This window comes from Epinephelus fuscoguttatus, linkage group LG3 (assembly GCF_011397635.1).
Source record: "Epinephelus fuscoguttatus linkage group LG3, E.fuscoguttatus.final_Chr_v1".
NCBI classification, from domain to species: Eukaryota; Metazoa; Chordata; class Actinopteri; order Perciformes; family Serranidae; genus Epinephelus; species Epinephelus fuscoguttatus.
This window is the reverse complement of record NC_064754.1, coordinates 24,240,547-24,508,000: the sequence shown is the minus strand read 5'-3', so window position 1 is coordinate 24,508,000 and position 267,454 is coordinate 24,240,547. Positions and strand designations below refer to the sequence as shown.

The window sequence follows — 267,454 nt, the reverse complement described above, 5'->3', positions numbered from 1 at the left end:
GTTGAGGTCAGCCATTAGGTTCCACTCCGCTCCAGGAGTCATGAGGGACCAAGCCCTAGCGGTGTTGGACAGGCCCTGGTCTCCCCGTCTAACAAAATGGATGCGTCTCTGTGAAGGTACTGTGCTGTCCTTATTCACCTCAAGCCTGTGTGCTTCCAGGATCTCAGCGATCTTTTGCTGAATATATTTTGATTAAAATCTAACTAAAGGATGTTCCATTTATAGGTACAAAAAAATGTTTAGCCACACTCACAAATAACCCAATAATACTGAACACATTTGCTGCCTGGCAAGAATCTCACTTACTTCTGGATACAAATATTTCTTTTCTTAGAAGGACACCTTTGTGGGGTAATCCCAATCTCTCACACCACATCTCTGACTCTGTGTTACGGGGGTGGAGGGATAGAAAAATCCAAACAGTTGCTGATCTATACATTAATGACACATTTGCTAACTTTCAGCAACTAAACGAAAAATTCAATCTTCCTAAATATAGTTTTTTCAAATTCCTACAAATAAGAGACTGGGTTAAGGAGAAATCCAAGGAAACATTCCCAGATATACCAAAAGAAACTCCTCTCGAAACCCATTTATGTAATAAACTAGGCGGGTCAACAAAAGGAATAATATCTTCTATATATGGTATCATTAATGGAAAGTTACCTGTTTATGATAAAACATCTACAAAAGGAAAATGGGAAACAGACCTGGGCTGTGTTTATGAGGAGGTGGATTGGCATTACCTATTGGAACAGGCACAGACTGTGTTAATCTCCACAAAACATAGGCAAATTCAATTTAATATATTTCATAGGACATACTACACCCTTACAGGTTACACAAAATTGACAGCAATATTTCCTCCAGATGTCAGAGATGTAAAGTGACCGATGGTGATCTTCTACACATGCTATGGAGTTGCCCAATGATAGAAGACTTTTGGAAACGTGCCATTGAACTAACCTCAAGGACAACAGGAATTCAAATTGAACAGGACCCAAAACTATGGATTCTGGGGGACACAACCTCTGTTAATGTGAACTACTATAAGAAATATTTTATTTTACTTGCAAGCACTGCAGTGAAAAAATGTATTCTGATTAACTGGAAATCTGAAAATTCACCAACAGTGAGACACTGGATTAATGAGCTCGTGTCTTACTGCACACCTGAAAAGATATTATATAATGTGAGAGGGAAGCATGCAGCCTTTGGAAAATCTGGGCCCCCTTCATAGACATTCTGCCTTCTCTGGACTTGGTTGACCATGGTGGTGTGAGCCTTCCTGGACCGGCTTCAAATTAGCCCTCTGTAGATTCTTCTTGTATAACTTCCTTACTGATGTATTTGTTGCAAGTAGTATGTTGATTCATATACATATGAAGATGTACAGATGTGTGGATGTATAAACTGTGTAGGTATACTATAAATGAAAGGAAATCGAGAGCCATACAAGGGAGGAGGGTGGGGGGTGGGAGGGGAAAAGTTCCTTTTTTTTTCTCTCTCTCTTTCTTTCACCTTCTTTTTTGTTTCTCATTTTCTCTTCTGATGCTCAAAAATTATCCTTGTATGGTGTGTCTGTAAGGTTATGCATTTATGTATGTTTCCTCTGTAAATGCGGCTTAACCTATGGTAACAAACTGTACTGTGCACCATGAATATCCTATAAGAGCATCTGTTAATAACAACAAATCTTTAAAAAAAAAAATCTAACTAAAATATTATTTTAGGAATAATAATATATTTTGTGTATTACTGTAGCCTAAAGAGCATTTCATGATATAATTCTAGATTTCTATGCAAGTCTAAGAGTGCCTAGACCTAGACCTAGACCATTTCATCTAATTTTTGACATTTACAAAGCTCTCCAAATGCCTTTTGACATAGCTGTGGAAATTAATCGCAAAGTCACTTTTTTGCTATAGGTATTTTTTCTCAGCCAGTTATATTCTCTTCTCACCTGTGAAGACCCTGCATGATCATCCTTGCTGGTCTCTGGTCCACTGTCTCCTCCCTGACCCTGCTCTTTCAGTCAAGCGTCTCTCAGTTCACTTGAAAAGTCACGTCCTCCCCCAGCGCGTGAAATAGCCCGTAATCGGCTGACTGTGAGACTAGAGCTGCTGATGCAAATGTTAGTTTTGTCGTAGTGTAGTGCTACATGCTGCTTTCTGCCAATCGGTCTAAGACTAGGATGCAACCAGTTCATGTTTTTAAGGGTGATGTTGACATTTCTGATCATTTGTATGGAAGTCCAGGGCTGCAAATATAAAGATGAACAGTTAGACATTTTGGGATATTGTCTGCTTTCTTTCTGTCAGTCAGCTGGGAATATTAATACCACTATCATATGTGCACATTAAACAAACTCACAGTTAGCAGCCGAATAGCTTAGCTTGGCTTAGCTTAGCTTAGCTTAGAAAAAGGACTTAAAACAGAGGGAAACGGCTCTGACAGATTTTTCAAAAGCGGAAAAATGAAAATGAAAAAGGCACTTTTTATTTCATTTTTATCTGAAATGAGCTTCATATCACATTAAATGGTTGATTTACACATTTACATTTTTTTGTACTTTCATTTGGTAATTATATGCATTATCAAACCTGAAAATAAAAATTGAGCTGTTAACACATTTTTTGACATACATCATGTGCTCACAGACAGCAAATGAAATCTTAATTTAAGTAAATGATTTTATCTTAATAGTGGCAGCCCTGGATTTCCATATTTTGTGTTAATTCTTGAGGCATCAGTATCTGGTTTGTTTCAGGGTGGAAACAGGATTTCAAAAACCCAAATGAAACGATCAGAAAAGCCAATAACAGCCCAATGAAACTGGTCAGATCCCAGTACAGACCTGGTTGACCATTATGGATCCAAACTATCGTCTTGGTATTTTTGCACTTCAAAGGGTGTTGGAAGACTGGAATGATGCCTCCTAAATCTGTGGAGCATCTTCTTATAAAATCACATGTACTAGTGCAGTGCCCATAGTAAGCATATATTTTGGTAAGGAGGCGTCAGTTGAAAGATGATAGGCTGCACGTGTCTGTGATTGATATGGATACAGATTGAGGTGTATATGTTTAATCAGTTGTTGCTTATGAAGTTGTTGTAATGTCTTTTGTTTGGCTTTTAGCAATGACACTGTAGGGAGTTGAACCCCATTTTACTAATGTGAAAGTACCACTACCAGTATCTTTTTTGATTTGTCATTGGGAAAAGTGTAAACACAAATGGAACATCAGTCAACTGAGTGAACAGATATTGTGTGGAAATGTATGGGAAGGTATTTCCAAAGATGAAATTAATTAAAGTAAAAAGTGAAAAGGTGAAATTTAGAGTTTATTTTATACAACATATAAATTATGCACACTATGTAATTATTACAGCGCTTCAGGTGTTTTTTAGCTGAATCAAACGGCATGGAGAGACAGTGAACCTGTACTATATTGTGGCTTCTTCACTGACGCGTTAGCTGTATGTAAACATCACAGCTGTCAGATTGGTTTAAAGAAACAACAGCTATGATGAATCGCTGCCAACATCTTCAGAGCTCCTCCATGGAAATGATACTGTTCAAGTGTGCACAGATGTCTAAACTTGCCCACTGATAAGAATTTACTGTTTGTCTGAAAAGAGGCTCACAGTCAGAGAGTCCTGTGTCCGATCTGATATCTGTGTCAGCCATTGTGGGCCAGTCCAGCCGCAAACTCAACCAGCGTACGTGTTGGTCTTCCCGACATGCCTTTTCTCAGGTAGGGAATTTCATCTTTGTTACTCATCACACCTGCGATGTCCAGATGGGCCCAATGAGGAGCTGTGACAAACTCTCTTAGGAATGCAGCTGCTGTGCAAGCACCGCCAGAACTAGAAAGATAATCAACAGACAGAGCAGTGAGACTCAAGGAAATGAAGCCATGAGTATGCTCCTGGCTTTACTAACTCAGACGAACATGCTGTTATCAAAATGTCCCTGTTTATTCTCATCCAGCTAATTTGGTTCTTGATTTGTTAAATTTGGAGGAAGTTATCTTAAGTAACTCTGTGCTCTTATTTTGAAATAAAGGCAAAATGAGTAGAGAGTTGAAACACTGATCAGCATTCATTTCGTTTGCTAAATGCTAATCGTGTGATTCCAGATAGGAATAAATCTCATTTTATGTTTGTTCCTGTGTTGTTACAGGTGTCATAGAGTGCTGCAGAGATGAACCCTAAAACCCAGAAGTGAGTTAGCATTTTAGCACCCCTGGCTCTCTCGTCTCAGAATCAATGGGTTTCTTGGTTAGATGCCTGGAATAGGGTCTGTGGTTAACACAAGCATTAGAGACTTTCACGTTTTGTTCTACCACATAAAAAACATCAGTAAATACTCCACTCGTGAATTTCAAAGCTTTTATGTGTCTTAAAAAAGGTGGTTGCTAATAACTGGGTAAATGAGACTACAGGGTGTTCTCACGTCGAACACGGCTTTACAGAATCGTTTTGGTGGTGACGTCATGTGACCAGGGTGTAGTTCATTTATAGCCTAATTTTATCTTTTTGCTTCTGAATACTGCACTTACACTTCAAAAATGATATAAGTGGTGGTAATTTGTAAAGATTATCCCGCTGAACAAATCGTGTAACTATCATAAACTTTTCAGAAACTGTCCTACTCTCTTTCCCTAAAATGATTTTTGCTGACTACCATCTGCCTGATTTCATGTGAGTGCTGCCTAAGTAACTCTTCATTGTAAAAATATTACTGTCAGTATTACACCAACAGTTTGTAGTGATTTTAAAATAACCTGCATGTTCTTATCTAAAATTATAATTATATCAATACTCCTTTATTGTAAATCAAAGAAAACAAGCACTTCATACCTGAAAATTAGTTCAGGAGTTCACCTTGAAACGTCCTGATCACGATCCAGCTAACTGTCAATAAGCTGCATTTCTACAGCTTTAAGGCTTAAAGACGTGTTTCTTTGACAACAGCTCCAGAGGAGTTTTAAACAAAGAAATCCCAACTAATAACACTCAAACTGATCTGGATGCCTCAGTTATCTACATACTAAAAAGTGGGCTCTGTACTCCCCTGATGTCTGGAGCAGGAGCTGCAGGCGCTCACTGGCTGTAGTGAGATACGTACCGGCTGTACTTCCCGATGTTGTTGAGGTCAGCCAGCTGGCTGTCAGTCACTTGTCTGGTGTAATGCTGGAACAGAGGCATCCGCCACACTCTGTCACCTGTCACAACACTAGCCTACACACACACACACACACACACACACACACACACACACACACACACACACATCATTAGTCAACACAGGAGCTGATGGACTGAGGCACTGTGAGTGTGTTCACTGTGCACACACAGTACCTTGTGCAGCTGCTCCCAGAGCCAGTCAGAGTTTGTAAACACTCCAGTTGCTGCTGAGCCAAGAGCTACATCCATGGCACCTTGGAGACAGAAGGAGACAAGTTTTCATTTTTTCTATTTATATCGTTCATTTCATCATGCAACATTATAAGCCCTGGGTGCTTTCACACCTGCAGTCACACTACGTTCTAACCAGTAAACCAACCTGCAAACATGAACTCATATGGAGAGGCAAGTTTTGGTTTTGGTGACTGTCATTTTGCTGCACGTCATACGGAAAACATGTGATTAGCGATATGACTGTTGTTACTTGCGATAAGTAAACAGTTATTAAAATGTACTCAGTTTTGCCTCTCTGTTTTCAATGTATTTCTAAAATACAACAAATTGTTTGTTGAATTAAACAAATGACAGGAAATTATTTCCCCCATTCTTTTACTGAACAAATTGAACATTGAACTGAACACAAAAGGCAAATAAATAATAAAAACAGTTACATTTTCATAGAAGTTTTCTACTGATACTCTACTTAAACTAACTCAGAAAAGCCCTGAGTGGAATATTGCAGCCTTTTGCAATGTGTTTATCGCACAAGTTGACACTGCGATGATAAATTAAAAAAAGAAAGGAAAAAAAAAAAAGACACATTGTTCAGCCCTAATGTGGACCCACATGGGGAAATCAAATTCCAGTGAGATACAGCAAGTCATGCTGCAAAAAGAAGAGTATGACCATAGACTGTACTACTACTGTCACTATTGTGACATAACACATTTGATTGTGGACTCCCATTTTGAAGCCTTGAGTTTGGTATTTTGGCCGTCGCCATCTTGGATGTTTGGAGCCACAAGTGACACAATTTGGGTGAGAGGGTGGAGATAACCCTAACATTAGCTGCTAGCTTGTTTAGCGCTGTGCATTTACAGCTATGGTTAACTGTGATTAATGCTAATGCTAATGCTAGTTTTCACTGTCTACAAACAGGCTTAAATTGTAGTTGTACTTACTGGAAAAACTGAACATCTGACTCCTTAGAGGGTCTTTTAGTACAACCAAACACTACAAAAGACTTTTTTTTTTGGCGACTCAAATGTTACAATTAACTTTCTTGAATTAAAAAAAAAAAAACACTGAAATATCGACAAATGCGGCTGCGCCTTTGTGAATCTGGGGTTGTTTACGTTACTAACAAATGTTGTCTCTGTGGTAGCAACTTGTCAACAGATGGCAGCCACCTGTCACTCAAAGCAGCCACACCCTTAATTATATGTCAGTTTAAGCCTCAATAAAATTTAAATACGTGCGTTTTATAAAAACTCACCCCCTGTTCAGTTGTCTAGAGGGGGGAAATTAACTATAGAGACCAAAACTGTTCTGTTTATTTATGCTGTAAAGTTGGTCATTTTAACATGGGGGTCTATGGGGATTGACTTGCTTCTAGAGCCAGCCTCAAGTGGCCATTCAAGGAACTCCAGTTTTTGGCACCGCATTAGCATCACTTTACAGTCCTGGAGGCTGCCGCTTTGAAATGACATGCATCAAACGTGCCCAGCAGGTTTTGAACTGGGGATGTCACAGTTATACTACATAACATATTAACCACTAGACCAGTGGATCTTTCACAGCAAATATTTTGACTTGTCATAGTAGGAGAAGCACAGGTGAAACTGATAGCATTAAAGATAACTTAGTTCCATTGGGTGTCACAGTAAGCTGTCACAGTGAGCCAGCATGTACAACACCAGGCTCTTTTCTAAATGGAATGCAGCTGTCGTTAATGTTGTTAAATACTCCCACTATGACATGGCAAAATGTCTGCCATGAAAAAGGTTTTTTGAACGCCCAAGACACCTCTGTTTTAACTCCTTTTTGCTTTCTAACGCATCGGGGAATTCCCACACTCAGTTCCTCATGATTCTGCATAATAACATACACTGTGTGTACAGATCATTTCCTTGATTCCTCGTTTCTTCCTCGTAAACCAGTTTTTAACACGGTCTCAGTCTGATTTTGTGGTCAGCAACAAAAGCTCAAATTACAGAAAACAGAGTTCGCTCTAATCGTGCCAAACAAAAATCGAAGTCAAAGCCATACTCACGACATACAGTGATGGAAAAAAGTTTTCGGACACCCTTAAAATTTTACACAATCTCAAATATTATCATGAAATATTTGTGGAAAAATCTTTTTTGTGTTTCAAAAGGTGTGGCTGCATTAGACAGATACAAACAAATACAAATTATATTTTTTTTGTTTATTGTTTACAAGAAAAACTAACAAAACTAAATTCTTGACAGTTTCAATATGTCAGTTCTCAACATTGTCGGTATCAAAGTCAACAAATAACAGAGAATGTGTTCAAAACTGAACAAAAAATAAATAAACCATCACATCATCAAATTAATATTTAGTAGTCCTGCCATTGGCATGTAGTAGAGCTCTAATCCTGGCTGGCATGTTCCCCACGAGCCTTTCACACTGTTGAGGGGTAATCTTGTCCCATTCTTCTTGAATTACTGCTTTTCATTCTTCTAAATTCTTTGGTTTATGCTTTGAAACAGACCTTTTGATAATCCACCACAGATTTTCAATGGGGCTCATGTGTGTGCTCATGGATTGAGCTGGCCACTCTAAGACCTGGATACTGTGCTCCTGCAGCCAAGTTCTACTGGCCTTGCATGTGTGGCAAGGGGCATTATCTTGTTGAAACATCCAGTTTTTACCTCGACGAAACAGTGCACGCGCAGAAGGGAGCATGTGGGTTTCGAGAATGGTACAATACTTGGTAGAGTTCAATGTGCCATCACAGACAGTGAGATGACCAACACCAGCAGCACTCATGCATCCCCAAACCATGATACTGCCTCCACCATGCTTGACAGTAGGTACTGTACATGCTGGAGATAATGCTTCAGCATGTACAGTACATGCTGGACATGCTGGAGATAATGCTTCGCCTGGCCTTCTGTGTACCCTCACATTAGTAGGAGGAAGATAAAGCTGAAAACTGGACTCATCTGACCACAAAATCTTCTTCCAGTTCCTGGCTGTCCAGTTCTTGTGTGCCTGGGCCGAGCGACGCCGGGCTAACCTCTGTCTCTCATTAATCAGGGGCTTCTTGATAGCCTTGTAGGACCTTAAGCCATGATCTAAAAGTCGGCCACGTACAGTGCGGGTGGAACACTGGACACCAGTTTGGTTTGACCACTGCTGCTGAAGCTCCTGTGATGTCATTCGGCGGTTTTGTCTGCACATGCGGATCAGGATGCGGTCATTTCTTGCTAAAGAAACCCTTGGACGCCCAGATCTTGGTTTGTCTTCCAAGCTGTTGGTTCGTCTGTATTTCTGCAGAGTGTATCCAACTGCTGAAGGACTGCATCTGCACTTCCTGGCTATCTGGCGGCAGCTGTACCCTTCCTGGCTGAGAATCTTTATCTTCAGGTGTGTTTCCTGCGTTAGGTTCCTTGTTTTAGCCATTTTTGTGTCTGAAGAACTTTCAAATGTGCTGGCTTTATGTAGACACGAAGCTTGGCAACAAAAATTGTGTCTTTTAATAAAAAGAACGACCTTCATCACTGGTACCAAAATGACACAATACTCAAAATTTCTTACGTATTTTTATGGAACCAATCAATTTTAAGTTTTTAATGGCTTTTTTTAGGATTATTTAGTATTTTGGCTGTGACTGTACTAAAAGAACTTGCACTTCAAGACCTAAGAGTGATTCTTAATGCAATAATTCACAAATGCATGGGGTGTCCGAAAACTTTTTTCCACCACTGCATGTATGACATAAAGATAAAAACATCAGTTGTTTTTCATCACCAATGTCATTGTTTAAATAAATTAAGTGAAAAATCCCACCTGTTAGCGTAGCAACGTTGACAATGGCTCTGGGGTTGAATGTGTGTCCGTAACATAGTGCATCAGCAAGAATCAGTCGGCCCTCTGCATCTGTATTATCAACCTGCACAGAACAACAATGACACTTGTTCATCTGTATACATATATACACACACACACACACACACACACACACACACACATAAGCGTACAAACACACCACACTCAGGTAACTGTTTGAAACTTTCAGGTGCCATCATGGCTGCACCCACCTGGATTGTTTTTCCATTTTTGGCTGTGACAACATCACCTGGTTTGGTAGCTTTTCCACTGGGCATGTTCTCACACAGCGGAGCTAGACCTGATTTATTGTAAGTGGAAACAGGCAGGTGAAAGAGATTTGTCTTCACTTAAACATTACAATAAGTTTGTATATACATATATATATATATATATATATATATATATATATATAAATTTGATTTGGTGAATTTTGATTTGATTGGTGATTTAAAGTTATAAAAGCACTTTCAAAAAAATTATGTTGGAGGATCCATATTATCAAAAAGCTCACCAATAATGTTAACCGGCAGTTTCAGAGCTGCTGCTGTGACGATAGACGCACACACAGTGGCAGCTCCTCCCATATCAGCTCTCATTGCATCCATAGAGGGAGACGGCTTCAGAGAAATACCACCACTACCGACAAACAGATGAGGGGGACACAAAACAACTTTAATGTGAGCATTGTGATGTTTTTTTAAGATGAAGTAATGAGCTTGAGTGTGTATTATTATGGTGTACCTGTCAAAAGTGATGCCCTTGCCCACTAAGAGCAGCGGGGCCTGCTTACTGTCAGGAGAACCGTTGTAATGTAGCTCCAGGAAGACAGGGGGCTCCTCTGAGCCTTTAGACACACTGAGGAACGCTCCCATCTGTTGCTCCTCTATCCAAGCCTGGGATCTATAGGAGCACATGTGTAATTAGACAAGTACACTGATTTCCTTCACCTGCTCTCCAGGGTACAAAAGACAATCAATAATCAGACCTTATCTTAATAATGACAGAATATTTTGATTTAGCTGTTAACGGGAGATGTTCATATTTATTATTACCTCTGCCAGGGAGGTTTTGTTTTTGGTTTGGTTTGTTTGGTTCCTTGGACCAAAGAAGAACCCATTAAATTGTGGAGTGGATCCGAATCACGATTTGATACACTAAATATTTTCCCATTCATTAAATGTCTAGTGTGTAGGAGTTAGTGGTATCTAGTGGTGAGGTTGCAGACTGCAACCGACTGAAACCAAGCAAAGGAGAAATACATGGCCAATGCAAAAACATAAATGGCCCTATCTGGAGCCAGCATTTGGTTTTGGGCTACTGTAGAATAGCATGAGGACTCTGGAAGAGGACCCCCTTCATATGTTGATATAAATGACTCATTGTAAGGTCAAACAAACACAAATATTCTTATTTTCAGGTGATTATAAACTAATGAAAAACATAGTTATGAATATCACATTCCATTTCTGCCAATGTATTAGAGCTTAGATTCTCTGCCGGAGCCCAAACCCGAACCGGACCCAACCCGGCCGTAATTTCCTGCCACTATCCTCGGGCTTGGACAGGTCAGGCTCCTCATAATAGACCTAGGCTGTGGAACCAACTACTTATCACACCTGGGGGATGGGGCCGAGTGTACCAAGTGCAGCACGATGCTGGTATATGACAGCAAGAAGACGGGGACCTCGACACTTAAGAGGCACATGACGAAGGCTTGCCATGGAAAGAAAGACAAGAGTCGCCTTCAATGTCCACGTTCGTATCCTTAAAAAAATGTCGGGTTTAAACCGGGCTAGGGCCTGATCTACACACACTGGATTCACATATCAAAGAATACCTGACTATTGCCCTTGGCGGAGGTCTGCGCTCTTTGAGTGCCTTTCTAGTTCCATTTGTTTTTTAGTTTACAACTTTTTGGTCTATACAATCTAAGGAAATTATTCTAAAATACTTATAAATCCCAAGGTAACATCTTAAAATTGCTTGTTTTATCCAACCAAACATCCACAACCACAAAGACATTCAAATTATTGTTACACAAGGCAGAGAGAGCAGCTAATCCTCACAACTGAGAAGCTGGAACTAGGGGATATTTGCTACTGTAGCTTAAAAAAAAAATCACTTAAATGAAAAAAATCAATGAAAAAAATTTTAAATAAATATAAATTAATAATATGAATTTCCGTCCTTTGAGTAATCAATCAATCTGCTAGTTGTTTCACGTCTAGATTGACAGTTTCCAGCCCAGTAAATGCTCAAAGCTCTCAGAATACTATAAAGTAGATGCCAAAATATTTCATGATTATATCACAGGATATATATTCAAACCACAATTTAATCATTTGCCAAAAAAGTTTTCCCACAACATATAGACAAATGTAGTTTAACATCTGGTGACACGATAAGAAGCAGTTGGATTATTCTATGTCCCATAATGCCTTGAAAACTTCTTGATTATACAGTACACACGTCTAAAACGTCCTTTAATAGTGCTACAAATTAAACTACTGTATTTCACGTCTTTGTTGTCGTTGTTTTTATTTCTGAGTACTGTCACACTGGGGACACTAAAGCAACAATGAATGATGCACAAACCTCTTGGTGATTGTTACGTGTTCGCCATGTAGCACTAATTTCTCTTCAATGGTGTTGGCGAAAGCAGTAGGAGTGATGTGATTGGCTGGAGCCTCCATGAGCAGCCGTGCCAGGTTTTGACCTTCTGCGTACGTGACTCCTTTCTGCCAACCGGCCAAGTCACCACTGAGAATACATACACATACAGACATATACACATACATTAGCATGATGAATCAGATGCCCAGGTGTTGTGCTACAGCCCATTCGTCAGTCTACCTTCCATGAAGCTGTGTGGATACTTTGGTCTTCTTCTTTGATTTGAGCTGGTCATATTGAAACAAACCCAGAGCGGCGCCTTCTGCTGCTGACTGGGCATCACCGCAGCCGTCCACCTCCACATGCTTCACCTCCAGGTCCTGAAGTAACCGACATCCAGCTGAGCACACACAGACACACGCAGATATCAGTCAGGTGCGTAGCCAGTGTGTAGCCAGCACTGAGACGAGCAGAGTCTCGTGTCTCACCTGACACTGCCGCTCTGATGTTCTCCTTGCTGGTGTCCCAGTTCTCTGACCCACACACAGCTGCACTGGTCTTACCCAGCCCGACCACTGCCACACACGGGAAGTCCTGAAGAAGACACAGGAAACATTTGATTACTCTGATGTTATCATGAGACCAAACTACCAAACTATCATGTCAAACTTTGTTACCTTGTGGATTCCATAAAATATTCTGCTTTTGCCTTTCTTGAGAGTCGGTCCAGAGCTGGAGAGAACAAAACAAAACAAACAAGTTAGTCAGACACACAGAGCTGGTGTGAGATCCATTAGGAATGCCACTGTACTGTGAAGTTTTTTTCACAGCTGAATATTAAGGATGCTCCAATCACATTTTTTCTTTCCTGAGACAAATCAAAATACCAAGTACAGATCTGCTACCACTGTTCTTTTTATTTCTTTGTCAATTTATCAGTGAGGTTTAATCTGAAAAATAGTGATTCTTTGTAAATCTGTAAAGTTTTAATCATATTTTGCCCTGGACGGTTTGTAAAAGTGTGTTATTGCAATTTTATAATACCAGTTAATAACAGTGTCTTAGAAACATCAATAAATGTACATCTCCACACCGTCTAATACCCAATCAGTTTAATTAGAGCAGTATCAGTAAATGAATACCCAACATATTGCTGATAAATACTTTTTTTGAAGCAGAATCTTTTACAAATGCAGGTGCAATTATGTTCTCTTGAGTAATTTACTTTTATGTTCCTTCTCTCCCTCTTGCTTTTCTTTTTGCCCTCCTTTTCTCCTTCTTTATTTTTAATTCATGTACTTTTTTTTTTCCAAATGTAGCTTTCCCCAGTTACTTATGTTTGTCCTTTTATGTTTAGTAAATCAATAACATCTATTGTAACGTTTTTATGAGTTAGTATGGTCATATTATCTGCATTTGTATGCACTAATTAGTGAATAGAGGTAAAAAGAAAATAAAATAAACAGCCATATTGATTTTTTTCTGTTAATTTGACTTTTGTATAAAGTAAGAAAGAGAGGGAAAACTCCACAAACATTCCACAAAAAGCCATACACACTTGGGTAATGTGGTATAACAATATATACAGTGATGACAGAGATTTAATTACTGGTATAACAGATTGTGTATATAGTCATCTATGACTGGAATAGATTTTGCTATACAATTTCTGGATACTGTTATCAGTGAGCAGGACTGGCTCACAGCAATTAGCTGATAACTCACCAAAACTAACACATTCTAATAAAACAACAATCACACCTTCATGAAGGTTACAAAGTTCAGTTTTTATTTTCAAAAGGAAGTTTGAAAACATCTACAGCTTAATGAAAACTGAACAAATTTAGTCTACTCAAAAAAAAAAGAAAAGAAGAAAGCAACTGAACCTTGAGAGGAGCTGATTTTGTCAAAACAATCTCCTTAAATGAACTCTCAAACACCATGTTTCAGAGAGGCAGTGGTTCAAATGCTGGAGGTTGTCGTTAGTGGTGCTTTTTAATTGTGCTGTGTTATATCCATCTTCCCAATATCTTGTATTTTACAAAGCCTCCACAATGATCATAACGCTGAATCAACAGCTCTCTGCAACAGCTTACACAAAATCTTAACTTTCTATCATTCGTGAAGGGAGGCGTTATGCAAGACTGTTGTATTAGACTACATTACTTTTTGCTAGGAGTACCTAATAAACTGATTGTATATTATTATCATCACCCAAAAAGACATATTCTGACAGCTCACAAATATCACAGACTCACATTTTCAGCAGTTCAGAGAGTTTCCCAGACAGAGTTTGGTCAAAAGACGCAGCTGCATCTGTCAGATGAATGCCTCCCTCCTCTCCCTCCTTCTCAAACACGCCCAGCACCAGACCCTGCAGACACACAAACACAGTAAGGACACCAGTTCCACATCGTCCAGTCTTTCTCGCTGTCAATCAACGTATCAGGAGCTCTGCCCCTCCTGTCTTGTGTGTTATTATGGCCACCTAATTGGCCATCAGCATTAAAGTTTATGTGTGTCCCACTTTACTTTATGGTGAAATAGTTGTCTGTGTTATTTATTGATTACAATGCTTTAGTGAACTTTTTTGAGCGTTGACCCTTGACCCCTATGAAGTCATCAAGGTGAGTGTCATGGTTTGATTTAACTAAAGCCAAGTAAAAGTTATTTTAAGTAGACACTTGCTGTTTTTCACCTAGTTTATTTATTAGTATTGAGTTTGTTGTAAGGTTATAGTTAAAAAATAATAACAATAAATTAAAAATGGCTCATGTCAGTTTCACTAAAAATCTCGAAGATAGCACTGAATAATTGTGTTACTTTTCTGTAGTGAGTTATCACATCTGACAACTTCACAACTCTGATAAAATTATGTGTTGCATTTGCAATTAAAAACCACTGGTATACAATGTTTAGTGTGTATAAGTCCTGTGTGAGTTACTGATGTAACTGTATGACAGCTGTGACAGGCTAACGGCTAACGGCTAACGGCCACTTACTTTTCTGTCGTTCAGGAGAGTCTGTGACGCAGAAAATGACCTGCAGTGTTTTGTCCGCACCGCCGTCTGCGCAGCTCTCCTCAGAAGAAGCATTGTCATCTGTTGTGCATATATAAATCCCAATGCAAACTATAAACTCAGAGATTTAGAGGTCGCATACATGTGGAAAAGCTAGCAGCTCGACTTGACAGCGTCGCGTTTGTAATACGTCACCAACAAGCGACAGAGACGGATATTTGTCGCCATCTGGCGGCAGCAGCGGGCAGCTGCAGGAGGAGCGACAGGTAAAACTATTGTGACAAAACAGTGACGTGAAGAGAAGTGAATATAGTACTATACTAAAGTAGAGTTTGAGGTACTCATACTTTACTTGAGTATTCCTATTTTCTGCTACTTTATACTCTACATCTCAGAGGGTAATATTGGAAGATAATAATAATTAAAAAACATACACACACGCAAAAAAGAAGCACGTACTCCAAGTAATTGTTTAATTGATGTTTTCTGTAAATGTTCGTCACAAGTTTATTAATATCCAGGAGATTACAACCGATCTAACACATGTAATAAATGCAAAATGGCTTTTCCCAACCGTTCTCATTCACCCCAATAACAGCCAAATTTCTCAGATGTGAGGACTTTTTTATGATCAAGATAAAGTAAATAAAAATGAAGGCATTACAGCAAGTATTTTTGTTTATGGAGGATCATATACTTTACATTTAGCACACAAGCCCACAGCTCTCTGTGAAATAAATCATTATTCATGCACAGTAGTACACTTTCAATCAGGGATTAAGAATAAATACTGTACAAAACTTCCGTCCTTCATGAAGGGGCTTAAAGTGACTGAAACACAGATCAGTTAATGACATTCTCTACATATAATTTAAAAAAAAAGATGTATTTACATTTTACAGATTTAAACAGAATATATGCAGCACAGGATGTCCAGAATGCAAAGGGCAAGTTTGTGATGCAGCACTCTTTGCACTCATACACAGTGTCAAGACTGAGGGGCACTGGCACAGTGTTGGTTTCACTCTGCTGTCAGTCATTGTGGCTCCCTCCAGTCAGCCATCAGTGATGTAAATCCTCCTCGTGTTGTCCTTCAGTAGAGCAGGTCCAGAGCAGAGATGGTGGGTTCTTCGGGTTTCTTGATCTCCGGTTTGGGCAATTTGATCCGGCTCATGGCAACCACTCCACAGACGGCAAAGTGAGTCGCAATGCTGCCCACACCAAGCCAGAAAGACCAGTCCAGACTGTTGTCCAGAACAACCAGTACAAAGAGGTTCTCCCGATGATTGGCAATCAGCTCGGTCAGACTGTGGTGCCTCATGGCTGCCAGGAAACACAGCACGCCCAGGGCTCCGAAGAGAGCTGGAGGAATAGTCAGGGAAGGAGAATCAGCAGCATGACAAAGGGAAATTAAAGACAAAAGACACTGAAGTACAAAAAAGAATCACTGGGCATCGGAGTTAGAATAAAAAGAGACAGAAAGAGGTGTTTAATGGATGAGTTACAAAGTGGACAGAAGCACAAGCGGAAGAAATGAGGGTGGCAATATGAAGCAAGGCAGACAAAGAAAATTATTTGAGGGAGATTTTGAGTGAAGACAAAGTTGCCTCACATACCAGCTATGAAGTTCCACAGGTAGAGTCCTTTGTGCCCTTTAATGCTCTGGTAGGGAACCTTGCGTGCGTTGTAAATGCAGAAAGACAGACTGACCAACGCAAAGCCCACAGCCACCAGCAGGAAGAGGATAACCATCATGTGGAGGCCGCCATTTAGCTTCCGCACAAGCTTTGGGAAAACTGGGCAGAAACACAGATCAGCACTGACAGACATGATGCAAAACATGAACCATAATGTCCTCAGACTCATAAGGCCCGTGTAGAATTTGAACATAAAGGACAAGTGATGTTGCGTACTTGCCCATTGGCAAAGGCTATTGTTTGGAGCTAATGTTTTAATGTGAAGATGTTACTTCTGCTCAGTGATAGTTGGGTAGAAAGAAAATAGTTCCAACATGAAACTGCTCACAACAAGGTCTGTGGATTATCTTGAGTAACCAGGTCATGATTTCTGTGAAGAGGCATTGCTGTTGAGTTTTTCAAACTTATTTTTTGATGCTTTAAGCACCACAAGCTGAGTGCCATCTAGTTCCATTATACTGGAGAGAAGGCAGAGATCTCTACGCTGATATCTCCAACGCTCAGCAACTCACATCAAAACAATCTAGACTGATAAATAGCACAACAGATAAGAGGAAAAATATGTATTTTTGACTATGGGGTGAACTGTCCCTTTAAGTTAAATCATTCTACAAGCAGAAACCAAGGATTACCAGAGCCATGTGGTAACATGGACCATTATAAAACAGCAGCCGTCAATGTAAGACAGCAAAAAGGGACAACATACAATGCACAGGTTGAAGGAGCTAATGGCATCATTTCACTGGAACTGAGATTGCCTGACTGATATTTGTATTGTATTTAAATCAGTGATCTAACAACAGTAAGTATGTCTCCATGTTTACAGTGTGGTGACAGTAGAAAAGTGTCTTGTCATGTTTGTTTCTTATTCTTTGAGTATTAAAAAGAGGCAATCCTCACACCCCAGATTAAGCTAAGCGTTTTAGTTTTTAAATGGAGTTTATATCAAGCAAAAAAAAAAAGCACCAAAAACATTATAACTCAGGCTACAGAAAATATATAATAATTATTATAAATTGAAAAGATCCTACTCATGACAACAGATTTCTACTAGGTGCAACAGGTGTGTATTTGTGCTTGATATCCCCTAAACATACAGCTTTCCAAAGTAGCTGCAAGGTTGGGAAAAAATCGTTTTATTCCACTGTCTGACAGGATCATGTATAGTCTATGAGCTGTATGTTTATATATAATTACATACCCAACCAAAGACGTTTAATTGCTGCTCTAGTGGACATCTTCTACTAGGGCTGGGTGATACGTCCTGAAAATTATATAATGATATTTTTGGCTATATCTCGATATACAATATATATCTCGATATTTTTAAATCTCCTCAAAAATGCTAGGACACCCTCTCTGATGCAAAAGAGTTCTAGGGATGACTTGTTTTTTGTTTGTTTGTCTGTTTTTTTCCAGAGAAATATTAACATAATGAGATTTTTTTTTAATTACTAATCATCAATAATGTGGATATAATGACTAAGTGGGTTAAGGCAAGCGTTAAAACAAAACAAAAAGTCTGGTAACTTTGTAGTGCAAATCACCATCTATGTCATATCACAATATCCAAAACTGAAGACGATATATAGTCTTTTATCTCGATAATGATGTGCTGTCTTTATATTGTATTGTATTGCCTTATATTCTACATGTCTTGTGCATCATTTTGTTTCCCCCACATTTAGCCTGATATATTTGGTATTTTTGGAAGTTTTGTGATCTCCTTTGCTCTTAAAAGATGTAATATTGAATGTTTGAGTTATTGATTAGGGGGTGTAAGTTTACTTTATTGATTAGACCTTCTAGAGGTGATAGTCCTGTGTTGAGCTATCTGATATAGATATTAGATAATATGGCTTATGTGTCATTTTCTCTGATAAAAAGTCTACATTCACGTAGACCACAGGAAGAGGTGTTGCTAATGATGCAGCAGGTAATATGGATCTAAATAAACAATACACTAAATAATAAATAGACATTTTGCTGTATTATTATTATTACTACTATATTTTGCAAGACATGATTATGTTTATTTGATCATGTCTTCCTTCTTTATTTAATATTAAACATTTTGCTGTATCATAAAGACAATTAAAAGAAAGTGTGTATTTGATCTTACTGTATATTTTGGAGCGCCTGTTGCCCAGTCCGCACTTCTTGGTCTTCCCTCCCCGGAACAAGCCGTAGTAAATGTCCCCGATGAACTGCTCCAGCTCCGGGTGGGACGCGTTCACTATCTCTGCCCCGGTTTTGCACAGGATCCGTCCGGTGACCCACCGCTCCGTGGACAGGGCCACGACCAAGAGCACCACCGAGCCGACACAGAGCACCGAGGCCACCGAGAACGTTATCCGTTTCCACAGCGAAGGCATCTTACGAGCCCATGGTGCCCCGAGGAAGGTAACACGACGCCGGGCAGCGACCCCCAGGCGCACTCGGCGATCACCATGAGTTTAATCTAAAGTCTGAGAAAGAAAAAAATGAATCATGCCCGGGTAAATTGTTGTTTCTCTCGGTGAAGTGTTGCAGGTAGTATTGATGTGTGAGGGACAGAGGAGGAGAAACCGAATCTATGGCGGTCAAAGAGATCCGTTACCGGGAGAAACTCTATCCCTGCCCAGTGCGCCTGGATCCTGCTCCTGTCTCTAACACACACTCTGCTCTTTATTCAGGGGATGAATTAACCTTTGCAGCTTGGCCTTTGGAGATGGAAATGTATCACAGCTGGTGACCATAAAATCATGTAAGCAGAGTTAATGGAGTCACAGTGACAGATATGACCCACTGTAACACAGAGCTTAAAGGTCAGGTCAGAGAGGGACCAATGAATTTAGACTGTGTAGAGTTATAATCCTACATCTCTCATTTTGTTTCTTGCTCCACTCATCTGCAAATGCATAGTAGTGGTTTGGAGTAATTAGGTTCATTTACCCTAGCAATAGCCTACTTAAAGGGACACTTCACCACAAAATAAAAACCTGTAGTGTTATTTACCAATAAAGATTGTTTTGTTGTCAGTTGATGAGTGTTAGGGAAATCTGCTGTAGAAATGGCTTTTGTTTGGCTCGCATTTTTAATTTCTCCTAGGTATTTGGGATCAGTAGGACCCACACTGTCAATGATAATTAAGACTCAGTGTCTTCAAACAAGACGATAGTAAAGTCCCGATGTCTTCAAACAAGTAGCCTACTTCCTGATTTTCAGTGTCTTAGCTTCTTACTCTTGCTAAAATTGGTCAAATTTGTTGTCATATCAAACTACAAACATTATTAATCATAAATAAACAAGTTTGAACCATAAAATGTGGTCAGGTTTTGGACCTTTTCCATTTTTGTGTCGGGATCGGCTGCAGACTAACTTGGCAGAGATGGCTGCCATCTTCTCTTTACATGGATTGGTGTATTGTGGTCATACTACCACTAGATGGCACAAACAAGTGTCCACGGACAAGGACAACAGGTCTAAGTTAAGTAGAATGAAGTATAAGGTCAAGTAAACCCAAAATATACTGTATAATGGGACCTGACCTGACTTATAATGGGATGTAATAGGACTAGATGGCACTCGCTAGTGGTACTCAAAGCGCCAAAAAAATACATTTGAAAAACTCAAAAGCAATGACTTTTTCTAGAAATCATGATGTGTCCACAGATGTTGTTGTGAGCAGTTTCATGTAGGAACTATTTTCTTTCCAAACTACACCTGCCAACCGTTTTGCCACGCAGAAGGAAGCATGCATCTACTGCTGGCTCACCTAGCAGTACTGAGCTAGTGTAAGATGAGATTTTTTTGTGAGGACGTATCCAATAGATTGTCATGACTTTCTCTATTCATTACTTTGCATCTTCATAATTTTATTTTATCTACTTACTTATTTTTTAATATCTTTGAATGACCTGATTGGAGATGCAACTGAAATGTCATCACTGAAGACAATAATAATAAAGCAATCTTGATATTTGAATCCTGATTCCTATGAAAACTTGTCTCATCTCCACCAGCTACCAAGGAAGGATCACGAAAAGCCCCAAATGGTTCACTGTGTGACAGCTGATTCGCTGCAATTTCACCACCAAGGAAAATGCCCACTGACATGATGACCCTAAACTTGCTTGCCTTCAGCTCACACTGTACGCCTACTTGTATATAATAATTTGTATTCAATTCAGTTACTTTTGAAATTATTAATAGAGGAAGTACACAGTGCCCAGAGCAGGCAACCAAGTGGTTAAAAGGGGCTCACACCTCCTGTTTGCCCCAGGTTCTCCGGGCAGGTTAGTCCAGCTGTGTACTGGGGGCCCTTATCGAGCGCTGTTCCCTCCAACCACTGCACACTGTGTACAGTGTGTACCCTGGCACATACACAGTGTCATCAGGTTCAGTGTGCATGAAGACTACATGACACTTTTAATATATGATCATTTAAGGCTATTAGTATTTGTCTACTGTATCACTGTTGCATTTTGTTATTTTTAATTATTATTATTTTCTTTGTCATTTTATGTGTTTTGGTTGAGTAAGTATTACATTCATTTTAAATCTTATTCTGATATGTAATTCCTCTACCTTTTATTCCAGATGTGATGTCAGAATGTTGCTGTCAACAAATTTGTTTTTAGGGGAGAAAAAAAAACAATCAGTCAACTATCAATAATTCAATCAATCAATTAAAACAGTGTGAAATGTGCTCACGTGGCTGCGGGCGACACCTGCCGGTGATTCCTCGGAACGGCAGTGCGTGATGACGTCAGAGGGTGTGACGCAGATGTCAGTCTCCCAGGCAGCAGATGAGACCGTTTGGTGAAGATGGCGGACTCGCTGTCGTCAGGTCTGGGAGAGGAGCAGGAGAAGGAGAAAAAGGACAGGGAGCGGGATAGGAAGGCTGCCAAAACAGAGGCGAGCAAGGAGAAGGACGGAGTGACGGAGACGTTGGGGTTTAACGATAAAAACGGCGGCAGTAAGGCTAAGAAACGCAACCTGTCAGGTGAGAGCTAGCTTTGGCATTACAGCCCACAGTTTGACAGCGCTAGCTAGCTGCTGAAGTGATTGTTTTTTTATGTACTAGCACACCTGTGTTGGGTTTAAAAGCATCACTACACTGTATGTTATGTGGGGTTATCTGTGCTGCTTGAGCACACAGTTACTAAGTCAGTGCTGCTTTGGGCGCTGCTCCGAGTTTGCACTTGATCTCAGGATGTGGCTAACTATATCCCCACAGCTGCTGCTTCTTAAACACTGAGCTGAATGTAAGTGACGTTAGGTGGATAATTTATGTGATGTGCATCCAAATCAAAACCCGACTGTCAAGACATGGCAGCCCCGCAGCATGTAATCATGCAGGAGTCTAAATAGGCCAGTTTTCCTCTCTGTCAAAGTGATGTTTCTTTGCACAGGCGCATTCAGAGGTACTGCTGTGTGGGTACATACTGTATTCGTCCAGAAGTATGTGGACACACATGTGCACATACTTTCCTGCACTTTAGCTCTGGGGCTGTTTTTGCATGGTTTTATCCGAGGTTGCAACTAAAGCACTCCAAAAGTTTAGTGTTGCACTTCCATAAAGTTGGAGGACTAATTAAAAGACTAGTCAAAAATGCATTTTTCGCAGTAAACATTTTAACTCCTCATAGTAGGTAAACCACAGATCTTTCTAATAACATTAACCATCATATATACTTGTTAACGTTACTAATAAACTTCCGGAAAGTGTTGCATTTCTGCACCCTCAGTAGTGCAACTTGATAGAGACTATCATTAGACTCGGCTTGCCTGGTGAACGCCCCCATCTTTAATCTCGGCCTCTCCATTTTATAATGCATGCATAAATATATAGAATTCAAGGGATGAAAGATCCTCCAGAGCCACAAAAACATTTGCCACAGGCCATGATCATGGTAGATAAAATCTGTGCACTGCCCCTCTTATCATGGGAAGTCTTAATGCTGCAGGACATAATATGTTTAAATAATAGTGTGCTTCCAATTTTGTGGCAAGTTTGAGGAAGGCCCTTTGCAATGTTTGCTTTCTGCACATTTGGCCGTAAAGGTATTTCTTATCTTAATGCAGTTTTTTATTACTTTATTATTAGCTAAGTGCTGTTTGCAGTGCGAATGAAAACTGTTAACCTGTGAATAAAGTCATAAAAGCTTTCTAAGGTTATGATTATTTTTATTGCTAAGGTGTGAGACATCATTGGCAGGTGGATTTCCCTATGAGGGCTATACGTGTCTCTGTATATATGCTCAGTGTTTTGTCTTATGTTCATTTCTGGCTGCAGATCTGTCTCTGGTCAGATTTATAACAACTGAGCTCACCAGAGGCTACTTCCTAGAACACAATGAGGCTAAATACACAGAGCGCAGAGAGAGGGTCTACACCTGCCTCCGCATCCCCAAGGAGCTCGAGAAGGTAAGCACACAAACAATTCACTGTGGGCTTTTTATTTTTTGGGTGAAAGCCACAGATTAATAAACATATTCTCCCTCTCTGTATCTCTTCAGTTGATGACATTCGGCTTCTTCCTCTGTCTGGATGCCTTTCTCTATGTGTTCACCCTGCTGCCCCTCAGGGTGATTCTGGCCCTTTTACGACTCATCACGTTGCCTTGCTGTGGTCTCAGGTAAAGTATAAGCTTAGGTATTAGGGATGCAATTGGAAAGACATTTCTTAATTGATAGTTGGCCACATTAATATTTGACTAATGATCAAAGTCTTTTCCTCAATACACATTTTAAATAAGCTTAAAACTACCACTGTAAAGTATAACTGATAAAGAGAGACTAGGGCTGCAACTAACAATTATTTTATTATTAGTTATACTTCCTAATGTTTTTGGAATTGTTTGGTCTATGAAATATGAGGATGTGGAGGATTTGCTTATTTGCTCTGTTTGGATAAGACTCTAAATTGAATTTCTTTGGGGTTGAACCATTCTTCTTCTTCTTCTTCTTCTTATTATTATTATTAGTAGTAGTAGTAGTAGTAGTATTTACTCAAGATTAATCAGTCAATTGAAATAATTAAAATAAAAACAAATAAGAAACTAACTTATATGAGGATATAAGCATTAGTTGCAGCCTGGGCACACAAACTGACTAAAACATACAGATTCAGTAAAAACCTTCTAATGTCCCTATTTATAAACAGAAGCGATTATTGCAACATTGCTGTTAACCTCTAGAGAGCAGTAGAGCACCGTCTGACTTTGCTCAGGCAGATGATAACCTGCTCTGATCTGCTTTAGCTTGTAGTGACTGATGTGAACATTTCTTTTGTGTGTGTGTTTTGGTTGTAGTGGCTCCCGCCTGCTCCAGCCAGCCCAGGTGTGTGACGTGCTGAAAGGCTTCATTATGGTGCTGTGCTACTCTATGATGAGCTACGTGGATTACTCCATGATGTACCACCTTATCAGGGGACAGTCTGTAATCAAACTGTACATCATATACAACATGTTGGAGGTACACACAGATAATACTGCAATAATAATATCTGTAACTCTGATTGTACAGACAGGGAGCCACTAACTTATTGGCTCTCTCGTCTATTGACATACTTCTGTTGTTGTGTTGTCAGGTGGCGGACCGCCTGTTCTCATCATTTGGCCAGGACATCCTGGACGCTCTGTACTGGACAGCCACAGAACCCAAGGAGAAGAAGAGAGCGCACATAGGCGTGATTCCTCACTTCCTCATGGCTGTGCTCTACGTCTGTATCCTCACCTGTGATTATTGTTGCCTGTTCTTGTATCTTATTGCTTCTGTGCTCCTTCTGTAAAAAGTCAATTGGCAGGAAATCAGTTTTGATAATTATTAACTGTAAAGTAATCACAAAGTTCGTTTTCCTCTGAACTCTATGACATGTGGCATGTTTAGCTTCTGTTTAAGTTTTAAATGGATGTAAAACAGCTAATTAAAGAAAAAAGGAAAGGGAATAGCAGAAAGAAACGAGATACCTAAGTCATAGATATCGAGCATATATGAAAAATTATATCTATATGTGTATTTCCCAACAAGCTTACATATATATATAATAGTTTACACAATGAAAAATGGCTAACAAATAATTGAAATTTGTTAGCCAAAAATTCGATCTAGGATGAAAGGAAATGCTTACCCTGGTCCACACCTATGAATCTGCGCACTCCACTGAGATCAAGTTGACTGTGTGTAACGAAGTGACAATTCTGTCTGATACTAGGCAAAGGAAATGTGTTTCTTAAAACTGGCAGATGATCTTGTTAGGGAAGATGAGAAAGTAGAAAATGTCTTTAATATATGAACGATGGCTTTATGTTTGAGTAATTTATTCAAACAAGCAATAATGCCAGAAATTCCACCTCTTCAAATGTGTTGTACTAGGTTTCTTCTCTTCAGTGGTAGTAAACTAAATATCTTTTTATTTTGGACTGTTGGTTGGACAAAAGAAGCAATTTGCAGATATCAGCTTAGGCAACAATCAGTCAGTTAATTGATAATATTCTGCAGATTAATTAAAAATGAAATAATCATTAGTTGCTTGCTCAGCTTCCCCTCAGACTAGTAGAATGTGCATATCAGTGGGCGCACATCAGGATTTGCACACAGCATCATATTCTTCTCTGTCGTCCTTTAGTGTATTTTTTTCCTTAGCATGTTTGTGTCCAGTTCTCCACGCCATCCTCATCATGGTTCAGGCCACCACCCTCAATGTAGCCTTCAACTCCCATAACAAGTCCCTGCTCACCATCATGATGTCAAACAACGTAAGTATAACACATATTTTAACTCATTTCAAAGTGCATGCAGCATGAATTCAGCCGATATCTATATATATTTGTGTATTTTTTGCAGTTTGTGGAGATCAAAGGAAGTGTGTTCAAGAAGTTTGAAAAGAACAACCTTTTCCAGATGTCTAACAGCGGTAAGTGTTCAGTGATACCTAAAACAGCCCAATATTTGCAGCAAAGTCAGCGGTCTGTGGATATTTTGTAACTCGGCTTTTGATCTTGGTGATTTAGTGCAAGGTAAATTTATGGAATCGAGCTCGGCCGCAGTGAGTGGCAAAGTAGGTTAATCCAGGATTGATTTGTTTGTTTCCCACAGACATAAAAGAGAGGTTCACCAACTACATCCTCCTGCTCATCGTCTGTCTGAGAAACATGGAGCAGTTCTCATGGAACCCTGGTAACGAACACAGTGCTGCACAGAGAATATAACATTACTGACGTCTACACAGCTGATTCATCTGTATATGACAGTTAGAAGTTACATCACACTGCTCCTCATAGGTGCATCCTCGGGCCATCTTACTGTGGCTCGGCATTGACTCTCACTGGCTTCTATAATGAATATTGTCCTGGTTATGCACACTCATCAGTTTTTGATGTGTTGGTTTTTAGACCACTTGTGGGTGCTGTTTCCTGACGTAGTCATGGTGATTGCCTCAGAGGTTGCCGTGGATGTTGTGAAGCACGCCTTCATCACCAAATTCAATGATATCAGCGCTGATGTGAGTCCCTTTTTGCACTCAGTACTTTCACAGTTTATCCATAAATTTATGGTTATGTGTGAGATGATCCACCACAAAGAGTACATTCAAATTTCAAAAAATCTAATTCCAGGTTCGTTAAATAGTTTTTTTTTTCTGCTGCTTTTAATTGACTCTTACAGTTCTCATCGTTGTTGGTTATTGGCTTTTTGCCCCTTTCCTTTCTTTTTAATTTATGGACTTTTAGCAGAGTCACTACATGTATTATTAGCCACATATTGTTAATTTCAGTATAAGTTTAGATATTCAGAAATGCCATCAGTTTGCATGAAGTTGTACAATACATGTTTTTATGGGGAAAAAAGTTAATGAAGTTGTATTGTTGTATAGGAATACATAGAGGAGAATACCATTACCATGTTGCCGGCACATTCTAATTGTTCCTTCAACAATTATATCGACAGTGCAACACCAGAAGGTTAATATTTATGGATTTGACACTCCTACTTCTGTTTAAGGGACTACAGTTCCCGTAATACTGGGGGCTGTAAACAGGAAGTACCAGGAAGTTGCTATGGATTCATGGTTCGTTAACTGTGGGCTGCAGCGTTTGCAAATTGGCACCTTTTAAAGAATACTAGAATTAGCTTTTAGCTGTTTCTCTTTACAGTGTACTCACTGAGATACAGAACTATCACTGCATTACTTTGACACTGAAAACAGTTTTAATTAGCATCTTATTTTCTTTTGCTTTCATTTGCAACACCAGAGATAATTATTTTCCTGGAAAGTAGATGTCACGCAAGATTTCTGTGTGACTGAAAAAGTGTGATTTTTGACATAAACTGCAGCAATTGGTGGCAGGGGTTTAATAGCTAGAAGTGATACCTGATAATGCACTGACCAAGTCAGTAAGATACAGTCGGGTTCTCAGCTCAGGAAAAAAGCTATCTACTTTTTCAAAGGTAAGTGGATCTTTAAAGCCAACAGACTTCATTCTGTTTTACTTTTCTGACTGGTGGTTCTTTCTCTTGTTCACCCTCTTCCTCACTTTCGCACCCACACCACATACACTAGTATCAGAGGTTAACTATCAGTCGGCTGAGCCATTTTGTCCTGTTTCAACATAACTTTCTTCCCACCTCCTTCCCTCCTCTTATCTCCCCCTCTTTGATTTCCTTTAAGAAGTTGTAACTTTGGTTACGTAACGGAAACCAACTCCACAGGAAGGGATTAACCCCTTTATCTCCACAGTGTCAAACCTAATCACACAAACCTCACTGACACGCAATTAGCACTTGTGTATCCATGGTCGTCCACATTTAATCACCGTGTGCACTTTATCGCTTTTGTCTTTTTACACCGGCTTTTCAAAATTCAATTTGGCTCATCTCCTGCCACTACCCATGCTGCACCTTCACTTAACATGATCACACAACAGCAAATTACACAGGTCAACTAATTCTGAGGCAGCAATGGGCAGCTTTAGTTTTACTTTGACTAATGTTGTGTTGCTCTGTGTCGTTTTCCAGGTATATGGGGAATACAGAGCCAGCCTTGCCTTTGACCTCGTCAGCAGTCGACAGAAAAATGTGAGTGAAATGAGTTCAAATATCAGCTGTGTCTTCACACAACTCGCTGGCAAATTCTAAGCAAGCCCTAAAAGTACCAAAATGTTCACATCATTATAATCATTGCTCTTGGTGTGGATGGCCCTTAATGCATTGGTTGGGTAAGAAGAAAAATGCTGATTCTTGTTGATGCATTGTGATAAAGTGTCTTAAATGTGTCTCCAGGCTTACACAGACTACAGTGACTCAGTATCCAGGAGAATGGGCTTCATCCCTCTTCCTCTAGCTCTGCTGGTCAGTCACTTTTTATACCAAATATCCATTGCTATTGGTATTGTATATGTTAAGTGTATACACACTTTACGTCTGATGATTTCTTTTTTCAGTTGATCAGAGTGGTGACCAGCTCAGTGAAGATCCAGGGTTCGCTCTCCTTTATGTGTGTGCTGCTGTTTTACCTGGGGTAAACATCCAGTTATCTTTCTCAGTTTTGAACACACATTTCCATCGTGTGTATGTAGTTTTTAATGTTTGCTCATTTTAACATATCCTCATGTTGTGTGTGTTTGTGAGCAGGATGATCACACTGAAGGTGCTCAACAGCATCGTTCTGCTGGGGACGTCTTGTGTGTTTGTCAAAGAGGCCAACATGGAAGAAAAGCTCTCCGACCCTCCACCGTCTGTCGTCTCCAGCCGTGCAAACTCCAGAGCTCACCGTGTCAAACATGTTCACATTTCACCGCAGCAAGGTAGAAATCCAAACTGTTTTAATGTCATCAATTACACCTGTGCTTTTGCTACTGTAACAAGCCGAAATATCTGCTGTGAAAATGGATTATTGCTAAATACAGCATTCGATAAGCCACGCCATTCTTAGTTACTGTTGCTATACCCGTCAAACTATCTGTTCTCACTTGCTACACATGCATTTAACAATGATAACAGTGACTGATTAACTGCTCAAAAATCTTCGTAAATTTCAAGACACTGTATCCTTTATTTCAGACAAAAGCAGGCTTTTCATTTCTTGCTGACAACCATTAATTTGGTTAAAATGTAAAATTCTAATTTGCAGATTCTGTCAGCTATGGCAGGCTAGCTGGTTAAGCTAACTTTAGCTCCATTGAAAACACTGTCTTAATATTTCCAAGTGACTAATTTTGAAACGAGAGACCGGTAAAGGTGGTCTTACACATACACTTGAGAACTGTATACATGATATTAAGCAGGATTTTTTAAATGCAGTATGAAAATAGGCAATAGACTGCGTCCGATTGCTAGTAGACCAGAGCTGTGTAAACGGCTCTGCAGCAGACGATTATGCCTTTCTGTTTTCTGAGGGTTCGGAAAACAGGTTTGTAGGCTGAACAGCTGAGAGCTGCATGGAGATCAGTGAATATTTTACAGTGGTTGCTTCTTTTTTATATCTCTAACTTAAAAAAGTCTCTCTGAAACTCTGTGTCAACTAATTTGAAACAATAATGGAGCAAAGCTTCAACAGAGATGGACAATAATGTGTGGCGGCCCGTCATTGCATCCTTTGGCAAAGGGGATAAAATTGGTATGTCTGCCTGAGTCTTGTATTTCCATCATTGCGAATCAGCCGGAGCTGAAGCAGATAAATATCTGTAACTCCTGTAGAGTATTTGTCTGGGGAGTGAGTGCTGATTGTAACCATTACTATTAGATACAAAAGCCAGATGTTAGCACGTGTTAGTGTGGTATTTTGTCCAGTTTGAAAGAGGCTACACTTACATTTCAGTGTTTATGTTGCAAGAAAAAGGCTTTTACGTTGAGAACAAACTGATACATTTGGCAAACATAACTATATCTCATGTAATGTTGGTTGGTGTTGCTCGAGTGTAAACATCCCCAAATGTAACAGGACAGAGCTGCTAACATTACTCTACTCTGATCCAGGACTTTCATACAGAAATACTGTTCACAGAAGAAGTGCTAATCATAAATGTTTTGGTTTTTATATACATATATATATATATATATATATATGTAACCCTAGTAAGTACATAATGTGCCCCTTGACCTTAGAAGTAATGCTCACCTACCTCCCTCCAAACTATTTAAAGTCTGAGTATCACTGTTACTACAGCCACATGCACACCGCTACAGCATGCAGAGAAATTCAAAGCTTATCAGACCTGCTGTGCCTAGTAACAGTTGCTAAGCAATGATTGTACAATTGCAGTTTGGTGGAGGAGTTTAGAGAACTGTCAGCTGCACTGTATAAGTGTGTCCTTTGCTGTTTGTAATAAACTCTACCTCTCTTCCTCTTATAGAACCCACAACTGACAAAGGAGGCATATCACAGGCAGCAGACAATTGTCCGCCCACCACCGCGGCAGAGACTTCCGCCCCAACACTCCCCAAGAGCGACTCGGACATATTCCTTACCACGCCAGATGAGGAGGACGAGGACAAAATCATCAACGCCAACACGGGACTGGAAGGGGACAGACTTGAACACAGAACGCCCAAGAAAGATTTACTGGAAATAGACCGCTTCACCATCTGTGGCAACCGAATAGACTGAAGCCAAAGAACCAACCAGTCAGTGTGTCCTGGTGAAACAGCGAGGTTCAGGGATCAGACACGGGTCACGGAGCATGCTCAGACCAGACATATTTTTGTGCACCTGACCCCCTGGAGTATTTATTTATTTATTACTGACAAAACCAGCCAAGGCATAAAGCTGTTACAACAAGCATCAGAAGCCGCTTCAGATGTTTCCATCTGGTCCAGTCGGTGCCTCTTGAACCAGGTAGACTCTGAGCACGGGTCTTGGCTGTCATGGCAACCCGTAGACATGCTTGCTGATGACGACGAGGGGGTGGGGGGCAGATCTGGCATGCACAGCTGGAGCAGAGCACGAAGAGAGCAACAAAATCTGTGTATGTGAATAAGTACAACGTGGGTGGCTGTGTGATTGTAGGAACATGACAGCTGGACTGTGCGAGTACGTGTTCAGAAGCACAATCATATGTACAGCGCAGAGTTGTTTTTAGAAAGAACAAAACTTGTCAGTTTTTTAACTTTTTTTTTTTATTATTGTAAAAGCCTAAAAAAATTTCAAATATTTGAAATGAAGTTTTTACGAAGAAATCTCAGATCTTTTTCTAAAATCGACCTGCAGGACTAAGACTCACAATCTCATTACTGCATTATTGAAATCTCAAATTTGCTCAGCAGACACACACAGACAAACCAACATACATTTGTAGGGATCTTGTTTAAAGTGGGTTACTCTAATGGGGACCCCAGATGTCTACAGCTGTCAGACATGGCAGTAGTGACACTACGTACAGTCTTGCAACGGCTTTATCTTTACATAACTGTATAGACACAGAACAAAGTTTGGAGGTTTTAGTATTACGCAGTTTGTGTTGATGTTGTTACTTTGAAGCACTGAGATAAGATGCTGCCTGTTTGTAAGACACAAGTATTTATTTTGGCTTGGACTCCAAGACAGACAAGTTTGGAAGATATTTTAGGTGATTTTTTTTTTTTTAAAGTTTTTTTTTTTTCCTCCCCCAATATGCTTCATGTGTACATAAAGCATGTAGCCCACAGATAATCACGTCTTGTTGTAACACCACTGTGTTCTTGGTCTCATTTTAAAATTATGGTGTGTGACTCTGGCATACCAGCATCAATTCATCTCGACAGGTATGAAGCATAATTCACATTACATGTATGCAGGTAAAATGTTAAGGCTGAGACACAGAAACAAGATGGAGGATCATCTCAGCACTGTGTGAGCCCAGAAATTTTAATTTGCCAGAGAGCTGTACAATGGGCACAGTCAGGTTTGAACCCTACAGGTTGCTGGCGTTGTTTGGTGTGGTTGGCGCTCTTTCCAAATGCTCCTGTACCCAACAGTCTTTAGATGCTGTGAACGCTGGAAGCACTGTTTGAGAAATTAAGTGGATCATGTAACGCAGGGTCCAATGTGCCAGAAGTTGCATGTCCTGGGCAAAAGCTAAGTCCAAACTTGCCCCAAGTTTTGCCTCTCATGCCAGTACCCCAATTTTGTCAGATATAAGCCACAGCGCTCACAGAAAAGTTTGTTTTTCCAGAAAAGAAATACCTAATGACCTTTGAAAGAGGGTCTTTTAAACAATACCCTCCGCTGTTTTGAAGATATTCTCAGAATCATTACAGACTCCTCTAAATCTAAATGAAAAATATTTATTTGCCACAGAATAATTAAGATTTTAACTGGTTTCCCAAGTTGGAACTTCGTTTTCTTAACTCAAACAAAGTTGCTGGCCAAAAGTAACATATCTCCTCACTCAATTTGTACTTAATTAACCACAATTTGTTTTTTGATACACAGTATTAAAATGGAAAACAGACTAAATAGGTGTTGCAAAACATAAATTGTAAATGACAGGTGTGGAGGATGAAGAACTCTAGACTGGGAATGAAACAAAGAAATCCCACACACTGTCTATCACTTGCATAAACGACCCTTCGATCCTCATGTTTTAGTCAAAGGACCATCTGGGTTTTTCCAAAGATTGGAAGGTATTTATTGTTCAGAAAAAAAAGATTAAATTTTATATTGATTAAATGTATACATGAGAGGCAAAAACACAGGTTAAGTCCAACCTTACTATAGGAAGACAGTCAATACAGTGAAATAAGTAACTGCAGTCCTGTGGACAAAGAATTGAGAGTGTGGTTGCATCATGACAGAGCCATGTATGTATGTGTGAGAGAGATCATTTGCAGTGCATGGATGGACCTCACAACCTAAAGACATACTATATGTATGAATCAGATATTTCATTGTTTTTTGTTTTTTTTCATGTACAACTCATCTGTGTAACGCAGCTCCTACATGGTAGAAGGAGAATAAAACAAGATTTTGTTTTGTAACCCTTTCTGGTGTGATGTGACGGTCTAACACAGCCTGTCTATGAATATGTGTGTGTGTGTGTGTGTGTGTGTGTTTGTGTGTGTAAGCAGGCACAGGAACAGTGGCGGGTGTTTTACTGAAAAGAGTCACTGCAGGCTCTGTTCGCAGGGCAAACACTGCGGTCCACTGTTCCCCCTGAATGGGCATTTGGAGGGGGTGTCTGTCATCACAGTCATTCATACACACAGGGGGAGTTTTTTCAGGGTCCAGGGTTCAGGGTAAATAATCTGCTGCTGGATTACATGACTTGATTACATACTTCACATTTATGTTTAAGTAGTATAGCGTCATGTGTTGTGGAAAGTGGCTGTGAAGAGGTGGCTGAGGATGAAAGAGAGCACTGATATATCCAAAACTTCAAAGTTTTAACCAGGCTATAATGTTACTTTTTAACTCCTTTCTTTGAACTCAAATCTTGTGTGTTTGCCAAAATTTCACCGGTCTTGACCATCTGTTTGATGAATGACAGAGCTGAAGGTCAGCTGCTCAGTGACCACAGGATAGAGTCAATGACCTGCCTCACATTCATACATACATGCAGAGGCCCACTAAGATTATGTAATTTGATTTTCTTAAAGGCCACCACATAATGCCATCTGACCTCTACTGCTCAGGTAGAAAGCTGTAAACATTACAGACACACTGCAACTCTTGTCTCAACATTCCTGACAGTGACAGTATAAATGAAAAAGTATGCAATTGACAATACTGTGTTGAAATAATATATTTAAATGAAATGGATTATTGAGAGCAGGTGTATTTTGACGTTCAGTGAGTTAATCTGATGACCTATATTGACTGTTTATAACCTTTACACTCGTGAAAATACTGTGACAAGTAAAAGTCATGCATTTAAATTTTCCTTACATTAACAGACAAACATGAGCAACAAACTGTCCCAAAAGTAAAAGTACTCAGTTTATTTCATCACAGAATAATGTATGTCATTGGATTATGAGTATTAATACACCCAATCTCTCTTTATATAAACCAGGTAATTTTGGAAATATGGTAAAATCCGACAATTAAGGTCTTCCGTGGGCTCTGTAAATATTAGCAGCCAGTCACCGAACATGTTATTGAATTGTTACTACAAATGCCCTATATATGAAACTTAAATCATTATGGGTCTGAGATAACTAGGGTGTACAGATTCAAAAATTAGGCTGCTGGTCTTAGGACCTGTAAGGTCAACCAAGTGGCATGTTGATTTTCTCTTTTTGGTAATGAGCACTGGAGCTAAAACAATAAGGATATAACAACAACAGAAATGGTTGTAGGATGTTGCATTATATTAAATGTTTGACTTAAAATCAAAATATTGTCATAATACACTTTACTTTTTATAGGAGAGGATTTTGAGTGAGCAGATTTTTTTATTCTACCAGGTGCCATAAAAGTCACGAGTTATGCTATTTTTTTTTTTTTAGCATTTTTGTCACTTAGAAAATGTTAAAGATGATGTAGTGAGTCCATGTTAGCAACAATAGTCTAAAATTAGCCGTCATTATTATATGCACGCACAAATATGTTTGACCATATGGCACCAAAAGAACAAGGAAAGCATGGCAGAAAAGATGGATGACCTTTTTTAATGAATAGCCATAGGTTACATTAATAATTTCATGAATTAATGATAAACTAATAAATTAATAAATAGATTTAGCCATTTAAAAACAAACGTGAATGTCCCATTTTACCTGAACATGTCATTGGAGTGAGGTAGGGGTTCTTGGTATGTTTCAAGGCCCAAATAATCAAAATTATTTTACTTGGCAACATATTTTCTTCATAGAAATATAGCAGAGAACCATAACAAGTTATGAAAAAAACTTAAAGAAGCCTTAAGAGTTTTCTTGGTAATTTACCAAGAAGTGTCCCACATTACCTGACTTCACCCTACTCATGGGTAGCCAGTGAATAAAGTCTTATCGATTTATTAATATCACAATTTACTTGTTGATTATATTATAATCACACTAATTATAATTATAATGAGTATTAATCAATTTATATTATATAAAGTTATAATTATTTTTCTCTAACATGTAGTGGAGTAGAAACATCAAGTAGGAGCAGAGAATGCCACCGAAAACATGTAAATAAATAAATAAAACTACAGTATTTAAGTAAATGTACTTCCTTAATTTGCTCCACTGTTTGTGAAGATGACAGGTGATTGGACCCCGCGGTGTCGCGCGCCACGAGCTTTCAGCGAGCACGAGCGTTCTTGGGTTTTACGTGCACGCGGGATTAGGCTACTCGCAGCCGGCCGGTGAGAGTGAGGACACCGAGATAACGAGCACATCCTCGGCCGTTGCTCCTGTTGAGTCGTCGGAGTTTGTCCGGGAGAATGAGTCCGTACCGAGAAACCAGGAGCTAACGGCTGGAGCTAACGGCTGCCTGAACCTCGACCGTTGGATGTTAAGTTTAAAAGTTTCCCTCCGGACGGTTGTTTGTGCGGCTGCTGCGGGGATAAACCGCTGAGAGGGACAGGTGTCCTCTCACGTCACCAGCTCGGCTCCCCTCTCCATCCCCCGCTGGACTGTAGCACCGTACACCGGCGCTGGGAGTTTTAACTTTTCTTCTTGGGACAAAGCTGGACTTTTCTGAGCCATGTTGTGGGCAAGGTGGCTCGCCCTGCTGCTCTGCTGGGGGGCCACAAGCGGCGAGCAGCAGGCGGACGAGAGGGACGGGACCCCGCTAGAGGCCCGGACGGACTCCCGCAGACAACGGTCCCCTCCACCGGTGGAGCCGTTGGACTTTGGGTTTGTACCGGCGGCGGTTTATGATACTCACGCTTACTACGAGCCAGGGGCCATAGGGATCCTCTTCCACATGGTCCACGCTTTTCTCTACGTTGTTCAACCTCACACCTTCCCCAAAGGTGAGATTATCCCTCACCCCCTCCTCCTCATCCGTGCCCTTCTCTCTCCATCTTCTCTCTGCTTCTTACGGGAGGGCAACTGGCATGGCTTTAATTACTTCTTCTTCTCAGTACAAATCATTATGGACAAACACATAGTTCATATTTCGGTTTAATAACCGCTAGGCTAACGTGAGTTGTGTGCGTGTGGCTGTAACAGGTGTTACACTAAATTCTGTGACCCATCAGATTTAGCGACCTGATTAGGCGTTTTAGCTTCACTGATACTGCAAATGTTTTTCTAATGGCCATATACTGTTTGTGGATGGCTGCTAATCAAACTTTGTGACCCCAGTAGGATCAGAATTAAGATAGAATAGAGAGATTAGAGAATTTTTTTCACCCTTAACACAATTATTGTGCCACAGATGGTCATGCAAAAAACAACATATACATAGTATACAGTAAATAGTACATAGTAAGATACATGTGTACACAGTAAATTTAAAAAAAAAATAGAGAAAATAAATATACATGTAGTAAAAGTGACAAAAAGTGCAAATAATGGTGCAGTGCCTGAAGAAAAATAATTACACACACCGGCAAAACATCCTGACAGGTGCATCTATGTTATAATAGGACTATGTGACTATACAGAAATGTACAGAAACTGTACCAATGTTACTGTTTCACAAAAGTTACAGATTAAGCACAAATATGAATGGACACAAAAAGTATGATCTGTATTTAGGGGTCCATCACGCTGCAAGTAGGGGACACGGTGAAAAAAAAGTAGGGATAAGAGTTAACAACAGCTGATTCATTTGAGGTACATGATAATAGTGCATGAATATAATCTTCATCCAGTGCCAATGTCATCATGAGTTTTGGATAATAGCTGTAATAGAAACAGTGGCCAGTAGTGTGTAAGTCTATCTGTAAACCACTAACACCTCACCTGTCAAGGGGTCCCACGATAAAACTGAAATCCTTCAAATGAAACAATATGTGAAGGAAATAAACATAAACTGTTTACATGTCCATACTGAGGCCATAACCTGTGCTGAGGAGTCACATGTACATAGGCTCTGCTTTGTTTTTGGAAATCACTGGCCTAGCTGTTTCCCTAGCATCAAAGACCGTGACTGACATGTTTTACGTCATAAATAAACACCAAAGTCCAAAAAACATTGGAAACCTCAAAGAGGCCACTGTTGCAGGAATCATCTGACACTGCCGCTATATCTGTATTCTCTCACTGAGTGTAAATCTGTGCTGTATCATGGCTGACTCAACGCATGACTTCCAAAAAACCCTCTTAACTAAAATGCTACAGGGTCAAAAGAGCACGTGCATGGAGGGACTGTATGCATCAAAGGTGTGTGCTTGTTGAGCTCATAAACCAGTGTTATGAGCAGATTAATGGGATCAATAGCTGTCATAGCTCGTAAGTGATCCCCATGCTTTAACATTATTGAGGTGATTAAGGGGTGATCAGGTCTTTCAATTAATCAATGCATACATAGTGAATGTTTCCCTCTTTGCTGCCTGGTGTTGTACAGTCCAGTGACGGATATATAGAGCTACAACCCATTTAAAGCGGTTTGTTTGTGCACTGTATATACAACTATGAGTGGTCACGTTGGAGGATGACACTGTTCAATAGGATTGAAGGTTTTAAGTTGCTGCCATTTTGGTGTCCAGGGTTAGTGCCGCTGGCTGGGTAATCAATTAGCAGATCAGCGATTAGAGGAGGCTTTCTCAGTCACCTGCATCACTGCGTAATACCTTAATCCACTGGACCATATGCTGCTACTGCCAGGGACTTTCCAGTATGAATTACTGTCATACACACGCACAGGTAGAGACCACCTGGATGTCATGTCACATAACACACACAAATCAGATATCATATACCTATATGGAAAAACCATACATTTTACTCACACACATCGATCACACACACATATCTTGAGGTTAGTTAGCACACTGTTTACAATTGCATCACTCACGCATGAGTCAAACTAACTTAATTAACTAAATTACCTCAGCAGCAACAGAGTGAAGCAGCACTATCAGTTACAAAATGGCTGGATTAATAAACTCTGAATAAAGTATTTGGTTAAGTTTTACCTCTTAATTTAACATTTATTATTATGCATATTGTAATTAGCTTTGGGCAACTAATTTTTTAATATCCCAAGGTCACATTTTGTTTTCTTTCTCTCCACTTTATATTGAAGATGCACGTTTATGACTATTAGTAGATGAATATTTTACTCTCTTTTTCGGCTTCATGAGGTAACACAAACTGTTTACTCAGGCATGTTCTTACTTACACAAGGTTGCCAGGACTGGTTATAATAGTTAACTCACTGGTATGACCTGGTGTAGTAGTGTGGTGTATATTCAGCCTTTGTGCTGGTCTTATAAGGATCTGCTAACAGTTTCCATGTAATATACTGTCTGCATATGAGTTATGGAAAATATACATTTCTTGGGTTTGGTCCACATAGTTTTACTCTCTGTAAAGGTTAGGTTGAAAACACCAAAGTCCTTTACCATGAGAAAAACAGCACAAAGAAATAGTATAGTATTAAACTCCATGGGACACAGGTCGCAGTCATATTGTAGGTAATAAGTAAAAGTAATGAAATACACTGCTACAACTGTCCTAAAACAATTGTTGTGTCTAATATAAAGAGGTTGTTACTCCTAGAGACACCATGACCATATGACCACAACTACACACAAGCCACATGGGTTTTTCCCTGAGATAAATCTCGATTAATTTTCCAGGTTAGCATCTGTACATTAAACTGTACAAAAAGGCTACTGAACAAGCAAGTTAGAACATTGCAGGGACGCAATTTGCTGAGTTGTTTTTCCGCATATTTTTTTCGCTGAAACTCTAAATAGATCTGGAAGACTGTTGGTGAACAGAGGCTTATGTGTTATATGTCTCATTTCAGTATATTTTTGAAAATGCGGTCTTGGTGGAACAGTACAGTGTTATATTGATACCAGTCTTCCACTGAATTCTGTCACCCCATCATGTTTCCAGTAGTGCTGCTGTCCAGGGTTGAGGTAAGGGCTTGAGTAAGGTTATAATTAGCTGGTGCAGAGGTGACTGGTTGATGTCAGGGCTGAGGTTGACTTGAGGTTAAGATGGAGAAATGCAAATCAATGGGAGGTAAACTGAGGATGAGGGTATGTAGCTAACTGATTGGTCTTGTCAGATCAATTGGATTGAAGTTTGAACAATCTCACAGCAAGTCTGAGACAAAATCTCCACAAATCCCTGTCATATTAATAATGTAATTACTGTTTCAGGTTTCCAGTCGAGCTGATTTTATCTGAGTATGAATTACTGTGAAAGGGGCTGTCTTTGGTTCTTCAACTTTTCTGGCTTTTCCCTCTCTTGACTTGCTCATCCCTTTTAGCAAATCTGTGGGACAGTTGTTTTTATGATGAAGAAACATTTTGGACTCTCTCTATGTGAGGAGGCCGTGTCTTATCCCTCCGATACACACAGGGTAGATTAGAGGATTAGCATCCACAGGGCTAATGCTAACACTGCACAGCTACCACTGCTACAGATGGCACTGTGTCACACACACACACACACACACACACACACACACAAATGTGCAAGCACGTACGGGCATGCACACATACACATGTCCTGAAAGTGGGTCATAGTCCTGGTATTTGTCTGTTTGCCTTAATTACTGTGATTGGTTGAAAACGGGTTGTTTATCAGGACGCAAATGTCTTAAATGAGATTCCACTCAAGAGGAACTCAAATTAGTTGTCTGGCAGGGATATTTAAGACAAGGGAGGAAGGACTCCCTCCAAAAACTGCACTGTGTTATATATTGATGCTTTAGATCTGCCCAAACAAATAGAGATTGCAGCTACTGTTCATCTTTTATGCACTTTATAAAACTATTTTCAAGCACAGAGCTTTGAACATGTGTCTTTTTATGGTAGACTGGACGGTGTGAACTTAGCGTGTCTCTTGTAGAACTGAAATAAGAGACACATCAATTAATTGATAAGTCTTTGACGGAAAATCAATGGATGACAATTTTAGGGTAGTTAATTAGTGTGATTAACAGGGGCCATACACATCACAGCTGTTGAAGTAGAGATACCTATACAGCTAATTTGCATCTGCAGTCCCTGGCAAATAGATTAATTAATTGTTTAAGTAATAAAATGATTCCAGCCTCTCAAATATTTTCTGATATTCTTAGAGTTGTGATAGTAGATATTTTGGCGTTTTCTACTATTTACTGATATTTTATAGACAGGCAATCAATCTATTATTCAGTGAAATGATAGGCAGATTAATCAATAATGAAAATAACTGTTACAGTCTGTTATCTCTCTTTATCTAAACTTGAAATCTGATTTCTTGTGGGAAGCGTCTAATTAAGTGTCTGATGCAAACAGGGGGAAAAGACCACACAATCCTCTTAGTTGTTTTGCTCCAGCTTACAGTGGGCTGTGTAACTTTCTTTAGCTCCTGGTGCCATGAAAATACATACTGTACTTACAGCCTTGTGTAATGCTGAGTAAAACATACTGTACAGTGAGGAGTATTTAAAGTCAAATACAGTAAGTGCTACGTAACATCGTAACACCTTTTAAACTGCAGCTTGCGTCATCACTTACTTTTAACGTTGTGTCTTATAATACATTTTTATTCTAATGGAGTGACCCTGGCTCTTTTAAATCTCACTTTGTCATCCCAATGTTAAACTTTTTTCAAAATTGGAGGTTCCTGACCTGGGGGACCAGGACCCCTTACGAGAGGTCACAGGGTAAATCTGAGGTTAGCTGCATAGGAAAGAAAAGGCTTTTCTCTGATGTTTGCCCTTTTCTTGTCACATAATGGATAGTTCTACCTTTTTGGGTCTCAAAAAATTCTCAAATAAAACTCTAGAAGCATTGTATGATTTGCAGCAGGTGTTTGTATTTCATTTTTAGAATCTATCTCAGATGTGAATCACTATTGGATTAAACTGCTCACAGCTCATAAACATGTGCTACTTGTTATGAGTAGATATTGCTTAATTTTAAGGAGTGATAATGTCTTTTTCCAGCACTCTTACCTACCATGGACTCCACTAGTGCTGGCTAATAAATTGATATTAGCTATATCCATATCTTGATATGAGACGAGATATTGTCCTAGACTTTGGATATCATAATGTCATAAGTGTTGTCTTTTCCTGGTTTTAAAAGCTGTATTACAGTAAATTGATGTAATTTTCTGACCTTACCAGACTGTTCTCGCTGTTCTATTATTTGCCTTTACCTGCTTAGTCATTAAATCCACATTACTGATGATGATTTAGCAAAAATTGGATAGCGTAAATGTTCTCCAGTAGGGTAGTTAAAGTGTTAAGGTCAGCTCCACTGTCCAGGAAACAGAGACAGACCAACCCTCATCATCACTTCCACTAAAAAGCTTGCTTTCTCTTAAAAGCATAAAAGCTTGAATAATTTCAGGGGCAACATTGTGACTATATATTTCCAAAAAATCCATTTTATCAAAAGTAAGCATTATGAAACTCAGCTTCAAGTTACAACTTCAAGTTTTTCTGTATTGCCTCAAATAAGCAAACAAGTTGGCAAATACATATCCAAAATACATGATTAACAGTCATACAAATGTTTGCTCCAGCCTTCTTTGTTTTGTGTATGTGGAACGGAGAGTGTTTTTTCTTTACTTTAAATGAGTCCTATATTGTGAAAAGTAGATGTGATTGTCAGGTTGCATAAGGCTCTGTCCACACCTTCCAATAATCTCTCAGAGCGGTTCAGTGTAGCGGATTGTGCGGGCCTATATTTACACGTTGCAGTAAGAGGGTTGTTGTTTCTGACTGACTTACATATCACAACAGCTAATTAGCAGCACTGTTTGGTGGTTTGCTGTTGACATTTTCAGCCTTATGGTGGCCTCTATGAACCCGTGTGTGATTGTCATGATGTTGATACAGTGTTTGCTCCATCTTGCTTCACTGAAGTGAAAACACTAATAGATCCAACTAGAGTTTCTTTAAAGGCCTTTTATTATGAAAAAAAAAGTCAAGACACATACATTCCATTTTTATCAACGACAGTGATACTAAAAATGTGATTTGTCAAATCAGAAACTAAAACAAAAACAAAACATGAAATGTCACATAATATATGCACGTGTTGGTACGAAATCAGTTCATCATCCTGACTTTTGCAACAGCCACGTTAGTTCAAGTTGGGCAGTGGTCTGCTCATCCTTTCAGGTCTTGCTCTGATGGTCGTTTATCCCCCCTCCCTTCCTTTCATTTGCAGTAGCTGCCTCTCCTAGTGGGTCACTGAATTAAGCTGTCTAAGCTTAACTGTCCTCGGTGGCTAATGCTAACTAAGTACCTGAGCAACAACAGGTGGCATCGGTGTGACTCAGATGTGCTCGCATGCTGCATCTGCAGAGTTAAAAGAGGTAGAGGTCCTCACCCTACATGACGGTGTGAGGTCTCCTCCAGGTGAAGCAGTTTTATTTCTGAGAAAAGTAAGGCAGTCACCTCCCAGCAGGACAGGAGGATGGCATTGAGAGGATTATCCATATGGTCACAAAAGATATCCAAAATCTCAGCTCCTTTTACTCACCAGAAAGGCTTAGTCTGAGGCATTTTTACTTTTAAAGTGCAGACTGAAAACCTCACATGATCTGGAGGCAGCCAATCATTCAACAAAGGAAAAACCAAAAATCTCATTAAACCCTCCGTAGACACTGTTTAGTATACTAGACAAAATGTTAAAGTATTCTTGTGGCCATCAGGATTTGTTTCAAATGCTGAATCTTCTCACATCATAAAGTGAATCCCCAAGGAATGTCAAGAAACTGGACTCTAAGAAATCATATTGGGGATTTTTCAATATTTTGTGACATTTTATTGAGAAAAAGATAACTTTATAAATCAGAAAAACAATTGGCAGAATAATCATTAACAGAAATAATCATTAGTTGCAGACCTATGTAAAATGTGGAGAGACAGAGCATGACACAAGAAATAGGATAAACACAACAGCATATTATAGGAAGTAACTTATTTACTGGAACATTTTAAACGTAAGAGGGCTACAAACAAATCTAATCACACTACACTTTAGTTGCATGTGCTTTCTCACCTCACCTAAGAGTCAGCAGGTGTGCCAACAGAAGGCAAAAGAGACACACAGTGTTTCAGTGTGTGTGTGTTGTGTGTTTGTATGACAGCTGTGTCAGCATTTACATGCTAAACTGGCCTCCATCTGCTTGCTGTTTGCAGTGGCATCTACTGCACCAACCTGAGAGGACTAGCCATACTGATTATAAACACTGGAAAATATTGCCTTGACTATCTACATGGCTTCAAATAAGTAGTGCTCAATTTTTATATACTGTAGGTAAGTGTATGTCCAAATAAATATGGTGAAAGCATATATCATATATGATAATGGACGTAGCTACCTTGACATCACCCACTGGGTTGCGGACTGCCATTATGAAGCCTCAAATTCAGCATTTTGGCCATCGCCATCTTGGTTTTAGGAGCCAGAAGTGACCATATTGGCATAAGAGGGTGGAGCTGTGGAGGAGCAAGGGGATCTGACTCCTAGACTTTAGCAACACCTCACACACACACACCTCACACACACACACACTTCACATTGTGTGTAACATTAAGCCACAATAAAATGTAAATGGCTGAGTTATATAAAACTTACAGTTGGAGTTGTGCTGACTGTTAAAATTAGCTATAGAGACCAGAACTGTTTTTGTATCAGGCTGTAAACATGTTCACTTCTGCTGTACAGCTGGGTACCTACAGGGATTTACTGGCCTTCGGAGCCAGCCTCAAGGGCCATTCAACGAACTACATTTGTCGGCCCTTTGGCATTGTCTTTATTTTTCAGCCCTGAGGTTGTCGCTCGGATGGAAGTCGTATTCAGGTCTTTTACTTAACAACTTCAACTACTGAAAATTTTTACAGAAGTAGTCTCAAAATATATTGACAGTACCAAAAGTAAGATATTTGTCCATTTCAAAATTATAGATATGTGTGTAGATATTGGATTCTAATTGTTGGCACACACGAATGTTGTATCTGATAAAGTCGAACCTAATTTTAAGTACTTTATATACTGGCTGGTAGCTTAATCTATAATAATAAAGTATTAATCAGAATTTGCTGAAATAATTGTGGTAGAGTTAAAAAATGCATTGTTTCCCTTTAAAATAAGCCGAGTAGAAGTATTAAAAAAAAGAAGCATAAAATGAAAAGTATAAGTACCTCAAAACTCTTCAGTACTTGAGTAAATTCCATCGCTGTTTTTTGTGCATGCATTCGCTTCTGTGAGCTGTAGATTTAAATATATCAGCTTATACATAATTTGTTTTATCTTTCTACTGTACATGTTGTCAAGTGCACAGACTGTCTACGAAGCATGTTTGTGTTGTTTGTGCGCATGCATACAGGTGTTCTTGTTAGTGTGTGAAGGCATCGGTGTTTACCTGCTGAGTAACAGTCGGGGTGAGTCACCAACCAGGTAGGCTTAGTGTTGGCTGACCTATATAAACACAGACAGCTGGACTGAACTGTAGTCCTCATGGCAAGCTACACAGTTCAAACAGCCTCCATGGCAACACACAGCTGTTAGATATATGAGGAAATAGATCCACAATACTGTCCTCGGAAATTAAAATATGAATCCCCATAATCTGTGTTGTCTGCGCGTGAACAGATGAATGGATTTTGACGGCAGCGTAGCTTCTGAAATGTTAAACAGGAAGTGTGTTTGATTGTCTGTGAAACTGGCGTGGGAGTCACCTACAAGCAGCATACTGCATGTGAAACACTGTCGGACAAGTGATTATTAATACGTGTATGTGGGTTGAAAGACCTGTTACTTAAGTGGTCACCTATCTGTTCTTTTTTTTTTTTCAGATTTGATTGTTCAAGTCATTCAGCAAAACATGGGGGGAATCAAAATCGAAGAATGGAGAAAGGTACATTTAATTTAAGAGATGATTGAGATTAACTTTTGTTTTGATATTGCAGTGTTGCACTGATAAATGTATTCCTTGATTTATGTTCTTGCAACTTACGTTAAAATAACGTTTTATGGCCTTACGGTGTGTGTCATTCGAAAAAACTTGTGTGTTATATAAAGAAATACTTTGAACATAACAGTAAAAATCAAAGTTAGATTATATCACGGCCTAATAACTGTGATGTTAGCTAGACATCTGGGAGTCCCCTGATTTGGTTTGAGCTTGTTTGAAATAATTTTTCTCTTGTTTCATCTTTCCTCTACCTTGAATCTTGATGTTGCCTTCACATCCCTTTTTAAAAACTGTAATTCTTCTTCCTCCTAATCTCCTGGCTGTCACACTGACCTTGTTCTGTCTCTCTTTGTGTCCCTTTGGCTTTGTGTGTGTGTTCACGTGCACGTGCTTTTCTGCATGTATCGGTGTGCACGTGCTATGGGGTTGCAGCCAGAAAATGTGGTCCTGTTACTACAGGTAAACTCATACCACTGTGTTCTCATAATACACTCTGCAATATCTCAGAAATGACTGTGTGATGGGGAATGATGATTGTACGAACCCTCTCCCTCCTGCAGTGGATTTACTACGAGGCCGGATTCCTCATATGTGCGGCCCTCGGTATCTTCTTCGTGGTCCTCACCCCGATTATAGGCATGTGCTTCTGTGTGTGCCGATGCTGTGAGAACTGCGGAGGGGAGATGCACCAGAGACAGAGAAAGAACGTCGACTGTCAGAGAGGTTTCTACACCGCCTCACTCATCGCCACCTCCATCTTCATCATGTGAGTTGTCGTTATTTTCAGTTCAGTCTTTATCATCATTATCATCTTGTTAATCATCACTGTGAGCATTATTTTTTATTTCCATCAGATAAACCTACATATTATTAGTGGTACTCTGTTCTTATTGTGTGCATCCTGGATCACTGGATTCTGATGGGTTGTTGGAGGGTGTTTTTTGGATACACTGTACTGTGCTGGATACTGGAAAAAGTATTTAATTATATACGTTAAAATGTATATATCAACAGAAAGGGAAGTATGTCTTGTTAAACTTTAAGTTGTAGATCCCAAAGCAACCAGCGCACAAATGTTTTCTAAATTTAAATTCACCCTAATGTGCTAAAATTGACTATTAGTAGGCTTAGAGATGAATATGACTATGAAACTAGGGATGCACCAATATGGATTTTTTTCAACCGATACCTATAACCAATAATTATCTGCTTATTATGGCCGATAACCAATAATTTCACATTTTTGTATTTTGAAAAGAAGTGTATAACCTGTAGTTTATGTACACCTGAGCATAAGAAAGGCTAATATGTAGTGAGAAAATATGGCTGATTTAATATTCCATAGCCCTGACCTAACCAAATCAAACCCAACATCACTATTGTTAACACTGAAAAAGAGGGAGATTTTCTGGGGTATTGTCATATGGCCTACCCTCAATCCTGTTGTCTTCCTCTGGAACTGTGAAAGACATCCACGCTGCAACATGTTTTACCCTCTAGACAGCGTGCTGCAGTTGTTGTTGTTCTTCTTGTCTGTGTTTATTTGCGGCCTGCAAACCAAGTTTGAAGTTACATGTACCGCCACACACTTTGAGGGTGGGTAGATGCTGCCCTTGATAAGTCAGTGAAAACAGTCTGACTTCATATTATCAGTGCTATTTATCGGTTATAATTTTAGTTATTGGAATAATGCATAATAATTTAAATGTCCCATTATGGGCCAGTAATTTATCAGCTCGATATATATTGGCATCCCTCTATTAGACACAACACCCAGTTCGAGTCTGGCCCAGGGGCATGTGTTGCATCTGTCTCTCCCCCTTACTTCCTGCAATCTTTGCACTGTCTGTATTAAAGGCAAGTAACACTAAAACATCACTGCAAAGAGCTTAATGAAAATTAACTTAATGATCCCAGATCAGAAGTAAGCATAATTTCACTGTAAAATTATTTTATAGTGCAACAAATTATGCAAAACTCAAGGTATGTACAAACCTTTTGTTGCACTGTTTTTGCATGTTCTTTGCATCTTCATATGTTGGTTCTTAAAAGTGTGCTCTGCTAACTTAGCATTGAACTCCTGTAACATTATCAGTCTCATGATAGACATTTTAAAATATCAAAATTGATGCAGTTGAACTAGAAATGTAGTCTTTTTTATGCCACATATTTTTTTTCCTAGTCAAATCCTGGTGCCTTGGTTACCCAGCTGATAGTTTAGTCAGAGATTCAGTTTGTTATGCTTTTAGCTAATAATGTAGCCTCGAGCCCCATGAAGAGATGAGGAATTGGCCTCAGAGGTCTGATGACCGCACCTCTTTTTGACTCCACATTTTCATTTCATTTGAAACTTCCACCGACCTCAAGTGACATCACTCAAGGCAGTTTATCCCATTTTTACAGTTCCCTCTGAGCCACAAAAGGCTTTACATAATAGCAGTGTCCCGTAGTGCTCCACAAGATCTGTAAACAAATTTTGAGGTGTAAAATCAGTGGCGTTTCCCTTTAACAACATCTGCTCCCCCACAGTCTGGAAGCTGTCTGCAGTTTACCTGCTGTGTATAAGGAGCAGGTGCACGGTCAGAGAAACACGATCCAAACTGTGCAGGACAGTTAGGTGTTACTGATATCACTTGGCTGACTGTCAGAGGCCGCTCTGTCTGAATGAATGCTTTCACATCACAAACATGCATGCTCGCGCACACAAAAACACACATGCACATATGGGTACATGAAGCACTTTGTAGCCATTTCGAGATGTGCAGACATTATCTGATCAGGGTTTGTTAATATGATTCTTTCATAATCTCTCACACAGAAGATTCTTTGTTTGTTTATAGACATTCAGTCAAATCTTTACTTTTGGTTCAGCAGACTAAAAGAGATCAGTTATCTGGATGATGAATTAAATACCTTTAAAAAGTAATAAATACGTTCAGGAAGAACACACAGCCGTAACATTACTGCAGTAATTAACAAAAACTCTAAAAGCTGAAGGTTTGCACATCATCAGCTCAGCACCCTGCCAGACTTCCAGTGAATTGTCACAGCATTGTCCATCCTGCATCCTCCATCCTGGACAAACTTGAGATAAAACTGGGGCGTTGTCCATTATCCTCATTAAATCCTTACCAGTCATAATTGGGTTGGATCGTAGAGAAAAAAGGTAGATGCATTGCAAAATAATTTACAGCTTGCAGGGGAGTGTGTACATTTACTGACTGTACATCATGTAGATCTTTCCAAAACAGTTAAACAACAATTGTGACAAAGTTCTTGTACATGAAAAGTTTAATTGACACAAAAACTCTTACTCTAACCACAAGTACACTAAAACTAGTTGTGGCAAAAACAACAACATTTTAGTCATGCAAGAAACTAGACATTAAAAGAAAATGAAAATTAACTAATATGATATTGTGTACTTGCACAATGAGCTAAAATTAAATAAAAATAAACAGATAATGACTTTAGTTTTAGTCCTTATCAATTTGGTCAAATTTGTCAACACAACAAGCACGAGGAGGGATGGGTGGAAATGTTTATTGATGTTTACTTGACCTTGAGTCAACTGCCTTTCACGGAGTGTTGTGCTTTTATTCTAATACCCCTGAACTACTTAAATCTTGCCCCTGACAAATACTGTACCCCTCAAATTACAAAAAAGTAATACTGAAACCAATTAAAAATGTAACTAAAACTAAACACTTTCGAACAATGAAAATCAATCGGAAAAGAGGAAACCCACTCTGGCAACTAACTGAAATTAACTGAATTGAAAACATAAATTACTGCTGTGCAGTAACTAAAGAGTTATAAACATAAAGAGACATGTTCAGCAGAGAAATGTGACTTTGCAGGCTGATCTCATGTGTCAGTGACTTTTGAAGCCCATGCAGCAGAAATACATTTAAATGTAGCCACATGCTGCCCTCTGCTGGTAAATACTGCACACTGTTTTTCTTTACTGATCCCGTACGTGTGTGTGTGTTTCAGTCTGGGAGTACTCATTGCCTATGCAGCGAACCACAATGTCAGCGCCCAGATTAAAAGCACTCGGCGGTTCATCAACACCAATATGAGAGACCTGAAGACATTTGCCAACAACACACCTGCGGTATGCCCCTACACACACACACACACACACACACACACACACACACACACAGATGCATTCCCATGTATAACACACACATACACCAGAGGTCATGTTTGAATGTATAATGTGTGTTTTCTGTTGCAGCAAATCGAATACCTGACAGCCCAGTACACCACAGCAAAGAACAAAGTCCTGTCAGACCTCGACAGTGAGTTGAACTCAGACTGTTTACACACACTGTTTGTCTCATGTCTCTCACGTTGTTTGCCTCCGACTGCCTGTGTTTACCTACAGCAGTAATATATAACTGTAGTGTTGTCATAAAACTGTCTGATCTGTCTGTGTTTCCTGACAGACATTGGACCGTTGCTGGGTGGGAGGATCCACAGTCAGCTGGAGAAAGAGGTGGTTCCTTCGCTGGACACTGCGCTGCGTATGGCAGGAGGTAACACACACACTCAGCTTTTAAAACCACCTTCTCTTTATCTCAAACAGTCAACATGTAGTGTCAATGCAGTGCCAATGCCGCTGAGCTGAAACATCATCTCCTTTGTCTGTCATGTCATCTGATCAGTGGTATTTATTTTGAAATTCAAGGATAGACCTCTTTGGCCATGAACTATTTTTGTCACAATATAAATTCAGTTGTTATGAGCTGTTATAGTGTTTTGTGTTATCTGTTGTTTACCTGTCTAATGGGTTTTTAAAATTGGCATTTGTTTGTGCTGCATTGGCTGTGCTTGACCCATCAACATACACCTACATTGGGACCAATCGACATACATCAATGTCAGTCATGGTCCCTTTTGTGCATGGAACGTACCTACTCCAGAATAAGAGCTACAAAAAAGTCCCCCAAAACGCCATTTTAAAAACTAGGGTCGTTCCTCGTTCGCATGGTGCAGATGCAACAAAAAGGAGGTTTCTTAGAACAATAAAAAACTTCCTCTGGTCTTGTTCCATATTTTTAAGAGTCCTTTCGTGGTTTTGTCACTGCAGAGTCCTGGTGTGTATTTTAAGGGCATAACCTCACCCTATTTTAACTTTTCCTTTTTCCTCTTTGATTTCCTCACATTTCTTTTTATCTAAAGCAAAAGTTGAGAGTGCCATCAAAGGTAATCAGAGCTGTTCTGCTGATCTGCCCCTCTGTTGTGTCCTTTGAGATGTCTTCTGTTGTGGTTTCCGGTTGTGGGTTGTTGGTCTGTGGTCAGTGTTATTGTTGGGTAGTTCTGTGGTGGTTGCATGAATTGTCAAATCCTTTGAGGCTCAACCAGTTTGACAATACAGAACCATACTCTGTTGTGGATTATTTTAGTACAAGTGTAGGTTTTGTCAAAAAATGTTAATTTTTGATTCAATGTCATCCTTCCTCTTTCTCTTGCAGCTATGCGGGAGACCAAAGAGGCCCTAGAGAACGTCAGCTCCTCCTTGGAGGTTCTTCAGGAAGGGACAGGAAAACTTCAGGCCAGTCTATCAGGGGAGCGCGCCTCTCTGTCTAACACCTTGTCAGACCCTGCCTGCACTAATGGAGCTGTGTCTCCCACCTGTAATGCCATCCGCTCCACGCTGTCCCAGCTGGGAATCAACGCTGACTTCTCCAGGGTACCAAGGAGCTAAAGATTGTCTGAAACATGAGATGCAAATCAAAATCTGACAATAAATGGAAACTATGGAGATATATTTGTCTCAATATTACTTTTGAGGAGATAGAGAATCCATTTGTAAATGTGTAATCTGTAAAGATCAAACAACCTCCACAAATACAAATACAAAATATTTTATAAAAGATGTTTTTTTTAATTTTTGGAATTTATTTGCGTTTTTGCATAATGGTTTTGTGGGTTTGCAAATCTTTTTTGTATTTTTGGAGGTGGTTTTATGTTTACAGACTACACATTAACAGACAAATTGTCTATCTGTTCACACAAATAATATTGAGACAGAACTATCTCCATAGAAACAAGCATTTTAGTTGCCATATTTACTCTTCTTTTTTCTCTGTCTGTCAGCTCCCAGATGTCAATCATGCCTTGGCCAATGTCAATACTGTTCTGAGAACAGACCTCAGCAACATTGTACAAAAGGTTTGTCTCTGTCTCAGTTGTCACCTTGTCACAACTGTTCATGTTGTCACTCTCTGTTTCACCCATCATATTCCTGCAACACACCCTAGTTAAAACAGATATATATTTTTAATCATCTTTTCTCTCTTACTTTCCACCTGCAGGGTTACTCATCCTTTAATGATACACCAAAACTGGTTAAAGAACAAACTAAAAATGTTGTCTCAGGTACACGAGTGTGTGTGTGTGTGTGTGTGTGTGTGTGTGTGTGTGTGTGTGTGTGTGTGTGTATGCTGTTTGTATATAGCTGTATAAATGGAGCTGTTTTCCATCCTAGTTAGAAATGACATCAAATCTGACTGTACTCTTTCACCTTTCTATTTTTTCTTTTCCCGCCTTCACCTGCACACTTGTGAATGATGAAACCACAGCTCTACCTCGTAAGTCCTTCTTTGTCTCTTTACACTTTGTTTTACATTTTACATTTCTCATTGTTAGCACCTCTGATTTTACAGGCTTTCTAGTTGATATAGAAAAATGCACTTCTTCATGCTGCTTTCTGATTTTTCTTTTGCCTTTTTGTTTGTGTGCAGGAGTAAAAGGCATGCTGGATAAGATTGGCACAGAGATCAACAGCTTCTCCAAAATGTTTCCAGTGGAAGCTTCTCTGGCCAATTTCACCATTTTCCTCAACGACGGACAGAAAAAGATCGAGGCCTACTACCCACAAATTGACCAAATGGATTTTTACAGGTTTGTGCATATGTGTTTTTATGTATATATTTATTAATCAGGTCTTGGGGACATAAATCACTGACATTATGGGGACAAAAATCCAGTCTTGGTTGCAAGACTTTGGCCTCCACAAAGTTAAGTATTTCCTTTAAGGTTAATACTTGGTTTAAGGCTTAGGGCCATGATACACCAAACCAATGGTCAGCTGTTGGTCAGTATCAGGCCGTCAGTGAGCGTCTGTCACCCTTGTTTTGGCGGTATGTCCCGCACAGTTGGCACTAGTCAGCCCTTGTTGACGTTTAGGACAATTCAACATGTTGAGCCAGCGCTGGAGACAGCGGAGCCTGTTGGTGAATGAAATCACTCTGATTGGCTGTTCAGCTTGGTGCAGGGAAGGAAAACAGAAGTGAGGAAAGCAAACAAACAGCTCAAGTCAAGAGGGCATGAGATCAAAACAAACTTGTTGAATTAGTTAAGATCATGTTTTTAGCCATTTAGCTCTTTAGCATTTTGTGTTATTTGCTAGCACACAGTAAATACTTTTTGCTCTTTCAACATCAGGTTGAGTTGTTAATGTTAATGTGTTGTTAAACTGGCTAACTATCGACTTGTACCTGCCCTGTTGATCTTCCAGTTTCCCTTTTTGAATGACAAATATAAACTATTACTGTCTGTTGCTATCGAGTTGTCGCACAGGTGCAGAACATACTTGCTACTTGACCATTGGCTGTAGTCTTTGCACTGCGTTCAAATGCAACTTTTTGCTCCCCTCAGCTTTACAAAGCTTTATATCAAGTTTCAGATCATTTTTTAGCTGTCAGGCCTGCATCTTTATTGTTTTGGTTCACTCCAGGGTTCCTACGCAAGTATGGAAAGTATGGAAAAGTATGGAAATAAATTTGATCAATTTCCAGGTATTAAAAAGTATGGAAAATGAAAAACAAAGTATGGAAAAATATTTATGTTTCCAGACTATTTACAACTGTTCTAAAATACTGTTTTCTAAAATAGAAAATTAGGTATTTCCAAAAATAATTTAATCAATCCAGATCGTGTTTTATGCCGGGCCAAGCACAGTTTGTGTGAGAGCAAACGTCTCAGAAAACATACCGCCCCTTTTACCTGATTAACAAGTGGTATGTCCAGTCCGCTGCCCCATGACCCTCCTCCAGCCCCCCAGGTGTCAAGTTTTATTCATTCCAACACTGCACCTTCGACAAGAAGACGAGTTTCATGTGGTTCACAATGGGTAGATGCAAGTTTTTGGATGGATGGCTTGACAATACCATATATAAATACTGGTTGGCCAAGGATTCCCCATTCACACACAGAGGTAGATGCAAGCTTTGTGTGAAATTGTTTGACATTGCCAACATGGGGGAGAAGGCGATTCTGAGCCACATGAAAGGAAAAAACACAGACGTCTCGTTACTGCATCGCTTGCACCCAGAGTACCAACCTTTTTGCCTCAGCCCAGACATTGAACTTACCTGGGTTTTGAAATTCCAAATGTATAGGAACCCTGTCACTCTCACTATTCTCATAGCGTAGCTTTCAGCGGCAGCAGGCAGCTGTTTTAGGCAAAACACCTCTAAAAACCCACTGTACACTACCTGCTCAGCATCAATCAGCAGACAGACACAGTTAGAGACTAGAGCATTTAACAGCTAAAGAGCCAGATATTAGCGGAGATCAATAACAGAGCTAAATAAAAGAGAATGTGAATATTGGATTTACATTGCCAGGTGGCCAGAAATACAACTCCAATGAATGATAATGTTGCTCTGCGTGTGTTACAATCAACTCCTCCTTATCATCTTAAAAGGTGATGATGATATCAGTGTCATGTAAACATTTTGTTTCTGCTGCCCCCAAGTGACCAAAAAATCTGTTAATATGTTTGTTATTATGGTCAGCACTGTGTCCCCACAAATGACAGCCCTGTGTGTGTCTGTGCTGCAGGTGGATCGGCTGTGTGGCGGTGCTCTGTATGGTCGTCCTCGTCTTAGCCTTCAACATCCTCGGACTGCTGTGTGGCACCTGCGGCTATGACAAGCAAGCTACGCCAACAACCCGAGGCTGCCTGTCAAACACCGGTGGCAACCTGCTAATGGCGTATGTTACCAAGACAACAACCAACACTCAAACTGAAGGGAGAGTAGAGCAGTGATGGACATCAATTCCTCATTTACTCATTCATTACTCCCTATTTGATAGCCACTAAACAGTTACACCAAAATAGCAGACAGTTAATATAGTACACAATATAGTAAATGAGTGATTTCAGAAACAGCCTCAGCCTTTGTCACAGCAGACATTTTGACTCGTGATGCAGGTATAACTTATAACGATGATGTTAGCTGCAAACCATTTAAATGTGTCAGTTCCGCAGTCCTGCTATTGTGCATGCTTGTCTCACTGCTACTTCTTTCTGGTACAACTCAGTGAAACTCAGCCACAATCAATGGTATTAGATACGCCTGTGCTTTTCCTACTCTGACAAGTCAAACATGTCTGCTGTGTGAAAGGTTTATAACTGTAGCGGATATACATAAAGACAGATTATGGGGGAAATATAACAGTTTGAGAGGGAGTTTGTCAAATGTAGAAAGTAACACAAACTAAAAAATGGCCTGATAACCTACTCAGGCAGTAACATTTGAAGCTTTTGATAAAACTGAACTGAACTGTTTGGAGTTAACGCTCAGATAATTTTAAATGACAAAAAGCAGATGTCTGTTGTGTTGAACAGTTATCTATAGATTTTATTTCATATATTAATGAATATCAGTTGATATGAGGTTTGAGGTTCAGTTTCATACACCCTTAGGTCCCATAATTTACAATTTTTGCAGCTTTGTCCCTGCTTAACATTGTGTTTCAACAGTAACAAGTTATTCTTAGCAGGTGGTTTTTTAGCTCACCAGTTACTAAAAAAAAAAAAAAAAAAAGCCAACAAGTTAAAACTGGAACCTGAATGTTGGTTAATCAGGGCAGCACAGTGGTGCAGTGGTTGTCAGTGTTGCCTCACAGCGAGAGTTTTTCTTTGGGTTCTCTAGCTTCCTCCCACAGTCCACAGACATGCAGTTGTGGTTAATTCTTGACTCTAAATTGCCTGAAGGTGTGAATCCCTATGTGTCAGCCCTGAGATAGTTTAGCAACCTGTCCAGGAGGGTGCTCGCACACTGTCAGCTGGGATCCTGTCAAGGATCAGTGGTTATAGATAATGGATGGATAGATGTCGGTTAATTAGTCTGAAGGAAAAACTTAGCTTATGTTTTTGAGTGATTATGTTTCCCACACTCTGTCTCTTGCTCTTTCAGTGGGGTGGGCTTCTCTTTTATCTTCGCCTGGGTGCTGATGGCCATCGTGACCACCTTGTTTGTTGTTGGTGGCAACATGGAGAAGATGGTGTGTGAGCCGCTCGCTAACCGACAGCTATTCAAGGTGCAGAAAACAAACTCTTCCTTTCTGAATCATCTTATTTTCACACTCCTCTCTGCCTCTCTCTGTGTTTATCTTGGAGAGAGTTTTACGAAGTGAGATCGTGTTACATAATGGACAACACTGTGGCTCTGTGCTGATGAATATGCGTGTGTGTGTGTGTGTGTGTGTGTGTGTGTGTGTGTGTGTGTGTGTGTGTGTGTGTGTGTGTGTAGATCATAGACACACCATACCTGGTTCATCCTGCCAAGAAGAACTTCCTTCCTGGGATGCTGTTTCAGAACCCAAACATTGACCTGACTTTGGGAAGCATGTACAGGTAACGTGCCAACAGCTAGTGCTGGACATACTGTACATAAAGCTCATTGTTTACTGAATGTTACCGTGTGTTTAGTGACAGAAAGTTCCGTTTTTTAAAACCCAGCTTAAACCCTGATTTTATGAAGAATCACTCTTTTAATGTTCAAAATAAACTCCAATGAACTTACACAATAATAAGCTGTATAATGCACATTTACACTGGAGGGGTGTCAGTTTGTGACCATACTGTGTCTGTCTCATAGGGACTGCTATGAGAACAACGGCCTGTATCATTCTCTGCAGCTGGAGACAATGTTCAACATCAACTCCTTCCTCAACAGAACTGTGGTATGTGTCAGTTTACTGTGTAGAATATTCTGATGAAAATCTGTGTTACTGATGCATTGGCAGAGCAAGCTGAGAGGTAACTTATCAATTTATGTTTGTGTTTCACAACAGTACAACAAGGATCTGGCAAAAGTGTTTGAGAGTGTGCAGGTCAACCTGCAGGACATCACGCTGCTGGAGCAGGCCGGCAGAGACAACCTCATCAACTTCGCCAACTCTGGAGTTGGACAGGTCGACTATGACGCCTACCTGGCTGAGGTGATCTTTGTGTGTGGGTGTGTGGGTGTGTGTGCGCAGTACCTTTCCTCCTGTATGGGGAAAATGCAGGTCCCCACATCGTAAAAGATTTATTTATAGGTAAATACTTATACTTTTCAGTTTAAGACACACTATGCAGGATTTTCCTAAAAAACAATATATAGACTTATACAGAAGTAATCCTTCTTAGTCATCACTTATGACCCACTAGAAGTGTGTAGTGTTGTATTTTTCGACAGAGACTCTGCCCTCTGCCTGTATTTTCTTCTTATTTTTCGTGTTTGGGACATTTATGGGTGTGTACCCCCACAGCGCTCAAGTGAGGTTGGGGCTTTATGTAAAGGTAACGTCCAGGTGCCAGACTGTAAGCCGCAGGTGAAGTGAATCTGGGCCTGGCTTTTACTTTCAGTTTTGCTGGCGAGCGTGTTTACAAACAATAAATGGCAATCCTGCATAGTATAATTTTAAGGTTCAACTAAGTCTCTAGGAATTAATCTAAATCACACCAGTGACAGACACGCAATGTTGTTCTTTTTGTATGTGAATGCAACTCATTTGTGTCATGGTTATTATAATAAACTAAACATAAGTATAACTATTATAATATGTAATAAAATTTGAAGTAATATTTCAAAAAAAAAAAAAAAAGCAAAAGTTTCTCTCTGTTCATAAAGTAATCTTATTCCCTTGTAAAAAGGATACAAATGCAAACATAAAATGTTGTTAGCTCATATTTTTGTTAATATGCATGATAAAGAGAATCTTTGGAAAATTCAACTTGGACTTTGCATCGAAAACATAAACAACATCAAATCCAAACTTAATCCAAAACAAGGCTTAGCAGAAATTAAATTGAAAAACAAAAGTTGAGCAAATTGATGGAATCTAAAACTGTATTATACCTGCTTTATGAATGAATGTCTCGGTTGTGTTGTTCAAGGTAAATAAGGGAGTCACTCTCGTGGATCTCTTGACCTTCTCTACTGACCTGGAAGCTCAGGCCGACCAACTGGTGAGTCTCATTATTATCGTACCAACAGATTACAACAACATGATGCAAATGCCAAAATCATGAAGAAGTATGAAAACAGTGACATGTATGTGAAATACAGATATTTGAATTACTGTAATTAGGGGTTTCAAGGATACACATATAGTACCACTATGAAAGAAAACTAACAGAATAGAGTAATTTGACTCTGATGAGGTATGATGAGTTTGATGAGATGCAGGGATCTGTCACATTTAGTTGCTGCTCAAGTGCAGCTAATGGCTAAACAACTGTAGTGTTCATCACAGACCTAAACTGAATCACCTGCACCAGTGATACTTCAGGCTGTGGGCCAAATCTGGCCCGTGACAGGGTGCCGGGGGGCCTGCTGACTATTCTCTAATTCACAGTGAAAATAAACTGATTCACACTGGGATTTCTTTTGCACTTTGAATGTAAATAAGGTGTCAGAGTGCATAAAAAGCATCAAAATATAGCCTGTTTATTTTTTTATTTTTTTTTTAAAAAAAAGGGAGAATCCACCGCAACTCTGTACACCCCTGCGTACACCTAACCCTTGGGGGTGCTGCACAGAAATTGCTATGTTTATCTGATAAATATTATTGTTTGTTTATTAACGGGCCCCTGACCTCCTGTCATTTTGCAAAAGTGGCCCCCAGGCAAAGTAAGTTGAGTGTCTGTCGCTTTACATTCTTGGCTGGGCATAAAATACCTTGAACCCAGGGGGATGACTTCAGAGATTTTTGTGTTTTCTACACGTCTAATTAGTTTGTTCATTTAATTAATATTGACATGTTGTAGACGGGAGTAATGCGACAGAAAACATAAAATATTCTTAAACCAACAAGACTAAATTTACAGTTGGAAAGCCCCTCTGGAAAATGATTCCTCTTCATGCTCAGTGATCGGGCTTTTTAGTGTGAACAAGCCGCCCATTCACCCTAAAGACACACACACACACACACACACACACACACACACATTCATTTTTGCACATACAGCGCATAGTACAGGAGCTGTGCCATTTAAAGACACGTAGGACATGCCACAGAAGGATTAGTGTGTGCATGTATTCCTAAGGAAGGAAGGAAGGAAGGAATAATAAATCACTAAGTAAATATTCATCACCTAATTATCGCAAAGATTTATCTTCAACAAACTACTGCACCCTCTGCTCTTTGTGTGTTTGTGTTAATCTGTGTGTGTGTGTGTGTTTTGCAGCCACGTGGTGCTCTGGAGAACGCACTGAAAGGACACGCCAGCAGTATCAGACAAATTCACAGAGAACAGGTGGTTCCCCTGGAGCAAGCAATGGTAATCATCTCGCAAATTAAACACAAGACACCTTCACTTCATATTTATGCACAAATACACACAGATCTTCCCCTACGTCCAAAAAACACCTTTCTTCTACCAACAGAGTAATAATAGAACGAATAATAGAAGGAACAAAATGTGCAGCATCTTGAAGCATTTTGCACATATGATTTCCTCAGGTTCATTTTGAGTCTTATTAACAGCTGATATAAATATTTGCACAAAATATGCAACAAAACCAATGTACATTATTTCTTATTTTGTCAAATATCTAAGTGTATATTGTAAAACTCAACTCCTCAACTTTCCTTGTTTTCTTTCTTCTTCCTTTTCGTCTATTAAATGGTGACAGAAATATGTCAGAGCGCGGGTAAGCTGCTGTTCATACATGGATAACAGCGGTCTTTGTGCGTGTTTTTGTGGTAGCAGTGTTGTTAATGTTGTGACAGCTGTGGCGTGAAGTGATGTGATAGGTTTTTGTTAATGAGTAGTTTAGATGTGTGTAGTTTAGTTGTGCTATATTTGGTCACAGTTTGTGTTTCTTTCCTCACATACAGAGTACACTTAGCCAGAGTATCAAGCAGCTGCAGAGGATGTCCAATGACCTGCCGGTGAGGAAACAGAATAATGTACTGTATTACTGTCATGTATTATCACACAGAGAATAAGTCAACAAAGTCTTCTGATCAAACTATGCAGAAAACTTCCTATTAACGTCTGTACTGTTAACTGAACATAAACAATAAACACAACTACGTGTTAGATTGTCTCCTAAGTACAATTTAATTTCTCTCTCCTTTAGGTCAAGGTCACAAATATCCTGAGTGCCATCGATGCAGCAGAGTACCTCATCACTCATAACGCCTCCCATGTGATCAAACAGGTATAAAAAACATTACAATGATAAGTATTATATAAGTACTATATAAGTGATATATATAAGTGACACATTTTTATCCATTCCTCAGCTCAGTCTGGGCCCCATCTTCTCTGATTTAAACCAGATATTTTAAATAACCGCAATAAACAACAACTGCTTGTATTACGATCCAAGCTTGACTATCCTGAGCAGAAACAGCATGGCAATATCAAGTTTAAGATGCTCTTGCTGGACAGTATGAAATTATTAAATATTTTATCCTAAACACTAATTACCACACTAATAAACCACACTAATCCACAGCAGACTGCAGTCACACATTTTCTTGACACATTTGACATGTTTTATTCTCTGTTGTTGTCTAGGAAACACGCGCTTACACACAGAGTTTGGTGGGATACTTCAAACAATACACAGATTGGGTTAAAAACTCGGTGAGTATATGACCAGTTTTTGATGTCTCCTTTTATAGCTTATGGGTTAATGATTTATAGTAGGAAGCATTTCAATCCACCTGTCTTAATGCACATTTTTAATTGCACATAAAATAAACTTGAGTGAAAACTCAACAAAAATTCAGAAAAAAACTACCAAAAATATTGCAAAAACCTTTATATCTTTGGTTGTGGTGGGAACGTGGGCGTATCGATAAAAGCAAAATGCAAGAAAGTGCAGTGTAAAAATACTTGGGGAATAATTCATGAATCATGTGACTTAAACATCCACTGAGATGAAAAATGGCAGTAGACAGACACATCAGATCTGTGTGGAGCGATGAGGAGACTGTAACCTTTCTCAGTACATGAAATAAACTTCAATGCCATATTTACATCATGTTTTCTACATTTATTACACCATTTGGTGCAACAGTATAATAGGCTCGTTTAAGATTGACTGTGCCTCACCTCGGTTTTAGCAGCAGGGGGCAGAGAAAAAAGCTGTTAGATCTGTAGGTTACCTGTAGTTAACAGACCACATTATAAACTTTATTATTACATACAAGATGTGTTTGTTAACAGAACAAACTGCCATTGCATTAAATGAGACTAACAGCCTACAATCTAACACTAAATATTACAATTATACAGCAAGTTTGGATTTTTTGCTTGTGGTTGAAACTAAGAGCCTATAAGCTCTTTGAGCAGGCGACAACCAGGCGTTACCCATCATGCTCTGGGTCTTGCAGTTGATGGAGAACAACTACAGTGCCTGGCTCTAAAAACTGAGGCTGCCTCGATCTCGTGAGGTTATCATTGCCTGCATCAGAGCAAGTTGGCATCAAGTCGAACATAGATCTAACTAGCATGCATTGTGTGGCACTTGCTGATAAATGATTCTGCGCAGGCCTGGCTGAAACAACTCCTAAAATTAGCATAACATTAGTGAATGGAAACACACCAAAACTTAGCTGATTTTCTGAAACTTTGTTTTAATGTTACTGTAGTGTTGGGTTTAGACTTGATGATAGTAAATGAACAGTAAAACTCAGGCTGCACTCTTTAGAGTGAACACGATGTTCAGGTTTCAGTAAATTTAGGAAGTTTTTAAAAGGTCTCTGATTGTAACCACAAGATTTTAACAGTCCCAGGAGCCACTTTGATTTAAAGTTGAAGTCTGTAATAACAACGTTTAGGAGAGATCATCTTTCCACTTCTGCACCATGCTCATGAAGTTATGGTTTTATGTTTGATGTCATTTATACACACACTGTAATCTATACTTTGGGTTTCTGGTGTATTTTTCTCCCACAGTTGACTGTAGAGGTGGCCCAGTGTAAACCCATCAGTAACATGGTGGACAGCATGGAGATAGTAGCCTGCAGCTTCATACTCGATTCAGTGGTAAGACACCCGAACACTGTGGTTATCTGTGTGTGTGTGTGTGTGTGTGTGTGTGTGTGTGTGTGTGTGGCAGGCTGCTAAGGTGCTCTGATTCATTTCACAGCTGTATGTACAGTACATGTTCCCCCACATGAGTAGAAACTAGAAACATAAACGGCTCTTTGATGGAGCCCTGGGTTTTTCGGAGCGACAAAGTCTGTGCAGTCATTCGGCCACACATTCGGGAACAGTATGTTCTCAAGTCTCCAACACACTCACTCACACACACTGAGATGAGATAGGGTCTGCTTTTAAGGCAGGACGGGGAGTTACATACACATACTGTAGATTCTTCACTGTTTTCACTCCGGCCCTGAGGAGTTGTAAAATTTTATATTTACATATCAGTCATATATCGTGTGTGAGTTTGTGAGAGTTTAATGAGAGCTCAAACAAGCCACAGACTGTGGTCAATATAAACAGAGATTTTTTATGTGTCAGCGCTCCAGCACTGCCTGCAGCTACTGTGCTGTATGTGCTCAACGTGTGTATGCGCACACGTGTTTGTATTTACACGTTCTGTCCTATTTGTGCCTCAGAATGTGTGCATCTCTTGTGCATCCATGTGTACGTGACTTTATGTGAATAGTAGCAGGATTTTCATTATCAACTAATCTGTCTGTTATTTTGTGACTCTTTGAGAATGTGAATGTGAAACAGCAACAGACATAGTCAAACATCTTAAATCTTTGCATTGCACAATTACCATTTTGTACAATATCATACTTACACTAATTTCCAAGGCAATTATTTAACTTTCTGCAAAACTGACAACTGTAGTTATTAGAGTGCTTTCACACCTAAACTGTTTGGTTCAATTAAAACAAATTCAGGTCTGTTTGCCCGGTAAGTAATGTTCATTCAGCCGGTGTGAGAGTTGTCAGTAGTACCCTGGTGCAGATCAAACAAACGAACCGAGACCACCTGAAAATTTGGGTCTCCATTTGCAAGCAGACTCTGGTGCTGTTCGTGGGTAGAAACAACAGAACGAACCAACAGGATTTAATGATAGCAGACATGATTTTAACATGATTTGTAAAGTTAAACTACTAATAAATCCATCAGCTGATCATAAAATCTGTTCAGGAAGCATTCTTACAGTATAACTGATCCGTATAAAAACAAGTTGTATAACCTGTTAATGCAAATCATTCAGATTAACACAAGTATTTTCCCTGATTTATAGGTCAAAAACTGTTAAAACTGCTGTGCTTGTATCAAACTTTAAGTACTCTGTTAGTTCATTAAATCCATTAAAAATGAGTGACAGTGATCCCAAAGTAATAAGCCCCAAATCATTACTGTACATAACACCTCCTTTTCGTCCTGTCTGTACCTGTTAGTCATTAATCATCATAACGAGCACACAGAAGAATTAAAGTGCTGCATAAACTACCGTTAATTTTTTCACGTGTGTCCTTATTGCGGCTTCCAGATAGCCACCCACAGACACCATAACAAGAGATGTGATGAACTCACTGTCTTTGGTTTAGTTTTACTCACTGTTTGATGATCCAGGTGCTTTGGTTGGTTTAAGACTTGATTGATTTGCAGGATGTATGGAGAGTTGCAAGGTGATGCTATGAACTGATTGTCTTGACTGTTGTGTTTGAAAAAATGAAAACAAATCCCCAAATAAACAGGCCTTTACAAAAACAAAGTTTAAATCAATGGGGTATGAAACAACTTCGTCAAACAATAAAAACTAATAGCTTATCATTTTCCCCCTCAGTCCGGACCAAATGAACTACAGGTGTAAAAGCACGTCAAACTGCTCAAATATAAACTATAAACCTCATCTAGCACCATCTACATTAGCATCTACATTAAAATGCACCAATACTAATAACCAAAAAATGTAATGTTTTTGAATATAATACTTTAGAAGCATCAGTTCTGCTGCCTGAATACTTTTACTATTGATACTTAAAATACATCACACTGTGTTATTACTGCTTTTCACTTACTACTTGATCTGAAAACGTACTCTACCAGTGTGTATTTGTATTTGAGAAGGTGAGGACAGCATTTTTAAATTGACTTCAACAGTTAACTTACAGTTCATTGGTTAATCATCACATTATTTTTGCACTTAAAATTCAATTTCAGTGAGATGAGAATTTCATTGAATGTTAACTGGAGACAAAATTGTGAACATGTTTTTCAGAACACATTCTGGTTTGGTCTGGGAGGCTGCTGCATCCTTCTGATCCCCAGTATCATCTTCTCCACCAAACTGGCCAAGTATTACAGAAGGATGGACACAGAGGACGTCTTTGAAGAGTGAGTCCAAACCCACACACACTTTGTTCAAATGTAGCCACAGACAGAAGTTTTGTTAGTTTTACTGGTAGATTTTCTGAATCTTTTCTGTAGATCAGAACAAAATTAATTAATCCTTTTCTTTCCCTTTCTCTGTCATTTTCATGGCCTTTGATTCTCTTCATATTTTCTCCTCATGTTATTTCCACTCTCTGTAGCTCTTACCCATGGCTTGTTGCACTTTGACGTTTGTCTGCTATTCATGAATCCTTTCGTCCTACTCCACGTGCCCTCTCCCTGTTTGGTATGGGATACTTTGACTTTGGATCTCTCCACATCTTTCATACTTCTTTTGCTCATCAGAAATCATGAGCATGGTCTTCCTCTCTTTGCATGGATCTTCATTTCATCATCTCCTGCAGCTCTCTCCTCTCTTTCGACTTTATTTCTAAGGAAAACTCCATCCTTGTTGCTTTCAGTGGAGTCTTCCCGTTCTCTTTCTCACTTGTCCGCCCTCGCTCTTGTGTTGCAGTATGGGTAATACAGGTAATCGTGGTGAACAAGTGTGCAATATCTACGGAGACATCGCTGTGGTCAGGTACGAGCAGTGTCTCTGCTTGCTTGCATGCCGAGGTGTTAATTGGTGGAGGGATAATTTTGACAGTCTGCAGACAGTTAGGGACATTTCTCCACAGATGTTAAGTTTATATGTATATGCGTATGTGTGTGTGTGTGTGTGTGTGTGTGTGTGTACATGTAGCTCTCCCTATTCCGACACCCTGACCCGGTTCCCTCGAGCCTCTGCTCCCCCTAGCTACCATGACTCATGACCCAAAGGAACTCGTCAATGAGGTACTGACTGTCTGTATTAACTTTCCACTAACCCTCATCTAACAACCAGAACCATCTGAGAACCACCAACCATTCAATCATCTTCCGTCTGACTTCACACAGGAGATTTTCCTCCTCTTTCTATTATTTCTTGCCATCCTACTATCTTCATTGTTGTCTCTTTTAACCGACAATGTCCTTTCAAACACTGAGACACAAAAAAAAGGAGTGAATCATGATGGAGTTGGTTTAGGCGAAGACCTCTGATACACCTGACACTGCTGTGTTCTGATATGACTTCATTTTATTTATCCTTTATTTAGCCAGGAAGGTCCCATTGAGACGCAAGATCTTTTCTTCAAGACAGCGGCACAGTCACTTACAGCAGTAAAAAAAAAAAATGTCACATATGAAAACACATACAATACATTAAGGGAACACACAAGGGAAAACTAGGAAGAGAAAAAGGCCTAGGTCGAGGACTATGTAAAGCACCAACGTGTTTCCTTCAAGGCAGACCTTTAAAATGTTCAAGGGAGGGAGTGCTTCTAAAGTAACAGCATTTTGGAGCTCATTCCATACACAGGGTGTATAAGAAGAGAAAGCAATTTTACCAAGCTCTGTGCACACCCTGGGGACATTTAAAAGAATACGATATGAAGAATGAGCACAATAGCTGCTAGTGTGAAAGGAAAGAAGGCTGGAGATATAAGTAGGCAATCTACCTAATAATGCCTTGGCAGTAAATAGCAACTTGTGCATTTTTCTCCTCTAATAGAGAGGGGATCATCCCAAAGATTCATACAAAATGCAGTGGTGAGTGCGTGAGCCTGTATTTAGCCAGTTTTAAAGCAAGGATAAGGCTGCATGCATGTAAATCACATCACAGTAGTCTAATACAGACAGAAATGAACACAATTCTCTTTCTGTCCTCTGACTGAAAACTTTTTTTAAAAACAAAAATGAAAGCCCAGTTATGGCCTAAGTTTTTCCCTGAATATTTGTAGAAAGTGACTCTTTCAATACAAGTACCATGTAGTGTCACAATAGTGGGATCAGCAGGGTTTTTGTGAGCGAAAGTCATATATTTGGTCTTTTTTTAAATTAGGACCAGTTTTAGTTTTAATAATGAAAGCTGCAGAGATTGAAAGGCATCCTGTAAGAGCTCTATGCCTTGATTTAAAGAGGGTACCCCTGTATAGATGACTGTGTCATCTGCGTACATATGAAGCTTGGCTGGGTTAATTCCATGACCTAAGTCATTTATAAAGATAGACAATAAGATGGGGACTAAAGTGGATCCCTGTGGGACACCTTTGTTTACCATAACTGAAGCTGAGGTATAGTCTTCAACTGAGACACACTGAACTAAACTAGCAATTAGCTAATCATTCAGTGAATTTTTCCTGTTATTTGAGGACCTACACATACACTGGGAGGCCAGAAGAGAGAGGAGAAGAAAAAGAGGAAGCTTAAAACCCAAATAATAATCTAATGGCCTTAGTGAACTCTTTTCAGTCAGCTCAGAAAGCTGCTCCCAGCCAGGCTAAAAGACGATCAATAGCCAGAAGGCCAACGTTATTGCTTATATTATTAGCCAAGAGGTGCACCACCACCTCTGAGGAAGAGAATGATAGTGCCTAGCAGCCACTTTTCATGTATGCCTTGATATGAGCAAAGCAAATTGGGGAGAGCATATTCACTGGATCTTTTCAAAGGCCCTGTCATCTCTGTGGGCAGACCTGGTTTTGAATGGTATAGGTTGTAGGGATATGACATGGGTTATTATTGCACTATATGGTGTTTTATTTTGTAGCAAAAAATACATTATCCACATTGCCAATAAACAACAGAAATGGTACATGTTTATTTACATCCAAAATTTGTGTTTGTTTACTCGATCCATCTACAATTTTATTTGGACTCAAACTAACACTGGTGGCTTTCCTGAAACTAAGCACGACTGTAGCTCTCGAGCATGGGCAAAAGTAAAGTAGCTGATTTTCTTTTCTCTTTTTCCACAGCGGACAAGAGAGCTGGAACTGATATTTCCCACGTGGTAAGTGCTCATCTGTCTACTCCTCTCTTAAGGGATAATAAAAAAAGAAAAAACACATTCTGTAACAACTTATTTCTGACATGGCCTGTCTATGTTCTAGGATCACTGGACTTTTCAGCTCTTCCCATTCAGATCTTGTAACACTTCCAAGGACCAAAGGGAAGAACAACAACAATCAGGAACTGTGTGGTGAGGGCGACCCACCCCCCAGTAACCCTTGAAGCCATTTGAGAACGACCTCAGATGCCAGCCAACTGTACTTTATCATGTGTTCTCTCACACACATCAGTACCAGCCACAGCAGTACCAGCGCAGTCCTTCTAGTAGGTCATACTGTACATCATCAACTATCAGAGCAATGTTCCCGCATAGCTAGGTTTACCTGTAGACAATACATTTGTTTGTACTTACGTTATCAGTTTTAACACGGTGACACAAGTGTACATTTTTTACGCTTTCAAAGCTTTTGAAAGTTTTATATATTTTTGTTAATGTTTGTTTTATAACATGTAAGTAGGTTTTGTAGAAGTAGCTCTTTTCTTTCTTTTCTTTGACAATATTTGTAGCTCGCATCATTTTGGCTCCACAAGTTCCATCGAACAGAAAAGTAGGGAATTGTTAAGCATTTTGGGAAATCCACTTTTTTTCTTTCTCGCAAAGAGATAGATGAGGAGATACCACTTTCATGTCTTTTTATTAAATACCAACCTGTTAGCTTAGTTTGGCATCAAGACATAAACAGTGTGTCTACAGCCGTGCTAGCAGTTGTGCTTTGAGCTTAATGCTAACATCAGCGTGATAAAGAGCTCACAGTGACAATGCTAACATGCTAATGTTTAGCAGGTATAATGTTTCCCATGTTCACCACCTTAGTTTAGCATGTTAGCATGCTAACATTTGCTAATTGGCATGTCATAGCAAGTTAAAATTAAAAGTTTGAACTGATGATGTCACTTGATGAAAAGTCTGGTGATTACAAAAGTTATAACAATTCATCCTCTGTACACTGTAAATATCTGTAGTCAGTGTCATAGCAATCCATCCAACACTTCTCTTTTAGCCAAAAATGCAAAAGGAAAAGTGAGGTGATCACCAAAGTTATTACATTTCATCTTCTGGACACTGTAATTATCTGTAGCCAGTAGCCCTTTTACACAGAGGTCCTACTATAGGGCCGCTACAAAGTCCCTTCTTTATGCTGCCTTTGCATTTTTACACAGAATCAAACAACAGTGACATCATGACGCTCCAGTGCACTTAATAAACAAGAACAATGACATCAACGTAGCAATAACAATCATTTACAGTCTCTGTTATATGGCAGCTGATTTTGTCCTCTGCTCAGAGGGTAAGGAACTCCTGGACCTCACTGTTTTCCCAAGTTGCGTACATTTTTAGCCGCTAACTGCTATCAGCTTCATTTTAAATCTTGGGATTAGGTCACACACATAACACATCAAAATGTCACACCTGTCTCATTTTGGCAGGCAGTGTAAAAGTGGCTAACATCATGACGATCTATCAGTCGTTTTTAGGACATTTCACTTAAAGAAAAAAATGCCAAAGCAAAAGTCAGGGAATTACCAAAGTCTGTAAGATACATCCTCTAGCATGGCTAGCATGCTGAAGGTAATTAACAGGGGGTTATGCACTGGACTATTTCTCGGCGTTTTCACGCTTTGAACATATTAATTTTTGAGCTTCAGATGTGCTGGTGTGTTGATTTTGTTCCCTTTGGTCACAGCCAGGCTCTTTTCCCATTTCCAGTCTTTGTGCTCAGCTAAGCTAACCATCTCTATGCTTTAGCTTTACAGTTAGCATAGTTACATGAGAGTGCTTTTTATCTTCTCAGCTAACCTTCAGCAAGAAAGTGAAAAAGGGGTATTTCCAAAAATGCCATACTATTCCTTTAAACACTGAAGGATGAAAGTGACAGTTCTGTTTGACTCTAAATTATTAAAATCTTTGAGACGTGAGGTCAGTCCAAAGTTTACCCAAAGCTACCGCAACAGGCAAAGTGTAACTACCTTTTCAACACACACACACAGGCTACATACACTTCGTTAGCAAGGTTTTAAGAAAGCTACAAACAAAATACTGTGTCTTAGGCATTTCTCGCCAGACCATTAGTGACCACTAGTTGCTTGTGTTGTCAGAGAGTTTTTTTTTCCTTCATCATCCTGTGGTTTGAGAAATAAATCTACCAAAAACCTGTGTGGTGTCAGAGGTCAGGTTGAAGAACACACACACACACAAACAATTCTAATACAAAACTGCAAAACTGTGAATAAAAACTTCAGTCTCATAAGTGTCTGATAGTATTTTTGTTCTTTTGAAGGTCATAAATCACCCAAAAATGATCTTTTCAGTGCGCTTTTATACTGTACATAAACCCTGACCTGCACCAAGGAATGAAAAAGAATACTTGATATAGGTAAAGCAAATGTACAGATGGGTTCGACATCCACGCCCCTAAAGACCAACTCCTGTCTGCCAAAGCACACAGAGCACCGGGGAGTGTAGAGAATATTCATATAACATATGCAGCGTTGAATACATGCACACACAGCAGCTGAGAAGGTTCAGGTCTGTTTCGGCGGGGGGGCTTGGCAGTGGCTGAGGTGGCGTGACGCTGTTGCATCCTATCAGAAGAGGACTACACTAATTTAATTTAGGGAAACATCTGGTTCAGACAACACACACATACTTCACGTGTTTACTTTGCATTCCCGGTGTCTCTTACAGGGGAACTTTTTCTTTTCCTTGCCAGATTGATGGCTATAAAAACAAAACTTCCTGAATGTACTGAGGGCATGTGTGCATTTGTACACACGTGTGTGACTCTGTACCCAGCAGCAGGCTATACATACACTTCTCGTCTTCCGCTCTGTGTCCAAGCCAGCAGGGACATATGGTATATGTCGCCTCAAAGGCAGCGTCTGTTCTTCTGTTTAGTTTCATAAGTTAAAACTCAATGTAGAGTGCAGTCAGGCCTCTTCTTGAACTCAAGACCAGCTTAGCCAATGGGGTGATACTGGTGCTCTGTGACTGTACACTATTTATTCTGTATTAAGAGTCATGGGAGTTTCTTAAGCTCAGATGCAGCGTATAATTTTGGCATTTTCATTGTATTTTGTTTCTTACCTCAGACTTGAGCATCCTCATTTCCCTTTGTCTTGTCATTTTCGTGACAGCCAGTAATTTATCTTAGCATAAACACTTGAGTGAGGAGCTGTTGCATGTCGTGTGCACACCATGCTTGGATGACCTGGTCTCCATGGTGTAATTGTCCACACATGAGCAGATAATTGAGGTTTCACACTGAGCAACTTAATTGGGATGGAGCAGCTGTGTTTTACTGATGAATCCAAATTTGAGTCTTAGTTGAGGATTTTGTTTGAAGTATATCCTATCGTCCACCAGTATGACAAAGCTGAATCCAGCTTTGGCAGTGGAGCCATAGAAAGAGAAAAGGCCAGACATGGGAGAGGGGTCTTCTCTTGGAACATGGAGGCAAATCACAGAAAATTGTAAGACAGAGGTGGAGGAGAGCATTTTGGCAACTTTACCAAGCTTACTTCCCCCGTGACCTGAACTGAACAGAGGAGAAAAATCTGTTAATTGATGTGCAAAGTGATTTTTTTATTTATGGCTCGTTGGTCTAGGGGTATGATTCTCACTTTGGGTGCAAGAGGTTCTGGGTTCAAATCCCAGACGAGCCCTCAGCACTTGGCAGTGGCTCTTTGGTTTGACTGAAGAGATATATATATATATGTGTGTGTGCATAAGAACTGACAAATACCTGAAATGCTGTAATGTTAGACTAAAAGACATAAATCTCTTTTTACCAGTTGATTCCCATTCTAACCATCGGCCTTGGCCAAAGCTTCAGATTTTGTTTGCCTTTAGGTACAATTGAGCAGCTCAGATTTTCCAAAGAGAAAGTGAGAGAAGAACTGTGGTGCCTCTATGTCAAAAGTACCACTTGAGACGTTTGGGAGATATTCAGGGCACATCATCTTGGGAAGAGATCTCAGTGCACACACCCAGAAAATAGGAAGGACTACATGTCCAGTCTGGCCTGGGAATGCTTCTGTATCCCTTAAGAAGACCTGAAAGACACAGAGGTGGAGGAGAGCATCTGGGCAACTTTACCAAACCTAGTTCCACTAGTTCAAAATAAGTAAATGGACAGAAATATTGCACTTTTCATGGCTCGTTGGTCTAGGGGTATGATTCTCACTTTGGGTGTGAGAGGTCCCGGGTTCAAATCCCGGACGAGCCCACAGCACTTCACAGTGGTTCTTTAGTTTCACTGATTAGGTATGTATAAGGTGTTATGCAAAAGAGCTATGCTGACCCAAAATGCTGTAATGTCAAAACAGTGCTTTTGTCCTAAAGGTGACAGGACTTCATGAAATCAGTTTCCTAATATGTAGGTTTACACACTAAGAAAAGTCATTAGAGTGGAGCAATCATCTTTTACTGACTCTACTGATGAATCCAAGTTAGAGTCTCGGTGGAACCCTTTGTGTGAAATATGTCCTATCATCCAATAGTATCACTAAGCTCAAGTCTCGGTGGAACCAACTGAGAACTTTTGGTTCATGCAAAACGTAGATGTATGGTTCGTATGCAGTAAAGCCATTGAACATCTCTGATTTGATCAGAAGCCAAAAGATTTGTGTTCAGACTGTCAGGCATGGCCAAAGACTCAGGTACTGACCATAAGAATGAGATTGTGGATATACGTAAGCCTTCGAACTGGTTTCCTTACACAGGATGTCCCAGCTCACCTTAAGGGACAGTTAAGCAGCTCAGATTTTCCAAAGAGAAAGTGAGAAAAGAACTGCGGCACCTCCATATAAAAAGTACCACTTGAGTCATTTGGGAGATATTCAGGGCACGTCCTCTTAGGGAGAGACCTCAGTGCAGATCCAGAAAATACTGGAAGGATTACATGTCCAGTCTGGCCTGGGAATGCTTCTGTATCCCTTAAGAAAACCTAAAAGATGCAGAGGTGGAGGAGAGCATCTGGGCGATTTTGCCAAGCCCAGCTCCATTGCAACCTGACCTGGACAGAGGAGGAAAATAAGTAAATGGACAGACATATTATCCTTTTCATGGCTCGTTGGTCTAGGGGTATGATTCTCGCTTTGGGTGCGAGAGGTCCCGGGTTCAAATCCCGGACGAGCCCACAACTCTTGAAAGTAGCTACTTAATTTGACTAAAAAGATGTATGTATAAGGTGTGATGCAAAAGAGTTATCTGAAATGCTGTAATGTCTTTGGAAAAACAGCGTCTTTGTCCTGAAGTTGACGCATCTTCACAAAATCACTTTCCTAATATGTAGTTTTACGCACTGAGAAACTTCATTAGAATGGAGCCACTGTCCTTACTGATGAATCTAAGTTCAAGTTTTGTTGGAACCTGTTGTGTGAAATGTGTTCTATCGTCCAATAGTATCACTATGCTCAAGTCTCAGTGCACGCTGAGAAAAAAGGACTACATATCCAATCTGGCCCAAGAATGCCTACTGGATCCTCTAAGAAGTCTTGGAGAATGCAGAAGTGGAGGAGAGCACCTGGGCAACTTTGTCAAGGCTGCTTTCATTGCGACCTGACCCAGGGGAGGAAAACAGGTGAATGGATGGAGAAAGAATGTATTTTATGGCTCATTGGTCTATGAGTATGCGTCTTGCTTTGAATGCAAGAGGTTCTGGGTTCAAGTCCTGGATGATCCCACAGCACTTGAAAGTGTTGACCAGTGTTGATCCCTTAAGAAGACCTGAAAGATGCGGAGGTGGAGGAGAGCATCTGGGTGACTTTGCCAAGCCCAACTCCATTGCAACCTGACCTGGACAGAGTAAGAAAATAAGTAAATGGACAGAGAAATTGTTCTTTTCATGGCTCGTTGGTCTAGGGGTATGATTCTCGCTTCGGGTGCGAGAGGTCCTGGGTTCAAATCCCAGACGAGCCCACAGCATATCACAGTGGCTCTTTAGGTTCACTGAATAGGTATGTATAAGTTGTTATGCAAAAGAGCTATGCTGACCCAAAATGCTGTAATGTCAAAACAGCACTTTTGTCCTAAAGGTGACAGGACAGTTTCTTAATATGTACAGTACAGGCCAAAAGTTTGGACACACCTTCTCATTCAATGCGTTTTCTTTATTCTCATGACTATTTACATTGTAGATTCTCACTGAAGGCATCAAAACTATGAATGAACACATGTGGAGTTATGTACTTAACAAAAAAGGTGAAATAACTGAAAACATGTTTTATATTCTAGTTTCTTCAAAATAGCCACCCTTTGCTCTGATTACTGCTTTGCACACTCTTGGCATTCTCTCCATGAGCTTCAAGAGGTAGTCACCTGAAATGGTTTTCCAACAGTCTTGAAGGAGTTCCCAGAGGTGTTTAGCACTTGTTGGCCCCTTTGCCTTCACTGTGCAGTCCAGCTCACCCCAGACCATCTCGACTGGGTTCAGGTCCGGTGACTGTGGAGGCCAGGTCATCTGCCGCAGCACTCCATCACTCTCCTTCTTGGTCAAATAGCCCTTACACAGCCTGGAGGTGTGTTTGGGGTCATTGTCCTGTTGAAAAATAAATGATCGTCCAACTAAACGCAAACCGGATGGGATGGCATGTCGCTGCAGGATGCTGTGGTAGCCATGCTGGTTCAGTGTGCCTTCAATTTTCAATAAATCCCCAACAGTGTCACCAGCAAAACACCCCCACACCATCACACCTCCTCCTCCATGCTTCACAGTGGGAACCAGGCATGTGGAATCCATCCGTTCACCTTTTCTGCGTCTCACAAAGACACGGCGGTTGGAACCAAAGATCTCAAATTTGGACTCATCAGACCAAAGCACAGATTTCCACTGGTCTAATGTCCATTCCTTGTGTTTCTTGGCCCAAACAAATCTCTTCTGCTTGTTGCCTCTCCTTAGCAGTGGTTTCCTAGCAGCTATTTGACCATGAAGGCCTGATTCGCGCAGTCTCCTCTTAACAGTTGTTCTAGAGATGGGTCTGCTGCTAGAACTCTGTGTGGCATTCATCTGCTCTCTGATCTGAGCTGCTGTTAACTTGCCATTTCTGAGGCTGGTGACTCGGATGAACTTATCCTCAGAAGCAGAGGTGACTCTTGGTCTTCCTTTCCTGGGTCAGTCCTCATGTGTGCCAGTTTCGTTGTAGCGCTTGATGGTTTTTGCGACTCCACTTGGGGACACATTTAAAGTTTTTGCAATTTTCCGGACTGACTGACCTTCATTTCTTAAAGTAATGATGGCCACTCGTTTTTCTTTAGTTAGCTGATTGGTTCTTGCCATAATATGAATTTTAACAGTTGTCAAATAGGGCTGTCGGCTGTGTATTAACCTGACTTCTGCACAACACAACTGATGGTCCCAACCCCATTGATAAAGCAAGAAATTCCACTAATTAACCCTGATAAGGCACACCTGTGAAGTGGAAACCATTTCAGGTGACTACCTCTTGAAGCTCATGGAGAGAATGCCAAGAGTGTGCAAAGCAGTAATCAGAGCAAAGGGTGGCTATTTTGAAGAAACTAGAATATAAAACATGTTTTCAGTTATTTCACCTTTTTTGTTAAGTACATAACTCCACATGTGTTCATTCATAGTTTTGATGTCTTCAGTGAGAATCTACAATGTAAATAGTCATGAAAATAAAGAAAACGCATTGAATGAGAAGGTGTGTCCAAACTTTTGGCCTGTACTGTAGGTTTAGCTTATGCAAAAGAGCTATGCTGACGAAACACCTGCCTGGTGTCATGGGTGTAACACCATTGGAAAACTGGTAGTTTTGACCTAAAGGTGATGTGACTTGATGAAATCAAAGTCACATAATTCAGGTTTACACACTAGGCAACTTCATTAGGTCATATTTTACTGATTTAACTGACAAATCAGAGTCTTGGTGGAACCTTTTGCATGAAATGTGTCCTACTGTCTGACAGACTGGATCTTTATTGGCTTCATGGAAAATTGAAAAGATACTTATTTATATTGACTTGTCGGTCTAAGTGTATGATTCTCGCTTATGGTAAACGAGGTCAAGAGCTCAAGTCTTAGATGACATCCCTTTATAGTAGCTGCATAGTTTGGTTAAGCAAGTGTGATGCAAAAGAGCTATGCTCCAATACTTCTTTGGTGTCATAGGTATAACATTGTTGGAAAACTAGTTTTGACTTAAAATCTGAAGTCATCAGGTTAACACCCAATCCTTAATTTAATATCCACTAAAAACTTCACCCAAATGGAGAAATTACTCTTTTTATTGACTTCAGTACAATAAGTTGTACGCAGTTAGGGTGCAAGTAGTCAGGGGTTGAAATCCTTGATGAGAACACATCACTTTAAAGTGGCAGTTTAGTTTGATTAATGAGGTATATTCACATTATGATCCAAGTTCAGGTTATGGTGGAACCGACTAAGAAATTTTGTGTTCATGCAGAGAGTAGAAGTATGGTAAGAGACTGCTAAGCCATACACTTCTTAGATTTTATCAGACAACCAAATATTTGCGTTCCAACCATTAGGCATGGCCAAAGCTTCAAATAAGAATGACATATAACTGCAGACTGGGATTAGTCTAGTCTTGTATGTAATGCGGTCAGTCACCGTGCAGTTCTTCATCATGTTGGCGTGTTGATGTCATGATGAAAACTTAACCTGCTGCCTTCTGATCAGTTCTCTGCGCCCCTACTAACGGTATCGGACATGATCGTAGCAAAAACAGGACAGAAGTTGACTTTGAGAATCTACCTGTGCGTATACGTCTGTTTATAGTGCAACAACAAAGTCTCCACAAAAAGTGCATCTTAAGATGAACACGATGAGGTTTTTATTATTACAGGGTTCACAGATCAACTTTAAACCCTCAGCAAATAACTTGGGGCTGCAATCTGGCTGCAGACCCCCAGCCCTCTCCTCCCTCTTCCCCCCTCATCAATGGTCAAAGAACCTCTTATGTGAGATTATATAATGTCTCGCAACTCTTTTTCACAACATTTGGCTTCATGTGTGTACCGTCCTTCTCTCCTTTCCCCCCTCAGCTCCCACAGACCGGGTGACCTCTTCCCCTCACCCCTCTTCCTCCTCCCTGAGTTTATACTCCCCCCCTCCCTCCATCCAACTCATCCATCACTTTTTTAGTTCTGAACATACCACACGGGCCTTATGTGGTCGCTCTGTGTGTGTGTGTGTGTGTGTCTGTGTGTGTGTGGTGCGAGGAGGGGGGTCAGTGCTTGAGGAGGAGTTTGACTCCTTCAGCTCACCTGAATAATACCTTCTTTGTGAGCTTCAGCCTTATAAGATCTCACTCAGAGTCTTCCTACCCTTGCACACCTCAACCCTCTGTGCGGATATATACATACGCATCATCCCATACCTTCATCCATCCATCCATCACTAACACGTCAAACGCCGCCATGGGAGCCAGGATGAGAGTGGCGCTGCTGTTTCTGGCAGTGACTGTTTGTGTGTCAAATGCTCAGACCAACAACAGTCAGCAACAACAGCAGCAACAACAGCAGCAGCAGCAGCAGCAGCAGCAACGCAGCGTCTGGGATGAGCCCATCAGGTTCAGCACCAAGACCAAAGACACCTGTACCATGGTGGTGTCCGGAGCAGGGGACTATACTCGCCTGCGTGTCTCCTGCAAAGGTCCAAGTCAGGGTCAGAATGCAGGACGCTCCTACTACTGCGACTTCCAGGGCAAACCCAACCTGTGCCGTGCTTACAACCTCAACCCTCGCCACTACTTCACCCAGATGATGTGGGACATGAGGAAGCTCAGCCAGGCCTGCCAGGGACCCAAAATCTACCGCCAAGCCATGTGCAAGAAATACCCCGACGAGGCCCAGATGACCTTCCTGGCTGCCTGGCCCAAGACCACCACCCCCAAGCCCTCCAAGCCCGCCCAGGAGCCGCGTAAACCGGTGGTGCCAGCCCAGAGCAAACCCGTTGTTACTCCTAAACCTGTCAAGCCCCAGCAGCAGCCCGTCAAGCCCCAGCCAGGCAAGGGCACCCAGACCAAGAAAGCTACCCCCAAGCCTGGAAAGACCACTACTCGTCCCACAGAGCAGAGTGAGTCCAAAGCCTCCCGCATGGCCTCCGAGTACTGCTGGAAGAGCTTCCACGGCGTCTGCACCTACTTCATCAGCTGGTTCCAGAACTGAGGGGATACTGCAGACACAGGTGAGTGACGAATGAAGAAAAAGAAAAGGAAGAGAGAGTTTAGCAAGCGGTTTGCTGGAAAAATTAGAATTAAAAGCGAGAGTTAGAAGAAACTTAGTGGTTGTTTTAGTGTGGCTGAATGAAACTGTAAAGCCACAAATCATCAGGAGGGATGGAAGTGAAAATGTTCAGTCATTCAGCGTAGTTTGTGGAGCTCTTTATCTCTGTGCATTCACAAGAGAAACCAACTTTATTGTAAAATTAATTACACAATCCCTAATTTTTGTTGTTTCAGGTTGGAAACACCAGCGATGGACCCAGTCAGAACACTTCTCGACCATCTTCGACCTCTCCAGGATCTGTGTGGGAGCCTCTGAAGTGATTTCGTCGCCTTATGAGGTCCGACTCCCACCACTGCAGCATCTTACAGGCTGAGCCAAAAACACTCGATCTCCACCTGTGTACGGTTAGGGGATGACTGCTTGTGCTGTCATGTAGTGTATTTTTTGTTAAATCTGTAAAACACACAACAAGACGAAAGGGAAAATATGGCAGGCATGTGATTCTGTTTGTATATGATGTAAAATTCCCTCCTTGTGTCACATAAATGTTCCAACAACATGTGAAGGTAAAGAGAATAAAGAGTGGAGACCTCTCTTCTTCTTCTTCTTCTGTTTTGTTCTGTTTCTTCTGCAGCAACTTTTCACGCTCATTCATTCAAAGAGGTCTTTGTTTCTCCTAATCGCCAGCTGTAACAACATGTCTGCAGCCTGGCTGAGGAAGTTGTTAGGAGACAGACACAGACTGCAGTTAAGATAATACAGTCACAGAGGGCGTCTGAGCAGAGCTAAACACCCCTTTGTATGAGCTGATGAATTGAATCTCAGGAGCTACCGTGTGCAGGAACAGAAGAGGTCTGTGTGAGAGGAAACACATGTGGCTGCAGCTCCGCACATGCATATAGTGGATGAGGGTAGAAATCACCTTCACTTTCATCACAGTGAGAGTAGCTACTACTTATTATATAACAGTGTGTCAGTCATGACAACCTCCAAACACCAAACTCACACTTTCTTTTAATAAAAACCCAGTGGTGGAAGAAGAGTAATCAGATCATTTTACTTAAGTTACCTCAGTGGAAATACCCGAGGGTTTAAGTTTCATGTCAGCTTTGTGGGGACGAAGGGGGAAACATATGAAGTGTGGGGTTTGGAGGTCCTCCAAGAAAAAAATTTGAGCATCAAACACTTAATTTCCTGCATTCTGGTGAAGTTTTATGCACCAAAAGTGGCTTCACTGCATCAATTTATGGTGTTAATGCACCTTCTCTAAATATTGAGGGAGACATGTCTCCTGTGTCCCACACCCCACAATCTACACCTATGAAAATACCAATGCAATAATGTAAAAACTATCCAGCACGAAAAAGCCCTGCATTCAAAAATGTACATAAGTATTAGCAGCACAACTGACCTAAAGTATTAAAAGTACATGTATTTGTCCTGCAGAAAAGTGGACATTATTGATAACCCTGATACATCAGTGCATAAGCAGTGTTTTATTAGCTGCTGCTGATTAAGGTAGGGCTAGTTTTATATAATTTATATACTGTGATGAGGTGATGTAGTCCAGTGGTTGCAAACCTAAGCACCTGGGCCCCACCAAAGGGTCACAAGATCAATGTGGAGGGTGAGATGACTAATGGAGGCGGACAGAAGAAAAAACACAGTCTTGTTTTCTTTCTTTTTGGAGATGTGGGGGCTTTTTCTCTAGTGTATGTTTTTGTTGATGAAATACTGGATCATTCACCTCTTTGGTTATTTACAGTACAGTTATTTACATTAAATCAGAGAGGTTTATAGGGGAACTAACAACTCACTTAGCTCTGAATCATGACATCCAGACAATGCTCTTTTTGTTAAAGGCCACAAGCCAAAGTAGCCACTGGTGACCAAAGCTGTCAGAGAAATGTTAAAAAAAAAAAAAAGAAAGAAAGAAAAAAGAAAAGAAATACAGTGTTTTTCTTTGGAAAGTCGTGCAGTAGAATAATAAAGGAGCACAAAATGCAAAAACACAAGCTAAGTACAAGTACGTCAAAACTATGCAGATACTTGAGAGAACGTATACTTTCCATCATTGATCACATGTATTCACCAACTCAGTCATGGTGCTGAACCTCCGACAGCCACAAGATGGTGCTGCTGGGTGGAGCTAGGGCGCACAGATGCACACACACTACTGCTACTGTTTACTTACAGTAAATCCTCCACTACTACTTCCGACACAGTGACTCAGTGATCACTTGTGAGATTCTTGGACTGGAGCCCATGTGAGCCTTTATATGGCTCCTTCCTTTGTTTTAGTGATATCTTTGTTCCCACCTGCAGCAGCTGCGTCACTACATGACAGGGTGGGGTGGATTCATTACTGTAACTTACACTTGTAGAATCAGTCGTGTACCGTAAGTGAATATAAACATGAAGGTCAACACAGCATCAAAAACACCAACTTTACAATATTAAATACAAATTTATGAATGTAGAATTTAGCATGCAGTAACTTCAATTCAATGTTGAGCAACTACAATCTAAAGAATTAAATCTGCATATTGTGACATGTAACATTGTATGTTAAGCTTTTGTTGAATGAAATACCTAAAGGCTCTTGGTGCTTGATGTAGTTTTCTTGCTATTACTGTACTAGGCTCTTTGCATCAACTTACATTCAAGTACCTCTATTTTTCATCTTAACATTCTGCAGTAATCCAAATCCATAGATATGGACAAACAACTAGACGTACAACCCATGCAACTCATAACATAACCACTGTATGTTTTGTTTGAAAAGGAACATACTGCCGTAGAAAAACCAACAAATATATTGTTCTGTAAGCAAATAATAGTTAAGTAGAGTGACTTAAGGCTGCCTGGAGTTTGGTTTAGTAATAGGATTATAAGTGGAGAGAATCAAACACTGGAAGTAAAGGTGTCCTGGAAAAGCCTCAAGAAAAACCTTGAATATGGTTAAATACAGTGTTTAGGCACATCTTCAACAGGCCTTTCTCACTGCAGAGATTTTAACTTGACGATTGAATTTAGTTTAGTTTAGTTTACTTGTTTATTTGAAAAGGGACAATGTACATTAATCAACATTTTAAAAAAAAAAAAAGTAAAATGCACCTGAAATAGCCGAAAGGCTAATTTTCATTGGTAGTCCCTTTGCCAGTTGTTAAAGGCATCAATAAAATACAACATCCAATATATATATATAAAAAATAACCCATTAAAGATAAACATTATATACAAGATAAACATTCTGTACGGCACACACATACCGTTGATAACCCACAATTGCATGATGCACTCCTATATAATAGTGAGGCAAACATCAATGTTCACGTTTGTGTTTCAACAAGCCATTTCTTGGCATTGCGCTTGAATGAATGATATGACGGAGATACTCTGATTGATTGTGGTACTGAATTCCATTGATGTGATGCTCTGAAGGAGAAAACTGCCTGACTGAATGTAGTTTTTCTTAAGGGAATTGTGCAGTCTCCCCTCACTGCACCTCTCGTACCCCTATTACCAGAAGACCTGATATTAACGTATCAAGATAGAGCAGGAGGAGCTGAACCATGCAAGATTATAATTAGGATTGATTGAACTAGGATTGATTGAACCTGAACACCTTAGTAGTTACAGGTCGAGGTAAGGTAAGATCTTTAGAACCAATGTATCCTCATGCAACAGTTTGTATGTTAGCTCACGAAAACACACATGTACTGGTTTGTATGATATCTTATTAAATTAGCACTCCACAAATAGTGTCGTCAGAGTATGTACTAAATATAACGATATGTAGGTTAGGTTAAGAAAAATAAACATGGTTGGGAGTCGTCGTGTTATGTACTTACCATAACGGACAATACATAAAATTACGTAGGTTAGGTTTAGGTAAGGAAACATGGTGATCATGTACGTTTAAACAACTCAAAGTTCATTTGGTTTCACACAGAACACAAACACAGGTCTCTGAGGGAAAGGTCCTGTGTTGTTTGACCCATCTACCCCAACCTACTTTCTTAAGTAGACGTTTGCTCTTTATAGCTACTTTGTCCTTTACTCCTGTCAATGCATTCATCACGTGATTGCAGCCTTCCTGATTACGTGGGTTATATATGTATTCTGATGCATTTCTTTTCATAGGTAAACATACAAACATGGCATCAAAACAGCCTGCTTGAACAGAGGTCGGCTGCCTCTGCTCTCTATATAGAGGCGAAGTCCCTCACCTTCCAATGTCTCCCATGGGCCCTGATTTCAGAAAGAATATGTAGCTGCCTGGTCAGCAGCGAGAGACAATACATTATTTGATTCCGTTTGAACTGTGCCATGACTGACACAGGTGATGGTTTTCAATTTAAAAGATAATTTTGGTAGTAAAAAAGTTGCAGCTTTTCGTGGAATACTGTTTAGTTTTGTGTGAAACTTGTCAGTGAACTACATTGCTCATCTCAAACAATGTAAGTCCCTAATGCCAACATGGCCGTTTAGCACATTTCAGCCATGTGTTACATGCACATATGTAACGTTGTCTTATATGAGGTGTTTTAACCACCAACTCATGTCTCAGACATTATAGCTTCAGTGAGAGAGAAAATTAGGATGTTACTAATGCAGCTTTTGGGTGTGTCATTTTCCTAATTATTTTGTTTACTTCAACAGTTTTATGACAAACTGCAACTTTCTTGACTTTCAAAATTATCTTTTGAACTGACAAACAACACTTGTGTAATTCATGTAACAATTAAAATGGGATCAAAAAATGTTTGTCTCTGGCCGATAATTGCCATACATATTTTTCTGAAATGAGGTCCCATGCTAGTCCACCAGAAGGGCAGGGACTTTGCTTCTCTATGTGACATCAGCTGTCAAGGCTTGAGTCTCTGTGTAGTCACTGAGCACTTAATTCATATATCATGTATCATTTCTTTTCACTTCATTTTACATGTAAATATAGTTTTATTTCTTACATTTATATATATAGCTTTATATTTGCATAAACTATCTGCTGACAATAAACACCATGCATGAGGAAGAGAAACATTATAAATGTATTAAACAGACAGAAGTGAACACATTGAAGGTCTACAAGAGAAACAGCCTGTATGAAACTCTGGCTGCTTAAGATAAAGACTTCCTCTGACTTCTGACTGAGTACATAAAGGAGCTCACTGAGTTAATGTCAGGACTTCAAGGAGGAAGAAGGAACCAACTGAGAGTTTACAGGGAAAGAGGAAGCTGACATCTGGTAAATGTGTTACTGTTTGATAGATAACAGTGTTTAAGACCAAACACAGGCACTTAGAATGAACAATGTGGTCAGTGTCGGCATTTAGATGTGACAAAACAGTGTATTTTACTATATTCAAGACCATGTAAGGCCTTGATTTATAAATTTCAGTTATTTTAAGGCTTTTCCAGGATATACAGACACCTTTAACAATATATTAAAACGGGGGTGCACGATAATATCGGCATGTAATAGGTATCAGCTGATAATGGCTTTAAAATGAACTATAAGAATCGGCCAACATGCTTTTTCTTGATTGATGAATATCACATACATTATAAAGTATTGTATTTCATGTCTCAATCTGCTGGTGAGCCATCATGATAAGAGTACGCATGCATAATATAATGTTAATCCCACTACAGAAGAGACTTGATCTCTAAAATTAAGTAAGAATAAAGCTGATATATCGATATAGCTATCACTTATTGGTCAAATGAGTTGTTATATATCGGCAAAAAATCCAATATTGTTCATCCCTAATTTGGACACTTCTTAATGAGTAGAAATGTAATGTGGGTGCAATATTGTATGGAACTGCTTCCTGACAAAATTATGTCGCCACAAGTTCCATTTAGTGGCTGTTCAGGAGCTCTCAGTTGTATCACATGGTCTTCCTCAGCAGATGGGAGTGTCTAGAGATGAATTTAGAGATGTTCAAATGTCAATGTCTTATTGTTTCCTCTTCCTCCTCTATTAAAAGTGCTGAAGAATGAAATGGAAATTTGAACATCTGTATTTCCACTACAGCTGGGAAAACTCTCCCTGCTGAGGAAGATCATTTAGTACGATCGAAAGCTCCAGAACAGTCACTCAGTGGAGCTTGTGGTGAGATTGTTTTGTCTCCAAGGTCACGAAAGAGTTTGACATAAATGTGTAATGTATCAAATTAATATCTTCTCTTATGCAGTTAATGATCAAAGTGTGTGGGAATGAACAAATGAAAACTAAAAACCTAAATAAAAACAAAGAAATAACAACATGATAGAGATACACTATTACTGACTTATTTACACCTCCTCACTTTTTCTGTTTGATTGATTTGATTTGATCTGATTTGATTTTAATGTGGAAAAATTAAAAATGCGAAACAATTCTCCTGCTAGCACGTTTTCCATTCAATTATGACGCATTAAATAAAATATTTACATACATAAAAATCGCTTGTACTTAATCTTACATTAGCAGACTGTATTGTCATCACAGATCTTTTTGTCCTCTGCTGGGAAACCACAAGTCAAACCACATACCGGAAGTTACAGGAGAGGATCTCCTCATGGCTGAGTGCAGCAGCGGATTGGTGGAGAGTGGAGACAAGCCTCCAAGAATGTGCGTGCGTGTGTGTGTGTGTGTGTGTGTGTGTGTGTGTGTGTGTGTGTGTGTGTGAGAAGTTATTTCGAATAAACCTACTCTGTGCAGACACGCAGATCCACTACCAGTGTTGGTTTTCAGCCTCTCTGGGAGTTCAGTTTGGACATGTCAGAACAAAACACATACCCAAAGAAACCACTGCCAAGATTTCTCTCAATGGAGCTGCGTGCGTAACTGTGTGTGTTGTTGGGCGGGAATAGTGGGCGTGCCGCAAAGTCTGTGTATGAAAGCCATGTGCGAGGCCACAGAGAGCCACAAGAAGCAGCTTTACGCACAGCAACACGAGTCTTTATCGGTAAGTTAGGGTCCGTATATGTGACTCTCCTGTGTGTACTGTATGTGTAGTATGCTGTGGTATTGCCTTGATACTTTGTTTTAATATAATGCAGGCTCAGGTTTGGATGCGCCCATGCGTAATAGAGTTACCAGATTCGCGTAAAACCTTTGTCGGATGGGAAAAAAGCCATTTATTTATTACAGATGCACAATATTTTCTTGCTTGTTGCCATATTTAGAGAAATTTGCGCATGAATACGTATGAATGTGTGTATGTATTTCACATGATGTGATTATTTCCAGCACTGATCCAGGCTCTGAACCTGTTTTAAATCATCCTCTGTCCTTTCAGATAATAAATTGTCTGCTAAAAGGAGACATGTTGCTGCTGAAGACTTTCGCTCCCTTGCTGATGTTGGCCTTCCTCGGGCAACAGGTCTCTCTGTCCTCCGCTGCGCGCAATAAGAACCGAGGAGCGGACAAAACCGTGACTACTGTACCCCCCGGCAGTGCGCAGAGGAGCGGCGACAAGCTTGCAGCCAGTGGCCGGGGAAAGATCCCCAGGGGGAAGATGCAGTGTACTTGGGCGGCAAAAGACGTCGGGGACACTGTCAAGCTGATGGTAAAATGCGAGGACCCGGTGGCGCGCATCAAAGGCGGACACACCGATCTGCAGTGCGAATACAACGGCAAACCTCAGAGCTGCCCGGGCTACCATTCCAACAACAAGGGCTTCTGGAAACAGGTGTCCCGCGCCTTCAAAAAGCTGAAAACCAAAGTGTGCTCGGACGAGCGCGCGCTGGTGAAGGCTTCCGTGTGTAAGCGCGCGCCCCGGGATGCGCACTTCAAACTGGACATCTTTAGCTCAGTAGTCTCGGCTCAGTCCGGAGGAGATGAGCTCACTGAGCTGACGACGCCTCGCTCCACCTCCACCTCCACCGCCGAGTCTCCAGCGTGCACAAAGCGCGCGAACCACCAGAAAACGGCTGAAGAGACTTGCAGCGGCTCGTGGGCCAGTGTGTGCCACTTCTTCATGTCTCTCCTGCAAAGTGACGACTGTTAGCTCCAGATCTGTGGAGGAGGTGGACACTATCAGACTAAATGCAGGATTTATTTTGTGTTTGTCAAACAGCGGTGATGCAGCAGCAACAGATCTTTAATTTTTAATCAGTAAAAGTCAGATTTTATCTCCACAGTTTGTATTTATACCCAACTGGACTGAGTGGTTTCATCAATATGACATTTGTTTATTGAGTAATTTATCATCGCTGGTGGAAAGTGACTAATTACCTTTTGTCAAGTAACAATGTTCAGGCACTTAGACTTTGAATACCTGAACTTCTACTTTACAACATTTTTGTGGCAGTTGTACATTTTGAGATTTTTATGTTCCTTCAAAACGTGATGAGATGATAAAATCTGTTTCTTTTTTTGTTACGTTTTTCCATCTGGACCAACTATACCTTTAAAATGCTGCTCCAACAAATGCACAAGTAACTAAATCATCCAATAATGTAATATAAAGTATACACTCCGAAAAACTGTTCTGCAAAGTGAGTGCATTTACTTTTGATACTTCAAGTACAATCTGTATTTTCACGTTTCTGTTTAATATTGTTTTCCAGCTTTTCAGTGAACATTTCTGACCAATAAACACAGATAAAAACATGAAACCACTAATTGATGTTGACCTGAAAAGGCTTCAAAGTTTGAGAATATACTTTTTTTGATTGTAATAGAGGTTTTTTTTTACAGTGTGGTATTGTTTTATGTGACCTGAATACTTCCTGCACCACTGTTCATCACACAGAACCAATGATTTATCATTATAGTATAGAGTGGTACTTTTCTTTCTACGTCTGGTCAACTTTATCAGTCAGCCATGTAAACACCACTGTATTTGTGCACCACAAATAAATATTTTCTATTTATACAATGTGTCCTGTTGCCTTGAAGAATATAAACGTGTGACTTGATGGGGAGAAGCAGAAAGTAGAGGGACATATTTATTTCGTTTCATTTATTTACACAGGAAAGGAGTTAAACTATCATCGTGTGTTCCAGTTAAAGGTGGTCTGACTCAGTTAAAAACTAGTTTTCAGCAGGTTCCTGTTATGCAACAAAAACACATTACAATACAGAATAAAAACAGAAACATAGACACTGAAGAGTAGCAGACAGAAGTGGAGTGAGTAAATGGGATATGGGATTTAAATCAGTGGTTGCAGGTATGGGTCAGGGTACGGTCCGTGTATATTTTGATAGTTTGATGTTTCGTTTTCAAAATAAAACGGATTTACGGAAATACGGCCGTACTTCCGTTATTTGGTTTTGTGTCTCAAAACGAAAAAACGGAAAAACCAAATCGACAAAACGGCCCAATTTTGATTTCTGCAAATTATTCTTTTTTTCTTTCTTTTTTTTTTTTTTTTAACCGGTGACAACGACCCACGGGAAGCGGAAGTTAAGTGTAAGAACTTCAAAATAAAACTTTAGCGTGCTAACTGCTAACTTCTTATATTACAGGCTACCGCTCTCTTTCTAAACCATATGGTTCATATTTATTTTACTACTGTGAAAGTATAAGAGCTGGTTGTTTGGAAGAATGCGATAGGCATATAATTGTCATTTAAGCTTGAGTGCGTGAATGCATTTTGTGGAAAAACCTTACGTTCCCTGAGCATCTATAACGTTAAGTCACAGAGGTCCCGGTCAATAGGCTAGTGGCCTGTTAAATTGAGGTCACATTACAGTTTACATTGCTTATAACGGCTGAGTAGTGTAGCAGTTAAAATACAGAAGTCATCACGGCCAGTTGGCCTCAAGGATTTTGACTCGGGAAAGGAGTCTCTGTCGCCGTTGTTATAGCAACCGATGACGCCCGTGCAAAGCCGAGAAATGACTAGCAGTCGGATAAAATGATCGCCAAAGGACTAATAAAACACAATTTGTATTCCTTGCAGCTCCCCATTGAATCGACCTCCACACACCTCTCGGTTGAAATGCAATGATTGATGAGACACAGAGCCTGCTGTTTTGAACCTCAAAGCATGTCTACTATTTGTGTAAACACTGCGCCACCCTGTGGCTAAACACCAAGTACACTAAAGCCATAACAAGTTCTCATTTTCTAATGATTAGCCTGTAAATAATGCCTCCAATAATGCCTGCTGCTGATAATAATCGCAATACTAACAGGCCACTAGCCTATTGACCGGGACCTCTGTGACTTAACGTTATAGATGCTCAGGAACGTAAGGTTTTTCCACAAAATGCATTCACGCACTCAAGCTTAAATGACAATTATATGCCTATCGCATTCTTCCAAACAACCAGCTCTTATACTTTCACAGTAGTAAAATAAATATGAACCATATGGTTTAGAAAGAGAGCGGTAGCCTGTAATATAAGAAGTTAGCAGTTAGCACGCTAAAGTTTTATTTTGAAGTTCTTACACTTAACTTCCGCTTCCCGTGGGTCGTTGTCACCGGTAAAAAAAAAAAAAAAAAAGAAAAAAAGAATAATTTGCAGAAATCAAAATTGGGCCGTTTTGTCGATTTGGTTTTTCCGTTTTTTCGTTTTGAGACACAAAACCAAATAACGGAAGTACTTCCGGCCCAATTTGGCCCAATTTTGATTTCTGCAAATTATTATTAAACCAAATAACGGAAGTACTTCCGTTATTTGGTTTTGTGTCTCAAAACGAAAAACGGCCGTATTTCCGTAAATCCGTTTTATTTTGAAAACGAAACATCAAACTATCAAAATATACACGGACCATCAGAGGCCGAAGTAACTTCAAAATAAAAGACAGGAAGATAAGCTTGCCTATAAAACTTATAGGTATCCTATAAAACTTTCTCATGTATCTTTTGTTTCCACTTACACCTGATGTTTTGCGCATTTTGAAAAGCTGCCTGCCATTGCTGTGAGGAACTTTTTATTCATAAAAATAGAAATAAAATGTTATGATCGCAAATTTTATGGCTACAGTAAAACTTGTTGTTCAACCATAACGTTGCTGTTCAGAGACAGAAATTCCATATGTATATGTATATGTATATGTATATGTATATATCCATATGACACAATGAGACAGATATATATATATATATCTGTCTCATTGTGTCATACGGATTACTGTTAATTTATTATGTTGATCTGTTCTGTACGACATCTATTGCACGTCTGTCCGTCCTGGAAGAGGGATCCCTCCTCAGTTGCTCTTCCTGAGGTTTCTACCATTTTCCCCGTTAAAGGGTTTTTTTTGGGGAGTTTTTCCTGATCAGCTGCGAGGGTCCTAACGACAGAGGGATGTCGTATGCTGTAAAGCCCTGTGAGGCAAATTGTGATTTGTGATATTGGGCTTTATAAATAAAACTGATTGATTGAGGCAGACTGACAGGTCTGATATGTCTTATTCACTCAGCAGCTGACTTGTTGAATGATGGCAAATATAATTTTGATCAGCAAATAAAATGTGACTTGGGATGTAGATATGCAGCAGATCCAGCTGTGCCGCCGTCATCAGAAATGGACGTCGCTTCACGTGACGCTACAGTGGAAAGGACGTCTCATGTCTCTTAAACCGGCAATGCTGCTGTGTGTAATAGCAATAATAATAATTAAAAAAAAAAAAAAAAATAGCACATCGCTCCTAGCGCTAGCTCCTCACATTTTTTCCTAGGAGGGAGGGGCTAAACAGCTAGCAAAGTCGGCTAGCAGTGGCACTAACAGTAATTTAAGAGACTTGGGACGGACCAATGGTTTGGCGTCTCTTTCATACACTTCCCCTTAATCAGGAGTGCCCTCCGCAGCTGCGAGTGTAACTTGATTTGGAGTGACACTCGGTAGTGAAGTGGTAGTGGGTAGGGAGTGGTTTGGGATTAGGCCTATATACTGTATATGGGCTCACTCGCTCATCGGGTAAATGACGGTGACCTTGTAGGGACAAAAAGCCTTGCGCAGACATGAGTTTTTCAGGAGTAGGTCTATCTAGCGATGAGGTGAATGTTTATTTAGAAATCTAAACCATGTTACGATATTGTAATGAATCCCTCACGAGCAGGAGACCAGAGCAGCGTTCGGGAAAAAGGCCAGTTTACTTAAGCACTCCAGAAACTCCGGTAACACTCCAGGGGGTAAAAGACTCTGTCCCAAACTCTGAATCTTCTAGCGTAACACACATACTCCATACACACATTCTCGTTTACCATACTGAGTGGGGACCCCCCTCCCCTCTCTGCTCCACCAACCTCCAGCCCGCACACTGACTGACAGCGTAGCCGGTAAACAGAGCTCAGCTGTTTATTTAGCCTAGCAATATCTCCGGACTATAGTAGCTGCAATGGACGACTTTGAACGCGATTTTGAAGAGTTTCTTGTAGCGGACACAGATCCAGAGCCATACCTGTTTGAGCCGGAGCACACAGATGAGGAACTCCATGTGTTTGATGCTGAGCGGGCGAGAAGACAGGCTGAATGCACAGAATGGGATTCGGTGCTACTGCTGCCATTGTTGGGGAGATATATCACCAGGAAGAAAAGTGCCGCAGAGAGTGCATCACAAGGAGTGAAGTTACGTCTTCTTTTCCTCGCAGATGACGGTTCGGGTTCATTCTCTCCTGTTGCGTGGTAAATGTGGTCCATTTGCAAACTTTATAACTAAAAAAAACTTCCACTACTCTCTATCGATGAACTACTAACACTCTCTGCTGTTTCCTCCTCCTTCCTCCTTCCTTCCGCTGTCTTCGTTGGTTTATTTATACATGCAAAACGCGTTCTCTGGCTGGCTGGATTGTCCACTGGGTCTGCCGTACATACATGGCTGCGCAAGATGGCGATGTCTCTAAAGCAAGGCCCTTGCTAGCTATATATATATATATATATGTATATATATATATATATATATATACAGTACAGGCCAAAAGTTTGGACACACCTTCTCATTCAATGCGTTTTCTTTATTTTCATGACTATTTACATTGTAGATTCTCACTGAAGGCATCAAAACCATGAATGAACACATGTGGAGTTATGTACTTAACAAAAAAAAGGTGAAATAACTGAAAACATGTTTTATATTCTAGTTTCTTCAAAATAGCCACCCTTTGCTCTGATTACTGCTTTGCACACTCTTGGCATTCTCTCCATGAGCTTCAAGAGGTAGTCACCTGAAATGGTTTCCACTTCACAGGTGTGCCTTATCAGGGTTAATTAGTGGAATTTCTTGCTTTATCAATGGGGTTGGGACCATCAGTTGTGTTGTGCAGAAGTCAGGTTAATACACAGCCGACAGCCCTATTGGACAACTGTTAAAATTCATATTATGACAAGAACCAATCAGCTAACTAAAGAAAAACGAGTGGCCATCATTACTTTAAGAAATGAAGGTCAGTCAGTCCTGAAAATTGCAAAAACTTTAAATGTGTCCCCAAGCGGAGTCGCAAAAACCATCAAGCGCTACAAGGAAACTGGCACACATGAGGACCGACCCAGGAAAGGAAGACCAAGAGTCACCTCTGCTTCTGAGGATAAGTTCATCCGAGTCACCAGCCTCAGAAATGGCAAGTTAACAGCAGCTCAGATCAGAGAGCAGATGAATGCCACACAGAGTTCTAGCAGCAGACCCATCTCTAGAACAACTGTTAAGAGGAGACTGCGCCAATCAGGCCTTCATGGTCAAATAGCTGCTAGGAAACCACTGCTAAGGAGAGGCAACAAGCAGAAGAGATTTGTTTGGGCCAAGAAACACAAGGAATGGACATTAGACCAGTGGAAATCTGTGCTTTGGTCTGATGAGTCCAAATTTGAGATCTTTGGTTCCAACCGCCGTGTCTTTGTGAGACGCAGAAAAGGTGAACGGATGGATTCCACATGCCTGGTTCCCACTGTGAAGCATGGGGGAGGAGGTGTGCCTCAGTGTGCCTTCAAAATTGAAGGCACACTGGCACAAATAAAATGCTTAGATTATCTATTTTGTCCTCATTTTTCAACATTTTTTAATCAGCCTTGCTTATTTAACTGTTGAAGTGTTGTATAAAAGCAATATCACACTCGAGCTTGTGATGTTGTACTGTGATATCGTTATGGCTGTGATTCGGTCGTAGGCACGAGGCCGTACAACATCACTCCCTCTCGTGTGATATTGTTTAAATGTCAGCCTCCCAATGAGGTGCAGTTTCCTCATCTCTGCCCTTTGCATTGAGGCCCTCCAGACTGGACTGCTATGGACGGAGTGTAGGGTGGTCCTCCTTACTGCTGGGCTTGACCTGTACTGGGATAACATAGTCTTGCAACAGTGAGCCTCGACAAATATCCACTTCATGAAAAATGGGATTAAAAAGTACAACTATGTTATCATTTATGACCTGGATGTGATTGCAAGTCCATAAAACCACTAGGCTATCGACTATCGCAGGGCTGACACATAGAGACAAACAACCATTCACGCTCACATTCACACCTATGGACAATTTAGAGTTATCAATTAACCTAGTCCCCAATCTGCATGTCTTTGGACTGTGGGAGGAAGCCAGAATGCCCAGAGAGAACCCACGCTGACATGGGGAGAACATGCGAACAGAAGGGCTCCCACGCCCGGTATCGAACCGGCAACCCTCTTGCTGTGAGGCAAGATTGCTAACCACCACACCACCATGCTGCCCAAGTTTTAATTTTGATTCCCCTAAACAGTTTGTAAACAATTTTCATCCGTGCTTCGTCTTTGGTTTGCAGTCTGTAGACCGCCAGTAAAACAAGGAAGAAGCCGCAGAAAAACAACTCACTTCATTTAGACAATGCAAACATTTTGAACCCACCTCTTAAAAGAATCAGAACAGGAATCATTAAAATTCAAACGATGCCTGATCTAGTACTTTAAAAAAAAAAAAAAAAAAAACCCTGATTCTTTGGATTAATGAATCAATTCGGAATCGTCGAAGAAAAGAATCACGATTTTCATGTGAATCTATGTGAATCTATTTTTTTTTTTTTTTTTCAAAAAAGTTTGCATTGTCTAAATCAGGTGAGTTGTTTTTCGGTGGCCTCTTCGTTGTTTTTCGGTGGCTGCTTCTTCCTGGTTTTACTGGCAGTCGACGGAGGAAGCGGTCCATAGGGGTCCAGTCTGGAGGGCCTCAATGCAAAGGGCAGCGATGGGGCCCTCTAGACTGGACCCCTATGGACTGCTTCGTCCATTATTATTTTATTCAATTAATCAGATTTTGAAAAAAGGCACAGGATGTATTTTTATGTGACATTTCTATTGTCATTTCTATTGATGCTGCCCATCTCTGCCAACAATGCATAGGCCTATGTGATACAAAAATATAAAAGAATACAAGTAAATATATGCTGCATATAATTTGAATTGTCCGTATCAATAACCTGAAGAATTGCAGGTCTGTATTATCCAACAGAAAACCAACAGAGAAAACCAGCCCTGCGTTCCAATACCCATACTACCATACTATTTAGTATGCAAGAAAAAGAATTAGTGTGTCCCAATACATAGTATGTCAGATGCAGTATGCCAAAAGTACCAGGATGTTCTACTAGATCCGGTCATATTTCGCAGTATGCATGTCAGCATGCTTCTTTAGCCATTCTGACCCACAATCCTTTGCGCAGTGGAAGTTACATCACACTTACTGAGCTGCGTGTACAACCAACGCCGAAACTTCCTGTCATACATGGTTTATTTAATTTGAGATACTAAGACACTACATATTAGGACTGCAATGATCTGATTATATACTGTCACATATCATACAGTTTTGCAAGAACACAGTTACAACATTCAACTTTATTGTGATTATAGTATAATCAGTGTTAGGGTTCAACTATGACTACAATATAGAAGATTCTACCAGTATAGGCAGTGGTGTAAGTGTGGTATAAATAATGAATGAATATGACTAAATATGAATACACTATGGGCCAGGTATGAGCAGTATAGACTAGTAAATATATAAATAGTAAAAGTCAAATACATATTAAGTAATGTAGTAAGAATGTGCAAGTATGTTACACTACAAATCAAAGTAATGTGAATGTAAGGCTGCTTCATGTTCAGACAGAATATAGTGCCAGCAGCTGTATAGCTGTAAATATATTTAACATCAAACATCTGCCAGCAACAGAGAGCTGTGTGTGAAGGAGGTTAATATGCCTACTGGTGACTAGTTCAATAGACAGGTCACTAATAATATTATGTTATTTGTTATTTGAATTTGGTTTTGTCGTTTTTCGTTTTTTGGTTCTGATAACAAAAACAGAAAAACGACTCAACTTTCTCGTTTTTTCGTTTTAAACCATAAAGGAAAAAAAAACGGGAAAACCATGGTATTTCCGTTTTTTCGTTTTTGGTTTAAAACGAAAAAACGAACTGCCTGAAGGGACCGGGTCCGGGTATCAAAGCACATGCATGTCTTTCTCGTCCGGGTGCTGAGTCCAAAGAATATGTCATCTTTCCTCCCAGGGACTTGAAACATTGTTGAAAATCCATGTTAGAAAAAGAAAGTTTTAAACCCAGATCAGCTTTTTGTCAAGAACAGTCTTTACTTTTTCTAAGGTGAAATAGTGGGCGGGAATAGTGGGCGTGCCGCAAAGTCTGTGTATGAAAGCCATGTGCGAGGCCACAGAGAGCCACAAGAAGCAGCTTTACGCACAGCAACACGAGTCTTTATCGGTAAGTTAGGGTCCGTATATGTGACTCCCTTGTGTGTACTGTATGTGTAGTATGCTGTGGTATTGCCTTGTTACTTTGTTTTAATATAATGCAGGCTCAGGTTTGGATGCGCCCATGCGTAATAGAGTTACCAGATTCGCGTAAAACCTTTGTCGGATGGGAAAAAAGCCATTTATTTATTACAGATGCACAATATTTTCTTGCTTGTTGCCATATTTAGAGAAATTTGCGCATGAATACGTATGAATGTGTGTATGTATTTCATATGATGTGATTATTTCCAGCACTGATAGGCTCTGAACCTGTTTTAAACTATCCTCTGTCCTTTCAGATAATAAATTGTCTGCTAAAAGGAGACATGTTGCTGCTGAAGACTTTCGCTCCCTTGCTGATGTTGGCCTTCCTCGGGCAGCAGGTCTCTCTGTCCTCCGCTGCGCGCAATAAGAACCGAGGAGCGGACAAAACCGTGACTACTGTACCCCCCGGCAGTGCGCAGAGGAGAGGCGACAAGCTTGCAGCCAGTGGCCGGGGAAAGATCCCCAGGGGGAAGATGCAGTGTACTTGGGCGGCAAAAGACGTCGGGGACACTGTCAAGCTGATTGTAAAATGCGAGGACCCGGTGGCGCGCATCAAAGGCGGATACACCGATCTGCAGTGCGAATACAACGGCAAACCTCAGAGCTGCCCGGGCTACCATTCCAACAACAAGGACTTCTGGAAACAGGTGTCCCGCGCCTTCAAAAAGCTGAAAACCAAAGTGTGCTCGGACGAGCGCGCGCTGGTGAAGGCTTCCGTGTGTAAGCGCGCGCCCCGGGATGCGCACTTCAAACTGGACATCTTTAGCTCAGTAGTCGAGATGAAATCACCGAGCTGACGACGCCTCGCTCCACCTCCACCTCCACTGCCGAGTCTCCAGCGTGCACAAAGCGCGCGAACCACCAGAAAACGGCTGAAGAGACTTGCAGCGGCTCGTGGGCCAGTGTGTGCAACTTCTTCATGTCTCTCCTGCAAAGTGACGACTGTTAGCTCCAGATCTGTGGAGGAGGTGGACACTATCAGACTAAATGCAGGATTTATTTTGTGTTTGTCAAACAGCGGTGATGCAGCAGCAACAGATCTTTAATTTTTAATCAGTAAAAGTCAGATTTTATCTCCACAGTTTGTATTTATACCCAACTGGACTGAGTGGTTTCATCAGTATGACATTTGTTTATTGAGTAATTTATCATCGCTGGTGGAAAGTGACTAATTACCTTTTGTCAAGTAACAATGTTCAGGCACTTAGACTTTGAATACCTGAACTTCTACTTTACAACATTTTTGTGGCAGTTGTACATTTTGAGATTTTCATGTTCCTTCAAAACGTGATGAGATGATAAAATCTGTTTGTTTTTTTGTTACATTTTTTCCATCTGGACCAACTATACCTTTAAAATGCTGCTCCAACAAATGCACAAGTAACTAAATCATCCAATAATGTAATATAGAGTATAGTAATATAACACTCCGAAAAACTGTTCTGCAAAGTGAGTGCATTTACTTTTGATACTTCAAGTACAATCTGTATTTTCACGTTTCTGTTTAATATTGTTTTCCAGCTTTTCAGTGAACATTTCTGACCAATAAACACAGATAAAAACATGAAACCACTAATTGATGTTGACCTGAAAAGGCTTCAAAGTTTGAGAATATACTTTTTTTGATTGTAATGGAGGTTTTTTTTACAGTGTGGTATTGTTTTATGTGACCTGAATACTTCCTGCACCACTGTTCATCACACAGAACCAATGATTTGTCATTATAGTATAGAGTGGTACTTTTCTTTCTACGTCTGGTCAACTTTATCAATCAGCCATGTAAACACCACTGTATTTGTGCACCACAAATAAATATTTTTTATTTATACAATGTGTCCTGTCGCCTTGAAGAATATGAAATGTGTGACTTGATGGGGAGAAGCAGAAAGCAGAGGGACGCATTTATTTCATTTTATTTATTTATACAGGAAAGGAGTTAAACTAACATTGTGTGTTCCAGTTAAAGGTGGTCTGACTCAGTTAAAAACTAGTTTTCAGCAGGTTCCTGTTATGCAACAAAAACACATTACAATACAGAATAAAAACAGAAACATAGACACTGAAGAGAAGTGGAGTGAGTAAAATGGGATATGGGATTTAAATCAATGGTTGCAGGTTTGTCCTTCCATTAGATAGTGTTTATATGCGTAGTATGATGGACATATGATTTTATTTTCTTATAACAACCTGTTTTCAACTAATATTCAACTTGTTTTAAACATTTTTTTCTCCAAATTGAGCGGCAGTTTTCTTCATTTTAGTCCAGAGATTGACCGTATTTTACCTCCTTTCAAGAAAACAACAAATCAGCGTGGAAACCAAGATGACAAAGCGCATGCATGTCTTTCTTGTCTGGGTGCTGAGTCCAAAGAATATGTCATCTTTCCTCCCAGGGACTTGAAACATTGTTGAAAACCCATGTTAGAAAAAGAAAGTTTTAAACCCAGATCAGCGTTTTGTCAAGAACAGTCTTTACTTTTTCTAAGGTGAAATAGAAGTTTCAACAGTGTTGCAAGTCCTCTGGAGGGCATAAGTCCTTTTAAGATACTTTTTTAGAAGATAAATGTTAAAGCATGGTTGAATAGTTCGTACATGAAGAGAAAATGTAACATGTGCACACTTAGTCCATGGCACAAAAGCTCAGTCAAGATGTTTTTGGATCCTTAGTGTGCAGGCATTCTTATAGCCTTGCACCTACATGATGTGCGTATAATTGTTGTCTTCAAATAACTCTTTCAGGCAGATTTTTTGACATTTGCATTGAGAAAAGACAGTTAAAAATGAACCAAATCTGCTCAATAAGATGGAGATCTTCTCAGTGTGATCAACAAACAGAGTACTCAGGGCGAAACAACCAGACTTTGTGTGAGAATACACCTTTTTTTGGCAGATTACAGCGTGTGTGTGAATACCACTGACATGCCCACAGATTACAGCAGCACACACCCACACCCATACCCACGCGATAAAAAACTCTTTCTCAGAGTGATTCTCTGCTTCTCTTGTTCCTCTGGTTTCTCGCAGCAGTCTCTAATTACTTTCTCAGTGACAGCTGCCAGCTGCATTAGAAGCCATGTCTATATGTGGAGGCTGGGAGCACTCTGATCCAGCTGTGTGCGCACGTGTGTGTATAATGTGTAATCCCTGAACAAGTGCAACCCCAGATGTGGATTTTTATGCTTTCCTGTCAGCTCTCGACCCTCCTCACCTCTGACCTGCTGCTCTTTGTCCCCCTCAGACAGACACTTAACCAAAAAGCCAACTGGAGAGAGATTTCTACCTTTTAACGGAAGCCCGCTCCCTTTGATGGCACAAAGGGGATTTTGTTTTACCGTGTCCTTCGACCAGAGCTCAAGGACACATTCCAGAGAGGAGGAAGTAGTTATAGGTTAGAGGTCAAGGGTCAAGAAGGAAATGAGGATAACATCCAACGGTCTCCACCTCTACTGGTCCTCATGTGGGCTTATTTCTTTTATCTGTGGGCTCCTCCAGGCTGTGATCAAAGGGGATCCACCTGCAGGATAATGTGCTGCAGGATCAGAGAGAAGCTATAAATCAGACTCAGGGGAAGATCACTCTTCTTTTGTAGTTTGTAGCTTTTAGTCTGAGATACTCATATTTGTGCTGAAACGATTAGTGGACAGGAAATTAATTGCTAAACATTCTTAAAGGTCCAGTGTGCAGGATTTAGAGAGATTTAGTGGCGTCTAGCGGCGAAGATTGTAGATTGCAACCAGCTGAAACTTCTCCTGATTAAAATTCCTTCAGTGTTCAGTGTTCAGGACGGTTTAACAAGGAGCTAAAATGTCTGCTGAGCTCTCTTCCTCTCCAAAACAAACAGACTAGGTGAACACCAGTTGAAACAATGTATAAAGCAGTTTCATGTTACAAATCAGTGTTTCATTATATTTGTTTTATTTATAAGGACAACGCACATTTATCAACATTTCCATAAAATGCCAGCTGGCTTATTTTCAGCTGCAGTCCTTTGGCAAGATGTTTTAAAACCAATAAAAGGATCAAATTCACAGGACAAAGACAGCATAAAGATATGAAGACAGTATTAACCAGTGATTTAAACAATTAAAAACACTGAATGAAGCAGTTTCTTGTTTAAAAATTGAGTGTTTTTCTGATGCTGCTCGTCACAGGGGCGCTGCTAACTGTGGTGGCCGGCATGAAAACATGAACGGCCCTATCTAGAGCCAGTGTTTGGTTTGTCCGTTCAAGGCTACTGTAGAAAAATGGAGATGCAACATGGCGAACTCCATGGACGAGGACTCCTCATGTAGAAATAAACAGCTCATCTTTATGTAACAAAAACATGACCATTCTTATTGTCAGGTGAGTATACACAAAGAATACATATCAATATATCCCTGTAAATCCTTCACACTGAGACAGTTTCCTCTGTGTGTGTCTTGTGCCTCGGAGCACCTGCAGACCAATAACTTTCCAGAGCCGATACTTATGAGGGAGCTCTGTAATGCTCTGTGGGAGAAAATGGAAAGTGCTTGAAGTGGCTTAGCAGCAGTGTGGCTGCTTCATGTGTTATACATTAAAATCCTATGGTGTTGAAAAAGAAGGAGCGTGAGTATAACTTAAACTCCAGACAAGACTTTCAGTTAGCGAGCTGGGTGTTAAAGTGACTTCCTGTTTGTTTCACAGACTCAAAAGGCCACCATATCTGAAGGACCTGATAAATGATTTTGTATAACAGGTTGTGGATTGTTGCATTAGTAACATGTTTGCTCATGATAGCAGGGTGTGTGTGTAATTTTCTGCCTCTGTCATTAGAAGGTGTTTCCACAGGAATTTGCTTGTAGGCAGTGCCAATCTGTACACTGAGTATATCAAGATATCGTCACCTCCACGGTAAGGACCACACCTGCAGATTAAATGTCAGTTACCTTCCTGCTCTCTGGTTTCCTTTATAGTTTACACATTATAGTTAATTTTGTCCTCACTTAGTTTGTTGACCTTTTGACCCCACAAACGTCACATTCACACTGTACATACATCAGCAAACATAGCTAATTCAGCCTTAAAGTAACACTTTATTCAAAAAATGATCATTTGTATATGATTTCCTCACTCTGCATCATGTTAAATTTGTAGAAAGAAACCATAGTGTTTCTCGCATGCCTCCACGGTGAATGAAGAATCCAAAAAACAGAGAAAAGTCTTGCTTAATTGGAGCAAAAGGGGGCCACATTTAACAACAGCAAAACTCCATCAAAACATCCATTTACAAATTATCACACATCTTATCCAAACACTTAGGGCCAGTTCCAATACCCCCCCTTAGCCCTACCCCTACATTTGCATGTTCCCGCGAGGGGTAGTTGTGTCCCAATTCCTTTTTGTGTGTAGGGGTAGGGGGCATAACGAGGGGTAGTGGGTATGAAACTAGCCCTTTGGAGCGAGGGATTTCAGATGCTGACTTGCCAGCTAGGGGTAGACGTCACCATGGTTACCACCGAGCAACAGATGGGGAAGAAAGTTCATACATAGCTAACGTTACCATCATCAGGTTACTTGTTAGCTAGCTAGCTAGCTTGCACTATCTGGCTTCTGTCATCTGTCCTGTTCTGCAAAATTGTCAGACTTTTCACATTACGATAACACGCCAGCTAGTATAACTATGCTGCCTCGTAATGTTAGCTGGTTAGCTAGCTATATAGCTAGCAGAAGTCCCCTGTCGTCTGTCGTGCATCAAACGAAGCATGATGAATGCGGCAAATGCGATCGGTAGGATGAATGAGACTCCATTGTAGATGCCGGTTGGAAATATAGATGGCTCACAGCTTCCTGTTTAAAATAGTTACGTACGCGTGAATGTAACCAATGCGGTGACATGGTGAGTGGTGTCCCAATTCCTAAGGAAATATTTCTACCCCTACCCCTCATGGCTTCATTTTGAGGGCCAAGGGGTAGTGGGCAAGGGCTAAGGGGTAGTGGACAAGGGGGGGTATTGGGATTGGGCCTTAATAATCCAATTCTCCAGTGGCAGCCCTAGCATATGTGGTGCCCTAGGCAATGCCTAGAGACTAAGCCAGCATTGCAAGTCTCATTGATAGAGTTGGATCGGTATCGAAATGTCTTTTTGCTCAAAAGGTGACACACAATGACAACGTCAACTTCAGAGTGACAGAGGTGCTGAGCAGGATGCATACCAGCCTCATCCATCATTTAATTTGTCTGTTGTGACGGAGGAGCTCTTTACAACAACTGTGACTCAACAGCATGGTTGTTTTAGGGCCAAATGATGGACCTCCATCTCTCATGCTTCAGTGTTAGAAAGCCACATAGCCAGTGTAGCTATGTAGTTACAGAGGCTGTGTCGTTACCACAGCAACCCACGTAGATAGGTTGGTGCTGTCTAGACCCACAAATACAATCTGATCACTTGCAAATAACAGTGGACAGTCTGCCTTAAAGATCTGATCTGAGATTTGCCTGTAGTCTAAATGTAGCCATAGAGTTTATATCAGTTTACTTGACCCCTATTTATGGAACTTTTTTGCATATTTTGTAAATTTTATTTTTATTTTTTCAGTAAAAAAAATCTTAAAAAGAAGATTTTATTTACTGAAAAAATTTTGAATTTTCTTTTTGAAAATGCACCTGTGTGTCCCTCACAACCACACACATTCAAAAAAACACAGTGACACACAAACTACATGTCCAAGCCACACTGAGGTGTTGCTTCATATAAGTTAAAGATCGGAGGGGAAAGAAAAGATTTTCATCCCCTGTAACTTACTGATCATTATCTTCATCATCATTGTATGGGAGTGTTTTGACATTTTCAGTGTTGCAGTGCAGACTGAACACTGCAGGTTAGATATTCAGAGAAAAATCAATCTGGCTTTGTCAGTTAACATTTACCTGCAGACGACGTTGACAGAAAAAAGTTAATTCTCTATAAAAATCGACAGCGTCTGGAGCTTCTGATCGGTGATGATCTCAGAGACAGACCTATTGTTCTCAGGGGTCATTCAATTCAAACAGGTCTGACAGCGTACACTGACACCTTTACTTTATTCTAACCTCATTTCCTGTCATCTCTCTACTGTGCATGTTAATATAAAGGCAAACAAATAAGAAATAAATTTCAGTCTCAAGCCAAAACTGAATTACCTCACTGATGTAACTTAAGTGATTTTGTCACCCTTGTTAAACCCTTTATAGCCACAAAACAACTATTTTCCCAGGCTGAATAGTGCTTGTTATAACTAGCACATTGAATTGGTGAAGAAATCCCTGAAGGGAAAAACATTGTGGTCAATAACCATCAGCCCATCTGAGTCATATCTAAGGCATGTATGCCCTTTTCCCACTCCTATCCCATACAATGGCTGCATGTCCCGTCTTGTTTCTTTTTCTCTCGCTGGGTGGTGGAGTGACGCTTCACAAACTAAACAAACACCTGTGGCAGTGGTAGTGGCAGCAGCTTTTGACTCCTCTGTTTAAAGCATTAAAACCACTTTTTTTTTTAAAGCCCTCTGAGGTTTCACAGCTTTCAAGTAAAAGCATGATCTCACAAACAGCAAGCGTTTCTATCAGCTCCTCCATGTGAAGACACAAAACTGAGCATTAAGTGTTTTCCTGGGGAAAGAAACAGGTGCAAACATGTTTACCAGTGTGTTGCGCTTTAGACTTAAGATGTTAAGTTTTTCTTTCGGTGCTGACATTCTTCTTGTACCCTGTTTGATGTCTTTGCTTTTTTTGATTCGAAATGAGGGAGGAAATCAGATTCATTTGTTACCTAAAATTTAGGATTTGTAAGGCTCTGCTGCTGCTGCTGCTGCTGCTGCTACGAAGTGACAAAACACAATCTGATGTGACTGTGTCCCTGCAGTTGTCTCTCCTTAACTTTGGAACTTACTTTTGTGGAAACCTTTATAAACTGACTGTGTTTAATAAAGAAAGAGTAACTCTCTCTGGTTGTCACTCCAAGTTGCTGTGTATTTGGTTCTGAGTTGCATTCGGTGTTAGAAACACACCTGCTTACAGGTCTAGTATCACATTAACCAGGTTTCATGTTGTAAATGTGGCACAAATTCTAACTGGATTCTCAGACAAATGGCAAAAGGAAGTGCAAATTTCTGTGTGTTTGGACCAAACAGCAACCTCCGGGACTAAAAAATGAAGCCAACATGGAAGTGCCATAACTGCAGTTCTTTGAGCGGCCATTTGGGGCTGGCTCCAGAAGTCTGTCAGTCCCCATAGACCCCAGTGTTAAAATGCCCAACTTTACAGCAGAAATAAACATGTTTTTTTTCCTTCATGACAACTGTACAGAGGATAAATTTTTATATAACCCACCTACTTATGTTTTATTAAGGTTTAAAGTTAAAACATAATTAAGGGCGGGCTGCTTTGAGTGACAGGCTGTCTGCTGATAGTGACCTTGGCTTCTCAGTCAGATCCACCCCTCACTCCACAGCTCCAGCCTCTTGACCACATATGGTCACTTCTGGCTCCAAAAATCCAAGATGGTGACAGCGAAATGCCGAACTTGAGACTTCAAAACAGGAGTCCACAAACCAATGAGTGATGTCATGGTAGCTAGTAGGTAGGCAGCACTAAATCTCCAATAAAGAAATGAGTGCAATTAGATGACATAATTCTTCATGAACGTCAAGATTAATTTGCCTGTTTGTCTGTTTACTTCACACTTTGTTACCTTTTGCTTTATTGACACACTTTCCAGCTAAGACAAGCATAAAAACTTTTAATCCTAAGATTTTGCAGAAAGATTGGTCATGAGCCAAAGGACAGGTGATCAACTGTTCAGGCCTAGTGACAGTAATGCATGTATGTGGTTCCAGCAATTTAACATTCATGCTTGTTAATGCACACATTGAGAATGTGCATGGAAACAGGCGGACAGAAACAGACATAAAGCAAGCTACCTCATGATTCTCACATCATCTTCCCTGCTTTGTTTCCCTACTGTATACTAGCTTGTCATTTCAGATCCTACCACTCCCTCCTGCCCTGCAGTAACACAGTTCCCGCCATTCACCATCACCTGATCCTCCCTGCCTACCTGCTTACCTGTTTGCACCTCCCTCATTAGCCCCATAGTACAGTATATACTGCTTTCAATCATTCCCTGCTGTCCTGATTGCCTATTGTGGGAGTGCCTGGGTGGGTGTTAGTGTTGGTGTAAGTGTATGAGCATGCCTTAGGAATTTGGGTGTTATGTGTGTGTGACAGCTTGTACCACGAGATTACTCTGAAAGTTATGCATTTGTGGTCATGACTTTATGTCAGGTCACAAAAGCAGCCGAGAAAATCAGCCCATGGCTCTTTCATTTGTTAGATTGACATAAAACCATCCACTGCTTTCTTTATCTATAGAATCATAGGAATTGTTTTATTATTTTGAGATATAAAATGTCATCACTTCATCATTTTATCCTATTAGACATTTGTGATATTCTTGTCATAATCTTGTGTTAGGTAACAGTGACCTTGACCTTTGACCTACGGCCACCAAATTCTGAACAATTAATCCTTGAGTTCAAGTGAACATTTGTACCAAATATGAAGAATTTCTGTTAAGGTGATTTTGAGATATTGTTTAGAATGAGGTGGATGTACGGACAGAAGGACAACCGGAAATATAATGCCTCCAATCACAGCTGTAATCCGCATGCAGGTATAATAACTGTCAACACATATTACTGCTCCACATGTGTAACATGTCTAATTTTAACATGCTTCATGGTCACAACAATAAAAATATTACTGTTTCAATATCCATAGACCACTGCCTCTCAACAGTCACTTAGATCTTTTCCTCTCGTCATCACAGTCCTGCTTGACCTCTTGCTTAACTGTATCATGTATGGCTCTGTGGAAGCATCTGGATTTATTGTTTTTCCATCCTTTTAATGGGGGTTTTCCTTAAATTTGTCACCTATGGGGCATTGGTGGCTTAGTGGTAGAGCAGGCGCCCCATGTACAAGGCTGTTGCCGCAGCGGCCTGGGTTCGACTCCAGCCTGTGGCCCTTTGCTGCATGTCTCTCTCTCTCTCCCCCCTCACACTTGTCTGTCCTATCTATTAAAGGCTGAAAATGCCCCAAAAAAATATCTTAAAAAAAAAAACAACAAAAAAAACAAAACTGAAGCTCATCCAGGGTCTATTGAGTTTAACGCGATGTCATGTTATTTTTACCATCAGTTGTTACTTTTTGATTAATCATGCAATTGTTTAGTCTATAAAATGCCAGAAATCTCACTTTTCAATAGGACCCAAGGCTTTTCATGTTGCTTGTTTGGATTTACCAACAGTCTAAATTAAAACAGAAGATATTCAGTTTATTATAACCAGTGGAGAAATTAATATTCAGATCCTTTACTTTAGCAAAAGTATTAATACTGTGCTGATTCTATGCTGTAAAAATACTTTGTTAGTAGTTAAACCCCTGAACTGAAAATGGTCACTTAAGTAAAAGCAAGTACAGTCAAGAAATGTATCAATCAAATCAATGCAGAAAACTTTAAATCAGTTTAATGAATCCAAGTAATTAAAATAATTTAAAGTAAAAGCAGCAAATCAAATATAGAGGCTGGAGCCATGAAATGTTTTTGGATGAAAAATGACAAATGATTATTAGAGTAGTTGCCAATCAACTGATTGTTTCAGCAGCAAAAATCCTCATTTGTAAAGTAACCAGTAACTTAAGTTGTAAAGTAATTGTAGCAGAGGAAAAAGAATAACATTACTAGTGAAGTAGAAGGAAAATGTGGTATGAGATTGAAATACTCAACTAAAGTAAATGTAACTCAGACTTCAAGAACTTAGTTTCATCCACTACATAACATAAAACAGAGCAAAGGAAAAGGAAAATCCTGACATTTCAGAAGCTTTTTTGGCTTAAAAAATAACAAAATTATTAATCAACCGTCAAAATAGTTGCTCATTACTTTCTGCTAATTGACCTGTAAATAAATCAACGAATTGTTTCAGCTCTGTCAATACACCAGCAGCTGTGTGCAGCAGAATAATATCAGCTTTTGGCAGGTTTTTGAAGTTGGAAGTTGAAGCAGAAAAAACTTTTTCAAGATGAAGTTTGATTAAAGCAATTTGTCATTCAGTCTTTTTGCTTCTTTCATTGTAGATTTTAATCTAACATGGCAGCTCCTCTAAGCTTTGCTGGAAAACAACCTTCAGTCAACTTGAACTTGAACTGGCCCTGCAGTCTGCAGAGCCTCTGTCAGTGTGATGAAGGAGAGGAGGGGCTCTGGGTGTCAGGAGGGGCTGAAAAAAAACATCAAAACACAACTCAAGGCTTCACTAAGTACTTCAGATTTGACCTACAAAGCTGAACGGACACATGGCCACCCAAAAACATGCAGGGGCAGAGCAGTGGGAGGAGTTGGGGGTATTGTTCCTCCTGCGGCTCGAGGTGGTCTGACCCCCACACCCTGCTGTTCAGACCTTGTTATTGGCTGCTGGTTTCTGTGGCAACAATCAACGGCAACCGCCTCCGCGAAAAGAAATAACAGAAACGTAATGTAACAGGACCTGGGATCACCCCTCCTTCAACCCACACGCTGACACACGTGGAGCAAAACATCTTCCTTTGAAATCATTTTACTGGCAGCAGTTAACAGTGAGAGTCAGTGAGGGTCGACCCAAGACGCTACACTGAAACCAAAGAGGAGACAAATGAGGATATAAAGTGCCAGCGGGGAAATTACACCAAGCTCCTTTAGGCGCAGTTCATGCAAGTAAAATGACACCTTAAATCACAACTAAACACGGAGGAACAGCGTTCAGTTTTTACTGCACAACATATCTGAAACAAGCTGAAAACTTTAAATCTGCTGCAGCTCTCAGTTCTTTTAAATCAGGACTTAAAAGATTCCTGTTTACCAACATTTTATTGAGTTTAACTCGGGACTATTTATTCACATCATGCACTTTTTAAAGGTCCAGTGTGTATGATTTAGGAGAATATATTGGCAGACATGGAATATAATTAAAAATGTTGGTCCTTTCGTCTGAGCTCGGACATCTGGAGGGAGCTTGGAGTAGAGCTGCTGCCCCTTCGGGGTCAGTTGGGGTAGTTCAGGCATTTGATCAGGATGCCTCCTGGGGCCCCCCGTCAGAGGTGTTCCGGGCATGTCCCACTGGTAGGAGGCCCCGGGGCAGACCCAGAACACACTGGAGGGATTACATATGTCATCTGGCCTGGGAACACCTTGGGGTCCCCCAGGAGGAGCTGGGAAGTGTTGCTGGTGAGAGGGACGTCTGGGGTGCTTTGCTTGACCTGCTGTCCCCGCGACCCGGCCCCAGATAAGCAGATGAAAATGGATGGATGGATGGTCCTACTGTTTTGGAGAGAAGGAGACCTCTGCGGATAAGTCAACTCCTGGTAAAAGAAAACTCCTAAAAAAGGGAATCTAAAGATTATTTTTTATGGCTTTTGGGGTTTTTATTGTGCAGCTAGAGATAGAAAGGAAAGTAGGGAAAGACACACAGCAAAATGCTACAGGTCTGAATGAACTGATGCAGCTGCAAAGGACTTAAATGACCAGGTGAGCTAGCGGTCGCCCCACACTGAAGGAATTCTCATCTGGTTGTAATCTGCAATTTTCACCACTAGATGTCACTAAATCCCCCTAAATCTTACACACTGTACCTTTAATGCCTCTCTGTCTTTTATAAAGCACTTTAAAATGCCTTTGTTGTGGAAAGGTGCTGAACAAATAAACATCAATAAGTTATCAGCAGAACAACATGCAGCAGTGAAGGATTTACGTTTGTGATGTTTATGGTTAGTGGGAGTGAAGGAATGTATGTGTCATCGAGTATTTAAAGGTCCAGTGTGTAGGACTTGGGGGCATCTACTGACAGAAATGGAATATAATATCCACAGCTGTGTTTTCATTGTTGTATAATCACCTGAAACTAAAAATTATGATGTTTTTGTTACCTTAGAATGAGCTATTTATATCTACGTACAGAGCAGGTCCTCTTTCAAAGAATCCACTGTGTTACAGTAGCCCAGAGTGGACAAACCAAAAACTTACTCCAGATAGGGTCATTTAAATTTTGGCATCGGCCATCATAGTTCTCTTACACGTTTGGCACACAGGAAAGATTTCAGTTCTGCAACCTCATCGCTAGATGCTGCTAAACACGCTAGACCTTTAAAGGATCTGTTCACTCATATTACAAAATAGTTTTCTCACTTGTTTTCTATGGGTTTTAAATAAATCACTAAAATATTATCCATAAAATGTATTTCAGTAGAGAAAATGATTTGATTATGGAGAATGCTGCCTTTCAGAGAGGTGCACACTTGTGTTTTAAAACTGCGGGGTACACATGTGAAACAGGGAATTTGACATCCTTCGCCAGAAAACTCTGAGCATCAAACACATAATTTCTGCATTCTGGTGATATTTAATACACCAATTTGTGCCTTGTCTGCATCATTTAACACTGTAGGTGTCCTCTGCTACTTTTATTATTTTCATTGGGGGTGACAAATATGCATGTTCTTAACACCAAGATGGGATGTGTCCCCAGGGTCCCTCCCACAATCTACGCCTATGCCTGTATGCTAGTTTATTTTAACAATGTATTTTATATATTATTGGGAAGTTTAATCTGTAACAGTTTAAAAAAGATTGTATGTTTTGTATGTAAATTCTTACTTTGCAAAGTAAGCAGCTGTCAAATAAATGTGGGGGAATAAAAAAGTGTAAGGAAGTGTAGGAACCATCTAAAGCTGCACAAATGTCTAAAGATTCTACTTCAGTATAGTAGAATCAAGTACTGTACACCTTATGTCTATTAAAGCAGCTCTATCTCCCTCTAGTGGCTGCAGGAGGTCAGTGCATGTTCAACATAACTCAAACAAATCAGTACATGAGTTGCGCAGGAGAGGATTGGCACTGTGCTCTTGTACTTCATCAGTTGAAATGTTTATTATTGCATATATTGTTTCTGCCGTTCAAAGTGCAAACAAAACAACTGCAGTCTTGGGTAATACAAATGAATAACATAACATTAGTCAGATTGAAGATGTTAGTGGACCAAAAGCTGCATCGATTAATGTGGACGTGAACAAAATGTTAGCTACCTTTCAAAGACATTATTTGGAGTCATAGTTTAAAAAAGACCTGACTGGGGCGTCTCTCTCTCTTTCGCTCTCTGACACATGCAGACAACAACTTTTTATTGTGATGGATTTGACTTTGTGTTAACTTCCTGTTTCAGAGAGCCAATGTCCAAAAAAAAAAAAGAAAAACAGGCCGACTTAGAGAGGAAGCACTTCAGGTGTAGTTCCTATTTTATTGCTTGTTGCCATGGTTACGCATCATCTCCACCGCAGAGCAACAGTAGGGTCTTTCTGAAGTCGCCACCGGTGTCTCCCTGTAACACAAACACAAAGGATTTAAGGAGCTTCATCGGTGTATAGCAACTTATTTAAGTGTGTGTGTGTGCGCGCGCGCACCTTGATCATGGAAAACAGAGAGCAGGCGAACATCCTCCTGAACTCAGTTCTGATGTCCATCAAGTCCACCTCACTGCGACTCACCATCACTCTGATCAGGGTGTCATCGTCAGTTCCTACACCCTGAAACACACACATAAACACACCATGACTGTACGCTTCATGAATGTATAACTTTTAACTGATAGTACAAAGTTAAGTATAATATTTAGACATAGTTCATGTGCAGCTGGATCCAGATCTGCACAACTGTTTAATAATTGTGATACATGTGGGGGTTTTTTTTAGCCTAGTTGCCAGAAGAAAATGTTGGCATTTTAGGTTTCTGCCAACCACGAATACTTTTCATACGTATCATATCAATGTTTCTAAAGTGTGTATAAGCTGACTGTGTCATGCTGAGGTGGAGGGAAATGGTGGATGGTGTCACACTAAAGCGAGACGGCTGCCAAGCTGCAAACCAGAGAGATTTTACAGAGATATCACTGTATTTTTAGCCGAGATAGTGACACGAGAAATGGTTGATATACCAAGATAACCAAGACACTGATAGCTTGCCGAGCCTCGATTGTGCCTCCAAAACCTTGTATTTTAAGTGCAAACTGAGTCTTTTCCTAACCATAAAATTAACCAAACATTAAAAGTCCACTGTGTAGGATTTAGGGGCATCTATTGCCAGAAATTGTACATTAAAATTTGCTATGTTCATTAGTGTATAGTCACCTGAAAATAAGAATCTTTGGGGTTTTTTGTTAACGTAGACTGAGCTGTTTATATCTACATACAGGGCAGGTCCTCTCCCACAGAGTTTGCTATGCTGTTGTACAGTACCACAGACCTGACAAACCAAACACTGGCTCTTGAAAGGGCCATTTGCGTGTTCACATTTTCGTGTTGACTAGGAGAAGTTTTAGTTCTGCAACCTCACCACGAGATGCCACAAGATCCTACACACTGGACCTTCAACCACAGCGATGTTGAAATGTAAAGTTTCAACATAAAGTTTCAACATATATGCTATATAATAATGTAGAATTGTAACATATCCATGACTGGGTTGCATACACAGCTTACTTTAAACCTGCAAGCTTTTGTATGACCACTTGGGTGCAGCTGAAACAAGCTGAACACAACACTGACGTATCACCTTTAAGTTGATATGGTGAACTTGTTAGCAAATAGTTACTTATTCAATTGCCCGGCAGTTGCTCAGCAGTAATTTCAGCTTTCATTTGGAGTCATGTTTCTGCCCCCCCTGGACAATGTACAGTTGGTTTTTTAAGAAATACTTCACCCACAAAATGTCCATCTATAAATCAGTCGTGCTGTGTTACCGTGAATTCATACACAAAACTCTGTGGGTAGACCCTTCTCAAACTCTTACTATTTAAAGCTTAACTGAATGTGAAACTTATCTGTGCTCTCTCCAAAGCCTACAATACTAAGTTTTAATGAAAATGCATGTATTTAGGAAGTACTGAGAATACGACTAGATACATGAAACTTGGATGATACTGCACATGTTGTGTGAGAGTTTGTAAACTTCTGTTTTTATAGTTTTGCTGTTTAAATAATCAATACATCAATATCTTCATCATTTTCCATGGAGAAATGTGAAATAACAAAGTTTTCTTCACAAATTCAAGGTAACACAGTATGACTACTTGTTTTACACATGGTCATTTTGTTGGTAAAGTTTTCCTTTAATGGCTTTTTTTTCTGAAAACAGCTGCCTGCTGCAGATGAACACAACGCTCTGAGTGCAGTGATAATGAACCCAAATGGTGTTGTTACAGCAAAGCAATGAACTGAATCTCACAATAATGCCCCGTAAAGTCTACTGACTAAACTAACTTTGGGCTAAGAGGAGTGTTTCCCAAGCTATTTTAAGTTTCCAAACAACAAACTGCAAAAGTGCAAATGCACACGTGAGTTGAGCTAAATGGGTGTGTCCCACCTTTTCTCTATTTCAATTCACAAATCTGGGTTTAAAGACTTCCACAAATGAAAACCACAATAACAACATCAATTAAGACTTATTTCTCTCACAGCTATGGGTTCCATTTTGTTGTATAATTATTTCAACAGATTTTATGATGGTTAAAGGTAGGGTCTGGAGGATTTTCCAGTTACTGTTTGTAAACACACATTCAAATTCGGCCCCTCCTATCAGGCTCAACTCTCCCGGGTGTACGGAGCCCGGAGGTATGGAAGAAGGCTTCACAGAAGAGGTTCAGGCAAGGCTCGCACTGGTGCACGCTTGGACCCGCTCGGGCACGGCACCTACGCTCTCTCATTGGCTGGGGAAATCTCCGCCCAGAAGCAGTCAGAGCTCACAAAAACATCAAAATACAGTTAAAGGGCAGGAGCTCTGCAAACAGAGTCACCACCACACGAGTAGAAGCCCATAGGTGATGATTAAGCAGGATTTCATTTGTATATGTCTATATTTTGTTTTGTTTGAAAATCCTCCAGATCCTACCTTTAAACAACATTGATGACACTTGGTCTCCCATTTTGAGCATCTCTTGTTGTCTTACCTTCATTGCATAGTACAGCGTCTCAGCAAAATAGGCTGGAACGCTCCTGGCACACTTCACTATGAAAACAGAAAAGACAGGCAGTGATTAAAACATGTCGATTGTTATTCATTTGAAGTCAAAATGTCTCAGGAAGCTGACAACAGAATCAGCCTTCTGTGGTTTCATACCAACGGCCAGCAGCAGATCCTTCAGGCTTCCAGATGTTTCCCTTTTGATGCTCTCCTCCATCTCGTATCCAGTCATCTTCATGTAAGCATCAAATACTGAAACACACAGGTTCACAATCAGTCTGGATATTACGTGAAACTGCAAACAGGTGCTCTCTAATTCACTGAGCTCTCAGACACACGGACGAACCTCTCCTAAGATGCTCTGGACTGCGGTTTCCCAGGACGGTGACGAACAATTGTTCATCAGTGCCAAACTTCTGCTCTCCTGCTTTGAAGAGGGCCTGAAACCACAGAAACGAGCACATCATGTACTGTTTGTCCTGCTCTTCTTCTACATTTCAGAGGAAAATATTATACTTTGTACTTAATATGTGCTGAACAGACTGAGCTCTCTCAGAACCTCAGTAGAGTTTGTAGCCACAGAACAGATCAATGAGTCAAAGAGAATTTATCAGCGACACTAATAATAGGAACGGCAACTCAACAAGTTACAACAAGACTACTCAGTACTGGAGATGAATCATGTTCATGCAGATAATGTCCTGATCAGGAAACATTCAGCAAAGTAGCAACAAGATCTAGAGCAAAGGTAAGGAGGAAAATAGTTCACATACTTTTTAATTTATTGCTCCACCGAGACATTTTAAGAGAAATGTTACTCCCTCCCTCCAACCAAAGGCGTCATAACCTCATTATCATATGATCATGACTGCCACCCCGTCCTCCAAAACACACACAAGCACCCTTCAAAGACCAGTATTTAGATCCGATCCACAAACACATGTGACAGTCACACCCTCAGACACAGAGACAAAGACACCATTGATGGTGAAGATCAGAAATATTTACTGAACAGCCGACCCACCTGAGCGTCACTCTCAATGTTTCCCTCCTGGACCCCCCTCTGCCTGTTCGCCTGAGGAGAGAACAGATATTTATGTTTGAGAGAAGCGGAGTATGAGAGAGGAGAGGAGACAGGATAGAGGAGAGGACACAAGGAAAAGAGATATAGATACATGAGAGAAGGAGAGAGGAAACAAGGAGGAGAGGAATGGAGAAGAGACAAGGATAAAGGGGAGGAATCAAAACAGGGATAGAAGAGAAGAGAGGACACAATGATAGAGGAAAGGCAGAGGAGAGGAAAGGAGAGGAGACAGGACAGAGGAGAGGTGAGGACTGAAGGATAGAGAAGAGGAGATAAGGATGGACTAGAGGAGGAAAGAGAAAACAAGGACAGAGGAGAGGAATGGAGAGGAGACAAAGATAGAGGAGATGAGGTGAGACAAGAATAGAGGGGAGAAGAGGAGACAAGGAATCAAGGGAGGGTAGAAGGAGTAAGTTCGGGTAGAGGATAGGACATAAGGATATATGAAAGAAAAGGAGGAGACAAACATATAAAAAAGAAGACAAGTGGAGACAAGGATAGAGAAAGAAGAGGAGAGGAGACAAGAATACAGGAGAGAAGAGGAGATAAGGATACGAGAGAGGAATCAAGGATACAGAGGAGGAGAGAAGGGGAAACAAGGATAGAGAAAAAAGAAGACAAGTGGAGACAAGGATAGAGGAGAGGAGTAGAGAGGAGTAAGGATAGAGAAGAGGAGTAGAAAGGAGACAAGGATAGAAGAAAGAAGAGCAGAGGAGTAGAGAGGAGACAAGGATAGAGGAGAGGAGTTGTACCTGCAGCAGAATAACCAGGAGTCTCTTGAAGTGACCTGAAGTGTCACCACATACATCCTCCTCCAGGTCGTCATCGTACTCTGGGGAACAGACATGTTTATGTTTTCTTTTAGCCCTGATCTTTAAAACAGGTTTCCACATTTTTCACACTTTCGTAAAGTAATATTTTGTCCACCTTTGGGAAACATCTGTCCATCAGACACATTTTTGAGACGTGCATCCTTTTCGTAGTAAACATAAATGATGACTTCTGTATTGTGCCGTATTAAGTGTGTGTGTGTGTGTGTGTGTGTGTGTGTGTGTGTGTGTGTTACCCTGTCTATAAGCAGCGACGATCTCCTTCACCTGCTGTGGTGTTCTGGAGGAGAGGATCTCCACCAGGACCTTCTCGTCTGTTCCTGCCCCCTACAGGTCACAGAGGGAAACATCTCATGAAATAACAGTTGAGTTTCCAGCTACTCTGTGTGCTAAAACTTCACCTCTCTACTCAGAAACTCTCCATCTGCAGTACATAAGAGATTGTATGTGTGTTTAATCTGGCATCTGCAGCACTTACCTTGATGGCATTGCGGAGTGATGTCACATCATAAGCGAGGGGTGGGGTCATCAGAGCCACGATCAGGGTTTCAAATTTGCCACCCAGCTCTCCCTTCAGGTCATCTACCAGATCCTGTCATGAAGATACATCATGCACTTTAATTAAATCCTGTGTGTGACAGCTGTGTTACACTATTCAGAGAAGGATTTTATGGTTGTCGTGTACAGCTGGATTATTTTGTTACGGTTAACGTGTAGTCCTGTCGTGTCAGGTTACAGACATGGATGTTCTGCTGATGATTTGAACTGACTGGTTTGACTGAGTCCAGCTGGAGCTTTGATGTTGTGTGAGGTCACTGGGTTTAAAGGCCTGAGTATGCTTCAGACGCAGAGCTTGTCGGATCGCCCAAGGGCCTGTGTCCACATAGTGTTTTCTTTGTCAGAAAAGCGGTGGCAGGGCGTTAGGGAGTGTTTCATCCCAGGGGTGTTTTTTGGCAATTTTTTCTTATCCGCTGTGAAGGTCCAAGGACAGAGGGTGTCAGAGGTTGTAAAGTCCTCTGAGGCAAATTGTGATTTGTGGAGTTGAGCTTCCTGAATAAATATAACAGGGTCAATTATACAGCAGTAATATGTGTAATCAAGGCAAATGTATATTTGTAATATTAAGTATTATCATTACACAAAATTTGTTTTGGCTGTTATTACGTGACACGCTCAGGCCTCCATAGTCAATACGTGGAATGTCTGATGCTCATTTTCCGTACTCCTACATTCACCTTTGGGGTACACCACCTATAATGGGGTGTCTTTCACCTTGCCTCCCCCCTTTTGCTGTTGTGCTCAGTGGGAGAGGTAAGCGACATTGCTCTTATGGCAATTTCCATGTTTTAACGCTGCTGAGCTATGTTTATGAATTCATTTTATGCTAACATATTCTTGTGTTGCTTAATTTGTGTAGGGGCTTGAGTTTGTATGGTTGTGTTCGACTGAGGATTCTGTTATTGCCACTTGCTGTCAGATATAAACGGAGATTGCCTCCGAAGATATCCATGGTCTGGGCCTCTTTATATCAACACAATACAGACATCACTAGAGTCCACTGGTTACATAAATTTGAATTGGAAGAAAAAGAAAAAATTTTTTTTGATGCACTACGCTGGGTATTGTTTCAATGACAACATTATCTTGACATTAATGTTAGCTAGGTGGCTAACATAGGGCTACGAGGAAACAGAGGGGTGACTAAACAAGTCTACAACAAGCTCACAACGTGTACAGTGACAAAAGCACAACATGAACCACTAACATTCAGTGTCCGGCCAGTCTGCTACAGCTCCGAATAGACAGTAGCATGGTGCGCTCGGAGTGGCTGAAAAAAAGATGCTGGGCATGGCGCTTTTTCTCGAGCCGGCCCCATGCAGCCACATATCCTGTCTCCTTATTGGGAACAATTGGAAAAGGTGCTGATACCCAGAAAAAAACGGCATGTGGACACAGGCCCCAACAGGGTTTGTGAGATCCAACAATGATCATTTGTAGGTAGCGAGTTGGCCAGTTGTGCGATCCTAACCGTGTTTTCTCAAGCTCTCTTCATCACTTTTGATGTGTAAAATCAAATGCAGCTCCATGAATGCTTTTGAGGAAAGACTGTCCAAATATTGGATATTGGCTGTTCAACCAGGAACTGTGTACTCTGCTAACTTTGAACATTGACATAAGAGCTGATTCCCCCTATATCCAGTCTTTATGCTAAGATAAGATAAACATTACTTAACGTAATTATGAATGTATAAAAATTATGACTTCAAACGCAGAGAAGTTCGTTTAAAGCATACTGAGGTGTTTTCAGGTTGGAGCTCTTGTAATATGTGGTCATGTGATTCAACAGCTGTTGAGGTAGTCGAACCTTTCCAAACAGAGTCTTGTAGGCGGTCTTGATCTCCTGCCTCTGGGCGTTGCTGCGAGCCACCAGCAGCTGCAAGATGGAATCCTCATCGGTCCCTACGGCAACAAGCACCATGGTTACTCAGCTGAGCAGCAGCATACACATATTACATAACAATGAGTATGCACTGTTGAGGTGCACTGTTGATTACAATTATTCCAGCCACATAATTACGGCCTTCAGTCGAGGTCAGCAGATGTTTTTTTTTCTTACAGTGACTCAAGTTTCATCTCTGCTGTGTTTATGAGTCACTGCTGTCTGTTTGGGTGGAGCCCCGCACAGACAGCAAGTATTACTACAGAGAGGAACTCCCGTAAAAACACTCTCTCATTGGTCAGCTGCAGACAGAGTCTGTGAGAGTTGTACTACTGACTGACACGCCCTCAGGGAGTCAGATGACACTGTGCTGCTGACAGCAGATGTGCACACGCAAGCATCTTACCCAGCCCCTTCATGGCCTTGTACAGGACCTCAGCATCTGCACTGGCGTTGAAGTTTCCACTGGGTTTAACGGTTCCTCTGGTGGCCTGCAACATGGAAAAAAATGCACAGAGGAGGATTACTCAGCTGTATATTTATATTATGTGTCTATTTCTTCTAAAAAAAAAATCCGTATGGTGGGACAGCTGGTATCCCCATAGACTCTTATCCCAAATGATGTGCCTCTATACTGTATGTCTAAATACATTTTAATGTTCTTTCAGCTGCAACTTATATACGTCTATGTGATGGAGCGGCTCTGTCACAGACTGTGGGCAGCACACACACAGACACACACCCACACCCTGACCTACACACACAATACATTCTCCGCTCCTTTCCATTCTTGCTAAATAGTTAATAAACCTGGCTATTATCCGTCCTCCCTTCACCGTCTCAGTAGCCCAACCAAGGATGCACACTTGGTCGTTCTATTTTTATCATACATCCACATACAAGTGTGTTGTATATTTGCCATCCGTCTCCCATCAATGCGTTTGTTTGGCAAAACAGGGGTGTAACGTTTCCTGTTTAATTGTATGTTCTCATGCGCATTCATGATCACATGAACTGCATCATTACTGTTTTTTCTGCGGCAATCAACTTGTTTGATCCGAGGAAAATATAGGTGATCCTTGTTTTATATATATTTGGGTTTAAGAAACTTTAAATGCTTATCCGGTAAGAAAATGTGTTGCATTTTGTTAAATATTAAACCTAATGGGAGAGGCCCTGATGGAGTCAGTTATGAAATTGCATATTGACTGATTTTTCTAAAGACATTTATGTTATTGACAAACTCATTTTTTGTAATAATTTCAAATCTTGTATATAGAGTATTTTATTTTTCTCTTTTTTTATCTGTTCATTCGCTTTTTTGTAAACATCCTGTTTGCACTTAAGGAGGCCAGGATAACAAATGACACCATCAGAATATTCATCTTCGACCACGCCTGTTTTTCCGACTTCTGGGAAGTTTGAAATAGACCTCTGCGACATTGTTTACAACTGTAATACAATACTGTTTACACAAATCTATATTACTTTATTTAGCTGTTCATTTATATTTTAAGCCCTGTAACTACTTTGTGTTTTGCGTTCAGATTCTGTTTTTACTTGCACAATTTTCTTTTTGTTAAAGGAATTTATTGAGCATTGTAAGAGGGTGCCTGAGGCCTAAAATTTTCATTGTCAACAGCTGCTTCATTGTAATTTCTGTGCACAGGATAAGAATAAAGAACTGAAAGAAGAAGAAGGACTTCAACAGATAAAACAGAACAAAATACTACTGTCCTCTAACTGTCGTGAATATCTACTTCTTCTTGTTTGATAAATAAAAACAATAAATAACTCTTACAAACTATACACCTGTACTCAGCGGGTTAGCTATAGAAGCAACATGACTCGCCCACCATACCTACACAATCAAGTCTTCATATATAATGAATAAAGTAAATGAACTAAGTGTATCATTGCTCTGTTTGGCCTCACATGTATTAAAAACATAATGACGTTGCTGCAGGGTTCAATTAACTGTCGCAGTGGTGGGTTTGTCATGTGCTGGTGGTGGCCGTGGTTTATAGGGGCGTGTTGTGAAGGCTTCAGACAGAGTGTGGCTGCATGTCTCGTGCTCGGGCATCAAACAGGAAGTAGATGTAAAATGAGAAGAACTTTCTTCATGTGTGTTACTGTAACATTGTTTATGCAAGCAAGACAAATTTGCCTGCAAGCGAGTTAGTACAGAAAGTGCGTCGTTCTGCTGTCTGTGGCTTCTTGTCAGATTTAAATCTGTAGTTTCATGCTTGAATATATTATCTCTGCATTCCTTATATGCATGGCAGATCATACTTAATCAATCTCTAGTTTCAAGCTTCAGATAAATATTACATTACATGTCTCAGATTCCTTATGTGCATCATGTCCTCAAATACTGTCCCTCTGCTCAACCTTTATAACATTACAGAATAAACTGAATTAGTCTGTAGACATCATGTGTACATTCTGTACATATAAAACACTGTATCTCAGATTTTCTATAAGAGTGCGCTCATCAAAGACTCTCCTCCTTTCAGATGCACTTAGCAAACTTAATGACTTGCAGACTTACAGCTCCATTAAATGCATGCAGATGTGCACACAAGCTCTCACATCAAACCACTTATTTCATACACCCCCTTTCATAAACATCATGTTCCCACATCATATTTTAGCCTTGGAATTGCTTCAGCGATTCAAATGATGGGTTATCGGGCTAATAATTCCTCTGAATGTGGAAAAAGTTGTTCAAAGCAGCAGACGGATCGATGCTGAGAACAGTACGAGTGCGATAAGACAGAAAAATATTAACTTTAAAGATTGATTTTAGTTTCTGTATCAGTGCTGCACTCATTCCAGACACACCCTAAAACTACGACACATTAACAATAAGATAGCCAAGTGCCTGCGTCTTATTTCAGAGGGGAGGGATGTTTAGAGAGGAAAACCACGGGAATGTCTCTGGAATCTGACCCTGAAAATCTGGAAAGAGAAAAAAAAAAAAAGTGGGACGTCCACAAAACAAGTTGCTGTGAACAAGCAGGATTCTGTCTTTTTCTGCAGGGAAGGAATTCGCCAAAATGTGCACAAGCTCTCCGTCCTCATAAACACACTCAGCCCCACAAGATAAACAGAAATCTAATCAGCGCGCAGATGACTGACCGGACAAACAGCTGAACAAGGAGACATTTAGAACAGCAACACAATGCAGATTATCTCCCCTGGAAAGGTAGACACAGTTTTAGCTCCTATAGGGAGTTGTGGAAGTTGTGGAGCGAGTTCAGACATGACCTGAGGCTGGGGGCGTCTGAGGGAGGTATGTTGACCCTCTGTTGTGTAAGCACAGGCTGTCACGACTGTATGTCAGCTTTAAGGCACATGAAGTGACACCAGACAGTCTATAATATATGATGCAGCCGCACTTGTATGAAGGGTCTCCTATCTTATTGTGAAATGATGCTTTTTACTGCCTGTATAATTGAGCTTGGATGAGAGTATCACTCTTTGGCGTATCAATACTTCTTTTACTGTGGACAAATCCCCTAAAAAGACCAAAGCCAACAATGTGTTAGTTCATCTCTCATCAATTTCTGACTTCCTCACCATGTTTGTGGCACTGCAAGCAGAGCTATAGCTATTTCTAATGACCTAGAGGTCATGGAAATTTAAAGTGTAGTTTACATTTTTAATGTTAAGTAACACAAAAAGTTAATACTTGTACTAAAGACTATAGTTTTCAACTAAAGTGTCCTTTTCTTTGATGATATTCAGGTAAAAAAAAAAAAAATACAGAAACACTGGTAACAGGCATTTTTAGTGAGGTGGGAGACGTTTTGTGTCTAAACACTGTTTAAATAATGTTGCATATTTATATCATCTGAATTTTTCAACAAGGAAGAAGAGGAAGATGCAATTTAATTTCTTTTTTTTTGTGGAAAAATCATAAGAGGCACAAGTTATTATTAAAAGGAGGTTGTTATTGAAGTTTTAAAATGTGTCAGCAGGTGATCTTTAAATGTCTGAATACGAACATTTCACAGTTTTCAGTGTGTGGACATGTAACTGTTTTTAAATGGATAAAAGAGACTCCCTGAATTTGATGTGAAAAACATTGTACAAAAGTTCAGGTCTCTTAAAATGACTGGGGTGGGGAGGATAAAATTCTGGCTACAGCACAAACTTACAACTTAAATCTTTAATCACGGGTCAAAAATATGTATCCGCACTTTTATAAAAGGATTTCCTGTAACAGCTGGGCACTGTAGTTTTTAGCAAAGTTTACTAAAACAGGAGTAGTGCTGCATTTGCTAATTTGTTTACAACTTTTTTTAGCTCAAGGACAGTGCACAACATTGACTCAAAATAAACTACAATGCCCGGGAACATTTCATTCACTGAAAGGTGTGGCTTACTGATGTGTTTGGACAACAACTGAGGTCTGTGTCACAGGGGAATACTCTCTGACACGCTGCTGCTGCACAAACACTTGTTATAGTGGGATCAGTTCATTGTTAGTTTTGGTCTTTTCACTACGGCTGCTGGCAGTAAGAAAAAGTCAGCAATATCACAAGTGCATGCTCAAGTCAGATCTTTGCCTATAAGACCTGTTAAAACTGATGTTCGTGAGCATTTCCTGCCAAAGACAAGTTTGGTTTGTAGCCACAGACTAGACTGTCCGCAGAGAGCAGCAGTGTTGTATCACCACAGCTGATTATCATCAATATAATCACATTTTTTTGTAGCAACGTAAAACTCCACCCCGGTTAAAGAAAAAAGAAGAGGAAGAAGATGAAGTGAAGTGTTTCCCCTTTAAGAGTGGGAGGGAGGGTGGATTTAAACTCCAGGCTAGACGTGGAAATGGGTGTATTAAACACAGAAAGAGGTGGAGAGACAGAGAGACCCACCCGAGTGGAATGGAGCCCACATGAGTCATACAATAAACTTCCCCAAATGAAGCCTCTGTGTCGTCTCACCAGCATTAACACGCTTAAAAGTGATGTTTCATCAGTAAAAGTGTCACTTCAGTAACTTCTATGTGAAATACACTTAATCATAGCAACAAGCTACTTATTAAACTGTACAAATACTTTTCTTTATCTTGGACAGATGTGCTGCCACATCTGCTACATGTACTGAGGATACTGAGCTTTTGTGTTTAATGTTAGCTGACATTTTATCAGCAGTTTTATCAGCAGTGAATAAACACTCACAGTTTGTAAACTCTAACCTACATTTGGATCAGATGTTAGCATTACATAATATAGATAAAAGTGGGCGTTGTCTTGGAGTTCAGAGGGTAAAAATTAGTCACACATTTGCATAAATAACGGATTTTGCAAACACTACTTCAACAATTATTACTTTAATTATCAGTTTAATATAAAGTTTGCCGTGTTTCTTTGGGGTAACAGCTAAAAAATGAGTGAAGTGGAGATGACTCACCATTTTGTCAGTTGGGAGTTTTATTCAGCGGAAGAAGAAGATCTGCTGGAGACAGGAAAAATGTTACACAGCGATAAACACCCGATGTGTTCAAACTTTAAACATCTGCATTAACTTGTTCTGCCCGGTTGTTATCCGGTGCCTGACTTGTCTTTGGGTGTGTGTAGGCTATCTGTCAAACTTCTTCCGCAGACCTGACATGTCTCTGCTTTGTCCGCAGGTAGACCCTGTCTGTCCCCGCTCACCTGGCGGATGCTGCTCAACTTATATCTGTAGGTTAAAGCTGTAAAGTCAAAATGGCTGCGGTGAAACTTACCGCTGAGCTGAAGCCGTCAGATGAAGCTCGGTGAGCGGACAGAGACCCTGCAGAGAGACAAGAGAGGAGGAGAAGGAGAACCAACGGCAGAAACCCACGGATAAAAACTCTCCGTTGAGCGCGTGAGTGTGTGGGTGCGCGTGTGTGGGCCACACCCCGACGCTGGCACAGCCCTGCTCGTGAAGCACTCTGGGAAATGTTGTTTCAGGTGTTGTGAAGCTGCTGTGGCTCCAGACATGGAGTCAGTGAAACGGATAGGCCTAAAGTTTGTTTTCATCTTGTTTCATGTTGTGTTTTTCATAAAAGCAGCAGAATGACATTATATAGTATTATGTTTTTGCTTTTGTCTCTGAGAGTTACCTCTTACACACAGTAATCTGATCCACTGTCAACATTAAAATATTGATTAGTGCAGTAAAGTGAACAATGGGCTGACAGACAGCAGTAAAGTCTGTTTGCATTATGCTCACACCCACAAGTTAAAGACCATAAGATCAAGCTCCAAATGTTAAGCTGTTCCTTCTTCATTCCTTTGTCTGGTGGTGAAGATATCTAAGCCATACAGCTATTGTACAATGTGTTATGGGTTGTACTGGGAGTTTAATAAAGCGCGATGTCTCATGTAGCGTATTAAAACATAAAAAAAAGGGCAAATTGCTCAAAAATATGTTTAGTTTTGTCTAGATCATTTGCCAATTTTGTTCAGGTCAAACAATAATCACAGTTCAGCCCAATCAGCAAAAGAAAATGTTGGCATTGTACGTTTCTGCAAACCCCAGATACACTGCATTTGCAGGTTTCATATCTATAAGCTGCAGACCACTGCTCAAAACCAACACTTGGTTGTCTTTTGACAACCCTTTACGGCATTTCCACTGCTGTTTGTAGCACCAAACCTGGGTGTTTTTTATACCTGGGTCTTTTTAGCAGCACATCAAGGAGTTTCTCAGCAGTGTTTGTGGCCCTGAACCTGGGGTTGTTTTTACCAACTCATCGTGGCATTTCCCAGCAATGTTTGAGTCACGTAGTCACAGAGCAATCCCTGCTTTTCCAGCAGATCATGTGCCACCAAACGTGGGTGTTTTTTTAAGGTAAACCATAATCTTTCAAGTGATTTTTGTGCCTAAACCTAACCACACCTTCACCACAGCCTTGTTAAGAAACATAAAGTTTCAGTGTATCTGCTGCAAAAAATGCAGCGTGCTCTCTAGTCTACTAGTCCACTAGTTCAACTTAAAAAATTAAGAGCACGATTTGCATGCGTCTTTTTAAGTTGTTCCAACTCTGACACTTTATTGAGTCAGTCCTATGAGAGTTTTATGATCTGACAAACTCATGACCTCAAAGCAATTCATTTGAACCAACTTTATACTTATCCAAAAGTTGTGTTGATATTTAGTAGTCAAACTATTTAAGATATTCCAACTTATTTATTTGAATTCCATCCTACTCAACAATGTTTTTGATTCTGACCAAATAATTTCTCAACTGACTAAAATACGTTAATGAAACAAACATATTTTTTTTTTATGCTGGAAAACTTCTTATAAGGTTAGCCACTAACCCCACGAATCATTTTTTAGAGTGTGTCCACGGTTGAACATTTTTTCTTGCCATTTTGTACAGTTACTGGACACCGTACACCAGACAGATTTTTTCAAACATTTATTGATTATTATTTATGTTCCATAGATGATTTAATGCGTGAATTAAAGCAGGCTGTATCGTGAATTCCTGTTGCTCACTGTTAAATTCAGAGAGGCTGAACAAATACACTGGTCCAAAATGAACTTTTACGCAACTGGAATCCAGCTAATTTGGTCACATATGAATTAACATTCCTCGGCTCACTTGTTAATCGTGAGCATCAGGTCAAGCATCAAATCATCATGAGTCATACATTAGCTGAGCATTACATATGATTTGTACCCTTATTTGATATTATTCAGTGTCGCCATGCTCTACAGGAGTGTTACTGTGACTGAGAGCAAGCCAGTGTCGTATGACTGAACTTCACCCAAGACGATCTAATCTGTACCTGTGTCAGACACCAGGGGGCACACCACAAAGGCAAGCCTGTAAAATACAGAAATGTGGCATGTAGCTTGAAGTTCAAAATAAAAGTTTTTCATCAGAAAGTAGTTAATGATGCCAAATGATTCTGTACACAGAAACTGGAAACTAGGAGACACCAGGTACTGACATCAGCTCGAGACTGACACCAACACTGGTTCATTGCCAACAGGGTAACTTGTACTAAATGAGGAACCTTATCTGAGAAATGTATAGATTAAATTAGTATTGTTTCTACCTTGAATGCTATTCATTCGGTTGTCTCTGGAATGTGTGGAATCTGCCTGGCATGTCAATGATTCACTGAGTAAACTGAATTGAGGGCTGCAGATCAATTCTAACAAAGAGACTTATCATAGAGAGAGAGAGAGAGGAGAATGTGGGTTCTATAAAAAAAATGTCTTATTAAAGTTTTGAATTCACTTCACAAAAGAGATTTTTAAGCAGAATGGTTTTATTTTGAAAGAGCCACAAATATACATTTTGAGTGTGAAGGAATTTTGGCGCAAAATCCACTGTACAAAACACATACAGACACATAGCTACACAGACAAAGTCTGAGCTGCTTGTTAGGTAGCAGCAGGTGGGGTTAAGTGCCTTGCTTAAGGGCATCTAATGCGGACAGCTACAGCTCTAGTTCTCGAACCTTCAGGCCACTGTAACCACTTGTTACTAGCTTTTAACCCCCTAAGCTATCATTTGCATCTCATGGTCTTCATATTCAATGATCAAAGGGATATTCTGGGTCTTTTGAAGTGTGGTTTTATGAGGTTCTTGTCCATAGTCAGTATATCACATACAGTAAATGCCCCAAGTTTGGAGAAGCAGACTGGAGTCACACATAGAAGCAAGGCAAAGTTCTGCTGTGGACAGGGGCAGCATTAAAATATATTTTGGCCACCTAAAAAAAGATCATTATTATTTTTAAGTCTATGCTATTTTTTAGAATATTTTCACTGCTTTACCTTACCATCAGACTCCAGTTTTAAACAGGAAAATGAGGCTGTTGAGGCATTGCTCTCTTCTCACTTCAAAGCCAGACTCCATTAAGAAAAACAGTAATTTAACATCACCAAACACAGGAGGTGCTGGTCTTCCACCGCCTCAGTCAGTTAGTTAATTTGTATTATTGTGTGACTGCATTGCTTGTCTTCCGTGTTGACACTCCTGCAGCTGTTCCATAATGGGTGCGTGCCGACAGACATCTACTTTATGTACCACACTGACTATGAATAAGCACCTCACACAACCCTACCACAAAAAAATCTAAACTATCCCTTTAAGCTTCATACTTGAATTATGTGACCCTAAATCTCTGAGCCATGACAACTGAGCGAACTCTGCTGGTGGTGAAGATCATGAGATGCATTTAAAAAGCTTCTTTTTTTGTTTTTTTTTTAATTTTCAACTGTACATTACATTTTTCTGGAATTGTTTTGCCCTCATTTGTTTTGATACAATGTATGTAATAAAATAACAATTCTGTAAACAGACAAAAACAGGGAAGTTGATGTAGTCAAAACTGTATTTGGTTAAGACTGTATTTATAGTGTACATATAAACAGACCACTTATAAATTAAGGATAGTAACCCTGCTCTAAAAACCTTGTTCTACTTTTATATTATTGAATAAAGGAATAAAGGTTTTTGTTTTCGGTCCTAGTGGCCCATCCCTCGTGGAATTATTCAGACACATTAACTAACAACAAACAGAGCATTCCAGCATGTGGACCCACCGTCGTCTAACAGCATAATACATAAATATCACAAACATAAACATTATACAAACACAGGTGTAAACATAAACCTTGCACAAATATGCTCCAGGGTCAGGAGATATCCCACAACGTAAAATAACAAACACTGACCCCTAGGCACAAGACACACAACACAAATTCACAAATTCAAGACAAGATCTACATCCATTAGTGCCAGCCACAGTCTATGTTTGATTCATCTTATAAACTAGTATAAATAGTCCATATAAAACAATTTATCTGTCATATTTGTTATCATTTACAGAGCTTTCAGATATTTCAAATATAATGATAAAATACAGACTCAATTGAAAAAAATCAGATTAAATGTCCACACGCATGCACAGGCATCCAGGAACACCCACACACAAGCTGGATGTTTGGAGACAGCGGGTGTGGATCATAGTGCATTGTCACCTTCTGTATCTGTAGAGGTGCGATTGTTGAAGTAACAGCCACAGGAACAGAGCCAACAGCGTGCCGAGTGAGACGAAGAGACAAAGGTACACCGTGATGCTCCATTCCCAGCCTGCTGGTAAAGGAGGCATACCATTCACCTCCACAAATTTTGCCGGGATAGGCATGCTGCTGTACACAGGAAGCAGAGGTCAAAGGTCAAAATTAGATTTCTTCAGTTCTTTTTTGAGATCTGGGAGAGGAGAAGTGAAACTTCAGGGAAGTTACATTTGTTCTGATTTGATCCAAAACTGAATGTTTGTTTTTTTTAATCTTGTGAGGACCACAGTCACCACACGAGCTGCTTTCACCTGCTGTTCAAAAAGGTTTTGTGGCAGGAAAGAATGATGACTGCGATCGAGTTCCCTCCTGGTCAACTGATTTAAGAGAAGAGATCTTGATCGTTGCAACAAATCTGATAGTATTTGTCTCCAGGGTGCATCTGAATGTCCAGTGAGCTGCTGAGCGTCCCGACCCATCAGTGTCCTCTGTTCTCTGGCTGCTTCATCCAAATTTAATTTAATCAGAGAAACAAAAACCAAAAGAAAGATGGGAGTTGCCTCTTTTCTTCTGCTGACTTCTAGACCACTGTGTCACACATGCTTATCTGCTTTTTAAACACCCACAAATACTCTATTTAAACACATAGACAGACAGAAGGACGTGTAGACACGTAGGGTAAATCAACAGCTACCCATATCACCCTGACCTGTGAGCCAAACACCCTGCAGGCAATCTCTCTCTTTCTCTCCTTCACACACACACACACACACACACACACACACACACACACACACACACACACACACACACACATCCTGCAGGTATGTTCACTACCTCTGGAGAATGTATTTAAAAGTCAAGCCCTGCATAAATGTTGCATTGCATGTTGAAAATCTATAAAAAGGGCCTGCGGACACATTTCAAATGTGGCATTTTCTTCAGACATACATGATCAAATTAATTTTCACATGTCAGATAAATGTTCTGTAATATGCCCCTTGAGTTATGATCTGATTGGCCTCATCTATTTTTCAAAAAAACAAAAAAGAAAATGGTAAATCGCAACCTTGGACCCTCAAAAATATCAATCATGCTCAGTACTCAGGGTGAGAAAACAAAGAATAATACAATGAAGCATAAAACATGATGGAAAGAGTGTTATTAAAGCCCATTCAGTCACCATGTATCAATGCACAGTCATTACAAAGTGAAAGCAAGTGTAGAAAGGTTGCAGTGCCACCAGGAGGAAGTGGTGAGCCACACAGCCACAACCTAAAATAAAACAGACAGGGAAGCAACCATAGACACATAGCATTTCTATACACACTCTTATCTCACTGACATGTGCCAACAGGAATGATCAGTTACAGAAAGTTGCTGCTTAATCTCACAGAAACACCAATATGAACAAATAGATGTACCAAAACTGGAGAAGCAGGACACACTGCAATAATATCCCCCAGGCAGAATCAAGAAATGGTATTGGCTAACCAGTTTGTGACTGTGGCAGAGAAGAGTCATGTAAAATGTGCAGACCTGAGGATTCCAAAGTGATTTAATGTGAAGTGCATGGAATTTACAACAGCACTAAATGCTCTATAGACTGTTTCAAACTGGACAACATAAACATTCTAAATGGGTCCCTTTGTATTTCCTGTTTGAACGTATGTTAATGCAGAAGCTGACAGGAAGTAAACAGGGACCAAAGTTGTTGTCCGAGCAACAGAATAGCAATGAAATGGTCCATATACTACAGAGCAGAATGTTGTTGTTACTATGGTCACATTTGGCAGTTCTGGTCAGATGCACTTCAGATAATGGCAGTTCCCATAAACAGGCATGTTCTTGCAGGTATCATGGTTGATTGAGGAACACACGTGTAATGATAACATCAATGTCTTGAGTTGTCTTATCCTGCAGAGACACATCAAAAAAGTTCATCTACAAAGGAGTCAAGTAGAGCTTTAAAAGTATTTGGCAATACAACTGTTGCAAAGAATCCATGCAGCAGCTGATGAGGCCTAAAACGCTTTTTTATTTTTCTCCAAACACTGTTAAGTAACACTGTCATCCTCTTTGTGTCAGCGAAAACTCCATTATATAGCTGCAGTCTAGAGATGAAACAAAGGATCAAGTTTGCCTAGTGGCACATCTTCATTCCACAACACTACGTTATGATTCTTAAGGGGTCAAAAAATACTCAGAATTCTCACATGGTCCCCCATCTTCTTTCCTCTATCATTATACAAACACACTCAGGTCAGACACATTTCACAAAGTGTCCTAAAATACGTGTTGCTGTAAGAGAACAAAGGACAACAAAGAATAAAAGTAATATATTGTGTTGGTTATATTGGATGGTATAAACAACCAACAGAAGAACATCAATACCTTGTGTTGCAAATGTATGTTCACAGTTAGTAGATATCAGTTAGGGTATGGGCATCATTTTCACACATGCCGTCACATTAGAGGCTAAGGAACTAGCTGACACTAGAATTCCCTGAAAGCTTTTCCATTTGCTAGTCTATGCTGTCAGATGAATTAAATATTTTCCTGAACAAACTCTGGTACAGAGTAACCTTACATTACCAGCAGCAGCAGCAGCAGCAGCAGCAACACAATGACTTCTCTGGAAACAAGACCTGTGCAGTGAGACAATTAGCAATAAAGAGAAGTTAAACTGAACTTCCTCTACAGAAGTTTCAAGAGCAAAATTAGTCATTATTGGTCTGGATGCTTAATATGTGATCTATGCAGTGCACATCATTACAGTTAAGAATAAGAGGGTTTAGAAAATGTTTTGATTCTACCAAGGTCGTAGCCATAAAGTCAACACGAGGGGGGACCAAACCCGCTGGGGGGTCTGCCATCTCAGAAGAGGAAATAAAAATATGAAAACTAATTTCCTATTATACAAGTTATCATAAGCAAGTCCAGGATCCTGATATTCATGGACAGGCTCTCAAGGCACAGTCGGGGGGAGGGGTCCGGTTTGGGGACCTCAGAATTACATCTCTGCTTTTTACAGATGATGTGGTTCTGTTGACTTCATCACACTGTGACCTCCAGCAGCTGAGTGTTAAGTGGTCGGGATGAGAATCAGCACCTCCAAATCTGCAGCCGTGATTTATGATTTTCTGCCGGAAACAGTTACTGCCTCAAGCAAGGGAGGTCAAGTATCTTGGGGTCCTGTTCACGAGTAAGGTTAAAATGGAGTGTGAGATGGATTGGCAGTTTGGTGTGGCTTCTGCAGTGAAGTGGGTGCTGCGCTGGACTGTAGTGGTGAAGAGGGAGCTGAGCCGGAAGGGGGAGCTTTTGGTTTACTGGTCCATCTATGTCCCAACCCTCACCTATGGTCAGAGCTCTGGGTAGTGACCGAAAGAATGATAAGCTTCCTCTGTGGGGTGGCTGGGCTCAGCCTTAAGCGGGATTTATACCTGTGTGACAGACCCTACACTGTAGCCTACGCATGTCACCTACGCATGTTGCCTATGCCATTGTGAGCATTTCTACTTGTGTGATGGTGTGTCTGTGTCACTCTGCAGTTACTCGGAGTAGAGCTGCTGCTCTTCCGCGTCAAAAGGGGTCAGTTGGGGTTGTTTGGGCATCTGATCAGGATGATTCCTGGGCACCTCCCATTAGAGGTGTTCTGGAAACGTCCCACTGGTAGGAGGCCCCGGGGCAGACCCAGAACACGCTAGAGGGATTACATATCTCATCTGGCCTGGGAACGCCTTGGGGTCCCTCAGGAGGGGCTGGAAAGCGTTGCTGGGGAGAGGGACGTCTGGGGTGCTCTGCCTGGCCTGGTCCCAGATAAAAGCAGATGAAAATGGATGGATTGATGGATAGAAGTCCAGCTATACAGTATACTATACAAATATACATAAATTACACATGCAGCACAACATAAATAAGTGACATTTTACTTAAACTTTACAAGGGTTATCGACAAATTTAAGCTAATAAAGACATTAACATAGTTAATGTTGGTTGCTGGGTAAATGTGTGGCTATTATATGGCTATAGCCCATTTTCACCAAAACTATTTGTTAACAATTCATGCAATTTACTTATATTTCATAAGAAAAAATGACTTATTTCCACAATTCTTCTCAATTAAGGGGAGATTTTGAGCACATGTGAATTTTGGGGGGGATGAGTGGGGTGGTTGTGCCCAATATGTATATAATTACTGCCTTGGATTCTACATAAACTGTGAGTCCAGAGGTTAATTGACACATTAGCCAGAACCATTGATGATAGGTAGTGATCTATGGAAATGATTAATATGTCACACCTTCCTTTCTAGAAAGATTTTACCAGAGTCATCTCACACATTTTAGCGGTGTGATTAATCTTAAATATATTTCCATATAAGAATAAATCTCGTTCTAGGATGTCATTGCATGCTAAACCTGTAGCTAGAAATACCCAGCGTTTAAAATCACTCTGATATTTCTCAGTAGGCCTTTTAAATACGTACCCCACCGGTTATTTGATCTGAGCTCACCCCCCTGTCTGCCGGTAAGTGGTACGACCGGCAGCTTGAAGTACGGGTACGCTCTGTAACTTCAACTGACAGCTGCAGGAGCAAAGAAAGCAAGTGGACACAGATTCCGAAGTGAAACCGAAAACATTGCAAAAATGGCGTGGACCCCGATGGAAATCAACCCCGAGGTGGGGAGAAATAACTGTTTTGTTAACTTGCGGCGTGTTTTCTAGACAACAAACTAACCTGTGGCCTCTGTTTGTGTCGTTTCAGATGCTGAACAAGGTGAGTAGCTAACGGTTAAACGTTTAGCAATGGCGACGCATTGGTAACTGTTTGATTCAACTGTCAGGTAAGTTTTCGCTGGCTAGTTAAAACGGCAGTGAAAACGTAAACTCAGACGACCGTTAAAACGGCACCAAACCACCACGTCGCTAACGTCACAGTCGTTAATACGAAGATGATACTGCTATAATGACTTGTATCGGTAATAAAGTGTCAGTTAATATCTAAAGGATGCGACAACAGACAGAAGAAGCGTCTATTTGGTTTTAATTAGCGGCAGCATCATCCCCAGCGCTGTCCCCAGTGTCTAGGCTAAAGGGTGTGGTCTGCCTGGACCAGCACAACGCAGCATCTTTGAACACTCTCAGAGGGTTTCATTTATGTATGTCGTCTCTGAAACCTCAGCTGTTTTTCGACCATTAAAATCATCGTGTTGTGTTTATTTCCCTGGCTGCGTGTTCCAGATGATGAGCAAGCTAGGCGTGGGTGAGGACTGGCGCTTCGTTGATGTGCTGGGGCTGGAGAGTGAGCAACTGTCCGCCGTCCCGAAACCATGCTGTGCCTTGATGCTGCTCTTCCCATTGACACAACAGGTAATAACGAGGTGACGATGAAGGCTACTTCCTGGAAGGGAAGGGTGGGGTGAGCAACTGATACAGGCTGCACAGGGTGGGGTGAGGCTGAGGTGCGGGGAGGGCATGGATGGATTGAGAAAGAGAGGTGATGTTATGTGATGGGTAGAAAAGGGGGAGACTGGGATGGTAGCGAGGAAATGAATCAGCAGATGCTAAATTTATTTTCCTCAGTATGAAGTCTAATCATCCTAGACATTAATCAAACCTAGACATTGAACTCCAGACTACCATTCTCAGATGGGCTTTTATTGTGATCCTGGGAGCCAGACCAAATCCCTAGGGCCAACAGTCGAAATACTAAACTAATAATCAATTTAATTATCCATTGTTTTCTCCAGTTAATGAAATTATCAGTTTGTCTACAAAAGATTATTGTGTACAAATGGCCATTGCAGTCTCCCAGAGGTCAAGATGATGTCTTAAAATACCTAGTGTGTTCTGATTATTGTAAATTGAATATCTTTGATATTTATTTTACATTAATATATATAGAAAAGCAGTAAATGTTTCTATTGGAGAAGCTGTAACTATATGTATTTGTGTTTTTGCTTCATAAATGACTCAGCTAACAGATGCCAACATTTTTTCTATTGTTCTGCTTATTGGTGTTTCCACATGCGCATTTCAAGTGGCATAACTGGCTGCATGACCATGACCATGCTCTATCTGTCTGTGTGTACGGCAGCATGAGTCTTTCAGAAAGCAGCAGGCAGACAAGGTTACAGGAGGCTCTGAGGTTTATTTCCTGAAGCAGACAGCAGTCAATTCCTGTGGCACCATCGCCCTGCTGCATGCTGTGGCCAACAACCAAAGCAAACTGAAATTTGGTGAGTGCAGATCATATAAGCACTAGTACCAAAATAAATACATAACAGTACATTTACTAATATTGATATAAGTAAATAGTTATTTATTAAAGAGCATATAGCTGTTTGTCAGTATCAGTGACTCAGCAGTTTCTTTCAGAGTGCAGAGATATCTTTCTTTCATCATTCACATTCATTTTAATGTAGTTTTAGTTGGTTTTCAGTGTAGGAAAATGCCAGACTTGCAGATTTTGATGAAGTTAACAATCAAAAGCCCTGAAATTTGTGAAGTAAAATCCGGCAGCTTCATTATGGACAGTGACATAGGCCCAACCTCTCATAACGTTTACATTCAGATATATAGACACATAGGGGTTAGGTCTGTAGGTTATAAAAACCAGAATGTTCCAAAATATTTGCTCAGTTATCCTGGGTAGCGAAATTAAGTGCATTTAAAGTAAGTAGAATGAGGAAAATTAAGCAGAATTAATGGCACTAACAATAATTTTCTTTCTTTTAATTAAGAAATTATAATTGGCGATACAGTTATTTGGTGGAGCAGATTTTGATATTGGGGTTGGTTGGTATAGTTTGGATATTTTAATGTGAATGAATGGTGTATTTATTCATGATCAACTTTTGATGCTGCTTGTGGTCTTCTCAGATAGTGACTCTGCCCTGAAGAAGTTTCTAGAGGAGACTACAAACATGTCTCCTGATGAGCGTGCCAAACATCTGGAGAAGAACCAGGTAAGATAAACACTGTTGAAGCTGCTTTATGTTCTTCTGTTGGAGATTCAGCTGTTACATAAAGTTGGAACCTGATCAGCAGAGGCTAAGGTTTCTTTTATTGTACCAGTGAGATTTCATTGCCTATGAGCTAATGATCGGAGGCAGTGTATGGTTACTGGCTTATATAAAAATAGAAGCTATATAGAAAATGTTTAGTATGTATTTAAAGTAGAATGACTAATCAATAAAAAAGACCAAATGGCATTTGCTACATTTTAAAAACAAAATAAACCCAAAGAATACTCATATTTTTTTATATTTCTGTTAGTATTACATAACTTACATGTTTCGTTTCACCACTTGGGGGCGCCAGACACTGCTAAATCTTTGTCACTCCAAAGAGCCCTTTACAGCTAAATGTTCTCAATATTATTACAGAATGTACTATTGGCAATATGTGCCTTTAAAACCTCAAACCTTTGCTTCATTTCTAAGTTACAAGTCTGATTTGCAGTGTTTCTGGTAGAGACATCTCTGCATGTTTGTTTTACAGAGGACAATGTACTTTTTTATCAATATTAAACTTACATGTTCTGAATTTTGCTTCTCCAGGCAATCTGTGAGGCTCACAATGATGTTGCAGCCCAGGGCCAGTGTAGGGTAAGATATCAGCAATACCAGCTGCTAGTGGTTAACATATTTTACCCCTTTCAGGCAGTAGATGTGCATATGATACATTGGAATCATTCATATGAGACAGCTGACACCCTCCTTGTTGCAGTGTTTTCCATACACTTAACCGACTTGAGAGTTGCATGATTTAGTTTTACCTCTGTGTCTGTCCTTATTCACACTCTGTCTCTTGGTGGCCCATATATGAGCTTGCTCTCTTTCTTTTTGGTGAGCATCAGTATTATTGAATCAATTTCTGTTCCTGGTAGCAACACCAGGTAACCTTAGCCATGCAACGTCCAACCTCCATCCAACCCTGGTTGAGAGGAGGATCATGAAAGACAGCCCCTATTAGACCCCAATGACCCTGATGTGGGTTTGACCTCTCATCACTGTTGGTCTGAAGGGGGTATTAGAGAGAGATAAGATGTGAATTTAAACTAAATGTGGTGTTGATGGCAACAAGTTGCGCTGCAGTACTAGTCTTTTCTGAAGCCCTTTTTGTCTCAAAATATTCACTCTGAATATTAATTCCTCCTATCTCAACTTTCACAGCCGGAAGCCGACAAAATCAACTTCCACTTTATTGCCTTTGTCAATGCGGATGGACAACTTTATGAACTGGGTAAGCAAATCAACTCATTGTGTGCATTACTGTGTGTGGCTTCACTTTTTGGATTGCTAATTATCTTATTTGTCTGTAAGATGGGAGAATTAATGGACCAGTGAAGCACGGAGCTACCAAAGACGAGTCATTCATTACGGTAGGTAAAACTGTGGTCATTCTTTAACAATTTGTGTGAATTCTGTATTTATTGAAATATAATTGTGAGCCAAGTTCTTTTCTCCACATGGTTTGTGATGAGTCATGGTATTAAACTGGAATAGGGAGTGGCTGTTCCCTAGTGTCTTGATTCAATCAATAAACTTGGCTAATGCACACTCTCAAATCTCCAGTAGGAATCATAAAAAAGTGGGGACTGTAAAGAAGACTAGTAAACTGACGTCCATGTCTACAAAAATCATAAGTTGGAATTAAAGCAATGTTATGTTTCACCTTACATTTGAACTGCCACTCCTGAAGCCCTGTAAGTCAGGTCTGTTTGTTAAATATTAGATGAATAAAAAAAATAAGCTGTTTAGAAAAAGCATAATGAAACTGACAGATAAAGCAGGAAAACAAAGTGTATTTAGTTCCAGTTTAAAAACATGCCAAAGAAGTTAGTGAGAGTCATGTCCGTGCTCAACTCAGAGCCTTTTGGACTGTCATCAGACTACCACAAGAGGGCGCTACATGCTTTAGGGATTGAACTGTAGCATTAAATGTTTTGATGATTTATTGGATGTCATTTAATGGAAGCAGGACTACTTAAATCCTAAAGTAAAACCAAAGAAACCTACACAGATAAATACTGAATTTTAAGACCTGCATTCACAATTCTACTAGAGCATATGGGTGGACAATATTAGCAAAATAAAATGTTATTATTTAATGAATTACTTACAGTTTTGAACAAAAACTGCTATCAAAATATCAATGAAATTATATACACAACTTTTTCTACAAAATGTGTAATTTGGTTAAGATAAGCATTAAGAGGAATTCATTTTACTAAGCTGGTGTGGTCTAATGAGTTTTTTAAAAAAAAGCCTTAAAAATCTAAAATACAATTATAAGCTATATGATTATAAGCACATTCTTGACGTCAAGCCTCATATTAAAGTATGAAGAGTTATTTGTTGAATGCAACTTTTATATTACTGTTTTTTTACTTTTGTATTTTATTGTTAATTAAGTTGAATTTTACACAAGAGAGGCCTTGATTGTCATTCTTGTTTTAACAACTGCCCAACCTGGTTATACAGCCTATCGGGGAGTATATAAATATTAACAGTAACATGTCCTCGGATATTTGAAAATTGCTCCATCTGTAGGACAGTCTTTCCTTTGTGGCTAGTAGTCTCAGATGTCAGTAGTGCAGTTAAAAAGTTCAGTTTTTATAGCTTATGTATAGTGGAGCACAAGTAACTTAAACGATTAAAAAATATATTATTTTAAATTACATACAGATTTTACTGAAGATTAAACTTTTTTCTCCTTTCATACGTGCCCAGGATGCATCCAAAGTGTGCCGTGGCTTCATGGAGAGAGAGCAAGGCGAGGTCCGCTTCTCTGCAGTGGCTCTCTGTCACAGTTAGATGTTCAGTAGGACGCACAACCAAATTGTAAACCAAAATGTCCTGGAGCATTCACAAGGCAAACACAGTCATCAGGCACCCAGAACAACCTGTGAACACACACATCTGCAGACACTATGCACTATAAAGCACATATTGTTGCCACATACTGTACTTTCATCTCATGAACAAAGCATTCTTTAGCACATGTACACACAAAACACACTATCAAACCCTTTTGTTCTGCTGACACTAACTGCTATAAGCTTGTCCCAAACTTTTTTTGTGTGCTATCATTTAGCAATGAGAATTGTAAAACATGAGGTCAGATCTCACCACTGCTTGTGTGCATATGTGTATTTGTCTTTTTCTGCAAGTTTTTTTTTTTTATATGTAGTCAGTGGTGGATCGGTGTCAAACTCAGAAGATGCTTAAATACCTTTTGTGCCAATAAATAGAACAAAGACGAGTGAGAAGGAAAAGGCGGAAAACTTGTATGGAGAAATGTTTTTCCTGTTTCTCTGAAAGCCTTTAGTTGCTGTGTGGTTGCGTTTATAAGGATCTGACATTCCTCAGAACAGCCCAAATGTATCCGTAGGAATAATTTAACCATTGTTCGGAAATTGCACGCAACCTTTTGAGTGGTATTCTTGGGTGACATTTCTCTCAGAAACTGAGGTTGTCTTTGAGAAGTTTGTAGTGGTGGATCGCAGTAGTTTACCTATGTGTTCAAAAATTAATACAATTGTTGGCACTTTATTTGAAAAATGTGTTTTCCCTTAAAAATCTACAAATAGTCAAATACACTGTTACTGTGCAAGTTTAAACACATAAAATACAAAATGATTGGGACCATCATAACAAAGTGCTACTCTATGTTGAGTTGTCGTCGTGCATTGCAGGGTGATAGTACTGTGTGTTTAGGCTGTGCACCAATTGTTTACCTTTCTGCACTTTCCAAATACTATGTTGCTGTAGTTCTGTCGGTGATGCAGCTGTGGGAATTCAATAAAGCAACCATTAAAGTTAAATGTGTCTCTAGCTCTTCCTTTAAAACCCAGTAATCTGTTGCCCTTAACTGACCTCCCCCAGTCGCCAGTCTACATTTTAGCAGACACCCATTCATACTTTTGTCGCATAAGGTGATGAAGTGGTTAATGTCCTACTGCCCTCACAGCTTGACGCTCATCCTTACCAGTGTTGGCTATTGCTCAGCTGCAAAGGGGTGAAGCAGGAGGAGGAGGACTGTTTGTCTGGTCAGTTAACTCATCACTATAAATGCTGACACAACACTGTTCTGTGCTGCAAAAGAACAGACAAAATGCGATACACAGGATATTAACCTTAGTGACAGGATTCTGAAAAAGACCTCTCTGAATATTGAGGCACAAATATATATGGTAGTTAAGTCTTAATCCCAACAGACAAAATAATATCAAAGACCATGGGAGGTAATATAGCTTTACAAGTATCCTCTGGTTGTGTCTTTCACTAGGTGAGAGCTTCACCTCTTCATTCAGGTGATCTGGTAAGAAAATAGAGGTCTGACCTTATTAAAAAGGTCACATTTTCACCTAACACTAAAGGCCATGACACTGTGTACACAACTATTATCTACATCACTGATTACTTAGGATGTTACTGATTACCACCAGTCTTTGTTAAGTGTGTGAAATGCAGTTTGTAAGAGTTTATGGTGCTATTGATTTTGTGCTGTGTAACACACTCAGTGACTGTAAAGGAAAACTGAAAAGCTATCTTGTTTTTTTAAATGGGGCATATACATCTTATTTTAGCCACTTAAAGGCAAGGCTGTTATTGAGGGCAGTGAGACCTCTTTTGGGGCTTTTAGCATCACGGGGGAGTTAATATTATACAGTGAAGAAGTTGCACTTTTTCATATTGTATTTCTAATGTAAGTAGTTTAATGTCGGCAAAGATTTCTCCACCAGAGAAATAATAAATCATATCTCGTTGCCTTTAATGACCCACAGGGTACAAAGCACATACTACTGTGTACATGGCAGCTCCATTTTATATTATTAAGTATACAACTATGTGTCAGTTTGTTGGATTTAATTACATATATGAGATATAACCTACATTTATCACGGGTCACAAATGGGCTTTGCAATGACACTTCTCCCCTACAGACAAAGGCTCAGAAGCATTTCACCATGCATCAACAAGCCTGCAACATTTTATTTGTTCATTTCATTTCAATTTATCGCTCACAGGGTTGGTTACAGGACAGGAAAAGCTAGCATCTACCCAGGGGCCCTTAGACTCTCAAGGGCCTTTGGGCCCTGTAGCTAAAGTTAGTTTTGACAGCTTTATTATTTCAGGTAATATTGTGATTAAATTTTGCATATTCCTTAACATAGTTGTGTTTAATGGACTCAAACAGTCACTTAAACCTCGACTTTTTGACATTTTCTTGCGAAATAGCTCCGCATTTTTAAAGCCAGTGGACTTTCAAATGCTCAGGTAGCATCAGCATGAAGCAGATCTCCTCAAACAAATAACTGTGCAGCCACATAACGGGACATATTTTGTAATTCCCCCCTCTCTTCCTCTCCTCTATCTCTGTCCATCTCTCTCGACCTCCCCCGCATAGATTCCTGCCTGCGCGTTCACGTGTCCTAAAATGCGCGGCAGCAGCCTCGCGCAGTTCGGCTGCGTACAAGAATCATTATTTTTAGCGCCCTAGCTCGTGTTGCAGTGTCGGGGTCGCGAGCTTTTCTCTCCACCTCCGTGCCACACTTTGAGCAGGACCTGCGGTTGAGCACCAGAGAACCAGAGCTGGAGTTGCGGGGCGTTTGACGGTAGAAAGCGAGGAGGAGGATAACAGGCTGACAGAGCGGGGAGGGGAGCACCACCAACACATCCTATCACATATCACGTATCACCGTCCGGTACACACTCACTCACTCTGTGGTCCTCGGTAAACGGCCTGCCCGGAGATGGCTAGCCCCACAGCAGGTCGAGATAACCCGGAGGCTTCGCCGCGGGACGAGCCGGAGCTGTCAGGGTCGCACCATCCCGAACCAGCCTGTCTGGAGGCACAGAAATGGATAGAGGTAAGTGACCGCTCAGGGAGGCTCAGGGGCCTGCTGCTACACCACAAGGGGGACAGAAACGGGGCATACTGGGGGATATAAATACATACAGCACCGGTGCATCGTCACCTGTTGTGGGGACGATGCAGTGTCGGGTTACCGTGTGGGACAACGGCTCCGCTGCGTGTCAGGACGAACATATGTGTCAAAAGTTTTCACACATGTGAGGCTCTTCATGTTATTTAACACACGCACCAACACTATGTGGACTTTAAACACCGACAGAGCGAGAAAATACACCTCAAACATGGCAGTAAACGCCACAGAGCAGCCGTTTATTTTCCGTTTGTTTAGCAGCCTATCAGTGATGTGTTTTATTAGCTAGCAGGAGAAACGCCCCCTTCTTCAGGCGCGAGGGGATTCCGGTTGCCATGGCAATGAAACCGGGCCAGCGTTCACGCACGAGATGCTATACAGTACCAACCGTTGATCGCATCGGATGAGATTATCATGTGTGGTTTGCTGCACCGCTTCACGATCATCTGCTCGGATAAAAAACGCCTCTCTTCATAAGCCTGAGTGGTGAATCATGATTTTGCCCGTGGAGCTGCGTTATGACCTATTTCTTGCTGTCCCCGCTTCAGCCTACCGAGCCTACCTGCCAACTAGAATCTCAGATTTGGGATATAAAGGACTGGAGGTACAACAAAGTGAGCTATTATGTAAAAGTTTTGGCTTTAACTTCAGTACTTGGCTGCGTTTCCACAGGACCCCTACAATCTGTGCAGTTTGTTTTAGACACAGGACAGTTACTACAGCCTGTGGTAGGTAGATAGAGAAGGACATGGATAGCTAGATTTATTTGACCAATCTGAGGATAAATACAAGACTGGAAACTTCCTGTCCTGGCACACAGTTACAACTGTTGTGATTAAAACCCTTTAAGATTAAAACCAAGCCCTGCCTTCAAAACTTCACTGAAGTAAAAGAGAAGTATTACCTTCAAAATATACTTTAAAGGTCCAGTGTGTAGGATTTAGGGGGCTATATTGGCAGAGATGGAATATAAATGTATATTTTCTTTAGTGTATAATTACCTAAAAATAAGAATTGTGTGTTCGTTACTCTAAAATGAACTGTTTATATCTGTTAACAGTGAGCTCTTTTCTACAAAAACCACCATGTTGCACCACCATGTTTCTACAGTAGCCTAAAACAGACAAACCAAACACTGGCGCTAGATCAGGGCTTCCCAACTGGTAGGATGTGGTCCAACAGTGGGTTACTGGTCCATTCTGAGTGGACCACAAATGACTCGTGAACATGTCATGTTTGTTAAAAAAAAAAAAAAGCAAACCAAAAAAGCAACATAATTTTGAAGTACAGTGAATTTCTGGCACATTTCTTGCTGTAGATTGAGTAACTAATGGACAGCTACTTAACAGAGACAGCAAACTAGCTTGACAACATGGCCAAATGCAAGTATGACGCTGAATATATTAAACTGTTTGGACTTTGAGTTAATAACTAAGGAGAAACTTGGACCCTGTTGCTGGACCACCTGGGGACCACTGCTCTAGGCCATTTTCACGTCCACCATTGTCGCAAGCAGTCCCAAGTCCAACAAGCAACGTCTGAAAAACTTTTTTTAACATAGAACTTATTAATTCCATGTTTTAACAGTTAAAATCCCTGGGTCCATTTGTTTTGGAGAGGAAGATACTTCTACGGATAATGTGGCTCCCAGAAAGAAGCCTCCTCAACAATAAACACTGAAGGAATCCTAACCGGGACACATTTCAGCTGGTTGTAATGTCCTCACCACTATGTGCCACTAAAACCCCCTAAATCTTAACACTGCTCAGTTAGATACCAAAACTAAAAGTATTTATTATGCAGAATGGTCCATTTCAAAATATTTTTTTTTATTGCTGAATTATAATTATTAATGCATTAATGGTGTAAGCATCACTAAAGGTGGGGCTAATTCTACCTACTTTATGTACTGCCAGTTAGCCTAATCTATAATGATACATCATTGCATCAATGCATTAGTTGATTGAATTTTGTATTCTAAATCTGCAAAAAGCTGGTATCTAAAGCTGTCAAAATAAATGTGATGATATACAAAGTCAAGTATTTGCCTCCAAACCATAGTGAAGTATAAAGTAACAAGAAATGGAAATCCTCTAAAATGAAGTACAAGTGCCCCAAAATTGTAGTTAAGTACAGTACTTGAATAACTGTACTAAGTTACATCATACCACTGGTTAAAACAGGCAAGACAGATTAAAATCATCCAAAACAAAGCACACAAACAAACCTACGAAACAGACTTAAAATGTATTATAAAACAAATATGTCTTAACCAAGGAGAAGTTAGATTTCAGTTTAACAGCTAACAGCCCACTAAAGTATTTTTAAAAGCCTCTGAATCAGTCCATCGTAAAACTGAAATCCAATTCGAGATTCGAGAATTTTGCTAAATTTTATTGCAGTGGTTTCCAACTTCGGGTCAGGAGTCAGGACACAAACTGGATGCTGTCTGTCTGTCTGTCTGTCTGCCCATCAAGATTAGATGGTTCCCTCAGGGATGCATCTTTCCGCCTTGATTACTTTTAGTATTTCAGAGGCCACAGGAGTGGATCATTCGTCTCCCCGTCCACCCAGTTCAGATGTGTCAGCGCCCCACATACAGTGCAAGAAAATCAAAATGATCAGCATTAATGAAAAAAAAAATCTTCTGTCTTTGGAGAGCAGTGGCCTATTTAGGTGGCTTTAGAGATATTAATATGTGTAGATCATTTCCACCAAACTTGCAGTTATCCCTTCAGTGAAGGATGTTGAGGTTGGATGTGTCTCACTCTCACAAGTCATCCTTGTGCCCTTCTCAATCACAGAAAAAGGATTACAAAAGATTGCATAGGCCTTGAATATATTCCAGTTTAAAGGATTAAGTTATCAGCAAGGCTTTTAATAATTCTTGCACATCTCAAAGACATAGCGCACCTTTCTATAACCTTTAAAGTTTAAAGCAGCAGTGTGCTTTATTGTGTTGAGCATACTTTTTTTACTTATTGGTGGTTAGAACTGGTTATCCTTTGGTCCCTTTAACAAAATATGGCAAAACTCTCCGCGCATCAGTTATTGTTTTAACACAAGCATCCATAATGTCACAAATCTGTAACTACTGTAACTTTCAATGTTTGGCAGTTTTTGATGCCAAAATGCAATAACAAATCTTGGTCAGCACGTAAAAGTACCAGTGGTCGCTGTGTTACATCAGCCATGTGCACAAACAGTGTTGTCCGGGTTAAAGTTGGCCTCTAAGTCCTAATCTCTCCTGTGGCGTCTTTGCTCGGCGTTCCTCTCGGTTTGTCGTCTTCCTGCCTCCTAATTCTCCAGTTATTTTCAGACCAGTCAGGCTGACTCTATTTCTAGTGGTGTATTTATGTGCTCACTGCTCTCACAGGTGGGGATGATTCAGGGTTAACCATTCCACCCTACTCTCCGTGCTGCATTTCAGCCTGTGATTGTGTGTGTGTGTGTGTGTGTGTGTGTGTGTGTGTGTGTGTGTGTGTGTGTTTGCCATGCCTGTAAGAGTATGCAAAGTGTATTCACACACACATACACATGCCAATCAGCTATGCATGACACTGCTCCCACACTCCTCAAACACGCCCCGGTTGGGTGACACTGGTCACTATGGGAACATAACATGGGAAGGCTCTCAGGTGTCACTGTTTCCAGGGGGGCAGTAGAGCAGTAGGCTATATATCACCACCTGACCTGGGCAGGAAATAAGACTGGCACAGACAAGACCTTTCTATCTGTTTATAAACGACACAAGGCAGGATTAGGCTGTCTCAAAGCCGATACACCCCGTCGAAGGTGCTTTAAACCTACTGGATGTGAAATTGAGCAGGTTAAAGTTGTACAGGCTTAGACACACACAAAGTTAACTTTAGTGACAGCAGTTAACCTCTGCTGTCACCGGCCTTCGGTACATAGCGAGAGTTAAGGTCTGTCACACAGGGAATAAATGAAAGAATGTGTTTGTGTGTGTGTGTGTGTGTGTGTGTGTGTGTGTGTATGTGTGTGTGCGAGTGCATGCCAGATGTCACAGCTGTCTGTCCTGGGCAGATTAACTCCAATGGTCACAGACAGCCAGCTGTGTCTGCACGAGAGAGAGAGTGTGAGAGCAGGGATTCATGGGATTTTCCATGGATCAAACGCTGTATGAAAGAATGAGAAATAATGATGACACAGACTTGCTGTTGGCAGAGATGTCTTTCGTGTCTCAGTGAGTCTTGAAGTTTTTTTGAAGCCAGAATAATAGTTTGCCACAGACAAAGCTAAACATATTGTCTTGTGTTTGATATAAAGCATTAGAACACTGTGCACTTGCAGAAAGGTTAATGATAATAATGCTGCATCGTAACGTGAATAATTGGCTGATCTGATTTGCACTGTGCATATGAGTTTGTGTTGTGTCAACTTTGAGCTAAAAAAAATAAAAAGTAGTACACTAAACTATACAACATTTAGGATGCTAATTTTGTAGGTTTTGATAGATTTGATAACAGTAAATACCAGCTTAAGTATGTTAAATTAGTATAACTACATTTTTTATGTACAGCGCAGAGTGAAATGTAAGTATGTTAAAATGTCATTGTAGAATATCATATTTTGTATATTTTCATGCAATGAAAAATATCAAATTATCATGCAGTGATAACACTAATGCTCCTTCCACACTTACTGTAAATTCCATTTTAGTGAACTACTAATTTATTTTACTGTCATGAAGATATAAAGTACAATAAGTATGCTTGGAGGAAGTACTTTTGTTCCTCGTATTGAAATGATATCAATTGTCAGCAGCTGAAGAGTCTGATGTTTTCTAGTCACTCTGGTTAATTACTCTGATCCAGATTAAACCCATCCTCAATCTGGATTATGACTTTATCTCTCTGTCTTTCTCTTTCAGTTTGTTTTCCCTCTTTATCTTCTCTTCTCCTCCGTATGTCACGTGGCCATTAGTGTGCAGAATGCCTACGGCACATAATAACATTATAAAAAAGCTAATGCTTCTGCAACACAGCAAAAAAAACAAAAACACCAGCCTCTCTTAGCGGTCGGCCTTTAACCCTCTCCATCTTGTCCATCTCCTGGCTTGACTGGAAGCACAAAGGCATTTCAGCATGATTCAGTTTGCTTTGTGCCTCCCATACATCAACATTACATTTGAGTCACAGAGCTAAGCACACCTACTGCTGCTCTGAAGGTATTTCTAGACTCTAAGAATTAGAATTTGTTTCGGTCTGCAAATAGAAATAAGAACGTCATATATTTATCTAGAAATTCATGTAAATAAAGTCACAGCTTCTCACAGAAAATGGCAGATACTTGAATAGCACAGTTAACATAAGTTAGACACTTCTGCAGTCCGAAAAAGGTGTAGGCTGAAGCTACAGCTTATAACACCTACCCTTTTGACAGCACATCATTTGTAGCAATCAACAACAAAACAACCAACACAGGTAAACAAAACAAAATAGCAACAAAGACAAAATGCAACACACACAAAAGAAAAAAGAAAACGTATGAAAGGCAACCTACACACTTTAAGTTCCTGTACCCTGTTCTGTTACGTCAGTATTACAGTCTGATTATCCATTTTCATATTTGATCAATACATTATTTGGATTTTTATCATGTTGCATTTCGTATTCCAAACAAAGATGGTAGCTGGCATTGATAAATGACCTTGCTGAATTTGTACAATGACAACCAAAAGTTCTGTTATCAGCCATGTTTGTCTGTGATGATACTGCTCTCTGTTATTTTCATATAAAACGTTTTTCTTGTGTAGCCACAAAACCAGAATGGATATAATTCATATCAGGCTACAGTTTCTGGACAAAGAATCAAAGTGTGAATGTATGAAAGATCCTTTATATCATGCAACAAAATTAAAATTTTTAATCCTAATGGTTAGAAGAGTTGGAATGCATCACTTGAGTGTCACACCTAATTTTGTAGTATTCCTATGCAATGACAATAAAGCCTTTCTAGTTCTAGTTTATAGTTTACTTTGAAAACTCTGGCATTGCAATTTTAGTCTGGAGACATTTGAAAACGATGATGTAGATACCCATGTTTGCTTCCTGATTGGGTCTTATCAGTCACAATGTGTAAAGCCAAGATGTACGTACCTTTTGTGACTTTATCATTGTTGTGTGGGTGGCGTCACTCTTTTCTGCTGTCATGGCTTCCTCCAGCAATGGTTAATGCTGGCACTGTTCTAATTTATTTGCAACAACTCCAAGTCTGTTTTCTGCCGCCTTGACTGCCTTACACTCATTTTACTTTCAGCAACCGTTCCACCTCATCGCTGATCCAAGCAGAGAAATCTCTGCTCTTACTTTTCGCTATCTCCACAGTACTTTCTGTAACTAAGCAAACCACCACACAAGACTGTGACTGAATCTGCTTCCTGTTTACACTGGCTCACACATGCCCATATGTGTTAGTATGGATGGAGATTATTCCTGAAACAGTGCTAAAATGCTGGTGTGCATGGAGATTGTTTTCATTTTACAGTGCTGTTTTAATATTAAACATATTCCTGTGGCTATGACCTTAGGGTCAACTCAGGAGATAGTCTAACTGTACCATGTATAACACTAGACGGGCACTCCTAGATCTCAGACCTCTGCCAAGGCCAAATGCCACATTTTGCAATTTTAACAAAAGTGAAAAATAATTTGTGTTTTCACCCCGAGATTCCCATCCACTCCAGAATTTAATAGGCTTTTCCTTAACCCATGCTTCAGTCTTCCAAGAAGTTTCATGAAAATCAGGTCAGTAGTTTTTCTAAAATCCTGGTGACAAACAGACAAACCAAACTGAAAACATAACCTCTTTGGCGGTGGAATAAAACAACAAACTGTAGCAGCAGCAGCAGCAGCAGCAGCAGCATGTTCCCATATTATTATCACTTCTCTGGGCCTGCAGATCCTGGCTTTTGTCGCTCAAATGCATTACGGCACATGCTTATTAGAAATTGCACCGCTAACTTGATATACTGCATATTTTTCTCCTTTCCTGCTTTCTATTTTTCTAACCTCTCATTCTTTCCATCTTGTTACAGTTGTTAAAATAAAGTAAATGGTACTTTGGCCTACTTCTGCTTCTCCTCTGCCCCCCACACACAATCCCACCTCAGGGTTTAAATGGTAGCTGCTGCTGCCATTCACCCAAGCTGAGCAGAGCAATCCACCATGGGGACTGAGAGGGAGCAAGGGAGGGTCGAATTACCGTCGCTGGCGCTGAAATACCCCAAAGGCCTTCAGTTTGGTCTTTGTAGCAGACTTGAATGCTCACTTAACACATACACACACATATACACACTGTCTTTCTTTTTAACACACACTCATGACAGACTTTCTTCCTCTGCTTAAATTTTTCATCCAAAACATGAATGCTCACGTCAGTCACCTTATCTAATTGCTGTATTTCAGTTTCAGCATTTTACACATAACCAGTTGTTAACCACCCTCACCCTCCTCACACACTGTCTGTGTCCTGCATACCACACACACATGCACAACTTACACCAAACACAAACATACTCATCCTGCTCTCCCTCAATACAGTACTCTCCTTGGTCAGTAAATTATGCATGACCATGTTGTAAATGTTTCAAAGGCCTGGAGTCAAACCTTGATAAACATGACGTATGCCAGCATGTGTGTGTTTGTGTGTATGTGAGTGTGTGACAGCAGAATGATGAAAGACAAGAAAAAGAAAGAGATGCCAATGGGAAACATCTGGTCATCACTTACATAATGATAAAACAATAGGCTGTTTTCATAGCTGCAGATGGACTTAGTGTGTGTATGTGTGTTTCTGTGTGTGCATGAGAACTGTACATAAAGAAACAGAAAATAAATCCTCACCAAAAATATAGCTGACAAGAAGAAGAAGAAGAAGCAGAAGGACTCAAATATTTTGCCACCAAAATAACTTTGCATTATTATCTGCGGTCAGCTGCAGACAAAAACCGACACATTGGCTCAGACTTAGAGTGTTTATATGTTTAGGAGCACACTGTATATGAGCAGTGGACACAGCGAGAGTGTGTGCCCACAGTTAACAGTTTCGACGCTAACTATAATCTGTGCTAATCTGGATTAAAAGTCTAAACAGTCAAACCCCTCTTCTTTTCCATTCATCCTTGGCTGCTGGTTACACAACAGCTCCAGAAAGCAGTGCATGTGTGTGGGTTGGTGCTGTGGTACTATGTCACTGTTAGCTTCCTCCTACAGGACAGGCTGCAAATTGGAGTTCAGGTTAGAGGATTGAGATTATCGTTCGCCGAGGCTGTGGCTGCGTGCATCTAAATCAGGGAAAATGGAATGAGGACACAGAGCAGTGTGTCATTGGCTTGGCGTCAATCTAATTTGGTTTCTACTGAAGCAAAAAATGTTGGGGGAAGGGTGAACTGGGCAGCAGCAGGTTCCCCTGTCAGGGACACAGTGGGGCACAATTCAACAGACTTCAAGCACTTTTGCACTTGATATTGCAGCCATCATTATTGATATGGTTAATGTGTTGATTATTTTTCAATTAGACCCCCATCACAAGTACAAAGGGTCCAAAACGACATCTTCAAAATGCTTGTTCAGTCATATTAACTCTCTAAAACCTCCAAAATATTCAATTTCCAATGTTACGCAACACACAAAAATAGCAAATCTTCACATTTAAGGAGCTGGAGCCAAAGAATGTTTGGCATTTACACTTGGTATACTTAAGTGATTAATCAGTTGTCGAGAACAATGATTCATTTTTTGTTCTTTTTGTATTTATATCTGCACAATACTTTGTTTTCATCTTTTTTTTTATGACACCAATAAAAAGAGCAGCATAGCCAAAAATGAAACTTGTAGTGATTATTTTATATGCTAAACAATTAGTTAATTATTTGGAAAATAACCCAGATTAAATTAAAAAATAAAAATAATTAAAATAAAGATAGCTGTCTGCTGCAGCCATGGTTCCACTTGACCTCCTTTACATCTGCCTCTTCCTGTCCCCCCAGGCTGTAACAGGGAAGAGCTTTGGAGACAAGGACTTCCGCAGCGGACTGGAGAACGGCATCCTGTTATGCGAGTAAGCCTGTGACACTAAACCCACTCAGATTTTTATATCTGAAGTAGTGACAACATACATAAATTCCTCTAAGACTCAATAAATCTCTGCCTCTCCCCTCCTCCACTCAGGCTGCTGAGTGCAATCAAACCAGGGCTGGTCAAAAAGATCAACAGACTGCCCACCCCCATCGCTGGGCTGGTAAGAGGACACTCTCCAGAGTGACATTCATCCCAGTAAACCAGTCTGTTCGTCAGTCTGACTGTCTGTGGTCTCCTGCTGTCTGTCTTGTAGGACAACCTGTCAGTCTTCCTGCGGGGCTGTGAGGAGTTGGGCCTGAAGGGCTCCCAGCTGTTTGACCCCGGGGACTTGCAGGACACTTCCATACGGGCCAACCTCAAGTAAATGATCATTAGTGTGTGGTATTTTATTCCTGTTAATTTAAATGTAGTCTCACATAACAGTAACACACCTCTCTCTCTCCTCAGGGACTCTGACTGCAACCGCAAGCTAAAAAATGTGAGACCTTTCTTTTGTTTTTCTTGCTTTATCTTCAACGGCAGCGTGTTTAGCATTTATGAATATACATCAATCCCTTTATATCTATGTCTCTCAGGTGCTGAACACAGTGTTCTGGCTTGGGAAGGCTGCCAGCGGCTGCGCCTCCTACAGCGGCCCTACTCTCAACCTCAAGGAGTTTGAAGGGCTTCTAGCTCAAATGAAGGTGGTGAGTGTGCACGGTGGAGAAGAGGACAGAGCAAGGAGGGGGGACAGACAGACAGAAAGACAGATAGTGGTGTGGAGGAGGTGCGGGGGATAGATTTGTTAGTTTCCTGTCTTTGTTGGGGTGCAGGAGAGACACGAGACAGGAGACAAACACATTTTTGTTTTTGTTACAACACAGCTACTCCTATTTCAGGGAGAGACAGAAAGAGAAACAGGATATGAGTTTAGGAAGATGAATCTGTGAACATTTTATCTGTTGGATCAATGGGAAGTCAAATAACAAAGAGCACCTGGCTTTTTGTTTCTTTTGCTCCCAGTTTGCTTTCCAATCAATTTCTCTAACTAGAGCTGCAACGATTAGTCGTTAAGAGATTAGTCGATCAAAAGAAAGTTAATTGCGTTAATCATCATTTTTCAAGCAAAGATATCAAACATTTGCTGGGTCTAACTTTTTAAGGCCCTGATCACACAGAGAGCATTTTGCCTATCGCAAAATGCGAGGCGCGCACCACTGCCTTTTTTTAAAATTGAATGCCGCTAGTGGAAAAAAATGCTTGCTGTGCCTTTTTATTGTTGCCAGGGAAACATGGACTCACCTCCTTATTAACCTAACCTTCCTGTGTAATCGGTCTACCATTATTTTTAGGTATTTTTGACTGTAATTAGTATCTAGTTCCTTAAATGGACAGGACGAGGGTACTTGCTGTAGCTCTGGTTGAGGGTTAGAGGCTATCAGTAAATAGTTTGTTGGGCACAGGAAAACGGAGATCTGTGTGGGTACATGAGACCCTAAAAAAGAGGGTGGATCATGGGGAGTACCACCAGTTGGTCCAGGAGCTTCGCCTCAATGATGGCCGTTTCCAGGCATATTTTAGGATGACTCGGGGGCCGTTTGACAACCTCCTGTCTATCGAATAGCTCTGGGTATCCAGCAACCACTACCACCAGTTTCTCCTCCATTGTTTACCAACTGTAAACTCGTTGTTGTGACCACCACAGAAGACCCACCTCTCAAATCATCCGATTGGACAATGTGAAAAAGATGACAAAAAAAGAGATGACGTGAGGCGAACTGGAGGAGTTCAGAGTGCTCCGGTGCTTAGAGCAGAGAAATTCGAGGCGCGTCACAACGCAAGAACTGCAGCAAAAACCTTCATTCTCAGAAAAAACAATTACAAAAAAGCGCCTTGTTGTCATTTATGACTGTTCGGACTGTTCGTTGGAGCAAAAAAAGCAATATAAAGAAGTCACTAGGGCTCTGGGAAATTGTCATGAGCTTTTTTCACATTTTTTTGACATTTTATAGAAATGATTGATCAGTTAATCGTGAAAATAATTGGCGGATTAATCAATAAGGAGAATAATCATTAGTTGCAGCCCTTTTTTCAACCTGTGTGTTGTCTCTTAAATGAGATTCCTCACGCATTCTTCCTACTTGATACATTTTCCACACATTTCCTGACGGCTGATGTGTGTTTGCGTATGTTTTGTAGGAGAGCGAGGAAGGAGGCGACAGTTCACAGAAGCGCAGCGTGAGAGACAGCGGCTACGACTGCTGGGACTCTGAGAGGAGCGACTCTCTCTCTCCACCAAGACACACTCGAGACAACTCCCTAGACAGGTGGGAGACATCTGTCAACACATACGCACAACAAATACATGGACGAACACACCAGGGGTATTTCAGATGACTGATGAAAACTTAAAGGCAGCTGTTGACATTTTCAGATTTCAGACACTCAATTCAAACATCACAACAGATTTTACTAATGTGGAACCCCACATGTGACTTTGCAGTGAGATGTTTTTCATCTGTTTTGCTTGATTTTGACAGTCTGGACTCCTTCGGCTCCCGCTCACAGCACAGCCCTTCTCCTGATGTGGTGAATCGAGGCAACAGTGACGGTAGGTTTCTGATAAATGTCTCTCAAATTCTATGAAAGTTCTGAGCTGATGTTTCCCACTGCTTCCAGTTTTTATGCAAAGCTCGCCCCATTTCTTTGCGTATTAACATGAGAGTGGATATAAATTTTCTCATCTAAGTCTCAGAAATAAAGCAAACAATTCTCTAACTGTTGAACTATTCCTTTAAAGCAGCGACACAAAACCCACTCATCCATAAATAGTCTGAGTGCTGTTCTCTAACATGTTGGGGTTTTAACCTTGTGGCCAGTCAGGCGGGTTGTGGACAACAGCTGAACGTCTCAGACACTGCGTGTGTGTGTGTGTGTGTGTGTGTGTGTGTGTGTGTGTGTGCGCGCCCCAGATGCAGCAGCTGTTGGTCTGAGTAGCAGTCACTAGAGATTTAGACCTGGGAAACACAGGCTGAGGTCAACATCCTGCCTGTCGCATGTCAGTCTGTGTATGTGTGTGTGTTTGAGGGCAGTATCACAGGCATCCTGTTTGTTTCTTTTATGTTGACAGTATAATATGTGTGCAGAAGGGTGACAAGAAAAACACTATTCCAGAGCCGGGAATAGACTCGTCGCCTACATACTCTGGAGGTCACAGAGACAGTGTGCTGCTTTGCAAAGTAATATTTATTACCCGACAGGAAAGATGGACACAGGGTATAAATTGTCCTGTTCTGTCTGCATGTGTGTTTGCAGAATACTTTATAGATTTATGCACAATAACCTTGTCGAAAAGTTGGCACTGACTGCCCACATAATGCTGTTGCAGTTACATCTAAAGCATAATTCTGCTGTAATATAACTTATCAATAAGTATTTTTATCAGTTATGTGAACACTGTACTCTGTACTCAACTAAAAGTTGAAAGAGAGATTTTGAAAGATTTTGGAACATCCGACAGGTTGTAAACAAGCCAGCAGCTTATCTGAATGCTATTAATCCCTTATTGTCCTCCATAAAATATGACTAACCTAGAACTCTGTTAAAAATATGTCCAAGTGGTCATGTTTCTTGCCTGTCTGACTTCTTTGTAGCAAAGTTGCCCTATTTATTAACTCAGCAATTAACTTGTTATTATTACCAATAGAAATAAAGGCCATAACTACAAAAATAAGACCAGTGGTTCTAATGGAGCGAAAAAAATACTGTTAAATTTCCAAAGGGACTCACATAAAAAACCCTCATTTTGAGATAGGAAAGGGTTAGGATTAGGGCTGCACAATATATCGTTGTCTTATTGTCATCATAATGTCAACATGCATGATAAACACATGATATTATACTCAGGGAATGATGAAAATAATTAATTCATCAAGCAATTTGTTTATTTCAGCAGTAAATAGCAGCAGAGAGGTGGACTACTTTAACATGTTTTTATCATATGTAATATCGTTATTGTAATATTCAACACATTAGTGCATGTTTTCCTCATATCATGCAGCCTGACACATAACTGCCTTGTCAGTCCTTACAAATTTAATTAAGGTGGTGGAAGGGCATTCCTGTGAACAAATGTAGTGCTGATTTCACTCCGTGGTGTTACAGTAAACATTCAAAATGCTTTTAAGTGTCTAAAAACTTAACATAAACATGCCATGGTCCATTTTATGTTTTTAATGTTTGCACTTACCGACATGGAACAAATGGGCATCGAAGATGTTATGAAGTTTTAGTGTAACATGGAGCTAATTTGTCTTGAGAATCAAACAGCGTTTGTAAAGGTTATTATGCAGGGACCAATTAAAAATAACTCCTGACATACTTTCTAACCTTCTTCACTCTTTTCTCTTTTATGCTCCATTGCTCTTTGTTGCCCAGGGCGAGGCAGCGACTCAGAGGCCGATGCCCCCAGCAGAAGGCCAGATGTGCGAAAAGATGACATGTTGGCCAGACGGACAGCCAGCAGTGAATCAAGATGCTCCATTCCCTTTAACCAGTTTCTTCCCAACCGAACCAACGCCAGCTCCTACATCCCAACTCCACGCCGAAAACCACACACAGAGGAAGGAGAGCAGCGGAGGTAATGACCATCACGGCAGCACAATAGATAATTCAGATGCAACTCATGCATTTTACACAAGTTAGTAAGTGCTGGAAAAATAGACAAACTGAGCAGAAGGAAAAGGTAAATCACACAAGACACACAAACTACCTCATTCCTAATCTCTCCCTGCCATTGCACACTGTTCCCCAGTCACCCCCAAGCCACTCCAGAACAGCCTAAAAAAACTGGACCACACCACAAAACTCCTAAGACTGTCACTTGGGCACTTGAGAACAATGGGGAAAAAGTAAAACAGGAAGAGGAAAAGGTGACCCGGGAATCGGTGGAGCAGAGGAGGCTGCAGATGTTGGAGAAGGCAGGAATTAAAGTGCTGCCTGCTGCCGTTCGCTACAGCAGGTCAGAGAGGAGGGGCATGAGAGCTGCTGCTGTGGTTTGACAGTTTGGTCGTGTTCACTAACGGATCTTTATGATGGTAATTGTGTTTGTGTGTGTTTTTTTTTCATGGTGCTCCACTCACACTGGTGCTGATGTTTGACAGTTTGGTCATGTTCACTAACAGATTGTTATGATGGTAATTCTGTTTATGTGTTTTTTTTTGGTGATGCTGCACTCAAACTGGTGCCGAGGTTTGATGTTTGGTTTTGTGTAGCTGTCTGTTTGCAGCAAACTGGCTCATTAATGATTAGTTTTGTGTTGGCGTAGAGATCTGACTAACTGCTTGGTACTTCTCTGTGGTCCACATCTGGAAGAGGTTGATTAACATCATGTCAGTTGTCAATATTAGATTTCAATGGTCATGAATTGCTCCCTGGTTGGTGTGTTAACTCTGGCGCACACAGTCATACATTTGCCTGTAAAGTATGACTAATCAACGGGACTGTGCCATATGACAGTATTTGTGGACGAATGTCAAATCTGAACGTTGCATGTCCCCACCTCTGCTCACAACATGCAACAATGGATTTTTAATAATGTCTGAAATTACCCTTCTACGACATTCCATCTCCAACCTCAGCCCTCCCACAATGGAGCACCGGGAAATGAGGTCACCATCCCCAAACATCATCCTTCGCTGCGAAAATGACTTTTTGAGCTCTAACAAATCTGCATTGGACTCCTCTGACGCAGAAGAGGAGGCAGAGGTGAGGAAAGTCCCCGATGTTCAGAGAGATGACCTGGCATCCAGACGAGCTCTTCGCGGCCCCGTCGCTCCCAAAGTGCATCAGTTTGTCCCTCCACCTGTATGTAGTGACAAAGACCGAGAGCGCTGGGAAGGCATTAGACGAGCCTCGCAGCAAACGCTGCAGGAGAAGGAGATCAGGTTAGCCAGTGTTTGTGTGTGTGGAGCCGTTTTTCTTCCATCTTCTCTCTAACTCACTGCTAAATATCCTCTTCCATGTTCCTGCTCTTTTTTTCTTCTTTGGGTGTTGTGGTCACTTGTGGTTTGACGTGTGTGCTCCACTTTGATGCGTGCTGTGTGATGCCGTTGTACTGGCTCTGTGATTGGACAGTGAAAAGGAAGCAGTCCCTGACATCATTACACGCAGAGACAACCCCTTCCTTAAATCCACCCCTCGCCATGAGGAAGAGGAGGATGAGGAGGAAGATGGAGAAGAGGTTAAGGCAATGCCTAATAAGCAGAAGGATGACCTGGCTCGGAGGCGGGCTCAGAGTAAGCCCCTCCCTCACAGGGATGGACCAGTGAGCTTTGTTACTGCCTCCATTAGTGAGGCAGATATGCAGAAGTGGGAGAGACTCAAGATGACTGAACCCAGGTGCCCATCACACTCTCTGCTTCAGCACACATGCAGTACAAAGCACTTAAATGCTGCTGGATGTTGAGTGTGTGGTGTGTTAATGACTGGGAGGATGTGCAGTGTGTTTGTGCTTCTAGTTTTACTTTCAGTTTGAAACAGATCATTACAGGCAGGAGAGGATCTTTAATCTGCAGAGACTTTCATATGAAGTTGCAGCCCAGCCTAAATATTGTTTCAAACCCTCACAAACAGTGGGTTAAATACACAGGGGACTTGACTTCAGTCCTCACCAAAGTGCTGCACGTCAGTACACATTGTCTAAAGTGACAAAGACTCATGACTCTGTCTCAGAAGTCCAAATATCATTGCAACAACAGCTTATTTTGTGAATGCATACGAGGTGGAGCAGTAAAATAAAAACCAACACCGTCTTTACTTTACTTAACTTTTACTTTTCTTTTTGCATCTTTAGTTTCAGCATCATTGATCATTGTTCACACTAATTGGCAGTAAACTCCAAAGAGTTACTTTTTGGAAGAGTTCAGGATCATGACTTTAATCACCCTATTTCCAGTCTTTGCGCTGAGTTCAGCTTATGGCAGAAGCCCTCTGTAGCTTCCTATTTACTTTTTCATGTGACAGTGGCATCAATATTCCCATCCACGAGAGCACGAGAACAAATAAGTGTATTTCCCAAAATGTCAACCTGTTATTCCAAGTCATTTGTTTCACAAAAATACCCAAAAAACATCGGTTCTAGCTTCACAAATATTTGAGTTTGCTACTTTTTTTCTGTTTTATATCAAAAAGGATATCGTCACGGTTTTGACTATTAAGACAGATAAACAATCAATTTGTCTCCTTGGGCTCAGGGGAATCATCATGGGTATTTTTCCACTGTTCTCTAACATGTTACACATTAAATTATTGACTTTGTAATCAAAAGATATCAACAGGTTAATCTATAATGTGAAGAGTGATTTTTTGCAACCTTGCAGATTGCAACCAGCTGAAACTTCTCCTGGTTAGAATTCCAGTCAGAACATTTACATGACATTAGAGAAAATTGATTTATTGTGTAAGTGCGACTAAAACTGGATTTTTAAAATACATGTAAACGTGTTAGTCTGATTGAAATCATACTAAATTCTCAAAGTTGGACTAACACACTCAGAAAATGTGATTGGGATTCAAATTACTCCTGGATGCATACAGTTCAGACCCAAACTGGCTTAGACGCTCTGCGTAAGCTCCACAGTTTCTGCCCCAGGCTTTTATCTGGAAGTCGAATACCATTAAATGCATAATAGAAGAAGCTACTAACAACATGGCGAAATCTACATCCAGCGTGCATTTCATCTGTACAAAAAGCAAAACGTATAGCACGTACGTGATGTACAGAGCTGTAAAGTTGTCCACCATGATACCAGTTTGTTGCTAGCTAACTGTAGCTAACTTGTTTGTCGATTGTTTGGTCTGTGATGTAATAGGTCCAATAATAACAAGCTGAAAGGGGGGCATATAGCCACTTAGTCAGACATACTTAGGTCAATAAATTGATTCCCCTCCCATGCTTGTATACTGGGACAGGGACAGTAGCCCAATTAAATGGCCTAGTCAAGCTGTAGCCATAGCTCTTCCTCTCCAAACAAACAGACACAGTGATTAAAACTGGCAAAAACATTAAATAAAGCAGTTTCTCTTTAAAAGTCAGTGTTTTGCCGATACTGTTTGTCACAGACGGACTTCTAGTTCTGGGCTACTGTAGGAACATTGCGGTGCAAAATGGTGATATCCAGAAACGTCCGCCCACTCCCAATGTAGATAAACGGATCAATCTTGGGTATAAAAGAATAGTAAACACTAAAGAAAACTTATTTAATATGTGTTGTTTCTGCTAATATATCACCCTAAATCCTACACACTGGACCTTTAAGCCGCCTCCTCTTCATCTTTTATCGTTTGAAACACAGTCAAAAATATCTGAAAACAGCCTTAAAATATACTTCCACTGTCTGCTTGTCAGTTTTTCATCAGTTTCAGCTCTGTTTGTCTTTGGCCCTGTGTATCCTTTTGTAAACAGCCATATATCCCCTCAGAGATAGTCTCCCTTCTCTTCTTCTCTCTGCTGCTCCCCATGTTCTCATCTGCTTGTTTATTCTCCTCACTATTGTGCACTTCAGGCCTCCTCAGTCTTCTTTGACAGGCATTGAAACAGAGCAGGGAATTGGCCCGTGTGTGTGAGACTCTGTGTGTGTGACCAAAAGAGAGGCGACTGTTGGCTGTGTGCACTGCCTCGGCTTTGTTTTTCTGTCTCTGCGCTGATGTCATTACATAGGATAAAGAGTTTTTTGTGTTCCCAGTGGAGCAGCAGTTACCGGGAAAATATGGCTACCTAGAACAGATAAAAAACTTGGGGGGCTATGTTGTGATTGTACGTATGTGTTGAAGGGATTTTAGTGCATAACCTCATGCTTTGTGCTCTTCTGTCCATCCACACTTCCTGTCTGATTCATCATTTCCACCTCATTCTTCCTTTGTCCTCACAGTCTGCTCCTCTGTCTCTGATTGCTCATGGTTTCTTTTCCACCCTCTTTTGCCCTTTTGCTGGCTGTGTGTTGTGTGTGATTGTACGCCTGTGTTCATCTGTGAGATTGCATCTACAGTGAGGCTAGCCCGGCCCCTGTGTGTCAGGCTTGTCTGCAGAAAAATTATGGAAGTCCTTTCAGCGGATCAGCAAAGGCTGGACGAGGTCACAGCAAAGTTGTGACCTTTGGAGGTGTGACTGAGATCGGGCAGCCAATAGACACAGTCACGTCAAGTGAAGGGGAGGAGACGGAGTTGCTAAGACGACTCCTTTCCAAGACAACTGTAGCAATGCCTACCATTGGCCTGGGCTCCCAGCTTTCAGAGCGGGAACGCAGGTATGGACGAGGCCAAATACAAGACATCTTAGGCAACAGTGGCTTTAATCCAAAGCTTTTTGCATTAGTGTGGCCTGTATTGAGAGATAACTAGGTTAATCTCTGTTTATTACTAAATAAATGGTTTAAGTAAACTGCTTGTCCATGTCGTTTTGAAAGATGTTTCACATTTCAGGCTCATTTGAATTAGTAAATGAGGTCGTTTGGATGCACCTCTCTGCATTGTGCTGATTTGCTTGTAGTTTTAATAGGAAACACAGGCACACACACAAGGGTGTAGGTTTTGTTTCAACATTGGGGGGTACACATATGAAACAGGGTCCTCCGCAAGAACATTTTTAGCATCAAACACTTAATTCCCTCCATTCTGGTGAATTTTTGTGCACCAGTTTGTGCCTTGTCTTCATCAATTTTTAGGATTTTGTCAAAATTAAAGTCGTCTTCTACTGTCTTGTTTTTAGTAGGAGACATGTCCCCTACATCCCCCCTGAAATCTACACCTATGCACACACATGCATGCATGCATGTACATGCTGCTGTGACAAGTAGAAGTATAGAAATCAGCCAGGCCGATAAATCGGCTGATATTAGCTCATTGCAGATATATTATAACTGGCATGTAAATGCAAGTAAAAAGAAACTGCGGATGGGCTGACAAGTAAAAAGATATGTTTTAGGTAGTTTTCAAACGATATCTTCAGTACATATTTGATAAGAGAGCACTGGCAAGTTGGCAAGTTTTGGCTATTCTTATCGTGTTTATTTATATCATGATTTAATGTAAATATTGGCCAATATATCAGCCGCAGAAATCCTGGTTGGGCTACAGAGAGTCCACTCCATGTGTTTCTGTAATGATTCTGTAAACCTTTTTCTCCTTAGATGTCTGTTCAGTATCAGTATCAAAACCTTTCATTGGTGGAGATTTTCATGTGGCTCTGATGGTCAAAGAGTTTAAAATGTCATAGCAGGTCTTTTATTTTTTCTTATTTATTGTAGATTTGCATTAGTTTTGCATGTTTTTTTCTAACCCTTTTTTATCTGTTGCTAAGACACTCACATGATTGGTTTTTAGTTTGACATTTTTTCTTCTTTACGATCCGTGTTCTGTGCTCTTGGTGGCCACCTGTGGCCTGCTGTTCTGCATGGTCATGCCTGGATTTTAAGACTATAGTTTCCATCCTTTTTGCCACAGTTTGAGCTTTATGTGATGCTCTCGCAGGCAGGTAGATGGAGCTGACCTCAATCAACCCACCCCTCCTTCTGCTGACCTCCCACCCTGCACCCCTGAAACCCCTCCTACTGCTGCTGAGCTGGATGCACGTCTGGCTCAGTATGAACAGAGAGCAGAGGAGGAGGATGAGGAGGAAGAGGAAAGAATCCCAGATCTTCGGAAAGACGACATGATGGCGAGGAGGACGGGAGTTTTCCATAAACAAAGCGCCTCTACAGTGACTTACAACCGTTTCCTGCCTCTGCCCAGCACTAAGCGCGGCACACAAGGGGAGGTCACCACTGATGCTGCTCCGCGGAACAAAAGGAAAGTGCAGGCAGACAGGAGCAAGAACCTGAACGTCAGGTGGGCTGAGATTTGTGTGTCTAACAGTGTGCGGAGGCACTAACACGCTTGGTGTGGTTTGCATCCTCAAAGAGATTCTCCAACATGATGTTTAGTTATTTCAATTATAGGAGTTTCTCTCATAGAGTTGAGCAGCAGCCACCCAGAGTTCCCATGGAAACACCTCAACCGCATCCTGACACGATTGTCATCCGAGCAACGTCTCACAGCGAACGAGAGTATGATGATGATGACGAGTACGATGAAAATGAGCTTCTGCCTGACCTGGAGAAGGATGATATGATGGCACGAAGGACCAGATCATTCCAAAAACAGAGTGCAGCCAGAACAAACCAGTCCCTCAACCAGTTCCTCCCAGTGCCTGGATCAGTTAAATATAACATTGCCCCAGTGTCTGCAATGAAGCCACTACACAGCAGACCTAAACTCACAGAGAAGATGGCTTGTGAGAGGTATTTACTGTGTTTGAATGATGAAGAGATTGTGGTGTCGGCCAACTACTGCAACTAACGAACATATTTTACTGGCAGAGACGAAGGTTTGATTATGTTTACAAGTTAAATGGCCTGCAGATCTAACACTAATACATCTCTGTGGATGATTTATAGTGGATCCTGACCCAAGTGTGATGTTGACTTGGTTCCATGTTTGAGTGCCTGCAGCTGGACGCTTGATGTGGTTTCATTTGTATTATTTGTATATGAAAGAACCAGTCGACTTTGATTTGCTGTTGGGATTGGATTCTTGGAGTTATGGTTCTCATATGGCTTGATGAAGTTTGTGCTTGGATTCTGGCCTTTTGTTTTTTTGCTGTTGAGGTTTAACCTTGACTTTGTTTGCTATGACTTTGGTTGTTGGGCTCTAGTTGAGTACTGAACGGCTGTTATCTTTGTATTTAAAGTGTAGATCACTGCTTAGTCACCTAGGGGCGACACAGCTGCTACTCTGCTCTCTCGTTTTTTAAATTCTTGGGGTCGTTTGCCCAAATTACAAACAAAGCTAAAAGCAATTACCAATAATTTCCTTGTAGGTTTTGGGGAAAGAACTATGTAACTTGGTACTAATTATACAGATAATTTTTTTTTTATTTAACAGTGACTATGTGTTATAAACATTAATCTTGAATCACAATGAGAGATGCATAACACCAGATTTAGCTGACAGCTAGTTTCCATCTGCAGTCCCCACATAAAATAACAAAAACACAAAAACAAATAAACAAACCAACAAAATAAGTTAGCAGTCAGTGTTAACTGCTGTCTCCTCACTGTACAACATCAGCACAGCCACACAGTCACACAACCAACACATTTACTGTAACAGCAACTTGCGAGGCTACCCCCCCACCCCCAATAAAAACGTGCTCCATGAACCCCAAGTAAAGTATTCATTCACCATCCATTTACTACAAACTCCTTTATTCTCCATTCTGCATATGTGGAATATGTGGATGAATGTTTAGTTGATATGTTGTGTGCTCAAGAAAATATCACACCAGCAATGTACCAACTGAACATTGTCTCTATATTCCCTCTTACTACTTGTACCAAATGACATTGTTATTTCCAAGAATCTTTCAAGGACATTATTAGGATATCACAGACTTGTAAAAAGGTGAATTATGTTTTGCCAAAAGCACATTTTTTTTTACTTACCTGTTATCTAGCCAGACTGATAGTTTTGGTTTTATTTCCCAGGTTATGAGATATCTGTCTCTTTAACTTTGCAAGTGCCAAAGACACAAGTAAATATGGCTTGAACTATCAATCTATTAATTGATTTATTGCTCATAAGAAAGTTATTTGTCAGTTTGTCGAACAATTTTCATAAGTGGTTAGTTGGGGTACTCAAGCAATTTAGTATTATCCTTGAATACAGAAGGGGGACTTACAAAAAACGTATCCAAAGAATGACCCCTTGCTCTCTCCGTAATCCAACTTGCTGTCATTAGTTTTCATAGGGGTGTTATCTTCAGAAAAAAAGAACTTCCAATAATCACTGATCACAGTGAGATCTGTTCATTATCCAAACTAACATTTTCTGTAAGATGTTGCTTTTATATGTAATTGTTCAATGTTTTGAGCTGCTCAAACACAATTCTTTTCAGGATGTTGCTGATATCTCACAACCTCTGCAGATAAAACCAAAACTATCTGCATGACTAGATACTATAAGGCGTGAGTAAGACATCGAACTTAGCTAAAACTGAAGAGCTGAGCAGAGATCAGCTGCAGTCGTCTCTTGTCTGTGATGCAGTCTTGATTTACCCTTTGATCAGTATTTCCTGGTAACTTTGACCTTGTCACTGGATTTTAGCAGCAGTGTTACCGTGGCAGCAGAACCTCAAGCCCTGCCCTCCAAAGCCCCGATTCTCTGTAAGCGTGCAGGGCTGAGGGAGAGACAGGACGAGGATGGAAAGCAAGACATGACAATCCCTAACACCTCTGTCACAAATGTGACTGAGCCCCCCTCCTCTCCATTGCGCACCCCTCCATCCAGTCCTGCTCATGCTCAGACTTTTAAAGTGAAGACAGAGCTTGAAAAGCAGAGTGTCGAGGAAAGAGCTGAGGAAAAGGTGGATGAGAGAAAGAAGGACGTGAACGAGCAACCACGAAAGAAACCGTTCTGGCTGGATGACGATAATCTACCTCCCATCATGTGAGATTCCCATTCAGCTCCTTTTGTGTCTTCATCTGTCCCTTTCTCAGATTTAGCTCTCATCCAGTCTGAAGTGTTACATTAGCATTAATGCTGCTGCCCATTCCCTCACCTGCTGTTTCCTCTCATCCACTCTATCTGTTACTGTTTTAGGATGAGCCGGAGAGTTGCTTTTATGTCTGAGGACACTGAGTAAGTCTTCGGCGTGAACCTTGATGAACATCTGCATGACGACAATGTACACGCTGTGCACGTTCGATTTCAAGAGTACAGTCCAAAAAATATATTATTATATGACTCACTAACATTATACTCATTGCTCTGCATTGTCACATCATGACTCCTTATTAACATCCTGCTTTTTTATTGACATCTTAATGTCATTCTGTTTTGCATTGTTTTTGCTTGTTTGTTTCGTCATTCAATAAAACGCACACACTAATATTAACTACTCCCTTATTAAGTTGAATTAATGTGTTTGGCCTGCCTAAATAAATTGAGTTTTTAAGTTTGTGCAGTTGCTTGTTTGATTTCTTTGTGATTAATTTACGCAAACACCCTGACATATTTTTGTTATTGTGTGGAGGTGTGGGACAACACATACACAACTAATATAAATTCACTACACACAGAAAAGAACAATAAGGATGACAATGTAATGTTTGTGTTAGTGGACTGATATTGGTTGTGTCTGAGTGTGTCTTACTTTTTCCATTTTGAGAAAGGGAGCATTTTGTTTTCCTCCCTGTTCCTTTTCAATCATTTAATGTTTGTTATTATTTCTATATAACCGCGCATATGTTGTTTGAAATTTGTATTACTGAAGTAGCTGACAAACAATGACTGAATTAAGATTCAATATTTTCAGTTTTCCAGAGCCAAATTGGACAAAGTGAATATGTTGGGTCAAGTCATTCAGTAATTTAAACAAGATTAAACTGTCTTTTTCTTCCTCTCTAGGAGCGTGAGTATGAGTGACATGCTTAACGAGGATGAGGTGGGACACTTGCCGCCACTGAGCCAATCGCGATATGAGCGCATGCACGAACAGTACAACAACTTTCAGGAAGATGACGACCACTGGCAAAATGTAAGAGACTTGTGATACTTAAACTGAGAATGTTAGCTTGATTTTATTAATGTGCAGTAGCATTATGCTAAATTAAGACTGCCACCATGTGACACTGTGAACCTGTGACAGGACTTGGCTCGCTGGAAGAATCGCCGCCGCAGCGCATCGCAGGAACTGATCAGGAAAGAGGAAGAGAGAAAGAGGATGGAGAAAAGGATGAAGGAGGAGAGAAGTGAAAGCAATAAGAGGAAAAGCATTAAGACCTACAAAGAGATCGTAGAGGAGAAGTAAGGATGATATTTAGGCCTTAGTAATTTTGCACATGTCCAAAAAAGTACTATTTTAGTGCTTGAAAGACGGTCTTTTTGTAAAACTATACAAAAACTAAACAAAAAATGACTGTAGCATTTGCTTTTGCTCAAGAGGTAGAAAACTACCAGAATGCACTGGTGGGTGACATAATGCAAGTTGCCTGTCCAGAAACAAAGTGGCGACCAGCTGGTAGCAAACAGTCTCGAATTAGAGTTAAACAGTAAGCCTGAATATCTTATATTTCATTAGCATCGCCTAGTTTTATTGTTTGAGCAGAGTATGGTCTGAGTTTGAGAGAGAGCAGGGCAGGTCACTCTTTTGATTCGCGTCTATACTTCCTGTGTCCTAATGTGGAAGTACAATCTGTAGTTGAAGCAACCGCCCAAGATCTGGGCGCTTGCAAGATAGAGGAAATTTTACCACTGTCCATTTACACATACTACCCACATTATTATGATGCAGAGCTGGTTGACAAATGTCAAAGTATCCCTTCGACATGAGATGATATTTAAAGGGATAGTTCAGATATTTTGAAGTGGGGTTGTATGAGGTACTCCAGTCAGTGTATTGCCAACAGTAGATGATGGTAAGCATGCCCCCAGTTTAGTGAATCAGGCAGGAGCACCAACACGGATTAAACTAACTGATTGAGGCAGCGGTAGACCAGCAACTCCCATCTTCTGCAAGGTAAAATGAGTATTTTTGTCAAAGGAGTCTGGCTTTGAGGAGAGCATATATAACGGCTATAGTTCCCCGTTTGAAAGAGCTGTCTGACAGAAGGGTAGAGAACCTGAAAGGGAAGATAGTCTAAATATAGCGTACACTTGAACTGATATTGATTGTTTTCTGTGGCTAGAATAAGTTTAGCTGCAGCCCCCGTCCACACCAGTACTTTCCTTAGCTTCCATGGCAGCACTCCTACCTGAAACACTTCATTCTTTCTTTTTCCTTTTCTTTCCTAGGGAGCGCAGAGAGGCAGAGTTGTGTGAAGCCTACAGGAACGCAGCGACTCCAGAGGAGGCCGCCATGGTTTTACAACGATACGCTCTTCGCTTCACCATTAGTGACGCAACACTGGACAGCCTGAAACTGCCCAGATCCACTTCAAAACCCAAACACGACCTTATTAAGGTGGACAAGGAGCACAAAACAACACCACCTATCAATGAAACATCAGAGCCTCTGTACAAACCAGAGCCACCTGTTACACAAGACCAGACGCCCACAGACCCTGAAGAGATGGAAACAGATCCAACTGCTCAACAAGAGACATCAGCTTCTGTCTCTCCCAGCTCCCCGACACTTGGCAGCCCACTCAGCCCAATCACAAACTCAGAAAGCGTGCCACCTCAGTCACTAGAACTGAATGAGCCTCAGTCCAAACCAACCGAGTCTCCAACTACACACCGAGAACAGCCGATCACAGGAGGTGCAGAGCCTCAAACCAAACACACTCCGCCTCAGACTGCTCAAGTGCAACCTCAAACCTCACAGCCTGTACACACACTCCCCTCCCCTCCATCTGTATCCCCCAGACCCGTCCCCCTGCTGGCAGCCAAGCCCTACTGCCAGCCCAGGAACACACAGCCTGGACACAAACCTGTCAAGGTGAGGGCTCCATATCAGTCAGTCAGCGTCATCTGATACTTTGTTGTTCCACTTCAGTGACCCTATGCTTAAGGTGTCTGTTGTATTGAGGATGTTTTAACATTTTGACTTCTTGCTCTGTGACATGGATGCAGTTTTTAGTTCTCTGCATGCTGTTTGAAGGTGTGTTTGATGATAAGTCACTGGCAACAACAATCAACTTCCCTCAAAAAGCAGAAATGCATCTTTCAGCTTCTCCAAAAGACAAAGTGCTCATCTTACTGAACAACATGTGGTTCACGTATTAATGTTGATCATTTCTCACAACAAAATAAAATAATTGAAGGTCAAACCTCTGATCCACTTTCTAGTGGATACAAGACACATCGGATGAAAACACATATGTGTACTTACAGAATGTTCTACTAGTTCCCAGACTAGGCTTCTGGTCGCTGCTCATGTGGTCGACCATGCCCATTCCATTTATCTATGGTTTTATTTTTCCGTATATTCTGTCATCAGTGTTGGTTTGCACAGTAGTTTCCAGCATGTTGTGGATTTGACTTAAAAGAAGTAGTCCCAAACGACACTGTGAATTAGAGAATTTTGTATTTATTTCTAAAGACATTTGTTAAGAAGAGTTCAACAGAGTTTGCTAAAAGTTTACCAAATCTTCAAACTGCCTGTAGACACATAAAAATGGCATCCATGAGTTTGTGTGACTCTCACTATGTAGGAAATGTTGAATTAAAAAATCAAACTATGCCCGTAATCCTGACCTTTATGCATGTGTCCCACTCAGATGGACGGGTTGGTGCGAGTGAATGGAGATGTGATGGAGGATATATCTTCTTCCACTCCACCTATCTCTGCACAGCACTCACCACTGGAGGTCAAAGATGTTCCCTCAGAGCAGACTGAGAAAGCTGTTCCCTCTAAACATACAGAAACAAGCGTTCCCCCCAAACCAACAGAGAAAGATGTTCCCTGCACACTGACAGAGAAAGACGTTCCCTCCAAAGAGATAGAGAAAGACGTTCCCTCCAATCAGACAGAGAAAGATGTTCCCTCTGAGCAGAGTACGACCAATCAGGAGACGGTGCAGCAGACGCCTCCTCCACAGATGCTGCCTCCACAGACAGAAAAACCAACTTCGTCTTTAGGCTCGGCCATCAGCTCCCTGATTGGAGGCCGAAACTGTACTATCACGACAACTATTGTGACAGAGCTCACACATGTGGAGCCACATCATCCGGATATCCACAGCAATGGACAGGTAATGTCACAAGTGGCATGTTTAAGAACAGAACACGTTTCTTGTGTGTTAGCCCATTTAATTCAAATAATGAATGCTTTACACTACCGCTGACCATATTCATAAAGGACACAGCTATTTTTTATATTGAGTCTGGAGTAAATATGTTTTTCTAACCATCCAGACACCCGTAGGTTTCAATTCCTTTCCATACACTATGCAGGAGTTTCATATTAGCTTGTGAAAGGTGGTTTTGTCGCCTTTACTCTCTGCCAAAGCTGCACTATCACTGCATCGCTGCATGGACTACAGATAAAGAGTGAATTGTTTTCATGGATTTGCCATCCTGGTGCATTCAAGTGTTTATGGAAAGTCTTGACACCTGAGACCACACGAGCATCAGCCCTCGATTCTTCTTACCATTTACAAGCTGTGTTAGTGGAAAATGAAACCCAGGGGACAAACTGAAAGTAACATGGGTGCTGTTAAAACAGGATATTGTGAATTTAGTTAGGTTTTGCATTAAAAGGTTGCAGTTCAGCAGCTGACTTGGGTATTGGAAGCACATGAATACACCGAAACAGAGGAGATTTTTACTTATTATCTTTATTACCCCAAAGTGAAAACACTAACAGAAAGACAAAAGATGAGAGAAAACTTTAATGTGCCCATGGGGAAATTTGTCTTAGACTTCATACTGCAGGATAAAACCAATAAATATGATATACAGTTCAGAATTAAAACATAAAGACAAGAAATCTGGCTATTGCCCAAATCTGTGGCCAGTTGCACTTCGTTTAAAACAGCAATATTATGTACGTAACATATAATTTTTGTCTAGGAACTTTATAAAATATGTTTTAGCTCGCAGTGCAGAGACATGAGCTTGACCTGAAACACCCCTCAGCTGTTCACTGTGATGGATGTCCTATGTAAAGCAAGTTTCCAGTCTCCTCAGCTTGATTTTAATATTGCATTTACATGAACTGAAGCCAGCGACTGCCTGGAAAGAAAACACAGTCAGGAGATAAAAAATGTTATTGCATATTTGGGACCTGAAACTTGTCAGCAATAATTAAAGTATATGTGATTTATTCCAGTTAATGTTTTATTCATGTAGTTGAATTTTTAACTTTCAGGTCAACGGTACTCCTGGGTTATCTGGGAGTCCAGTGGAGGAGAACAAGGTGCAGCTGGCTACATCACAAAACAGCATGCACGAATATTCTCCCACTGTCACAGGTAACACTGCAAATTATAGTATGTATTATAGTTTACAACATGATTTTTGCTGCAGATATTCTGTATAATTTCTTTCTTTTGCAGTGATTGTATTTACATGACTTACATGTAGACATGTTAGTCATGTTTTGTATGTATTTATATACCCTTTTTTTCACCTACTTATATGTTCATTCTGTGTTTATTGATATTATATGTTATTATATGTTCATTTCTGTCTTTTATTTTATATCTTTGCTCAGCTTTGTTATCCTTGTTTTTAGCTGTATGTCTGTTTATTTTTTCCCATAATTTGATCTGTATAAGTACATCCGGAGCAACTTAAATCCAGCCTTAAACTCCTTGTATGTGCACACATACTTTGCCTATGAAGCTGATGCTGATTCTGATATATATTTGTACTGATGTGTGTCTCTGTGTCTTTCTCCGCCACAGAGGGGCTTGAGGAGAGCAGTGTGACTGTGAGTATCTCCAAGCATCTCCATCTTTTTTTCTGTTTCTCCTTCATTCTCAGATTTGACCCTGTCCTGACCCTTCGTCTCCAGTAGTCGCTGTAGTCAAACTTTGTCCTCTCACCTTTCCTCTCTTTCTGTCCTTTTGGTCCGTATACGTGTGTGTGTGTGTGCGTGATTGTCGGTCGGGTCTGGTTAGATTGAGACCCCCATGTTGAACTTGGCTAAACGTGTTAATCACTGGGTCTGGGACCCCAATGAGGAGCGTAAACGCCTGGAAAGTTGGCAACAGGAGCAGGAGCGCCTCCTACAGGTACACTGGTGGAATGGTGTGTATATGCATGGCACCATGAATGTTCAGCAGAAAACAGAAGGCACAGGGTGTACTGGATGTGTGTATATTATATATTTGTGTATATACATGTGTGTTTATGTGTGTGTCATATGTGTGTTTCTGGTGCATGCAGTATTTAACATGTGCAGTGTTTCTCTGCAGGAGCAATACCAGAGAGAGCAGGAGAAGCTGAAGAAGGAGTGGGAGAAAGCCCAGCTTGAGGTGGAGGAGGAGGAGAGGAAGCACAATGAAGAGGTACAGTCACACACAGACTGACAAATCATCACACGCTGCTTTTGTGTGTCTTATATGTTGTGTCTTTACTTTGTTTATACAAATTCCAGGAGAGAAAGATCTTGGAGGAGACTGTGACACCCTTAAATCCCACCTGCTCATTAAACCAGCAGTCGGGACAGACAGGGACGACTCCATCAACTCCAGAAAACAACAAGACAGAAATAAGAAATGTTCCTGCTCAGCAAAACAGCCAAAGACCCTCCCCTGGGAATGAGGATCAGCACGCATCCAAGCTGCATTTTTTCCAGGGTGAGATGCATGCAGAAATACACGCTGATGCAGGAGGTATATTAATGTGTGTGCACCGCTCCTTCAATTTCAGTTCAAGAGTGTAGTCTCAGAGTTTCTGAGATAAAAGTTTATGTCTTTATTTTTATAGATTCTGCAGGTGACGGTGAACCTTCAAAGAAACAGGAACTGTGGAAGACGGCCTCTCTGGACCGCAACCCTCAGCTGAACCAGCCACATATTGTTAAACGGTATATAAGGATGCTTTTGTGTGCATGCACCATGATATCTTTTAGGGTTCTCTGCATTTTTGTCCTGAGTGTATGTGAAGTCTGCAGTGCCAGGGATCAGCACACTCAGGGCCCCGCCCCTGCCTGCTGCCCGGCACACAATACACCCAACCCTGATTCCTGTCCCTGTGGGTGGTGGGCCCACAGGGTGCTAGCTCCATATTAATTATTCAAGCTTAGCCTGACCGGGCCCCATGTCCCAAGGCCCACCCACCAGATGCTCGCTAGCAAGTTACCGCCCAGGTCTAGCTCCAGGGGAGTGTCCCCGGTGTCCCCATACTGGGCAAGGTACTGGAAGTCCGAATATGCCAAGTCATCACCGTCCTCTTGAATCACTCTTAGTCTGGCCCCTCCCCTGCAACCACTTTGCCTTGGGAGACCCGTCCAGGGGCTATTAGCTGCGGACAACACAGCTCCCAGGATCACGGGTACACGCAAATCCCTCCACCACGTTAAAGTGGCAATTCTTGGAGGAGCGTCCTGAAATGCTCTTCTCTGTGTAAATGGATTCCAGCTAATTTGGTAGCAAATGAATGAGCGTATGATGTAATTGTGAGTGAAAGCAAGACTGTCTAACTTTTGCTAAATTGGGGCCACTGTGGACAAAGGTGACAATCATGTGTAAATGCTAAATTATGCTAATGCTAAATTGCTACGTTAATTTAATAGCAGCACACGTGGAAAAGTTATCCGTGTTTCCTTATTGATTAGAATGCCAAGATTTTAATGGAGAGCAAATGGCTGGAAGAACTGCATGAATGTGTTTTATGTCTCATTGAATAGTGCTACAGCACTCTACAGCACAGATGACAAAAATGTAAATTTTGTTTTTGCATCCTGAGAGACTTTTCTGATGTATAAACAGCAATCATCTAAAACATGTTACGAATATTTTGGATGTGTGAAAATTTCATTTTCTGTCTTTTTCTCACCACAGGTCTGAATCACATGACGCCGTGACAAGCAAACAGCAGATCTCCCCTTCATCACCTCAGCCTCCCTCACCCAGCAGGTAATGATGCGAGCACACACATACACAACTGCACGTCTGATAGAAATTAAGTTTCTCTGTTAAATGGAGTGAAGATGCGTTAATATCTGTTTTCATCCTGTGCGTGTGTGTGTAGGTGTGTTAGTGGGAAGAGACTGTGTACTGGTTGTTCTCAGCCTCTGGGAAAAGGAGCTGCTATGATCATCGATACACTGGGACTCTTTTTCCACATACAGTGTTTTAAGGTACTGTGTTACTCTGGTACACACATACACACTAATTTGGGTACTTCATACTTCATTTTACTTCACACAGAAGCAGCATCTCTGGCTTCTGTGTGAAGGATTTGAAGATATACAGAGTTTACAGAGTTGTTAATAGTCAACTGTATTTGTCTCTCTCAGTGTGGAGTGTGTGAAGGGCAGCTGGGTGACGCCACCACAGGGACTGACGTACGGATTCGTAACGGACTGCTGAGCTGTCATGAGTGCTATATTGCATCTCGGGGTGAGAACACACACAATGACACACACACTGTCACACACATACAGAGCACATTAGTTGTGAGAATCCCCCATGAACTACATTCACATCCTTAGAAAAAACAAAGGGCATGCAATACTTGACGAGCTCCTTAACCCACATTCAAGGATGTGGCAAGCAGCTGGTCGTCATAGTGACGGAGGATTATGAAGTGGAAGTAGTTTTTGATACAAAAATGTCAATTATGTTTTTACAGGAGGACACAGGTAACTGTATTACCGCACAGAAGGAAGTGTGAATCTACTGCTAGCTCACCTAGCACCCCTGAGCAAGCTAACATTACAGCTCAGCTGAGGAGGGCGCTAGAAATGTTTCCACCTCTCACTGTCACATGCATGAGCCTCTTGTCCATGAGCAGATGCTTGCTTCCCTCTGCGTGGGTGTAGTTTGATAGAAAGAAATTAGTTCCTACATGAAACTGCTCACAGCAAGGTGACTAACGTTTCGACGCCAACTGCGTCTTCATCGGAGTCAAAGTGCAGTTGTCGTCGAAACGTTAGTCATTAATAAATTCATCACAAGTGATCTGAGTGCTCCAGTGCTTTTCTTGTGGATTCCTCCACGGGGTTATTTGGAAACATATGTATTTTTGATTTGGGGGTGAACTGTCCCTTTAAACTAGACCCTTTATAAAATGGGGTTAGGGGCCAGCATCATGTTATTAATGTCCTTATGTCAAGGGTCTAACACAGTGACTCTGACAAGAAACAGTGTTATTAAACAACCTGATTATACGTTAAGATGTTAAGAGAGCAGACGTTTTACAGACATATTTCCATGTGTTTGCAGGCAGAGGTCAGCCCACCACACTATGATGACCTACATTTGAACTGGAAGCCCCCACTGTCCACATCAGTGATTGGACGTAGAAGAATTCTTGAACTTTGACTCACATCCTGGAAATTCTGGAATGCTCTTGAAAACTCTTGGAATCATCATCTTTCTCATGAATTGCACAAACAGCTTTATGGATGTTACTGAGAGCAAAAACTGGACTGACATGCAGACTGAGTGACACAACATCACATGCACATACAGAACAGTGTGTGTGCTTATTAACTGTACACATGTATACACTTTAACATTTTAATACGTGTAGCATGGATGTAATCAAACAAATCAACGTGTTTAGACCTTTGCACATCCATATTTAGCACAGTTAGACACTAAAATAAGGATCTGATAACATGTTAACGCTGAACGCTGAACCACCGCACATCAGTCTCAAAGTCTTGACTCATTAACCCCTGCTTCTGCACTGATCATGTGACAGGTCTGGGTTGGATAACCGGAAGTAGCTTGACCATTACAATGCCTTACTCATCATCATCATACTTTCTCATCCTTTTTTTGGGTTTTGTGTTTACAGTTTTGCATGAAAGAAGAACATATATAAGTTATTGTGAGTATTGCTCAGATGACGTAGTGTGAGTTTGACGTACGTTGTTATCGTCTCGACAGCTGAACTTTAACTTTCCTCTTGTATGTTGTACATCATCATGATATTTTCCGTTGTTTTTTTTGTTTGTTTGTTTTTTTTTTGGGCATCTCGCTAACTTACACAAGCTTTTTTTTTTCTTTATAATTAATTTTACAGGAATGAGAATGCATGTTATTAATTATATACTTGTTCTTTGGATTTTTAAATATTTTCCCTTTAAGATGTTTTAGCCATTGTTTTATTCTCATAGACTGACTACATCCGAATCAGTGCCTTATGTAATGAATGCGAGAGGGCTAGTGTATGTGCAGGAGCTGTTCACACCCACACGGACCTCTGGGTCTTGGCACATGTGTGTGTGTGTGTGTGTGTGTGTGCGTGAGTGTATGAGGTCATGCATGTACAGGTGCGACTGCAATGTGTGATCTGACTTGAAGCACAGTTCCATACCAGCAAAAAACATTTCAAATGGATCTTCTAATCACCTGCTCTTTTCTTCCACCCCCTCTTCCATGAGCTAAACCAATGACACAAAGTGATTTGCTGCTTCCCTGTTAATTGTTCCTCCTTATAATGACAGCTCCACAACGTCCTCCTATAATCTCTCCTCGTCTGCCTCTATCACAAGTGTTGCCTCCCCAGAGTCTGAGCTGAACGCCTCTCTCCTCTGTGTGTCATCGCCTCGGTCTGAACACCTGACAGCGTCTTCATCACTCAGAGGAACAGAGCGCTCAGTTCATTGTCTTTTATAGCAAGTGTATGTTTATCAATAAAATATTTTAAATGGGATGACATCTGTCTTTTGTTAATTAGAATGCAGATTAAGTAGGCAGGTAAAAGAATGAATCCTCTCAACTGAATAAAAAAGGGCCCTAACATAGGTCAACAGGTAAACAACAGTGGAAAAATTTTAGATTTTTAACTTACGTAAAAGTAGTGATAACATGATGTAGAAATATGCTTAAAGTTTAAAGTAAACGTAAAAGTCCTGGAATAAAGATCTTATTTAAGTTAAAGAACAGGAGTCTAATCAGCTAAATGTACCTAAAGTATAACAAGCAGAGGTACTTATTTTGCAGCAGAAAATTCCCTGCTATTTTAGTTATGTAATTTTAATCTGCTGTGTAACTAGTAGCCACAGCTATTAAATAAATGTAGTAGAGTAAAGACTACATTTACCTGTTTGGATGTTTGAAAAGAATAATTTTGTATTTTTTCCTAGATGCTATTCATTCACAAAAACCTGTTTAATGCACCTAATGTTTTGAGCTGTTTAAATATATATTAATTGACAGAAAACCAGTATTTATAGTAGTCAAATGTTTATGTTGTTCAGCTTTGTTGTCCTTGTTTTTAGATGTTATGTCTATATCTGCGCAAGTACTTTAGATGGTAATTAAAACTGGACTCCCTATTGGATATAACATATATGAAGATGTCAGTAGCAAAAAATGCACAATGCTGAAGAGTCAACCATTGGTGCCTGGGCTCTCCTTATTGACAAAGGGAAGGAGGCAAGGAGTCATAGCCCGTATAACCTATATGTTATTTTTTTTTAATCTTTCATTATTTTTTTTCTTCGTTTTATTTTTAATTTAATTTAACTTAATTTAATTTAATCTAATTTATTATTATTATTATTGTTATTATTGTTATTATCATCATCATTATTTCTTCTTCTTCTTCTTCAGTTGATCTACTAAGACCAAGTTAAGGTGGGGGTAATTGTTGTGTATTATTGTTGTATTGTATTGTATTATATAAAAGTTGGTAACAAATCTTTTTTAATTAATTAATTAATTTAAAAAACGAGGTCAAATCTTGGCCAATAAAGCTGATTTTGAAATTTCCATAACTTTGTTTAACAAGAAATTATGTCAAATTCTCAAATTCTCTAACAATATAAGTTTCAGAAAACTGGTATTTATGTCAGGACAGGGTTTATATTTTTGTACTGTTAATGATAATAAGCAGAAATCAGCAATAATAATAATAATAATAATAATAATAATAATAAAAATTGAAGGATTTATTGCGCCGGGAACAAGCGGATCCATAAACTAGGGGAACAGGAAGTGTACCGGAAGTGCCTGTTCGCCCCGCCCTCTTGGTAGCATGTAAGCTAATGGTTGTTTGTTGTTGTTCTTTTATTTTTTCTTTAAAAACATCGAACACCGACACAAAATGGACTCAAAGGGGCCCTCTCTTTATGCAGTATGTATATGTATATTTAACGTTAACTGGCTGCCATGGTAACGGTTAGCTTGTCCGTTAAAGAGCAGTAAATACTGTGTGGCAGTTAGCCTGTGTTAGCTAGCCAGTAGGCTAAAAACAGCAACTGTCACGATACGACTGTGTTTGTGTCGTGTGGTTATCTTTTACAAGCTGTCTTTTATGCTCTTTAATCGGCTCTAACAAGCAGTAAAACCGAGATTTGTGATCAATGATTTTGTGGTTTCTCTGCTGTTTCCTGCTGTCAGTGTAATTCTGTTTGTTGTGGTGCAGATTTAAGATTAATCACAGCAGAGGTTTTTAGTTTCAGTTTCCTTTTAGGCATAAACACACAGTCATACACGGATATGAACTGACCAGTTGTTGCTCCTCTCAGTCTATGAATTGAATAATGGTGGTCCGGGTCGAGTTTAGTAGATTGTGTTAGTTATTTTTTCTCGGGAATGAACCATTAGTCATTACTGAAAGATGGCAGGTTACATGACTGCTCACGGATATGTTTTGGTTCTTAATAAATACCACTATATTGGAGACACAATACAAGATAAGAGCAGTGGTGGAAGAACTAACTTACTCAAATCTTTTACTAAAGTGAAGGCATCAATACCATAGTGTAGAAATCCTCCTGCATCCTGCATTCAAAATGTTTCTTCAGTAGATGTACAAAAGTATTAATATGTGTTTGTTGATTATATTTGGTATTATTGATCTCAATCTGCCAAGTAATTAAAATAGTTATTATTGAAGTATATCACAGGACTATAAAGTAGCAGAAAATTGAAATACACAAGTAAAGAACCTCAAAATTGTACCAAAGTGCAGTACTTGTGTAAATGTACTTAGTTACTTTCCACCAGTGGATAAGAGAAACTTGATTTGTCCCCTGGAGGGAGAAGTAGCTTGTACAGAAATCACAAATAAATCAGGTTTATATGCCGAAACAATGGTGGTAAAAATAACAGAGTTGGTACTTAATATTTAAAAACTCATATTTTTGCAGTTAAATCAACTAATCTGTACATAGAGAATAATATGTTGTTTGTTTTAGCCGGCAGGCCCCTCATTAGACATGTCACGAAGCATAGAGGAGGAGTCTTTGGTGGACGGACCTCTGATCTCTGCTGACGCCCTCCACTCTGCCATCAGGAGGGAATTTCAGACTATACCAACACCCTGCCATGCTGCCCTCCTGTCTCTACTGCATGTATGACACACACACATTTACGCACATACAATCACTGTCTTTACATGCACTGTAATAATGTCTATTATTCCCTAATAAAGTACCAGCAGTAACCTGACACATCTGACAGAAAAAAATTGAAGTACTTGTGATTTTAAAACCCTCCAAAATGATTGGATTTGGAAATAAACTGCTGAAAGCACAACACAATGTTTAAACCAAATTTAATATAATATGTTTATGATGATTATTCTTGTTTTATTTTGATATTATGTTACTATTGATATTGTGATGTTTTTGCTACAGTAATGCAGAGCCTAAACAATTAGTTAATGAACTGGTTGGTTGGTAGAGACAGACACAAAATACAACTATTTTGATAATAATCATCTGTGTAATGGTTTAAGCAAGAATGCCAGACCTTTGCTTGTTTCAGCTTCTTCAATAGGATGATGTACGTCTTTTTTTCTGGTTTATATCGTTATAAACCGAATATCTTTAGGGTTTGAGATGCTGGTTGGACAAGTTGACATTACAATTTGGGATCTGGGGAAGCTCTGATGGGCTTTTTTCCTGAAATTTTAAGGACAAAACAACCAATTGAGTAATCAAGAAATTTATCTGCAGATTTTTCTAGAGTAATCTAACTAGTGCAGCACATGTAAAGGCCTTTATCCACTCTGCCCTCTTAACCGAGACACTCACAGTGACTCACTTTATTTTCCATGTTTAATAATAGTCATAGTGTGTGCTGGTCTGTCCCGACATCTCCTGTTTCATACATCTGTCTCACTCGCTGTCCTCTCTTCTTCGTTTCAGGTTGTGTTCGTGGTGTTGTCAGTATGTTTGGCAGTGCTGTGTGTGCTGGAATTTGGCCAACAGGAGGTGTGTATGAGCATTTTGGGTAATGTGCGAGGCGACAGCATCATTGTGTTTGGGAAGGTGTGTTTGTGGGTGCTGGTGCTGCTCTTCACTGCGTGTGCACAGCACCACCACAGCCAGGCCAGGAGCAGAGGATACCTGCGCTTCTACAGACAGATGCAGGGACTGAAGCACCTGCCGCTCTCCGTGCACTCTACAGGTACAACTTCACACAGGTTATCACACAACAGAAATTCCATTAACTGCACGTGCAGAGGTCACTTTTCTCCACAAGGTGGCAGTAATACTGTGTGTGTTTCTGTTAATGTGCAGGGAATGTTCTGCTGCTGGTTGTTCTAGCTGCACATTTATCAACAACTGTGCACACCTGCATGCTGCTCAGCATCCTGGGGATTGAGCTCTTGGTGGCATTGCCATGCCTCATCCACTACACAGGTAAACTGATCTCATTGAAGATATTTTAATAATGAGGGAGATTATTTCACTCTGGGATTGCAGGTGAATCTTGTAAAACAGCAGACATTAATGTAGTCAAGAGAGGTTTGATTGCATATATGTCAGACTTCAGTACATGCACACACACACAGGCCTGCTCCTCCAACAAATGAACAGACAGACAGTGCACAGCGCCCCTTGCTTTCAGCCCACAAAGCCTCACCCACCCCCCACAATAACACATAAACCTATAAACGAGTAAAATTTAACTTCAGAGGTAAAAGGGAGCACATGAACACCACAGAGGGCTCATGTCTTAACAGCTTTATTAGTTACACTTGCACCCTTTCTTCTGAATTAGTGATAAAGACATGGTTTCCTGTATCTGTATTTAAAAAAATGTGATTTTTCCAATTTCAGAATATTAATTCTGTTTGCTGAAAGGCAGCCTGGCAGCTAACCTACCTAACTTAAACCCTGCGTAAATGATTTCATGTTTTATTCAAAAGGAGAAGGTATGAAAAAAGCTGAAATACTAACTTAATTTCTTGTATCTTGTATCACATTCCCGTGCTTCCCCAATTTCGCTGAGTTAGTATCATGTATTATGATATTACGAGACTTCTCTCCAATTACATAGTTTGGAAGATGAGTGCGTTTTTTTTCCAGTGTTACAGGAACAATGCAGCATCGTCTTCCTGTGGATGGTGGCAGTAATATCGGTAGTGGTATATGGAGGGACACACCCTGTAGATTACATTACACACACACACACACACACACACACTCACACTACCCCCCACTCTCTATCTGACCACATTCGCATTACAATACCCGCCCTGCCCTTTTCAGACTCGACAGCATGACAATCAACCATTCAGCTCTCTGTCCTCCCTCTTTCTCTCTGTCTCTCTCTGAGCTGCCAAGTTGCTGATTTTTTTAGCTTCTGATTCGAACACCAAGCAAACTTAGGATGAAACCCATCCCTGTCTATCTTTCTATCTTTCAGTGTCTGTTCCTTTGAGGTCAGGAACAAATATCTTTTCTGTAACTCCATCTGACTCCACTGTGTTGGTAACTTTGTTTAAATGGCCTTCAGATGCAAAAACTTACTGGGAGAATTCAGTCACTTTGCAACACAACAAAACATACTGCCAGTGCTGTAAAATTTTACTTTATTTGCTGTGGAAAAGTCATGGCAATAGAGCGAACGGAGAACTCAGTCGCATCTGGGAAAGCAGTGAAATTCGTATGTAGTTTATTTGGATGGCTCACCCAAACATGATAAATCCATTAGTCCTAAATGTTTTTGCATTCATTTATTCCCTTTAAGCCTTTTTGTAGTTTAAAGTTTGGGTTATAAAATAGAATAAGGCTGTCAAAATGTTGAATTAAAGTCAAAGAAGTGAATTAATGTGTTAATTAACTAGTCAAAATGTACTGTTGTGACTGAAGTGCTGTTTTGCAGCTGGCTCTCATATATCTGAATTCTGATCATACACTGCTACAAATTTAAAAACTTAGAAAAAAACGTATCATGAAATACTATTTCATACTAAACTGCTGAGTGATGGAGACATTTATAATTATTCCTAAATGCTCCCTGCACATGCCTCGAATTAAACAGATGACATCTCACATGCATATAGTGTAGTTGCTGTAAACATCCCTTCATCAGCAACATCTTCCGGTCATGAGCTTTGTCATAGACGTTCATGGTCCCCAGTGGATAAATCCCAATGACTCTGTGATTATTTCTCATTCTAATTAGCATCCTGACACACTAACTAAGATGGAGAATATGATTTACACATAATACCTACTACCATCTGGTTAGGATTGTTATTATGAGCATGTTAGCATGCTGATGTTAGCATTTCGGTCAAACCACAGCCTTATAATAGCTGTTAAAAAGCTTTAGCAACATTCTTAAGAAAAGAACACACTTTGTAACATCCCAAGATTCCTCCAAATTTCATGCAGACATTAATGTGTATATATATATATCAGTACGTATGTAACAGTAATTCTGTTACAAGATTGTTTAATATATAAAAATCATAGCACAAAGCACAAAGTCCCATTAAAATCTTATCTGTCTGTTTGCTGGGCTACATGGTAATTGGAGGTCAGTTTTCATTCATTTTTGTTTCATTTATTGGTTTATTTAGAACAGAGACAGAGTACAATAAATGTATTACACCAGATATAATGCAATACAGACTCCCAGCTGTTGTCCCTTGGCATGTATATAATGCAGATATAACAATATAAAAATTCAACATTAATAAACACACCCGTAGGACAGACCAGTGTGTAGTTTTCAGATTAAGTTCTCAAAAAGTGCTGCGTGTCAGACCTCAGTACACAGACTCAAATGTGTCTATACTACCTACTTTCGAAAACGTGACAAATGTAAGTCATATTTTTGCCTCTTTTAGATCATTAAAGGAAACATTTTCACAATTAAACATTTTATTGTTTTTTTTAGCATTTGAACACTCAATTACACATGTACAAACAACATTCAAAATTAAAAGAACGAAGAATAATGATAAGGAAAAAATATGCACATTTTTTTTGGCAGTGTGTAGTGCAGGCTGTCATGCAACATTTATACCACATCATTTGGTGCCTTATGTTCATCCACTTAGCATAGACAGTCGCATCATGCACAGAGAGCAAAGATAGGACCCAGAGATATCAAGTGACATGTTAATCACCTTTACTGGGAAAACGTTTTAAGAAACATGTTTTGTGGTAGGACAGAACCTCGATGTAGTTTAATTTGCTGTAGTTTAGAAGTTTGTGGAATTAAAAATATATTTGATAAAAGAAAAGAAGTTTAAATTCCTCAAAATAAGCTATAAAATCTTTACGGATTGTTTCATGGTCTATGATTCAGAAATTCACTGAGATTGGGACTGATATTAGATTGGATTTCAGGTTTGATTTTTTTTTTTTTCAAACACACACAAATAAAGATGAAATAAGTAAAAAAAAAATAAAGGTTAAAAGTAAAAAAAGTAAGAAAATAAAATAAGAATTCCCTGCCAACATATTCAGTTAACAACTTAGGTATTTCATGTCCAAAAAGGAGCTGGAAGACGTAAAAACTTTTTAAATCCGAACCTTCTTTTTTTATATTTTATCAATAAACATGACATTAAACCTGATTAAATATCAAAGCATTTTAAATAATACTCAGCCACACACAGTACAAATACTTCAGCCTGCAGTATGTATTTTGTAATTGAGAAAAAACTTGTCATTTGTAATCTAGGATATTTTAAAAGACTTTCAGACAATAAACAATTTAGATACTCCCTGGATTATTAGGTGAGGTCCAGTACACCGGCCTCCCTCTCAGTGTGTAAAGGAAAACTGCTGTTAAAGACGCTGCATCAGAGGATATTGATACAGAAGAATCTTTAATTAAAAGGAAATTCATATTAAAGGTGTGTTTGGCAGCTAAGGGGCACAGATTGGAGATCGAGATACCAGAGAGGAGAGGAGAGAAGATAAGAGGCATTAGGATTTAGCCTAGCCAAAGGGTAGCCCTCGACCCACTCCACCCAAACACAGGGACACACACACTCACCCACACACATTGTCCTTGTGTTTACAGTGAGGGTGATCCAGTGTGTGAGGGGGGCATCTGTGTTCGCCCGCCGCATTCCTGCTCAGATTAGTGCAGTCAGGCACGATGCAAACTGAGCGACGCCTCGCAGCGCAAACCTTTTTTTTAAAAGCACCGACACGAGCACGTACGCACATTCTCCAACAGAGTCAAGGTGACATCGGTGAGTTCATGAGGAGGAAAGACAAACTGCCTTTAAAGGAGACAGACGGAGAGATATAATGCCTGCAGCTATGAAGTCCATACAGGAAGGCCTCGTTCAACTTCTCTTTGAAGTGCATGCTCATTGTAAGTGTGTGTGTGTGTGTGTGTGTGTCTTTGAGGTTTGCTGTATGTTTCTGCCTCTCTCATTTTAACATGAATACACTCTTCTCTATAGACCTCCATGCACATCAAAGCCGTGCCTTGGCCTTCAAAGACTTAACTTAGAATACATCTCTCTCCTCTGCCTCGCCACAACTTAGTGTAAGCACTGTAGGGCACAGGGTTAACACACACACACACACTGATACAGGTACCCTCAGTATACCCCTGTGTCACACACACACGTACTGTATGACATGAGAGAAGTAAGACTGAAGATGTTTGATAAATGCCCTATTTTTGATCATAAATACCTGAAGGTTATTGTTCACACCTGTTCTATCACTGAAGGTCCAGACAATAGATGTGCAAAGTAAAACTCACTATAATAATCAAAGCATTATCTCAACATTCTTATGCTAATGATGTCCATTAAGTATACAAAAACTATAAACTTGTCTTCATCTCCACAAAACCTATAATTTGAGGTATGTCGTAAAATAGTTTAACACAGAGTCCCTTTTACTAACCAAGTGTGGCTTCACGTTTTGACAGATAAACGCCGATCTCAATAAGATGCCGGGTCTGTTTGCCAAGCAGTTCATTTTGATAAAAGTTCTTTGGATGTATGAACCTTGGGCTGTCATTAGTTAGCTGCTTAGAGTGCTCATACACATATAAATGTTCTCACTTTAGCTCGGTTAGCTTCTCCACAATTCAATCGTTAAGTTCATTCTTGGTGCCGTAATCCTCAGGTCCTGTAAAAAGAGTGGTGTAATGTTCTCTCTCTATACACTGGTTGAGTACAATGATTGAAGCAAATAATAGCCCGGGCTATTACTTTAAGTTTTACAGCATTCTAGGCTGTTTCAGATCACATGATGTGATTGATTTTGGTGAAAAAAATGAAACTTTTTTCATCTTAATTTAAAGGTCTAGTGTGTAGGATTTAGGAGGATATGTTGGCAGAAATGGAATATAATAAAATAAGTATGTTTCCTTTAGTGTATAATCACCTGAAAATACGAATTGTCTTTTTTTTGTCACTTTGGAATGAGACATTTTTATCTACATAGGTAGCAGGTCCTCTGAGTCTGCCATGTTGCACCACCATGTTTCTACAGTAGCCTAGAACAAACAAACAAACCAAACACGTGTTCTTGATAGGGCTATTTGCATTTTCACATTGGTCACCACGGTCAGCAGCCCCTCCACAACAAGCAGTGTCAGAAAGCACTGATTTTTAACATGAAACTGAAAAAAAAAAGTCTGTTAGCTTTGGACGGGAAGAGACCTCTGCAGATACTTCAGCTCCCACTGAAAACCTCCTGGATGTCTGGATCTTAAGTTATCAGAAGAAAAGACATCAGCAGCATCAAAGAAACACTGATCTCCTCTTATTTTACATCAGACCTCGGAAAGATCTGTTCGACAGATATTTCACCATCGTTAAAACTGGTTAAAATTAAGAATCTGGTTTAAATTCATCAGGTTTATTTTTTCCAGTCCAGTCAATTTGTAAATACTGTCTAAAAAAACTCGAGGGTAGATGTAGACCTGTATGATAACCTATCTGCACCAACAGGCAGTACAGTGTTTAATGGCATTTTCTGCAGCTGAAGTGTCCAGGTAAATGCCACTCTAATATTGCAGTGCAGCCACAAGCTGTATTCATCTTTTAAAAGTGCCAGAACTGCAGCTGTGGACAATTTAGTTATATGTGATGTTCTCAGTTTAGCATCTACACTCCTGGGCCAGATGCATAAAACTCTGTGTAGAGTCATGACTAAAACTGAGCGCACAAAAGCAGAAATATGCATATGAATTTATCAGATTTATAAAGCCATATGTGCGCTTGATTTTCTTTTAGAAATTTTGTCATTGTGGTGCTGTGTGCACTTGAATGAGCCTCATTCCATGCCCATAGTTTGCCATCAACGGATGTAGAAACGCCCTTACATATATGTTTGCGCATCGATTCTTGTGCCCCTTCACCAATCATCGGATCTGTCAATGAGAAATACTGCAAAAATAATCAGTGAAAGTGACAAACAACCTTAAAATAATGTTACCCGTCTGTTAACTTAATCTTGTCCTTAACATATTACCCGCAGCTATCTCAACTAAAAGTGTGTGTACACCTGATCTGAAGAATGCGTGAGGTCCACACATTCTTCCTGTATAGGTACTAGCTTATGTGTGGAAAAAGGTGAACCCATGGTTTTTGTACGTACACATTAATTGTACATCTGCTCTTAGACTTTATTTTATGTCTGTTAGAATTTGTACATGTGCTATTGTCAGGTATCTCCTTGAAGTCTTTGAACCTTGAAGCTCCTGCACGTGACACAGTTTCATGGACAGACCGTAGACTTGCATACCTCTGTGAACTCCTTTAATGTCCCGTGTTGCAACTCAAATGTAATCACACTGCTCTTCTTCGTCTTGTGTCAGGCTCCGTGCTTGCTGGGATCCATTTCCTTTGCAATTCTTTGATTTTGATTCAGGCAGTGTAGAGTGGTGAGCACCATTAGCTGTTAGCACCTCTGCAGCTTCACTGTTATCACCTGGAAATGTGCACTTCTTAATGTGTGATTGATCTGAGTCGAGACCAGGTCTGAGCACTGTCTGTGCGGCCGTGTGAGAGTCTCTAACAGGGGCGTGTGAAATGTGTCACTTCTTTACACTGCTCCCTCCATCCATCCATCCATCCATCCATCCATCCTGGTATCTCTCTCTGTTTTTTGCCCCCTGCTGTAACACACTCAGCTCCCCAGAACTGCTTGACTTCACCCTGATAACTCTTTTCTGTTTGTGCACTAATTCAGGCTGTTTACAGGTTTTATAAATATACAAATACACCAAACATAAACAGAACCCGATTAACTGATTTACAAATCTCAGCAGCACATCACACAACAGTTAGTCAATCATCCAAATTACTGTTGCACATACACACCTTTGTAATGTGTTTTTGGCATTATGAAGTAAAGACATGACAGAAACAAACAATTAACATGAAAAAACATTCTTCAAAAACAAGCAGTGACCAAAATAACAGAGAAACAGACAACACATAATCAAACCAGTGCCGCTTCCTGTCAGCACAGACACATCATGAATATTAACAGATAACAAGATGACAGTTTATCAAATATATTTATTTTACACAAAATTCCACAGTAATTACATTTATACTGCTAACCAAGTGTCAACTCAAACCTCTGCGATCTCTCATAATATTTCAAGTGTCAGTGTTCCCGATTGCAAACTTTAAACATGTTGCTGTGAATCTAAATGCTTTAATCAGAGCGTTACCTTAAAGGTCCAGTGTGTAGAACTGAGGGGCAGAAATTGTATTTAATATAAATAACTGTTTTCATCAGTCTATATTCAACTGAAAATAAGAATTGTGTTTTTGTTACCTTGGAGTGAACCATTTATATCTAAATATGGAGTTACAGAGTCCGCCATGTTGTTTCTACAGTAGACCAGAATGGACAAACCAAACACTGGTCCCTAGACAGGGTCTTTTGAGTTGTTGTGTAAGCCACCATAGTTCTTCTACACACTTGGCACACAGGAGAAGTTTCAGTTCTGAAACATCACTACTAAGTTCTACACACTGGACCTTTAAAGGAATAGCTCTGATTTTTTTAAGTGGGGCTGTATGAGGTACTTATCCATAGTTAGTGTATTTTATACAGTAGTTGTCAGTGGGTACGCCCTCAGTTTGGAGAAGCAGACAGGAATACTGCCACAGAAGTGGGTGAAGGCAGCAGCAAAATTTATTTTAGCTACCTAAAAACGTCAATGTCCGCTTAACTGTATGTTGCATTTAGAATATTTTCATCACTTTACCTTGTTGTCAGGCAGCTCCTAAGATGAGGAACTGAAGCAGTTAGCTGTGATCTCTTCAAAGACAAATTCCTTTGCCAAAAGCAGTAATTTCACCTCACAGAAGATGGGAGTTGCTGGTCCACTACTGCCATGATCAGTAGTTTGTTTGTGTAATTGTGTGACTTGGGTGAATCCAAACTAATCCTTTACAACTCCAAAGTCACACAGTAACACAAACAGAGTAACTGATCGAGGCAGCAGTAGACCAGCAGCTCCTTTGTTCTGCAAGGTTAATGTACTGTTCTTGTCAATTGAGTCTGGCTTTGAAGAGAAAATAGTTAAGTTTCACTTTAGGTTCAGGTCTTCGTCAAAAAGACAGAAAGGTAAAGTGGTGAAGATGTTTTTAATATAGCATACACTTAACCTGATCCTGATTTTCTTTTAGGTGGGGCTTTTTTAGGTGGCTAAAGTATGTTTTGCTGCTGCTCCGCGTCAACAGCAGTGCATTGGTTAGCTTCTGTGGCGGGACTCCTGCCTGCTTCTCCAAATGATCCCACTTCAAAAATACGAACCATCCCTTTTATTTTGGTTTTATGCTCAGTTATGTTTGTACATGTAACCATTTGTCAGGTTTCTTTTTTAAACAGAAAAGAGCAAATATTTTACCCTGTTGTGTGGAAGTTTGTGTTTCTTTGTCATTTCTAAAACAAACCTTCATTTCTCTGCCTTTCTGGAATGCCTCTGTCTCTCTCACACGTACCTGCTTACTATTGCTGTATTTACACACACACACACACACACACACACACACACACACACACACACACACACACACACAGATTTAGTGCCTCATTATGCAGGAATGTGCAGTATTTCTTTAGATTGTGTGTGAGTGTGGATGCTGAGATGCTGCACTGTAGCAAAGTAAAGATAGCGCTCTTTAGAACCTCCCTGACAATTTCCTCTGGCTAATGACACTCCAGTCTTATCAATACTCGGCCAGCTCCACCCTCTGCCCTTCCTCAAACACACTCGCCCTGCAACCCCACAAATACACCGCGGCCTTATCTTGATCCAAACAGCACCAACATCTCCCATATTTTTGGCTCTGGCTCCTCTTCCAGCTGCTGGATACTCCACAGCCACACCTTGCTGCTAACCCCTCCTCTTGTGAAAAGGTGTATGTTTAGGGTGTGAGAATTAGAGGTTTGAGTGCAGGATATGGCAGCCCATAAGGACTAAGTGCAGGATATAACAACCTGTGTGTGTTTAGGAGAGGGAGAGGGATGAACAACAATAAAAATACAAATGTGTGCAGATTCTCACCTGAGTGATTAATGTTTTTTGAACAGCTCTTTCTGTGCGGTAATGTCTGTGTGTGTCTTTATGTGCAAGTGACAAGATAAAACACACTTTGATGGTGTTGTCAGAAAAGTAACTGAAGATTTTTTTGTTTGTGGTTTTAGTCCAGGTGATGCGGTTCAACAGGGCGCGAGCTGCACCAGACGTGAGCCAAGAAGAGCATTCACACACCTATAGTGTTACGAACCTGCCGACTGAGACTGGATTCAGGTACACATATTTCACTCTGTCACACACACACACACACACACACACACACACACTCACACTGTCCACAGCCCCTTTTAGATGTGCACCACCTTACGAGAAAGGGCTGGCAAGTTCATGTGTCACTGTCGTGTTTGAATAAGCCTCTGAGTCGCCCCTCTGTACTTCTAAACATTGTACTGCTGTGCAGCTCAACTCTGAATTGAATGTTGTTGCATTAACATAAAGACTTCAACAGCAACAGAGATATTAAATGTCAGTCTTGGTCTAAGTACTTGAGATTAAAGTTATATTTTTGGCATTTAATTATCATCTCTTGCAAAAAGATAAAAAAAAATCAATCCAGTAAACCATGACATACTTTTTTGTTTCCCCCCTATAGTGTGGAACAAAAGGGGAAACAATCTTCAGAAAATCACAGCAATCATTACACCATCTGTCTCCCTCCCTCCCTTAAGTTTTGATCCATGCCAACTGCTCACAGTCTGAATATCGAGCAAAAGGTTTGATACATGCAGCATCTCAGCAAATAAGAATTCGTCCAAACATTTCTCTCATCCCTAGTGCTCTTCAGTTGCAAATAAATTCTTTAAATCCATCACTGTCGCAGCCTATTCAGAAAACTGAGACCACTTTTCTTCCTTTATTCTATTATTCTCCAACCAGCTTCTTCAGCTGTACTGTATCATTGTTTCGTGTACCAGATGCTTAATTTTGCACAAACATTGCAGCTCTATTCACAATGGTCTTGTCATGTTTGAATGAAGCCATTAAAGATTATTCATGTAATAAGGAGCTATGTTCAGATGCATTAAAATCCAAGTACACAGCTGGCCACTATAGTTTTGTCATTGTTAAACAAATCCTTTACAAAGACCCAAACCAACAATGTGTTAGTCTATCTTTTTTTTGCTTCTCCAGCCTGTTTGTGGCCCCAAGCCCATTTTTCCTACTGAAGATGTACATACATGTTTATAAAGAGGATCTTAAAGTCCAGATGAAACAGCATTTTGAGTATCATGCTTCAGTATCGCCACATATTTCCGAGTAAAACGGGATAGGCAGGTCGGACATAATGTTGGGAGGACGGTGTTAACTCTGATGGTGTCGTAGTAGCCTATCTATGAGGGAGAAGGAGACAAAGTCCATCATATGCTCCATGTAACGTTAGTTTCTGAAGCAGTCCATAATAAAATGCCTGGTGTTCACTCTGGAGCTGCCGCAGATACCACTTTCCTGAAGTGAATGAATTCTAACCAGTGAGCCATTACCACGGTATTTCGGGGGGGAAAAAGATACACCAATGTAGCATGCTGTTGCCAGCTAGCTAATTAATGACTCTTAGTTCTGTGCGGCTAAAAGTTGCAGACTGATCGATGGGTGGATGTCGTGATATTATTGGTTCAAATTAGCGTCAGATTTTGTTTTACAGGAAGAAAACGTGATTGCATTTTAATATAAGAGTACAAACAAATTGATTTGTGTCTGTTTTTATCGGCACATATTTGTAAATAGGTGCACAGTAGGGCCGGGGATGTGATTTATAAGGGTTTGAAAGGCAGTTTCATTTAATCTGAACTTGAATGGCTCACTAAAATATGTGGCAATGTGAAGTAAACTGTGGTGGGGGTTGTATTTAACCATGGATTTGCTGCACTGCTAAGTATTTACAACAGCAGGATGAGGTGTGTGTTGGATTGACTCCAGATAAAGTTTCCATACAGTGCCCTAAATTATGGTAACAAAAGAATATGTCGCCCGGTACAAGTGTGACACATTGATGTGTTGGTTTTTGGAGATCAGTTGAGGTATAAAGCACAGAGGTATCAGCTGTGTCAGACTTTGGACATACACTTACTAATAGTTTATATCAGTTAATTGTTGGTTTGTGAGAGACAGACAGAGACAGATGAAACCAGCAGTGTTGACTGACTGTGAAAAGGGCTCATGTGTTGTTATTTGTGTCACAGAGAGGGCTCCAGTCTGGAGGAGGTTGTGGAGAAGCAGGCCGACCTGATCGAGTACCTGAAACAGCACAACACCTTGTTGAGCAAGAGGCTGCTCAACCTCTCCGCTCAGCACTGACCGCAGTCCAGCCTCCTCCTCCTCCTCCTCCTCCTGCCTGTAAACCAGAACCTGATCATCTGAACACTCCACTCTCTCAACACGAAGGAGAGGGGGATCTGTGGGTTTGAAAGAGAGGATGAGAAGCTAAAAAAAACAGTGGATAAAAGACTAAAAGTAAGGAAATCCCTGTGCACACAAGCACCTGTGACTTAAGACAGGCGGGCCTCCGCACGAGGCACCTGAGATGGAAAGATAACGCGGGAGGAGGTGAGCTGTAAGTGGAGGAAAGTTAAAGAGGGGTGGAGGAGGAGGAGGAGAGGAGTCATGGGTCACAGATCAGAGGTGAGGGGTTTTTATCACTGTGTTACGACCCCCGGTGACCCACGTCCGCTGCCGCTTGTGTTATTGTGAGAGAATCAGAAGTGGTGAAATTGTTTTAGAAATCATCTGCACTAAGGAGGAACTGACAGACGACGGGATACAGGGGGGAGAGGTTATTAGGTATCAGGGTCAAACAAGAGAAAGAGATGGTGTAACTGTAAATTGTCCGCAAGTGCTTTTTTTTATCTGTCTGAATGTGTAAATGCTTTGTTTGGTAGCAGTTTTCTTTCTATCTGTTCAATCACTGAGTTTGTGTGTTTGTGGTCACATTCCAATAAATATGTAATATACACCTTTTCCTTTATTTAATGTGTTTTAAGCCTTTTCAGGAGCAACAGTTGACACAATACTTCAGTGAAACCCAAGTAAGTGACTGCAGGTTTGTGTTTGTTTTGTACGTTGTACCTTTAGATGTAAAAGAAAAGGTCCAAACAATGGAGACACTGCAGTGTCAACGTTAGCTGGTGTGAACGTCTTTTCCCGCCTCACCTTTTCTGTGTTAAATTTCAACAGTCACGGGAATCTGCGTTAACGAAATATCGAGGTTGTCATTCCAGCCTGTAGTGTTTGCTCCCCATTGTGATTTCTTTATGCTCTGGCGTCCGTAACTCCACAGGGAGTATTTACGACTCCTTTCTCATGTGACCTCTCTAGGGAGCACTGTGGAGTACTCAGGTATCAGGGGTCATGTTTTATCATGGGCTTTTAGGCTACATATTTAAAGATATTTTCAAACTCATGAAGTAAAAACAAAACAGTTCATTGATACATGTTTTATTAAAAAGTTTAAGACATAATACAATAAACATCTGAAGTGCATACATGCATTATAAACACTTTATAGGAATACTATGTAGATGCTGGTCATCGTAGCTGCAGTCACTAAGATGTTTCCAGCTCTTTGGTCCGAAGCTTTTGAGTCGTGAGTGTTAAATATTTTTGATGTTGCTGCTCCTTTTCCTGTGTTCTTGTTCCGTACAAAAGTTATGGCTTTTGATAACGAAGAGGGAAGGTGCTTGCAGCTCAAACCAGTCACCAGTTTGAATTGTACATTTCTACAAACCACAGATACATTTTACATTATGTTACAGTGGGTACATTGAAATCTTAGGTTTCTTAACAACTCTGTGGTGAAGGTGTGGTTATGTTTAGGCACAAAAATCATTTGGTTATGGTTAGGAAAAGATCATGTTTTGGCTTAAAATAGCCAAGCAGGAATGGGTCAGTGAAAAACAACCTGGTTCCTTGGCCCATACGCCACTGGGAAACCCCCTTATGTGTCCAAGAAAAATACCCAGCTTTTCGTGGCTGAAATGCCTCTAGGAAACACAGCAATGTGTCATAAAAAACACCTAGGTTTGGCACCAGTAATGCTGCTAGAAAACACCACAAAGTGCTGCTAAAAACACTCATGTTTGGTGCCAGAAACACCGGTGGAAACCAACAGTTGCTAAAAATCAACCAGTGTTTGTTGTTTGTTGGTCTCAATCAGGGGTCTGCAGCTTGGCAGGCCATCCACCATCCGTTCCACCTCTGCATGACAAATTCAGCTCAAATACTACATCACTTTAGAAACATTGATATGATGCCTAGAAACATATAAATTTAACCTATTTGTGGTTTGTAGAAACATACAAGCCAACATTTTCTTCTGGCAGCTGTGCTGTGCAGCCGGACAAACCCAGATCTGTGTCCACCGGGGTGCCAAAACAATTCATCGTTTATATTTTGTTGGAAATGAAGACAGTATCCTGTAGCTTTTTGCAGCTACATATACATAGCAGTCTTTGGGGTGGCATTTTCCTCCCTTTCAGTCTATGTGTTTGCACTGGGATCCATCCATGGTGCCCAGGACGCACACTGTAGTTGCTTCATATCCATATTCCTCTCCTTAGGTCACCCTCAATCTTGTGCTTCAACCTGCAGTGGAAAAAAACATAATTGAGTGTCCTGCTGAAAGGTACAGAGAAGGACAAAACAACTAACTGCGTGTACAGGAGTCCAAAAAATTAAAACTAAACCCCCCTCTCTCCTAATGGCACCAAAGCCTTCCTCTTCATCATTAGTGAGATTTATGTCTGAGCCTTTTTCCCCCTCCATGCACTCCTGTTCTGCGTGAATACACACCTCTGCCACTAATCACACACACCTTCTTAACTGCCACCTGCCGGCCCTATAACCTGTTTTTGTTCTGTGTATCACACAGCCCGGCTCATAACCTCCTCTACACAGAAACACATGTATGAGTGCACACATCTTACCTTTAGGGGAAGGGTACTCTGGAGTGGAGAGGCAGGCAGCGTCTGTGTGGGCAGTGGTGTCTGTGGTATTTTCTCCTTAAGTTCAGGAAATCTGAAAGAAAGAGATGATTTTTAATATGCAGAATAAAGCCCCTGGAGAAGCTGATGTTTCATAACAGAGATACATTTGTAGCTGCATGAATGAGCTGCTAATCACATGTAATTTTAGGTGTAAAAAGTCCCTTTAAGCAAGATTTATGTCTGCAGGTGGAGCCCTGTATATCACCTGAGAGGCTTAATTAATCCCAAATGGTGCACAGTAACTCAGCCTGAGCTTTTCAGCACCACAAGAGATAAAATAACACCTCCTACAGCCGCCATGTTCTAAGTGAGTATGATTATGAAACTAACTAAGCCTAATTATGTCCTAACTTATCCTCTGTTGACTATAGATAAGCCTGCTTTAAAGAGATTTTATTGTTTGGACCCATTCACCAACAGCAGGGCGACCCCCTTCTAATAAACTGGGACACACAGACCTAACACATGATTATTTTTAAACGTCCCTAATAAATCCACTTTGACTCCTGCGGTTCACAGACTGCCAGCCAAGCCCAGGAAGAGATAAACTGCCAGATGACTTTATGGCTCCCTCTTCCTCCCCCCTCTTCCTCCTCCTCCTCTCTCCCCTCTGAAAGAAACAGCTCCCCACGCCTGAAGGTAGGCTCCTTTACACTTGGCACTGCTACTCCATGTCATGTTAATAAAGCTCGGGGATTTGCATGGCGTTTTAACACCGTGATTAACAAAAGCGCGCCGGAGTGCTTTCCAGCCGGGGACAAAGGGACGCACTGGGGTCGCTGTGCGATCCCCGGCGGCACTCCTCTCCCCGCCCTCCCTCCTCATCCTCCCCTCTGCATCATCAAGTGAACCTAATCACGACCTCAAACCCCAAGGCCTCTCTGTTGAACCATCGCTGTATGTCTCCACCGCAGATAACCGCAAACCAGCCTGGGTTTGCGTAGAAGGCGCACCTGTTACATCAGGCGGGAGCAGCATGGTGTCTACTTTTTTTTTCTTTTTTTTTGTTATCAAAAACAAAATCTTAAACATGCAGTTTGTAGCTACGCTTATTGAAATTTAATATTAAACTTTATAATTTAAAACCAACAATATACCACAAGTTTGTTATACCAGTGCTGCATTCAGGGCATGTTGGCAAAATGGGAAGAATAGCAAAAACTACCGTTAAACGCATTCATTCAAGGTAATTACCTCTGAATAGCCTATTTACGTTGTCACCCCAGATGGATCAAAATAAGCCCAAATTAGTAATTATATTGTGTTATATATGTATTGATTCAAGGAGCAAACATTTAAATTTGAGCCCCTTTTAGTAGGTTAATTCGATTGCTTTGATGTAATTAAGTAACGGTTTGGTTTTAATTACATGTAATGGCATTGAGGTTGACTTTACAGCTCTTTTTTTAGCGATGGTTGTTGACACTGTCGTTATTTTGTTTGATTTATTGTGTTAGTTCCTCAACAGGAGGCTCAAGATAATGTTCTGTCCCAACTAGAGTTTTCGTGTTTACGCACTATACGATAATCCATGAACGCGCCACATATTGATTGATTCAAGGCCTGATGACTGACGGTGCGTCTGTCTGTATTTCGGAGTGTATTATCGCGCTTATATCGTAACCCCCACCAAAAAAAACAAAACGATTAAGTAACTAAATATATATATGTATTAAAAGTTTTAACTTATTTTAACTTTTAAAATGCTTAAATTTGGTCTGTTTCAACGGTGAGCGTTAGGCTAGTTGAAGTGGTTTAGCTAGCAAGAAGTACTGTTGCTATGGTTACCTGCAGTTTAAGGTACAGTTGACCCGGACTTTGTTAAAAAGTTTGAACTTAATTTAACTTGTAATATGTTTAAAATTAGTCTGTTTCAACGTTGAGCGTTAAGCTAGTTTAAGTAGTTAAGCTAGTAAAGAGCAGAATTATTATTGCTGTGGTTACCTGCGGTTTTACGGACGTTGCGCAGTGAATTAAAACGCCGCTTAAACAGTTGACCCGGACCTATGTTTGACCTTCTGCGGTTTTAACGGACACCTGCTGGTTAACGTTTTGGGATGCTTACCTGGTCTGATGGAGTAAGCTGGTACAAGAACGGCTACCAGCAGCAGGAGTAGGTAGAGCAGGTTGAAGATCCTCATGGCTGGGCAGCAGTTAACCTCTGAACAGGTCAGTTAATGATAACTGCCCAAAGGTCTGGAGAGTCTTTCTGGGTCTGAGCTGGACTGATGATGCTCAGGGTGTTGTCTTTTTCTCCTGTTTCAGTCCAGAAGGCCCATCCCGGGAGGATCCAGTATCCAGATGTACCTCTTCTCTCGGGATAATCAGTATGTCCTTTGGGAATGTGTGTGTCCAGTGAGAGTGTGATTGTCTCTGTTTCTGAGAGCAAAGTGACAAAGGTGTTTCTCCCCCCACCTCCTTTATACAGCCTTTTTAGAGGGAGGGGGGAGTATTGGGGAGGGGGGTGCAGCTCCCACAGCTGCCCCCATCTCACCCCTGACAGGAAGCCACCTCCTTATCCTCCAACTGCCCCTTGAACACACATTCTCCTGCATGCATGTTGTGTATGCATGGATGTGTGTGTGCAACTATGAGTGATTGAAATATCTAAAGACTTAGGCAGATGTTTGTTATCACTTATAACATCAGAGCAAAGATTTAAGAAGCTGTAGTTGAAAGTAGCAGGTTCTTCATGACTGAGAGCCAGATCCCTCCTCCTTCAGTTGTCCCCTACCCCCGCACTGAGGAGGACACACACATCTGGGGCTTTTGAGTGGTGGTGGTGGTGGTGGTGGAGGGGGTGTTGGCAGCACTGAGCATTTCAGGGCTGGGGTCCTGACTGAATGCAATCCAGTGATGCACTGGACTAACGATACTCAAAGAAACCTGTCTGTGTCTGTCTGTCTGCATGACTGTCTGTCTTTGTGGGGAGGGTGTGTAAGTGTGAAGTTAAATGGATAAAACTGTATTTTCTGTGTTTTTGTAAAAAAGCAATCTTTAGTGTGACTGTATTTTGAAAATTCTGTTTTTCAAGGAAGACATGTCCCTAAAGACCCTAACTTTTCTAGCTTTTCAACTGACTTTTAGGTCCAGTGTGAAGGATTTAGGGGATATATTGGCAGAAATGTAATATCATATAATAAGTATGTTTTCTTTAGTTGAAAACACGACTCATTGTGTTTCCTTACTTTTTAATAAGCTGTTTATATTCTCATAGGGAGCAGGTCCTTGTCTATGGAGATCATTATGTTACACAGCCATATTTCTACAGTAGCCCAGATCAGACAAAGCAAACACTGGCTCTAGACAGGGACATTTACATTTTTGCATCAGTGACCATAGTTAGCAGCTTCTCTGCAGTGAGAGCATCAGAGAAACACTGATGTTTTAATATGAAACTGCTTGATCCGGCCTTTTTACCAATTTTAATCACCTGCAGAATCAACTGGCAGAAGTTTCACCTGTTTAGATATGCAATCCTCACCTCTAGATGCCACTAAATCCTCCTATATCTAACACACTGTTCATTTCAACTTCCTTTGTTAGCATCTTCTCGTTAGTGCTGTGTCTCAAACCTCAAAACATATTTTGGCACAGACCAAAATGTGTCTTTAGCACTGAGTAACAAAAACATTTAAATACTACAAGGGTATTGAATGCCTGATCAGATTTGTCATCTTATTTATGTATTCTTTAATCTCCAATTAATTATATTGTACGATAATGGTTGGGAGTAGAGCCCTTTTCTTTTAAATTTGGCCGAATGTGTTTGAAATAGTTAAAATTAATGAAAGGTAAGCTGGCATCAAACTGCTTGTCAGATTAAAGCAGAGTTCCGGTTTTGGACTATTTTTTTAGGCAGTGCTGGTGCACAGCTGCTTGTGTAAACATGACATAAATTAATTTAAGAAATGTGGGCTCTTTGTTTAATATTAAAAAATTTGGTTTTGTGAAAAACATGTATTGTATCGGTTAGAGTAAGGTATCAAAAATGTACAAAAGCTTTGCTATGTATCTGTTTTAGTATCAAAATATTCAATAGTTGGTGGTATACCAGGGGGTTTTCTTGCACCAGGTAAACCAGGTCACTTGGCATTAGCTCCGCAGTGACTTCTGCAGTATGGGGACTCATTAGCGTGTCTACTTACGGCCGTCTCTGTGGACTGAGACTCTCCATTCAGCACCCAGCTAATGAATTAACACATTAAAATGAAATGTCAGCCATTACATGAGAATGAGGATTAGAGAAGCAGCAGGACACTAATGGACCGGGGGCTCAAAAATACTCCCAGAGACTTTGAACAAGCATCTGGACCGCCAGCTCTCTTTAGCCCTCCAAAACCAGACAACAGAGCCTCAGAGGAGTCTCTCCGTTTGTGGTGTGTGTGTGTGTGTGTATGTGTCAGTGTCATTATGTCTTTGGAAATGTTGCCTTTATTGCTTTATGGTATTTGCAAAAATGTTGTGTGAAATGACAGAGATTCCTCATGGATTTGGCTTACGTACAAACACACACACACTCGCGTACGCACACACAATCATCCTGCTGCAAACACTCAGCCGAGGTATGTAGTTCGTTTCTATGGTGAGCTGCACTTTGCATATTAGCTGCCATTGTCTTTTAAAAAACTTTTATTTTCCCTATTTGAATATGCTAATTTGGTCTCAATTGTCATTCAGAGCCACCTGGTATCGCTGCACCCAACTTCTGCCAAATCTCAGTCTGTCTCTGGTTCTTTCAGTCTGCCCTCCAGAACAGAAACAAGTGAACCGTACCAAATTCTTCCCACCAGGTTTTCTGTGTGACTGAGGAGAGCGTGTTGTAATATTTGCTCTTCCTGGGGATTATACGTCTTTACAGGGATTACCCAGCCTGCTCAAACACTCCCCTACAAGAGAGGCACACACACACACACACACACACACACACCAAGGGCAACCTCCTATTAAACTGCTTCAGTACCTTGGCAGGGCTGCCCTGCATAGATGAACCTCGCTCCACTGTCAAAGGTTATTTTCTGGGTTCTGATAATTAGCGTTGGGTCCTGAACCTTGGTCCTATTTTGGTACAGACCAAAATGTTTCCACCTGATTGTTTACCTTATGCAATCATTATTTAAAAATACAAAGAGTCCAAGGTGACAACTTCACATGTCTTGTTTTGTCCCATTCCATCAACAGTCCATAACCCAAAGATATTTAGTTCATAATGATATAAAACAGAAAAAAGCAGCACATTGGAGAGGCTGCAACTGGAGGATGTTTGGTGGTTTTGCTTTCTTATGTGGCTTTATTGGTTAATCAGCTATAAAAATTGATTGATTGATTGATTTTCTGCAGATTGTATTTTTTGTTTCTTCTCACATCTGTAGTGCCAACTGAAAATGTGTCCACATAGCACTGAGTATCAAAAATGTTTTTAGTATTACTAATTGGCATCAAAAGTCTGCTTAAATTTGTTTTAAAGTTTGCTTGTTCGTTGATCAGATAGTTATGGATTTAGACTTCTAAAAAATGTCAGTTTTTTTAATATTAATTTTGACAAAGTTCACACAAAATTGCTTTTTGTCTAACATGTTTGTATTTCTCAAGGTAGTAATTAAAGCAATGTCTTGGCATTGCCAATATGAGAACCTATCTACTTCTGTCTGACAACAATAAGCCTCTGGGGGCAAGGGCCAATATTTTGGGCTAATCCGGTGTAGCCAGCAGATAATTGAGCCAAGACGTTGCCTTCTTAGCACCAGCCATTTCGGCTAATCTCCATAAACAGATATCTGCATATAACAACGGTTAATTTAGGGAAAGTTAACATAGAACTAAATTGTCGTCAGTTGAGAGCCAATGGTTTCTGAGATTGAATTTTGCATTCCACCTCTCCACGCAGCATTAGCATCACAGAATTTTAAATCTGACCACTCACAATGATCATCCTATCCCTAAAGATCTTTTCATTTTAAAGTGTACTTGGACCCAACATGCACGGTACACATAGCTACTGGACTGAAAGTCAGTAATCAAAATATTAGACATGACAGTAGTAGTCTATCACATGTAAGGAAACAATTCAAAATGTACTATGATGATCATATAAATGTTTATGTGCTATAAGTGCAATAGTGAGCATTAATCTTTTTTCTTTTGGAAGACTGTGTAACTCAGGAACGAGTTGGACTGCAGAGCTGCTGTTATTGCTACTGTTATAGTAGTCGTGGTCTTCCTCCTAGCTGTGATCTTTACGACCACAGAGGAAGCTTTAGCCTCTCCTCCCCTCCTAAATTTTCACTTTCTTCCTCTCCCATCATCTCCTGACCAGGACACACAGATAAAGAGCTTCCTCTCTGATAAAACTTTTTGAGAGGAACAGTGCCTCATAAAATGACTGTTTATTTTCCACAGAGCTGAGTGTTACTGCCTTGTACACAGGTGGGCTTAACATGGACAAATAGTTTAATACATACAGATAGGGAACAGGTTAAAGGGAAACAAAACACCATGATGTATCTTAGTCAGGTGTTGCTCAGCCTGAGCCTCCTGAACACCATTGCTCTATAAGATATTCCCTTATTCTGTATTTTGATGATGATGGTGGTGGGGAGTGTTGTCCAACACATACATCTAAAATCTCCCATGGGTGTTAGGTTGGATTAAAATCTGGTGACTGCAAGGACCATATCATATGATTCACATTAGGGAAATATGACAATATATTGCTGCGTTCATGTGCTCCTCAGATGGTCCCATTTCCTGAGTTAGGAAGTCTTCTTCCAACTTTGGTGTGTCCATGAGCTTTAAGTCATCATGTGAGAACAACACTGACACTACAAAGACGATGTGTTGTATTTTATTGCTCAGAGAATTTAAAAACTTGCTGCTGCCCCAGTACATCTGTCAGACTACTTAAGTATTGCTTTGCCTGAATAATGCTAATAAATAACTTTTCTAAGTAATCTGTGTTACTCTACATGGCCAGCATCTTACAGTTACCAACCTAATACCATATTTCAAATTACATGTGAGCAAAAAATTGACATGCAAATGAAAATTCATAAAAATTTTATTACTTTCAACCGGACATTTGTTTGTTTGTTTGTTTGTTTTCCTCTGCCATGTTTCTGCAAATATGATGTCAACTTTGTAAGTTGTATACCAACATTTTAACCAACATTCCAAGTTGTTTTAGTGAGTTAGAGTGAGGGTGAATTTTCCCAGCCTGGAACACGTTTTTCCCATTATTTTGACTCCACATGAATGCAGGGTATACACTGAGATAATGTAAATGTGTCCGCTGTCACAGAACAATGCTGTGGCAGCTTTCCCTTTAATGTGTCTGTTTGTAGCAGACACATTTAATGGGAAGGGGTAGCAGAACTGCTATATTAAAAGTAACATTGGAATTTTATACAAATTTTGCATCAATCTGATAAAGTAACTTAAATTTTTCAGGTATTACATTCACTTCATTAATCAAAAACAGACATAGTTGTCCAGTCCAGACGTTCTAAAACAACTTCTCAACCAGTTTTCTTGGAGTTAGCAAGACACACATTCACAATATCCATTGATATTAGAACTGCAACTATTAGTTCATCAACAAAAAAAAATCTTTATTATTTGAGTCTTTTCTCAGGCAAAAATGGTTCTGGTTTCAGCGTTTGAAGTGTAAAACCTTCCTGCCTGCTTTGTATCGTATGATAGTAAATTGAATATCTTTGTGTTTTATACTGCGGTCAGATGAGAGAAGTCATTTGAATGTGTCAAAGAAAAGCGTATGATTCTTTTTTTTTTTTTGAAAGCTTGTGTTTGTTTCCCTGTTGGACCTTGTGATGTTACAAAAGTATTTCCCAGGTTGTATTGACCATAAAAACATGCCTTCAAGTGGAAACAGAGGAGAGTGTATGTGAAAGAGTAAGTAGCAGAGATGTTATATGCCGTGATGTCTGAAATTTTTGGGGTGTGGTCCGGCCATGTGTGTGTATGTGTGTGTGTGTGTGTGTGTGTACAAGTGTTGATTGTGATCTGATGGGTCAGTTTGTCGTCCATCGTTAGAGTGATAGGTGGTCTGTTGTCATGCCATGAAGGTCGTCAGTGTTAATGAGGGCCGCAGCCAGCCAGATCTTAATTACTCCTAAGACCCTTTATCTGCAGTTGCTCAATACAGACCTCAATGCATACACATGAACAGCAGTGCACCCAATACACACCCTACCCGTATGGACCATCATGACACTTCACACAAATGAACTGGGCGTTTTTTTCTTCTTCTTCTCATGCACTCTGTGAAGACAAAGATAGAATCTCACAGCGGTTGATTAACTTTGTCTTTTTTTTTTTTGCCTTCCTCCCTCCATCTCCTCCCCTGTGTCGGCAACTAGACGGCTGGCTATGGAGGAGTGACGGAGGGCTCAGGGGTCAGGGGGCAAACTCAACAGGGAACAGCCTCTAACCCCCCAGGATGTCACCCCAATAGGGCTCCAGGGGCCAAAAGTCACTTGGTTTGTTAAATCCTAACCCAGACATAGCGGCTTCTCTAGACACACAAACCCAGTGACCATGTAGAGGATCCGTGTTTGACTTTTAACCTCAAGCAAAGTCTTTCTTGTTTTCTGGCCATACGCATCAGTAGATAGTCAGGATCCTTTTCAGAGGAAATTAATGTTTAATGTGATACTATATGAAAACTGCAGATGGAGCTAAAGACCAAGCATCACACTTGTATGTGAGAACCAGAGCATAGGACTGACTTAAGAAAGTTGTGATGTCAGGAGGTCATGCAGACCAAATCAAATACGCAATATATTGTCAGTGATTCCAAAAAGGCTCAAGTTTCAACAAAAACATACAGTGGAAAGAGTATTATGTACTTATGACCCTTTAACGGGTCTGTCCTGGTGATGACTGTAACACAATCCAGCAACTGAGTGTTTTTATTTTAAGCCCTTTTCGACCACACAAAAATGCTGCAAACGCCTGCTAAAATCTGACTTTTTAATGTAATGGGAAAGCTTAAAATCAGCATTTACACCCAGACCAAATGACTCTGCAATAGACATGGGCTCCTGCTCTGATCGGCATTAATGGAAATATAATACGCGGGTGAACGTGCTAATTTTAGCCCCTTTACTGGCAAGATGCGATGACAGGCCACCACAAAGTTAGTCTGCACTGAGTTTGAAAGAGAAATTCAGTAAGGTATAAAAAGGAGTAACCACTGTAAAGTGTTCACAGGCCTCCACACTGCTTCCTACAGTTTGCTAACCTGTTTTCCAGCCTGTCCGTGATGCTTAACGTTACACACCAAAAAAAATCCCACACACGTAGAAAGGCATACTCATCTGCTGCAGAGCCATGTTAGCAGCTCTGGTCTACTGGCAATGGGAAAGGAGTCTGAAGCCTATTTTTAGCAGGATGTGTTTGCATCCTCAGAAGAAGGATTTTCTGAGCAGTTTCATTCAGAGGAAGAATTTTCCAAAACTAGCTGTTCTGTGTTGGTTGTGAAACTGTTGACTACAAAATAACAGTTAACAGTGGGTAAAACTCAGATCAATGCAGCTAGATCTTCAAGCTTAACTTGTAATTACAACAGATCACTAAGATTCTATAGATTCACCCAAATCCCAGTTTAACAAAGCTGAAGGGGAAAAAATGAATTTAGCATCTCTCACACTACACATTTGAGAGACATGATAGTTTTAGTGTACATATCTAACTGCTTCTGCCAAGTTGCAACCCCTGGAGCTGAAAATGAAGCCAACGATGAAGTGCAGTTCCTCGAATTGCCCCTTGACACTAATCCAAAAAGCCAGTCAATTTTTACAGTTTACAGCCTGGTACAGAAAAACAGTTTTGGTCCCTATAACTAATTTCCCTGTTTATGACAACTGGACAGGGGGTTATTTTTTATATAACTCACCTCATTATTTTTTATTAAGGCTTAAAGTTGCACATGATTAAGGGTGTTGCCACTTTGAGTAACAGGCTGTCTGTTGTGGTGTTGCAGCATGATTATATTTTCATAGTATGGAACTATTATTATTATCACTTGCAATGACTTTATAAAGGATTTTGTTTTGGTTTAACAAAAGCTTTATTATCATTAGAACTTGAAACCAGTTCTTAATGGAAAATTGTGTAAGAAATCTCCCTTCTGAAAAATAAACAAAACAAAATAAATGTGAGATTTTCTCTCCGTTTGCATCCTTTTCCAGTACTGAGATAAGCAGATGTACATGGTATGATAACTGTAAATGTTCATTCATGATGTACCTTGAAACTGGTATACTGCTGCAACCCTAGTTTGTGGATAGTGTCCTCAAGTTCTTAGTCAGATTCACCCCTCGCTCATCCACAGCTCCACCCATGGCGGCGACCAAAATGCCAAACTGCAGGCTTCAGAACAGGAGTCCCCAAACCAGTGGATGACGTCACAGTAGCTACGTCCATTATTTTATACAGTCTATGGTTCCTGCTGTACATTAATAAATGAATGCCACATTAGATTAGAGACTGCATCATTCATTGGGGAAAAAAGTTTATTGTGGCCTTAATATTGGTAAAAGTGCTACGGTTTTAACACTGTGTGCCATAATGACACTGTTTTATAAAACAAAGTCAGTTCATTCTTAGTTATGTGTGATAAACTTCACAGTGCATTAAAAACAGCGCAGTCCACCAGATCAAGACGGAGATCTCTGACTTTAAGGTTTCTGTTCAGCGTGCTTGGTGATCACCCTCTGCTTCCTGTTGATTCGTTGTAGCTTTTTTGCTTCATGGACAACTTCCTCTGAAAGGGAGCAGACATACTGTACATTACGTAGCATTGATAAAGCTGATGTTTGTCTGTGTGTGTCTGACAGTGGAGGAGGAGTGTGTACCTGGACGTGCTTCTTCGGGTTGGATGCAGACTGAAGCCAAGCTGAAGAGTGAGAAGATGATGAAGGCAACAATGATGAAGGTGAGCTCAAAGCCAGTGAACGGCAGTTCCATCTACACCACTACCCAACACAAAACACGTTATTACATTATGTAATGCCATCATGACGCAGAAGAATCAGCTTCAGTGATCTTACTGTGTTGTCATTGTTGTTTTAAAAATATAAGCCTTCAAGTGATACAGTAAGACAGCCACTAACATGTTTAGTATCTAAAAGTAGCAGTGTGTCAGTTGACCATTTACTGTACATGTACACATGCACATATAAAGTTAGCATGATTTCACCAATGCATAAGTGTACTGTAACAGATTTTCAATAATTGTCCATATCATTATATTGCCTATCCAAACTCAACAGACCTATCACATATAAAACTGTTAAAGTTAATAGTGATTTTTTTTTCCTGAGGAACATCATATATGTAATTTACAAACTTGTGCTGCTGCTAATCAGATTGCATCAACCTTTACACTCTTATCATTCACTGTTTGATCCACTTAAAGGTCCCGTGTGTCGGATTTAGGAGGATCTATTGACAGAAAATGAATATAATATTTACAACTATGTTTTCATTAGTGTATAATCGCCTGAGAGTAATAATTGCTGGGTTTTAACTACATATATCTATATATGAAGCGGGCCCTCTTCCACAGAGTCTGCCATGTTGCAGTGCCATGTTTCTACAGTAGCCCAGAATGGACAGACCAAACAGTGGCTTAGAGAGGGCCTTTCACATTTTCATGGTACCTGATGGCCACTGTAGTCTTCCTACATGCTTGGAAATGGAGGGGTGAGCAGAGGGGTATTTAGTTGGTTTCAGTTGGTGCTACCTCACTGTTAGATGCCACCGAATTCTACACACTGGTGTTTTAATAAGCCTAACATGTGGGCAGCAAATCAAAGGTTTGGAGCCAAACTACAGGTTATCGCAAGCTTAATGCACATTATCCACATACTAAAATAAAAGACACTGTTTTTTTTTTTTACAGAAGTCCGATCCTTCCACTAGAGGGCCTTACAACCTTGTTCAGTCAGTCCACTGTTGGTTTAATGACTCATGCTCCTAAATTTGCTTCAAGTCCACGTTGTCACACTGGGCTGTATCTGTTCACTGTAAAACTCAAAATTAGTCTCTGTTCACAATAAGAAAAAGAAGAATAGAACATTTTCACAACATTTTCTATTTATCATTATTAAGTATCCAGTTCACATCACATCAGCACTATTGGATGTTGTGTTTAAGTATAATGAAGTTAATGTACCACAGTATCATAGTTAGTGACTGTGTGGATCTGGAGGCAGGGCTCACATAAATAAAACAGTCAGTAAAATTAAAAAAAAAAGTAAATTCACAAGTTTTTGGAAACTTTCACAGAAGTTTGCTTAGAAGTAATTTTTTATTTTCAGCAGTCTCGTGAAAAAAAGTTTTTTCTAAACCCTCTCAACCCAACTTCAACCAAAATCCCCTCACTGTCTACTACATTTTTACTGCCCTAATGTTACCATGAAAATAATGAATCCCTGCATTAACACGTCCAGTGAAAGAACTGTAGTATAAGAAGGTCAGGAGCTTCACTGAAGTTATAAAGAGGCATTAATTAATACATCAGCAGGTATCATTTACGAGGCACCATGTTGTTCTGTATCATCCCTGATAGGGCTGAATGAATCTCGATGGCCCGCAATTCACACATTTTTCTTGCTGCTGTAGATCTGCTCATTCACACAAGCTCCACCCTTTGATCCCTTACAAGAACAATTCAGATGGTGCATTCCTGCAGAATAATTTGAGATCTCACTGTAATCCCTCCAGCACACCTTTTGTGTCTGACCTAGATTTTGAAACAGCCTCTTTGGAGCTGCAGACTTCAGTCAGAGATGATCTTTGTTCGACACATATTTCTTGTAGAGCAAATCCAACAGCGAGATAAAACAAGAAAAAGTACATACAGGGTCCTGAGACTTACCAGTAGGAAGAATCACAGCAGCTATTTTTAGATCTGAAGGTCAGTAAAAAGCACTTCTGTGAGTTTTCACATGTATACACTCTCAGAGAGGAAAGAAAGCATGTGTGAGATACTGTTTATTAACCTTTTTTTTTTTTACAGTGTAACATCGAGGCCACTCCTTTGTGCCTCATCCTGGAAGCAGGTAATACTGGATCCTATAACAGAGTACACAAACATGCATGCTCATAGGTCACCATTTAGACTTTGCCCTAGTAACTGATAACACACACCGACCCACACACACACACACACACACACACACACACACACACACACACACACACACACGTCTTTGGCTAACTTGTCCTCAAGATGCCACTAACAGGAAGCGAGACCACTGTTGCCCTCTGTAGTTTTTCAGTCTCAGTTATGAACCTCATCTGGAGTCAGACGATGAGCTCCTCACTCTGTAGCTGTGCATTTGTCTCTGATGGATAAAAAAAAAAAAGTCACTTTCTTTGGTTTTCAAATTTTTATCACGGCGAAAGAAGTAAATTATTGATCAGTTTGATTAGCACACATTTTGGCTGTTGAGATTCTCATAGAATAAAAATCTATGATGCATTGAAAATAAATTGTGTAAAATAAACTCATTAATTCAATGTATTGAATTGTCTATTAAAGTAATTATAATCTCACAGGAAATGCTGTGAAAGAAATAAACAACGTTAGACAAATTAATTATTGAAAAGCAGAATCCTTATAAATGTAATATTTAACAGGGCTGGGAAAAAAAACAGTTAAAATGATCATATACGTCCATAATAACACGACAGAACCTTAATATGTTGTATAAAAAATATGTTTCAAGGGTGTCATGGTGAACTTGAGGCTATGATGCATTACATATACACTGATTCTACTGGTTGTATGTTTCTTTCCGTCTCTCTCACACAGATTTACTGTCTTTTAAGGCCCAAAATGTATTATATTTATTTATTTAATGGCACTAACAGTGAATTCATTAGAGCCATGTAATAAATGCTACCTCTGTGAAGTTGATGGTGTTCTGCTTTGTTGCCACTTTGTCAGAGAACTTAAAACACCGACATATAGCAAAAAACGAACAGTCTAAAACAGCAGCTCCACAGTAAGTCAAACCTTCATGAAGGTTAATATGTTCAGGTGTTTTTAAACTGTTTTGGAGCAATATTCATTCAGCTTTACTTGAAAGCTGCAGTTTGTGGTGCTGCTGACCTGTATTATACACTCTACCGAGAGGTGTTTTATAACCCTCATTGAAACTCGACCAGAAGCACAGTGCAGTAACACATCTCAGGGTACCATTAAGAAATGAAATACAGTAATATTAGACAGAGCTGGATGAGACTTCAAAGGAGACATTTGGATAGATTTCAGAATGGGAACTTATAACCAGAATTTTATCATGAAGGGCTGATAAATGGAGTTGAAACACTAAGATCTGCACACAGATGTTTGAGGAAGAACCCGGTGCTTGAAATGTTACACACAGCATTAAAGTCCTTCTGACGGGAGCTACCAGGTGTGGATCTATTTGTTTCAACTTTGCTAGATGTTTATTAAATCCAGCACACATCCTGTTGGGCACTAGGATGTGTGTGTCTTTTTTATTGTTTTTGAAACACAGTACTCAACAAGTATAATTAACTTTAGGGACATGATAAAAGAGCGCTATCGTGTTCTGCAAAGTTTAGTTTTGAGTCAGCATTTTAAAGAGTGACGAGGATAGAACATATTAACAGATTTCAGATAGATATTCAGAAGATTATTTTCACTCTAATATTGAGGTTTTAGTTTGAGTTTACTGTCCACTTTGTTGCCAATTTAAGTGGTATACCATGCTAAAAGTTGAATTATATCACATATAATGATTCTTTTCAGTTATTTCAACATTTATATTAATTAGGATAGACATGCTGAACAAACTACAGCCTCCAAAATTATCATAACGTTTAAGAAACACCTCTCTAAAACAGTTTTGACAAACATGATTTATTATAACCTTTATGAAAGTCGGATTTTATTGCAGCACTTTAATGTTCGACTGCATTCATTTGAATTAACTGGAAACTGCATGTACAGTCATAGGTATTTCATTTTTTCCCAGTGCTGTGGAAGTGCACTGTGTAAAAGTTCAGCAACACATAAGAGTCAAATTTTTTGTGTTTTATGTAGCCTTTGTGATGAATAACAAGTGTCTTCATAGTGACTAAATGGACAAAGTTATATGTGTGTGTGTGTGTGTGTGTGTGTGTGTGTGTGTTTGCAGTCGTACCATTTGAGTGTGCACATTCCTCATTGAGCATCCCAGTGAGTGTGAAGAGGGTGAATACCAGGAGAGAGAACATGATCGTCAACACCTCCAGCTCAGTAAAAGGAGAAGCCATCTATACCTCGCCGCCACAGCTGTGAACATTTCATCTGTAAAATCTCCTGTTTTCCAACACAGGTGACATCCCCTCCCACCACACACACACACAGAATCAAAATAAGGATTAAACACTTACCCAGAGTGTGTTACTGAAACATTGAGATGTTGACAATCACACATCAGCTTCATGACACACACACACACCCTCTGTCTCTCTCTCTTTGCCACACACTTGAAAGAGCTGTGAAGAGCGGACTAACACGTCCCCTCTCGAGTTCAAGTGAGATCATGTTAACCCTAATTATTAATGGGCCCTGTGCCTGTGTGTGTCTCTGTGTGTGTTTAACAGTAGAAGTATTCTCATGTAAAATGCATGACTGTATTGATTTTAAGATTTATGATTGCTCTCAGGTGAAGTTTTTGCTTTTGGTGGTAAGAGTTTAGTGTTAAAGAACGTTAATGACCACAGACATACTTTATGAAACTGAAACTTTCCATGGAAGGTAAAGTTCTTGTGGGTTTCTGGTTTTCTTTGCAGGAAACATAGTGATGTAGTATAGTAGGTTTTCTTTTGACAGTGGAAAAAATCTATTTGTCCTCCAAATCCCCCTACTCATCTTCTCAACCAACGAACCTTCTTTAGTTGCGTGTTAAAAAGAACTGAAGCTTTGCAGTGCCACGCAGCAAGTGGTGATAGAATAGCACTCAGTTTAAAAATAAAATTAGAGTCCACAAAGTGCGTTCTGACTTCCCCATTTCCAACACGATTAAACAGTGTGTGTGTGTGGGGGGGGGGGGTGTGCGTGAAAAGGATGTGGGTGAGCATACATATCTGGGACACATCTTTGAGCACTTCTCCTCTCAGCAGTGCAAAAAAGTGGTGAAAAAAAGTCCGCTGCTCCTGCTGCTAACAGAGTGTTTTCTATACAAATAATAAACTCATCCTGCTAAGAATCAGAAAATAAAGGCGTAATAAAGGTAAATATTGGAGAAGGGGCATGACTTGACTGATTGTGAAATTAATTTAAGACATCAATGATCAAGCACAGTTCATGTCAGATGTCAGTGGTGGTATTTTCGGTAAATCCAGCAGTCAAGGAAAGTGAGAAACAGCTGGACAGAGTGAAGACAGAAGGTCAATATGAACTCAGTTCAGACAAAGCACAGGTAGATGTCCATTTAGACAGAACAAATATTAACTGAACTGGGAAAGAACACATTTTAGATAGAACAGACTTCCTGATTTGGGCTTTTCATTGTTTAAAAGAGATGATTGAGGTCCTGGGGCCAAATGCATAAATGATGTGTATGCACAAAAAACATACATATTCCCACACATAATCTGGTATTTATAAAGGATGAATATCAAAGGTGTGTATTTAAAGTTAATTCTGAATTGCTTATGAGTGATTATGTCATAATTATTTTTTATTTACATTCATCTCCCCGTTAATGATCTTTCAATTTATCCTCCGAACATTCTGTCAAGTCAATTTCCACACGAGCGCTAAGAATGAATTGTTGATTATCCTTCCAACATTTGATAATAATGATTGAGATTTTATTGCGACTACAGTTTGCAGAAGTGGGATGAATTAGTGGTACGGATGCTACAAATATCCACAGCCCTGCATAATGACAGCTGCTCTGGCACTGTTGGAGAGCCATTGGTGAAATTACTGTGTTTCTCATTGACAGGTCTAATGAATGGTGAAGGGGCACAATTATCGATATGTAACAGATGTTTAAGAGCGTTTCTACACTGTTTTGTACAACTTTTGTGACTGCACTGAGCACCACAATGATTTAAAGTTATGAAACAGAATCAGGCGTTCACATGGCTTTATAAATCTGACGAAAAGAATACATATGAATGTTTCTGACTTTGTGTGTACACAAGTTTTAGTGATGAATCTTTAGGGGGCTTTAGGGGGAGCCCTATTTTTGGCAATGGGGGGTGGTAAGGTATACTTACTATACAGTGCATAACCTGGGTTGAGTGTAGCCCCTGCACATGGATGGCCACAGCAGGAAGAGACAGCATTGTGTTTATTAGGCTACATACACATTACAAGCAAGAAAGAAATGCAGTTTTTTTGCTCTTATTTACTCTCATTCATAAAGTTGTGTGGACACAGAAATCGGTTTTTCCCAATCAGATCGGATCTTCCATATGTGGTCCTAAAGCCAACACATTTAAGATCACTGACCATGCAACCACTGTGAAAATAGTCATATCAGGTTTTATGTTTTTTCCCCATACATCCTTAGTTTTTCCATGTCATACTTCACTGTGCAGGAGCAGATCATTTACAATACAATGTTGAAATGGTCCGTTGAAACAACAGAGCTCTGTAGTAGCTGTACTGCTGCTGCAGTAGTTCTGTCCCAGTCGCCATTTTGCCTACATGACATGACAGCATTGCTGTGAGGCACCAAAAGAGATATCCTAAAGTCTTGGTGAAACAGTTCTTCCTCTGAACTCTCCACATCACGGCTCCACCACTCTTGATTCCTCTTCTGGCTGCACCCACACCTCTGTCTTGACAGAACTACCCGCAATAGCTTCCAATAGAGAAAAATAAAACGCTCATTGCTGTGAAGGGCCATTTCTCCATAACTACCTTCCTACTATGGCAGTCATTTGGGAGATGAAGATTGAACTGTTATTCATTTTTTTTGCTACTTGCCTCTTTTTGTTGTTGATTTGACATGTGTGTGTAACGTTACTGGTTGCAGGGCAGAGATCCGCTTACACTTATGTCGTATATTGGTCACTTCGAACATGAATGTGAACAGTCAAGGCAGAAAGATTTGATCTGGGGAAATAATTGAAACTGAGCAGAAAAAAACAGTGGCACCAATAATTATATTTTATGTAGCTTCCCTTAAATTTTTCTCAATTTTATTGGTAGCTCATGTCTCTTTCAGGGAAGCTTTATACTTCAAACCCTGGTTTTGGATTGTATAGTACACTGATGATGAAAATGCTAATGCTACGTACAACAAAATGCTCAGACCTAAGTTTAGTCTTTACCACAAAACAGGAAAAGAATAGCCATTCATGTTTCACTACCACCCCTATATAATAAATAAAATACTGTGTGACTTTATTGTTCACTGTAGTAGACACTCTTCAACCATAACACCTGACTCATCTGTCGGAAAATGTTACAAATGTTAAAACATTGAATACCAGTTGTAAATTTAAAAAGACAGTGAAGACATAACACTAGTCTGTGCAACCAAAGAAGCATCACTGATACGCAGAGAGCAGGGTTAAATCTATAAAATAATAGTGGTAATAAAAAATGTCAAAAAAATAACATTTTCAGACTAAAATTCCAATTACATGAGAATAAATGACTTTTTTGTAAGTCTGAATCATCTTGGGTGTCAGATGTAGTTTGTGGAGTTGCTATTTCCTCTCACTTCATTATACAGTCTGACATCGTGTTCATGTTTGCTGTTCTCTGGGAGGGGTTGTTACTTTGCCCTCAACAGTCAGTTGCAAGTGACATATCCTGCTCACCATCATCATATTCAGGAGACATGAAAGCTGCGGTACAACAATCACACAGTTACAAATAATTTCATCCATGTTTGACTCCATTTTTGTGGTTTTCTATCTGTATTTTTCTGCCTCTGGCACAAGAAGGTAACTCCTCCGTCCTTAATCTCGTCTGCAAAACTCTTGTTGGCTCATCTGTTTTTCCATCCAGAAAAAAAACTGCCATCAATGAGCTAAACACCTGAACTTTCAGAATTACTGGGGAAAAAAGTAGTCAACAAAAGGTATTTGTAAAGCCAAACAAATAGAATCCAGGATCTATAGGCAACCTTAGCTATAGTTCACTTGTGCCAATTGAAACAAGCCCCCACCCTCCCAATGGTCCCTTAACATGCAAAGAGATCAAGCGTATATGAAAGTTGTGGCTTGACATACATTTACAAGAGTGAAACTCCTACGTCTCGTTGCAAAAATAATGCAGCAAGAGAGGACGGTGGGCAGCAGCTCTGTTCTCTCTCGGCCTGGAAGCTTTCTGTGCAGCCTCTCTGGTCACACATGTCTGCTGATGGCTTTTTTCCTGCTGAATGTGTGTGCAAGGTTGCCAACTTCCACTAGTACAAATGTAGAACAGTCACAAATGCATAATACCGTGTTGTTTTGTTCTGAAGATTTGGGATTAGAATCTCACTATATAATGACGGGTGTGTGGGTGTGTGTGTCTGTGTGTCTGTTCCACGTGTTTTTCATCACTGACTTGGTCAATCCATGTGAAATTTGGCACAGTGGTAGAGGGTCATGGGAGGATGTGAATGAAGCAATATTACATCAATTGGCCAAAGGGGGGCGCTATAGCAACCGATTGAAATTGCAAACTTTGAATGGGCATATCTCATGCCCTGTATGTCGTAGAGACATGAAACTTTGCACAGAGATGGCTCTCCTCATGAAGAACAAATTTGCCTCAGAACCCATAACTTCTGGTTATATAGATTTTCCGCCATTTTGAATTTTTTGAAAAACACTTAAAATCGATCTCTTCCTAGGAAGTTTGATCGATCTGCATGAAACTCGGTGAACATAATCTAGGGACCATTATCTAAAGTTCCCTCTTGGCAAAAGTTGGAAAACTTACTAAAACTGAGCTTCTATAAGGCAATGAATATTGCGGAGGGCGTGGCTCGTCACATAAAGGTGTATAACATCTCAAGGGTTTCACCGATCACCACACAACTTTGTCGGCATATGACCACACATAATCTGAGGGGACCCTTCCATTATTGACCCCATCAAACAAAATGGGGGCGCTAGGGAGCTAATTTCTTATCTAGGCCAAACCGCCATATCGATTTTTCTTAACTTGGTAGATTTGTAGAACAGGACACCTCAAGGTGACTGGAGAAATTTAACTCTAATTGGCAACTGGGTAACGCTATAGCAACAGAAAAATGCTTAAAAATGACTAAAATGCGACCGATCGCGGTGGCTCCCTCTGTGGCTGAATGTTGTGGGGGGGGGGGGGGGTCTAATTTTTGGTATGACTAAGTCATGGTATGGTATGCTGCTGCAACAAGGGCTAGCCACACCTTTCCCATGTGAACTACCAGTGCGCCCCACTTTTAAGTCAATACTGTCACAGCTCAGGTTTCTTAGGTTGTTTTTATTCAGTTATGTTGTTTCCTGTTTTACTTTGAAACTCACATCTCTTCTCATTTCAGATCACTTCACTTCCTGCCCCTGTGTGTTTTCCCTCCCTTTTGATGGCTTCACCTGTGTCTGATTGTCTGTCCCGCCCTGATTAGTCTCACCTGTGCCTTGTTATCATTCCCCTCACCACAGTATTTAGTGTGTGCCTTGTTTTCTCTCTGTGCCAGTTCGTCTTAGCTCCTTGTGTGTCGACGTTCCAGCTTTTTGATTCCCTGTGCCTTTTGTTGGGTTTTTGGACTTAGCCTGTTCTTACCAGAACTGCCTCTTGAGTCGTGCGTTTGAGTCCATTCTCTCCTGGTTCACCAGTTTTAACAGTACGAACTGGCCAAACCATGGACTCAGCCGACTCTAATCCTGTGCATGCTGCCATTCGTGCTCAAGGAGAGCAGATCCACCATCATGAGGAGCAGCTCACTGCCGTGGGTATAGGAGTAAGAGAGCTTAACAAGTGCCATGAGAATTTCCAGGCCTCCATCAGCAATCAAGTGAGCCACCTGAGCAACCAGCTTCAACACCTGATGAGCCGCATTGAGTCTCTCATCCCTTCTCCTCCTGCTCCTACGCCTGCCTCAGCTCCTGTATCTGCTCCTCAGCCGCCTCCTCCACTAGCTCTGGCTCCTGCACCTGTTTTTTCCCCTCACCTAGCCAAGCCTGAGCGTTTCTCCGGAGATTCTAGTAACTGCCGATCCTTCCTGGTCCAGTGTGGGCTTCATTTTGAGCTGCAGGCATCCTCGTTTCCCTCTGACCGTTCAAAGGTGGCATTTATCATCACTCACCTTTCAGGCAGAGCTGAAGCCTGAGCCACAGCAGAGTGGGCTAGAGATTCCCCTATTTGCAACTCCCTGAGCCTGTTCACAGAAACACTGAGCAAGATTTTTGACCACACCACCCCTGGTCGAGAGGCTGCACGAGCACTGGTGGGTCTTCGCCAAGGCAAGCGACGAGTCATGGACTACGCCGTGGAGTTTCGTACCCTGGCAGCAGACAGCGGCTGGAATGCTGCCTCCCTGCTTGACACCTTCCTCCATGGGTTGGCTGACCCGATAAAGGACCAGTTGGCCCCCCTTGAGTTGCCAGGTGATTTGGAGTCCGTAATAGCACTTGCTATCCGTGTTGACACTCGCCTGACAGAAAGACAAAAGGAGAGGTCCAGAAATGCAGTTTCTCTTCCCTTCCAGATGGGGCAGCAGTCTCGCAATCATTCTTCCTGGCGATCTCCTCCTTGGGCTACTCCAGCCAACTCTTCAGCCCCCCCTGCTGCACTGGAGGAGCCCATGCAGGTCGGAAGAACCAGACTCACTCCAGAGGAACGAGAGCTCCGTCTGCGGGAGGGTCGCTGCATCTACTGCTCTCAGCTGGGTCATTTCCTGTTTTCATGTCCATTAAAAGACAAGGCTCGCCAGTGAAAAAGAGGGCGCTGGTGAGCCGAACAACTTCCTCTAAATATTCCTCCCGACCTCTCACTCAGGCCCAGTTCATCACCCCTTCTCTGTCGCTCCCTCATCCTGTGCTGGTGGATTCTGGGACGGATGAGAGTTTTATGGACTGGAGATTAGCCAAGACTCTCGGACTCAAGAAAGTTCCCCTCCCCAAGCCCTTGGAAGCCAGTGCTCTGGATGGCCGCCTGTTGTACAGAGTCACTCATCGCACGCAACCGGTTCGGCCCATCATTGCTGGTAATCATTCTGAGTTCCTTGTTTCCACGTCTTTGACTCTCCTCTACATCCTCTCATCCTGGTTCTACCCTGGCTTATTGAACACAATCCACATATGAACTGGTCCACTGGTGAGGTATTGGGCTGGGATGAGGGATGCTTACTAACCTGCTGCTCATCTGTCTCTCCTCCTGAGTTTTCGGATTCTCCAGTTCCACCATCACCTGAGGGTTCTGGGTCTCCAGAGGTTCCTGAGTTGTCTCCTACTCCTACATCTGATTCAGAGTTTTCAGACCTGTCCTGCGTCCCCTCCTGTTACCTCGACCTCAAGGAAGTCTTCAACAAGGCCCGCGCCACCTCCCTGCCTCCACACCGGCCCTATGACTGCTGCATTGACCTTCTCCCTGGTACATCATCTCCTAAAGGCCGGTTGTACTCTCTCTCTGCCCCTGAGAGGGAGGCCATGCAGAAGTACATCGACTCCTCCCTTGCTGCTGGGATCATCCGACCATCTTCTTCTCCAGCAGGGGCAGGTTTTTTCTTTGTGGCGAAAAAAGACAAGACTCTTCATCCCTGTATTGACTACAGAGGTTTGAATGACATCACCATTAAGAACAGGTACCCACTCCCTCTCATTTCCTCTGCCTTTGAACTGTTGAAAGATGCTAAGATCTTCACCAAATTGGATCTTAGAAATGCTTATCACCTGGTGAGGATAAGGGAGGGGGACGAGTGGAAAACGGTATTCAACACTCCCAGTGGTCATTACGAGTACCTTGTTATGCCATTTGGTCTCACTAATGCTCCAGCTGTCTTCCAAGCCCTAGTGAATGATGTCCTTCGGGACATGCTCAACCAGTTTGTTTTTGTCTACTTGGATGACATTCTCATCTTCTCCCCGGATGAGCAGACCCACATCCAGCATGTTCGCCAGGTCCTGCTTCGTCTTCTCGATCAACAACTCTTCGTCAAAGCGGAGAAATGTGAGTTTCATGTTCCCACAGTCTCCTTCCTCGGTTTTGTTGTCTCTGCTAACAACATTCAGATGGACCCCATTAAGGTCAGTGCTGTGGCTGAGTGGCCCACACCAACTAGTCGTAAGCTAGTACAGCGCTTTCTGGGGTTTGCTAACTTTTACAGATGTTTCATCAGGAACTTTAGCACTGTGGCTGCTCCTCTGCATGATTTAACCTCCCCTCATGTCAAGTTTCAGTGGTCAGTGGAGCTGGAAACAGGATTACGCTGTCTTGTCTCCCAGAACCCAGCCTCTTGGAGCAAGCACCTTATCTGGGTTGAGTATGCTCACAACACGTTGCCTTGCTCTGCCTCTGGTCTCTCTCCTTTTCAGTGTGCATACGGGTACCAACCCCCATTGTTCCCTGAGGTAGAGACAGAGGTCAGTGTTCCTTCAGCCCAAGCCCTCATCCGCCGTTGTCGCCGAGTGTGGAATGGTGCTCGCCAGATGCTTCTGAGGAGTTCGGCACCTTGCAAGAGGATGGCAGATCGTGAACGGGCTCCTGCTCCTTCCTATCGGCCTGGACAAAGGGTGTGGTTGTCTACTCAGGACCTGCCGTTGCATGTGGAATCACGTAAGCTGGCTCCTAGGTTTGTGGGTCCCTTTCCTGTTTCCAAGGTGGTTAATCCTGTGGCAGTGCGTCTTCAGCTTCCCAGGTCCATGAGGATCCACCCTACGTTCCATGTGGCCCGCCTTAAACCTGCAAAGGAGAGCTCTTTGGTCCCTGCCTCCAGACCCCCACCACCCCCCCGGTTCGTTGACAGCGGGCCTGTGTACACCGTCAAGCGCCTCCTGGCAATTCGTCGCCGTGGCCGTGGGCACCAATATCTGGTTGACTGGGAGGGCTATGGGCCTGAAGAGAGATCGTGGGTTTCTGCCAGCAACATTATGGACCCTGAGCTCATACAGGACTTCTATCGTCGGCATCCTGGCCTGCCTGGGACGTCTGGTGCCGTCCCTGGGGGGGGGGGGGGGGTACTGTCACAGCTCAGGTTTCTTAGGTTGTTTTTATTCAGTTATGTTGTTTCCTGTTTTAATTTGAAACTCACATCTCTTCTCATTTCAGATCACTTCACTTCCTGCCCCTGTGTGTTTTCCCTCCCTTTTGATGGCTTCACCTGTGTCTGATTGTCTGTCCCGCCCTGATTAGTCTCACCTGTGCCTTGTTATCCTTCCCCTCACCACAGTATTTAGTGTGTGCCTTGTTTTCTCTCTGTGCCAGTTCGTCTTAGCTCCTTGTGTGTCGATGTTCTAGCTTTTTGATTCCCTGTGCCTTTTGTTGGGTTTTTGGACTTAGCCTGTTTTTTGACTCTGCCTTGTCCCTTTTTGGATACTTTTGCCTCTACTGATCTCCCTGTGTGTACTTCAACCTATTTTGTCCAGTAAAGACTTTTTACTTACCAGAACTGCCTCTTATGTCATGCGTTTGAGTCCATTCTCTCCTGGTTCACCAGTTTTAACAAATACAACATATAAACACTTTAACTATCTGCCTTTCAACATTCTACCTCAACTACTAATGTACAGTTTTAGCCCACTAACTATCCCACTATTGGCAATGGTACTACTGTACGTTCAATAAAGTAGTCGTACTATCAAATTCACAAAAACTCTGAATACATTGTTCTTCTTAATGGGTTCAGTTGACTATTTAATCTGCAATTTCCTATGACCTGTATCCCAAACACACACCATGTGAAACTGTATGTGGGCAACTGTGCACTCAATGGGTATGGACTAGTAGTGTATTAACTTCTAATGCCACCTTTTGGTATTTCTTTTTATTGCTTTACTCATGTGCCACAATCATGAAGTATTTTTTATTCAAAATATCTTTATTTTGTCACAGTGGCACTTCTCACCTGCCATACATGCCAGCTCTTCAGCTCATTCAGGAATTTTCCCATCACCTTGTCACCACACCTACATGCCAGCCTTGTCATCTGTCCACACATTTCCTGCTCTTGCCGGTCCACCACAGCCACCTCACCAGGCTAACGCCACTCACCTGTAGATCATTACCCCCTGTCACTATAAAGACACCTGCCTCACAGACACTCCTTGCCTTTGTCATTTATGCAAGACTTTCCAGTGTTTCTTCTGGACTGCTTCCTTGGTATCGACCCTGCCCGTCCCTGACTCTCCTGCTTCCTATGCTCCCCGGTAAACCACTCTGCCTCAAAACTCTGCTTCTGCCCTCCTGGTTCCTGTTTGCCTGTTTCCTGCCGCTTTCTGAAAAGAACGTCAGGCAGCTTTCCAAAGTGAGTTTAACGGTTCAGTCACCTATGATCTTCTCTCACCTTTGAGTGTGTGCCACAGATTCCATGTTTCATTGCTGCTGTCAAGCTCTCCCCTGCCCACGGCCGGCTTCGCATCAGAGAGACTGCTTTTTAACAAATTTGTTACGAATTTGGGGGCTTTCCCAAGCAAATATTTATATGTGATAGCTTGCGATTAAATCAGCATATACAGTATAAATTTCTGTCACCCCTTAAAGTCTCTGTGCAAGTGCCACTCTCTTGATGAACAATCACCATAAGATGGCAATCCTGCAGGGGCCCCACATTAGCTCTTGAAACAGGCCCCAAGATGCTTAAATCCACCTCCCTGGTGGGATCCAATTTAACAATGTAGTAAAAGTGAAGGGGGAAAAAACCCCACAAAATCTGGTTTTAAAATTCCAATTGCAGTGGTAATAATTTAGTTTTTGTCATTTATTCAAATCATCTTGGTTATGCGTCTTAAAAGACCCTTGAATATTTTAACTAAAAAAAGAGAAGCGTACTGTCAAAGTGAAGTGGGCAGCCACTGTGGAGAAACTTGAGTTTGTTCGCCTCTTCACCTCGGTCAGCGGCTGCTCTTTAGCGATCACTTTAAGTCACTCATTTTCCTGTTATATCAATCATAATCCCCATGACCTGGGACAATTTAAAATAGGATTACACCCTAACACACCAAACACACACACACACCAAACACACATTATGTGAAGACACTGGTATGGTTGTGTAGGTTATGCACTTCATGACCGGTCAGATGACTAATGTGCCTGTATTCCTTAAACATGACAGAAGAAGTTGAGGCGGCTTAACATCAATCAACACACTGTTTCTGTGTGTGTGTGTGTGTGTGTGTGTGTGTGTGTGACTGCTGTCCATGTGCACAAGTTGCGTAAGCTTATTAGCAGCACCACTGGTCAGGGGAGGAGATTGAGGTTAGTCTAAGCCCTAATCCTCGTGGACCGTATGCTTATTACCCAGCAAGCACGACAAAATCCTGGCTCCGCCCCTCCGAGAAAGACACACACATACACACACACACACACACGCACACACACGTCGCTACAACACACATTTTCCCTGCCTCCTTGTTTACTGCTCAGGTCAATCTGAACTCTTCCTCTCTCCGTCTCTCTGTCTCAGCAGGAGGGCAGACAAGGGGGAGGAGGAGGAGGTGGAGGGGGAGGAAGAGGAGGAGGTGGTGCGCACTGCTGAGTAGTTTCCCAGTCGTCATGACGACCTCACACCCCACCATCTCCAGAGCTGTCTTCCTGTTGCCACGGTGACCTGATCCCGTTCCATCTCCGCTCCTCTTGATGATCCGGATTGGGCTGACAGAGGAGAGCAATCCCGGAACACCGTCCCATTTTCCTGAAGACAGCTTGCGGATGGGACAGTGGATCACACGCAGGGACACGGCTCGGATGACAGGAAGGCGCGGCGTGCTGGGAATGCTGTGGGAGTAACACCGAACCGTTGCCTGGAAACAGCAGCATGCCAATACAACAGATAACTGTGGTTCCGGCCAGAGAGACAGCCAGCAACGGCAAGAGCTCTACTCGCTCTAAAGACAAGACTGAGGTGAGTTTCTGACCTCAAAACTCTGTTCTCGAGCCTCTGATGTGCCAGAGAAAGCTCTGTAGCTTTATATTCTTATTAGTTTTTGCAGTTATGGCTTAAAACTAGTGTAAAGTTGGTCAAATTACAGAGATTTATGATTCAGGATTTGTGTTATCAGAAGGTAGAAGTCATTTGATTGGTCCTCTTGATGGCTGAGGTTGCATATGTACGCGTGTGTGTGTGTGTGTGTGTGTGTGTGTGTGTGTGTGTGTCTGCCTCTAGTTTCAGCTGACAGTCTCTTCAACTCACTCAGTCACTCACACATACAGTACATGCATGCACTCAGCCGCCTTTTATCACTGTTCTCCCACTTGGGGTTTGATGCTTTCCACTGCTATGGAACCTCACGTCACGTCCACGTCATGGAACATTATAGACACTCCGTCACACCCCACCCCACCTCACCTCATGTTACGTCACATGCAAAAGGCTATAAAGTGTTTTTCTCACACAGCAGGGAGCTTTCGTAGTAGACAGAGATTGGGACTTAAAGCAGGAAGAGAACTGAGGTCATTGTGGTCATACACTAAGTACAGAGTTGAGTTCTAATGGAAACTATATCATTTACAAACTCATGCAGGAGGTTGAAAGGTTGTTGCAGAGTTGGTTTGTGGGTTCTTGGTCTCTCAATTCCAGACACGAATGAGAATGTTTTGTTGTTTGTGCACTCATTAAGCTTCACTACAAACCTACTTGTTAAGATGAAAACAGGAACTTAGACAGTCCCTAACGTCTTTTTTGGAATAACTGTAGTATAAAATGGTTCCACTTCCTCAAATTTGGTAAAATATGAAGTGTAATTTTTTTTATTGCCCTACAATGATCACAAGATCTGCATCTAAAAGTACAGACTGTTGGATTACTAGCTTTTTGAAAGACATTGTCATTTGTTACATTACCTGTAACCTCTCTACTGTCAGCGCCACTCCAACCCTACAGAATTAAGAACATGGATGTCTTTTAGTTCTCAGAAGTATCCAAATGATTTAAAGCAGTAACTCTGAAGCTGAATAGTCTTTCAGTTGGGACAAGATGGATTTTTTTTTTTTTTTTACCTAACTTCAACCATATCGTGTGGAACAGACATAATGAGAACACAGGCTATACTAGTTTCTATACATTAATGTACACAGGTAAGAGGAACCAGCCCAAGGAGAGATTTATATTTAGTCAGGACACCTGTTCACATGTGTAAAGAAACCATTATTTTTAGTGCCAGCTGTTTATGGTCAAAGAGTGAACTAGAACATCAGACCTGAAGTCTGGACTGCAGGCTACATGCCCATTTTTCCCCATTTCCTTAATCTGACAGTTGAAAATGAAACAAAACAGAAAATATGTGGAGGGTAGGGGATTGTAGCACACAACAAATCAGAAAGAGGATGTGGTCATGTACATGGTTTGCATTTAGACCATTAGGCCATGAGGATGCCCACAAACTGAATGTTTAACAACAGGTTTTTTGTTATCCTACAGTCCACAACGATCCACTGATAATAACCTAAATAATCCTCACAAATATGTTTTTACTTTGTAGATTTGTTGGGTGAGGATAGGATATTTATAATAATCTTGTTTAAATCATGACACCAGGTCTGTGGGCACACCTTGCTCCTTGTGCAGTGTTAACCATCTGCATGGTAGACTGTAGTCAGCCCAGCATAAAAATGATAAGCAGAAACACTGAATGAGCTTATTGAATGATGCAGGTCTTGGGTTTGCTCTTATCCAACCCCTCATCCATATAAAAAGGAGCAGTCTGTAGGATTTAGTGGCATCTAGCGGTGAGGATTGCTGATTGCAACCAGCTGAAACTGATTCCTTCAGTGTTCATTGTTCAGGAAGTTTTTACCAGGAGCCGAGTTATCCGAAGGTCTCCTCCTCTCCAAAACAAACGGACCAGGTAATTAAAACCAGTAAAACACTGAATAAAGTTACACATTAAAACTGACAACTGACTGGTAAAAATGTTTCTCTGAAGCAGTTTGGCTCGTTGCAGATGGGCCACTAGCCCAGCACCTGCTAACGTGTGCTCACCTTTTTCCTCTGATAATTTAAGATCCAGATGTTGAGGAGGTGTTTACCGGGAGCAGAATTATCCGCAGAGGTCTCCTCCTCTCTAAAACAAATACACTCTGTGATTTAAACTGGTAAAAATACTGAATAAAGCAGTTTAATGTTAAAAATCAGTGGGGGTTTTTCAATGCTGGCTAATCGCAGAGAGGTTACCAACTACGGCAGCCGAAGTGCAAACACCCTGGACTACTGTAGAAACATAGTGGCGCAACATGGTGGACTCTGTGGACGAGGACCCACTCCCAATGTAGATATGAACGGCTCATTCTAAGGTAACAAAAACACAGCGATTCATATTTTCAGGCAGTTATACACTAAAAGAACATGAATAAAATTGGTTGTTCAAAATAACAAAGCCCCCTAAATCCTACACACTGGACCTTTACAATTTAACATAGTGAAAAGTAGAATGATTTTACTTTAATTTTAAGGATCATCTTCTTAGTTTTAAGTATGAACGCAGCAGATAAAGGAACATCACATCCAGAAACACAAGCGGAAAACATAAATAATCTTACTCTTCTGGAATCAACTGGTTTCCATTCCTATCCATAAGAGATCAAAATTACTTAGCGCTACTTTACTTCTGTAATCTGTCACAGTGGCCATCAAGTCTGCACTGATTTTTCTTAAAGTAACATGGTTACCCCTGATCTGGTCTGGTTGATTTTCATACTGCACAAGAAGGAATGGGAATCAATGGCTATTTGGACCTGGAGAAAAAATACATTTGAAAATAGATTGCTAACTTGCAAATGTTTATCTGGACTACACATCAAAGCTGAAAATATAAAAATATGAATATAGAAAATATAGCTGTATAAGTTATGATAAAAATACACACCTGTGTAAGTCCCGTCTTCCATTAATAGACACATAAGTCTACTGCAAATGTACATTTCAGTATTTTAAATGCTTTGGCCTTTCCTCTTAAAGACTTCTTATTGTGATAAATGATACAATCTTAGATACATACACCAATGTCTACCATTGTTAAAACCTTACTGGCTGTTTCATGTTATTTATTTTTGCTTCATGAGAAATTTGTCTGTTTGTGGGTGTTATGTGCTCTTCCTGTTAGTTTGAGGTGGGGAAGCTGTGTTGGTAAAAGGTGACGTCACATATTTCATCGGACCAATCAGGGCTGAACAATTAAGAGTCAGAGTGTGAGAACAGTTATTGGGTTGTTTGGTTATCTTGACACAGAGGAAACCACAATAGCACAGCCCTGATGAAGCAGATGAGCTACATTTTTTTTAAAAAAAGCTTAATCATTTATTACTATGGATATTATTCTTATTTAACTAACTAAATATTTAATGTTACAGAGAAATACTAAAGGTTTTCAATTTAAAGTGTTAAGGTTCTTTAAAACATGTTGTGACCAAATATAAACAGTGCAGCTACAGCTTCACAGTTGGTCGGTTGTCTAAATGTGGCTGTAGGTGTTTTTTGAGCCTGAGCCAGAGTACAGAACCAAAATATAGCCCTCAGTCCACGCTACATCACTTAATCCCCTCTGCAGAAACATGCACATGTCCACACATAGACTGACCAAAGTCTCTGCTGTGCATCAGAGTCAGAGTGTCGGCAGAGGAGCAGACGCTCAGGTAGGTGACAGTATGATGGCGTCTCTGATGCAGCACTTTTTTACCACCGAACTATGGGTTGAGGCTTGTACGAGGCACCAGCAGGAAGAAGCGGAGTGTTTTACTGTGATCCTGTGTGCAGTTAGGTGTTCTTGCAACGCTGGCAGTTTTTTGTTGTACTTAGACTTGTCAGGCTTTTAATTCAGGATACTTTGGATGTTACATTGCAGGTTCTTTGATCGTAGGAAGGAGTAAAACCTTTACATGCGTGGAAACTTATAGGGTGATGGAGCCAGTGTAAAATCAGCGTGCCTTTTAAGAGTCCAAGAACGAAAAGCTGGGCATTGATCATTTGCCTTTTTAAACATTGCTGTACTCTGTCTGTGTTTATATGGTGTGAGGCGAAGAATGTGACGATGATACAGATGCAACCACTGTTCAGATGCAACAGATCAGCACACACACAGTAGTTCTGTTTGAACTGACTGTATTGGCTTTGTCAGACAGGGGAGTAGCAAGTTGTTGTAGTCCGTTCAGATGTGCCGCTCTTAAAGGAATACTGTGACATTTTAAAAACACTGTTGCTGGCTTTCTTACTTAGAGTAACATGAGGAGAATGATGTCACTTTAACGTCTGTGTGTTCAGAAAATTGCACCAATTGTCTTTAGCTTAGCTCGAAGACTGTGTCAGAGAGAAATGGCTAGCTTAGCTCTGTCCAACGTGCCTTCCAACAACAACTTTAATATTTTAACATTAGCATGTTGTTTTAGAAGCCATTGTGACAGGTGACAACTTTTCATGCTTGCGGAAATGTGAACAAAACAAAGAGATTCCTTTAAGCATGTGTACCTAGCTTACAAGCTAACAAGACTAGCTCTTTCTCCCTGCCTTCAGTCTTTGTGCGAAGCACTGTTAAACACCTACAACATACCTCTTCACTGAACACTCTTTACTGGAAATGTTATTAAAAAGTATTTTTAAAATGTAAAAAAAGCTACAATTTCCTCATAGTTCTTGTATTGTGATCATGTATGTTTATAGCAAGTTTTATCTTCCGAGAGCTTAGCTGTGAATGCAGTGGTTTTTAACAGCTTGCACTATGGGTTTTGACAGGTAGAACTTTACATAAATGCACCACAAAGCTGAGAGCACTGACGTGATGAAGTGGCACAAACATCTGTATCTTCTCAGAAATGCAAATTCAGACTAATGAAAAATACTCTCAACATTTCACGTACCTGATGGGGACACACGCACTGCTATTAGCCTCATAACTACAGGCAATTTATTTAATTTTAACTGTTTTTAACCACATGATGGAGGTTTAGAGTTACAATGTGTGATCTACTGTTTCACGACTCATGATGAGTTACTGATCTGTCCTGTTGAACTAAAACAGCACAAACATGTGCCCTGTGCCCGGTACATGTGTCCATGTAGTGTTAACACCCAGAGGAGGCTGCAGAGTGTTTGCTTTGACTCCATGCAGGACTACTGATTTAAACCTGGCCATCAGCAAATCCCTTGATCAGCTTAGATGATGCAGCCTGGTACTTGTGTCTCTCTTATTTATTTCACTGATTTGCACAGAGTGTGCCCACAACTGTGTCTGTGTGTGGGCTGGTGGTTGGTACAGGCAAGCTCTGTTTTGCTTTTTATACGTCAAGTATAAAAAGTATAAAGCCACCCACATGAGATGTTACAATCATCAACTTTGAACTCTGCAAATATTCTGTAAGATACATAAAGTACACCTATAGGCATTGTACTGTATGTACCAACATATATATATATATATATATATATATATATATAAATACCAACATTCCATACCTCTAACATGTGTTGCATGTAAGCAGGCATGTATTGGAAGTTACTTTTGTTTATTTTAAATTATATTTTTCAAAGGTTTTTAACTGTTGTCTTCGCATCAAGACCATCAGAGCTGTTGAGTATTTTAATGAATATTATTATAGTCAACAAATCCTGTCAAAACATTGAAACAATGAAGTGAATCCACGAGTATATTCTGTATGGTCAAAGCCTTAAATATCTTCTTCCTCTGTGTCATAGACCTCCACTGCATCCAAAGTGAGAGTGACATGTTCCCTCACTGTAAGATGAACACGGGCACTGTTGTTTATTTTGAGTCAGTCCCACATACACCTGCCTGCTGCAGTAACTGTTAATCCACAGCTGAAAGTAGTCCCTGTTCTTGTTTGAGCAGTATTTGTTTAAACAAAACGATACTGTTGAGATGTTTTAGGAAATTACTTGGCCTTTTTAGAAATAAAAGTATATTTGTGGACCTGTTTTTATATATCTCTGCCAGGGAGGTTATGTTTTGGTTCGGTTTGTCAGCACAATTACGTAAAAACTACTAGCTTGATCCTCATAAAACTTGGTGGAAGGATGTAGCAGGGACCAAGAAGAACCCATTAAATTTGAAGGGGATTCAAATCATGGGGTGGATACACAAATAATTTTTCACTTTTGTTAAGATTGCAGGATAGTTGGAGTAAATGGCATACATCTTTAAGCCCAGTAGAGTTTAGTGAAGTGATAAAAAACTAAAATTTAAATTACGTTGATGCGACCTCCCAAAAGATCCAGCAGAGACTTTTTTCAGAGAAAAATGAACTTTTAACATTTCCTCTGAGATGATGACTCTTTTTTTACAGATGTTTCATTTAATCTGTTTTAACTTTTACTATTATTGCTTGGTTTGGACATATAAATATGTCCAGTAGGAACAGACTTCAAAGATTTGTCAGAATGGCCGGTAAGATATCAGGGAGCAGTCAGGCCACGCTCTTGGACATTTAAAACTGGTAGATCCTTAAAAGGGCTAATGCTATATTGGACTGCCAGGACCATTCGCTTCTGGATGAGTCTAAGCTTTTGCCCTCTGGACGACGTTACAGGGCACCTGTTAGGAGGACCAAGAGATTCTCCTTTATCCCAAGTGCTATTGATATGCTTAATAGCAAATGGCTCTCTGGCTGTATTCCTTGAACTCCCTTTGCACACTTGCACTTTGCACTCTTGTATATGTGTAGCCTGCTTGGTATGGTCTGAATTTTTATTTCCCTGCTCTAGCTCTATTGATTTTTTGCGTGGATGTGTCATTGGTGATGTCCTTTGTAGTCTGTTTTATGTTTTTATGCGAACCCCGGGGACAATAAAGACAACTTTAAACCTTAAAGTTCAGTAGTGACAAAAAAGCCAGTTGTAGAAATCTAATGGCTCCATGTCACAACCCACTTTCACAGGTACTAGTAATCCTCTGGGGTAGCCTACGCACGTTGTTGCCAAACTTCATACAGAAAGAAGTCGTTACTGAGCACTCGTTCTAATAGATTTGGAAGTTTGTGCTAGCAGATTTTCGTAACATAGAAGCTTTGGCAGAGGTCTGTGCACTCTGTTTGCCTTTCTAGTTTTGTTTTCTTTTTGACAATTGTGGAGTTTAGAGAATACCACAAATTTCAACGGTTTACATCTTGACCTACATGGGCATGTTCCTCTTTTTATTTCAAAATGAAAATATAGAGACAAACAAATTATGATAATCTTAATAATTTTCCTCCTGTGAATATACTATCAAAACATATCTCTTTAACTTTCACTTCATTTTATGCTTCAGTTTGTCTTCCACTGCCCACTCACTCCAACACCAGACAGTTGGCAGGTCATCCTGCTCGACCCCATCGCATGTTCAGAGATGGACCATGTTGTGTGTGTGTGTGTGTGTGTGTGTGTGTGTGTGTGTGTGTGTGTGTGTGTGTGTGTGTGTGTGTGTGTGTGTGTGTGTGTGTGTGTGTGTGCGGGAACTATTTTTCACACATAGCTCATACAGAATCCAGCACCTTTCCACAGTAAAGATAGCTGAGGCTGGAGGTGTGTGCCCACTGTCTGGGACACGACGTATTTAATCCCATAATGCACCTGGCTGCCAGTAACATCACTGATGTGGCTCCGGATGAGAGCAAACACAACGTAGTGATGGAGGAAATGTTGATTTGAGAAGGACTGGAAAAATAGTGTTTCTCCAAAGATTTCCTGTTGCAATCTGGTAGTTTCTAACTATAGTTTTCCCAACAAACTGAGTGTTAAGTCAACATTATCTGTTTAGACACCTGCCAAGAGATTCTGATGTTTTAGGGCCAAAAAAACTCAGTGGAAATGCTGTCCACTTCTTTTTCACTATATAAACCAAAGCCCTGCAGGAACTCTATGATCAGCTTGCATTTATTTATTTAATGGTTTTGAAGCTCTGTATTTACATGAAGTAATAAACTCATGTAAACACACAGCTAATTAAGTTTGGGTGATCTGATAAGTCAAAACGATATAAATGTGCCATTATTGAATCAACTATACCTTTAAATTCTCCACTGGGCCACTGTGACTGATGCTGGAAAAAATAATCCAGACTATTTTATGTCACATTAGGTTTTTTACAACTTGGAAAACACACAATCTAAATACTAGGGAGGATATTCTTTTGTTCGTGTTGGTTTATCAGTTGGTACCTCCTACACAGAGCACTCTACTGGTGAACTTGTATAAGAAGCTTCAGGCAGTGAATGAGGCCACAGATGTCTTGAGGGTTGAGTCAAGGTCTGGCGGTTGAGTTCGGACAATCGGCGCTCTAGGAAGTCCTAGAAAAAGTGCTCTTAGTTTGCTTTAAATAGAGACACATTGCAGAGCAGCATCTTGTGCACTAAGAGGAGGACGACGAGGTAATAGGATTGGCTGGCTTTAGCTCGGGTCACAATGAAATAACAAGGACATCGAACCATGCATGATTCCTGACGCTGGATTTGAACCAATCAACACACAGCCAGCTGAATGACACCAAATACTACAGAACATGTTGGTGATGTTAAAAGCTGATTAGTTTAATTATATAATGTTTTTGTTTTTATTGCCAAGTTAAAGCATTAGCTCGTCTAATTGTCTTTAGGTCCTGAGCAACACACCTGGACCTAAAGAGCTATAGAAACATTATAATGTTTAGATATATTGATATTTTTACTTTTTGTACCCCAAAATAACTTACAAAAGGCCGCCAAAACACTTACAAAATATGCAACTCAATGGTATATTACTCACGTACTGTGTACTTCTACTTCAGAGGAAGACATTATACTACATTTACCTGACAGAGACATGTTACTGGTTACACTGCAGATTCAGATTTTACTCACAAAATATAACAATTACAACATGATGTTTAATTGTTTATTAAACTATCCAGTATTATATTAGAATTGAAAGCACCACCTTAAACAGACAGTAAGTAAATTTAAGTACAATGTGCCATCATTGCTTCTTAGTATTCTCCTCCTGCCCCTGCTTCATGTATCCTTGAATACATGCATTAATTTTCTTTAACACCTGTACGGTGTAGAAAGAAATGAGAAACACTAGACATCATGTGTGGCAAAAAATATATTTAAATGGTGTAAGGGCCACAATAATTTGAGAGTTGACATATCTGTTAAAATCATAACAGTTTATTTATTAGACTAATATTAGGACTTAATTTATCGACAGCAGTTTGTCTGTTATTGAATTTTAAACATTAGGCTCATGTGGCTCATTTTTTCAGTTGGAAACTAGTGTAGTTTGTGTTTTATCAACGTTCTGCTCATGAGTTGTTGATCCAGGAAGTTTGACTCTCAATATCTTTCCAACTTTAACAAACTGCTTTAAGCAGGCAGCTGCTGTCCCCCATCTTCGTGCCGCACACTGGCACTGAATCTTTTAGTCGTATGGAGTACAGGACTGCACCAGCCTCCTTTCCTCCCCGGTTATCAGTTAATATGGCAAAGAAAACACCAAAGATCTACTCATGGTCAGAAACACGGTGAAATATACATGGCGAGACATGCTCTGCTCACAGTCTGTTCTCTGCAGAGCCCTGAAGCCCCGCCACTGCACAGAAACACAGAGTGCCGTTTGCTTGTTTATTCAGAGTTTATTAATACTGAAAGGCACACCCTTGGGTTCCTAGCAATACACCTGCCTAGTGTGAAGTAGACTGGATGAACGGCTCCCGAGATATACAAGGGACAGACAGAATGACAGTCAGAAACAGATTATTTGACAGATAAAACTTGGATGTCTAATGCCACATGCTCCAAACTAATGGGGGACAGCATTTCACTTTTCAACTGACTGGTACAAGCGCTCTGAGCTTTTTAAAAAACAAAACAAAAATAAAGGGCGGTGGTGTGGTGGTTAGCACTCTCGCCTCACAGCAAGAGGGTTGCCGGTTCGATCCTGGGCGTGGGAGCCCTTCTGTGCGGAGTTTGCATGTTCTCCCTGTGTCAGCGTGGGTTCTCTCCGGGCACTCCGGCTTCCTCCCACAGTCCAAAGACATGCAGATTGGGGACTAGGTTAATTGATAACTCTAAATTGTCCATAGGTGTGAATGTGACCGTGAATGGTTGTTTGTCTCTATGTGTCAGGCCTGCGATAGTCTGGCGACCTGTCCAGGGTGTACCCTGCCTCTCGCCCGATGTCAGCTGGGATAGGCTCCAGCCCCCCCGCGACCCTCAAGAGGATGAAGCGGTTAGAAGATGAATGAATGAATGAACAAAAATAAACTCACTAAATGTCAAGAAAGGAAACATTCTTAAACCTATTTGCTTTATGAAACAGAACCGCGTATCTTCTACATTCAAGTTTTCCTCATTCACCTAAGACTTTCTTAATTGCTTGTTCTCTTTATCCAGAACAGGCAAACCGAACACTGGCTAAAGATCGGGCCATTTGCATGTTTGCATCAGCCACCAAGCAGCATTGGAAAAACACTGATTATTTAACATGAATTTGCTTTATTCTGTGTTTTACCGATTTAAATCACCAGGTCTGTTTGTTTTGGAGAGGAAGAGACCTCTGGGGATAATTTGGCTCTCGATAAAAACCTCCTGAACAATGAACACTGCAGCACATGGGAGAAGTTTCAGCTGGTTGCAGTCTGCAATCCTCACTGCTAGATGCCACTAAATCCTACATACTGTTCTTCTAAGTTATTATAAAACACACTTCATTAAAACTAAACAGAAGCAGAGTTAGGTGTGAAAATATGCTGCTGCCTCTACACACTGTTTTCCCTCGCTGTCTCAGGCTGCCCGCTGAGCAGTGGCTCTCACTTGTTCTTCAGAGGCAGAGCATTATATTATTTATTATTTATTATTATTTCAATTAGGATTTGTAATTTCACCCAGGTTTGCATTTGATTCTTACACTATTTTCATAATATACCATCAATTACCAACAGTTCATTTTCATCATTCTTTTCATCACCTCATGATGAAAAGAATCACAGTGAAACATTATGCTGAGATAACTGAGCCCTCAGCTCCTGTACTCCTGTGAGTGCAGTGAAATATTGTTTTAATGTCTTATTACATCTAGTGTTGATTGCCAGAGAGATTGCTGGTTTAAATACCCCAGGCTGCATTGCCTCATGCCATTAAAGCATCACATACCTCTCCGTGGTCTCTAATGATTTTCCATCTCTCCATCTCCCTGCAGGGGAGGAAGGCCCCCGGGCGCTCAGGGAGTCGATCCAGCAACATCTCCAAGGTAACCACTGACTACCAGAGTTTAAAGGGCTGATATCAAGGTCACAATTCACAGAGTCTTATAGCACCATTCACCCAGACAGAATCTGATCTGCATGAATGTGTTAACACTGAAGTGGTATTAATACAAGGTTGCTCTAAGTACACACTGTTGCACAAGTTATGAGACACTGAATGATGCTCTGAGCTCCCCTGATTAATATTTTCATATACTTACTATGAATCAAATGAGTGTGTGTGTAATGTGGAGGAGTTGCTCGTAGAAATAAACCCACTGAGAATCATCACCCGAGCCTTTCAACATCCATCCATCCATTTTCATAACAGATTCACTTTTGTCTGGTGTTTCACCTCGCTATATTTGTATATTTTTGGCAGTGTGTTTCATGGATGCCTGCTGCCTGTAGTCTGTCACCTGGTCACTATCTTTTTCTAAAGCCCCAACCGCACCTGAGCACTGTGGGGGTACAAGGCCATAAACTTCCCGAACACAGAAATTAAGAAGAAAATAAGAAAATACAGACAGAGGGCCGAGTCTCTGCAGAAAAATACACCAACATACACTTCCAGTGGGTCACAAGTGATGATTGAAAGCTGTTATTTCTGTATGAGTCTATACATTGTTTTTAGATAAATCCTGCATAGTGTATCTTAAACAACTAGCTAATGTTTGAAGCCTCTAACATCTAGCAGGTAAAGATTCAGATACATTTCTCAGGATGGTGGAGACCAAAGCAAAGCTAAAAAGAGAGTGAATAGTAGACTGAGACTTATCAGGTGGACAGAAACACTCCAAATGAATGCTGGTTTTTCTCTTTGTATGCTGGATGTGTACATGCTAATATGTTAAAAAACAAACAAAAAATGAATGCAATGTTTTAGGATCATTCATATTTATTGATTGTTGTACTTGCACAGCAACATGGAGGCTAATTTGAATCTGTTGGTTGTTTCAGGCCAGCAACTCTACAACAGGACTGACTACAGCCTCAAGAACATCAATCACTCCGTCTTCTCAGGACATATGCAGGTGAGACTGCAGTCTCTTTAGTCTCAGGGGCAGAAAGTCAAAGACAGATGTTCCCTGAATATCTTCAAACACCTCAGAGCAGCCACAGTTCTCTCTGTGATATTAACATGCACAGTTTAAAGCTTCTTCTCCGCTGAGTGGGAGACTGAATTAGTATGGTCTGCTGCACCCAGAGGACATTAACAAAATTAAAATGGATGCTGAAGTCCAATGGTGCTCCCATAGCGCAATCAATAAAAAGAAGATGGCCGATTGCAGAAATGAGATCCCTCAGATTATTACATCTATTTGTGGTGGGGTCGTCACGCCGATGGCCTCAGTCCTGTCGTTTCAAGGCTGAAAGGACGCTGTGTTTTATAGCAGTGTGGACACACGGGATGGACGTGAGTGCTTGGACCTTGGTTTGTCATACACCATGCTCAAATCATTCCACATTCACCATTTCCTATTCTGATCACCTGGCCTGGTAATCTGAATGAACTGACATTTTGTTATCACTTTATTATTATTATTCCATATATTGTGTCCCATTTTCTGTCTCTGAGGAGTTATTATTTCGCCTGAACCCTTGCAAATTACATACGTGTCCCACCCACCAACATAATTTCCAGTCATCACAGAAGCTGGTGGGAGCTTCCAGGAAGAGATTATTTAATTGTTTCCACATTCATTGGAAAAATATGCTGAATTTTGATTTATTGTTTCATTAAGTTGACTTATGGCATATGTGTCAAACTCAAGGCCCGCGGGCCAAATGTGGCCCGCCACGTCATTTTATGTGGCCCGTGAGAGCTTAAAAGGTCTGATTGTCTAAAAATAAATAGGTCAAAAGCGTGATTTGACCAAAAACTACATTTCCCACAATGCATGTCGATTATGTTTCCCGCGAAGTGACGGCTTCCCGCTACTAGACGGCAGTGTTTCCACATCCTAACCCGTTTTGAACAACGTTAATGTCATAACTTGTGTTTGATGTTATTTTTCTTTATTCACTTGGATAGTTTGATCCTTGATTGATGGAGTTATGTGGGTTTCATAACCTGACAAATTAAAAGGATTTATGTTATAACAGAGCAACAAGCAAACACATTTTTTTCTATGCAACTGTAATATTTGTAACTTGAATAAGTATTAAATTCAGAGTTATTTAACATTAAGGAGTAGTTACATTTATTTACATTACATTTGGTTACATTTAGTTACATTTATAAGTTACATCTGGCCCTTTGAGGGCAGCCATTATGCTGATGTGGCCCTTGGTGAAAATGAGTTTGACACCCCTGACTTATGGTGACCTAAAGGGCTGCAACTCAACAGTTGTTTTTTTGTTTTTTTTTTAGATACAGGTATATGACATCGCCAGTCTTACCTACAAATCTTGTCAAACTGACCTCATCACTTAATCACTGAAAACGTGAGAAGTGAACAGAGATCCAGAAGTCTGGAATTAGGCCGGCTATTATCTGTTTATCAGTCGGCTGTGGAGGATGCTGATCAATGTCTCTTCGGGTTGATTCACCAGAGTTACAAAAAAATATGTTTCTTCATTTCATGTGGTATATAGCAGTACAGATTTAGTTTTATGTGCTCAGGCTTGGTGATATTTCTACCTTAACTCAATTACAATAGGTGCTCAAAACACTGACATACAAACAATGTTCCTCAGAATGATTAAGAGTTCTCATTGTGAGCTATTTTTCAAAGAAAGAGACCCTTTGACAAGTGCTGACAGTGAGTGAGCAGATTCCGGAAAAAGCTGTGCATGTCGACTTTTCTTTTTTGTTTTTTGCAAACTGTGAGCACCACAGAGGAAATCCAGTTCACCTGCATTGTATTGGGATGAAAGCAGAAATCTTAGGAGCAGGAATCTCAAAACATTCGTACCTAAAGATGAAACATACTGCATTGCTAGATAGTAGGAACCTTATAAAAAGCTATAGGTTGTTTGTAATTTGGGTGTAGTGACCATTTCAGCCCATTTGTTCACTTAATGTCTTCACACTTGTCTTTTCTGTTTTGTTTCACCTTGTGTTTTACACATCTCCATCTCTCTGTCTGCGTGTGTTCAGTTCTACCCAGCTGACCCCTTTAGAGGAGGATGTTTCTGAATCGCACAAACACAACAAGCACACACAAAACTCTGTGATGACTGTCACCAGCACAACTCTGGGCTCATCAGCTCAGGCACAGAAGAAGCAGGTGAAGCGCCGCCACCGCCGCAAGAGGAACAGCTGCACCGGCTACGACTGCGTGGAAACCAACGGCAAACAGGAGCAGACCGACCGCAGCGAGCTCAGCTCTGATCGCAGCGAGCACGGGGAGAAGAGGGAGCGGTCTGTCAAGAACCGGAGAGAGCTCCCACCTCGCCTCCGCTGCTCAGGGGTCCCCCAGTCGGACTCCACCTCTGAGGATGAGGCGTGGCGTGAGGCCCGCAGCTGGAGCAAAGAGAAAGCCCGAAGAGTGCGCCGCCGCAGCGGGAGCAGCCGAGAGAGGGATGGAGTGAACGGAGGTAAAGGAGGGGAAGACAAGGTGCAGATCATGGAGCTGCAGTCTGTTGGCTCGGATGAAGGGAAGGAGAACCAGCCTCTCGTGGAGGAGAGTGGAGGCCTTAAGAAGCGCCACAGCAGCAGGGCCTCGGCAAAGAGAGACGGCAACATTTCACAGAGGGAAAGCTCACACAACAGAGACCAGGAGAAGGGTTACAAGTCAGGGGACAGTTCCTCACTGGCAGAGGACGCCGAGGAACTCATCACCAAGAGATACCAGGAGAAGGGGTCAGGGGGTGGGGACATGTCAGTGCCCACACCACAGAAACACTGCAGTATGAATGGAGGCACAATACGGCAATGCTCTGATGACTCTGAGATGGAGGTCTGCAGGTTAGTGGGTGTTTATGAGCCTAATATAAGTGTGGGTGGGTGCACTTCTCATCTGTCAACATCAACTTCAAGCTCAACTTTGACTTTATCGTCCAAAAAGGAAAATTCTCTTAGTCAGGGATCCAAAAATACCCCAAAAAACAAAGACAGTAGTACAGAGGTTGCATATCATTACCTGCTCTTAATGTCTGTACTGTATATTTATTTTCTATGTGTGTGTGTGTGTGTGTGTGTGTGTGTGTGTGTAGGATCTGCCACTGTGAGGGGGATGACGAGTGCCCGTTGATAATGCCTTGTCGCTGCACGGGGAGCCTGAGTTTTGTCCACCAGGCATGTCTCAACCAGTGGATCAAATCCTCAGACACTCGCTGCTGTGAGCTCTGCAAGTTTGACTTCGTCATGGAGACGAAGCTAAAACCTTTACGCAAGGTAGGCACATACTCATAAATCTCACTCACAGCTATGAACTGTGATTTACTGTCAGGCTGTATTAATGAACACCATTTCCCTCCCTTCAACTAATACTGCCTCTCATCTCCCTCTCGATCTCCACCCCTCTGTCCTCCAGTGGGAGAGGCTACACATGTCGAAGGGCGAGAGGAGAAAGATCTTCTGTTCAGTCTTGTTTCACCTGATAGCAATAGTGTGTATGTTGTGGTCAGTCTACGTTCTGTTCAAGAGAACAGCGGAAGAGATCAGACTTGGGAAGAACGGTAAGTAATTCCTCCCGCTCCCTCGCCCACATACCAGAGACACACAGAGTAGAGGTGTTATGATCCACGGCGGGCAGATTTGATTGTAAAACATGATTTCTCACACACAGGTGGTGTAAGTAAAGCCAAAGAACATTTCTCACCTCAACAAAAATTGTTTAAAAGTGCATTGTTTACATCAGCGTGCAGTTTTCCTGTCCTTTCAAGATTCAAAGGCTGTTGTTTTTTCGCATGATCATAAAAATAGTGAAACACAGGGTTCGCACGGTCATGGAAAACCTGGAAAAGTCATAGAATTTCACAGTCATATTTTCCAAGCACAGAAAAGTAATGGTATTAGGAAAAATCATTGAAAGTTTTAGAAAACTTTGTTTTGTGTGTAATGAAATTGTTACAGTAATCTTCCATGGATAGCCTCTCACATCATGTAACATAGCAAATAATTTTCTGCAGCTGTTCTTCTTCTTCTTCTTGCAGCGGCAAGAAAAAAAACTTAATTATGGGTGCTTAAAAAGTCACGGAACAGTTTGAAAAGTTTGTCCATGAAAGTGTATGGGAACCCTCTCCTATTCTTGAGACTAAAAAGGCTAGTGTACAATAAAGAAAATAATACAGGAGTAAATGTATAAATTATACCAGCCTCACACCCAATGACTTCTGTAGCAATTTTACTGTCACAGATTAATTTCTAATGTCGGAATAAAATCAAGAGAATTTTATCTCAGTTGGAGTGCGCTCCTGTGATCACCATTGTTTGGTGAAACGTGACCATAAAACTCAGCCAGAGCTATCTTTTTCTCATCTTGACCTTCAGACGAAATCAGACATGTTTAATAATATTGCAAGTTTTTAGTCTTGGCTCATGCAAATACGGAAGTTCAATGACATGAACTTTGTCAGCAACCAATGGCTACGCTCTCTCCAGCACCAAACAGGAAGCCACAGACTGGGTAGACAGTAAACATGGAGGGCAATGTGGCGAGGCACAAGAACGTGAACAAGTCTTGGTTCTCTTGTACTGTGTAAAAGGAGGAGAAACTGGGGGAGTTGTGGAGTGAACAAGAGTCTACATAATCTTGTTGTAGTCTTGCAAATAGTGACCCTGCAAAATCTTCAGTTTAAGAAATCTTATAGTGTGTAATTAAAAACTCACATTGTCTTTAGATGTGAGAGGGCGTCAGACTTAAGAAGACTTATCAAATTCTTTTAGGCATCAGAAAAACACACATTCATGATGAAAAGATGAAAAACATTTGAATATACTATGTAGTGCAAGTATTTAAATGCTATAGCTTTATAGGGAGGTGGGCTGTGCAGGCTATAGTTGTAAGACAATATATTATATTATAAACTGTCAGTATAAATTAATACACTACCAGAATTTTTATCACATCCCGTCCACACATCATGCTGGTAAAACACTCAATACAAACAACACAGGAGCATTAAAATGCTGCACTGTAGCGCCCCTAGAGGTCAAAAACTTCTTAGGGTACCTCGAGCCATTACACCTGTCTGACTCTGGTGATGTGATTTTGAAGATACATGTTCTGTGTAGTCACTCAATGTGTTCATGTGAATAGTGTGTGTGTATTGTCTAGTATAAATCTCCCAGGTTATGTTACTGTGATGGTGATCCACACATCCCTCCACACATTAGCGGTAAAGCTTGAGAGAGAAGAGGGAGAAGACACTGGTTTTCTTTAATGTTGCTGCTGTATGAAACTCAGAAAACTAAGTGTTTACAAATAAGTTTCATTTCAACTTACAACCAGATCATGTTCTGTTTTCCTCAGAGCTTATCATCAGGGGCTTTTCTGTTACCAAGTAGATGACTATTGATACCTAATGCTGAAAACAGAAGTGCTGCCCTCTTTCTGTTTTGGTTGCACAATGGTTGATCCACTTCCTTTGTGCCGGGCCCACATTTTCCTGGGAGATTGTACCCATTGGCTTACAGGGAACTAATCTAAATGCAGATGGTGTCATCACTCTATAGCTATTACACTGAGCAATCAGTATTAGGATTAAGCAAAACACTTGTCTGTTTTCACTTTAATGGGCTGAATCATGAAAGAGCACCAGTGTGTTCTTTGAAGAAATATTAATTTCTTCTACAGTGAGTCAGCAGGTAGCTCTCTGTTTCTACTGACACTGACGAGTCACATGATGCTCCTCATCGAATAAAATCCGGGATGTGCTGGTTACAGCCTGATGAACAGCTTGTTTGTCAGAATTTATGTCATTGCATTAAATAAAAAATAGTTCCCTCAGTGCTTTTGTGTGTTCATTGTTGTGTTTGTTGATGGTGTTGTGTGTTGTGCTGTGTTCATAGTGTATAATCACGCTCATATCGTAGGACCTCGGGTCAGAGGCAGTAAACATAGATGCAGTACGTTAAAAACACTTAATATATATTAATAAACATTAATATATATTTAATGTACTTTATAAATAATAGCGTAGAACACGTTTAATTAGAGATCATTTAGATAAAGAGAAATTACATTCACTCTTGATTGCAGACGATTTTTGGAGAGTTTCTCTTCTGAAGTACAATACGCCACAGGGTAAGCACAGCTCTGCACACACCACCATCATGATCCACCACACCTCCTGCAGGTTGACGAACATTCGCTCTGTGTGTTTGTGTGTGTGTGTTTGTGCGTCCTCAGGTGTGCTGGAGTGGCCCTTCTGGACCAAGCTAATTGTGGTGGCCATCGGCTTCACAGGCGGCCTCATCTTCATGTACATCCAGTGTAAAGTCTACCTGCAGCTGTGGCACCGCCTCAAGGCCTTCAACCGCATCATCACTGTGCAGAACTGCCCCGAGAAAGACCTGCACAACCCTCAGGCCCAGCCCAACGCCCTGACCAACGGCAGGCACGAAACAGTGGAGGTTCCCGTCGCTCCAGCCCCCGTCCCGGCTCCAGACGCACAGGTGGACTCGGACATGTCGGTGGAAGCTGCGGTGGCTCCCGCACAAAACCCCGTCTGACTGATTCTCTCCTCCCACTCAGAAAGAGTCCTTTATCACACCCTGCTCATCCAGCAACACAAGATGGTGTGAGCACCGTGTGATTTAGACCCGTACAGTGTTTTAGTGTTGTTTGTCTCAGCTCCTGTGAGTGCTGATCTTGAGACACGAGACAGATTTAAAGTCCTTCAGTGATCGAGGAAAACCGAAAGGCTCAAGGGCTGCAGTGGCGTGAATGTGCAAAGTAACGAAGAATGTGGCAGGCCAGAAAAAAGGAGAAGAGAGGAGGTGAAGAGATGTAAAGGAAAATAAAGCCATCAGCAAGAGAAGTTTGTAAAGACTGTAGTTATGTGATATATTGACAGTTTTATTCCTGTATGCACTTTCTCAAACTGCACTGACGTGATTTGAAGGTGTGAACACCCTGTGGATGCTATTAAAGCTCTCAGTATGCTTCAAATGAACCTCAGATGACACGTCTTACAGCCGCGTCCTCAGGCAACAGTGTTAGTAGTTGTTTCCAAATGGCCAGAGGCCTGCTGTCACAGAGAGGAGCGAGATGAGAGGACTCAGACTCTCTCCTCAGAGGCATTCCTGGTGTTGCACTCGGTTGTCTGGTTGTGCAAAAGAAAAAAAAAAGGTTGAAAGCCAAGTTCACACCTCTGCACACCAGGAACTGTCACTGCGTCAAGGGGTGGTTATTGTGGACGGGGAACATGCGTGCGGTTACTATGTTGGTTGTCTGCATAGAGGAAAATGTTCACAAGTTTGGTGGCGCGGTCTCATCACATGGAGGCAAAAAGTATGAGCTTAAAGTTAAACTGTCAGACATATAAGCACTTAAACAAGGCCGAGACATATGCCATGTCTTTAACCACCTGGAAGATGCGAGGTTGAGCACTGGTTGCTGTTCTGGTGCCTACTTTGTGCCAACTCTCAAGGGCACGGAGGCAGGTTGCGTCTGAAGTTGCTAAGCGATCATAACCAGCACTGTATCACAGTGTACCTACCAAAAATCCCAGGTTCGTTAGTCTTCAACGCGAGACACCCCGAGGTGAAGGAAACTGTTTAATTGTTTCCATGACATGTCTTCTCTCAGACTAGTGGGAAGAAAACGCCTCACAGCAAGAGGGTTGCTGGTTCAAGTCCTAGGTGGGGTGTTCGAAGCCCTTCTGTGTGGAGTTTGCATGGTCTCTTAGTGTCAGCGTGGGTTTTCTCCGGGTACTCCGGCTTCCTCCCACAGTCCAAAGACGTGGAGGTTAACTGGTGACTCTAAATTGTCCGTAGGTGTGAATGTGAGTGTGAATGGTTGTCTGTCTCTATGTGTCAGCTCTGTGATAGTCTGGCGACCTGTCCAGGGTGTACCCTGCCTCTTGTACAATGTCAGCTTAAAAACTGTGAAAATTGTTTTGTTTTTTTAAGATTGTTGACATTTTTTTTCTGATTTATGGCATGATAAAAACAGATATCAAAAATTCACCCTTCAAAACTTTGACTCTGATGTGTCAACAATCTGAAACAAGAAATTTTAACCTGAATTTATCCAGTGTTCAGATTTCTGTTACAGAAATATATACAAATCAGTCTCGCCGACAGCGTGTATTCTAATATGTATTTTTTATTCTATATGTATTCTAAATAATGCACACTGTGGGACTGTGTCTCTTTGTAGGCCTTGTTGTGTTGCATTTGGTTGTACACATGAGATGTGATGGAGAAGGTTGCACACCTGGCCAACTGTTACATGAAGTGTGAGCGGGCGTACACCTGATAGAAGGTCTCAGACGCTGTTAAGACAATCCAACGACCACTTTGTTTGAAGCATACTGAGGCCTTAACTCTCCTTCTGGACAATCAGGTCTTCAGACACCAAAGAGTAAAGACATGATAAGTAGAGAAACAATTATTTAAACTGTATATTTAGCTCAGTCTGAAATCTGAAAATCTAATGTTTTGAAAGAACTGACTTTATTTATTATCATAGAGGAGAGTTTTGAATATTTCCTATAATTGAAAATCTCGAGTAGCCAGTTGTTGATGACGTTTTGTTTCGACAGTTTGCAGCTTTATGACGTCCGTTATTGAAACATTGATGTAACTAGAGCTTTCATGGTCGCCATCCTGTGATGTTTTTAGACTTGACACACTGTGTGAGTGACTGAGCAGTCAATTGAAAAAAAGAAAAAAAAAAGGCGACTGTTGTTTACACTTGTCCACTTTTCTACAGGTTTAATTTGGGTTTTTTTAATCAGTGTCGCTGTCACACCACAGGAAGTACTCTGTGTCTCATAGCCACCATGACGTTAGAGCACCCAACATCTCCGTCAAAATCTTTTTTCTATCTCTGATTGGATAACATGGAGTATTCAGGTTACATATGACTCATATTTGTTTGTGCAATAAACAATGAATGTAGAACCCCTCACAGGCTGGTGTGGAGTTACTGAGTCTGGCGCCATCTTGTGGACAGTCAGAGAGCAGCAGCAGCATCTCCCCCCACACAGGCACATAAACCCTTCCTCTATTCAAGTCTGGCAGTGTGATGCTCAGCTCCACAGTCTTTGATACTGAGCCACGTATGATTATTTTCAGTCCGACATCAGCAACATCTCATCCACATCCTCATCATCCAAATCATCTTCATCATCCTCATTGTCATCTTCTGCAACATCTTGTTTCTCCTCCTCCTCCTCGTTCTTTGTGTCCAAACCTTTGTTAGACACCTTTCGCAGTTTAATATTTGGAAGTTTCTTCAGATCACCGGTCCACTCCCTGCCACAAAAAAGGATCAACAAACGTCATCAGAGAGGATGTTTATGAATCCTCAAGTTGTCACATGAGCAAATCCTACACTTAAAATCAGCAGTGTGAAGGATTTAGTTGTGTCTACGTCTAGTTGTAAAGATTGCAGATTTCAACCAGCTGAAACTTCTCCCAAGTGCGTATTGTGAACTCCCGGTTAGGATTTCTTCAGTGTTCATGGTTCAGGAGGTTTTTACTGGGAGCCTAATTATCCACAGCCGTCTCCTCCTCGCCAAATCAAACAAACCAGGTCATTTAAAATGGTAAAAATACTGAATATACCAGTTTCATGTTAAAACTCTGTGTTTTTCTGATGCCATTTGGCTCGTTGCAGAGGGGCTGCTTACTACAGTGCCTGACGTGAAAGTATGAATGGCCTTATCTCGAGCCAGTGTTTGGTTACACTGTTCTGGGCTACTGTAGAAACATGGCGGACTCCACTGACCTGCTCCCTGTGTAGATATAAACGACTCATTCTGAGGTAACAAGCTGAATAAATACGGCCACTTCTCAAATACATAAATAAATTCAAGCTGTGACTCTTGCTGACTCACCTGAATGTCTTCAGATGCTTTGCGTTAATGATGTCTGGGATCTCTGTGAAGATGACAGAACACAGGATCATGTCATGGAGGATTGTCCAACACTGAATGTGAACATGTTTAGCTTCACTGTGCCTACTTATACAGTGATGGACTCACCAAACCCAATGCCCTCATACTGTGCTCGCTCTCGCTCGACCGTCTGTTTGATGACAGCCTCCCTGGCGCCATGGAGACGACCCTGCCGACCTTTGATCCCATTCATCAGCTCAATCTGCTCGAGCTCAGAATCAAACCTTTGGAGGTACCTACACACACACACACACACACGAGAACACACATCAGTTCACTAAACATCAAGATACAGAGTGCTGTCAGATTTCAGAAATAAAAGAAAAGCTGTTCTACTTAAAATGATGAATGGCAAAAACAATATCAATATAAACTGTAAATCTTTGACCTCTCTATGATGTCACAGGCATCTTTTTTAGTGTAAGTCGTCTTTTCTGGATCCAACTGTTGCTGAAACCACAACAGCTTCTCACCTGAGAGTCAAGAGACAAATACAAGAGACAGTGTTTGATGAGGAGTGATTTCACTCAGCCAGCATGAATGTAGAGTACACACACACACACACACACACACACACACACACACACACACACATATATATATGATAAACAAACTCACCGATGCTGCTCAGACGAGTTGCTTTGTCATTCTTCTGCCTGTAGCATCAGAGAAACCAGTTAAATGAAATAAGACAGTGTGTGTCGAGCAATTTTTGATTACATTATAATGTATATACATTTATATCAGCGTGTTTTTCCAGAGGACATAATTCAGCCTCGTATGTGCAGTTCACTAAAAAGTATGTTTTCATAAAATACAAGATAAGCAGGTAAACTTCCATTTTTATGTCTTCTTCAATTTCCTCCTGTGTGTCTCCATCCACACTCTGTATTCATTCACTGACTTTATGTAAACAAAATGTTATATATTCCTTTCTTTTATTCAATTTTCAGGAGTTATTTGGCCCGTTGTTTCACAAAAGATTGAGTCAGTGTCTTTTAGTTCAGTCAAGTTTAAAGTGTTTTTTACCAGTTAGACCCAGCTGAGTGTTTCAACATGCTGACTATCAGGAGGACGTAGGTGGAACTATGTGAGGATTCAACAGTAATGCTGAAACATAACCTTTACTCTGCATAAATATTCTTATTGTCTTTTTTTTGCTTGATAAAAACAAGCCAGATTCCTCATTATCAGTGATGGAAAGTAACTAAGTTCATTTACTCAAGTACATAATTCTACTTTACTCAAGTATTTCCATTTGATGCTAATTTATACTCTTACTCTGCCACATTTCAGTGGCAAATATTGAACTTTTAACTCCACTAGATTTACCTGACAGCTATACTTACTAATTATTTTGAAGGTTTTACATACAAAATATATCAGTTTATAAAATCTGACACATTATAGATTAATCTTTGTGAAATAAACAACCCAACACTGTTAAAACAAGGGCTGTATTTAAAAAAAATATTTTCGTTATTGACTAATCTACTGATTATTTTCACAAATAACTTATTGTTTAGTCTATAGTGTCAAAAAAATAATGAAAAATGCCCATTACTATTTCACAGAACTCAAAGTTACATCTACAATTTTCTTCTTTTGACCAACCAACACTGCAAAATGTAAATATTTTTCATTTACTGTCATTAATGTTCTCACATTCTCACATTTAAGAAGCTCGAACCAGCAAATGTTTTTGTTGTCTGACATTCATCTATAATCAAAATAGTTGCAGACTAATTTTCTTTTGACGGACTAAACGATTAATTGACTATTTGTTGCAGCTCTTATGAAAACGTAGTTTCACTTAGCATAATTTCAACAGGCTACCACAGGTACTGCTGCTTACATAGTGGTGCATCCATAATGATAATTAATAATATCACGTCACACTGTCAGGACTCACTCTGCTAACTGATAAGTACTTTTAATTCTGTCACTTAGAAAAGAACTTTTAAACTTCTACATATACGTAGCATAGAGGTATTGCTTATTTTATTTAAAAGATCTGAATACGGTGCCTATAAGCTCACTGACTGACAGCCACATGTTGCACTGTAAACATATTAAATTTCATGCGATGTTTTATCTATGAGTAATTTTAACAACACCGAGAGTCCCTGCATCATACTTGTGTGTTACTTCTTATCCCCACACCTTTCTTTCTTCTTCAGTCTGATTTCTTCTCGGGCCAGGTAAGCAGCTTTCCTGCTGTACGGGTGAACAACCTTCTCCGGAGCTTTGCCTTTTCCTTTCTGAGCTTTAGGCTGAAAAATAATATCAAATAATAATAATTATGAGCGCGAGAGTTATTATCAGTTAGCTGGTGATTTAAATAACTGTTATTATCAATAATGTATTGACAGAAGTAAGTTACAGCAGCCTTACCATCTCTGCTGTTTGGAAACACGCGTAGTGCTTCTCTGTTGACAACGGGACCGGAAGTGTGCTGGTCCGTCATCGTATTCCGTCCGGATGTGTTGCGGTGAAAATAAAACGGTTCCTGTTTTCAACGCGTCAAAAAATTACAAGCAGTTACTGTAAAGTCATGAAGTTAAAAAAAAATCCTGTTAGTTTGACGATGGCGTAATTAAGAATTCTGCATCCCAGGGATTTTACAACATTTCCTGTTACGCTGTATATTTAACCTCACATTATGTTTATTTGGATGGATAAATGATTATGTTATGTTTAAACAATGAAATCCATTATTAAACTTCTGCTGGATATGCTTAATTAACCCTTTGAAACCTGAGCAAAATGGTTTGATTTCTTTCAAAAACATGGGGAGAAGGCGATGAGCAACTTTGGCAGAAATTAGGGGAAAAAAAAGTTACAAGAAAATTACTTGAAAAAGAAATAAGAATAGTTTTTAAAAGTGCTGAAAATAATATATATATATGTACTGTATGTTTGCAATTTTTTCTGTAACATAATTTTGAAGATATAATTATAACAATTATAAATATAGTTTTTCTGCACATTTTGACATTTGTCACTGCTTTTTGAAAAATTTCTCATTATTTTCCTTTCCATTTTTAAGCTAATTTTTAGGTCACCTTTTACTAATTTCCTGCAATTTGTGGAATATTTCTTGCCACCTTGCTTATTGCATAAACAAATACACAAATTTGACATTTGAATTTTTTTGACAAATATGTTAATCGAATTTTCTACATAACATAACATATAAAAACATGGACTTCACACTGCACAAAAAAGCACACCAGAACATAACACATAAAGGCACTTTGAATTTAATGGCAGTAAGGCACGTTCTGCTGTCGTTAATGTTGACAAGATACTAAAATCACATTTTGGTGGATGGGGAAAAACAGACAAGAGAAAACCTGATTTGATATTTAATGACAAGAAAGACACTCAAAAGTTAATTAAAATAAAATGAGCCAACGGTTATTCACTATAAGGCCTTCGTACAAAACTAGATTTGATTCAGGAATAAATGTTTAATGAGTAAAAGGTAATATAGACTAATAGGAATCATACAGACAGAATTAGACAATAAAAAAAAAACAGCACTTAAACTAGAGACCATAATAGGATCACAGCCATGATGCTGGTCTGCGACTTAAAATAAATGTGGCCAGGGGCTTAAAGTGTGGAGGCCAGTGACACCCTCCCTACTTGCTACCCCTCTACTTTTGGCACCCTTGTTTGGACCACACCCATCTTCAAACTTGGCCTTCACTTGAACTTGACTACACACCTGTAAAGTTTCATCACTGCACCATTGTGACGCTGTAGCGATGACAGAATCTGTCCACGGACATATTAACACCTGGCAAAGAACTCAAAACAGCCTCTGTGGTACTTTCTGCTACAATAGGTGACTCCAGACTCAAGGGGTGAAAATATCATCAGTCCTGCTGCTGCTGCTGCTGCTGCTGCTGCTGGTAATTATTATGTACACATACTGAGACAATGATACTGATCAGTCCAGTTAAAGCTGCTTCAGTGGGACCAGTTGAAACCAGTCAGGCTCCTCCAGCACCTCAGGCTCTGCTTGGTTCCTATGTTTAAAAGATCAGATATGAGGCAGGGGAGCAAGTCCTGGTTTGTTTTAAACTGACATTTTAAATCAGGCGCAGATAAACACTTTAAAAGCTGGTTGAATGTATTTGTCAGTGGTGTTACCTGGGACGAGACACATGTTCAACTTCTGTGGACAATCATACCATCAACATACCGTTGTGTACATTTCTGCGGCTTTTTCTTCCTCTTAGTTCCAATTAACAAACAGAGTGCTTCCAACTTTGCAGCAACAGTTTGACCGAACCTCTGAGCAGAAAGCAAAGCCCATAAATAAATTTCCCAATTTGATGTGGAAGAGAACTCTGACCTCAACCACATCAAACTCCTTTGGGATGAATTGAAAGATTATCACCCAAAATCATGGCCTGACCTCACTAATGCTCTTTGTGACTGTCTGAATTTTGCGGAAAGCATTCCCAGAAGAGAGGTGACTATCATGGGAGCCTGTGGTAGGACTGGATGTTCCGCAACAGCATATCGGTGTCAACATACTTTTCACAATAACATGTTTATGAGTGTGTTCTCCTTGCTTTTGTGCAACAGGAAATTTCATGTGTCTGCATGATCTCAGATTTCTTAAGAAAATGATGCCAACATGCGAAGAAAAAAAAAGACTTCCAAGGAAGAAGACACCTGATATTTTCACGGTTTGCCTGAAAACCCCTCGCACCTTCTTTGGAAATGATTTACACTGGTGGAAGACATGCTCAGAAACTTTACATAACTAAAAGTACTAGTATGTAAAAATACACCATTATAAGTTTAAGCTCTGCATTCAAAATCCTTACCAACACAAAAGTACAGACGTTTTATCAGCAAAATGTAGCTACTTAAAGCTAAGGTAGGCAGTTTGATAACCTTTCAGCATGTAGTTTTTCAAGTGGACTAAGAGAACACTGGACCTCTGCAACTCCTCTTGGTTCTGTTTCCTGGCTTTGACGGGAGACTTTGGCCAATCACAGGTAATTTCTGAAAGAGGGCGTTCCTATTGGCTGTTCTACAAATGCAGATGCAAGTACACGTCCCTTAGGTGAAAGCCTGATTCAGTGGTGGAGAGTCTTGCTGAGAAAGTTGCTCTTCCAGCATCAGAAACAATTGCCTACACTGAAAAGAGACCCAAAACAGAAAGACATACTGTTTTAAAAGAGTCAAAATAAGAGTCTGAAAATAAACTAAATAAAAAATGTGTCAGTATCTGCAGAATCTTTCAGAGATGGAGAGAAAATGTTGGTGATGGTTCAGCCTTCTGATAACTGGAGCCAAAGGCTCACGGCTGCAGCCTCAAGTTCACCTTCATGTTGCTAACGTTAGTTTGAGCCTCAAATGATGATGACTTGTCCTCCGCTTCACTCCACGCCGCTACAGACCACCTCACCGGGAGGAGAGCATCAGCAGCTCTGGAGAAGGACTCACAGTCGAGCCCGGACTCACTCCGAAGCCGTTGAAAACCGGCACTTAGGCAGTGACTTGCTGCATCAGAAACCAACGAACAAAGGCATCCATTAATGTCGGCATGATACGCAGCTGGTTGTCGTTATAGTTTAACAGTGCCTGGCGGCATCAGGGGAACACAGCGGGACAAGGGCGAATGTTAAGGCAGTAAAAGTCCAACTGGGACTGGCGGGAAGGGTGGTGGATGGGTCTTTCTTGGACTTTCACCCAAGAAAGCGGTGTTGGCGTCCTGTAAGATTCTAAAGCCAAAACTTGTTCTTTTTTCCAAAACCCAACGACGTGCGTTAGTTGCTGGAGTAATTGTCATTGGATTGTACCTGCATAGTGCGTTGAAAGAGACTGTATGTAAACATTAAATTTCCTGTGAAAACAGAAGTGTATTTTGAAAGAAGACAATGCACGTAACAGGCAGAACATGACACAGTGTCCCAGAACATCAACAACCAACACACCCAGGGTACCTTGCATGTCCTATGTGGACGTGGAAACTCCATGACCAAGCATCAGTATCTGACAAGGTCGTAGCAAGAATGTGTTGCCCAGTCAGCAGCCACAGCCACCCAAACAGCCTCGACTCCCTGCCGGATCAGCAAACCTTCTGTTGCCGTCACACAGTGAGACCTGACGCTGCTGCTGGCCACCAGCCCGCTCTGACTGCAGGGTAAGCACTGGCCGAAGTCAAGCTGCTACAGCCGTCAACCGAAAGTTTCCTGAACTGCTGCCTGCTCTCCTCCCAGGGAAGCAGAGAGAGGTAAGGAGGGACTTTGTGAATGAGCTGTGTACAACTCTTTAATGAAATAAGATGAAATGTTGTTGGATTTCTGCCTCCCCCAGCTGTAAAGTAAAAAATTAAAAATACTTATGCTGCAGAAAAATGTCCACTCCACTGGTATATTGTTAGGTCACAAGATGAATCTGAGTGGTTGTGAGAACAGGAGAGGGAAAAGACTAACGCTCTGTTACACAAATGCGCGCTCATTTTAAGTACAAATACCTCAAACTGTATTTAGTATAGTACTTTTCCACAACTGGAACGCCACCAACAGACTTACAGTAATACAGCATGTGTGTGTCCTGTGAAGTGAGTTACACCTTTAACAGACTGACTCACATCCAGTGACTCACTTAGATAAATAGATCATTTAACAGGAGCGACAGCAGTCAGAAACACTAAAATGACTTCTTTGTCACAGACCAGAATTATAACACAGAGATTCTTCTTTGGAACAACGTCATTCAGATTTTGTTTTCCCACAGGCTAAAGATTTATGACGACATTTATGAAAGCTGTTACTTAGATCTGATGTCACGCAATGAGCTCTGCAGTCTGAGCCTCTGTTCTCTTCTTTCAAGGAAGTTTCTGTTGTGGAAGCTCTCACAGTTTAAACCTTGGGGATATTTTCCAAATAACTCAGTGTGTTTAGAGGTTCATCAGGATTAATTAAATATATTTCAGAGTATTAATGTTAATAAATCATTTGTTAATGCTTATTAGAACACTCTTAGATCACTTTTGGTAGTTTTAATGCTGCAGGCGACAACTTGGACCGAAATCCATATTATAGACAACTTATCCACAATTACAACTGCATCTACGATGATTAAAAGCCTTTATGTACAGCCTACTAACATTTATAACTACAGGCTTGATGGCACATGTCTCAGCTCCTGCCTGTGATGTCAGTGTGGGGATTGTTTGCGCTTTCTTTTATTATTTTTATATGTGTCACTCACAGAAAACCCCTTCTGCCTAGACCATCCACCCCTGGAACCTCTGCTCATCACCCCCAAGATGCTTTTTACTTTTCACTTTTCATCAAAAGGCTTGTGTTGAATCTACTCACCTGTCTCCTGTGTGCATTTGGGTTCAGCCCTAACAAATGTAACAGCACATGAGAAAAGGAGAATCCCATGTGTACTTCTTTAGGGTTTATTTATAACTGTATTATTACAAAAACTACGACTGCAGGTACAGTCTGTAAGATTTAGAACAATAACAAATATGTTTTCTTTAGGGAATAATCACCTGAAAATAAGAATCACTGTGTTTTATTTACGTTAGAATGATCTGTTTATATCTACATAGGAGGCGGGTTTTCATCTATGAAGACCGCAATGTTGCACTGCCATGTTTCTGCACCGACCACTGTTCTTGGCAGCCCGTCTACGACAAGACAATTTTTTAACATGAAATTGCATCATTCAGTGTTTTTACCGGTCTAAATCAACCGGTCTGTTTGTTCTGAAGAGGAAGAGACCTCTTCAATTAATTCTGCTTCCAGTAAAAACCTCCTGAACAATAAACACTGAAGGAAATCCTGATCTGGAGTTCACACTTGGCACATGGAAGAAGTTTCAACTGGTTGCAACCCGCAATCGTCACCGCTTGATGACTGAAATATCTCAACAACTATTAGATGGACATATTCATGGTCCCCAGAGGATGAATCATACTGACTTTGGTGCTGTATGTACTTTTCCTCAGGTGCCATCATGACATTGATGTTTTTGTTTGTTAGTGAAATGTCGTCACTAAACTTTTGGATGGATTGCCATGGAACCATGGAATCCGTCAAAAATACTTACGTTTATGTCCAAATTCCCTCAGAACTAATGACATTACCATCAGCCTCAGCTGTGCACTGAGTAACTGCTGGCTGCACAAAAAATTGCCCCTCGGGGATAATAAAGTTTACCTTACCTTACCTTACCTTACCTTACTTTGTGTTAAGTGGTAATTTGTAAATGTTAGCGTGGTAACCAGTGCTGGACCTAGCCCATTAATTGCCAGAGGCAAGTTTCAGGCAGTGCCCCCAAGATTTTTTTAATGAATTTATTTTTTTTTTTTTTAAATAAAAAAGTAGTGGCTTCCTATGTTGCCTGTAGGAAGATCTGCCACTTAGTGACACAAAAAACTAACATGGCAAACGTGGTAATGGCAAGTGTGCATTGCAGAGGTGGGAGCAACTCATTGATTCGCATGTTACAAGTCTCAAGTCCTAAACTTTGAGTTTCGAGTCCTAAACAATCACAATTCACTCATACAAAGGTAGTCTCTATATACAGACTCTACATTCAGTGAATGTAGAGTCTGTAGGCAAACCCCAGAGATCTTGCCTCCGGAAGAAGAGCGGAAGAGCCCTGGTTTCAGGTGCTAGCCTGTTTGTAGTCCGCGTGATATTGATCAATCACGTTTGAGCCAGTTGCAGTTGTTGCCGGGTTAAACGGTTCGTGCGGTGAACTAACAAGGTGGAACATAATTGGTGTTACTGCAAACTCTGAATCCATCGCAATGTTTCAGCATATTTACTTATATATAAATGGAAGTCGGAAACAGTGTTGCCAACTTAGCGACTTTGTCGCTATATGTAGCGACTTTTCAGACCCCTCTAGCGACTCTTTTTCAAAAAAGCGACTAACGACAAATCTAGCGACTTTTTCTGATGTTATTGAAGACTTCTGGAGACTCTGTTGTGAGAGTACATATCATTCTTATTCTTCTCAACGAACAGCAGATGCTGCTGTGGGCTCCTCTCTCGCCCCAAAGCACTCACAGACGGCCCAGTCCTCCCTCCCAGTAGCAGTCAGAGCAGGAGACGTTAACCCCTCCACGTCCAGACTGCAAGTGAATCGCGCATGCGCGTAACCGCCGCTGGCTGATCCCAACCTGGTTTACAGTCAGGGTGGGATGTAAATGTAAAATTTTCTTTGTCTAATATAAATCACTGAAAGAAGGTTCATTTGTAGTTCTAAACATATTCAGGGTGTTTTTGTACTCAGTTTTTGTCTCTCCCACGACATTATTCCTCTCTCCTACAGCAGCCATTACAATTACATGCATATAGACAATTATGCAAATTAGGCGATGACGTCATTTAGCGACTTCTAGCGACTTTTAAGACAGCCAATAGCTACTTTTCTTACTGAGGTGGTCGGAAACAGAAATTTGCCTCCTCCACCCAAATCAAACAGTCAGACGCCGAATACAGCCGATGGGCTCCGAGAATGATACAAATGTAATGCTAATCTTAAATTTACCAAAATCATAAATGCTTTTAAAACATGCATTAATTTGTTGTTAAAAAGTTACTCAGCTATTGCGCTAACTTTAGCTAAGCATTAGCTCGCTAACAATGTTAACAAGGCTAATATTAGCCTTTGCTTACCATTATTTGTATGACTTCAAATGTCAAACGAAGTTAGAAGTTGTTGCATCTCTGTTTGTAAGTTTTGACCCACACATTTTGCATACTGCAGTCCGTTTCTTGTTAACGGTTGCATAATTTCGGTAGGCTATATGAACAAAATATCTTTGGTGTAACCTTTTCCAAGTGGCGCTCAGTTATGTAACGTTAGCTCTTCATGGTTCTGTCCTGCAGCTTGACTGGATGCTGTCGGATCAGTTCAAACAAAGTGGATCTCGTGACTTGCTGGGAATTAATAGCATTAATGTTACTTGACTCAGAAAATGAAAGGCAATTAAATGATTTGCAGGACTTTTTCTTTTTAATAAGAGGGGAGTTACTGGTGTTACAGACCAAGTCGAGGTGCAAGTCTTTTTCTACTTGAGTCATCAAATTTGTAACCTGAGTCTGACCCTACCATCAAGTGATTCGAGTTCACACCTCTGGTGCATTGTCATTGTGAGTGTGTTGGGAGGCTGCTGTTAGCATGTAGCTCACACGTGGCTGTAGACTGTTAATCTTGTTTTAGATTTAAGCCCATGCTATATCATATTAATGCTGAAATTATAATTATTTTAACAGGAAGTGATTTTTGTTCTCACAGATCACATAATGTCCTGGGTTACTTAACCTTTGGCCTGGTTTTTCTCTTGTATAAGAATCATCAAATGTTGCCCAATCGTCTCTCCAGCCTGTGACAACTGACAACCACTATTGAGAGGAAGTGGCATGCATCACGTTTTAATGCCATCTGTGATGTATTGATAATAGCCACAGTTACCACAAGCTCCGTCTATCATGTTGGAACCTGCTACCACCATGTTTCTGCTCTTCAGATGAAGAAAAGTTCATGTGTTTTCAAAGTAGGCCAGCAGCCTCCATCCATAGATAATCACAACAGCATGACCCTCAAATTCATGATCAGTCTTTTACCACAAAGTGTGACCGATGATCCCGTCTGAGCTCATATCGAGACACTTCCACAAACAAATATTCAGCTATTCTTACAGCCTCGGAGTTATTTAAAGCTCAACGCGTTTGCTGTTCTCTCAGGAGACACCAGAGCAGCTGGCCCTCACCGAGCTCACACACACAAATTATTTTTAAAGTTTGTTCAGCTTCCCCCTCGCTCTGTAGGGCTGCATACCTAGCTGCCAGGAATGTGATTGTACTGCAGCTGAGGAGCCGTCAGACTTGTGGCGACAAGCACACAGTCTATTGCATCACATCCGAGTGAGTTATCTGAGTGAGTCTGAGGGTGTGTGTCTTTTTTTTTTTCTTTTCCTTCCATTTAATATGTTAAGTCAGATCAGGAAGTGTGATGCTGTGACAGTAGAAAAGGAAGCAGGCACACAATGGCACTATGTTTGCATCTGGGACTGGTAGCATGAGAGGGCCCCGGGTAAAGACCCCCCTGTTGCTGCTGCTGCTGCTGGCCGCTCTTACAAAGACAGGTAAGAAGATTAGTTTCTTTACTCTGTGAACTCCATGTTCCTGTTCCTGTCTCCTGTCTCCTCCCTGCTTTCTTTTCAGTGCTTAAGTCTTTGTGTTTCTGACTTTGTGACTTTGAGTGTAACGTCTCGACTGAAAGTAAAGGGTGTTTATTGTTAATACTGTGAATATATAAGAGCTTTTGTTATTCTGTTACTAATATAGAGCACGTAGATTAAATAGTAAGGCCTGAGGACTCGAAGTAGTAAAAGTTTAAGTTACAGTTTGGTATTATCTCACTTTGATTCATTGTTTGTTTCTTTCAAAACTCACATTTAGAAACTTAATCTCGTATGCATTTCAAATTAAACTGTTCTCTAAGTTTATTAAAGCTAACAAAAGCCTATGGACAGTATAAAGTAGAACACACTGTAGTCTTTCAGTATTTTAAGAGCTTGCCATTCCCCTTTTGTTTAAAATCTAGTAATATTCTAGAGCAAGAGGAACTTTCTCTCACAAAGTGAAATCTTTTACAAGGTGACGAAGCTCTGTCGGGAACAAATTGCTCAACATGTTGAATATCTCCACCTCCTCCTCCACGCTGTCCACTAGGTGCATTTTGCAACAGTTTTGATTTTTGGAGCAACCGCTCGAAATCATGCATGCGGAAGTCTCGAGTTCCTGTGTGATCAGGCTGACAGTTATTCAGATGTTGTTTCAGAAACTAAGCTGGTGAAATCCCCGCAGACTTAACTGTCTTCAGTCGCATGTGTGTGTTTCACTTTTGATGTGAACACCTCACATGGTTTCCTTTAAAGCTCCACTGTCCCTTTGCAATGGCATGACAGCACGGTGATATAAAGTAATGAGAGGTGTTGGGTTGCAGTGTTGTGTGACAACGGAGATGCAGCTGCTGATGATGAAGCAGAAGCAACTGAGATACAGGAAGAGGAGGCAGTAGAAGCAGAAGTAGTACAAGAAGTCCCAGGAGCTGACGGTGGTGGTGATGGTAATACAGAGATCTCAGGTGAGAGAAATAATGAAACACTATGTGGCCAAAACTATGTGGACACTTGGGTTGCTTTAATGTTCTTTGAATTAGATTTTTCTTTATTTAAACAAAATAAATAGAAAAATATCCTCTCATAGAGACCGATGGTCCAGAGGGCAGCATAAAAAACATTGTTGCAACAATAAACACAACACAAACAACAGGCCAAGACAACTGTCACACGCTGTAAAAATAAACAATATTCAGATATGATGCATGAAAACATATTGGATCCCAAAGCTGTATACAAATCTCAATAAATGTAGAAGCAAACACATTAAACAAGACGGCTTCTGTCCAGATTCTATGAAACTGACTTGGACTCACCAGTGGTAGTTGTTTTGACAATTTCTTTCCTTTTTAAGAATCTTTTTTCTGCCTTTGTGTGATGCAGTAGTTGATAGATAGAGGGGAAATGTGGAAGAGAGAGACAGCCAACATGCAGCCCTGACAGTATCAAGTAGATTTGTGCGTTGCTCCAGGAAGAAGTGGCGGCATATTTAAAAACTTTTTTTTTGGCCCGACTTTGTTTCAACTCCTGGAAACAACATCTTTAGACCAACTGTGACAAGACAGGTCACATTGGTATTGATTTCACATGTAAGGAGGATGCTACAGGAAACAACGACGTTGTGGGCTACAACTTCGAGGCAGCAGTTTTTCGGAACCCTCTTTCCTGTTCCAACATGGCGACATGCCTCCTGCATAGAGCCAGGTTCATAATGACATAGGTGTAGATCTTGCGGTGATGCAGGGGACACGTCCCCCTCAATATAAAGAGCAGGGGTGTCAAAGTCTTTTTAGGACACAGACGACATACCAGGGGTGTAAATATAGGCAGTGCAGGCAGTGCGGTTGCACGGGGGCCCATGGGGTGGAGGGGCCCGACTGCCACCTGGAAATACACCTGTGTTCAAAGAAGAACTCACATTAAAACAAAAATGGTGCTCTGTTCCATACATGCCCTAAATAAGGCAAACCCTTCCCCATCATGGTTTTCTGGTTTTGTAAAACAGTGTCAATCTATAACAAATTATAAACTTATTCTACATAAACTATTTAAAAAACTATAATTTACCAATAAAAAACTATCAAATTAAACTAATTATTTCCTATTTTCCTTTGTAGATCTGTCTTATACAGATATGTAATGATGATTGCTGTGTAATATGTATATTAATGTGTCCAATATCAAGTATCTGCAAGTGGATGTAACATAAAAGCTGTAGTAAGACACACTGTTGTTAAAATATATATACACCTAAAACTGTGTGTGTGTGTGTGTGTGTGTGTGTGTGTGTGTGTGCGCTTCATAGCTTGTAACTAGAGCGTACAGGATGTAACATAAAAGCTGCAGTAAGACACACTGTTGTTAAAATATATATACACCTAAAACTGTGTGTGTGTGTGCGCTTCATAGCTTGTAACTAGAGCGTACAGTAATAGTAGCATACTAGCGTGCACTGGAGCCCATTGTAACTACCTTAAGCCACTGTTTCCCTTGTTCATTCATTCATCTTCTAACCGCTTCATCCTCTTGAGGGTCGCAGGGGGGCTGGAGCCTATCCCAGCTGACATCGGGCGAGAGGCAGGGTACACCCTGGACACGCCGCCAGACTATCGCAGGGCTGACACATAGAGACAGACAACCATTCACACTCACATTCACACCTATGGACAATTTAGAGTTATCAATTAACCTAGTCCCCAATCTGCATGTCTTTGGACTGTGGGAGGAAGCCGGAGTGCCCAGAGAGAACCCACGCTGACACGGGGAGAACATGCAAACTCCGCACAGAAGGGCTCCCACGCCCGGGATCGAACCGGCAACCCTCTTGTTGTGAGGCGAGAGTGCTAACCACCAGGAAGCACCTAACCACTACACCACCGTGCCGCCCTGTTTCCCTTGTTTTATTTCTTTAAAAAAGTACATTTTAAAAACACTAATCCGTTTACAAAACAGATGACAACCAGACAGTGATGTCTTCACAAGACTAAATGCAGTTTCAACAATATTTCTGTTTTTCCACAGACTACTACTCGCTGTCATTACATGTGCATTTTTCTATACATTTCCATTCCTGTTTCACAGTCCTGACATCGCTACATCAAACTAAAGTGAAAGAAAAGAACTGTATTCTGGTCAGGGAGGAAAAGCCTCTGAAGCAGGCAACGTTTTACACGAAGAAAGTGACTCAGTGTTTAACTTGCTCCTGAAACCAGGCACCTCTCAGCTTTCACAAGCGCATCAGTATTAGGTGGGCAAGGTCATCCAGTGGGCCACAATGGACCCTTTGGCTGGCTGGTTCTGGCCCCCCAGCTGTATGTTTGACACCCCTGATATAGGACAGCTCCTTTTGTACCCTCGGATGTTATAAAAGTAGCAGAGGACTTTCACTTGGACAAAATTAAAGACATTTCCACCATAAATAAATGCAAAAAAGGGACAAATTGGTGCATAAAGATTCACTAAAATGCAGGAAGTGAAGTCTTTGGTGCTCACATTTTCTGGCCATGGACTCCAACGACCCCTGATCCAGGCGTAGCCACAGTTTGATTGATCAGATAATCACAGATGTAAATCAAAACTTCAAAATGTTCTGTTTTAATTCAGTAGGGTAAAGGACCTTTTAAACACTGATATACCTTTGTTAAATGGAAAAAACAATGTAAGGTATCGTATAAGCACTGACACCTGCCTGACCTGTCATTTCTTTTTTCTTTTTTTAATGTTTTTGTTAGTCACATGTAAGTATATCAAGTCTAAACATGTAGAATTCCCACCACAGGTCGAGGGGACAACCTGTGAGGGGGCTGCAGTCAGTAGGCTGGGTGGTGGTTGGTTAAGGGGCACTGGTTCCTTTTTAGGGGTGTAGACGAATACAAAAACATGATTGGGATATGCACAGATAATTTGCTTTGAACAGAGAAGAAAAACATTAGCATTTTCTCAGTAATCTTTGCCTTCAAAAGGCGATTTAGACTAACTTTATCTGCATCTAGACCTCCCACTGCATGCAAAGCCTCTTTTTAAAGTTATGTCATACGGCCCAGTGAGCTATTGTCACAAGCTTTGTCAGTCTTTTATTAGCTAGATAGAAATACTGATGTTTTTGTGACATACAGAGATACAGACACAGATGGTAGTTTTGCGTTCAACCCCTTGTTCCTTTTATGAGACTAACTAACTCTGAGACACTTTTAGCTCCTCATTCTGGACTAAACATGTTGTTGAGGTTCACTTCCTTTATTGCATTTGAACCCACCCACTTAGAATAACTGAAGAGATTTTCTACGAGTTATAACTGGTTGTGAAGTCTATTTTTTAGAGCAGTGTTTCTCAAATGGTGCGCTGGTGTGCCATGGGATTTTGTGATAACCACACATTGCAGTATTTAACTGGGCCTAAACAAGAAGTTATGAATGATTTTTCAGTTGACTGTATCAGTATGTAGTGCACATCCATTTCCTAATAAAGATGTAAAGACATTTAATTTAATTTAATGTAATTTAATTTTAAAAAGCCTACACAGGAACCTATTTCTTGTCTTTTGCCTGTGGGAATTCTAAGTGTGTGACACATCACATTATCTCACATTACATTATTTCCTGTTTAAATGGATGTGTTAATGGTGCTCTGATGTAATTTTATAAAGTTTAAATAACACATGTCATAGAGGCTATTGTGCACAGATATAAATACAGGTGTGTCTTGAGATTTTGGCTCTCCCGTCGGTGTGCCTTGGACACAAAAAAGTTTGGAAACCTCTGTTTTAGATGAGTGGAAGCTGTTCTAGCAGCATATTACTGTGATGCACATGGTTTTTGAAGAAGATGCTCAACTAGTACATAATGCTCGGGTGTCCACATACTTTGGGCAATAATGGACTGATTCACAAACCTCATGAGTGTTACTCACTGTAAGTACTGTCATCATGATGACGTGCATCTCTCTCTGTTTGTAGAAACAACTCCAGCTACTACAGATGACTCTCCAACAGTGGCACCCGGCCCCTCCCTCCCAGTTGAGAACAGTAAGTCCACAACTTTTGTTCTGCGTGATCCTGTTTTTGCTGAAAAACCTCCATCTATACACAAGAAGAGTCTCTCACATTTTATCCAGCTGCTCAACAGTTGATATCCTGATGTGATTTCATGTCACTTCTTGGTGGAGTGGAGAAAAACAAGAAAGGTTATTCACGGACATGTTTCAGTAAAGTCGTCGATTCTCTCCTCTACTGTTGTTTCCAGTTGAAAGTCCCATAGAAGACGATCATGGCTCAGGAATAAGGAGCCTCCCCTCCCTTGATGATGGTATGTCAGACCAACCGTGGCCTAACATACCAGCACAGTGCTAATTCGTGTCTAGTTCACTGTACATGTAAAGATCAATCATTAGACTAAATAACAGGACAATAAAAAATCAGCAATGTCTGTCTCTTTCTTATATTCTGCTTCTTTTTGTTGCTTTCTTATTATATTGTGTTGTGTTTTTATACAGTTTGCTTATTCTACGTGCTTATATACTGCTCAGTATTTTTTTCTAGTGATGCTTCCTGTTTGTACTATCCTTGTGCTCCCCTGCTGTGGACAAATAAAGGATTATCTTATCTTCTCTTATCTTACCTTATAAAATGCAGCAGGAGTCAGGATACATTTTTTGTACAAATCTAAAGGGCAATGACTGACTGATTATTGTTGCCTTGCCTCTGCAGTCCCTACAGAAGCAACACTGCCTTACTCTGCGGGTCCTGGGGACATTTCACAAAAAGGAGGGGAAGAAGGTTTGAGTCTCATCATCATCCTGATCCCTGTGGTTCTGGTGGTCTTAATTATCGGCATGATAGTCTGCGGCATTTTCATCAACCGTAGGTGGAATGAAAAAGCAAGAAATCAAGGTATGTCCAACAACAAAACCCACATTGTCCCACTTGCCCACCGGTGGCCATTACAACTGGTTTTTTTTGTTATATTTGCAGAGATTTTCAGATGGAGTCACTGAAAATCTTGGGGTTGCAAAGCAAAACCAAGAGCCATAACTAAATCTCAGTAGTTCAGTTATGCTGTGAAGTATAAGCTAGTCTAAAACCACATTAATATTAAGGTAATGTCCCTAACTTTCAGATGTTATCAGACTAATACCAACACAGTTACCATTTTGAGTTTCACAACATCCTGTTTTAATGTGTGTTGTATCTATTAAGTATCTTCTCCTTAAGAAGACAAATATACATGTGTAATTTTAAGGATCGTAAGGGAAAAACACATTAACAGGGAACAAGCCTCCTCAAGTTTAGGGGAGACTCATGGGTCGAATTTCATTCGTTTTGGGGTGAGAGTTTAGCTTTGAAAACAGTCATGCCAGTTGTATCCTTGTCAAAATTAAGCTTAAGTTTGCAGTTGTATTCATCCCCTTCCTGTCAAACTATGCCAACCTGGTTGTTACTAGTTGTCTAGTTTCAAAAGATACCACTTCCTTTGCACTATAGCTTAAAAAATGAGCACATTACATCCTCTTAAAGAGAGTAATGTCAGCATCCAATAATTTTTACAATACAGCAAATGTATCAGGGGTGCCATGGCCCCCACTGGCCCTCCTCTTCAGGGCGCCACTGCGATGGTGGTGAATCGTCTTTGGTTTTTCACATTAAAAGCATTAAAAGACATGAGTTGGAACTATTCTATTGTTATTCTATTCTCTTTAAAGTAAAATATCGTGACATCCATCTGCCACACAGAAATTTCTGTGTGGCAGATGACAGTGACGGTTAAATGGGGACATTTTGTGAAATTTAGAGGAACTGACGGTAAGTCTGATCGCATTCTTGTGATTGAACAGATATTGGTAAAAAAAAGTTAGCTTTTATCAGTGTTTCTTATAAATGTAACTGCTAAAAAACAAAATTTATTTGGTGTTTGGATCTGCTAGAATAAAAATATATTTGATTACTGTCATGTTTTTGCCATTTTCATATCATAACAAAGATGGCTGAACGGTGTTCTCTTCTCACAGAGCTGAGAAAAGAAGATCCCTATTTGGACGGGTCCAGCACAGAGAAGGTGCCAATGTAAGTGTTAAGAAATTAATTTTTTTTCCCCCAGCAGCTGCTAATTTGATGGACTATTGGCAACTGTGTAAAATGTTAAATTGTAAAAGAAATGTTCAGTATTTTAACATCAGATGTTTGGAAAGAGAAAACCATCAGTGTGTTATTTCCTGTTTGAAAAACACGACCTATTGTGCAGAGAAGCTTTGGGTTTCATATGCATACAGGAGTGAGAGTTATTTACAAGCGAGTCAACACAAGTTATATCGTGTGGTTACATATCTTTCTCCACTGCTACTTTGAATATCTGCAGAATCTCAAACATCATATCAGTTCTTGATTCTCTGAGTTGAACAAATGACGTTTGCCTCAAGACCTCTGCATGTATTCCTCTGTTGTCACTATGTGTGTAGGTGCAGAGTGATGCACAAAGCTAACAAACACATCCAATAAAGACTGAAGACACTCAAAAAACAGTGTCGGACAAAACACAATAAAATCAGTCAGATCACAGGTGCTGTAAAAATAATATCCTACAATAACAACAAATGGGATTCACAAAACTCTATCACTGATAAAAAGTCAACATTAGGTCATCAAAAGAAGTACAGGAAGTAAAAAGAGTAAAATACTTGTATTAGCAACGCTTATAGCTAACGGCTAGGTTAGCACCAAAATAACTGTGAAAGAAACTAATGAATAACAAAACCACAGTCCCATACAGCTTTACTATACTTCCTCCAACAAGGGCATTTAAGGGAGTAGATAAAAGATGGCTGTCACTATTTGCCCATGGCCCCCAGACACACTGCTCAGCCTTGCAGACAATTTTTCCCAGTGGTCACTCGCGGTATTGCAGCAGAAAAATCCCTTGCGGCCCAAAAAGCATTTTCCGATAGACCACCATTATAAAAGACACGTCCATGTAACTGTTGACAGGACACTTCCAGCAGCAAACAAGGTCAATTACGACTCTTTCTATCATGATTTTTTTGAGCTATGGTGGTTTTATATCTGTGACATGACATCATCACAATGTAAAGTCTATGAGCCAAGCAGGAACATTACTGCTCAGTACAATTATCTGTGTCCAGTGTTGTAATATGCTCCTTTGAGTTTTGTTGTGTGTTTGAAATGATAAAGATCCTCCCCATGAAAGATGTTAGAATTCGCCTGCTCTGGGCTGCAGGAAAGGGCCCCACTTCGGGTTAGCTGCTCACGTGTTTGTGTTATGGTGCTGAACAGAATGTTCACTAACACGGTTTTTGTGTCACACTTTGTATCCTCCAGGCCCATGTTTGAAGAAGATGTGCCCTCTGTGTTGGAGCTGGAAATGGAAGAGTTGGACCAATGGATGAAAACGGACGGTAGGTGTCTTTAAATGAAGCTGTAGGAATTTTATTTTTTAAAAAAAAAGTAGAAGTATGAGGTGATGTGAGGATATGTGCCTTATAAATCTATTCGAAAATGTTTCGTTTTTCTGCAGAATGGTGTTGAATCTCTCTGAGAAATGTGTCAAAGCCTAGCAGCCATTCAAATGTCACAGTTTATTCTCTCTTTTTTCCTTTATATTGTATTTGTTCATATGTGTAGATTTTGGGGGGATGCAAGGGACACATCCAAAACAAAATAAAAAACATTTACACCATAAATTGATGCAGAAACAGCAAAAACACCAGTGTGCAGGAAATTAACTGTTAAGTATTCTTGTGGAGGACCCTTAATACCAGCCAAAGTATCAAAGTGTTGTCCACTTTATTGCATCAGTAATTATAATATAATAAGATAATTTACATTATTCTGAAATGTTCCTTTTGCATAATGAGTTACTACTGGTACTTTAAGTTTATTTTAAAGCTGAGACATTTGCACTTTTATTTAAGTCAGATTTTTAATACAGGACTTTTACATATAACAGTTTTTTTACACTGAGGCATTGCTACTTTCACTTGATTAAAAAAAATATGAGTACTTCTTATTTTGCGAATATAGTGTTTGGGGAAGTGAAACAGTGAAGGGGTGGTAAGACTGTTATAGTTATTGTTGACAAGATGTTTCTGTTGTTCTCATTGAACTGCTAAATATCATTATTTGTGTGTAACTGTCTGCTTTGATGGTAAAACCAGAAAAAAAAACTGGGAAAGGAGGGAAAGGGAGAAACCATTGCTGACAGTGAGAGTAGTTGGAGTAGTTTGTCCAGCAGAGGTCACTGTTGCTTTAATTGTTAAGGCTCCTGTTTGTTCATTGGTTTGTTTGTTGTAGATGAAACTGCAAAGGACTCCACGCTTGCATGAATCTACTGATGGTGGTAAGCATGCTTATGTCAAGTTTATGAACACATACAGATTTTATTTTGTTTGTTGTCATTTATCTGCTCATCATCAGAGAGCTATTCCCAGAGCTTTATAAAAAAATATCACTTTTAGTCATAAAATGTCCGTAAATGTGTCATTTTTAATTACTAAACTCTAAAATGTTGTTTTTAGACATCAAAACTAATTTAAATGCGTAAAATAAAGTGCACAAGTATATATCAGCTTTGCTCTTTGCTCTCCTGCTCCTCTGTGAACCGTGAAAGTTTATTTGGCAACGCTGATTACTAAATCATAGCAGTCACTGTGTCACAGCCAGAAACAATGTGTCACAGCATGAGCGATTATTTATTAAGCAACATTCCTGCAGGTGTGAATACAGCCTACGTCTAAAGAAGTATCTCATCATGGAAATGCTGAAAACAATAGTATAAATATCTGTTGTATACACGTTGAGACATTATGACTGACCTATTACATCCACCTCGTTACACAATCATGCTAACACAATACAGATCAACAGTTGACTCAGGCTTTTCCAAACAGTTTCCTTGTCTCTGCCAGCCTGTGTTTGTTGTGACGCACCAGCTGGTTTCAGTACGGCTACGACTGATGAACTGTGACCCTTTCGTCATTACACATGGTGCTGTTTGAAAGCACAAGCATTGCTAACACCTGCTAGTGATTACACCAGGCATGCATGGAAGTGTGGCGCAACTTAACCCCAGGATAGTCTCCTTACTGGAAAGGCTGGGAAGGCGAGGTCAAGGTCCACTCTGCTGACTGTTGACCAACATCATTTACACACGGCTTTTTCCCAGGATTTTATTTCTGAAAGCTGTGCAAGGGTTAGAGGGTACTTTCATTCAATGAGGAGGCCCTCTGTACACACTGGGTTACAAAAGAGATCTCAAAAGTAAAGAAAAGTAAATGCGATGTTAGTGTTGCTGTGGCTGTGCTCTCTGCAGCAGCTCTGCCATGTTTGTCACAACTGTGAATTTCCACAGCAACTTGGGCAAACTGAAAAAAGGCAGCATGTAAAATGTTGTTGAAGCTGCTTCAAAAGCAAATTTTGAAACCTGCCAATTACTTTGCACTTGAAAAAGATGCTCTAAAATGGACCTACTCTGAAAAGTAAATGAACCCGCACTCGTATAGCGCCTTTCTAGTCATCCGACCACTCTAAGCACCTTTTACTCTACAAGTCACATTCACCAATTCACACACACACACACACACACACACACACACACACACACACACACACACACACATTCATACACTGGTGGCCAAAGCTACCATACATGGTGCCACCTGCTATTCAGTTTTTAACACACTCACACACCAGTGGAACAGCCATCAGGGGCAATTTGTGGTTCAGTATCTTGCTCAAGGATTCTTTGGCATGTGGACTGGAGGAGCAGAGGATCAAACCGCTCAACTGCAATACTGACTCAACTGTACAATAATCAGTGCAATAATTCAACTGTGCAATACTCTGGCTTTAAAGGTCCAGTTTGTAGGATTACGGGGCATGTACTGGCAGAAATGTCATTTATTATTCATAACCATGTATTCATTTATTTATAATCACCTGAAAATAGGAATCATTGTGTTTCTGCTATCTCAGAATGAGCCGTTTATATCCACATCCGGGGCAGGTCCTCAGTTTTGTAGTTGTCCGACATGCTTGGTATAGGGAGAGGTTTCAGTTCTGCAACCTCACTGCTAGATGCCACTTAATCCTACACACCGGACCTTAAATACTGCATTCTTAAAAGAAAAAAAAAACAGAATAGCACTCTACTACCGAACTCCAACACTATATGAAACTTAAAGGTTCAGTGTGTAAGATTTAGGGGGATTTAATGACATCTAGTGGTGAAGACTGCAGATTGCAACCACCTGAAACTCCTCCTGGTTGGGATTCCTTCAGTGTCTGTTGTTCAGGAGGTTTTTACTGGGAGTCAGATTAACCACAGAGGTCTCTTCCTCTCCAAAACAAATGGAGCAGGTGATTAAAACCAGTAAAAACACTGAATAAAGCAGTTTCACGTTACAAATCAGTGTTTCTCCAACACTGCTCATTGCGGAGAGGCTGCTAAATATGGTGGCCGAAAAATGTGAATGGCCCTATCTGGAGCCAGTGTTTGGTTTGTGTGTCCTGGGCTAAACATGGTGCTGTAACATGGCCATGGAAGAGGACCTACTCCATATGTAGATATTAATAGCTCATTCTAAGGTAACAGCAACATGACGATTTTTATTTTCAGGTGATTATACACCACCTGAAAACACACTTGTATTATATTCCCTTCCTGCTAATATATTCCCCTAAATCCTACACACTGGACCTTTAATGAAGTCAAAAGTCAGCCAAAAAAACCCCTCTAAATTGACTCCTGGAACTCTCCTGACTCGTGTCACCAGAGTTCAGAGATTATAGAGGACTGACCTCCGTCCTTCTGTGTCTCTCTGACTCTCTGACATTGTCACCTCTCTCTCCTATGATTTCTGCAGGTTAACAAAGGACGCTCTCCCTGCATGAAAGGACACGCAGTCAGTGATGCATTGATGCCAACTTGGATGTTCTGACCTTTGTAAATAAATCCAGCAACATCTGTGACCACGGGAAATAATTTGACTGCCAGGAAACAACACTTTAAGGACACAAGCAAACATTACTTTCATTTTTAATCAGCCAGAAACATGAATACATCATCACAACTCTTGGCTGTCATTCTCCTTGAAAGCTTTCAGTGGACAGCAATGGACGACAATTGGACTTAAACTTGTTAAAACACTGGATCTTTGATCAGTTTTGTGCCTTTCATGGATTTTTTAAGGTCATGCCTTGCCTTCTTTGATTGTATTGTTGAACTGTCGAGCAGTAAGTGGTTATAATCCGGGTAAATGCACAGTATTTTCTGCCTCAGTGAAACAGAAAGAAAAGTATCAAGGTTAAACCTACAACACTGTGCAGTATACCAAACATTCCCTTTTGTACTGATTCATAGTGTTAAAAGAGAACGTGGTCATCTTAAAGCGCATTAGGCCGATACTCTTCTCCACCCCTCACAGATATGACTGCTCACAGTTTCTGCTGATGGCATCTCTTTAGCTCAAAGCCTCTTTGTTGTATTACACTGTGTGACTCCCTCCAGCTGCAGGTTTTAATGGGGAAATATCCTGTTGAAGATTGCAGGCATGCATGACAGAGGAGGCCACTCCTTTTCATGCCTGTGCAGAGCTGGTTAGGACTCACAGAGAAAGTGGTTTTTATTCAGAGAATGAAATCTCAAAGTGTGAAATCAGTCTGTTTCTGTGTCTTGTGATAAATTATTACCCGTCACTGAAACAGCTTTCTAAAAGCTCCTACTGATAAGATTTTCATCTCACCATGCAGTGGATAATAACTCTCTGACTGAATACTTGATGTCTACAAATGCTGTTCAGATGTTTTGTCTCCAGTTTTGGCTTTAAAGTGTTGAATCTAATCTAATCTAAGTCATGACACTGATTTTAATTAATGTGAGTGCAACTTTCTAAATGTGTCAGTCAGTATTTTGCAGAATCTTGCACTGTAAATATGAGAATACAGTATACCAAAAGATGTTATTTTCAAGGATTGCCTTTTGTAAATATTTCATACAAGGCCGTAATTTTGTTGTATTGCTAATGAAGCTTTGAATAAATTTCAGTGAATAAAACCTTGTGATAAAATCATGATGCCAGTGTGGCTCCTGGGATGGCAGTGTTGGCCAGTCCTCCACTGTGTTTCAGACTGAAATATCTCTATTGGATGGATCACCATGATATTTTGTATGGATATTAATGGTTTCCAGAGGATGAGTTCTATGTTGCCAGTATCCTATGTTACCAGGGTCCTAAGCTTCCAGGGTCTTATATATGGTCCTATATATTCCTAAGGTCCAGTGTTCACAGGGTCCTTTATATTCCTAGGGCTCTGTGTTCTTAGGGTCCTATGTTCCAGAGATCTATGTTCCCAGCATTCTCAGAACCCATTGGCTGTATTCGGCGTCTGACTTCCGGCAGACGGTGATACAGCCTCTGGGGGCAGACCCCCAATTTTTTGGCATTCCGGTTTGATTTGGGTGGAGGAGGCGAATTTCCCGTTTCTGACTTCTGTTTATATATAAGTAAATATGCTGAACCATTGCAATGGATTCAGAGTTTGCAGTGACGCCAATTATGGAACTGCAGCACAAGAAACAAAAAACTTTTAAAAGAATAAATTAATTGAAAATTGGAAACTAAGCAATAAGGAGGAAGGGGGGGTGTTAAGGGTAGGAAAGAGGTCAAAGGTCAGGCTAAAGTGAGATATCCATAACAACCGACTATTCAAATCCAAACAGGTTTAGGTTAGGAAAAATTAACAACCTAGAAAGGGGGTCCAAAAACCTTGATGCACTCTTACTTGCCAATTTTAAGCTTATGTTTTAATCAATTAATGGCTCTTCATCTGATATGACTTACATACAGAGTAAACCAATTTTATTTAACGGACAGAGGATGACAGGAAAACTTTCTTGTTCACTGTACGAACACAATAGGAGGGTTAATGTGAGTAAACAGAACACTGAATTGGGAATAGGACCCAGGAAACATATAGATACACAGCCTCACATAGCTGCTAGCATGGCTGTAGACTCTCGGTCTTGTTCAATATGGTGTCACATGCACACAAAACATATATACTCATGCACACACAATAGCTGCTTCCTTTCAAATTTAACATTTAAGATTACATTTCATCATACATGTTTAAACATTAAATGCAAAACAGCAGGTTTAAAGTGCCTCACATCTGTCCCATGTGTGTTTCTGTCACAGTAAGCTCTGTGTTTCAGACTTTATGTCCACTGCTGTAAATCCACTGATGAGTCTGCTCCACCGTCCTCTTCAAGCTCTGTATGTCTGATGGAATTCAAACCAGTGGAAAATCTGAGGGAGCAAGGGCAGACAATCCATGCAAACCAATGAATACCAATGAGAAATGAGTCGCTCACTCAATTTTTTCCTCCTCCGTTTCACTCTCTTTCTCATTAGATTTTCAGACAGCAGTTCTGTCTGTCACCTTACAATGTCTGCACCGTCACTGCTGACCGGCCGTCAGTCGCTGCTGACTAAGCACTGAAATTTTCATAATCAGTATCTAACATCTATAAGGACACACTGGGTTATTGTTTACATATGGAAATCAGCCTTGTTTGGGAGTATTGTCAGGCTGGAGCATCACACCTAAAGCACTGTCCATTCATGTTTTTATCACCTCAAAAATAGTTTCCGATTTTTAGAAAAACACACCATTTAATTCTTTTATCTTTTCGCACCCTGATTGTTTCAACAGCCTCTTGTCTTTTTTTAAAAACACTATTGACAAGCTAAAGACTGTACAGACCTCAGCTCACAAGGCTTTTCATCAGAAAATTACACCTGTCTTCCCTCTTTATACACCGGCTCCCTGAACGGTTTAGAATTGATTTCACAATCTTACTCGTTATATTCAAAGGGGCACTGCACTGATCTCACATGTCAACATTTGTAATTTTTTTCTTCTGTATGAGCTCTGTCAAGTCTGAAAAAAGTATTTATTTCCCATCAGACAGGTTTCAGAAGACAGAAACCCTGGAGTGTTTTGAGTGCTTTGAGAGAGCGAGAGGCTGTTTACCTGCATCTCTAGTGAAAGATGTTGCATTATAAAATCCAATTTTTTTGGAGCTTGACCCCCATTAGGACTAAAAGTCAAGATATCTCAGCCGCAGCAGCATTGATTTTGAACATTCTTCTCTAAAGTCTATGCAAAACTAAATCTCTTTTAAGGTCACTCAAGGTGACCCTCCTCATTTATTTCTTACCTCTTGGTCCAAGATGAGCCTGTGTGTAGTCGAGACCCTCAGGAAGAGGTCTTTTGTTTGTTCCAGAGTCTAGTCTCTAAAGTAGACGGGACAGAGTCTATGTGGTCGGGGCCCTGAGGCTGTGAAATGGCCTGTCTGAAGAAATAAGTCTGGCTGAACCAGTATCACCTTTTCAATCTTCTTAAAACAGACTTTTATCCGAGATTATCCTGGCTTTACTCAATTTAGAGTTGTCCTTATTTCTGCTGCGTTATTTGTTTTTATTCTGGTTCAGTTTATTAATGTTTTTGGTCCTCTACTTCTCTACAGTTGCTTTCATTGGCACTGGTTTAAAAAGCTGAAAAGATTTTTCAAGCAAAAATATCATTCTCATGTACCAGCCTCTCAAATATGTGTTTGCCTCTTGTCCTCGTCTCATGATATTATACAGAATATCTATCTATTTTGCTGACATTCTATTAATCAAAGAATCAGTTCATTTATTGAGAAAATTGCTAATATCAGCCCTAAAAATGTCTGTTTTCTCACCAATATAATGGAACTAGATGGTACTCTGCTTGTGGGGCTCAAAATGTTACTGCTGTTGAAAAACTTAACAGCAAAAACACTTTTCCCACTGCCTTGTGCCATTATTGCCCCTCGCCGTTCTTTATCAAAGGTACTGTCGCAGAATGGGGGGAATTGATTGTCTCACCATTAAGCTGGCAGTGGAGGTGGTAACGTCAAATCGACGTCTGTGTAAAAGGGACAGGCAGCAGGACCTGTGGGTTTTGATGGCATGTTATGTGTGTGACCCACCATGGGAGATTTAAAAAGCAGCTAGCAGCAGTTAGCAGCTAACTCAAAGAAGCAGAAGAGTGGCTAAAAATGTCTGCAAACGGGAAAAACACTGAGGTCCAGGAGCTCTTTACCCTCCAAGCCGAGGACGAGATCAGCCACTATGTAACAGGGACAGTAAATGATTGGTATTGTCATGTTATGCCTTCAATATGTGAATGAAATGCTGCCGATGTGTATGCTGATGCTGTTACACGTCATTCCCATCATGCCTCTTTTGCTTCCAGGGTGCCAGCACGCTCCTCTAAAGACTCTAAAAGGATGTCTTTTTCCATAAATCAGAAAGACAATCCACAGATCTTGTTGTGCATGAGCAGTTTCATGTGGGAACTATTTTCTTTTTGAGTCTGTTGAATGTTTGAAATGTATTTTTGGGCGCTTTAAGCACCACAAACAGTCATCAAGTTCCATTATACTGGAGCGAAGGCAGACATCTCACCAGCCAATATCTGCAACATTCAGCAACTCACACCAAAATAATCTAGATTAATAAATAGCCCTATGGGTAAGAGGAAAAATATGTATTTTTGATTTTAGGGTGAACTGTCCCTTTAAGAAAAAAATGTTAGTTGCAGACTAAGTTTTACTTTAATTTAAAAGTACTTTACAAATAGATATTATCCCAGTACATTACATTGTAAACTCATACATACAAACACAATGTTATATTATTTAAAAAAACACACACAGTGTAAATTCTGCCCTCAGATGCTGTGCAGCAGCAGCAGCAGCAGATTTAAGGTTTTTCTCACTGAGTGCACCAGCAGCGTCACTAGCTCTGTTCACACTGTGCCAGATTCTGGCTGAACTGGTTTACATGCAAATAACACAGCAATCCCTCTTACAAAACATGGCTGTGAAAAACAATCTGTACATAGTCTCATACCAGGTAAAATATATTTCCTGGTATGTGTAAGGACCAGTTTATAATTTTGATTAAAGCCATGTCTGTCCCAGTGAACAGAAATGTGATGTAATCCCCCAGAGGAGACGTTCATAACATCAAATTTCCAGTGACCCGTCTCTCTGAATTTACCAAGCTTTATAGACAGAATCACTGTCTACCCAGCAGGCACTGTTGCTGCCTGTCACACTCTATCAGCTCCATTTCACAGCCATGTTTGTTTGCCTTCAAGAGCTGTGATGTTACAGAGCATCGTCCGTCTGTCGCAATCATCGCATTCAGTCATTCTTGGGCAATCTTTGAGTGGAAAACATAGCGTACACCAGGGAATGTGTGTGTGTGTGTGTGTGTGAGAGAGAGAGAGAGAGAGAGAGAGAGAGAAGGAGAATGTGTGTTGGAGTCATTATGTGAGACTTACTTCACGATAGTTTTGAGTTTGGTCCTTTGTAGAGTCATGATGAGCCATTTAAAGCATGTGAAACTTTTCCACTGCCTCTTAGGAAAGACTGTGTCTTGCACCATTTGGTCAACATTAGATAAGACACATCAACCAGAGCTGTAGCTGAGAAAACAGAGGTCATGTCTTCTTCCTTCTTTTTTCAGGAAATGTGGGATGTGAAGCATCTATTTTAAATTTTATGATTAAAAGTTACACATCGTGGGACTTTGTGCTTTATTTTAAGACTTAGTGCTCATAATACATTAAGTAATAACAATTCATCTGTTTTCCTTAGGAGATTGTAATCTTTCTTGGAGGGGTGAAAGCTCTTGGACCAGTGGTTCCCAGCCCGAGGGTTGAGACCCTTCAGATGGGTCCCTTTACAAATTTGAACGGTCAAAGCAGCTCTGTTTGATAAAAAAAAAACCCATATATATATCTTTTTTTTGTAGTTGTTTTCTGTGAAATAGTGAGTGGAAGACAATGTGTTGGCATACATTTCTGCAAACTCTGAACATGTCACATTTGCACATTTCATATGTCACATGTCCACGTTTCTAAAGTGACATAACATATAAGCTGGCTTTGTCA

The 267,454-nt window shown here is 40.6% G+C and overlaps 14 protein-coding genes, 2 long non-coding RNA genes, 3 other non-coding genes and 1 pseudogene across 27 annotated transcripts; 14 read left to right on the top strand and 6 right to left on the bottom strand.

Moving 5' to 3' along the window:
* Window positions 1–3,324: 3,324 nt before the first annotated feature.
* Window positions 3,325–15,086, bottom strand: lap3 (leucine aminopeptidase 3). Its single transcript, XM_049572369.1, has 13 exons — window positions 14,889–15,086; window positions 14,145–14,260; window positions 12,564–12,618; window positions 12,375–12,480; window positions 12,127–12,286; window positions 11,869–12,033; window positions 10,015–10,173; window positions 9,785–9,909; window positions 9,483–9,571; window positions 9,232–9,334; window positions 5,368–5,447; window positions 5,135–5,247; window positions 3,325–3,870 (listed from the first exon to the last, which is right to left on the bottom strand). Exons 1-13 carry the CDS (start codon window positions 14,985–14,987, stop codon window positions 3,684–3,686), a joined length of 1,557 nt encoding a protein of 518 aa, XP_049428326.1. The 5' UTR covers window positions 14,988–15,086; the 3' UTR covers window positions 3,325–3,683.
* Window positions 15,087–15,698: 612 nt separating this feature from the next.
* clrn2 (clarin 2) lies at window positions 15,699–19,216 on the bottom strand. The gene is made up of 3 exons (XM_049571591.1): window positions 18,726–19,216; window positions 16,523–16,702; window positions 15,699–16,268 (listed from the first exon to the last, which is right to left on the bottom strand). Exons 1-3 carry the CDS (start codon window positions 18,976–18,978, stop codon window positions 16,000–16,002), a joined length of 702 nt encoding a protein of 233 aa, XP_049427548.1. The 5' UTR covers window positions 18,979–19,216; the 3' UTR covers window positions 15,699–15,999.
* A 2,152-nt stretch (window positions 19,217–21,368) lies between these two features.
* Window positions 21,369–32,571, top strand: tapt1b (transmembrane anterior posterior transformation 1b). The gene is made up of 14 exons (XM_049572046.1): window positions 21,369–21,590; window positions 22,884–23,014; window positions 23,107–23,225; window positions 23,901–24,063; window positions 24,179–24,314; window positions 25,249–25,346; window positions 25,435–25,504; window positions 25,687–25,767; window positions 25,983–26,092; window positions 27,604–27,663; window positions 27,868–27,936; window positions 28,029–28,105; window positions 28,219–28,391; window positions 29,940–32,571. The coding sequence occupies exons 1-14, from the start codon at window positions 21,413–21,415 to the stop codon at window positions 30,191–30,193; spliced, it is 1,719 nt and encodes a 572-aa protein (XP_049428003.1). The 5' UTR covers window positions 21,369–21,412; the 3' UTR covers window positions 30,194–32,571.
* Window positions 32,572–34,862: 2,291 nt separating this feature from the next.
* Window positions 34,863–68,333, top strand: prom1b (prominin 1 b). The gene is made up of 29 exons (XM_049572069.1): window positions 34,863–35,468; window positions 44,429–44,490; window positions 44,980–45,006; window positions 45,108–45,313; window positions 48,544–48,664; window positions 48,791–48,854; window positions 49,002–49,091; window positions 49,738–49,761; window positions 50,031–50,248; window positions 50,656–50,730; window positions 50,874–50,937; window positions 51,141–51,149; window positions 51,303–51,462; window positions 53,407–53,559; window positions 54,768–54,891; window positions 55,104–55,207; window positions 55,452–55,536; window positions 55,648–55,794; window positions 56,735–56,806; window positions 58,028–58,120; window positions 58,681–58,734; window positions 58,926–59,006; window positions 59,369–59,437; window positions 60,755–60,844; window positions 63,051–63,166; window positions 63,678–63,743; window positions 63,906–63,997; window positions 66,001–66,035; window positions 66,136–68,333. Exons 1-27 carry the CDS (start codon window positions 35,198–35,200, stop codon window positions 63,973–63,975), a joined length of 2,715 nt encoding a protein of 904 aa, XP_049428026.1. The 5' UTR covers window positions 34,863–35,197; the 3' UTR covers window positions 63,976–63,997; window positions 66,001–66,035; window positions 66,136–68,333.
* A 1,915-nt stretch (window positions 68,334–70,248) lies between these two features.
* Window positions 70,249–70,320, top strand: trnap-ugg (transfer RNA proline (anticodon UGG)). The gene has a single exon. It is a non-coding gene; the product is annotated as a tRNA-Pro (tRNA).
* Window positions 70,321–71,160: 840 nt separating this feature from the next.
* trnap-ugg (transfer RNA proline (anticodon UGG)) lies at window positions 71,161–71,232 on the top strand. Its single transcript has one exon. It is a non-coding gene; the product is annotated as a tRNA-Pro (tRNA).
* A 710-nt stretch (window positions 71,233–71,942) lies between these two features.
* Window positions 71,943–72,014, top strand: trnap-cgg (transfer RNA proline (anticodon CGG)). Its single transcript has one exon. It is a non-coding gene; the product is annotated as a tRNA-Pro (tRNA).
* Window positions 72,015–75,419: 3,405 nt separating this feature from the next.
* fgfbp2b (fibroblast growth factor binding protein 2b) lies at window positions 75,420–76,851 on the top strand. The gene is made up of 2 exons (XM_049571631.1): window positions 75,420–76,263; window positions 76,538–76,851. Exon 1 carries the CDS (start codon window positions 75,495–75,497, stop codon window positions 76,242–76,244), a length of 750 nt encoding a protein of 249 aa, XP_049427588.1. The 5' UTR covers window positions 75,420–75,494; the 3' UTR covers window positions 76,245–76,263; window positions 76,538–76,851.
* Window positions 76,852–83,081: 6,230 nt separating this feature from the next.
* LOC125885591 (fibroblast growth factor-binding protein 1-like) lies at window positions 83,082–84,924 on the top strand. The gene is made up of 2 exons (XM_049571256.1): window positions 83,082–83,263; window positions 83,597–84,924. Exons 1-2 carry the CDS (start codon window positions 83,192–83,194, stop codon window positions 84,305–84,307), a joined length of 783 nt encoding a protein of 260 aa, XP_049427213.1. The 5' UTR covers window positions 83,082–83,191; the 3' UTR covers window positions 84,308–84,924.
* A 7,942-nt stretch (window positions 84,925–92,866) lies between these two features.
* On the top strand, window positions 92,867–94,585 carry LOC125885592 (fibroblast growth factor-binding protein 1-like; annotated as a pseudogene).
* A 12,358-nt stretch (window positions 94,586–106,943) lies between these two features.
* Window positions 106,944–120,260, bottom strand: anxa5b (annexin A5b). Of its 3 annotated transcripts, none has more exons than XM_049571251.1 (13): window positions 120,144–120,260; window positions 119,828–119,869; window positions 114,813–114,897; window positions 114,332–114,426; window positions 112,445–112,558; window positions 112,203–112,293; window positions 111,889–111,968; window positions 111,077–111,127; window positions 110,399–110,492; window positions 110,209–110,304; window positions 110,039–110,097; window positions 107,499–107,621; window positions 106,944–107,416 (listed from the first exon to the last, which is right to left on the bottom strand). In XM_049571251.1, the coding sequence occupies exons 2-13, from the start codon at window positions 119,828–119,830 to the stop codon at window positions 107,354–107,356; spliced, it is 954 nt and encodes a 317-aa protein (XP_049427208.1). In that variant the 5' UTR covers window positions 119,831–119,869; window positions 120,144–120,260; the 3' UTR covers window positions 106,944–107,353. The 3 variants fall into 3 exon arrangements, with proteins under 3 accessions (XP_049427208.1, XP_049427209.1, XP_049427207.1); XM_049571252.1 differs by having other exon boundaries at window positions 119,828–119,872; window positions 120,144–120,256; XM_049571250.1 differs by lacking the exons at window positions 119,828–119,869; window positions 120,144–120,260 and having other exon boundaries at window positions 114,813–114,906.
* Window positions 120,261–128,976: 8,716 nt separating this feature from the next.
* uchl1 (ubiquitin carboxyl-terminal esterase L1 (ubiquitin thiolesterase)) lies at window positions 128,977–134,625 on the top strand. Its single transcript, XM_049571259.1, has 8 exons — window positions 128,977–129,112; window positions 129,198–129,802; window positions 130,530–130,671; window positions 131,315–131,400; window positions 131,995–132,042; window positions 132,610–132,679; window positions 132,760–132,818; window positions 134,170–134,625. The coding sequence occupies exons 2-8, from the start codon at window positions 129,590–129,592 to the stop codon at window positions 134,251–134,253; spliced, it is 702 nt and encodes a 233-aa protein (XP_049427216.1). The 5' UTR covers window positions 128,977–129,112; window positions 129,198–129,589; the 3' UTR covers window positions 134,254–134,625.
* Window positions 134,626–136,877: 2,252 nt separating this feature from the next.
* Window positions 136,878–170,848, top strand: LOC125885582 (LIM and calponin homology domains-containing protein 1-like). 5 transcript variants are annotated; one of them, XM_049571239.1, is made up of 31 exons: window positions 136,878–137,312; window positions 146,401–146,471; window positions 146,582–146,651; window positions 146,745–146,851; window positions 146,939–146,969; window positions 147,067–147,177; window positions 148,670–148,797; window positions 149,011–149,081; window positions 150,908–151,109; window positions 151,284–151,490; window positions 152,110–152,415; window positions 152,606–152,869; window positions 155,518–155,775; window positions 156,998–157,354; window positions 157,480–157,806; window positions 159,671–160,012; window positions 160,166–160,204; window positions 160,973–161,102; window positions 161,214–161,371; window positions 162,359–163,004; window positions 163,786–164,259; window positions 165,378–165,480; window positions 165,916–165,941; window positions 166,132–166,245; window positions 166,429–166,521; window positions 166,611–166,848; window positions 166,943–167,042; window positions 168,019–168,093; window positions 168,209–168,317; window positions 168,477–168,579; window positions 169,405–170,848. In XM_049571239.1, the coding sequence occupies exons 1-31, from the start codon at window positions 137,196–137,198 to the stop codon at window positions 169,428–169,430; spliced, it is 5,403 nt and encodes a 1,800-aa protein (XP_049427196.1). In that variant the 5' UTR covers window positions 136,878–137,195; the 3' UTR covers window positions 169,431–170,848. The 5 variants fall into 5 exon arrangements, with proteins under 5 accessions (XP_049427196.1, XP_049427195.1, XP_049427197.1 ...); XM_049571238.1 differs by having other exon boundaries at window positions 157,465–157,806; window positions 159,674–160,012; XM_049571240.1 differs by having other exon boundaries at window positions 157,465–157,806; window positions 166,611–166,812.
* Window positions 170,849–172,125: 1,277 nt separating this feature from the next.
* tmem192 (transmembrane protein 192) lies at window positions 172,126–186,880 on the top strand. Of its 2 annotated transcripts, none has more exons than XM_049571254.1 (6): window positions 172,126–172,173; window positions 173,337–173,492; window positions 174,291–174,552; window positions 174,666–174,788; window positions 184,038–184,143; window positions 186,111–186,880. In XM_049571254.1, the coding sequence occupies exons 2-6, from the start codon at window positions 173,358–173,360 to the stop codon at window positions 186,223–186,225; spliced, it is 741 nt and encodes a 246-aa protein (XP_049427211.1). In that variant the 5' UTR covers window positions 172,126–172,173; window positions 173,337–173,357; the 3' UTR covers window positions 186,226–186,880. The 2 variants fall into 2 exon arrangements, with proteins under 2 accessions (XP_049427211.1, XP_049427210.1); XM_049571253.1 differs by having other exon boundaries at window positions 172,132–172,270.
* A 618-nt stretch (window positions 186,881–187,498) lies between these two features.
* On the bottom strand, window positions 187,499–191,050 carry apela (apelin receptor early endogenous ligand). The gene is made up of 3 exons (XM_049571263.1): window positions 190,975–191,050; window positions 188,850–188,940; window positions 187,499–188,508 (listed from the first exon to the last, which is right to left on the bottom strand). The coding sequence occupies exons 1-2, from the start codon at window positions 191,048–191,050 to the stop codon at window positions 188,852–188,854; spliced, it is 165 nt and encodes a 54-aa protein (XP_049427220.1). The 3' UTR covers window positions 187,499–188,508; window positions 188,850–188,851.
* Window positions 190,771–199,851, top strand: LOC125885600 (uncharacterized). Its single transcript, XR_007448917.1, has 3 exons — window positions 190,771–191,078; window positions 191,175–191,236; window positions 199,766–199,851. It is a non-coding gene; the product is annotated as an uncharacterized LOC125885600 (long non-coding RNA).
* Window positions 199,852–201,816: 1,965 nt separating this feature from the next.
* Window positions 201,817–204,497, bottom strand: LOC125885598 (uncharacterized). Its single transcript, XR_007448915.1, has 3 exons — window positions 204,342–204,497; window positions 204,110–204,240; window positions 201,817–202,279 (listed from the first exon to the last, which is right to left on the bottom strand). It is a non-coding gene; the product is annotated as an uncharacterized LOC125885598 (long non-coding RNA).
* Window positions 204,235–235,674, top strand: marchf1 (membrane-associated ring finger (C3HC4) 1). The gene is made up of 9 exons (XM_049571248.1): window positions 204,235–204,283; window positions 215,516–215,950; window positions 227,204–227,254; window positions 228,210–228,283; window positions 230,353–231,162; window positions 231,411–231,591; window positions 231,731–231,875; window positions 234,401–234,445; window positions 234,551–235,674. The coding sequence occupies exons 2-9, from the start codon at window positions 215,864–215,866 to the stop codon at window positions 234,871–234,873; spliced, it is 1,716 nt and encodes a 571-aa protein (XP_049427205.1). The 5' UTR covers window positions 204,235–204,283; window positions 215,516–215,863; the 3' UTR covers window positions 234,874–235,674.
* A 1,124-nt stretch (window positions 235,675–236,798) lies between these two features.
* Window positions 236,799–240,740, bottom strand: tma16 (translation machinery associated 16 homolog). Its single transcript, XM_049571260.1, has 7 exons — window positions 240,663–240,740; window positions 240,432–240,541; window positions 238,887–238,924; window positions 238,657–238,741; window positions 238,356–238,504; window positions 238,209–238,251; window positions 236,799–237,624 (listed from the first exon to the last, which is right to left on the bottom strand). Exons 1-7 carry the CDS (start codon window positions 240,663–240,665, stop codon window positions 237,441–237,443), a joined length of 612 nt encoding a protein of 203 aa, XP_049427217.1. The 5' UTR covers window positions 240,666–240,740; the 3' UTR covers window positions 236,799–237,440.
* An 8,507-nt stretch (window positions 240,741–249,247) lies between these two features.
* tmem154 (transmembrane protein 154) lies at window positions 249,248–262,530 on the top strand. 2 transcript variants are annotated; one of them, XM_049571257.1, is made up of 9 exons: window positions 249,249–249,417; window positions 250,281–250,421; window positions 254,411–254,479; window positions 254,697–254,759; window positions 255,161–255,343; window positions 256,459–256,513; window positions 257,783–257,859; window positions 258,755–258,800; window positions 261,325–262,530. In XM_049571257.1, exons 1-8 carry the CDS (start codon window positions 249,327–249,329, stop codon window positions 258,784–258,786), a joined length of 711 nt encoding a protein of 236 aa, XP_049427214.1. In that variant the 5' UTR covers window positions 249,249–249,326; the 3' UTR covers window positions 258,787–258,800; window positions 261,325–262,530. The 2 variants fall into 2 exon arrangements, with proteins under 2 accessions (XP_049427215.1, XP_049427214.1); XM_049571258.1 differs by lacking the exon at window positions 254,697–254,759 and having other exon boundaries at window positions 249,248–249,417.
* Window positions 262,531–267,454: the final 4,924 nt, after the last annotated feature.

Bases quoted from the DNA above. Each gene is read 5' to 3' on its own strand.
- prom1b (XM_049572069.1), top strand. From the start codon at position 35,198: ATGTTGTGGGCAAGGTGGCTCGCCCTGCTGCTCTGCTGGGGGGCCACA. The intron at 51,463-53,406 runs GTTTGTGCATAT...TCTGTGCTGCAG, and splicing joins GACCAAATGGATTTTTACAG to GTGGATCGGCTGTGTGGCGG. The intron at 63,167-63,677 runs GTGAGTCCAAAC...CTTGTGTTGCAG, and splicing joins ACAGAGGACGTCTTTGAAGA to TATGGGTAATACAGGTAATC.
- fgfbp2b (XM_049571631.1), top strand. From the start codon at position 75,495: ATGGGAGCCAGGATGAGAGTGGCGCTGCTGTTTCTGGCAGTGACTGTT.
- tmem154 (XM_049571257.1), top strand. From the start codon at position 249,327: ATGTTTGCATCTGGGACTGGTAGCATGAGAGGGCCCCGGGTAAAGACC. The intron at 254,760-255,160 runs GTATGTCAGACC...TTGCCTCTGCAG, and splicing joins CCTCCCCTCCCTTGATGATG to TCCCTACAGAAGCAACACTG. The intron at 257,860-258,754 runs GTAGGTGTCTTT...TGTTTGTTGTAG, and splicing joins CCAATGGATGAAAACGGACG to ATGAAACTGCAAAGGACTCC.
- tapt1b (XM_049572046.1), top strand. From the start codon at position 21,413: ATGGCGGACTCGCTGTCGTCAGGTCTGGGAGAGGAGCAGGAGAAGGAG. The intron at 25,768-25,982 runs GTAACGAACACA...GTTGGTTTTTAG, and splicing joins GCAGTTCTCATGGAACCCTG to ACCACTTGTGGGTGCTGTTT. The intron at 28,392-29,939 runs GTAGAAATCCAA...TTCCTCTTATAG, and splicing joins TCACATTTCACCGCAGCAAG to AACCCACAACTGACAAAGGA.
- LOC125885591 (XM_049571256.1), top strand. From the start codon at position 83,192: ATGAAAGCCATGTGCGAGGCCACAGAGAGCCACAAGAAGCAGCTTTAC. The intron at 83,264-83,596 runs GTAAGTTAGGGT...CTGTCCTTTCAG, and splicing joins AGCAACACGAGTCTTTATCG to ATAATAAATTGTCTGCTAAA.
- marchf1 (XM_049571248.1), top strand. From the start codon at position 215,864: ATGCCAATACAACAGATAACTGTGGTTCCGGCCAGAGAGACAGCCAGC. The intron at 215,951-227,203 runs GTGAGTTTCTGA...ATCTCCCTGCAG, and splicing joins GCTCTAAAGACAAGACTGAG to GGGAGGAAGGCCCCCGGGCG. The intron at 228,284-230,352 runs GTGAGACTGCAG...GCGTGTGTTCAG, and splicing joins TCTTCTCAGGACATATGCAG to TTCTACCCAGCTGACCCCTT.
- tma16 (XM_049571260.1), bottom strand. The intron at 238,742-238,886 runs GTGAGTTTGTTT...CTTGACTCTCAG, and splicing joins AACTCGTCTGAGCAGCATCG to GTGAGAAGCTGTTGTGGTTT. The intron at 238,505-238,656 runs GTCAAAGATTTA...GTGTGTGTGTAG, and splicing joins GCCTGTGACATCATAGAGAG to GTACCTCCAAAGGTTTGATT.
- lap3 (XM_049572369.1), bottom strand. From the start codon at position 14,987: ATGACAATGCTTCTTCTGAGGAGAGCTGCGCAGACGGCGGTGCGGACA. The intron at 9,572-9,784 runs GTGAGCTTTTTG...ACAATAAATCAG, and splicing joins ACTGCCGGTTAACATTATTG to GTCTAGCTCCGCTGTGTGAG. The intron at 9,335-9,482 runs GTGGGTGCAGCC...TGTTCTGTGCAG, and splicing joins AAAATGGAAAAACAATCCAG to GTTGATAATACAGATGCAGA.
- clrn2 (XM_049571591.1), bottom strand. From the start codon at position 18,978: ATGCCTTCGCTGTGGAAACGGATAACGTTCTCGGTGGCCTCGGTGCTC. The intron at 16,703-18,725 runs GTAAGATCAAAT...GTTTCTGCCCAG, and splicing joins CAGGCGCTCCAAAATATACA to TTTTCCCAAAGCTTGTGCGG. The intron at 16,269-16,522 runs GTATGTGAGGCA...CTATTCCTCCAG, and splicing joins CCTGTGGAACTTCATAGCTG to CTCTCTTCGGAGCCCTGGGC.
- anxa5b (XM_049571250.1), bottom strand. From the start codon at position 114,906: ATGTTGCAGGCCACCAGAGGAACCGTTAAACCCAGTGGAAACTTCAAC. The intron at 112,294-112,444 runs GTAAGTGCTGCA...TGTGACCTGTAG, and splicing joins CACTCCGCAATGCCATCAAG to GGGGCAGGAACAGACGAGAA. The intron at 110,305-110,398 runs GTTCGTCCGTGT...TGTGTGTTTCAG, and splicing joins TCCAGAGCATCTTAGGAGAG to TATTTGATGCTTACATGAAG.
- LOC125885582 (XM_049571237.1), top strand. From the start codon at position 137,196: ATGGCTAGCCCCACAGCAGGTCGAGATAACCCGGAGGCTTCGCCGCGG. The intron at 163,005-163,785 runs GTGAGGGCTCCA...TGTCCCACTCAG, and splicing joins CTGGACACAAACCTGTCAAG to ATGGACGGGTTGGTGCGAGT. The intron at 167,043-168,018 runs GTATATAAGGAT...TTCTCACCACAG, and splicing joins CAGCCACATATTGTTAAACG to GTCTGAATCACATGACGCCG.
- uchl1 (XM_049571259.1), top strand. From the start codon at position 129,590: ATGTATGTCGTCTCTGAAACCTCAGCTGTTTTTCGACCATTAAAATCA. The intron at 131,401-131,994 runs GTAAGATAAACA...TTGCTTCTCCAG, and splicing joins AACATCTGGAGAAGAACCAG to GCAATCTGTGAGGCTCACAA. The intron at 132,819-134,169 runs GTAGGTAAAACT...ATACGTGCCCAG, and splicing joins AAGACGAGTCATTCATTACG to GATGCATCCAAAGTGTGCCG.
- apela (XM_049571263.1), bottom strand. From the start codon at position 191,050: ATGAGGATCTTCAACCTGCTCTACCTACTCCTGCTGCTGGTAGCCGTT. The intron at 188,941-190,974 runs GTAAGCATCCCA...TCTTTCTTTCAG, and splicing joins AGCTTACTCCATCAGACCAG to ATTTCCTGAACTTAAGGAGA.
- tmem192 (XM_049571253.1), top strand. From the start codon at position 172,241: ATGGACTCAAAGGGGCCCTCTCTTTATGCA. The intron at 174,553-174,665 runs GTACAACTTCAC...GTTAATGTGCAG, and splicing joins GCTCTCCGTGCACTCTACAG to GGAATGTTCTGCTGCTGGTT. The intron at 174,789-184,037 runs GTAAACTGATCT...TTGTGGTTTTAG, and splicing joins ATGCCTCATCCACTACACAG to TCCAGGTGATGCGGTTCAAC.